We start from the raw sequence: 239,098 nt of genomic DNA, 5'->3' as shown, positions 1-239,098 counted from the left end.
AACATTTTTTCTGGGCAAAATTATTATTTTTGGCTGAATAATTACCTCAGAATCCCTGCACTTTTTTCAAACTGATCTATACCGCACACAGGTAGTGTGGTTCTCAACAGGTTTTGAGCTTGCTTACAAATTCTGATGCAGTAACATATTTTGACACTTATATCTCCAAACTTTCATGTCACATCTATACAAAAAAAAGAATGAAAGCTGTGACCTGTTCTGCTAAAATATAATCATTCTTCCTTTAGTCTCACCACAACCTTGATAGCCTGTAATAAGACAATGTGGTTTCATTTATGATGAGGAACAGAACAGCGGACTGACCGTGTTGAGATTAAAATGTCAGCTGTCAAATTTTAAATGGAGTTCTTATCAATTGTGAAAAAATTAGTGGAAAGATTTTTCTCTGGATCCAACACTCAAGCTGAATGATTGCAGGAATAAGACAAGAAAGCCAGGAGAGGTCTTGACATTTAAGTCATCTTGGCCCTGATTGGTTCCTACTCAGATCACGATGGACCAATTTTTGTTGGCTTTCAGCTGTCAGGAAAAAAATAAATAATCAGGGAGTGAATCAGCAAGGTGTTTTCCGGATACTATCCTCTCAGGGATGTTTGACCTTCTGTACTATTTACCAATTTTCTGGATCACGTCTTCAATTTCTGCATCTTCATCTTCAGGACTTCTTCTATATGTAACTTTTTTTTTCAAACTGTAGAAATAAATAGGTGACACTAACATTAAAAGACCCTGCCTATTACATTTTGAGGTGACATAAACTATCAACACTTCTTTATAAAGAAGTACTTCTTTTTTTGCGTCATTCCTGTTGAACAAAGCTAGTCAGTCTAAACCATAGACTGTATATATAAACCAGTGATTCTCAAATGGGGGTACGCCATGGATGTATAATAAGAACTCGATACAGCGTGGGAGGCGGGGCCTCATTCATTCCTATGAGAGTTGCTCATTGGCGCATGAAGACAAAATGGCCCAACTTTTGCTATAGAGAGGCGAAGTCCCGCCCATCTACTTCCGACCCATGGGACCTTATTTCGGAAAAATTATGTATTGAAGTCAATGGGGAGAGAAAACGTATCTTTCGATCCCGTTTGAATTGTGCCACGAATTACACATATGATGTTTGTCAATCTTAAAAAATCATTTCCATGTAAAAAAAGTCATAGTTTGTCGTAAAACTGTTGAAATATAAGACTATGAAAAATACTAGAAACTAGAAAACTAGAAAGATTACAAATCCCAGAGTCGCGTAAGTGATGTCATAACTGATGTCATAATTGTTTTCCTCCACTAAATATAAGAGATAGCTAAGATAAGATAACTTTAACAAGATGCCTGTGTGCTTAGTACCAGGTTGTAATCATACCAGCAATGGGTCTTACTCGTTCTTTCGCTTCCCGTCTCAGCGAGCTCAAAGATCTGGCCCATTTTGGACTCTCTGCCAGCTTGGAAGAGTCTTTGCCAGTCGCAAGAGAATTTGCGCTTCTGCTATGGAAAAAAGAAAAAGGAAATTGGACTGATGTGCACAAACTTGGATGAACTGAGGTTCATAATTACATCAACAACAGATGCAGCCTCGGAAAATCTGCCGCCAACAGAGGATGCATTTCAACAACATGTAAAGAGCAATGTTTCAGACAGCGATATGGTGTCACAGCCCGAACCCAAACCCTTGTTATGGAGTCCTATTGGCAAGGGGTGGATTGTCAGAGATGGGGCCATTCAACCAGTGCTATTTACAAAAACCCCAGCACCTAGAGAAGTGAGAGACATTACTCACTTGTAATGCAAAGATGCAAAATGTGGAGAGAGTGGAAAGTGCCTTCCCTGTACGGAGTTCTGCACCCGCTGTGCAGAATGTCAAAATGTGTCCCCTAATGTTTCTGAGGAACCTGACATTTAACATTATATTCTAGTATCTATATACTTGACCTCTCACAGAATGATTTGATGATTTGTATACTGTACTTTGAATTAAGGTTCCAGTTTCAATAAAACCTGTACTATTTACACCTATGTTTTAGAGGCTTGCCATTTAGAACTAATACACTTTATTGTATTGGGTTACTCTTATTCTGACTATTTGGTGATGTAATTCAACCACCTGGTATTTCCCTCTCCAAATATGATGACCATCAGAGTGAGCATTCTTAACTTATAGGCTATTATGCCACTTATCCCCCATTCGGAATGTGACTGTATCAGAGAAGAGGTAGGCCTATGTCTAAAGAAATCTCATTTGCAATAGAACTGTACCAGATATTTCCATACTGGTTAGTGTTCAATCGCACCCTAGACAATTCAGTAATGGTATATTTTTTAGGGATTTCTGTTTTTCTGATAAATGAGAGAAAAGTGATTGAGTCCTATATGTTCCTATCACCAAAAGTACAATTTCCGTATAAACTAAAGCTAGGTTTACAGGACTATAATTCAGTATTTTTTTAGGTAAAATAATTGTCTGACTATTTGGTGTTGACCACAACATATTACTAGACCGACTAGAACACTGGGTGGGACTTTCGGCAACAGTTCTAAATTGGTTTGAGTCCTACTTAAAGGACAGAAAAAACTTTGTTTCTATAGGTAAATACACATCTGAGTTGACAAATATGACATGTGGGGTACCTCAAGGCTCCATCTTGGGGCCTCTTCTCTTTAACATCTACATGCTACCACTGGCTCAGATAATGAAAAACAACAAAATAAGTTACCATAGCTATGCGGATGACACACAAATTTACGTAACAATTTCACCAGGAGATTATGCTCCAATTCAAACACTGAGTAAGTGCATTGAACAAATCAATGACTGGATGTGTCAGAACTTTCTCCAATTAAACAAAGATAAAACTGAGGTAATGGTTTTTGGAGCCAAGGCAGAACGTATAAAAGTTAGCGCTGAGCTTCAGTCTGCAATGTTCAAAACAACAGATAAAGCCATAAATCTAGGTGTAGTCATGGACTCTGACCTGAGTTTCAACAGTCACATTAAAACAGTTACTAAATCAGCCTACTATCACCTAAAGAACATATCTAGGATTAAAGGACTAATGTCACAGCAGGATTTGGAAAAACTTGTCCATGCTTTTATCTTCAGTAGACTCGACTACTGCAATGGTGTCTTTACAGGCCTCACTAAAAAATCTATTAGAAAGCTGCAGCTAATTCAGAACGCCGCTGCTCGAGTCCTCACTAACACTAAGAAAGTGGATCACATCACTCCTGTTCTGAAGTCCTTACACTGGCTTCCTGTGTGTCAAAGAATAGATTTCAAAATATTGTTGCTGGTTTATAAAGCTTTGAATGGTTTAGGCCCAAAATACATGTCTGACCTACTGCTAAATTATGAACCATCCAGAACTCTCAGGTCTTCAGGGACTGGTCAGCTTTCTGTCCCCAGAGTCAGAACTAAACATGGTAAAGCAGCATTCAGTTATTATGCTCCAAATATCTGGAACAAACTCCCAGAAACCTGCAGGTCCGCTGCAACTCTTACTACTTTTAAATCCAGGCTGAAGACTTTTCTTTTTGCCGCTGCTTTTAATTGAACTATTCACATCTTAAACTGCACTGTAACTTTTAACTTTTATCCATGTATTTTTTCTTTTAATGTTTATTTTATTATCTTTTCTTTTTAATGACTGATTTTAAATGCCATTTTTAAAATGTCTTCCATTTTTGTAAAGCACTTTGAATTACCTTGTGTTGAAAGGTGCTATATAAATAAACTTGCCTTGCCTTGCCTTGCCTTGGTGATGTAGGACAGCCACCTGGTTCATACCTCAGCAAATCTGAAGAGGAAAAGAGTGATCATTCTCAAGTTATGGGCTTTTTTGTCAGGGATTGGGGTAGTTCTAAAGAACAGCCAAAAAAACATTTTTTCCCCCAAAATAGAATTTGACAACCCCGACGGGATAGTGATCTCCAGTGTGCTGGGCAGTGTGGCAGCGGAGGGAGCCGAGGGTACCACCGGAGGAGAGGCGAGCGATGACAGCAGCATCACCGTGGTGCAGATAGGGCAGAACGGGGAGTACCTGGGCACGGCGCGGCTCCCCGCACAGACTGAGGGGACTTGTTACACGGAGCCCATCACCGGGGAAGCTGCCGGACCGAGAGTTTGATCCTGCCTGCGGCGGGAGAAGGCGGTCTGCTCGGCCTGCCCTTGGCTCTGGGGTCCCTCCTTAAACAAATAAATAAAAACCTTTTAAATGAAACATTCATCTTAACAGATAATAATTAAAAAAATACCATGCATGATAACAAAAATATTCATAGTACAATAAGTTAAATAGAAAACACAATTTTATATAAAATATTCCTAGAACCACCAAGGGTCAAGATCCGTTCTTGTGCTTTTCTGGTGCTTAACTGGTTCTTCTCTGTTTTTACAAGTGTGTGGTCACATAGTCACTTTGCTCAGCGCCAGGGGCGGACTGGGGGGAAAAAGTGGCCTGGGGATTAATTGACAGACAGGCCAACTTAATGCGCGGCATGTATCGGCCGGCCGGCGACGAAAGTATGTTACTTAACAAAAAACCCTATGCATTTTATGTTATTTTGGACCATTATTCATATAGTAATCACATTACCTGAGCCCTTGAGTTGCCTAGAGCAAAATAGTTACAGCATATATTTAGTGATCTTTAACAGATCATTGATGCAATAACATTTGGACCAATTTGCCTGACTTGACACATGGAATAAAACATGGGCGTAGGAAGCATCCTCAATGTGGGTGAGACAATTTAACAGGGGGTGTGGGCAGGTGGTGGACCTCACCTCCTCTAGGCATGCTCCCCCGGGAAGATTTGTTTTAAAATGTTGAAGTTAAATGCATCAATCTGGTGCACTTTGAGAGCAAAATTAGGGACTAAATCTATGGATACATCTCTCAACACCCATATGAAACAGAACTGTAAACAGATTTACTTTTTCTTTCAACATTTATTTGAACAGCAAGTGGAGGCAAAAGTGACTGTACCCAAAACAATAAACCTGCTAGCTAACTAGCCTAAACTCAGTAACAGAATGTGGGCAACACGTTCTTCTCCACAGCCGCGCGACCTCTGAGTCAGACGTCACTGCCCCCTTTTCTATCCTACGGGTACAGCCACTCCCCCTGAACCCTGTTTCCCTATCAATCAATCAATGCCTGGTCGTTTTAATGTTTAATGTCAACCATTTGTGCAGATAGCATGAAGTAGAGAAGATCGCCAATGCTAACGTTAGCGTTAGCATTTCTCCCCCGGGCTTAAATGGTGTATTATAGAATGATCACACCGGTGACAGTACTCTTCAAAGGGTTCACGAAATATGACTACTACTCTTACTGTTTAACATTTTGGGTTACTTAATGTTACTTCATGTTAAGGCTAATAAAAATGACAAGGCTGTAATGCTAACTAACGTGCTAGCTACTAGCTAGCTTGATCAAGCCACTCCTGGTCCTTTCATCAGACGGGAAGCGAAAGAACGAGCTAGACCCATTGCTGGTATAATAACAACCTGGTACTAAGCACACAGGCATCTTGTTAAAGTTATCTTATTTTAGCCAGCGCCATATAGATAGATTATATCTATATGGCGCTGATTTTAGCTATCTCTTTAGCTAGGAAAACAATTGTGACATCACTTACGCGACTCTGGGATTTGTAGTCTTTCTAGTTGCGTATTTTTCATAGTCTTATATTTCAACAGTTTTACGACAAACTGTGACTTTTTTTACATGGAAATGATTTTTTAAGATTGACAAACATCACATGTGTAATTCATGGCACAATTCAAACGGGATCGAAAGATAAGTTTTCTCTCTCCATTGACTTCAATACATTATTTTTCCGAAATAAGGTCCCATGGACCGGAAGTAGATGGGCGTGACTTCGCCACTCTATACGGGGGTCTGATCAAAGGATGAAGCTGTTAACGTGCTGCTACCATAAACTGGCTGTAGCCCACAAACTGAAGCAGAATGATCTAGGGCTGTCCCGAATACCATTTTTCGGGCTCCGGATATTCGGTAGTAATGCGGGGAGGGGCGTAGTAATCAGCAGCGAACTGCTTCAACACGTGTATTTCGGTGTATTCACGGCATTCATTTTGTTATTCTACAGTATTGTTGTTTTATAGTTATTTGTTAAGGTAACCCAATTTGTGTTCTTTGAAATTGAAAAGGATATCGCATTGTGTTTGTTACTTTCGTTGCAGTTGTATACGTCTTAAGTGTAATTTGGCTTGGTTTCCTATTTATGGACATGCTTTTATTTTGAAGGAGAGTTAGCGCAGTTGACAGGAAGTTGTTGTTGCTTTGGAAACAACGTGACAGAGATAGAGTGGCGAAGTCACGCCCACCTACTTCCGGGTAATGGGACCTTATTTCGGAAAAATTATGCATTGAAGTCAATGGGGAGAGAAAACTTATCTTTCGATCCCGTTTGAATTGTGCCATGAATTACACATATGATGTTTGTCAATCTTAAAAAATAATTTCCATGTCAAAAAAGTCACAGTTTGTCGTAAAACTGTTGAAATATAAGACTATGAAAAATACGTAACTAGAAAGACTACAAATCCCAGAGTCGCGTAAGTGATGTCACAATTGTTTTCCTCCACCATTCAATTACCTAAGATCAGCGCAATATAGATATAATCTATCTATATGGCGCTGGCTAAGATAAGATAACTTTAACAAGATGCCTGTGTGCTTAGTACCAGGTTGTTATTAAACCAGCAATGGGTCTTGCTCGTTCTTTTGCTTCCCGTCTGATGAAAGGACCGGGAGTGGCTTGATCAAGTTAGCTACCTAGCTAGTAGCTAGCACATTAGTTAGCATTACAGCCTTGTCATTTTTATTAGCCTTAAACATGAAGTAACATTAAGTAACCCAAAATGTTAAACAGTAAGAGTAGTAGTCATATTTCGTGAACCCTTTGAATAGTACTGTCACCGGTGTGATCATTCTATAATACACCATTTAAGCCCGGGGGAGAAATGCTAACGCTAACGTTAGCATTGGCGATCTTCTCTACTTCATGCTATCTGCACAAATGGTTGACATTAAACATTAAAACGACCAGGCAGTTCAGAGAGAATCAAAGGAAGGCAGGCAGGCAGCTTTGCATGACATTCTTCAGGACGTGTTTCATTGTGGTGATAGTGAGGATAGTCAATCGTTTTGTTGACAAGACAGTAGTGACGGCCATCTTGGTGACGTGTGTTGTTGACCAGAGATGTAGTTCATTGAGCGTTTCACACAAACAAATGTGTTACTTCACAGTTTTACGACACATTTTTTTTTTTTTGACTTGCAAAATTATCTTTTAAATTGACAAACATCATATGTGTAATTCGTGGCACAATTCAAACGGGATCGAAAGATAATCTTTCTCTCTCCATTGACTTCAATACATAATTTTTCCGAAATAAGGTCCCATGGAGGTCCACCGGAAGGGGAGGGACTTCGCCACTCTATTAACGGAGAAAAGTAATATCTACATATAAAGACGGAGAAAGTAAACGATAACGTTTAAGTGTTAGCACCCCCCGAAGAGGCACAAGCTCTTACGCTGATATTGGAGATTTCAATAAATTCAATTTGAAAAAAAACGGGGAAAAAACCAACAAAACGAATATCCGAATAACGAAATTGAAACCCGCAATAGTACTCCAACGAACGGATATTCAGATATTCGGGTACAGTAGGGCTGTACCCGAATACTATAATAAAGTTATAGTAAATAATAACAAACTCCAGTGTTAGAATTCCATAATTCCATATTCATAAATAAAATGATATGCAAATAACATTTTCTTGGCTGTGGACTTGTACTCTACATAATTATGTTGAGCTCATGGTAATCTAATTCAATAAACAATAACTGCAATGAACAGATAGCATTTTCTGACTCGTAAAATGATTGGATATGGTGTAATTTGGTAAATGATTCTGTGTTGAAAAATGTATATCTTTAAAAACTGAGTTGGTGTATTAGGGCGGGCCATACTATTTTGTTTTTGTAAATCGATCGAGAGGGGTGTTCAAATAACGTATTTTGGTGTGTAGAACACACATCTATTTAGATTTATTTATTTTGAAGTTGTTGCTATGGAAACAACATGACGGAGAAAAAAGTAATATCTTCTACATATAATAACGGACAAAGTAAAGAATGAAGTGTATGTTTAAATGTTAGCATCCCCCGAAGAGGCTCAAGCTCTTACGTTGAGTCTGGAGTTTCAATACATTCGGAATTTGACCGTGTAAAATGTCCTCTTGGGTTACCGTACAGCCAATGCGTGACGTACACATATGGTACCTACACCGGTGTAAGTACCATATGTGTTCGGCCTACCATATGTGTTCAAAATAAAAGCATGTCCATAAATAGGAAACCAAGCCAAATTACACTTAAGACGTATACAACTGCAACGAAAGTAACAAACACAATGCGATATCCTTTTCAATTTCAAAGAACACAAATTGAGTTACATTAACAAATAACTATAAAACAACAATACTGTAGAATAACAAAATGAATGCCGTGAATACACCGAAATACACGTGTTGAAGCAGTTCGCTGCTGATTACTACGCCCCCCTGCGCGGGCCGAATATTCCAATATTCACTGTTGATTACTACCGAATATCCGGAGTCCGAAAAATGGTATTCGGGACAGCCCTAGATCATTCTGCTTCAGTTTGTGGGCTACAGCCAGTTTATGGTAGCAGCACGTTAACAGCTTCATCCTTTGATCAGACCCCCGGTATACCCTAGTCAGCGCCCCTAGTTACACCAATCAGCGTGCGATTACCGTACAGCCAATCACAATGCGTGACGTCATTGGTAAGCGACGGACCCCGAACACATATGGTAGGCCGAACACATATGGTACTGACACCGGAACCACGCTTGCACATTTTTTAATTTATTTTTTAACCCTTTCATGCATTGTGGTCACTACATTAGAGACTGCTCATTTAATGCTGTTTTCTTGTATATGCATGGGGTCAGGCACCACAGTGGATTTTATTATAATATTTGTGTATTGTATTTATCATTTTGTTCATTGGTTTGTTAAACATATATTACTTAAAAATCTGTTACTGAAAATATCCTTAGTTTGTTCATGCATGAAGGAGTTAATAAATCACACACTGATGGAACATCACTATATTGTAATTATTTATATAGGCTTTTTCAATCAAAAATGTTTGGGGTCGGTCAAGGGGTACTTGGCTGAGAAAATGTTTCAAAGGGGGTACATTACTGAAAAAAGTTTGAGAAGCACTGGTCTAAACTATAGGAGTTATTGACATATATCCCATGTTTTGAATGCATTATGATTAAAGCATAGCCTGCTAATGATATGCTTTACAAAGGTTTGTATTGCTTGATTTCACAACCAATTGCTGAACATTTGAATTGCTTTGATTGCCCGGAGAAGGGAACAAACTGCAGGGGTTGTGGATATAAGCATAAATGTTCATCTTTCAAAACATGCAAAACACTTACCCAGTTTCAGCCATTGCTGCCAAAGCAACTATAAGAGATACTGTACATGCAAACACTGTATTGTGAATCACCAAGGAATACAAGGAAATCACATTCAAAATCTTACAATAGATTTTTGTTCTTACTGTATGTGGTGCTGTAATTTCCTGAACTCGGCCTTGGGTCTGTGTTGCCGTGACTGCATGGCAATTAAGTCTGACTAGCAGGCCAACTGTACCCACTTTTCTGAACGCATGTGTCTGGTCAGTAATACAAAATACAATCTGTAATATTTCAGGAAATAAAACATTTTATCTCCCTCTGAAATAAGGGTTTCCTATTATTGCCTTTTGGGTTATTTATTATTTTGAATGCATCCACAAGCGATTACAATTAGCCCCCATTTTAGCTGCACAAGTAAATGGATGCACATATTATTGTATAAATAATTCTGATTTACTAATTATATACATGACTCTTAAAGAAGACAATGTGCATAATAAGTACTTCAAGTACATAATGACGCCGAAGATCTGAATACTTCTTCCACCATCACTGTCCCACATTTGTATATACTCAAGATTTTGCTGGGTCTTTAAGCATAATACAGCTTGACTAATCCGATCACCACACTTATCAGTGAAATAAGTAATTAATGTCAGCAATTAGTTCTGCCATAGACAATGACATGCAGTGATGACATATTAAACTGCGACAAGAATAGGAATATTCATGCTGCTCTTTCTGTCTGTTCGGGGCCCACTGTGGTTTTATGTGATTTGTAACTCTGTCACAGTGTTATCTTTTTGCCTTATTGTAATGCAAGTTCTTGGATAGAACAGGCTTTATTTCAGGGTGGATAAATTGCCTCTCCGAGAGGAATTGAGAGACTATGAATCAGAGCAGAAATAACATTACATTTCAGACTTTATTTGTGTGCATATGTAGCAGATTAGCCAGTAATTTATTTATTTCCAAGCAGCTATTTACAGGTAGACTTGATACACAGCATGCCTCCTGTAAGCCCACACACAGAGCGTGACTGTGAACTACTTTACCCTCTCTGCTTATAATTCGATAGTGATAAGCCAATAATTGCTTGGAATGAGAATCTTGTCATTGATCAATCTCGTAAACACCTAAAGCAAAAAATCATTGGGATTAAGGAGTGGATCCAAAATACTTTCTCGAAACAACGACAAGAGAAAATGTATTGATTTAACCCTGAGATGAACCATCTTCATGGGTATGGTATGTATTGATTTACCCAGGTCTGCACTTTGTTGTGGAGTACACAGACTCCTATTAGCTGGTGATTCCACAACAACTTTCTCCCTGACTCCATGGCCGTTTCACCTAAGCTGCTACTCTCTATGGGACTTGTTGTCACAACCTAATATAGAGTAAACATTTAGTACAGTAAACATTGAAACCACACTATTGATCCTGTACAGGAAGCATAGGGAAATTACCTATTTCATTTGCACTAACATGTTGCTATTTTTTCATGGAGTAAATGTACCTTCTGAAATACCTTTTTTCTGGCCGAAACGTTGACAAGTATTAGGAAAAGCACTGGTGAATTCAAAAACATTAATAATAGCTGAATGCTAAAAAAGCAAGTCCCTTTCACATTGACCGTGAATGGCTCAGACTTTCCGACTTTTCTGTTGTGTCCAAACCCACATTACAGGTGTGTAACATCCCTGGATCACTTCCAGGACTCAACAGCTTAACCTTGGCACAATGAAAAAAAGTAGTCTCATTCAGGATCAAATTGCACCACGTCTTTTTCTAGTGTGACATTTTTTGGGAAGGTTGGACTCTTGGACCGGTTACAGGAAATTCTGGCAGGCCAGTGTGAAGTTATAAAAGGTTTCAGATTGTCTATAAATAAATGCTGCATCTTTTCAAGACCCAAGTAAAGTCCCAGCAAGATAAGGCAGTAAGCCCCGAAATAAGCATCAATTCAGGCCTGGCCACAAAATGTGATTTGATGGTTAGGCAGAAACAATTGTTGTCAGTCAGTACCGGACACAACAGTGCAAGAAAACAAAATGTTCTGCTTTCTCAATATGATGAGAAAATATGGACTGATTTCATTCCAATTAGTGAAATGTATAGGGAATGCAGCTTACATATATGATGTCAACACAAAACTTGTGCCCGCATAATTGCAATATGATGTGAAACTAACCAGACAGGTCAAAAAGTAATCAGCTGCTTCACTGTTATTGGCTCATTCACCAGTTGCTTTACTACCAGCTGGTAATATCCTAGTCCAATGTCAAAGTCATGCAGATGTACAGCCTGGCCTTATACCCTGACACTTTTCACTCTTGTACTCAGTGTGCCTTTGACTGTACCAGTATTACTTTATCCCTTTCAAAACTCTACACAGTTATTGTCCAACCATTCAGGTGTTTCCACTTAATGTGCGGTGTGATTGACATCTCCTTGACTAACCCTTCTCTGTCTCCTAGAAGATAAAACGAATGCTGTGAAATTGTTTCCTGAATCACATTATGGGTACAAATGCAATTGCTGCCTGATTATGTTCAAAGGGAACATTGTTTGTTCCATATCAACATCATTTCTTGCTCCTCGAAATGTTTCTCTTCAATTTTCCCACTGAGTGTAACGATTCACTGACAATGTATTTCATTTATTGTCTGACAATAAACGCTCTTGCAATACAACATAATACAGGCAAAAAACACAATATAGATAAAATGTGTTAAGGACAACAAAACCAAAAGTTGTTTTAAACATAATTCCTGATCTTCCCATTTTCTTTTTGCTTCATCTGCAAGGCATGGATAAAGTACGCCATTATCATTTAAATTGACAATTTATTCATCGTAAATGTTGTTTAGTGATGTCAGTGCAACTCCAACTTAGCAGAGGACGTCTAATCACACAATCTTATCAGAGAGTATTTAAAATGTAAACACTTTGGAACAATATATTCACAATATCATACGGCCATAATCTCGGTGTTTGTGAATTTTGGTCATTTTCAGTCCAAATGCATAATTCTTCCCTGTACCAGGCAGAACAAACCTAAAATTCCAGTAATGAGAAGAGATTGTGTTATTTCTAAGAGGCTGGGGCGAAAAGGAAAACAATATTTGGAGGGAAAGAGCTTACCATTGGTACATTGTCTCTTCATCTCACATTTGGTTATTCACTGCAGATTGTGTCCTGGCAAGAGCTGTTAGGGGAGAACAAACGTTTCTTTAATTAAAACTCAAGTACTAAATCCTTTCTCACTTCAGTGAGTGTAGCTCTCTTTGTTAAAGGTCACGGATGAGTGTTCAAAACTTTAGCCGGTCACCAGAGCCTAGTTGCTTCTGAAGTTCTGAGATTTTATCTGTGTGCAGTAATGTCTGACACTTTCTGCACTTGGACTTTAGAAATGATTGCCTGAAATCACAGCTGACTGCAGGGGGGAGGAGAACTATTTTAAAGTTTGACTGCAGGATGATATTTGGCTGCTGGAGATTGTGGTAGAATGTAATTAGTTAAAAGTGGACGTATCAATAATAATTGATCTGATTTGGATTTGACTGTGTGATAAAGACAACAAACATATTTTAAGATCTTATAAACAAATGGGGAAAGAGAAATAAGGTCAAATAAAGAGCTAAACAAATAGAAACAATATTATGTTTGAATAAAATTAATTGAACCTCGAATAAAAGGCGTAACAGAAGTGAGTCACTCTGAACGCCATGCAGGGTAGCTCTAAGGTCCCCGGGTATGTGTAATTAAGTAAAAGCGAAAGAGAAACAGAATGAAAATCAAACACAGACTGATATCTTGCCTTGTGCGTCTCCTCTCTTCTGAGCAAATAACCCCTTCTCCTTTCATGCCAGACTGCTCCAAGTAATTTCATTTTAATATGACTAAGAGACACAAGCCAGGGTCTACTGTGCTCCTTGTTATTTATGAGAACCCGATCTGCCATCTGTTATCACTACTAAGTCTGTCAAGAAAACAACCTAGATGTATTGCTCTCCACGCTGCATGGTGTCAGGCATCGCTGTTTTAAAGACACAGTATCACGGAACTGCCCTTCATGCTTAAAATGTGAATTACTTTACAGCAGGCATGACGAACAGGTGCAGTTAACCTTAAAATGCAGATTTAACGTTAATTGCAAGTGTTTTGATGTGTCTTCAATGTAAAAAATAAGCCCATAGACTGATGTAAAATGAACAATAAAACAATAAAAATAGTTTTTCTATCTTGCCAGGTAGAGGCTTATTAGAGTGTTTGACGTACGTTTTATCACTGTTCCGAGATTGTCATAGCAGAGAAAGCTTTCAAATGTTGCACATCGAAGAGTGCTCTGAGTGTTTTATTTCCCTTTTGCTAAATCCTTATCCAATATTTTAATGCTGCACATATATTTTAAAATTATATTCATCACTGAACGAGTAGTGAGAATAAGACTTTCCAGACAATGAAGGGCTTTGGAGACTAAAGTATAAGGTTTAGTATGACTTTCTGAAATCCCAGTCCCCCCAAGCCTCAGCCGTGCTACACGACACACTCCCACTGTGTCTTTGTGTATCAGAATGGTTTGCAAAGGTCATTCTCATGGTTCATTGTTGAAGCTGTCTTAGAAACAACACATTTTCCGGTTCCATCTGACTGTGTCTGCCCGGCCACTGACTGTGAAACCCAGCCATAAAAATGAAAAACCATATCAGACATAACATAACAGCCATAAGCAGCTACATGAAATCCAGCCATCTTTAATGTTATAATCAACACCTGTACTGTAAAATGTCAAAGCATATTCAATGAAAATGGGCTATTATGCTTATATTAATATTCGAATCATGCAAATACTATTTAGATACAGCCTGTAGTCCCTGTTTCATCATGAATTTGCATGCGCTAACTCAAGTGTGTTTATTCAGAATATCACAGGAGACTTCTCACTCCTCCCCTAACCCTCTTCATTCTTTTGTGTTGTTTTTCAAGCTCGGTTTCATCTAATGCCGTGACAAACAATTTCATTGTCTCTTAGCGAAAAACATTTCAAACTCTCCATAGCAGGTATTGCCTCTGATGTGCATGAGCAGCTCTGTGCAGACACTCACCTTCAGCAGAAAACAATAACAGGACACAGGGAGCAGTATTGGAGCCCCAGTTCTCCTTGGCATGGCCCTGTAGTGAGTCCCTTCAAAGGTGTTAGGGACACATTTTTCTTCACAATATTGTACAGATTTGGCAACTGCTTTTCTAGACAGCTGGGAAGTAAAAAAAACAAAAAACACTTTGCTCAAAACATCGAAGGCCCTGCTTAATGTTAGATGAGTGAGGTTCGGGGGACTACTACTTCGCACTAATCAATATGGATGATGCACATTTTTTGTAGGTATTTCAAAGGATTGGCACAGATCAAATAACTACTGTGAACATGTGCAACTTTCTAAAAAATCCAAAACGTAGAGACACCTTGATCAGTAAGGATTGACAGACATACTGTAGTTAAACAGTTTACTGTTATTGTGTAGTAATACCAAAATAACTTCACACATTAGTGTATATATATATATATATATATATATATATATATATATATATATATATATATTCATATCTTACTCTGCACTCTAACTTTTTTTCTTGTATTTTATACATGTCCAATTCTGCTTTGGCCTGTTGTTTGTATTCTCTTGGCTTTTAAATGTATTTAAATGTCATTTTATAATGTTTTTGCGTACCACTAAACCTTAAAGATTTTAATTTTTAGTAAATCACTTTAATTTTCCACATGTTTAATTGGGCTATATTGATAAACTTGTGAAGTTATTGATTATTTAGACAAAGCACTTCACCAAATTGATTCAAATGTAAGTTCTCCAAACTGTTGATGTAGTATAATTACAGTAGCAAAGATTATTGATGTGTGAACTCATTTTGGTATAACTACACTCTAGTTTCATGGTGTCACGCACTGTAGTTATTGGTATAACTACACTTTAGTTATACCAAAATGAAATTATTAATATTGTGGGCCTACACAAGAAAAATGATCCGGCAATATAAAAAAGGGAAGTGTTCTGCTATAACAAGGAGACTGTAGCAGTCAAAATCATGCAAAAATAAAACAGAAAATTAACTCAAAAGTAAAACTGTCGCTGAGGCACCAGATAGCTAATCGTACTCATGAGAATGATCCAAGTCCAGACAAGATTATCTGTTTGTGCATTTATTTCCATTTACAATATGAACAAAATACAACAGGTTTCCTACATTCCCTGTGCCTCAGGCCTCCTTGTGCTTTCCCTGTGGTAAAAAAAACAACATATGCCTACTGGTGCTCTAATCCCACCACCACCTGTTTCCAATATATGCAATTACATCAGGTGCTCAAATCACCCAGTGCCCAAAGATGCCTTAAAAAATAAAGCATAAAAAACAACTTTCAATAACTTAAAGGACACCTATCATGCTATATTTAAATGATATATTGTAGGGCCATACCTATATAAGGTATATTTATACGTTTCTGTTTTCAAAATACCAAACAGATCATGCATTTTAGCCGTGCCTCATTTCGCTCTATTTGCTGTTCTGCAGCCCTGTTTTTGCAGGGGGCTGATTCTGTGAGCTGCAGCTGACCACGCCCCCCTGCAGGAGAGGGGAACGCGCTCTGAACAGCTGCTGGGCTGTCAGAAGAGGGGGAGAAAATAGATCTCCGTCCTCCGTGTTTTATTATAGCCTATTATTATATAGAGTCGTTATTCATTTGTTTTAAAGCTCAATAAACAACAAAGAAGACCTTTGACCGGCACTTTTCTAATTTTGTCCGGAAGATTTAAACTTTAACGGACATCTTGACCGGCGAAAGAAAACCTAACTGAAACTCTGCTGCATGGTCCCCTCGTTCCTTGGAAGAGGCGGAGAGGTGGGTGTTTGTCATGTGCTGGTGGACTAACCGGAGAGAATTACAGTGCTTGCCTCGACGGGGAGGGATTGCATTGAATTAAAGCAGCAGGATGAGCAAACGCTTGCCTCGGGGAGGGAGAAAAAAAGCCACAGCGGAGAATAAACAGAAGGGTAACCATGGTAACCATGCGCGGGAAGTCTTCTTCGCTGCTTTTGTGGCAGACTAGAGCGCCACTTACAGGCCTGGCATATGTATTACAGCGTCTCCAGCGCTTTCGAGCGGCAATGGCCGGCCGTGGCCCAACCCCACATTCCCCTGATAGGTGGAGAGTTGGCCCAATAGCCGTAGCGCCACTGTCCTGACGTCAGGACAGTGTTCAAATCTGGATCAGTTTTTATCAGATCCGTTGCAGCCCCTTTTTTAGAGATTTGGGTATGGAGGAAAATAGAGAGGGTTGTGTTTTCTGACACTTGGTGAGTTCCCTGGAACACCGGGGAAACATATTCATGTATAAAAGACGTACAAAAGTGTATTTTGCATGATAGGTCCCGTTTAAATAATAACACTTAATACGAATACATTTACTATAAACAAAAACAACAAGGAAATACACAGGGAAGTTATTGAATATTTTTGTGCTAACCTTTTTCTTTTCGTCGTTGCACTTTGGAGACGGTCCCTGCCCACTCTCAGGCTGCAGATAGACCAATGTACATTTCCTAGCTCAGATGACGGCCCGTGTTGCCTTGTTTATATAAAAATGAGTTTGTTGCTCGTTGTCTACCTCGTTGTTATCTGTCATACTTCGTTTGTGTTTTAACAACGATTTGTTCACGAGTTATTGATCTGTCATGTTCGAATCCGTCAATGTATTTTCTAAATGTACCCAACTAATTGAACGTAGCCTACAGTCATCCTTAATTAATTACACCTGTGCTTTTTCCTGCGGTGACAGGACGAAATGGCTTCCATGCAAAGAGAATATTGCACAGCGACTTTTAAAAGTCAAGAATTTGACAACCCTACCGGTAGAAACAAAGGTAGGCTATGTTATTGTTTTGGTGAACCTTTAGTGAAAAAGCGTAAGGACGTTACGTAAAATATTGACGTATGAACTGAGTAAAGCTAATAGCTAACAGCAGTTAGGCTAGGCTACATAAGGTGAAAGCAAGGAAGCTTTGGCTACTAGCAAGTTATTTTTGGCTACTAAGAAGTTGCTTTTGGCTATTATACAGTTTTGTTGAGTATATTTACCACAATATACCACCTTTTTACATGATAAAGGGCGGCTGAGTCTAATATTTGTATCTTAGGTTTTCACTTTAAAGGTGGGGTAGGTAATTTTGGAGCCGGTTTCTCAAATGTAGCCTACCTACTAAATGTTCTAAAAGAACATTTCTTCAACCAATTAGCCTATATTGAAGTTTCACCCAGCGTTGCAGTGCGATACAATAACAGTATCCTACAATTGGGTGAATTGTACATGTTAATAATGACAGTGAAAAGAAACCTAGCTACATGTACATTGTGAGAATGTTGTTGTGGTTTTACAGTACCTGCACTAGGTATGGCCTATACTGCTAATTTTCCCACCCTCACTCTATTTACAGTGCATCCTATTGGATATTGATTAATACTTTGTAAGAGATTACTTTGCCGAGGTCTCTCTGTCATTCAAAACTCAACAAAAGTCCTTTAATAAGAGCTTGGGAGTTAGTGTAGGAGTTGAAAAATAATATTGCATTTATAGTTGAAAAAAATAAAGTCTGATAAGCCAAAGATTGATTAAAACACATCATGTAGGCTCAAAAGTTTATTCTGTAATATGTACACTTCAAGTTATTCAAACCTTAGGTGCAAAGTAGCTTACTAAGGTAAAAGTCATAGAACCTGATGCTGTTTGCTTTATTGCTTTATACGGCTTTCTGCATCACATTTTTATTTTTGACATTATAAATGACACTGTGGGACTTTGTGACCCTTTTCCTGTGGTTAATCGTTTTTGTCATGCACTGTATTTTCAATCGCTTTCAAAACATTTTATTCATGCTTCAAAACCTAGTTATAGCAGGGCCATTAAATAGGCCAATGCCACCAAAATAAAATAAAAAAACATGTTTTATCATTGTCTGAAACCCAATTGACCACATGTTTAGATGTTTCCGTTTTCCACAAATAACATCCATGCCCCAATAAAAAGTACCCCGCAAAGAATGTTTAAAAATTGTGAAGAGTATGATAATTTCACTGGATCAACTGGTCAGTTTTAATCAGTAAGCCATTTGAAAGAAGTTTTGTTGCAAATTGTAGACAATTGTACATATTTGTTTGGGCCAAAGTTATGTGAATGAAGATATTTTCAGATATTTTATGAACAACAAATTACTTCCATTATTTGAACCTTTTGTCCTTTGAAATTGGCCTCAAACTTGAAATACTGTTAAGGCTCCTCAGTGCAGAACAACTGCAAATATCCACCAGAGAGCAGCAAAATATTACTTTGAATCATCACACCCTTATAATCATAAATGTAAGGACGAGGTTGAAGGACAAATAACTTTTGTTCACAATAATTATTTAATTATTTGTAGGAGGTAAAGTAAGAGAGGATAACTTATTTATTGCATGACATTTATACAAAAATAAAATATTCTGCATTTTCTCACAGTAATCATTGCTGTAACTTGAACTTAAAAGTATACTCTACACAGTGATGCTAAAGCATACAAAATAAGTAAATGTATGCCCTGGCCTCTATAAAAATAGACTCAGCAAGTGTTGTTCACAAAGCATTACACACATTGTTTTATAAACTGCTTCTGTAGCCATGACACATTTTTGTTTTTGCTTTTAGCTGTACCACTTGCACCTTGGAAGACAACAGTCATGAGAACCACAGCATAGTAAGTACAATACTTTTTTGTAAGTACAATACTTTTTGTGTTTAACTGTAAACAAAACAGTTCAAAAGGATTTACATTTGACAACAAGCCTACTGCCTCGCTCTCCACTAATGCACTACATTCACTTCAACATTAGCACACCGTCTCTTTGATCCCTCCTTTCACTGAGTCCCTCTCGTAGTTTTTTGTAAGACACAAGAAGTGAGGCGTCTGGTCCTCTGTCAGAAACAGAATGCTTTCCCAAATCTCATGAATAGTGGAGGTGCATTTCAGCTCATTGGAAAATGATATGTTGGATGGAAAACAATGCACTGTTTTTACAGAAGCATAGGGCATACATCAGAGGGGGACTGATAGAAATTAATATTTACAGATGAAAAGTCCAAATTGTGGCTCTGAGTAGACGAGCCAATGAACATTATGAATGTATACAGTGACCACCAAGACTCCTTCACTATGCTGTGAGTTTTTTGTGAATTGTTTATGTGGTGGGGTGGTGTGTTTTTAAATATTAATAATATACTAAAATAAGGGATGATAATAATAAGGGCGCCCTTATTTTAGTATATTATTAATATTTACAAACACACCACCCCACACACACACATTCATTTTTGTTTTGTTCCCTTTAAAATTGTTAAAACTGTTCTGAAAAACTGCCTTAACAGACTTGGAAATGGCCATTTTGATCTAGCCTCTCCAGTCTGTCTCATTTAGATATCTGTAATTCTTCTTTAAGACACTAGATGACGCTGCCACACTGGCTATTGCTCTTCAGAGCCATGAACTCTGTGGTTAAGTAGAGGATTTTAAATGTAATTTGTCTAATATATTGGCTCACAATCTTATTTAGGAGGCTTATAAATAGATGCCTATAATCTCAGTGAGTTAAGCCTTCTTCCATGAAGCGTGGAAATGATTTGTCAACACATCTAAGCATAATTATTATTTTAAAGGGAACGGGGCGAGGACTTATTTTTATAAAGGCATTAATACATTTGAACATCAAATGAAAAATATACAAAATAACTTTAGATACAATTCACTGTCAGAATGTGAGTGTGTCCATTTTTTAATTGAGAAAAATGTAATGCCATTGCTTAAGAGCAGCATTTAAAACCTATGGGCTGTAACTTGCTGGAGTGTAACCCTGGCTCAGGAGGAGTGGGGATAATAAGGGACATTTTGTAGGAGCTCCATACAAGTGAGGGTTTAGGTTTTAGGTTTTGCAGTGGTAGTTCTGAACGCTGGGAAGTGACATTAATGACCAGGGTGTGATAGAGTAAAGCTAACGGGAGAAATGTTTACAAATATATATATTTAGAGAGAGGGGAACAGTGAGGGAGGGAGAAAGAGAGGGGAGCAAGGAGAAGGGAGGGAGGAGAGATAGAGGGGGTAGCAGATACTTGGTAACGCATCACAGCAGGACAGGCAATCGAATCCAAAGGCGCTCAGCCAGCGACGGACACGGACGAGGAAGGTAGGACAATATGAAAATGACCTGATCATCCTGCTATGAGTTGATAGACACCAAGCAGTGTTGGAGGTGTGACTGCGGCAGAGAAGATCTTTTCAGTTTAAGGATTTTTCATTGTGGTGTTTGACATTCTCTACCTGTGATAGTTGTGCGTAAGTGTCGACTTTTACGCCCACAAATAGTCCTCTTACTTTGCGGTTATGCAGGGGGCTCACGAATTTGCCCACCAAGAGTTGTAGAAGTAGGAAAATGATCATGAAAGTTACGTTTGATGAGCTAGTCCAATGAGTGGATCTGTCATTGTATTCGCAATATTCTATTCAGGCTATGTTATTCCATTTGTGTTGTCTTTCGAAAACTCCAACTGTTGCCATTGTTCCATAACGCGTTATGTTATCAGCGTAATTAAGCGGCCAGTAACTGTGAGGTAGTGTGCATGCCTGCGCAGAGGTGTCAGGTGTACAGTGTTATCTCAGGTAGCCCTGGCGACTCAAGAGGTGCCTGCTGGGAAGCGCCTCGGTGCCCACTTATTTATTCATGTGTCACCTGAACGCGGCAGCGACGCAGCGCCAGGTTAAAGGGAAACTCCATCAATGAGAGCATCCAACTATTAATTCTGCGGCTTGGGTCAGTAGCATCATGTTTGTTTTAAATATATGTTTAATTATTCTCTTTGTTACTGTAGATAAACTAAAGCAGTACACTACCAGTTGTTTAATACTAATTATAATCGTGGTTTAGTCTTCATGCACGAGCTGCTTCAGACAGCTGGTGCTGCAATGACTTTGCAGAGTAATGCAGTTTTATTACATTCTTTAGGAGTTTTTTTAACTAATAGCCTGAGAGCTCATACTTTCAACCAGTTACAAATATTTTCCTTAAGTGTTTAAATCACGATTTGATGCAAAATAGGTGCTGTACTGTATCAATAAGTATGGGAGATTTAATATTTTCACATCACTGCAGATGTAATGAATTTGGACCACTGCTGATTGGCTTAGCAAAATGCTTTAATGATAAAATTCAGAAAAGCAATTATTTTTTACACATTTGCCAGTATTACAATATACGGCACTCTTATGAGGGGAAAAAAGAGACAGGAGAAATTCAGAAATATTTCATAAACATTTTTAAGCCCAGTAGAGTAAGCCTAACATTGTGTTGCTCCCAGACTGCCAGGTGATAGAATAATGTCAGGCTTCCGGTGGGCAATACAAAATCTAAATTATTCAACATAAAATGATTGACCATGTGTTTTATTTCATTACCCCTGCTAAAATATATAGCATAGCAAGTTGTAGGTTCTCTCATTGGTCCACCAGTGTATAAGTAATGTGCTGCTATTGTGACCCTAAAAAGTATACCATACATTTATTTAAAAAGATTGCAACTGTAGTATGATGCATTCGAAAAACAGCTTTATAAGGATGGAGAGAAACTCCTGCTGCTTTTTATGCATTAAGTGGGGAAGCTTGCCACTGACATTTTTTCCTTTTGGAGTGTCTGTCACTCTGCCTGAATTCATTCAGAATACGAGAAGGAAGGGAAAAAACAGTGAAATGGAGAGTCCATATCTGACGGACACCTTGACTGACAGGCTCAAATGAAACCCAATGTGAGTGATAGAAGAATGAATTGCAGATTCAGTGTCTACTGGGCTATCTGGTGAGGGACCAAAACAAGATGTGAGGAAAAACTTATAAGAAATATTGTGAATAATATAACAAATAAATATTGTAAATATTAACCTGTTAAGCCCTGAGCCTGTTTTTCAGGTCTCAGGCTCGAAAATGACATTCCCAGAACAAATGACCATATCTTCCCTTCTGAAAGGGTTAAATTAATAATCTTTATTCTCAAAGTAATGATAAACCTGTGAGTTGGATGTAGAAAAGTCAGAATCAATATAGATGTTTTTTATTTTAAAGAAAATTCAGATTTTACATATAAAAAACTGTAAATGATAGTGTCCGTCCAAAAATTATTTTTTACTTATAGTGAAAACTACCCTTGGATGATGGGTTAGTAGACTAAAAGCTTTAGGAATCCAAAGTACAACATATAATAAGTACCCTGTATCAAGATTGATGCAAAACAAGTGAAATTTGACCTTTTTAGAGAGATTTAGCCAAAAACCCCCACTTCTGGGGTCATTTGGGTGGATTTGACCTATCTCTGGCCCCCCTTACTCGATTTTGATGAATGAAATCTCTTTATAACCGCTAGAGCCAATGGAATCGAGGGAAAGTTATATACACACCAAAACGTTAACAAATAAGGAGTGAGAGTGACGCGTTACCAAAACCGGAAGCTGCATACACTCTGGTGGCTACCATTAGCAGCTAACTTTTCCGCTCCGATTTTTACATAAAAAATGGAATTATGGATTATAAATAATTTTTTTAAAGGCACAGGTACATTATCAACCTATGGATCAACCGTTTTTTCGTTTTAATGCCATTGAACACGTCTTTTGACCTAATTGACAGCTACGGTGAGACGATCTGCCGTAAAAGCTCCGTAAAGGTACGTGTTGTGATGTCTGTGTTTGCTTCCCCTGTCGCAAGTTGGGATCGCTCAGTGATGATACTATACGTAAATAATCAGTGGAGTCTCAGCTTTAATAGGCTATATTGTATGTGCAGCTACGTAAAGTAATAAGGGTATCTTTATCTTGAATTGTGTGCCGCAGTGCGTTAGAATTTTTTCGCTCAGGGGTCATTTAGACCCTTCTTATGAGACTTGTGTTTTGTTTTGGTAAAAATGGTTCATATCTTCAGTTAGCTGAGATTCTTCCCGTTAATCTGGTGCTACACATTAATAGTTTCATAAATGTTAAGAAGCCCTGAGACATTATCTCGAAAACAAAACGGTGGGAGGGGTCCAATGGGGGGACCGCCGTGCTTAAGAGGTTAAATAATACTAAATGTATTCAAGAGCAAATTAGAAAAGTGGAAGCATATTTATTTTTTTCCTATGGATAAAATATAAATATTGTATTTTAGCCAATCTAGGAAAATTGTGAGTGGATCCATTGGGAATGGTTTGGCATGGATTACCAGATGTGGAAGCATCTGGATAGCCTATATACCTGCCCTGGAATTACTATTAGGCGATGTCTCATTAATGTGTTGTTTAAGTAATTTAAGTTTGTGTTTACATAATAATGAGTGTTTTGGCACAAGAGCTCAGAGGGTTGCAGTGAAGTAACTGACAGAATAATGCACTGTTTTGGTTTGAGCATAGTAGTCTCTATAAGAAAGATTTTGACACAAAATTCACAGACCTTAAATGTCAGTTTTCTGCCTTTTCCAAGCTCCTTCATTTAGCCACACAGCATTCCTGATACTTGAGAGGATGATCATCACATTCTTTCGACTTTTCTCATTTCTACATCCACCTCTCTCCCGGTCCAGCTTGTATGGTCATTAAATCACCCAAGGCAGTCAGGCGGAACTGAAGAAAACTGGTTGGAGAGGAGGATGGAGGGGTGGTGAGAAGATGATTTTGCACAGCCAGTTGTATAACAGGTGAACGGTCTATCCCTGCATGCTGCTGCCCTTATGGATGTGAAATCATGTTTCATAAATGTGTCACAGTAGGCCAAAAGGATCACAGTAGACCCAAATATTGACAATACCTTTTTAGAGGAGATAATGGCTTAATGTAAATCCAACCATCCACCATAATCTTGTTGTAGTTTAGTCTATTGCTACTAATCCCCATGTCCCTGTATTGAATGTAGAACCATTATGAAGGAATTAGACGATTCACATTTTCTGCTGAACAAATGAAAAGGCCCTTTTATTCCACACCGTTAAACGTTGGGTATCATATCAAAGCCACTAGCATTTACCATTTGGAGCCATATTTTCCCCTTCAAATAAACTATGCCATGTAAAACAAACAAAACAGCAATTTAATGGCAGCTTTGTAGTGTGACAAATCCTTGTTGTTGGTATTTAGGCATGGATTTCTGCCCTGTAGTGGGGCTGATATACACAGAGAGGGAGGCAACGGGAGGAGAGACAATAAGGCTAAATGAAGAAGTAGGTAGGGCTGAATGAGTAGAGAGGTCAACTGTAGAGATGCAAAGGTCATCGGTGCTGGAGAGCAGCTACTAAATTGTGTGTTTTGATCTGTCAGCTGGGATAGAAAGAGTCAGCTGTTGGCAGGGTAGAATGACTACGCTCTTACATGGAGAGAGACAAAAGGAGATGAATGAGTCTCTACAGGCTATCGGCTGCCCTCTGACTTAGTTGCCTGTGTTTATGTTGTCTAATATACACACAGGCCTCTGCTGGGACAGCCTTGGCATGTTCATTGCCGCAGATAATGGCCAAGTGAAAAGTAAGCCAGGCTAAGAAACGCGCAATTTAATACGGGCATAAAAATGTTCTGGGAGAAGCAATCGGTTCACATTATGAAGGCTTTGGATGTGTTCGTTGGCATAATGTTTGAGTGAGGAAGAAAGAAAAATCACAGGATTGTGGAGGGTTGACGTGGATATGCATTGAGATGAATAGTGTGTTAATGCCGTGATTACAGTATTAAGCAAGGGAAACTCATTAACACTACATCTCATTGCCTCGTAAAAACGGTTATAGGCTGTCTACATTAGTGAAACAGAGGTGATGCTTAAAGAGTGTGATTCAGTAAAATACAAATAGACCAGAGGACAGGAGGGGCATGACAGCATATTGAGCTGTGGTGTTTTTATCAGTGGACAGATGTATCATTATGTTCTCACTACAATTTGTCCACAAAAACACTAAAAGCCTTAAAGAGAGAGCTAAGATTGTTATGTCAGTCTGCGTCCCAAAAAGGAGGTGGCAGCAGCAGCAGACATGGTTGCATGCATTCTCTAACACCTCTTTTAGCATTTTTCTTCACATCTCATGAGACATTTGGCTGTCCTGTTTTTTTATTTGAGTGGTTTCTTTGCAATAAATTTTACATTTAGTAATATTCACATAATAAATATAGCTGCAGTAATCTGTTCTATCGACAATTTATAACATTTTGTCAGAACAATTCCCATCCCAGTTTAATATTCAAGCAAATCATCTTGTTATTGATCCATAAAAGCAGCTAACCTGCTCTATCATCATTTTCTAATTTAGCCGTACAAAAAGCAGGATGGAGGTACACAGCGATCAGTGATGGCTGCACTTGCATGAAAACATACAGAACACTTTACACTAATAGTCACTGGTCAGGATAAGATCAGTTACATTACATTAGTTTAAGTCAAAGCGTCTCACATTAAGTACATTCAACCAAGTGGATGCAACCTAAACATTTCAAGAATCATAGAACAACTTCATCAAGCATGCAACACTTCTTGAAGTACATTTAGCAACCATAAGAGATGGAGAAGTTATTTGTTTTTTAGGAGCCAGGACAGCAAATGATGTTGGTGAGCAATAGCAGGTTTATTCAAGCGGAGGGAGTAGCAAGTCAAGGGGAGAAGCAGGGCATTGTGGAAAGATTTGGTGTATGGTTTGACCATGTTCTTACTCCAGGATGGGCCTGAGCCATCTTCAACTTTTAAGGCAAGAACCTGTGTGAGGGTGCCTTGCATTCAGTCTTGGAAACCACAGTTTTCTTTATTATCATTTAATATTTGTGCCTTGGATGTAGGCCCTATTTGGATAATTTGTCCGCCCCGTCCATCATTCCTAATGGCTACCCTGCCCTTATCAGTGTTTATATTGCAGAGACGGCTCCTGAACCTCCACTTGACAAATGACTGGACTCTCTGACCCAGCTGTGTCTCAGCATGCGGCGCAGGAGGAGGTTTCTCCCCCACTGTTTAGTCCAAGTGAACACTAATCCTCCCTCAGGCCCCATGTCACTCTCCTACACACACACACACACACACACACACACACACACACACACACACACACACACACACACACACACACACACACACACACACACACACACACACACACACACACACACACACACACACACACACACACACACACACACACACACACACACTACTGTTGGTCAACACAGGGCAGGGTGTGTATGAGTAGCGCCTGCTCAAGCGTTTTGTGACAGGGTACTGTAATGCGGCGCCTCGCAGTGCTCCCGTCCTGTTCCTGATAATTACCATCTCCCTAGGTCCTGTTTAAGACGCTCTCTCTCCCACAGTGTTTAGCTTTACTGTCAGCCCATAAAGGATCAAAGAAGTTGCAGGCAGCGAGTGTCTCCGGAGGAACAACAGTTTGGCTTGGCATGTTTCCTTTAGTCCCCTATCTTCTGTTTGCCAGGCAGGGAGGTAGTGATCTTTTATTCAGAAGGAGGCCCCAGTCAAGTTGATTTTATTTATATAGCTCAATATCACAAGGGGCTTTACAATCTGTACAGCATACAACACCTTATATCCTTAAACTCACTATTAGAGTAAATACAATTCCCCCCCAACAAAACTTTTACAGGGAATAATGCAAGAAACCTAAAAAAGAGCAGCAGCAGAGGAGGAATCTTGTGTGATGCTGAGTGTACAGAACAGTCCAAATGCATTCTGGGGCACTATTTTTTATAGAAGGGTGAGGGAAAGAGGTCTATACCAGGCCGCTCTACCAGGGGATGTTAGGTAGAATCCATAATGAGTGTGAAGACAGAGGCTTAACTCATACGGGTCTTGGAAAATTGAGGCGTGGTCACTGATGTGAAAGTTACCCTCCTCTGGTGCTTTCAATGCGTGCTTACACAATATGCTATGCCATGTTGCCTTCTGTCTAAAAATGGTGGTCCAATGAAATGTGCCTAACACTTGCTGGACTTATGCATCAATGTCCAGTCGATATCACTGAATGCCTTTTGTCTCAAACTTATTTTTGAAACTCTTCTGCCACTCATTTGCTTTAGAAAGTGGAACATCTGCTCCAGCAATTTCATAAATGACCCGAGCAGAGTGAACAGTTTACTCGGCATCAATGTGCCGTGTCAGTTTGATTATCATTTCTACTCAGAAATCACTACATGCTCTGCAGTCCAAATGCCGACCTGTTTGCATTGCATTCTTGTCATGTGAGTGAGGTTTGCTGACTAAGGCTTTCCGAGAGTCATGTCATGTTGGAGATGAAGAGATCAGGAGGGCGGGAAGAAAGACATTACTCAGCTCATCAGAGCACCGCTGCCCCTCCCTCCTCCCTGACAAAGCCAAATGTCTGCTAATGTGTCTGTGATCACTCATACAGTCCTTGTGATCACTGTGCTAATGAGTGATGGCTTTTTCATGAGGACAGAGGGCGTGCAGAAATCTGCCATTGATTTGCTGTGATAATCCACATTTGGCCGCCGGCAGAGGCCCACCACTCTCTCTGAGAAGGGTGCCTTTTGAGGTTAAGGCAAGTCTGACACAATTGCCATGTAATCAATAATATCGAGTGCTATAAGCCTGGAGATACAGCCATGTGGGCAGGCAGCCTCTCAGGAGAGAGCACCGCCGATCCAGATATTACTCTTCACTTTACACTGCCTTAATCACACATTACTGTCAGATAAGCTATAGGACCACAACTCATTAAATAGACCTGGATCTCAGCCACGCTTTGCCCAGTGGAGCTGTGGATGTTCCTAACAGTCATGTTAAGGCTTTGCAATAGCCTGCCTTTACATTTTGATTCAGGGCTGAAGAATGTTTGCAATTATTAAAGGTGTAAACATGTAATTCAAATGAATTGACCCAAAATAGTTTGGGGTACAAATGCCTGCTTCATACAGTAGCTGAGAAAATAATGATTAATTAATCAAGGGTGGAAAGTCATTGTAACAAAAAAGCCTCTAAGGCCATAAAATACCATCCTACGTATTTTATAGAAATATTATTTAATGATTCGTCATACTTATTTATTTGTCATTGGGTACAGAGTAATCGTCATCTTGGACCCACACTTAACATGACAACACAATAAATACATGGCCCACAGTAGACGTGTATGTGTTGTGTTGACATTTTACATCAGGACACAGGAGACATAATTATCTGCCAAAGCGTAGCAAAAAGAAAAACAGTTTGAAACGAATACAGGATAGATATATAATTGGACAAGCCAGGATCTGTGGTTAATATAAAAAGGAAGAGACACAAGTCAATGTAGATGAGAACAAGAAGAGGAAAGGGAAAGACATAGATGACTAAAAAGAGTGAAAAAACAATGGAAACGGACAGGAAAAGGCAAGCTTGGGGAGAGATGGAGACTATAAGATGTTGTTACGGGTGAGCAGAAGATGAGCAGTGACTCAGACAGAGTGAAGGGGGGGGGGGTGAAAGTGAGGGATTGATAGATGGTGACAGAAGAGCCAATGGAGTAGGACAGTGCTGCAGTCCACCGCTCATCGAGAGACACATCCCTGCTTAGCCCTGTCCTCTGCACTTGAATTGTCCCATGCATAAGTGACTCATTGGAACTTTACGTTTAGCTGGTACTCAGCTCAATGTACAGCTGTGCTCTAATGACCAACTCACATCCACCCATACTATCATTTAATAGACCTCTGTTTCGTACAAGATGCCTTTCCATCACCATCTCTTAATAGCACAGTCTATTATCTGAATGTAAGATTCTGAACCTGCTGTCACTCCAAAATGAATTAACAGGTCTTTTTATTTATGAACTAACACTAGACAGTAGTTTCTGAAGTATAACATGCTCACATTTAAAGTGTGTCTTTAATCATATGTTTGACTTTTCTTCCTGGAGTATATGGCAAATGTGTTTCTAATGTAGAAAGTATTTTATCAACAGATTGGTTTAATTCTTGAGTGAGAAAGCCAGGGACACGTCCAGTACTCCTGGGGGGCAGAGCATGCCTTGATTACCAACCGCCATGTTCCCACTCTACTTCCATTCAATTGTTACTGAAGTGATTGCAGTGGTAGGCTCCTGTATGGTTAAATAATAGCCACCTAAAACATGTATGTAGAGAAGAAACTTATTACCATACCATTTTATTTTAATTTTAGGTGGTAAACCATAACAATAGCACAATTAGTAATATGTTCATTTTGAAGAGAAACAACAACTTGACATACCAGACATTTAGAGGCTCTGTTCGCCCAAGTCACAAAGAACTTGTACCATTTTACTATGCAGATAATTTGATTCGCTGAGATTCTGAATTACAATATCTGCAGCAGTGATTTCTGCCACCATACAACACAAATTGAGCTAAACGTAACGTTGTTTGCGGTGCTCTTAATATTGAGAAATTACAGTAAAAGGTTATTCTGCAGTCTCCTTTTTAAACAGTGTCCTTCTGTTTCTATCCTGGATAATCCAAGAAACCTCTGTAGAGATGTCCATTTAACCTTCAAAACAAAATACATTTCCAAAAACAACAGCTGAACTACAGCAATGTGCAGTCCTGGAAAAATAGTTGCGGGCAATTTTCTAGTCATCAAGCGTCCAAAATACATTTCAGCAAGATCTATATCTTATCTGCAGAGGATATCTCAAATGTGGGCAAAACTGAATGTATGTGCATGGTAAAATACCCAGGGGTAAGTTAGAAAATCACTGTTATTTCGGTGAACTGACCGTTACAGTTAGATCAAATGTTTTCTCTCCCAATAGACAACTGTCAGCAGTTTTAAAATAAATGTTGTGGTCTGCAGGTGTGCAGAATGACAAATACTTATCAAAAGAGAGACCATAGATCACAATGAGTGAACCTGAGAGAACCCAATTTATATACATTACAGTTTATTCGTGTCAACAAAAAAGTCATAGAATGTTTACCGCATTCATTCTGTAGTTTATTATAAAAATCCTTTAAGTTTGAAATGAGCATCCTTCGCAAATGATTCCACAGGAAGCTGTGAAAGTAGTCCAGAGTCATCCACACATCCAGGTTACATACAGTCAAAAGAAAGTGACCACCTGCCTCTCTAGAATAGTACAGTGCATGTGTAACTTTGTGGGGGGGCTTCCTTTGTGAGAATGTTTAATATCGAATTCTCCTTCATCCTGGTGACCGGAGAGTCAGATGCTGCTGTAGGAGAACTGCTTTTATTTTTCACGGTTGCCTCAACTCTCTGGAACCCAAGGCGTCTGTCCTCACCAGTATTCATCACTCATCTTCACCTATTCGTTGTCTCAGAAATGTCCTTTAGCATTATGAGGATGCTTTAGGTGTGTGAGGGAAGATGTAGTTGAGAGGGAGAGAGATATTGGTTGTGTGCAGACTGCGTGGGGCCTCACCTCGCGGAGGGTGCCTCATCTTGCGGAGGGAGCCTCAACTGAGCCTCAAGTGAGCCGCAAATGTGGCGCACCTATGCGTTTATGCGGCGCAATTAGTGTGGCGCTCGCGAAACAGAGGGCCTCATCATCTAACTTTGCGTGGGGCCTAGTTGGCGAGAGACGGCCCTGGTTGTGTGGCAGGTTCAGATATTGTCACCAATATCAATTTGAGGCATCAGATTGTACCAGATATGAATGGTTTTGATGTTGTTTTCTTTCAGTGTGTAGGGATTTATATTTCAAAATAAAATCAGTAGAGCATGGCCTGATTCTATTTAGAAAAGCAATTAAGATCATCAACTTTTGTTTTCATCCAACAAAGGGGATCTATGGGGGAAAAAAGGAGATTCAAAGAGCTTTTTTATCTTCTCTCTACAATATATTTTTTCTGTGGGGAGAGCTTTAAAATGGGCTTTATTGATTGTCCTCATCCAGACTGATCAAGCCTAACCGAGCATCAACGAGGAACACTGAGATTTCGCAATTAGGTCTTGTCGCTTTCTTTGTCGTAGTCATTGGGGTTGATTCACTTTTGTCGGTGTGTTCAGCTTTTTAAATGCTCCAGGGCTTCCAAGTCATGCTTCCCTCTGGTGTGTTGTTTATAACAAACGGTAAGAAATTATAGGATAGGTAAATACATAATTTTTTTGTCCTGGAAAAGATACAATGTTAAGAAATGTCATATTTTTAAGCTGTTGTCGTCAGCTTTCTGTCCGAGCTTCCTACTGAACCAAGATAATTCTCTAGTCTAGAGGACCACGACTGTATTGGAGAGGACAATTAGGGAGGAAAGGGTGTGGGAGGGGAGACAAGGTCTTCTGGGGTTGGCAAGAGAAGTGAATGCAAGTACATAAGCAAAGACTGAAGGGAAAAGGAAATAAGGAAAGAATGAAATATAAAAAGGGCATGCAGGTTGCATTGTTAGAAAGTAAACTGCAATAATGCTGAGGAAGCAGGAATCCAAATGAAAATAAATGTGCCTATTCAAAATGACACACATGCACAGGTAATAAAAGCACACTCACACATATAAATATGTTTACATACAATAAGCAATGGCAGCCTATTTACCTTGCGTCTCTTTCTCACTCACCTGTACATTTTTAGCTACTTTGTCTGAATTGAATCCACCACTCTAAACGGCACAGCAAGCAGCAACACAAAGCAGCGTGTGTATTGTATTTTATTGCATTTCGAACTGGTTAATGTTTTTATTTAGCCATCGGATTCCTGAAGGACTAAAAGCTCCCCTAGGGTTTGGGGAGTGGCAAATTTAGAAAGATAACCCTTCACAATTAAATCGTCATTCGGTGAGTTTGCCGACCAGTGAGGCCTTGCAGGGACAAGTGATGACGGTGTAAAGAGAGGGAACAAATGACAGGGACGGGACAGACAGGAATTAAGGGTAATGGTGAGGGCTTAAATATTGCCTTAGCATTAACATTAGCAGAGGATTTCTAAATTCATTCATGTTCTGGTTTATTGTTTGGAGTTGTGTTACATTTTGACCTTTCAAGCCTTTTCTTTTTGTTATTGCACAAGACATTTTTCTGTTGATTATGCCCCTATGTCCGCGTCCTACTGTCTGTCAAATGGTCTATAATGTGATATTTAAAAATAAAGTAAAATAAAAAAACCTTGAGGGAATTTCTTTAGATTTTGCATCCATTTGGGTCATAAATGAACTGATTCGAGTTTGGTGTTTGCAGGTCAAGGTAACTGACCTCACAGATATGTTTTGGCCTTTATCCAATACTTCATATGCTAATTATGAGAACATTTCTAATAAATAGAGTAACATGAAAAGGTCTACGGGCACCTTTTTCTGTGAAATCATGAAGAGATTGTGAACATATTTCACATTTGGTCGGATACTGAATTGGTGACACTCAAATTGGGTGCACACGTAGCAACTGTGGTGATTGTAAAGATCTTCTGTGTTCCCGGATCTAAGATATGTTTGAAACATCAGCGCTCTAAAATCCAAAAATCAGCTTTATTGGACATAAGTAAAGAATTGTACTTTGAGTTATCATTGGGTCTTTATTGGTCTTTATTTAATTAGACCATAAGGTACTTCTATGGACCAGGTTATTGTCATTGCACCATGTGACAAAGCTGATCATATGGATGATTACAACTTTCCAAAAATACACTTAAAGGATACCTTACCGATTTTCAACCACCTCTTTTTCTCTCACTTGCACTAATGAGAGAGGGGGGGCGCCATTCTGCTTTGTACAATACCCACACTGCAATGACACAGAGCTGGTTGAAAATTGGCAAAATATCCCCTTTAATTAAGTATTCTCTTCATGTAGCCAGTTGTTATGTGAGTGAAAGTATGTGTACTTTAAAACAGGAGTGCTGTGGCGGTGAATTGCCTTCATCAACACCTAGTAGACACTGTGGGTGTTTCTCAATGTCGAGGACGCGTCCTTGGTAGGACATGTCCCTCCGAGTCAGGTCCTTCAGAAGCGAGGCAAGAATCCTTCCTAGTCTCGGAAAACGAAGAATGGTGGAACAGACTAACAGGTGTGCAGGTGTGCGTCATTTCCGAGGCCCCGCCTTAAATGGAGCGCAAAGCATTGTGGGGATTTTAAGACCGCGGAGGATACACATGTGCAGCCTCTAAATTTTCCGCAACAAAGGACGCCGGCCTCGGTAGAATTCCAAGCATCCTGGACATTGGAACAGTCCTTCGGTGGGACTCGATGACGTAGCATCCTTGAAATAGTGGCTCTGGAGCAGCCTTCCTCGACATTGAGAAACACCCACAGCACCTGTTGAAGCATGGCGTGCAGCAAATCCTTTTTCTGTCTCCTAATTACACTGATCACCTCTCCCACTCACTTCCATGGTACCTTCATCTAACATTAAGGAGCAGATATGTCTTTAAACATCATGAGGCTGGAATGAAAAGGCTATGTGGATAATCAGCCAACCATATAATTGTGACGCGACTGTATTCTGTGTTTGTGTTGCAGGTGCAGGTGATGTCGTGGAGTGTGGGTTTAGGCGGCAGGATGACAATTCCCAAGCTCCTCCTTCCCTTCCTCATTCTTCACTCTTTCTGTGAAGGTGGGTTCTTTTGAATTATGTTCAAATCCACAATAACTGTTATTTATTCCATGACCATAATTTCCTTTTATGGTGAATACTTTTTAATGAAATGTACGCTAGTGTAGCTTCTTTGCGACAAACATTTGACAAAAGGTTTTACTATTTTTTTCAAAATACTCCACTGTGTGAATTTATTTATGCAGGATGTTTCAAGTCAGCTAACCTTTCCCGAATTGAGGTTTAAGAATATCACTGTACCATCCACATCAAATAAATCTACCTCTGTTAGTCAAATACAGGCTTTTAAATCAGTATAATCTTAAACGTGTCTCTATCAATGACTTGGTAAAATACAAAAACTGCCATAAAGAAAAGTGAACATTTGAAAGCCCACTTCCTTCTCTGTTGTTCATTATTAACTGCCTGAAAGGATTTTCTGTCGCTTACCTTCTACACATGATGTATTCCCTTACTTCTTTCTCAACTTGTACATGAACTATTTTATTCTTTCACATGTTATCACTGTCATTACTTCACTCTTTCCTCCCACCACCCCACCCTCCTGTCTGTCTTGCATAATGTCTTGAATTATTGTTCAGCCTTAGAACTACTTTGAAATATTTGCCTCCTTGCTGTGTGTGTTACTGTGAGGGATAGAGAGATACACAGATATAAAGAGAGAGCTTCTATGTAGTGGAAAGTCACGATAACTGTCTCTCAGTGACGGGCAGGAGACGCCTCCAATCACACACAGCGCTGTAGCAGCGGGGAAAGTTATTAAGTGCATGCCACAACCACTTTCCATCAAGCACAATGAGTTTATCAAGTCCTCCAGCCCCTCGCCTCTCACTCTAACCTCTTACCTTGTGTTTGCTCTCGATGTTATTGCGTTCTTCCTCTCTGCTCTTTCAGCCTCCCTCTCTCTTCCTTTCTCTAACTATCCCATTAGCACACTGACCCTGCACTTCACTGATCAACCAAATTGGATTGATGATCATTACTGTGATTTTCTTTTTGGTTGTAATTTATCTGCATACCATTATCCCAGCCCGACGCTGTGCAGTAATTAAAGGACAGGTATGTACGGGGGCTTGTCAATCAATCAATCAATCAATCAATCAATCAATCAATGTTTATTTATATAGCCCAATATCACAAATGTTACATTTGTCTCAGTGGACTTCATAGTTTGTACAGAATATCGGTATGACAATACGACACCCTCTGTCCTTAGACCCTCACATCGTACAAGGAAAAACCCACAGTTTAAAGGGAAAAATGGGAGAAGCCTCAGGGAGAGCAACAGAGGAGGGATCCCTCTCCCAGGACGGACAGACGTGCAATAGATGCCGTGTGTAAATCGAAGAGATAATACATTTTACAGCATAGGTAGACCAAATGTTTGGAAATGCATGTGTCTATAATAAGAAGATGAATCCACGAGGATGTCAACAATCCTGTGGGAGCCATCAGGGAAGTAGTATGATGAGAGTCAGGCAGGACCACAGTAGGCGCGTTCACACCAAGTACTTTTCCCACAATAGTTCATGAGAACTCTTTTAATTCTGATGAACTAAAGCAGATCGCGTTCACACCAAAATGAGTTCCTGGGGGTGGATTAGGCAAATGAACCGCTGACGTCACTTCTTCTTCTTCTGCTTTGGGTTTACTGGCAGGCCGCAAACAACTTCACGGCGAGTACAGTAGGTAGCGGTATGCACCTTAAAGTTGCAATCCGCCAAAAAACCGAGAGAAAAAGAAGAAGAAAAAGCTCCCGCGTATACTGCCGCACCCACCTGCTGTATATGAGGCGTCTGTTTACCTTCCGACCTCAGACATGAGCTTCGTCTGAGTTATTTAAGCAAACACAAATACAGATCGTCGACCAGTCAAATGCAATAGCAATGCTGATTCGGAAGCGAAGGCGGTTAAGAAGGATTGACAAAAGGATTGGGCGACGACATGCACGCGCTACGCTACGTGTGAAATGAATAAACTGTGCCAGGTGTGTCGTATGCACACTAAATAGGCTCAGCAGCTAACACACCTTTATTATATATCCTCCTGAGAGCAACTGCATCCGTCTGCCATGAACCCTACAGAAACCTACGTGTTAGTTTTGGCCCATAGTGGCCTCCATTTTTGTCGTGTAAAATGGGGGAAATAAAAAGTTAGCAAATCCCCATGTCATGTTCATAAAAACATTTAGTTTTCGGTCAAATAATTATTACACTGCTCTGAAACTCACTACACTAACTCCTAAGATGTTCCCTTACTATAATTAATTACAAATATTGAACTCACAACACTGGTAATAACAAACTTAAGCATTTATCTTTCTATAAATAAATAGTGCTTGTGTTGGACGCCATTTTGAAATACAATGAAATTATCTTTTTGAAAGCCACAATAAATAAAGCTTCGCCAGTTTATAACCAATGAAACATGATGGTATCAGAATAATCACTTACATGTGATGTATAGGATGCTACATAGGTCACTGTAAAGATAAAGTGTCAGAGGAGAAATAAGCAAGCTTAGTTACATGAAATGTAATGAAAAATATAAGATACAGGCTCTGTTTAATCGCCATGTAGGTTCTCTTTTATTGCACACTCAAGACAATATCAATAACAGCATCACGCTGTCCCAGGTGTGTCGTATGCATGTAAATAGAAGTTAACATTTTCAATATCAAATAAAGTGTCAGTAGTATCAAAACATATATATAATAACAATAGGTAGGCTCAGCAGCAGACACACCTTAGTGCAAAGTGAAGTGTCTGTATTAATAACAGTGGCATATAATCACAATAATACAAAATTAACTGTCCCAGGTGTAGGCAATTTGGGGTGAAGTGTCTTGCCCAGGGACACAACGACATACTGACTGCAGTGGGGTTTGAACCTGTGCTCCCCTGATCCGAACACCAACGCACCAGATCACTGCACCACACGCCTCCCAACAAGTCATTGTACAGTTTATCAACAACGACAAGTTTTTCTTAATTTTTTTATTGAAGGCCTGTTGGATTTAATCAGCTCGCTTAGCACTGACAGAAGCCCAGCCTGAAAGGTATTTTGTTGCTCCACCTGGCTCGCCGACACCTCCACGTGGCACGCTGCCGAGTCAGCATGGCGCGGCATCACCATGAGCAGCTGGTCGTCTGATTCCTGGGCCTTGTGTGAATGCAGCAGCCGTTCGTCGTGCATCTCCTTGGCACGCAGGTCCTCATTCTCCTTGCTGACCATGGCACGGCGGTCCATCGCCATGATGGTGTCAAGGAAGCTGTCATCCCGTGCCCGCTTTCCTAAGGAGAAATAAGCAAGATACAAGATCAGTTTAATCGCCTAGTAGGTTGTCAACAGAGACAACATTGGACATGGTGCAGGCAGGGACAGTGTACAAAATGCAGGTGTAAAGTAGAAGATAAGATAGGATCAAATAATATCAAATAAAAAATAAATATCAAAGTGCCCTTATTTATTGTTTTGTGCTTAATGTATGCTTGAACTTTGTTTTATAGGGATTAGTGGACATCAGTTAGATGCGTAACATTCTTTCAAGGCCAGAGTAGTTACAGTGTAAGTGGATTGACATCTAACATAACATGGCTGAGTACAATTATAACGATCAATAAAAAAAAGGACAAATAAATTGAATTTCAATTACATTTTTACTTAAATGTGCAAAATATTAGAACATCAGTCTTTGTGGCATGCAGGTAATCAACTGTTTAAGCTTTTACCATTAACATGTAGAATGAATGTTGCAAATGACTCTATAGAGTAAATGAAATTATAGCAACTACAATGTATTGTTAGAGGTAGCATTATGTCCAGCTAGCATGCTAACTGCTAACGTTATATTATCGTTTTATCCCGGAGGGGAAAGCTAACTAGTTTCCAATCCAGAGAGAAACACCTCGCCTGAAACACACGATTAGTGCCATGAGTTAGTGAAGCAAATTACAGAACATTGCACACTTATTCACAAGTCAAAACGTTTTTATAGCGGCTGAGAATAGCTAGCGAGCTAGCTAGATGTTCCGGCCTGCTCGGTTCCGGCCTGCTAACAGTGTTACCCAATTCAACCTAGCATTGCTAACTCGATCTACCGAGCAAATAAAAGTACATCTGAGACCAGTATTGTGCAGATTAAAACAATGCATTGCATGTCGTTTATTTTACCTTCCAGGCATGACTGCGCTGTGGACGGTTTTCCAGGTCGTTTTCAGTCTGAAAACGGCGTAAAAATGGTTCTGATTAACTAATTTAGTTCCTGGGGCTTTTTGGTGTGAACGCAAATATATCGTAGTTCTGATTAACTATTGTGGGAAAAGTACTCCGGTGTGAACGCACTAAGTGATAGTTTCAGCCACGACTCGAAGTCCAGAACTCAAATCAAGGACTCAGGACTAAGGATCCAGGACTCAGGACTAAAGATCCAGGACTCAGGATCCAGGACTCTGGATCCAGGACTCAGGATGCAGGTTCCAGGACACATGATTCAGGATCCAGGACACAGGACCGCAGCAACAGGATGAGCCACGACTCAGGATCCCGGCGTAGATAGACACCAAAAAGAAATTTGGGGGAAGCTGGGTTATTCGGAACATGAGAGTACACAGGTACAGACAGACAGAAGGAAGAAGTAAGGTGTCCCCCGACAGTCTAAGCCTATAGCAGCATAACTAACGTGTCTACGTACATGGACTCCGTTAGGATAGGTTGAGGGAAAGGGGTAGCAAGTAAGAAGTAAGGAATATAGATGGAGAGGCACAACGTGTCTACGTACATGCACTCCCTTAGGATAGGGTGAGGGAAAAGAGTAGGAACTAAGATATATGCGCCACATCTATACCATGAGCGCCAGTGACGTGCGGTGAGGTTCATGGCTGGTGAGGCACTGACTCTTTCAGAGTCAGATTTACAAATATTATAGCCTATTTTGACCTTAATCGAAATATTCTGTTATTTTCAAAAGCTTTTTTAGTCTGATGCTATGATTAATTTTAAACAGACCGATCAACAAAAGGATACCCAAAATCTAAATATTGGATTGTTCTTTCTAAGTAAGATCCCATTTTCATTACAGTTGTGGTCTTACCTTGACTTGAAGATGAATATAAGTCCATGCTATCCTTCTGGACAACAATCTCTATTACTGTTTTGTAAAAGTCCTCCGTATCTTCCTGTAGTTTCAAAAGTCGAGTTTGTTGTTTGCGGTAGAATAACAGTAGCAACAAGAACCTGTGGGCTCACGTGCGCCCCCTTCAGTGCGGCAGAGGTTATGGCTGCCTCCCCTGGTGCATTTTCATTGCCGTTGAGAGCAGCGAGCCTAAATATCATATATACGTGAAATAAGTTATTTAGAGACTATGGATGGCGAGGATAAATGTAATAAAGGGATCTACAAACATTACATTGGTGACCTACAGTGAGATGGGAACAGGCATGCGCTTAGGGCCCGCTTTCCAGACAGTTTCTGTGGGGTGACGCATTCTGAGGTGAGGCAGATCTCATCTGTGCCTCACCTCACCCCACAGTAAATGGCTTGAGCGCACTCACAAAATAAGTGGCCGCGCTAAATTAGTGCCCGCGCTCCAGCAAGTTACTGTGGGCTTACGAGAGGCAGTGCTCGTGCCTGCCTCACTTCTCATAGCTCCCGTAGCGGAGCTCGGCCAATTTGCTGATTTTGACTATAAAATGCGATTGGAATCATACAGAAATCACATTTACACAAGATCAGTGGAGACATTTTATTATTATTATTATTTAGTTTTTCTTTAATTGTTTTTCCGTTACATTGGAGTATGACAGGTGAGGCTCTGCCTCCCCTGCCTCCACTGACTGCACGTCGCTGATGAGCGCATTGCTCCTAAAAAGTTTTTTTTTGGCACTGACACCAATCAACAGTTGTGCGTCGACTCGGCAGGGATCAAGGCATATTTTACAATAACGGACCGACAGTCGTGCATATAGGCTATAATGTCCGAATAGAGAATCTACCTACACCTGAAGAATGCTTATTGTACTTTTATCCATGTTGAGAGTGAATGACACACAGCACAGGCACAATCTGTCAGCAGGGTGCACTGACGCTGATAGTGGATCAATAAGTAGATGGACTGCGCGTGGTGCTGAAATAGCCAACATGCGGTTTGTGGTTTGAAAAAAATAACACCAGCTCACTAAATCATTCAAACGTAATGTTTAATTATATGTGAACAGTAACAAAGTTCAGTCAAAACATTGACAACTAAATCGGAGAAGCCGCTTGATCATGGAGGGCGAGGGGTGGTGGTGCATATGCTGCCACCCCAGTTGGCAGCTTTGTTTTGAAAGAAAAATGTTGGCTCATCGGACATTTATGAGAGAAAATCCCTAATATAATGTCAGAGTGCAAGTGAATGCAGCACAAGACGCGAGCCTTGTAACCCGTCCCCCGGCCCTGGTGCGAGCATGGAAATGTGATTTGTCATTTGAACGGGACGGCGCAAAATGAGAAGCATTCGGTCTACAATGACAGAGAAGAGACTGTCAAGTTTGGCTGTACTCAGCATTGATTCAAAACGCACTAACGCTTTGGATCTTAATAAGCTTGTGAGCAGTGGCCATCTGTAGAATCTGGAGAATCACAGAACGGCACCGCAGCGGCACCGCAGCGAGGCTCCCCCCCCCCCGTTGACAGTTCACTAGCACCCCCCCCCCCAAACATTTGAACGTGTCACATGTTTTAACAATCAATTACTTAAATAAGCCTTTGATTATGTTCCGGCCCGCCATCGAGTGGCTCAGAAAAATATTGGCCCAAGGCCAAACTTACTTGCCAATCCCTGGTCTACACACACAACCAAATTACATACCATCAGTAAGGAAAAAGAGGACTCTTAAAAACGGATAGGCTGTCTCCCGCCCGAACACAAACTGGAAGCTGATTCCACAAAAGTGGAGCTTGATAAGAAAAGGCTCTGGCTCCCATTGTACTTATAGAGACTCTAGGAACAACCAACAACCGTGCATTCTTGGAACGCAATGCCCTAGTTGGACAGTAGGGTATAATGAGTTCTTTAGGTAAGATGGCGCCTGCCCATTAAGGGCTTTGTAGGCGAGAAGAAGAATTTTAAATTCTATCCTGTGTTCTATAGGGAGCCAGTGTAAGGCAGCCAAAACTGGAGTAATGTGGTCCCTTTTCCGAACTCTGGTTAGTGCTGCAGCATTTTTGAATTAGCTGAAGCGACTTAACTGACTTTTTGGCACACCCTGATAATAAAGAGTTACAATAATCCAGCCTTGAAGTAACAAATGCATGGACTAGTTTCTCTGCATCGTTTTGAGGAAAGATATGCCTGATTTTTGCAATGTTACGTAGATGAAAGAAGGCGGTCATTGAAATTGATTTTATGTGGGCGTTAAAGGATAAATCCTGATCAAATATAACACCAAGATTCCTTACAGTCTCACTGGAGGCCAAATTAATGTCATCCATAGTTAATATATCTTTAGATAGTTTGTTTCGTAGAGTCTTTGGGCCGAGTACAATAACTTCAGTTTTGGCCGTGTTTAACATCAAATAATTTAAGGTCATCCACGTGTTTAAGTCCTTCAGGCAGTCTTGAATTTTATTTAGATGATTGGATTCATCAGGCTTGATGGATACATATAGTTGAGTATCATCCGCATAACAATGGAAATGTACAGAATGATTCCTTATAATATTGCCTAACGGAAGCATATATAATGTGAACAAAATAGGTCCAAGCACTGAGCCCTGTGGCACTCCATGGCTCACTTTGGTTTGCATGGGAGATTCATCGTTGACACATACAAACTGAGAGCGTTCAGATAGATAGGACCTAAACCAGCCTAAAGCAGTTCCCTTTATGCCAACTAAGTGCTCTAGTCTTTGCAATAGGATATCATGGTCGATAGTATCAAATGCAGCACTGAGATCGAGCAAAACAAGAATAGAGACAAGTCCTTTGTCTGAGGCTATGAGAAGGTCATTTGTGACTTTAACCAGAGCTGTCTCTGTGCTATGATGTGTTCTAAAGCCAGACTGAAAATCTTCAAATAAATCATTGTTTTTTAAGTAATCACACAACTGTTTTGCGACTGCTTTTTCAAGAATCTTTTAGAAGAACGGAAGATTAGAAAAAGGTCTATAATTGGCTAAAACCTCTGGATCGAGGTTGTGCTTTTTAAGAAGAGGTTTTATCACTGCTACTTTAAATGATTGTGGAACATACAGTAGCCTGATAATAAAGACATATTCATAATATTTAATAAAGAAGTGTTAATTAATGGAAAAACTTCCTTTAACAGCTCAGTTGGAATTGGGTCTAAGATACACGTTGATGGTTTAGAAGAGAGAATCATTGAATTCAATTGTTCAAGGTTTATGGCTGAAAAGCATTCTAATTTACTATCTAGTGTAATATTAGAACTTATGTTTCCGGGAGCTGTTGATAACACTATACTGGTCAAAGGCAAGAGGTCATTATTTATTTTGTATAAGTTTCCTGCCTTACATGCAGACATGCTATCGAGTTAAGTATTGATGGAATCTCTTCCTTAAATTTGGCTATAGCACTAACTGATAGGTTTCTGCTGCAGGAGCTTTTGACTAATGGTTTGTAGTCAGAACAAGGTCGAGAGTGTGATTATAACAGTGGGTTGGTTTATTTACACTCTGACGGAAACCAATATAATCTAATATAGAGTTAAATGCAACAGTAAGGCTATTTTTATCGTCGTCAAAATGAATATTAAAGTCACCTACGATAATTACTTTATCTGTTTTAAGTACCAAAGTTGATAAAAACTCAGAGAATTCTGATAACAATTCTGAATAAGGACCTGGTGCACGGTACACTGTAACAAATAACATTGGCTGCAAAGTTTTCCAGGTTGGATGCGTAAGACTAAAAACAAGGCTTTCAAAGGAGGTATAATTTAATTTTGGTTTAATATTGATAAGTAAACTTGAGTCAAAGATTGGTGCAACTCCACCTCCTCGGCCTGTGCCTCGAGCAATATGAGTATTGATATGGCTGGGTGGAGTGGCCTCATTTATGCTGACATATTCATGTCTCAACCAAGTTTCAGTGAGACAGGATATATCAATATTATAATCTGATATTAAATCATTTACCAATATTGCTTTAGATGCTAGAGATCTTATGTTTAAGAGTCCACATTTAATCTTCCTGTTTTGTTGCACTGTAGTAGTTGTTACATTTACTTTTATTAGGTTATTATGTATGACACCTCTATTAGGTTTTACTTTAAATTGTCCTTGGGCAGACACACACACCGTTAATATTGGGTATTTTATTGGAGAGAGCGCAGAGAAGCGTGTAAGACTGCGACTCCGCCTCCTGGTCTCAGCTCCAGTTTGTCATGGATTAAGTCCACAAAGCTCTGAAATGTTTGCCGAAATGAGATCTGCACCTTCCAGAGTAGGATGAAGGCCTTCCTCTTAATCAGACCAGGGTTGCGGTCGAATAGTCCATTTAGCTTAGGAACCTTCCTAACGGAGTGAAATGACCCGGAAGTCCCTCAGTGGCAGCCATGATAAGTGCCGTTCGAATTCTCTAAATGAAAGGAAAGGAGGTTTCAAACTTCCTTTATAACCTCCTTTAGCGTAGGAACCACTGGACCTCCCTAACCGAAAGGAGAGGAGAAAATGCTGCCCCACAATGCCTTGCGGCCGCGGCATTTGCCGTCACACAACAGTCGGCCGTTCACGGAAACAACCGATTATGAACGAGAAATGATATCATTAAAGTTACGGTGCTTATTAAGCATTTTAAAACGTATGTGGTAAGTTGCCAAAGTGCTTTGTTTTGAACGTTCATCAGTATTATAATCAAAAAGAGAAATATGAACGTTAGTTTTTACTGAAATGATCAAATAAAGTCAACATTTCACAGTCTTTACTGAGCTGTGTGGGGTTTGTTCAACTTTTAAAAGATGTTTGAATGGTGATATACACAGTGATAGATGTTAAGGACTAACGTTTATAATAAATACATTTGTATTGCTTTTAAGATCTTTTCATAGTTCATACAATCATACGTATTGGGATCATTTGTATTAATGTGGACCGGAGGGAGAGGGTGACGAGCATAAGTTTCACTTTCCTTTTTTATTTCAATTCCAACTTTGGTCATGAAGAATATGTTTCTCTGTTGTCCCCGTTCATAAATCATAAAACAACAGCATCAGAGCACGGTGCAGAGTTTACAGTAGTCCCTCGTTCTTATTCAACATCCCTGTTGTAGTCCGCTGTATAGAAAACTGTAGTTTCCATAATTTCCCCACAGCAGCAGGCGCACATTTATGACCTCCGCTGGCGCATCATAAACACGTCGGATAGTGAAAATGCAGTTGGATTCTCTAAAGTACTGCAGTCTCTTCTCCTAAATCCTTTTGAATTCTCCTATCCACTATCCCTTAACCCCATGACGTTTCACTCAGAGGTCAAGGAATAGACGATAGGGTTAGAATTTAGGAGCTGATTTTTGGACTATTCGACCGCAACCCAGGTTTTCCCCAGAAGGCTGTCCAATTATTTACGAAGCCCACATCGTTTGCTGGGCACCACCAAGACAACCAGTGCTGAAATGATGACATACGGCTATACATGTCGTCATTGATCAGATTGGGGAGGGGACCAGAGAAAATTACGGTGTCCGACATTGTTTTAGCATATCTACACACAGACGCCACATTAACTTTGGTGCATTCTGATTGGCGTAAACGAACATCATTACCACCGACGTGAATAACAATCCTACTGTATTTACGTTTATTCTTAGCCAGCAGTTTAAGATGCGCCTCAACGTCGCCCGCTCTGGCCCCCGGAATGCATGTGACTGTGGAGGCTTCGGTCTCTAAATTCACGTATCTCAGAATAGAGCTACCAATAACCAGAGTTGGCTTCTCAGTGGGTGTCTCGCTGAGTGGGGAAAATCTGTTAGATACGTGAACGGGTTGGTGGGGACCTGCGGGTCTTGCGTTATGCCCCTTCTGAACAGTCTGCTCGGGAGTTGCCGGGGGACGGCTAGTAAGAGCTACCTCTTGCCGGTCCGCACCGACTAACATGGGCTTTACTGTAGCTGAGTTACTTTCTAAAATGCGGAGCCGGGCTTCTATGGTTATGATTCCCGCCTCCAACCTAGCAACTGTACTACATTTAACACATGTATCGGTACCAGTAAAGGAGGTAGGGAAGTAACCAAACATGAGACAGATAGAGCAGGAAATAGCACCCGAGGGTGGGGAAAGAGCCATGGCTAGCTATCAAGCTAAAGTAGCTACCGTTAGCAAACCCAAAAGGAGTGTAATCAACTGTGGAGTTACTGTCGCTAAGAGAAGGAGAGTTGTGAGTGCTTAAGCTGTAGTAACGTGTGATTACAACGTCAGGTAGCTGCCGTGATCAAGAATTATAAAACGATCGATTAAGTTAAGATAATATCAGCAGCAGAACAGACACACAGGATAGCCCGGAGATGACAACAACAACCGGAAGTGACAACACGCTTACCGCAATAGTGAGGGTCCGTGTAGGAACACTTGTATACAGCGATCCTATCAAGCGCTCTCACTTCAAACAGACTGGCCTCCCCTTCTCTGGCTTCAGTGTCTCTGTGGTCTGCCGCTTGTAACCCCTCCCTCCCCACCACCCCCAATTCAGTGAAGCGCGCTCCATGTTCTTGGCACCCACTAACAGCCACACTGGCAGGCCAGAGATAAGCATCTTCTTCCGCACAGACGGGCACATGACTGAAGGAAAAGCTCCCACTTTCAAGGCAGTGATCCTATCAAGCGCTCTCACTTCAAACAGACTGGCCTCCCCTTCTCTGGCTTCAGTGTCTCTGTGGTCTGCCGCACAGCTCAGCTTATCAAAGACTGTCAGCTTTGTTCCCTGATCTTCCCAACAAAACAGCTTGTATCACACTGCCTCTGACACCACAGATCCATGTCCAACACGGCAGACTGTTACTCCTTCAACATCCTTCACAAATGTGCCGTTGTAATATTCTCTCATAAACATAGAAATCAATGCGAGTTCAATTCCATGTTGGCCTTAATATTCCATGTAAACACTTATTATGATTGAAAATACAATTTTTTTTAGGTTTTTCTTTTATTACAGCAGCTTTTTTCACAGATTTATGAAAAGCTTACTTGTTTTTACCATGGTGTCGAAGTGTTTTCCCTGCAGGCATGAATGACTATACCTACACACAGACTATGTAAACATTTTAATTCAAGTTAAAGCATCGACATAATAAGAAAACCTGACAGGAGTATAATGCTCTGAATGTAATTTTATGTTCTTTGCTTGCACAGGTTTATATCGGCTGCTAAGTGCCTTTGAAATTGGTGATCCGAAAATATATATATATTTATTTATTAGGTAGAAATAAGATTTGAATTTTACCAGCATATACCTACAAGGGGAGGGGGGGGGGGTTGTTTTTGTTGGTTTGTTGTTCAAGATCACATATACAGTATCTGTCCCTCTCCTGATTGATTGATGCACTGCAGAGGGAACATCTAACATAGAAACAGTCAAAAATACTGTATATACAACACTTAACAGGTGTTACCAACCAAAGATATTAGGGATGCTCCGATCGGGTATTTTGGGGGGCGATCGCCGGAATCAGTATCGGCCGATACCAATCGCCGATCCGATCGGGTGGGTGGGGGCTATGGGGATCTTCCATTTAAAGTGATGTTTAAAACTCAGTTAATGGGGCTCATTTTTATATTGCTTCAGTTTATAATCGTAACGGATCGAAAAGTTCAGATTAATTTTTCAATACATGATGCGCTTCCACAAACAACCAACATAATTATTACATTCAAATTAAGTACATTATTCAAGTTTACTTTGGATAATAACACGGGAGAAACGAGCGGAAGCGCTCTCTTTTCCTCTCTCCCCCTCTCTCTCTCTCCTGACAGCCTGTCAGTATCTGTCTCATGCAGCTCACTGATCCAGTAATGAGTGACCCGACAGTGAAGAATAAACATATTTATAACTAGTTTAGCTAGTTCCAGAGGTAGATAAAATAGCTAAGTGTGTTAGGTCTAACTCTTAGTGTGTGTTTTGCTCCGCTCACCGGTCCGTCACAGCGGGCGGAGCTGCAGTATTTCTGCTTCACACACACACGTTGCATACCGCTGTTTTACTGTCTTTTTCGGACACCTTAAAATACTGCCAGACCGGTGAAGCCATTTTGGCGAGCTTGTTTTGCCGCGCACAGAGAAAAGTGTCATGTATTTTACGTCATGTGATCGGCTCTCCTGATCGGCCTTTATAGAGAGCACCGATCGATCGGCCGAGAGTGAATATCGGCCGATAACGATCGGCGGTCGATCGATCGGAGCATCCCTAAAAAATATAAACTGGGTAAAAGACATATAGTATAGGGATCAAGAGAAACAGTTACAGTAAATGAACAGTTAATGACACCTGGTTACAGACTGGCTATTATAGGCTGCTGTACAAAACAATAACCCTGGGTGATTCAAGGAATGCTTTTAGCAAATGGTGAACTTGAAAATCTTCTGATAGCATGTAAGCATTTCCTCAACACCTACATGTATAATGGACAGGCAGCTCTACTTGATCCTATGAGCTTACTCTTTTTTTTTTTCTTTTTTCTTCACATTTAGTAAATGTTTGCCTCTGATTTAAGAGTAGTTTAGGATGAGTTTTATGTAGGATTTGCAGCAAAGAAAATCAGCTGCTTCTAAACCTAGAATTCAGACGGTTTCCTAAGAATACTCAGAGCCATGGAGCCCTTATGCAGTAAAATATCAGTAATACAGAGGTACACACACACTACAGTAGATACTGTACACACCAGCATGGACAGCTGACATAAGTTGCTTTAAAGAGTTGCCTGCGTTAACAAATGGCAAAAACCCCAATGGACCAGAGGAGAAATAAACCAAGGTCGGTATTCTTATCAAAAGAGTTAAGCTGCCAAACTTACATTAGCAACTCCTGATCAGAGGTGTGTAAATCCAAGATATAAATATGTTGATAGATATCGTTTCCTTAAAATGTTCCCATATGTCATGCACTGTCTGGCAGTTTGCCCCTGCCAATCGTACAGTTTTTTGCACTGAATACATTTGCTACAGCCTTCTGGTAGAGGGGGGGGGGGGCATGCTTTCCCTGGGAAGCAGTGTGGAAACTGTCTGTATGAAACAAAAGAACAAGGCTGTCTGCAGTGGCAGCAGCATCAGTGCATTTTACAGTTGAAGTGTTCATTGGAGTAGAGTTTTTTTCTCCTATACTTCCCAAAGATCACTTGACAAATGCTGCTAGAGTACACAGCTCTACTGTATCATATAACTCAAACTGCTGTTGCTGCTTCTGAGAATGTGAAAGAGCAAAACCAACATTTGTCAAAGCTCTCAGGATAGTAAGTAAGAGTAAGCTATCAGGCTATACTTTGAATCAATGTACATACATTTGACAAAGTAGAGATTATTTACATGAAAATGGAACTGTTTCACTTGAATATTATTATCAAAGCAATAACCTCAATTAATAGTCCTCGAACATAATTGTAATCACCATTCTTCCCTCTCTTTATCCCAGGCTCCAACCAGCCACCACGCTTCCTGAACTACTTCTTCTCGACCTACCTACTCATCTATGAAGATACACCAGTCGGTGAGTCTCTATGGAGTGCCAGCATGTTGTATTTGCTGTACCTACCTTGTGTTCAAGGAAGTAAAGTAAAGCTGTCTTTGTGGATTGCTTTGTTTACTGCACAGAAATGGTCTGTCCTTGTATCCCTCTTGAATATAAACTGAGAAAGTGAAAACAACAAGGAAAGAGAGAAGTCATAAAAAACACAGAGTGATGACACTGGATGTCCTCTGTCGGTGTGTGTGTGTGTGTGTGTGTGTGTGTGTGTGTGTGTGTGTGTGTGTGTGTGTGTGTGTGTGTGTGTGTGTGTGTGTGTGTGTGTGTGTGTGTGTGTGTGTGTGTGTGTGTGTGTGTGTGTGTGTGTGTGTGTGTGTGTGTGGTGTGTGTGTGTGTGTGTGTGTGTGTGTGTGTGTGTGTGTGTGTGTGTGTGTGTGTGTGTGTGTGTGTGTGTGTGTGTGTGTGTGTGTGTGTGTGTGTGTGTGTGTGTGTGTGTGTGTGTGTGTGTGTGTGTGTGTGTGTGTGTGTGTGTGTGTGTGTGTGTGTGTACAGCTGGAACAAAAGAAACCTGGGATGTTTTCGATCGTTCATTTACCGTTTTTGATGTCTTGATGCAAGAGTTTGTCATCTATGTCATCATAGAATTTGACATCTATTACTTTCATAAACTTGCTTATAGGTTATGTCGCACTGCTGTTGGGGTTACAATAGGAACACGGTTGTAATAGATTCCCCCTGGATCTATTATTCCCCCTTGGTATTTATTTATTTTTGTCATTTTTGTTGGTTGCTGTGATTGACAAGGCAATTTGAAGATGTCTGGCTTTTCATCATCTCTCAGGTTGTCAGTGGCTTGGAATTAAAATCCTTTATATTGGATTGATTTTTCTCGAAGTTTGTTTTTTATCACATGACCTTTTATACTCAGCCGGTCTGTCAGAACTGTGAGTCTGAGTCATGGAGTTTATCCCTGTCTACACCCTCAGAGTTGCTTGGCTGAGGCACAGACAACCTATTATGGCTTTTTTTTTTAAATGTTCCGGGTTCACAAAAGTTCAAATACACTGCCAAGCCTCCATCATTGACACTATCCCAGTCACAACCACCTTCAGCTTCACACCACCATCATCATCATCTTAGCTGTGTGTTTTGTACTGCAGCCAGAAGAGGTTACAGCATCCCAATGAGCCTTCATCATCGCCATGGCACCATTGCCCTCATAGTTGCCTAGTTTGACATTTTGTCCAACGGCACTAAACAGCCCCTGGCAGAAGGCCATCTCTTTATCTAGTCAGCTTGAGTTCCAACCATCAAATGACATGCATGTGTTGGTGGGTGGTGTTGCTAATTTCCCTAACCACTCTGTCCAGGTTGCCCTCTGGCTATTAATCTTTGTGTCCTCTCCTCAGGCAGCTGGGCTTCAGTCCAGAAATGCCTTCCACTAGCCCAGAGAGCTGTCAGTCATGTCCTTACTCAGCATCTGATGGCTTTTTCAGTGGTGCGATTATGAGGGTGGCTGAGTGATCGGACCGTAACAATTTGTCAAAATTATTGTTTATTAGCTCAGCAGATGTCCTCGTCTGGGAGGCTCTCCGATCCACAGAGACACCCGATCGAGCCACAATGTTTGCGTGTGTGTTCTGTGAGTAGAGGATGTGACATGATAGTGAATAGCTTTAGATTCTTTCCACCACAAACACCCACATGTTTCTTCACAAAAACTTCAAGATTACTTATCCTCCAGCATGCTGGATTAATAGAGTAGCCCGGCAGCAATTTCAATGCTGATACCGCTTTTACCCTTGATTCGAATAAACGGTAGATTGAAAATACATATTTTCTCATCTCAAGGTTCAGTGCAAGGATTGTGCAAAGAATAAAGAATTGTTCAATTGTGCTTTCAGGGCACAATGGGGGCGGTTTAATCATATTCAAAAATGACATGCTTTCCTCTATACTTCATTAGACCATTATGGTACCACAAATTTGATGAACATAAATGAGCACCTGCCAAACGGCATGACTCGAGAGCCCAGTGATCAGGTTTCCACAGCCACTCTGATTGGTCAGGATCAGTTACCGTGGAAGTTGTTTGGCTTAGTCTTGGCTATGATGTAACGGTGCAGGGTTCATGTGAGCAGGTTGTGTGAGATGACACCAAGAGCCAGTGTGTGTAAGAAGTAATTGACTGACACGTGCACAAAAGGATCATTCCCCTGGGTGATCTCAGTGTCATCCATTACATATTTCCTAATTAATTGTCTATGGAGAAGTTCAAGACTTTAATTGCTAAGGACGTGGGTGCAAATAAAACTTGGATAGCAGGGAAAGTTTGAGAAAAAATAAGGATTTTATTAAATTAGTTACAGTTAGTCAGTCTTTAGGATGGGTAACAAAAGCCTGACTTAATTAACAGATGACTTAAAAAAAACATTTTTAGTGCTCCTTTGACCAAGAGGTTCGTACTTCCTCTCACAACTGCATGATTTTATAATCATGTTGGCCAGCCCGGAGTCAAGTGCAGGGGAGAGAAGACATTTCTCGTATAAAAGAAAAGTAGCTTGGGTGAAGTATCTCCTGTTAACCCCCCAATGGTTTTCATGAGAATGGCACAGTCCAATTATCATGGCCCATATACTTCCGCGGGTGCTATTCATCAGCTTAGCTTTTCAGCAGGAAGGTGAGTTGAGCGGCATTCACGTGATTTTGTTTTGTTTTTCTTTGCTCACCGCAGGGTTGGGCATTGCGTTGAAAACAGTCAGTTACGTTTTGTTTCTATGGTTACCTCCCCTGCTAGCTTGCTCTGCCACATACAGCTGTCATCTGATTGGTTGCGCGTCAAAAGGTCAGTGGTAACGAGGTCAAAGTTGAAATAATCTTTGCTAGCGGTGTTTTAGCGGCATGGCTCTCACCATCTATAGAAACACAATTGCGAAGAGCTGTTTTACTTCCTGTCATGTGAATGCACGTGATTAAAATTGATTTAGAGGCATGTTTATTTGTACTTATATTAAGGACTGTCTAAGACCATAGGAACTACATATATTTACTTTGAATATATCCGTAATTCCCCTTTAGCTTCTGAGTCGTAATGCATTCTCATTATTTCTTATCAGAGAGATGAGGGAACATATCCAAACACTATGGATACTTGATCAAAGACTACACCAGCTCTTCTCCCCCAATCATAGGCCAGTATGTCGGGTGGGGATCTGAAACGTGTAACGCAATGCGAGAAGTCCCTCACTCTGTGAACTCACACCTCTGACACTCTTACTGCTATTTCCACCACTCCAGTGCAGCTCTCATCATCTTTCATGCAGGCAAACGCAACATCCAAAGTTGATACACGGATGAGACTAAACCCAAGAGGAATCTTTAATCCCCACTGGTATAAGTGATGCCTGTGATGTGTGATTAGGCTCCATTAGAGTTCTGCTCTACACTGCAGTGAAACCACAAAGCCTCAGATTATTTTTTTCAATATGTATAAGACGAGTATATCATGGTGTTCATTCTCTGCATGTATGTGTGTGTCCCTTGAGTGTGAGTATGCATGCGTGTGTTAATGTTTCCATCATTTCGTCACATGCAGGCGGCAAGATCACTCACTCTTGGGGGGGCAGCTAAACACAGGCACTGATGTTGAAATGCAGTGGCAGATAACAGTGTGTGTGTTGTGTCAGGAAATGGGATGTGTAATTAGACGGAGAGAACACTTTGATTAAACGCTCTCATCTTCTAATCCACTTTGCCCTGATTCGGCAGATTAAGCTCTCTACTGAGTAATTAACTTGTGGAAAGAACACCACATTTGTTCAAAATAAGAAACTTCCACACTCTGCTGGGATGGCTTGTGTTAGTCTTGCAGTTTGTGCCAATCGAGCATAAGGCATCTCTGTCTGATTACATTTAAAAGTTTGGCTTAGTATAACAGTATTAAAACACTTGTTCATTTATACGGCATTGGTGATTGTATTCAATTGTTGTTGCAGAGGAAGTAAGAAGCCCCAGAGAGTAGAACAGGAGAGAAGATTCTGGCATTTCATTACATTTGAAGAAAAAGAGACCCTCAATTATTTTAAAACAACCACTTCATTCATTGTGACTCATTCACATCCATCAGCACACTTGTATTCCTTGTCGTTCAATAAAAGAACATGACATTTCCAATCAAGAATGACTGCAAAAACAAAACGAAACTCATTTTCTACTTCCCTTATATATCACACAGTGGACACATTAGACACCCAGAGCACAGCTTCAGCAAGAGGAGGCAGTAGACCTGCCATTTTTAAGCCCAAATAGACACTTTTCTTACAGTATATTTTCCCGGTTTTATATTTTATTTTCCCTTTTAGCTCTAGCAAGGAAGCATTGCTCCAGAGGTTTTATCAATGTTTTATATTTTAGTCCAATGCAGCAAGAATATAGAATTGTAGCTTTATGTTCCAGCATTATAATTCATTTAAAACAATTCAAATACCCAGCTTCCATCTCAGCTTTATCCCTTTTTTTTCCATTTCACTTGCTCCTCTACTCCCTTTCATTCTTCTGCTGCCACAGTAAATACCTTGCACTTTTAATTAGCTTTGTGGCATTCCTAATTCAATAATAATTAAGGAGCAGGAAGTAGCCCCAAGGAGCAACTTATTAAAGCCTTCCCCTAAAAGTGTTGATAATGTCTGTGTACTCTCCCCAGCCAATTCCCCACTGTCAGCTGCCGAGTGCACTCTACATTAACTATGGCTTGTCAACATCCCCTCCTCCGGACACACTCTCTCTTTCGCAGCCTTCTGATTGAGTATATTGACTTTGTTAGCTGCACTCATAAACAAAGCAGTATTTATAACTATTGCCAGCTGTATATTGACGCTGTTGGAGTGTGAATGCTCCTTGATCCCGATTGGACCTAAGCTTTCTAATTTAGAAGCTCAATCTAACATCTGAAGCAGAATTGCCTCCAATGCAGAATAGATATTTTTAGGCTGTAACTCACAGACCTCTCAATTCTTAAGTTATCCTTTGACTAAATATGTGACTGATGAAGAAGTGTTCAAATGGCAACCTGTTTAAAGGATAAGTCCAATGCTTTTTACCTGACATTAAGGCTGTAAGAATCTATTTGTCCACCAGTAAAACAAACTCTTTGGAAGCAGACAGTACTGTTTGTAATGAAATGCTAAAGACTACAGGAAGAATTTGAATGCTTCTGCGAGGCTTAAGCTTTATCCCTGCTCAAGAATCTTTGTGTCTTGATATTGGGAAATCCATATTCGACTCCCTTTGAGTGACACTGGAGATAGGGCTCTGGCTGCTGATCAAATGATTAGAGAGTGTGTTGCCTGCTCTATGTGCAAATCACTGACTGACCAGCTGACTTACACAGCACCATGGGGCTCTAAGATATGTTCACTAGTGTGGAGCTCTTTGCAGAATGTCCTTTGTGAAAACAACAAACTGACATTTTGCAAATATTGCAGGTGCAAATGAGAACCTGAAGTACTCCAGTTGTGCATCTCGGTGACAAACGGATGAGACCTTTATCGGGATTGGGAGTGTGTGAATGTTTTCCACTGAGACTGTGAACACGCTGTTCCTGCAAAAAAGTACATCGATGCACAGTGAACCGATCCCCTCAAATTAATATTTAAAAACAATCCAATAAAGTGATGCACTCTTAACCTCAAACTGTTACTGAGCAGTATTCAGAGCTTAATGTTCCCACAATTCATAACTGTCTTGTCCACAACAACAGTTTTAATTGTTGCCGGTAATGCACCTAAATTAGGAAGTGTTTTGGAAACCAACATTCAGGGTCCTATCTTACAAATGGTGCCAGAGGCGTTCAACTCTCATGGACCACAAACAAACATGTTTAGGAACATTAACATTTGTTTTTTTGGTAAAGTAAAAATGCACTTTATAAACATGTGCTGTAGTTAAATACAGTTAAGTAAATGTTATATCTGAACTTAAACTACTTGGCCATTATTTAAAGTTGATGAACATAACACCTGCTCCTCCCATATATATGTAGTAATATACATTAATTACCAATAATCTTTACGTAGCAACAACTATGTATGTGGCTGATTATTGTGCTTGTTCTCATTATGTTGATTTTGTTCCAAAATATGTAATCTGCTTGCATTTCTCCGTAAGAAGTAGTGTAACATATTCTAAATCGGTGTAAACCCTTAATTATAATTGACTTTATAATTCTGAAATTATCTCACTACGCTGGCATCTTGTTTTCCAGATTACTACAAGACATCGGAGAATATTTTGACAGTCCTTTTACTCTGCAGACCAGATCATCTAGAGCAGAAACGGAAGCATAAAAAGAGAAATAAAAAAATAAGGCTAATGCTTAATCAAAAGGCTAATCAGGAAATTGTCAGGAGAAGAAGGCGGTGTCAGTTCCTCTGAGAGTAGAATATGTTCTTAGGAGATGTTGGCTGGTATCCATCCGTCTCCTAGCTCTAGATACGTGTGACTGTCTGACTGCTAAAAGGGCAGCGCAGAGGTCTTTTTATGCTCCAGCTTTCGGGCCTCATTTGGACCAAATTGGAATGCGATGTGTGTGTCTCTCCTGCATTGCTGGCAACTGCTGTTGTGTCTGTGTTTATGAGTTGGCGGATGTGCATCAGAGTGAGAGTGGCTGTGTCTCTGTGTGTCTTAGTTTTATAAATCCTATCTAGCAACTGCAGAAGTGAAGCATTCCTCCCTGTTGGGGTTGGAACCACCTGATCTCAGCAGGAGATGAGTCCCCAACATGTTCAGGAGATATTCTTAATGACTGGAAGTTTTCCTCCCCACATGAAGCGTCCTCCCTTACCTCAGTTTAGGAAAGGGATACACTTGATCTTCTTACTTCCTGTGACAGCTCTCTGCTGTCATTGAGCTGTTGCATTGACTCCCACAGTGGCTTCCCAATAATTCCAGCACACTGCCATCCAAGAGGGACCTCTGTTTTGGTTTAGTCAATCATCCCTTATCTCTCCCCGTACTGCTTTGCTCCCCCTTCCTCCCCCAGGAAATAATGGGGTCCACGGTTCAGTGGTGTCTGCAAACACACCATCCATCATGGCGCTGTGCTGGCTATATTGTCTGCACTTACCCAGCACGTGATGTGTTAGTGTTATTACGGCTCATGCAAACACTCTGGCCTCTCATTGCAACATTGCTCCTGAGTTTCCACGAATGCTAAGCAGCCCATGCATAATTTTAATTTCACCACTTTTCCCTAACCTTTTTCCCTTGCTTTCTGACTTTTAGTCTTGCTTGTCTGCCTGCACCAAACAAAACATTTATTTCAACAAAAATGTGTTGCATATTCAGTCTTAAATTCTGTGTGAGTGTAGCAAACAAATTATACATATGCAGTTTTGAGAAACAAAGCCAACTCGAGTTACTAACAAGAAAAACAAAATGTCATACTTTTCGTAATTGACATTCACAATGTCTTGATTTGCATTTGATTTATCCTAGTGTCAAATGAATTTTGTTAACTTGCCTAAGGACAAATAAAATATGGAAATATAACACAGAGACTTAATGGCTTGGATAAATAATTTCACATGGTGCACAGTCAGAGTGGGTTTAAGAAGCCAATGGATAGCTCAAACCTTATCAGGAATGGGTGAAAAACAAAGAAGGGGTACAGCATTTGGAATGAACCACTGCAGAGGCCCATGTCTGGGTCCATGGTACATGTTGGAGCGTGAAGTAGATATTGGAGAACATATTCATTTTTGATATTATCCAGGTGTATTTATGCAATGTTTCCATGTATGATGGTGGTGTGGTGTAAAAAAGCAAAGCATTATCCAACAGCTGACAAAAAGAGCAGCAAAAGTTGTTCAGATGTACTTTTATAGCAACATTTACAGAGTAAGAACTCAATTAAACTAAGCTGTTTTTGAGACACTTTATACCAAACAGATCTTCCAGATTCCTTCTCAAATAAAAGTAGCAAACCCACATTGTAGAAATGCTCTTGATGGCTTTAGTGTTGCATTAACATAATGGTACTTAGAGTTACTGTTCCTCAATAGTTAAGGATTATATGGACCACCCTATTATTTATTCTGTTTATGGGTTCTGCCATTTTTCAATTGATGAGTACTTTTATTCCTTTATAGCTGTGTTTGTTATTTTCTTTATTTCTGAAGTACTTTGTTATAAGTACTCTATAAATAAAGATGAACACAAAGTTTACTTTTAAGTCTTAAAAAACATTCCATATATGTGTTTTTCTTGAACATTTTCGATTTAGCAGTCGGTTGTTTATTTAAACGTATATTCAAACAGCCAATCAATACTTTTATTCATACACTCCATAATCCTGACATGCCTACATGTGACCCCAAACCCATTCTTTATGCAAAAAAAGTATATTTGTATTCTGATATTTAAGTATACACCATACAAGTTTTGTAATGATAACTATATTTACAACAATTAATCCAAACTCAAGTTTGCCTGGTCTGTGAACTTGGCAGCTCTATTGGAGACAGTTTGGCTGATTGTCCGTTCAGCACCTGAGCAGCTGAAAGGTGTCGGCTGGGACAGAGATCTGAACGATTGGACACTAAAGTAGCTCTTACGTATCACTTCTGGTGTGAATTACAGCTGAAAGAAAAGGGGAGGGCACACTGAACCATGACCTCGCAACTTCACACTCGACAGACTGAAGGAGTCAGTTTACTGTTTTAAAGATGTTTTTAGGTGTTTATTTATTGTAGGTCCTTCTTTTAAACACCTCTAGGATATGTTATAGTATAAAGTTTAAGTTGCTTGGTCCAACATCTAATGTGAGAAGTATTTCTTCAGAGAAGCAATCATAGACTCTTAACACTGATCTCTCTGCATCTCCATTCAAAAATCATGAGACTGTGTCTGTGGTGTGGCTTAGGCTCTTCGGGTTTCCTGTGTAATGACCAAACAGAGTGAGAAGAGATAGAGACAATGTAGGGAAGGAAGCGTGTTGAATAGCTTCAGGCTGTGTGTGTGGTATTTCTCTGGGTTGTAAAAGTAAATTGAAATTGTCTGTGGGAACGTGGCAGGACACCAGGTTGAGCAGCGCTGCCGAGGCGCCGTCACTGTGATGGAGGCAGCGGATAGATTACCTGACCAACTGAGGAAAGGCTCACACACACTGGCTCACATTTAGCTAATACTACTTCAGGCTCCAAAATGTTCTTTGACTCTAAACTCTCTGAGTGAGAGACACAGAGAGAAATAGAGCATGCTGAATCATCATAGTGAGCACCAAAATATTTTTGGTGGGGTAGTTATCTTTTTTTTCTTTCATTACCCCAAATTATCAGCGTTGTCACTGTGTTTAGTTTGTTTACAAGTTTGTGTGCCTATTTGGAACGCCTCTGGTTTACAGTATACCCAGTTTAAACCTAGCAGCAGGTTGAATAATTAAAGTATTGGAAGGGTGAACCCTTACCAGAGCAGTACTTATGCATTGTGTACAGTACCTGTGTTTAGTGTATTTGTCCCTAACTAGTGATTTTCAAACTCCACAAGACTTATTTACTGGAAATATAAAAAAGCTATTTTTTACTGCAATTTTTCCATTCTTTCCTCATAATTAATTGTTTTAGTATTTGTTTACTAATGTGTCTAAGTGTGTTAGTGTGTGTGTGCACTCCATTCTTCAGTACTGAGCGGTGCATTGCTGGGAGGCAGATCAGCGTCTTGCAGCTGCTTATCTAGCCCAGGTGGGTCATGGCTGATACCTGCCTGAGCCACGCAGAGCAGCTAACCTGGAAATTGATGTTTCACATCAGCGACCACCTCTGCCTGCTCTATTGCAGGGAGGCTGTCGGAGTGAGGGCGGCTTGTGCATATATGTGTGTGTGTGTGTGTGTGTGTGTGTGTTGCTTGCATGTGTGTTTGTGTAAATGTATCTGTTTGCTTTTTTGTATTTTTTTCTGTGCCCCTTTGAACACGCATGTGGCAGTTAGTGTCGTGTCTCGAGCAAAAATATGTTGCTGATTTTTATGTCAGGTGTTTCTGTGCATACAAAAAAGAGCAATTTTCCAATTCAAAAGTGAGGAATTAAGAAAAAAATAACAGAGGAAAAGCTCCAAATATTCAAAAATCTGAATGTTTTAGAAATACAGCACACCACAGAAGATTTGAAAGTTTAAAACATATTGTTACTGTGGCGTGCATACTGTTCTGATTATGACTTTGAAAATGACTTCCTGCTGAGAGAATAGCCTGTTTAGAGTCCTTTAAACACCATATTCTCACTCCCTGTTGTTGCTAGCAATACCTTCTCATTTAATCCAAGTTCGATATGTCTAAAGCTCCTTACACACCAAACTGACACCAAAGAACACGTCCCGACGGAACGTCGCCTCACGTCGCCTCACGTCGCCTCACGTCGCCTCACGTCGCCTCACGTCTCCTGCGTCTTGGCCATGTTTCGCACTGGAACACACCGCAAAGACTTCAGCCGACGGCCAAGTTGCACGTACGAACTGCGCATGCGTGAGTGGCAATAACTCTCCTTACCAGCAGGCGGCGGTAGTGTGTATTCGTCATTCAAAAGAGGCAACAACCGGAAGACAGACTGCGTGATACACAGAGAGAAGAAGAACAGACTGCGTGATATAAACAAACAACAAATAGCGTGTGTGTTCCATTTTCACTCTACAGCGAGAAGCTCATGGGGCTTTCCCGAACCTGTGTCGAGAGCTGGAGTTAAATGAAATCTCAGATTTGCCTTCTTAATAGTTTGTTTGGGTCCCTCACTTCCGTTTCGCTTCTCATGCACTGATTCGCTAAGCACAGCCAATCAGAGTGATTTCTTGATTCCTTTGGCCGACAGCCTACTGATTCAACATGTCGAATCGGCGGCGGAAGGTGTCGGCACGGCCGAAAAGACACGACGGTGTAGTAAACACCAATCTGAGTGGGGCGACACGACGCTCATCGACGGCCCGACATCTATCGACGCCGAAAATCGGCTCGGTGTGTAAGGACCTTTAGAGCAGGAGCCAGACGAGATGAACATGTTGTTTTTTTTTTTATTAAGCACGTGCTAAGCTTTATCTTGTGGCGGAAAGTGAACAGTGTTTTTGAATGTATTATTATTTGTTTTGTTTTGTGCCCCTACTGTGACATGTTGGCATGCGTTAATGTTAAAAAAAAAATTGCTTTTATTTTTCTCAGACTGCCTGTGCTGCAGCAACTCTTTTCAACCTCTGTCTGAAACCAGAGCCCAGTCTGCTCTGATTGGTTTGCTGGCTGGCTCTGTTGTGATTGGTCAACCTGCTTAGCGATGTCCCGCCCCTTAGCCTATCACTTACAATGTGTTGGAGCTTCCAGGGGGGGGGAATGTGTGGGAGAGAAATTAAATGTTTCCCTTCGCAGGCCATTTACAGGCACCAACACCATACACTCTACAGGAAAGGGAAAACCCCAAAATGAATAGGGCCCCTTTAAGTTACCATACATTCTAATCAGTTCCAGGAAAGCACATTTGCTAAATGATCATTTGGATGACATGCTGGATCAGCTTATATTCGATGTGTGGAGGGTAATGTCAATGTTGGTCGTCTGAGGCTGGTGTGCATTCTATGAGGAAAGGTTATATCGTCCTTGTCTTGAAAGCTGACATTTGTTCTCATAAAGGCCAGCATGCTGGTGCCAGATAGGATTAATTGACAAGTGGGGTGCTTGCACTCTTTGTCCTCCATTTACTGGCTCGAATCTGCCTGCTTTTGTTTACTGGTGTGTTTGATGTCTTTGTCTTCTCCACTGGTGGAGATTGATCCCGCTCACTTATTACTCTCTCTCTGCAACCCTGGTTACGCTCTCATTATGCTTTCTGTATGCCACTGTGCATTTTGAGGTGATGAAACTAGCCTTTTGAGCACGGATGCATTCGTTGTCAATTTAGTGTTTGCACTTACTATCTTTTGATATGGAAATATGTGCCAGGAACAGTGATAGGCCCAGAAGGCATATGTCTCTGTGTGAGTTGTGTGTATATTCACATGTGTTTATGCCCACACTAGTGGGATAGAGAGAGCACGGTATAATTGAACTCCTCTCTCTTATCTCACAGCCGAGAAGGTGTTTGACATTTAACAGGCCTTCTTAGAAGCGCAGATCTTTTTTTTTTTAAGCAGACAGTCTTGTCGGTCGTCTTCTCATCCTCTCTTTTTCTCTACCGTGCACACATTCTTGTTCTTTGTCTCTTTCTCTCTTCTATTTGTTTCTCTGTGTGGTAGTTTGTCTCCAGTGAGAAGTTCCACTTGATAACAAATCCCAGGCTTTTCTGCTGTCAGACATTGTGCCTATGAGAAACTATGTTTTCCTGGCTACATATTTTCCACTGATTCTTGCAATAACATTCTCACAAACTCACACAATTATCATGCAAAATACCTTGCTGCTTTTATCATGCCTGGACCGCTTATTTCCCACCCAAACCTGTCATGGCTGTCTGGCGATGGTGATGAGAATGCAGCATGTTGTCTGCTTAAAGAGCTGCGTTTTGGTGGGTGGAGGGAGAGTTTGTGCAGGACAATGCAAAAAAGATGGGGGGAGGAACTGATCAACCAGAGCAGCTGTAATAGCTCAGCTATTCCACTCACCTCTCCTGTCTTTTTATGCTCCCCCTGTCACTATGTCCCTCTCTCCAGATTGACCAATTTTCCAGTGCCAATGTCTTTGTCAGGAAACAATATTCATTTTGGCTAATTAGGACCCGCAGCTAATGAGCGCTTCAGATAATGAGTTCATTTATAATCCATAAAACAAGTGTGGCGTGTTACGGGATGAAAAAAAGCTGTAATGGTAGAAGCTGGACATCAGGTTTAGGCAGAGGCGTAACAAACAATCTGGACAAACACACACACACCATCCACTTTAACTCAGTCCCCCTTTCTCTCTTTTTGTCTCACACACACTTCAGACCCTGGCATGTCTGCATTGCAGTCCTCTGCTGGTCATCTTGAGCACATTATCAGCCAAGCTTTTTGGACAGTGACTGTCCTGCCTGTCCTGTCTTTCTTTCCCTCTATTTCTCACCTTATACCACTGCAACTCATTTATCTTGCCCATTGGAAATAGTGGATCACTCCTGAGATCTGAAACGTGTATATGCAAATGTAAGGGAAGGAGATGGGATAATGAATTGAAAGAGGGACAGAGTAAGGGCAGGAGAATTGAAAGAAAGGTGGAAAAGATGACGGGACTATAGCAGGAAAAGGTTAAAGGAGTGAGTGAGAAAAGGACGGATGCAAGGAAAGAATCGGGATGATCTGGAAGGGCACTGGCAGAAACTGTGGAAGTGATGCCCACATGAAGAGATGGGAATAGATATTGGCAGAGGGAGAGATGAGGGTGAGAGGGGCTTCGCAGCAGATGGACATAAGAGAGCGAGAGAGAGATGAGGAAGATGGGGATGCAACAGTGACTCTGCCCATATAGATAAAGTCCAGCTGGCCTTGGCCTGGCCTGGCTAGTCGCTCAGATACACTGAGATGAGCTGCACCAGACCAGGATCAGACATGCCAGTGAGGCGTCTGGAGCACAGTGCAATTTTACAACTGTTGCCCAATATGGACTGGGACTGAGAAAACCCTATCACAGATATCATCCAGTGGAGATCACCAAGCCTGCATGCCACCACTAAGTCATCTATAAAAAAGGAACAGGACGTAAAGTAGAGGTGATATTTGTCTAGTAGTGGATCTGAAGACACCACACCTTAGGTGGCAAGTCAGTTTTGATTCAAATTCTGAATGTCATTTGAGGAACATTTCACAAACGTTCAACAATTTGCCACAGTATATTGTAATAGAGTGTACCAACCATGTTGTGTTGTGTGAGCAGTTTGTGTGCTGGTTTAAGGCGGCAGCATCTGCTTCTTGAGAACTGCCATGCTTCATCACAGGTTTTTTCCTGTCAATTCAAATAAATCCAAGCTGGCCAGTGTTTTGTTTGTGTTTGTCACTTGCCGAAAAAGCAGAGATAAGAAATACACCTGACTATACTGCCGCAGGAACAAAGCACTGCTAAAGAACAATGAGAAACTTTTTTCTATGTAAGCATAATGCACATTTCGCACAGCCTATTGTTGCTAGGGACGGTGATTTGTTTAAGAAGCTTTTTTCAATATTGGATGAAATTCTCTTTTTCTTTTAACATCCCCATGGCAAACCATAAATCAAATGCTCTGACCAAAATAAAATCAGGTATAAAGTATGTGGATGTACAAGCCTGTCTAATCACCTCATTTGGATCACATGAAGTGAGTGGATCATTTCAAAATCTCTTGCAAGTTTTGCTTTAACAGTGATAACTATATGTGAAGTCATGATCTCTTGGAGCCAATTTTTAGCAGGACTTGGGGCTGGACAAGACATCTCATGCTGGTCAGGGTGTTTGTAAAACTCAATGCACGCTCCACTTTTTGATAGGGACTGCACTGGACACTTTGTCATGTTTGTATTGTTTTTAACATTTCTGTTTTATCTCAGTAACTACAAAGAGAAAAAAAAGTCTGCTTCAAGCAATTTGTCATCACACTAGAATCTAAGAAGGTTTCAAAATAACAAAAGAGAGAGAAAATAAGAGGTTTCACTTACTCTAGCAGACACATTTATTATTTCCATGTTTTGTTCTTCTTTTGCATCCATAGTTCACTGTTCTTCAAATGCAAAATGTTTATTTCTTTTTTCTCTTATTCCTGTTTTAGTGTACTGACTAGTCGGCTCATAGTTTTATTGATGTAATAAAAATGTACAAGCAATGAAATTGCCCAGTGGCTATAATCCTTGGCTATTAAATTGAACCTTTGAGTCTGCTGTCTTGTGTTCAGTGAGGGTGATAAATATGGTCTGATTGGTAGCTGTAGTATTATCACTAGAAATGAAGTAACGCCGTACATACAGCCTTTTTAATTTATAAGCAGTGTTTTATGAATTTTCAAAGAACATATTTTGAGAGCTTTGTGGGAGTTTTTACTGAGTTTGATGTAACCCCACTTGTAGTTGGTCTGAGTAAAATGTACCAAAGTTGGTGAGAGTTACAGACGTACAGTTAAAATGTCTTTCTTGTCCAAAACAGGGACACCACTGCTGATTCTCCAATTCACATTTTTGTTACAGCTATGTTTGTCAAGAGAAGGAGCCTTTGGTTTTCTGAGGCAATATTTCCAACTCTCCCTTACAACGACAGCCAGGGCTGGAGGTTATCTCTGAGTTGCCACAGCCTTATTCTTGACCTCAGCGCCTGCCATTCCCCAACATCCCCATCTCCATCCGCAGGGCCGACAGAAACAACATCAGCCCTTTATTTCAGAAATACTCGGGCCAAGCGATAAACATGTAAACTGGAGAGAAAAGGGGGAAAGGCCAAAAGAGAGAGGCTTTTGTTTCCGCTTAAGTGTGTGTGTGGGTTTGTGTGTGTTGCCTCACAATGAAGGTGGCATGTTCCATTACCCGACCATGATTTAGCTTACTCTCAGGTAATAGTCAGCCCTGTGAGGTCAGCGGAGGGCCAGTGCTGGAGAGAGGGGGTGTAGGGAGGGTGAACCAGAGAGGCAAATAACAGAATAAGAATGGGATTAAAAATGGAGGTAGGCAGCGAAACACGTTGAAAAGAGCAAGACAGAAAGAGAAGGAAAGAATTGGGCAGGCGTTTCAAAGTGCCAGCCTTGACGGACGTTTTGGCATGTTGGCAGGATTGGTGCGGTTTGGGGTGGATGCATGCGTGTTTGCGGCGGGCGTTTGCCTTTGTGACAGGCCAGCCAGGCTCAGCCGTCACTCCTGAAGCCTCAGCAGCACACAGCCACCTGTCCACTCCTATCAGCGCTGCCTGTGTCCCTCTGTCTGGCCTCCACAAGCAGGACGGAGCGTGACGAGTGGATGACAAACGCCTCAGAGAGAGAGGGCGGGAGGAACAGCAATACAGTGATAGGACGGAATCGAAGATTTTCAAAGAACAAAGAGCATTCCTGCGTGATCGGAGAGTGAGCGCGGCTGTGTATGAATGTGCAGTGACAGGTCTTCTCCTCACCAATGCGTAGGATGACTGTCCACTAATGTCCCTCACTGTCCTCTGACTTTCACAATGTGATTGGTTAGTCACAGTCTTGTCAGTAAGTGTTCTCATCATTTCACCATTTGGCTGTATTAGAAAGCTATTCCTAGGCCACACATCCAATCATACACATCTTCCTCCTCAGTTCCCTTTGGACTGACCTAAACTGCGCTCATAGTATGTGCTGCAAAATAATTATCCATATGTGGACAGCAGAGTGAATCCAAATGTACCATATTGTCAGTGCTGCGAGACTAACATTTATTGGGAAACATGTTCTTCTATACTCACTTTCATACTTTCCCATTAAAATATACTTTTTTCTAAGTTATTCAACGGTAGTTTCTGACCAATTCATAATTGTGACGCCTGATAGGAAACATTTTGTGTCTCCTCCTTCCTAGGAGAACAAATTAAGATGGACATAAATGTTGTAATCCCCGAAAATCAGTTACATTACACACGTTGGTCAAAATGCACACATGAACACACGCTTCAGATCAGGGGTGTCAGAACAAAGTGGCGCCAGGGAGCAGTTTGGTATTCAGTGACTTGCTCAAGGACAAGCCAGTAGCTGTAAGTTAACAGTCCACACTCTGTATTTGGTCCGATCGGGACTTGAACCAGCAACCCTTCTGTTCCCAAGCCAAGTCCCTACAGACTGAGCTACTGCTGCCCCTGAAGTCTTAGATTTTGTATATTTCTTCACAAGCTAAAAGCACAGTGAGGTCTTTTATTTTTCTTGGAAAACGTTTTATTTACAACATCTCGTTCCTTCTGGCTTTGTAAATATAACCATGAGCCGTAGGGTCGTTTCTATTGAAGACAGCCATGCACAAGTAGAGTATTCTACAGTGAGCTCAGTGAGCTCACAAACAAGTGACTTGCTTTTCTTCATAAATTCAAATCTATGCCACATTACATCTAAGTGTGTGTCTGTTTTTGCCTTCATGTATCACATTTTTTAAACGTACAAATGTGTAGGTGGTCTTTGTGGGGTATACAGTCTGTTCATTTTAACGCTCTATACGCACACACACATTTAGGATGTGTGTCTGGGAGGTGTGTATTTCTCTCAGGAATGGCTGAAGTAAAGGCAGAGGGTTCTCCTCCCATCCGTGACAGATTTAGTCATAAATCTGTTGGATTAATACATGGCCTCCCAAGGACTCTTGTGGTGTGTGTTGTTGAAACACAGGAGTCACTTAAAGCCAGACTCCAGGCACTATTTGTCTTCGGCTCTCTTTTCCATCACCGTTATTGATGACACAAACACACAAGCTTGTGTACACACACACACACACACACACACACACACACACACACACACACACACACACACACACACACACACACACACACATACACATACACATACACATACACACACACACACAACAAAGAGAAGGCCAGTGAAATATAGAAAGGGTAAATGAGAGGAAATTAAAATCGAATTTGGTAAATGTCTTGTTTCAAAGTAGCTATTAAAGGAATTATGTGAAATAAATGAGCTCTTTATATTTACAAATATAACCTCTTTTTCAAGGGCAACAGTTTCAATTCACACCCTTTCTTTGATAAGTGAATTGTAAAAATCCACCGCAGTTTGTGTTGCATTTGTTTATTCATGGCACAAAGGCATGCAAACATAATCCGTGAGCCTTTGCTTTCTTTCCATCTTTTTTTATTGCTAGCTGTCTAATTGACCTCCCTGGGGGAAATACTTTACTGTTGCTCTCCATGGCTGTCTCCATCCTACAGGGAAATAAACTTAGTCTGAATGCATCCTCTCTTCCGCTATTTAAGATGCCCCCTGAACAAATACACCTCTCTTTGTATGGAAATAGAGGTCCAAGCACTCAGTTTCTGGCCACAGTTTATTTCCACAACCAACTGGCTTCCCAGAAAGAGCCCCAATCTCTAGACATTAACGCTGCACACGGCACCGCTGGCAGGGAAAGCGGTGATGAGTTAATTTCAACTCCTCCATCTTATTTCTGAAGACAGAGAAGGTAGTTTAATTTATCGTTTGACTGGAGGTGAGGGTGCAAGATAATGCATGTGCCCCCAAGAGGTTTCTTAAAAGGATGAGACTGAAACAGTGATTTAAATCCCCTGATGGAATCTGACTCGTAAATTACCCTGAAAGTGCTTCATATGAGCCAGATTGACTAACACGGGGTGGGGGGGTGGCATACAGTGGTGTGAATGCAGAGGCTTTTGGTATAAAAGTGCTATTCTAACATATCATAACAAAACAAATAGGCAGCGTATAGTTAGACAATTCAGTCATTAACGGCCTTGGTAAGTTCACACCCATCTTGTTTCTTAACATTTGTGTTGTCTGCCGTCAAATGTGCAACTTTTGTCCACCCGATTTGACTGTTTGTAAAGCATAGTATAAATCACAACCCAAATCTGTGTTACACCCTTTCAGCCAACTAAATTCTGACTTATTACAACAAATAAAACCAAATGATATAGTAAATATAAGGCGATCATTTTGAATGATTTTACAAAATTGTCACTGGAAGACCGCAGATGATATGAATTTGAATAAAATGTCCGTAAAGTAGTGATACATTTTCTTGCAAAGAACGTAGTATGTACTGTAACCATCCATCTTTTGTTGTTGTTGTGGCAATTAGACAAAATAACCCCTTACTAGGATATAAAAAAACATTTAGAAACGGGTGGAATTTGGACAACATGAAGGTTAACAGTTAAAGTGCTCAAATTTTCAAAAGAGACTCATACTCACTTTCTGCAATAGTGCTGTACAAGAAACAGACCCATTTTGTCATAATGGTGCACAGTCAATTAGCAGTATGCTGTTATAAGTGCCCCCTCTGTAGCCCTCTCCCTGTTACTGATCTGATGCTGAAAAGTATACAACAGTGTATCTTAGAGTCCCACTCTCATAATCATATCTCTCAAATCTGTGTGACAGATGCGAGGGCTTTCCATTACAGTTTCTGTCCACGGAGAGTACTTTTCAATTCCTCTTAACATGGTAATCCATAAAGTGACAAATGCTGCACTATAAAGTAGGGAACGGAATACAGACAGTGTACTGAATGAGCTCACGCTGCCAGTTAGATGAAGTCAGTGTTTGCCTGTCTGAATTTTTGACGCGAGTGATTGATGCGAGGCTGCATGGCTTCAGCTCGGTGTTGCTGATGTGTTTGAAGGCTCTCTTTGTCAGTGAATAGACAGTGGGGTAACATGAGTGGCATCATACTGACTCATCAGCCTCATGATTGGATGACTTTAACCCTGAGGCTCACTGGCCATGCCTCAAGACACTTCATCAAGTATTTATACAAAGCAGGTAAAGATCAAGATTCCCTCTGCCCTGTCCTCCACCGTCACTCATCTTTCTGCTTTGTCTCCAGCTTCATCTTTTCTTATTTGTTGTGCCTTCGGTAGATGGCACATGGCCCATATACCCATTGAGCCTCTGTGCACCATAAAATTCCAAGCTATAATTCACAACATGCGTGAAATTGCAGTCCTGACAGTGGCTGTCCCACTGAATCAGCGCTGAGATGAACGAGAGGTCCAGAGATGTCAGCACCATAATAAACAGGACTTTGGCCTCCAGCCTCTTTCCTTGTCCAGCCTGAGGCCCGAAGGCAGGGCCTCGTCCCCGTCCAACACGCGCGACTCCTATCGATCCAGCGGGGATTGATGTCCTCCAGCAGCTGATTTAGCGCCGCCATTGTCCCCATTACCCGCCCTAAAAGGTTGGGCTGAGTACAACATGCAGCAGCTGTGTATAGGTTAACAAGTCTTCCTACTTTTCTCCATCTCATCCCCTTCACTTTCAGTGTCCTGCCTCTTCAGGCTTTATCATTTCTATGTTTTATGGCAGTGGGTTTTTCAGCCCTGTCACAGTGATGCAACGATGTTTTGTCCTACGGCAGAAGACCTCCTCTCACTTTGGAATTTGAGTGTGTTTGTTACTTTCTTCTGTTGCTTCCTAGTCTTGTGTAACACACTTTGGGCTCCCAAATTATTTTCTCTCCAGCCATTCTCTTAATTTCTAATGAGTTTTAAACCAAATATTAATTCTTCATTGACCTCTCCAGTTAAATATTCTAGATCTAATCCATCGCATATATGAGCTCTATAATTTCTGCAATGTACTTGAGCATTGTTTCTCATGCGTTCAATTCATTTAGAAAAAGAAATCGGCACAATTTAAGTCTGGGGTTTTAAGAGGCTTAATTGAACTTTGCGTGCATCATGGTACCCTATTTATCACGCAAGTGTCTTGAATGCTTTCTTTCACTTTTTTCTAATCTCTGCGTTGGTCGTTATTTTTAATTTGTTCTGGTTTGACCTTACTGTCTCAACGCAGAAGGAAAAATAGAGGATTCAGTATTAGAGTTTGCGGAAAGAGTGAGAGGTTGAGGGGGACAATAGGAGAGAGAAAGGTGAGGCTGAGAAATGGCTCCTCCAGCCCATCGCTCTTGTCATGGGTGCAGTGTTGCAGAGTAGAGGAGAAGGGGAGGGGCAATGTTAATGTGCACTGTATCATTCATAACTTTAATACTGGCATCACTTGCTGCTAAATAGCATCATTTGTCAAGGAAAGGGCTTGGTGCCACAGTATTACAGATAAGCACTAGAAGGATATTTACACTATACACACACACACACACACACACACACACACACACACACACACACACACACACACACACACACACACACACACACTTTCCATACTTTTTACAGTACTTGTGAGGAATATTTGTGAACCCGGCCTTAACCCAACCTTAATGCTAAATGTTAAATGATATGTTAGTTAATGTTACTCATGTTAAAGTTCTTCCATACCTCAGACAACTTCTTCAGGACAACATTAGTTATTTTCTTTACCTGATCTCATGTATTTTGATTTTCTTACTGTTTGTTTTACCTTAAACTATGCAATGTCCCATTATACATGATGGCCTCTAGAGACTCTGGGTCAGCACTGCAATAGATGAGTGTCTCTGTGTGTGGCATGGTGGCATCCGTCCCCGATCCCCGTAGTTTCTGCTGGAAGATTTGTTCAATCGGCTGCACATTTGTAAAATGCAATTCATTAAACCCGACAAACCATTCTTGTTTTGTTTTTTCCCTGTTCCAACAATCCCCAACACTTAATCTATTGAGTTGGATGTGAAAATATCCAGGCCTTACACAATGTTTCCCCCTGCTTTCGCTTTCTTTGGCCACTAAGCACCTGTGGTGGAACAATAGAATGACTTGAAGGTGATTGGCTGTACAGTTTTTGCAGAAAGTAACATTGTATAAATAAATTATAGCACCTTAAGCCCCCCTTTCCCTGGCCATGCTATTACTTGTTTAAAATCAACATACTTAAATGCCTTCTACATGCCTAAAAGTTGGTGCCACGTGATTGACTGATCAGATATTTGCGTTAAATAACAAGTTGAACAGATTTACCTAATAAAATGCGTAGTTAGTTTGTTAAAGCTTAAAATGTTTTGAATACAATGAAACACAATCCTGGAAATAAATGTAGTAGATACATTGAGTGCAGAACCAAATCATTATCTTACAGGCTAATATACAACTGCACGCTGATTCAGCAGATGTGGACTTATTTTAGCCTCCAGTTCAGCTATTCTCTCTATTCTAGAGAATATGACCCAGATGCTTAATGGCTTGGTCTCTCTCTTTTTTCCAGAGTTAGGGTTAATCTTCCACAAGACTGTGACTCTCATACATAGTCTTAGTTTCAAATGATTTTGTTATCATCCATTTGTCATCTTTCGCTCGAGTGTGCGTCTCCCCACATGGAGCAGACAATTCCTCCACAGTCGAGAGTGCTGGAAGGGGGAGGAAAAAAAATCAGTTATTATTGATGACTATGAGGTAAAATGCTCAATTTGCACCGTCTTCAACCAAATTATAACTCATATTGAAAGCAGCTCAATTTGCATAAATCTCATTAGACGCAATGAGAGGAGTTCATAAATCGTTATATTAATTAGTCATTTTTGCCTCCCTTTCATAAGAAAATGGGGTGTATTAATAAAACGAGAGGGGTGTGTGATTGTGAAGCCTAATTGGTCGTTTTGTTAAGCGTTTTGGTGCGCATGTGACAGGCTTGATTTACTTTGGCTTCACCTCTATTGTCTGACCAAGTAACTGTAGGGAGGGAGATGAGTGTGTGTGTGTGTGTGTGTGTGTGTGTGTGTTTTTGCACCTATTGCATATGTGTATGATCTGTGTATTAACTATTGATGTGGTCATATTTTTCTACTAGGTTCAAAAAGTATAGCTGAAGCATTTCCCAGCATGCATTGTGTGAAGTGAGCATTACAGGGCAATCGCACAGAGTTATGTTGGTGTTGGGGCAAGTGGGGGCTATCACAACAATATTCACAAAACTGTGTCTCAGGGCTTCTTAACATTTAACCTATTAATGTGTCATACCCAGTTAACGGGAAGAAACTCAGCTAACTGACGATATGAACTATTTTTACCGAAACGAAACACAAGTCTAACGGCAAGCCTCTGAATTAGCACTAAGCGAAAGAGTGCTAACGCACTTAGCACATAACTTACGTTAGCGATCTTTTATACTTCATCGGATCTGCACAAACAAGATATCATCTGAAAGCTGAGATTCCACAGATTCCAATGGTATAAGTATCATCACTGAGCGATAAAAACTCGCGGCAGCGAAGGCTGGCAAAGACAACACACAACTTCACTTCACTGGGCCAAAATGGCAAATATGTCTTACCTTTGCTGTTGTTCTGATCAAAAGTTGTGTTCAATGGCATTACAACGCATATAAACGCTGCTGAAGGTTAATCCAATGTCTCTGTGTCACTTTGAAATGATTACTGATAATCCATCGTAATATTTATGGCAATAAGCCTAGTTTTCAGTTTTCAGAGGGTAACATAGCTTTCGGTTTGGGCAAACTGCGTGCGCATCACTCTCACTCCTCAATGGTAACGTGTAGGAGCAAAATCGACCAATGGGTTCCAGAGATATGGCAAATATACCCGAATGACTCCCGAGGTGTTTTTTTTTTTCTAAACCTCTCTAAAAAGGTCAAATGTAACTTGTTTTGCATAAATCTTGATACAGGGTACTTAATATGTTGTAGTTTGGATTCCTAAAGCTTTTTGTCTACTATCCCATCATTCAAGGGTGGTTTTCACTATAAGTAATGTGTTTTCTTTGGACGGAAACTATAATTTAAATTTTTTTACTATGTTCAATCTGAATTTAATTTAAAATAAAAACATCTATATTGATTCTGACTCTTCTACATCCAACTCACAGGTGTATCATTGCTTTGAGAAAAAAGATTATTAATTTACCCCTTTTAGAAGTGAAGTTATATGTCATTTTCGAGCCTGAGACCTGAAAAACAGGCTCAGGGCTTAACAGGTTAATATTGACATACAGATGTTAACAACTTCATGGTTACCTTTACTTAGGATAATTTACTCGTGTTTAGTCTAGAAAACTGTAAAAGTGTTGTGTATTTATAGGGACTGTTGCAATAACTAAGCAGCTTCTAAAATTCAGATCTTATAACAAAAATATGTTGACAAAAAAGAAATGCCATGATAGATTTTTGGAGTTTAATTATTGTTATTTTTACTCCAAGAGATGCTGATTTGAAACCGTTGTCACGAAAAGTTTTGGGATTTCCTGTTTCTGCCGGAGAGAGGGGAGTTGGTCCCAAAGCTTGCCGCTGTATTTACACCCTCCACCTGAAAGGAGGGAGCTTCATTAAGCTGCGAGTGTGACTACAGATGGAGTTCACTCCATCACGAAGGGGGAGTGGGTAGGGTGTGGTTTGGAATTGGGCCTACATTTCACTGTGTGTGACCTGCTGTGTAATACAATTCAACAGGATTTCATTTGAACCCTCCATTTCCATTTCTCTACTTGGATGTTCTTGTAACTGCGCTCTAGCTTTAAGCAGGTGTACATTTTGTGTAAATGTATGTTTTCAGTGAGTCAAAGGAGAATATAATTCATATCCATATCCACTGGAGTCCATTATGTGTGACTGATATCAGTACACCCTCCCCTTCAGCCCATTATGATGCCCTGACCAAGCAGTTTCACCCTGGACAGTAATGAGGCTTGTCCTTCTGGGTCGGGGGTCTCCATGCTGTCCTCCTTGCCCCTCCTATTCTCCGCCTTGCCCTTCTTGACACATCCGTACAGCATGGAGGGTTAGCCAGCCTAATGGCGCTCCACCTCCAGGTTTGATTAGCGGGCCTGTCTGAACTCTTGTGGCTGAGACGAATGAAGCTGGAGAACCACTGCAGCTCCAATTAAAAACCCTTTTCTCCACTACCCTTGCACAGGCGTGTCTTTTTATGTGCTATGTGTGTGTTTCCATGCAATGTATCCTTAGCTTGCTTTACCCTTGCTTGTTTTCTTAGTGTGCATACTGTATAGTGGGTCATTTTCAGACACATAAATGTGAAAAGCCTAAAGACACCTAACAATAATGTTTCATTCAATACAAATGCATCAATGACATGTAACATCCGTTAATGTGGCTCAGTAAAAGTATCGGTAGTCAATGGAAACAACTGAATATAAATGTTTTTGCAGATTCGCTCTTTAGTAAATACAAGGTCACATCATCATTTGAAAACCACGTGTTCACACTCTGGCCTTTGACCCAGTGTGACCTCTGACTCTGTCCTGCAGGTTCCTCGGTGACCCAGCTGAAGGCCTCGGATCCTGAGGGGGAACCTCTTGTGTACGGTGTTTCAGGAGAAGAGGCCATGCGGTATTTCTCCGTGAACAGTGTGACTGGTGTGGTCTGGCTTCGACAGCAGCTCGACCGAGAGGTAAGACCACCACAGCACACTCACAAATGACCAAAGCATTATTCACAAAAAAGGGCCATTTTGGGAAAAAGGAGATGGAAGGTAAATTATCAAATGATGAAAGAGCGGTGAAAAGTGCAATACTCCTGAGCAGGGATGGAAAAGAAAGGGTTTTGAGTTCAGAAAGAAGTATTTTTCTTCTTTTCTGTGCTGCTTTCTTGCACTACATGTCCATGCAACGTTTATGCTGATGTCTGTCTCTGTCTCCCCTAGAGCAAGTCAGAGATGCAGGTCGAATTCTCCGTGAGTGACATTCAGGAGGTAAGAGACAGATTTGCTCTGTGATCACAGTTATGACACCTCCCGTCACACCCTGACACCTGCGAATAGCCTGACCCAATGTCACATACTGTAGAGACCGTCTCTCTCAACGCGTCTTTCCTTTCAGGCACTTGCCTTCATTCACACACATATTTCTCTCTTTCTCACATGTAATCATTGTGACACCTGTCTAACGCAACACAGTTTACTTACTGAAACATACTGACGTTCAACCTACTCTCCCCCGCGGGTAACCTATCACACACTTTTCCTGTTTTCTTTTACTCTTGATTCTTGGCTTGGCATGGCTTTCATGCACGTTTTCAGTGACTGCTGTCATCCTCACCTATAGAGGAACATTTGGAAACTGTTTAACCGACATGTTTCCTCCCTCAGGTGGTCAAAGACACAGTAAACATCCAGATTGGAGACGTGAACGATAACGCACCAGTCTTCCATGGGCAGCCGTACACCGTCCACATCCCAGAGGTAAGGCTGACAGAAAGTTATGTTCACTTAAGGTGTCCAAGGTAATGCTGTACCAAATCGTCAACAATTCAATGCGACACAGCTTTTTTTAATTCAATATATATTTGACTCAATAATATTCTTATAATATACCCAGTATTTTTGCACGTAGAAGAACAAATACTGTAACTTTCTTTCTTTCACACACACACACACACACACACACACACACACACACACACACACACACACACACACACACACACACACACAGCTGTAAGTAATATACATATATATATATCAAATATAATTTTGTATAGACTGTTCCTCAAATTGAGGATATGTTGACAGACATCAACAGCCTAATTAAAAAACCTCAGGTACAGCCCTTTGTGTTACAAACATGTGTTGATTAGAGGTTGAGATGCAACTCTTCCTGCATAAAACTGAACAGAAAATGCATCATGTGTCGGATTCGTCATATCATCTCTTGTTTATAAGTTATTTGGATGGTTAGTTTATCTTATGTGCTTTGACCAACAATGGTTTACTTGGCGATATAAAACACGTCTTAAACGTATTGTAAACGTCCACAACTCATGGTGATCACGGAAAATGCATAGTGCTTTGTGGAGCCCTGAAATAGCACCTGTGATCTTCCCAGTATTTGAGGAGTTGTCTTATAGCTCATGTTTAGAGAGTGTTCACAGCCTCCTTTTATAGCAAAGACAAACACTCTCTGCAGTGCAGACCTCAATCTCTTTTCTCCTCTGCGTTTCTCCTCCTGCTTCTCCGTCCTCTCTCTGAATCTGCTACCTCTCTTCCCAGCTCTCACTCCTCTCCATCTTTCTCTCTCCTCTTTGCCCTCTCCCTCATCTAATCCTTGATGGAAGTAATTGCCAGAGTGGAGTGGAGGACTTCAAACAGGGGCTGAAATCCACACACACAAACACACACATCCACATTTCTTGTTGTGTTTATATTGAGCACATACCCCTTTCTGAGTCTTCACCAAATCTTCAAAGCCACAGGCTTTTTCTCTTTTCCAATCCATAAAGTCAGGCAAATAAATGGGAGAAAGAAAGGCTGTTAAGACGGGGCTGTTTAGACCACCCACCATGCAATGAAGGCTCTCTCAGGCAATTCCATGCACTGCTCAGTTGTGTGGGACTCTAACAGTCCACATGCAGACTTTCCAAGCTCTGGAAACAATAGGCTTCGAGTTAGCCTCTGGAAAGCCATCGAACAGAGCTGTGTTTGACCCTCTGTCATCACTAATTGCATCACTCAATGAGTTGCTGTTCATGTCAGTCCAGTACTCTTTTTATTTTACGGCAGTGGGTTGTGGTGATACAATTCAGACTCTTTCAAATATGAGACACAGCAGTGAGTCTAATTCACCCACATTTGTCTCCACTGAAAATAGCTGAAGCCTGTAACAATAAGACAGTAACAGTCAACATAAAATATGCCAACCTTGTGTGTGTGAGCACAGAGTGAGACTAATGCAGGTGGAATGTGTTTTATCACAAATCTCAATCAACTTAGTTGTCAGTGTGCCTTTCTTGATAAATGAGACACATAAAATGCATTTATATTTTTATGTCTGTGTGTTGCAATAACAATGCAGCAACAAAGCCCAACCTCGTACACAGAGAGATCTTCATTTAGGGTGTTTTAAGAACAATGTGATTTTAGGAGTCTTCTTCCTCATCCTACCTTGTTTCCCCTTCCTCCACCTCATACTCCACCTGGTCCTGTTCCCCCACAGCTTTTGTCCCCTGCATTTGTATGGCCTCATTACCGCTGTGATCCTAACTGACCTCTAGCAGGCAAAGCAAACACGCTGCGGCATCACTCCATCACGCTGTCACTCACTGGACATGCCAGAGTTACTGGAGGTTAGAGTACAATCAGCACCACTATATAGTGCTGATGAACTTTAGCACACAGAGAAAAAGATAGGAACGGATGATGGTGGTGAAGGATGGCAGAGCAGTTCAAGTTTAAGAGGATTGACGACAGAAAGCTTTCGAATGATGGAATTAAACAAACAGATTGACAGAAACAACTCATAGGGCTTTAGGGCTGTTGAAAAAGAAGAGCCTTTACGGGAGGAGATATATCAAGGAGGGCCTGACGCAGCTCAGCAGTGAGCAGATGAAGCAATGTGAGGGGCAAGGTGAGCGGCGCAGTAGGGAGAGCGGGAGGAGAGTGTGTGTAAATGTCGTTTTAATTTGTAGAGCCATAAAGAGGGTGAAGGGGAGCAGGTGGGCTGCTAGCATTCCCTCTGTCAGCGCTAATGAGCTGGCCAGATTTACAGCATCCACACTCAGGCAGCCAGCAGCAGAGACACTGCATTCAAGGAGCGTAGACTATCACCCCAAATAATGTTTAGATACAACAGCAGATGGGCCACAACCCAAATCCATTATTGCATGAGATGATGGAGAGAGCCTACGACATACTGAGAAGTGTTTTTCACATCCCCTGCGCGCGACAGGTAGTCTTCTATATCAACACATTTCAAATGTTTTCGGTTTGGAGTCAGTGGAGTCTTGCTCTGAGCATCTGTGGGACCTTCCGTGGCTGCATCATTCCCCAAAAACCCTCACAAACATACCTCCCCCCAGCTGTCTGACCCTCACACCCCCCCACTGGGAGCCGCTCTCTGTCAGTGCCACCATGATAACATGAAATGCCAGCACTTACAATATCTAAATTTGGCCCGTGTGCGACCACAATCTCAGTTTTCTCTTGTTCTTTTCGTCACTTGTATTCCTTTTCTTCTCTTTTTCTGCCATTTATTTTGCCTTAAATGTCTTGCACGAATACATATACACCAAACACATTTTCCCTGAGCCGTATTGGGATTATACACATTCAGTTTGCATGTATTTAGTCATAGTCCATAGATGTTATCAAAACTTGTTTTCTCATGGTCTTAGCAGGGTATACGTTTCTGTTTTTTCCTCAACTAATAGCTTTTCACAATTTAAATGCCATCTGTTTTTCTTCCTCTCGCCAATATTCCCCTTCCTCTCTGCCTACAGTAGATACGCAGTGCAGTGGAATCCCGCCTTTGATAACACAGTAATGATGCACACAAGATTGTAAAGCTGACTTCAGACCAGCGCTGTAATGCGGCACATAGATGGAATAAATGCATTGGCAGACAGGCAGGAGGCTCCGGGTGATAGATATCCAAACGTTATCTGTTTACTGTCTCTCAGGTATGTCAGGCAGGTTAGCAAATCCCTGCTCAGCCTCTGTTTTCTATCTGCCATATCTCAATGTGCCTCTCTAACCTACAGTAAGCTCTGATGAACTACAGCCCATCTTATAGAGGAGGGCTGCCCAGGGTGGAAACCCCTCAGGGGAAGTCAGAAACCTGAGGAAAGAAAAGCCCCTTCAGTCTGGTGTGATACATAAAATAAATCTGTATTTTTTTTTTTTGTAAGAAATACAATTCTGAGGAATTCAGAACAGAAGCAGGACATTTGATCAGAAACCCAAAGTTATTTGTTTCTTAATCTGGCTCCAAGTCCCCTCTCTTTTCTTTTCTTTTATGTTTACACATTTAAATAGTCTGTGAATTGTATCAGCTGGATCATTGTAAGTTTGGAAAATAGGTGCTAACATGCAAATGAGGAAATAATAAAGTATATTCACCAACTTGACAACACATGTGCAGCATTTCGACAACATCCACCAACTGAGCTGGTCTATTTCATCATTTGCAGTGTTTTGTCAGGAGATTTGAAATTACTAGGTTAGCTGGCTAGCAGATCTGCAATAATATCAGAAGGACTTATAGCCAATGAAACGTACTTTCCAGTAAGTTTCCAGTGACTGTTGGCCAACTTTATAATCCCTAAACGCTCCATGTCCCAGCTGAGTGCATCACTTTTGAATGTCCCCTTTCCGTTGTGTTTTGAGCTCCTGGCAGCGTTTAGTTTTTTTCACCATATTGTATTTGCACCGTTTTGTTTATGCAGCGCTTTTAGTTAACGCTGCGCCAATTGGTTTATGTTTTCTAAATACTGTCCATATGTTGTCAAGTTTGTGGAGATGTTTCTTCATTTGCATCCATTTTGGCAAATTTGCGTTTTCTGATTTGCATAATTCTTTTAACTGCAGCAAGTTTCTCCTCATAGAAATGTTTTGGGCCGTTGTAGCGCGTTTGCTACCGTTGGTGACTGTATAAAGGCACCATGTCTGTAGAAGGAATTCATTCAAACCAGCATCATTTCACACCCAACTTTTGGCTGCTACTTTCTCAAAACAAATATGAGATGCATAGCATGATATCATTTCATGCACTAAACACACAAGCACTCATATTTTAGATAATATTGGCAGAGGGTGTTTGAGAGCTCCTATTACGCCTGTGAATGAGCTGCTTAGTGCTTGATGTGGGCTCTGGCAGCAAAACAGAGACACCTGCTCTTTGATGTGCCCTCTGTCGCTGTCAGGTAGAACATGGATAAATCTGCTCCCTTCCCTTTTCTTCTTTGCCTTTTTTCCACTTCTGAATGCTTTAATTCAATCCCTAATCTTTTATCTTTTATCTCAGCAGGTTACAGCACCCGAAAAGTAATTTGTTTACCGGATTACAAACAGATATTTCAGCTCTAAAGCAGCCACTACAGTATTTTGATGACTAAGGTTGTTGCAGTTGCAAAGTTCTCTGGGGAAAAAAACGAGTCTTATTTATAGTGAAATACATTTATTTAGAAATTACAGTCATAAAATATTCGGGATTTACCTTCTGCACATTTATCCTCCACACGGAATGCACACAAACCAAAAAGGAACAACATCTTTATGAAACACACACACACACACACACACACACACACACACACACACACACACACACACACACACACACACACACACACACACACACACACACTGCCTCTAAGAAGTTGGATTTAGGCCATAATGATTTCAGTATCATCTCTCCTGGTCTCCCCTGTATTTTAATTGAATCTAGTGGTTACTGAGCTGAGTGGTGGCTGGTTGACAGGCGCAGGCCTCAAAGAGAATTCTGCCTGACACTAAGACCCTGAGCCCCATAGGGAGGGATTTAGGGAGAAAGAGGAAGAAAATGGATAAAGTGAGAAGGTTAAATGGGAAGCAGTCCATTTTTTACTCACCTCAGGCTCCATTTCTAACTTAAAATAACTCCACTGAAGAATTTCAGCAGACATTTTCCATGGCATATATGAAGCTGTTCCTTAAATCACAAATACAGTTAAAAATAAAGTGTTTTAGGAAGTGTTGAAACAGTAGATCTTTCTCCATCTGTCTGTATGATTATGTCTGACAGCACTGATTAGACTACAGCAAATGATCGTCCTCCACAAACTAATGTAAATCGTACACCAACTTCTCCATTTTGTATTCAACACATTACATATGGCTAGCTTATTTTGTGTCCAGGATGTTGTACCAGCTGTTTGCTCACATACTTCATGCAGAAAGAGTCCTTTCATTTCAGTTTTTGCATTTCATTGATTTTTTTGTGTGTGTGTGTGTTGGGGTGTAATTCTCCATCTGCAGATATTGACTATAGATGTCTACTATATACCGGGTTCAATCTTACAGGAGTGAGTGCAGTCAGTCACTTCCATCAAACATGATTCATTTGTGGACTTCAGTAAGCCTTTCAGGGCAAGTGGTTGCTTAAGTGAGTTGTCAGAGAGGATGTCGTGCCTGTAGAACACTTTTCCTTTCCAGTCTAGGGGTTAACGCAACAAATACTGCCTGGGCATCACGTATGCTGCCACTCGTGAAGGTAAATCACCTCCTCTTCCTCTCTTTATCTTTCTGTCATTTACTTTACTTTACCCACTGAGCATGAAGAGCACCTTGATTTGCGTGCCACGCAGAGATGGGCGTAGATTTGTCTGTCAAAAAAAAACCCAAGGCTCGTGTCTGTGAGTGACCACAGAAAAGTGTATTTCTGTGAGACAGACAGGGGGAGAGGGAGAAGTAAGGGGGGAGCACACAAGGAAACGCTGTGTGAGAGGGGCAAGATTGAAGGGAAAGAGAGAGAACGGCTTGCACTCCCAAAAGCCATTAAAGTTTGATTCACCCACTCCTCACTCTTTGAATAAATCAACCTGTCGTTCCCCCTCTCCTTTTCTTTCAAGTGTGTGGGACCCACCCTTCCATCCCCACCCCGCCGTTGGCGCTCTCCCACCATCTCCTTGGCAGGATTGTGAATTCTGACAAGGTTTTGCTAACATCCAAGACAGTTGTGCATCTTGTCAGACACTCCATATTGTGCAGCACCTTGTGTGATTGTGTTTATGGTTATGTGGGACACAGAGAGAAAGACAGATTGCGAACTCTCATCACTTTATGCGGTGTGTATGGAATCATTACGCTGATAAAAGAAGAAAGAAATTGACGTGTGGGGAAAAAAATAGTTCAGATACAGGCTTTGCCTTCAACCTCACCAGGGCTCAATTTTGGCATTATACAAATTCCTCTAAGATTCTTCCTCTCAATATGCACTCTCCTCCACATTTGTCTGTTTACCCCCCTCACTGTTCCTCAAACCGTGGCTAGATTTTCCTTAATGGAGCTTTATAGCCTTTCCAATTTGCTCAAATCTATTTTGCCTGTCACTTCAACAATTGAGATGGAAGGGAGAAAGGCATTAAAGGAAAATAATGCATTATAGAGAAGAAAGGAATAGGAATACTAAATAAGTACTGTTGCCCTTCTTTTGTTGAACAGTGAGCTATAGATACACAACAGCTTCCATAAAGTCAAATATGATCAACTTGAATCACACCATGTACTCTCTTCTATAGAAATAATGCAGTAGCAGAATTTTGATTCATTTTTGATCAACGCTTCCTACTTTGAAAGTTCACGGGCAGCATTTGAAACTGTGATAGAGACTCCTCAGCTCTGATTGGTTGTTTCTTTTGCTCAAATATCACTGAGGCCAAAAAGAGCAACATGTTTTTTTCACTGATGTTATTTAACTAATGTTATTTTAAGCATTGGCTTTAATTGCCATGCTTTGCCACCGCATTCACACTGTTTAATTTACACCTCAGAGCCTATGTTTTGTTGAGCTATATTTCAGCAGGCATACATGACAACTACAACAAACACCCATCAAAATAATTAAGGTGACAAACAGATGTTTAAGATTCAAATAACAGCCCATCATTTTCAAATGTCTGCTGCATTGTCAGGTTGTGATTTAAGTCAGTCTGATGGTTCCATTAGTGTCTTGTTTGGTTCCTGATCGGTCTTTCTAACAATATGGTTCCCAGGAAGATATTCTAGTCAATCATTTCCCCCAGAGGTTTACCCCTTCATGTTGTAGACACTTTTCCGTTAGTGTGGTCTATATCTACTACTTTAACACAGGCAAATGCAAAAAGACCTTCCCCCTTACACATTTTAATTCCAAGGGACGGTGCAGGTTTTATTTTTATAGCACCTCCATCACATTTTACATTTTAGCCCCACTTCAGGTGAGGCTAGAAAGGCAATTCATCATATATACAAAAATGCACCATATGGCCCAGCTCCATAGTGGCAGCTAGTAGGGGTTTCAGTGCTGTTTTCTCTCTAGGATTTTCTACTGAATCTTTAAACAGAAGACATTTTCAAATATACATTATACTGCTACTGTTTTGAATGATATGTCTTCCGACAAAATTGCTTCACGGCTTTGTTTGATTTGGACTAAATGTATCTTGTGTTTTCCTTCACCGTACGCTATCTTACCATGGCTGTGTGAAGGTATTTTATCGGAATATAGTGTGTAACAGTTTCAGAATGACTTTAATTATAATGTTTACATTAGCGAACCCTGACAGAATCTAAATAATGAACTCAGACAAAAGGTTTTCTAACATTAAGACATTTGATTTATGGGTATATTGTGAATAGTAGCTTGACTGTGACCAACCATTTGCTTTGGGAGGAATATAATCTTTTGAGTGTATCCACAAACTGTCAATAATGGAGGTGTCATCTTATCATTTTACAATGTCATTTAGGGGATTTTTGCTATTATTGCCCATTTGAGTACAATGGGAAGAGAATTGTGGAGCTCACAAACCCTGCCTTAAGCTTTGCTTTGTTGGATATTTTTTTATATTTTATATATTAATTATATTCCAGTTTGTTTCGTAAATATTAAAGCCGAGAAGTATCATAAGATAAACAAAAATAAATAAAGATTAACATGAATATGCCTTAAATATAACTGTCTATAAGAACTAAGTAGATAATACCAGTGACGGCATCATCAATGCTTCTAGCTTGTTTTGGTTGTTGCTATCCACATCAGGCCATTTGCTGGATTTACACGTGAGAAAGTGCAAAACATTATTGCTGATTCGAAAAATCTTTGATTTGAATACTGACGTAGAAGTTCTTTTGTTTTCTGTAAGTCAGACTGTCAGAAGGAAACAGACAAGTCAAAATGTATTTCGCTCAAGTAAGCATGGCCTTTTTTCCCTGTAGTCACAGACTAACTTTGATACCAGCGACTGTCACCAAAGTCCCTCCTCACCCCTCCTAGTGAAACCCCCTCTGTCCTCCTCTTCCTCTTCACCTCCTTCTTGCCTAACCCTTCCGTGGTGTCCCCGACATAAGTGCTTTGATGTATAATTGAGTTGTGCACTCAACCGCTCCTCTCCCCCTAACTTCAAGTCCTCTCTCTGTGCTCCCCAAAGACCTGGCTTATAGAAAAGGTAGGTTTAAAGGGGGAGACGAGAAAGAAGGAGGAAGCAAGGGAAATTGAGACGTTACAGCCGTAACACTAATAGGAGAGATTGTGGCAGGAGAGAGGCTATTGGATGGTAATTCAGCTTATGAGAAAGGTGTAAGGCAGCTAAGAGCTACTACTAAAACAAACGTTAGGAGAAAATTCAGCAGTTGCTACAAATGACTCCATAAAAGGCTCTTGAGATGTTTTTGCATGAGCGAATATTCAGACATTTGAAGACACAGACAACTCTCCACACTTTTCTCGTTGAGTACTCCATAACTGGTGTCATGTCTCATCACCACAATGTAATTGACTCTGACAACGTGACATTCTACTAATTGAGATAAAGAGAGAAATGCAAGGGGAATGGAAGGATGGAAATAACAGGTTGTGATATTTGCTTTTGTTGTAGGAAGTACCAATTGCCATATAATGATCACTTTACACAGGAGATGATTAGACATGTTGCCATTCTGCATTAGTGTCATTGGGGCTGTTAGAGTTTTTTAGAGATCTATCATCATAAAATATGCTCACAGCCTCAGCATTGTAAACCTTGGGTACATTTAGCTGTAATAGACTGAGAGTGCAGAGGTTTTCGTCTTGACCATATCCGTCATATTCCTACATGCAGTACTTTTCTTTGCTTGCTTGTCTCTCTGTCCCCACTCCTTTCTGCTGCAGAGCTACATGAAGAGATTGCAAACGGACCCTAGTGGTGCTTTCTCTGCATGTGCTCCCTGGCTGTTGGGATATGTTTGTCTTCCCGTATATGAATGTTCAGTTATATTCAGTACGATCAACGAGTGGATTGCGCAAAAGTTGGGTGCCGTGTTTACTGGCATACTTCCAAAATATGACAACGCTTATCTCTTATTCTTCATATTCACCATAATTAAACTAGAACACTTATAACAACTATAAAGCTATGGACATTTCCCATAACACATATTAATTCATTCTCATACCAGAAAAACATAGACTTTGAAAAGATATCTTTTAAGCTTTTCACATACAATAGTAATTGGCTCTCATCAATAATGACATGAAGACATCATTGTAAACTGTGATAATTAGTAGATTTGCTTACATTATTGTAGTCCAGTTTAGTTCAGTAAGGAGGAGGCAAATGTGTTGGACAAATATATTTTACTGGCATGGCAGTTTCTTCTGTTTTCAAATCATAGTATTTCAGCTGAGGTGTCATTGACTCTGACCAGAACATATGGCTTGGTAATACTTCCTGAAGCCTATTCAAACAATGTTGAGATATTGTTATTTTTTTATCAAAATAAGAATTTGTTAACTGTTATTGCTCATCATCAGGCTTATGTGTCTGCCTACTACCTCTTCTTATTTCTTTCTCTTACAGTTGTTAAAAACAAAAAAGCCTGCATGCTAATGCATATTTCAGTTTTCTGTTTTACTTTGCTCATCAAACACCTCAGTACTTTAAGGGTTCCTTAGCAGATAAGCAGATGGAGGCATTTAAATGTTCTGTTTGTATGGTCCCCGCTGAAAGTAAGAGATGGGATAGATACGTTTAAACACACAGACACACTCATTCCCAGTGTCTTTTGGGGAGAACTACTGGCATTCTTAAAGCACTGGAATAATGCATGGGAAATGAAAGGCACCTGGGGTCATAGTGCAGAAGCAACACAGCCTGGATATACACTGTGTACTCAGATAGGCCTGCGATTGCATGAAGTCTTTGAATAATGCATTGGATGGGAAGCATGTATCTTTGTACTGTGTGTCTGCCGAGAGACACCTGAGACATTAAGACTTGTGGAAGGTGGAGCCCAAACTGCCCTCACGATACCCTGTGCCAGAGGCTACAGATAGAAGAGATGTTGATGAAGTGTGCAGTACTGTAAAGGACCAGACTGCCGAACGGAGAGATTCAGGGGTACAGATTTGACAATATAGTGAAAACACACAAAAGGCTTGAAATACAAGGATACAAGGAGGAGGGAAAGAGAGACAGTGGAAGAAAGAGAGCAGTGTATCTATTGAAAAACAGCAGAGTACTTTGAATCCCATGTGATGTTGCTGAGATGAGACAGTCTCAACAGCAACTTGGGCAACACGGCGTGTTGTCATTATTGTTTGTCGACTTGTGGGTATTTGTATGCGAGTCATCTTAGTGTTTATATGTCTGTCATTTTCATGGACAGATTTTTTTTTACTGCGACAATCATGCAAGCTGCAGTCACAAACACTTTGTAGTTGATTTTAAAACAAAGGCCTAGTTTGAAGATAGGTCTGATCCAAGCAAGGGCACCGGGAGTAGGGAGTTAGGAAATGGGGAATGCCCCCCCCCCCAACACACACACACACACACTTGTTTAGATATAGTTTTAGAAAGTGTTACATTTGTTAAAGAACCGTAGAAGAGCAGTGAGGCAGACCATAAAGCGCCAACCAGGAAAACTGACATGTAAGACTGCCAACCTCTTTGGGCCCCCGCAGAGTGTTATTTCCCTTTCACAGGGCTGGCACATATAAACAAACAGATTCCCACTAAGTCAATCTTATGGCACCCAAAACTGTACATCTAACCTGTAAATATTGGACTCTGAGAGAAGTCTAGCCTGGCTCCAGGTCCCAGAATTGCTGACTACATCTTCAGTTTCTTTTCAGCAATTGAAATTGATCAAATATTGAGCCAACCACAGCTATTTAGGTATAATTGAGAAATGGAAACGTCATCTTTCTGTGCCAATTGCTGACAAATTATACAGTACTAAGTTGCTCAAAAGAGTGAATCAGATCAATGCTGTTGTCAGAACTTCATTTGAAAAAAAAGGAATATAAATGTAGATACTGGAGTTTCTGTGATGGTGAAATTAATATGTGTGGTCATTATTATACCCACAAAACCCTCAATCACTAATTGACAAACATGGACACAATAGACAAAAAATGCAATTCTGTCTGATTATCAGACCAGGGGAGACCAGTGCACATTGAGGAAACTTTTGGTGACACGATGTGAATATGCAAACTGAATAGACTGGTGGTTTCAACATTTCCTTCTGCGTGGCCACAATAAGACATCATTAATGTCTCATAAAATGGAAATGTAGATCATGGTCTCTTTTCGGCATCTGGGTAAACTTGACCTTGTGTCAGCCAACACTTCTGGGGCCGTACACGTTACAGTAGTTGAAATGGAAGCAATTTTCCTTTTGTTTTTTCTTGTGTGTTGCTCAGAGTCTCCACTTTGTCTTTGTCGAAATCTCTCCCCACCGCTTCACTTTATCTCTCCCCTCTGTGTTAGTTCCGGGTAATTGCCTGAACAATGTTCCCCTCACTCCCAACGAATTCAATTCAGACCACTTGCACTGGTGAGTGACTGCAAACATAACGGTGCTTCCATTAAAAAGCCTCTCCAGCCCTACGTACAGTATTGGATTATAAAGCTTTGTGATGCTGTTTCAGATGTGTTCAGGTGATTGCCCTCTATATGAATAGTAAAGGATTATGACCAAGAACAAGAAGCAGCCGACTAATTGAGCAATGCACTTAACCACTTAGCATGCTAATAAAGCTGTGCAGGTGTATGGGTGCTGCAGGTTGAGCCCTCTGCCTTTAACTCTGCTTTTGGTCGCATGCACACACACTTAAGAAAAGCAACCTACAAACTCAAACACACGCATCGCTTCAACCAGTCCCTTAGTCCCCTATGTCTTTAAAAGAAAGTGTGGACTGATTAAAGTCAGAGTTTTATGGGGAACTGTGTGTGAAATATGACTAAATAAATAAATAAAGCTAGAATGTCTTGCCCCTCTAGGCAACAGACGTTTATATGATAATCAGCTCCACTCTAATTTGCATTTAATTCTATTTTAAAAAATGACTTCTCAAAAAGAAAACAGTGATGAAGAACGGGAACAATATGTATGAGAACAAGAGATGCTGTAGAAGGAAAAGCAAATATGCTTTATGATTTGCCTTTTACTGTTTTTCATCAGGTAGTTCATTTTCTTTATTTTGTTTCAATATGAACATTTCCTCGAGGGTCATACGGTTCATAATGAGAACATAGATGTACAGTATTTTCATCTTCTTTTAAACAGTCCACTATATGTTCATCTGAATACCTATGAATCCTACTCTGCTTTCTTTGCTATGAATCCTACTTTGTGTTTTGGGATTAAAAGGCAGTCTTGGACTGAAAAGACTAAATAAATGAATATGACCAGCTCTGGCTCGAATTGAGAAGCTTCCATCTGATTCTTTTAGCACTGAGCTTTTCTACCAAAAGAGGCAGAACTATAGAAAATCCACATCAGTGCTCTCAAAACATTTGTCTTTGCTCATGAGGGAAATGCTTGCAATGTAGAGCCCTAACCAGATTGAATTCCTGAACGATCTGACAAAGTCAGATTAGGGGGTTTATGACTCTCAATCCTATAATACGGCACTTGAGATTCGTGAGTAAGACCAGAGCAGTGGTAGTAATGTACGTCTTGTAAAAAGAAACAGTATAACATTGCTAGTGCTGTGTATCACTCAACATGCTGCTTTACAGTTACATTTGATACATTAATCATTTTAACCTTAAAGGTTTTTCTACAAAAATACAAATATTAATATAGCAGCAAAAAACTACTGCAGTGAATATTTGAAGTGGAATAATGTCTACCTGAACAGAGAATGAAGTCATGCTCCCTCCGTGTGTGCGCTTATACACAGTTGGCATTCCACGTAATTGCCACCCTCTGGGTAACAGGTTAACACTGTTAGCACTCTTAGCCCCGTTAGCTTGCTAGTTAGGTATTCAATATATACAACTTTTTAATCACTCAATTGGCTTGAAGACATACTGTATGAATTATACCAACCCATTACTCTTTCTTTTTATATTTTAAATGTATTGTTGAGTCTGTTTCTTTACTGTTTTGTAATATAAGTATTCTGTGGTAGATTTAAGACCCCGAACAAGAAGCCGCCATGCCTCGAGTTCTTACATAGCTAAATACGGCACTTTTAAATATAAATTGAAAGAAATTGTTTTATTTCACCTTTTGTATTCTCCATTAAGATGGGGGAGATCAGATAGAGGGGATGTATGACTCCTGGATGTGGCCCATCCTTGCACCCTTCCCTTGGGATCAACCCATCTGCCTGGCACTACAAAATCTGGCTCTGTGGATCCCTGTGGTCTACCTCCTGATTACCTTTACATTTAAACAAACAGCACTGGCTGTGAAAGCAGTCAGCTGTGAGCTCTGACAGGGCACAGTTATTTGACAGAGAACACAGATCAAGATCAAGTTTTCTTCTTTTCTCTACTGATAAAGGGCCCTGTCAATACACACAAACACACTTCCTTATCGCTTGGTTACATTGGTTCCCCATCTACCAACTCCCCACTTTAACCCTCACTACTACGCTCACCCTGTCCTAAATCCTAATTGTAACTTAAGTAATACTAAATGAGTTTAGTGCGAGAACCACACAAAATGGCCACTCTTAACAAAAAGTGCTAAATCTGAGAACAGGAACACATGACATAATGAATACACACACAAGCGCACACACAAACACACACCAATTGATAGGCTGTCCTTGCCTTGGAAAAGTGGCCCCTCTCCCTGTCTGTTGGTGTGGAATCATTTTGTTCGTCTGAGTGCTTCTCCAGAAAATGGCCCATCGCTCAGCCTGGCCCCAGAGTGGACAGCAGTGCACGAGAAAGCTGGAATGAAAGGAGTTTATAATTTAAGATATTTTCGCCATCAGTTTCTGTACTGTACACAAAGACTTACTCCATATTATGTATTGAATTATGTTTTCATGACCAGTTTAACAGAAAGTCATTGGGTACAGGAGGTCAAGTGAATTTCCAGGAACAGTCTAACTGCTGTTAGAAAAGGGAAAGAGAAATTAATGGCATCTGAGTGTGGCATAAACAATATTGCCAATCCAGTCAGTGGAGAAATTGATTTTCTGACAAGACCAATCATAATCCAATAAAAAAGCTGAATGAAACACACGGACATCAGATTGGAAATACGGATGGTTCCAACCTGCTCTTACTTACTCTCATTTGTAGTGGCTATTAGTCTCTTTAAAGGCTGGGCACTTCACTCCATTAGAGATCAGCCTTTTTCAATCTCACTGCCTTTCCACCATCACTACAGACATTATTAGATGGGAGGGGAAAAAAGAAAAGCAAAATGGAAGTGTAGAGAACTGGCTGGCTTTTTGTGACTGATGCCCCCACTGCAACACCTCTGGATTCCCCAAGGCTGTCACAAACACAGACACAGAGAGGCACTCACAAGCCTGAAACTGAAAAATCACAGCAATAAAAATCCTTATCAGCTGGTGAAGTCAAGAAATATCATATGACCACATCTCATTGAACAGAAATGTGCTCTACTGTAGATTAGAAAATAACAAGGATAAAGCCTCTTCAAACCTTTTGCAAACATTATTTCTTTGTCTAATTAATGCCGATTGCTCTGACACACCTTTTTAGTTTTGCATTAAGTGAGACTAGTCTTCATGTGGGGACGAGACAGTTTACAAGTAGCAGTGCCTTTCATTGCAAGAGTTGCAACATTATCAACACCCCATTTCCCTCAGAACACTCTCTCTGTTCTTTTTAAAATTGCATTCATTTCGGCTGTAGACTTGATAAGGTTGTTTGAGAATGCGCACAATTTTACAATCAGGGACTGAACAAAATCCAGGGATCTCCACGTGATTTACATAATGGCGTGCAATAGCAAGGTGTTTCTTCTATTTCTGTCTGTCTAAAAGGTTTATTAATTGACCTCCATTTGCAGCGCTTTCTTTACCCAGAATTGTATTTTGTTCAAGTTTCTATTCCATTTGAACTAGACAAGCGCTGCTCACAATGTACAATAGTGTTGCTGGAGTTTTGACCATAGACAGTCTTATCTTTCCAAATTCTTGTACAAAACACAGTGAGAGCTTGCACAGCTGCTATCCCTCAGTTTCAAAATAAAGCTTCATAGCAATCTCTCTTCCAAGGCTGCATCATTCCATTGGAGTTAAACTACTGATAGGCACAGCTATCAGCAGATTGCTTGTTGTCACTCAGGCAGACTGTCTCTTACCTCAAACTGAGGTCAAGATACAATTCAACACTCAGGCTGCAATGATGGCATCAGCCACCTAGGCTTTACCACTGGGGCTTCAAAGATTGAAGGGCTTTATGAGATGGGTGTCATACCTCCACCTCAACCCCAAGCACAGTGTCCAGCGCGATATCCCAGGTACATGCAAGAGGACTGCAGCTCTGGACCACCGGGACAGCATGGGCTTTAAAGAAATGGTTGCCATGAGTGGAATTATAATGACAGACAGTTTTTCCACCAGAAAGGCAGTCTTATTGGTGTGTGGATGTTATTGCTTCATGATTTGAAATGTTTACTACACCCCTTTGGCCTGAGGGCTCATTTTACCAGAGAAATGTCTGGTCCAGAAAATACTCAATGTTAAACCACAAGCCTGGTTTCTCTAAATACAGCACATTTACTCAAGTGTTTAAGCTGTTTAGAGATGTTGGTAAGCTTGGCATGGTACACACAGTTCTGCAGGGGAGGTCTGTTTGGCATCAGCATCTCTGGCATGTCCCAAAGCCATTGTACTGCGAGCAATATGTGGGATAATGTGCTTTATCATATTGTTAACACAGTTCACAGACATCATTTCGATACTAGATGCATGTTTATTTGGAGGTTTAAAGGAAGCTGAACCGCACTCTAGCTTTTTTTCAGCAGAGTATAAATCATTTTTGTATAATTTTCCCCCACTTACTGTTGGAGAACTTGCAGATGAAGGACACTTAGTCTTGTTTCAATACGAGTGAATTATTGATAAGCTAATTTCAAATGTGATATATGGCTTTGTGTGTCACCTCTATGATTAATTTAAGGGTTCTCGTGAATCACCTGCTTCAGCATCTCTATCAAAGCTGCAGTGTGAAATCATTACTGTCGCCCTGACCGCACCTATAAACTATATACTTGGTTAATTGTGTGATGTTTGTGATAGTGATTTGTTAAGAAATCACTATCACAAACATATAAACTGTATATTGACATATTCAGTTTTGTGCTCAATGTTTAGTAACTTGTGCAACAGTAAGGATTGTTGCTCTAAAAGGAAAACTATACTTACTTAAAATACTTAAATGTAGTCTAAATTATTTAACAAATGACTTCTTAAGGAAACAACCACTTTAAGATAAGCAGTTTAGTCCATTTATATAGTTTTAACACCACAATATGTATATCATAATAATGAAGTCTGGTCAAAATGTATCTTAGCTTTTAAAGGGACATGTAAGCAATAACACACAACAAGGCACCACATAAAACTAAGCAGACCATACATTTCATAAGGCAAAGTGGAATGCTATTTCTTTGCCCAATTTGTGTTGCTTGCTGTTTATTGTATCTAGACAACATGGAGTGTTTTGGCACTCACAGTCTACCATTACCATTCAATTTGCCACTGGCCAAAAGTGAAGCTGTAGTCAAAGTTTGTTTTACCCGTTAGATCTAAATCACCAGGTTCAAGTAGCTGGTAACACATGTATAAAGTATTTCTAGTCTATATATTTTACTTTAATTAGCTCTCACTTAATTATATAGCTTCCCTTTCATCTGATTGGCAATACATTCCCTCACATATTTTAGGTCAGAATAAAGCCAGCCGCAGTGTGAGAAGGCGCTACATGTGGGAGGCAGTGACAGAGGGCCATAGGTTATGAGAGGCAGGCAGTGAAAGGGTGAGTGACGCTGGTACAATTACATGCCTGCTGGGTTGGAAGCGGAGAGCAGACAGCCGGGGAGGAACTGAGAACCCTGCGAGCAGTGTAGGTGTAATCATGGCTCTATTGTAGCGAGCAGCTGGGCCTCTGGAGCTGTGAGCAGCAGGGGGCCGAAGCCTGGGCGCTGCCCCTGCAAAATCACCATGTCTTTTAACATTTCTGACAAAATAAGAGCAGAGCATTGTGCTCAAAAGTCGGTTGGCCATGGCCTTTAACAGGCAGAACAAAAAGTCAAGTTGACTTAACAGAGCAGAAATGGCATTCCAAAGAATGAGTTTTTCCCACTTTATTTTCAATAAATTAACTGAAAGATGCAGCAGAATTTTCCAGGATGTTTAAGTCTTCTGGTAGCAGGGTCTAAGGATAGTATTTTAGACAGGATTAGTTAATCACTTGTCAGTTAATTAGTTAGTTGATTGATACACTTCTTTCAGATCTAGTTATGTGGTGAGACATCATCTAAACAACTGTTTGTCAATTATTACATTGTAAGTGAATATTTGTTATACCAAAAACTAGTGATGACAACCTGTGATTAGAAGACAATTGTTCAGTGGGCTTGTACTTCCCTTGGACAATGTCATTTTATATCACTGGTAGAAATGTGTGTTTTTCAGCTAGGCTACTACAATAACTGCAAGGAGAACATTACGGTAAGCGGTGGTGGGAGTTTGTTATTGAGGTGGGCTACTTGAATACACTCATAAGGCACTCCTAAAGTTAATAAACACGCACACTCAAGCTTGAACATTGAAACAACTAAAGACAAGTTTTACATTCAGGTACAAGTATGGTTCATTAAGGTTCCATGTCTCTTGTTTCATTCATTGGTAAATAAACTCATTCTGTCACCGCCACAATCAATAAAACATTAAAGTATTTATCAGAAAGCAAGCTTTTTTATCAACAATCTTTGGACTGACTGGTAAGAAAAATCGAATATGTGACATTTTCCTGAGCACAAAATCAATAGCATCTTTGTTGTAATACATTTCATAGATAAGCAAATCCCAAACAAATGAAGTACTTGAGCATGGAGAGGGATGCTGGCATGTGAAATATTACTCATTTTTGGGTAATGTTTTTGGGTGAAGAATGAACTTGAGTTTGAATGAATGAATATGATTGTCAAAAATGGAAATGGATGTATCCAATATGCACTTAGCAGATGACTAGGAGAATACTAACAGCTGTATTTATCCTCCATGCAAAAAAAAGCAAGCATTATGCATTAACTTTATAGCTGATGGAGACCAATCTACATGTCCTTAGAGAGAAGGGGAAGTGCAAAGTAAAAGGTGTTACTTTTGGACGATTTTAATGAGTAAAAGCTACATGCTACCTGCTAAGATGTTTATCATTTTTCCTCATAAACCCCTGATGTTTCACATTCTGGCTGATAATGACTCTTGTTTTTAAGAAAAATATGATTTAGTGATAACATTTTCTTTTTCTATATTTAGCTGTCTCCTCTCACTTTGCTTTCACCCACAACTTAATTACTCCATTGCAAGCATTGTGTTTTGGTCATTTGCATAATGTTTTGAACAAATCATGCACTTATTTGGGGCTTTTAGCTTGTGGACCTGAAGAGCATAATTTACCTTCACACAGGCGTATGAGTGAATCTGGCTTCAGTTTCCCACCACTAAAGTGATGTATAAATGAATTGAACGGTTGTTGTTGGACAGAGTATCAACTAACACAATTGTGAATACTCCCTCAAGGACTCCCTAGAGGAGGGAGTTGAGGTTTAACCACTGGAATCCATTACCGTAAAGCTTCAGCCCTCAGAGGACTTCGGCCTGTCATCCCTCCAGGTCCCAGAGAAAACATGGGCCATGTAGTGTTGAGGTCTTGCCAGCCTTTGGCTCTCCAGGGCCCAGATGTCATATTGAACCAGGAATCTGGCGTACATGAGAACAACACTCTGCGGCTTCCTTCAATCCAGGCTGTAGAGACAGCAGTGCAAACACCACCATATTATACAGCAGAGGCACAGTTAAGTGAATAGGGACTGCCTTTATTATACATGTCGCATGGCTGTTAGTGGCATGCCTTCACTTTCATACGCTCTTATCCATGCTCTTGCTGCCTTCACTCACTGTCTTCCTTTTTCTCAGTCTTCTGGTCTGTGTTTTTTTTTATCATAATTTGTTGACACTCTTGTAATTCCTAAGTTAGTTGAAACTAATACATCACGTATACAGTAAATACAATACAGAATATCAGACCATTTATTGCTTTGTAGAACCATCATTGGCAGCAATTTCCTCTTCTGCATTAGTCTTCCTACTGTAGGTATACCTATTTATAATGCAATTCTCCCTTGCAAATCCATCAAGATCGATCAATTAGGACATTGGAGTGCTCAGTGGGCTTTTGTTGTCTCCTACTGTTTTCATTTGGGTTCACTCTAGGGGCCACCAAAGAGCATTTAAATATCTAGTGTTGTCTTCACTCTGTGACTCCATATACTAAAACGGCATTTTGGTTGACTGCATTCTGGAGTAAGTCTTTTAGGATCAAACTCCGCCCCTAAGAAGAATCCATCCCCCAAGCAAGTAGTAAAGCACCAGAATTAAGGGGGCTTGATGTGGAACTTGGCATTCAGGCAAACAAGTTACATATTTTGTCTCATTATACCAGAGAATATTTCCTTTCATTCTGTAACCTTCTATGGGGCTGTTACAGCTACAGTGACTTCTGTCTTGCCAAGTGACTGCAAAGGGACACTCCTGAACAATGCCCTTATTGCCTATTTACCGACTGTCATTAAAGGGCCAGCTTTCGGAATAATGATTGTGTTTTCAGATGTTTCCTTTACCCAATGAGGCCCACAGTGCTAATGGGATGTAGCCATTCCTAAAGTTCTCCATGGACCTGTGCATTTACACAATTTAAATATATTGAGAGTTCCTTGGACTTCAAGGACTTCTTACAATGTATTTTGATTCATAGGACATTGATTATAATTGTATGTGCCTGTAAGTATTTGCCAATATACTGAGTTTGAAAACACTTCAGTAAGTCAGCTTTTTTCATTGATTGCAAATCAGTAACGTACAGTATATTGCATCATTATTGAGTGTAAGTGTAAGTAATGGCAGAATTTGAATGAATAAGGTTCCATAACACAACAAGGGGGCTGATTAGACTCCAGTAAACACAGTTTGCTCTCGCTTTAAATCTCTGTCTCTATAGCTTTCTCTATGTACTCTACAGTGCATATCACTGCTTCTTCTCCTTCTATACTGTAAGTAGTAGCTCTCAGAGGGAGAAGAGGGCGATTCCTGCAGAGCACTTCAGATAAGACACAGCGGGGAACTCTTCATACCTCTCCAACGGTCTCACCACTTAATATTCTGCTTCCCATAGGAAATAGCCGCCATTTATTCAAAAGCTACAAAGCCCAATCAAAGTGTGTATATATAGGAAAATGAGCCATGGCTAAATAATTGGCGTCTGCACGTGTGAAAAAAAAGAGGAAGTGACACATTCAGTGCTTCTCAACTAGCATGCAGTGTTATCCAGTTTAGCGGCCCCTGGTCTAGCCAAGCCCTGCTGGATATTGTTTATTGTGTAAGTCATTTATGGAGAAGTAATTGGACAGTCTTATAGGATAATAAAAAATGGGGATTCATCGCCTTGCATTTTGCGCCCAGTCACCCACATTGACTTGTAATCTGCATCACACTGGTCCAATCAATGGCCTCATGGCGAGGCTATTGAGATCCAATGGAAAGTACAAAAGGCCAACCAGAAGACTGTCTATGACTATGTTTGATAGTTATTGCTCTCTCATTACCAGAAGGCCTGCAGTGTGCTCTCTGTAGTGGTGGATTGCTGAAATGAATAGAAATTCTCCGTAAGTACTTCATGACCTCACTGTTTAAATAGGTTGCTTTATTGCTTTTCTCTTAGTATTGAAATGCACCGCTTATCCAAACAGAGCATTTTGACCTTCAAAGCCTTTCAGGGGAATAAAGGGAAAACAAGATAAACATAAATAAGGTGAACGGGTAATGGTTATGTTGTGATTCTGCAGACATCAGAGCATCCAGAGTCTAATAGAAGCAGAAATATGATCTACACACGCACTCACTCACGCACACATGCACGCACGCACGCACGCACGCACACACACACACACACACATCTCTGAAGTACCACAACTGGCACACTGACACAGACTTGGTCATCTGAGCAAAGCTTTGAACTGTTGTTGCACAAACTGCTTTGAACACCTCAGCACTGTCAAATCCGGTAGATCAAAACTGGTGTGTGTGTGTGTGAGTGTGTGTTTACTTATTCCAGTGTGTAACCATTTTTTTACTTAACCTTGTGGCATTCGACAGTGGGAGGTGTTAATGAGTCATTGTTTCCCAGGCTGCTGTGTAGCGAGATAGAACCCGGCATGCTTTAGGGGAGGGAAAAGATATGTCATATCACACACTTTCTCCACACACTTCCAGATCACATCCTACACACACACAGACACAAACCTAATGCTAAACTATCTAACTGCCTCCATGACATCAAAGCAAAGTTGATAAAGCAGACACCCATGCCAGACACGTACAGGTATACAAGTGTGTACTTACACAAACAAGCCCAAACAGGAATATTTAATAGATTTAATTTATTCAGAGTAAGATCTTGTGTATTTTTTCTCCATATAATGTGTAGCTGTGCACCAGTGTCAAGCTGCAGGCTTTGGGGTAGCTTTTACAGGTGTTTTCAGTTCTCTCGTGAGCAGACAACTTAACAAGCTCAATACAAATATCAGAGGAATGCAGCTTAGATGTTTAAACCAAATGCAGTTATTATTGTGGATTAGTAACTTTGTTCCTTAGCTATGCAACTACCGGTAAGGTTTGCTTTAGCTGCACTTTTTGTTATTCCTGCACTGTAAAATATTACCATGATTTCACAATATTTAGCTGTAATATTTTACAATAAATTACTGTTTCAAATCAAATCAAGTTTTATTTATAAAGCACATTTAAAAGCGATTTTTGGTCGAGCCAAAGTGCTGTACATGTAATAAAAACACATTACTACAATCACAATAAAAGACAATAAATTACAACAGATATATATAAAAAATAAAAATGAAACACAAGGAAAAGTCAGGAGTCGTACTCCGCTCTAACTAGAAGGCCAGAGAGAAGAAGTGTTATTAGTGCAGATTTAAAAACCCCTAGGGTCTGGGCCGACCTCACATGGAGGGGCAGAGTGTTCTTTTACCACTTTACAGTCTTCACCTGTAATGTTCACAATATAATACTGTAATTTTGAAATTCACAGTGAAATCAATACAGGCACAGTTAATTACTGTGAATGTACAGGATAAATGATTACCAGGATTTCACAACATGTTACTGTATTATTTCACAGTAAAATACTGTATTCAGACCATCCTCTGTGATAACACAACAAATTAAGATTGCTTTTATCGCTCTTGCTTGGCTTTAAATACTAATTTCTTTCTTTGGTGCAGGTTTTACTTAAATTGAAAGGGGCACCGCTGCATGTGCCTTAAAATAAACGATGCGACGTATAAATCTATGTAAAATTGAAATTGTTGTCTTGGCTTATTGTTTTCAGGTGCTTCCTGGGCATTAATCCTGAGACGGGCTCGAAAGCCAAAAAGAGGCATGGCAATTTAAACCCCCATGTCAGCACATTCTTCAGAAAAATGGTTGACTTTGAGTGGATGTCTGTGTAGACATGTGTTACGTGCTGCCCTTCTTGTTTTCTTTTCTGTCTCCCTACTGCGCATGGGGTGCACCTGGTCTGCCCCTGGCTCCGCCTCTGCCCAGGTGTTCCAAATTCCACTCAGCTGTGTGTATATATAAAGAGAAGCTGGAGGAGAAGGATGTCTTGCCTATCCTAACGCCGGGAGACACTCTCCTTAGAATACCTCTTTGCCATTTTGAGCTGTAGGCCATATTTTTGCAGATGTGTTTATGTTTAGCCTGGAGGACCTGGTAGTCCAGTTTTCGCGGCTTTATTTTGTTTCCCATAGGGTTTATAATTGATTTCTGGTTAGGGGGGGAAGCTCTGGGTCCTACGGTCCGTGGTGTGGCTGGCTCGGGTTCCCTCCTTCTGTTTGTTCCTTTTGGCGAGTCCTCCAGATCTCTTTTTGTTTCCCGTTTCGCTTGTGTGAGCAAACGGCTGATTATCAATAAATGCTCGTTACCAAGTACCGGTTATTGCGTGTATTCTTTCATGTTGCGGGTCTCAGCACGAGCCACTACCGCGGAGTAGAGGTTGGGGCCGTAACAACATGTCCAAGACACTGTGAAATGTACTTTGCACTTCAATGGAGTAATACAAAGTTAAAATGGGCATTTTCTTTGTTTTTCTTTGTTGATTGAGCTGATTGAATTGTGTAGTTATGGTAAAATCCCAGTTAACTAGTCAAATTTACAATATATTATCGTATTATTTACATTTTTATATTTACAGTAAATTACTGGCTAATGTGTTGCATTACTTCTACAGTAAAAGTGTGAAAATACAGGTAATTACTGTAACTTATGTACAGCAAGGTACCATAATACCACAGCTCTGTACTGCTATATCACAGTAATTCCATGGGCATGGCAACTGTAAAGTCACAGTATTTAGTTGTACTTTTATTCTAATTTACTGTAAAATATCTACAGTAAATTACTGTGAAATATTTACAGTAAATTACTGTGAGATATTTACAGTAAATTACTGTGAAATCCATGCAACTAGTAGCCAGTAATTTTATTTAGCACATTTCAACACAAGGCAATTCAAAGTGCTTTACAAAAATGAAAGACTTTAAGAGCATTAAGAAATAGTGCAGTGGAAACACGTTCAAGTGAATTTGCCAACCACTACACACTGACACAGTAGTCAGACACACCTGAAACAGGAAAACCAAGCATGTAAAGAAAGACAAGGTGAGATGTATACATCTTTGCATATCCTGCAGAAAGTTTCTTTTCCAGTACCAGTATTGGCAAAAAAACATCTCTAAAAGCATCAATTCTATAGCAAATTTGATTATTTTAATCCAAAAATAGTGTATTCTCAGAATTGACCTGTGCCACAACTGGTGTTCTGGCACCATGTTGAGAAATGGAGCCCTTTGGTATCTGTTTCTCTCTTTGGCATCTGTTGCTCTCCTCGACTTCCCCTGCAGCTACACCACTTGATCTCTCTCCTCTTTCTGTCCCTCAATTCCCATGTGGCCATCTTGCTTAATCTGGTTAGACAGACCAGTTTCCAGCACTGCTCATGCATGTGTAGAGACCAATGGGAGGATGTTAGGGGAGGGAAATCGAGCGAGAACAATAGCAGAGGCAGGGCAACCAAGGCAGTGAATGTGCAGCAGCTGTAATATAAAGTCATGCAGACAGAGGCAGTTGGCCTTAATTTGCTGTTAAATTGAGGTGATGAACCCCTGCCCTTCAGAGTGCAGTGGGTTAAAAGGTCTAAACACACACATTTTGCTACACAAGAAACAAATCCCTTGGAACTTACGTCCGCAGGCACTGTCAGCAAATGGACATACTGAACCAAAAATTCAAACAAACACAGATTTATACTCAATAGTAAAAGTTTGCATGCACACATACACATGCAAACGCACCCTCCTGACACCTGTGCAGACAGACTGTGGGGTCAACTGCTCTCTTTCTGTGTGTCACTTCTTTGGCTCAGGGCCCAGCTCCATTCAGCACCATGACCTCCCTATGTGGTCACGCTCTTCCCCCCCCTCCCCCCCAGTAAACAAGGTAACACACTCTGAACTGTGTGTGGGCGCAGGTGAGTGTGTAAGAGTCTCTTTCTCACACACTTCCCGGTAAATTACTGGGACGCAATATTACTTTTTAATTCATAGCACAGCCTCTACCGGCATCTTACCTGGAAAATTGGTTCCATAAATTACCCTGAATATCAATCCCTGCTCCAACATATGACACCATGTACTGCATGTGCTAATGGGGTGAGATTGGGAGAACAGGAGCCTCGTGCGAGTGTTTCTTTCCAGTTATATAGCTAGAATACCTCTCGTGCTCCAGTACAACCTGTTTTTTTCTTCTATCTGTAGGCATTTCTATTTCTTATTAATTGTGTGCGTGTGACTGCTTTGAGATAAAATTCCAATTAATAAGAATGTTCCTCAAACTTACCGACAAGCTTCTCTACCTGGGGACTGTTTCTTTATATGGCCTCCTGATTTCTCCACCGGGTTTCCACACTGACTATGACCAATACAGACCGTACTCTGACATGGCATGACATTTCTTGACTTTTTTCTCTTGCTTTTAGACATCCAAAGCAATTTTGGGAGGTAAACAGAGAGGCAACGCTTATATTTTCAGACAACAAGGTTGGAGAAATATCTTTTTGACAGTTGAATATCCCACACCATCGAAGGTGCACTATTGTGAGAGTAAAATCTGTTTTATCAGAGGCAGTCACAATGCAACAGACGTTATGTCTAACTGAGATGCCATATCCTGTGTGGCCAAATTAAACTCTGCTGCCTGCTGGCTATGGTCACATCTGAAACCGTCTCCATGCACGAAAGGCAATGAGAAAAGTTCAGTTCAAAATGAAAATGTTGTCATTATTTTTTTGACACCCATAGAGTGGCATTCAAGGTTCCAGTTAGGTTTGTTGGACCCACACACATCAATATAACACCATGGCCTCACCTCAGCCTTCTTTGAACCCTTTGAACAGAAATCTTAATGTGACAGACTTTTCAGAGCTGCAGATTTCCTTTTTATTCTCCAAAAGATCTTGCAGCATGGTCAAAGGGTTTTTGTAGCTCTGATGCTGCGGCTGCAGATCGCCCAGCTCGAGACTGTAGTCCTACAAACCTCACTTAATGTGTAGGTGTGAGCGATTGACTGCATTTTCATTTTGTGGGAAACTATTCCTTTGAGTGAGAAGTATAGAACTTCAGAGGCAGTTTGATTCAACTGTGTTATATCTTTTTTCTCTCTACAATTTGCCATTTGGAGCATTGAATTGCCAATGGCCATAACACATTACAAGTGGTTGGAACAGCAAAGTAAATCACTGCTTTTATTTATCCAGAAAGATGGCCTTTCTATTTGCGGACTTGATTCAAGCACATTGCTGCAGGGTAAGGATTTGAACATTACTGTGAAAACTGAGACATTGTGATCCTTAAATGATGACTTAATTAAGTCCTGATGGATGGCTATGTAGTAAGGCATTTGTGTAAACCACACAAAGGTCATCATTTGACACCCTGAACATGTTGGCAATAAAGATATTCTATTAGAGTGTAAATCCAGGCATGTATTTCAATATTGTCCATCATGCTGTTTGTCAGTATACTAATACTGTGTGTTGAATGTGTGTTTCAGAACACACATGTGGGCAGATCAGTGTTCATGGTGAACGCCACAGATCCAGACCAGGGCACAGGAGGCAGCGTTCTCTTCTCCTTTCAGCCCCCTTCTCCCTTCTTCTCCATCGACGGGGCACGGGGCACCGTCACCGTCACCAAGCCCCTGGACTACGAGACCACCTCAGCCTACCAGCTCACTGTCAACGCCACGGTGAGCATACTGTACACATACAAGACAATCCCTGTCCACTTTAGACGCATACTGAATACTCTTCTGTTTTCTCAGGATCAAGACAAAGCGAGACCCCTGTCCCGGCTGGCCAACTTAGCCATCACCATCACTGATGTCCAGGACATGGACCCCATTTTCACTAACCTGCCCTACAGCACCAACATCGAGGAACACGTGCCTCTGGTCAGTATTACAATCCCAACTAACTCCACACATCCACAGCTTTTATTCTATCCATGCAGCTTTTATGTGAATATCTCCGTTTCTTCCTCTCCCATCCTTCTCTATTGCCAACATATTCCACTTATTTTTGACCTCATTGCTCATCCCAAGCTCCTCCTGTCCCATGTTCATACTCCTCTTTGATTATTCAGGAGGTGTTTGGAGCGGGTGCAAGAGAAACGTGGTTAAAAATCGAGGCCTGAGTTATTATCGGGGCTGGATGTCTCACCTCACACACACCCAAACTCTGCCCCTACATCCAGCACGGCGGGTGTTGGAGTCTGTAATTACTGCGGGAGATTTACAGTTCTGCTTCAGGGATGTGAGGCCTCCAGCAAAGGTCACTGGGGGCTATAGGATTTATCTCCCCATGCTGCCTCATGCTCATACTGCTGCATGTGTGTGAAGTATGAAGTCTTTGCATTGGAGGACGTACTAAGCAGGGGAGTCTTGCCGTGACCCTACCTGTGTCTTTATTGCAAGTAGGTTTGTAATGTCTATCTGATACACTGAGTGTCTGTTTTCCCTGTAAACCATTATGTTCAGTCCCCTGACTCAGCCCTCTAAACTCTGTTCCCAGGTGGCTAATGGTCCGGCTATTGATGTTTCCACTCGTAGAGAGGGAATTACACACAGGGGCATAATGCTGTCCGTCCTTATTTCTGTTCTCTCTGTCTCTATCAGTTTTATTTTGCCTCTCACTAAAGTCTCCCCCCTGACTAGCCCCCTACCCTCAGCACCACCCCTTCCCCACCGAATACCCCTCGTCCCCGGCCTGCACGCACTGTAGTAGAAATGTCAAGTGCTACATTTGCATGCATATTAACGGGGCGTGACTGTGTCGACGCCCGGTGTCTCCCCGATTCTCTGATTCATCAACTGTCACCAGGAAGGTCACAACAGGAGGAAGAGGAGGGGGATCTGTAAGTGGGGGTAGAATGTGAGGGAGATGTTTGGGGGAATGAAATTAGGAAAAAGTTAGATGGCGTACTAAAGAAGAGAAAGTTAAAAGGAGCAGTGTTACGTCGGAAACACAAAGTTGACATTGGTGAGTGGATTCCAGATTTGTCACAGCAGTTGAGCAGCGCTAAGCCTCAGTAAGACTGCCCGGGAGTCTTGTAGCTCTTGCCTCTAACAGTAGGGGGCACTGTTTAATCCTATTACTGAAAAATGTAAGTACTTGATCATGGTAGGAGTGCAACCAAAATCTGTTACAGAGCCCCTCTGACCCTACAACAGATTAACGGGGAAGACGCACCATTACAGGCCAACGCTGCCGCTTTTACACACAAACACACGCACACACACACACACACACACACACACACACACACACACACACACACACACACACACACACACACACACACACACACACACACACACACACACACACTCTTTCAATGCACTCATGTGCTATTCTAATGGGCATGTGTCATTTCCATTAGGCAGTGTTTGGCGGTGATAAGCCGAGGGCGTACATGACGGAGCGAGTGTCAACTGTTCTCAAGGCCCGTGACATGTACACGTAAAGGGATATCAAACTTGCATCCCTGTCATAGGTCATTTCTCAAAGGTGTGAGTGCACACACTCTCTCTCTCACACACACACACATACAAACCCCCTTTCCTGCCTCTCAGTTCCTGTTTGTCTCTCCGTGTCTGTCTTTCTCTTTTTGTCCAGCCAATCAACCCGTCATCCCTGGAACACTTTGACAAAGGAGTAGAAGATTTTTTTCTTTTCCTATTTTTTCAGATGAAATCACAGGGCAGGGTTTTCAGCTGTTAGAGCTGTGAATCCATGCTGCTTGGACTGACGTTTAAGCTCCTTCTAGGAAAACACAATTTGGCTGTCAAATCAATGAGTAGAAAGAACGAAAAGGAGAATGCGTTGGGGTATGCACTGTATAGCTAGACATGAAAGGATGAAGAGGGGGAGACGATGGTTGGCTCAACTTTGGGGAGGTGTGTGTGTGTGTGTGTGTGTGTGTGTGTGTGTGTGTGTGTGTGTGTGTGTGTGTGTGTGTGTGTGTGTGTGTGTGTGTGTGTGTGTGTGTGTGTGTGTGTGTGTGTGTGTGTGTGTGTGTGTGTGTGTGTGTGTGTGTGTGTGTGTGTGTGTGTGTGTGTGTGTGTGTGTGTGGAAAAACAAATGGTCCGAAGATACACGGATACATCTCCCTCCATCATGTTGATTTGAATCCGAGGTTCTGAACATGAGCCCGCCCCGCTCGACCTTCTGAGCCAATCACAGCGCGATAATGACCTGCCTTCCGTTTCAACCATACTCCTTCCGTTTCCACTATACTTTCTCTCACACATACATGCATTCTTATAGTGCATATATTATTTATAATATTAAATGTAAACATTGAATGAATGTGCATGAGAGCAAAATGTATAAATATGAGCGTTAAAATATATATGTGTGAGTGAAAAATGTATAAATATGTGAGTGACAATATATGAATGTGTGCATTGAAATATGATAATATGAGAGCAAAATGTATGAATGTGTGAGTGTAAATATATACGTGTGTGAGAGTGAAAATGTATGTATGTAAAAGGAGAATGTATGTGTGTAAGAGTGAAAATATATGTATGTATAAGGAGTGTGTGTTTGCAGGAGGGGGGATTGCACATTTGATGGTTGATTGAACATATTCCACTTGTGTGGACAGCTCGAGAATATTGCTCTCATTACTTCAGCATCACTTCTTCTCCTCATTTGCTGTCCCTTATTTCTCTCTTAGTATGTCCCTAAATCGTGTGTGTGTGTGTGTGTGTGTGTGTGTGTGTGTGTGTGTGTGTGTGTGTGTGTGTGTGTGTGTGTGTGTGTGTGTGTGTGTGTGTGTGTGTGTGTGTGTGTGTGTGTGTGTGTGTGTGTGTGTGTGTGTGTGTGTGTGTGTGTGTGTGTGTGTGTGTGTGTGTGTGTGTGTTTTTCCTTCTCAGCTTGTGATTGGTGTGAATCAGTCCCTCTAAAAGGCTTGTAATTGATTCTCCTGTAATTGGTCAATGACAGGAGATGCTTTGGCAGAAATGGAGCATAAACATGCCGTAGACACAATTTGCAGAATCGATGGGAGGCAGCTTGCCTGAGTGTGAGTGAGAGAGCTAAGAGGGGGATGTGATGGAGCAAAGGAGGGTGGGGGGGAGAAGAGGAGGAAAGCTATTGGGAAGTAGGGAGGGTCTCTCCATCTCTCACTGCAGCACAGGGGTTTTTAAGTATCACCACCATGTCTGATTGAGGCACGAAGGCTAAGAAACCTCAGCGGATCAAAGACTTTTCAAACAACCCTCTGTGTTTCCTTTTCTATTCCTTAACTGTCATACTGTGGTTGTGTCAAGGTAAGGACCCTTTGGCGAAGCCAGAGAGTTTAAGAGACCAAGAAAGGGTCAATGAAAGCAAACAAAACCCTTCATAATCATTGTTAACGTTCCTTTTCAGGCTGAAGTGCAGTGGGGCATTGGAAATAAACTACACTTACATCAGAAACCATTGTCTTGTGTGGGAGAAAAGTGCTCACTCATGATAAATATTTTCACAGTAAAATATTGTGTCTCCTATCTCATGCTCCAGTTGCAGTTTTCAATGATTAACTGCAAACTGAATGGCCAAAAAATCCACATATTTTTTACAATATGAAAAATGCCACTATCATTATTTTCTGCATGTATCAAAGAGCAAAAACAAATAATAGGAATCTGATCGTTTAATTTGCCGATAGCTGTTTACTGTGATACTAGGTTTCTTGTCATCGATAACAGGTCAGATGAAAGTGATTCCACTGCCGGTAAAAAATACAACTGTGAGAGTACTTGCAGTTTTTACAGTATGTTTTTGTGTGTGTGTGTGTCTCTGCAGGGCCACGTCGTGCGTAAGATAACAGCCATTGACCAGGATCTTGGGCGACCGAGGGGCATCGGCTACACCATCATCGCAGGTCTGAGTCACATAATCAATCTGACACCCACAGCACACAGAGGGGGAATCGATCACCTCTTATCATAATCCCACAGGCAATAATAGACAAGTCTCATCAAGCACATTAGTCAATACCTGCAGAGAGCAGCCTCAGAATTGGAGAATAGGTTTCCCGTAAGCAGTTATTAATCACTGTTTGGTGCAGTCGTGCGCGCGTCAGCCTTCATTTAGTGTTATCATTCACAAGTTGGCTCCTGCCATCAAAACAGGATTATGGTTTGTCAGAGTGACAAATGTAACCTTCGGCAGAAGACTGTGATCACATGTTTTTTCCGTTCCTGTCTACTTGTTGTGTGTTGTTCGATTTGTTTTACTAGAAACCTCACGCAAGCTGTCGGCATTAAAGGCACTGAGATCAAATGTCATGCTAATGAGACCCTTATTTGGTGTAGGTGTTACTATACCTGAGAGTTTTAAACTAAAGGAGATGAGAGGAAGCTACAGTGTGCACAGTGCTGACAAGGTTATAACTGTGATCCTGCTTTAATACTCCTCAAGAGTTTTCTTACCTCTGCCAAGGATGTGTTTTGTGCCTGCCAGTTATTGTGTCTGTCTCTCTGCCAGGAGGATATCTCCACAACTCATGAACAGATTCCCATTAACATTTTAGTGGGCAGATTCCCCTTCAGGGCAAGGAGCTTTAAGTTAGATTTGGCTGTTGATCTTTATCTAGGATTCTCCCTATCGAGTTTCTTTAATATTTAGCATTATCTATGTTGTCACAGGAAGATGATTCCAAATCCTTTTCGCAGTTTTAACATTAACTTTAATTATGTTTTTGGTACTAGGAGTAAGTGGAAAAAGCAATACGTGTTGGCAGAAGTTAAGTTTTTATGCCCATTTGTATTTCTGTGCTGTAGTGCTACCACAGCGTAAGAGTGATGCTGAGGGTGTTGCCCAATAACACTTCATTGTGACCTGGACAGCATTCCTCATTAACTTCTACCACTCAAAATGTAACTTTCAGTACACATCGCTGCGCTCACCACTGTTTGTGGAGCTTGTGTAAAAAAAATACATGAATGGATAAATGTGGCCACACTAGATGAGGAAAGCTTGTACGGAAAGAAGCTACAACAGAGAAATGTGTGTTGTGGCAAACGCTGTGGTTTCGTTCTCTCCAGTGTTGATTTTATAACTACATTAAGTCACGTCTCAGATTAATGCTGTTGTCATGTTTACACATAACCAGGTTATCTAACTCACAGGGAGATTGGAATGGATTAAGCATAACTAGGTTAACAGCGCTCAGTAAAATGGCAATTCTCTACATAACTCTTGCGGTAACATCTACTGTATAAATCTCTATCTCTTTCTTTTTGGGTTTATAATGTATAATATCATTTTCTATTGTAACTTGTCCATCAAATAACTTTAATGATGGGAAATTATTGAATTATGGATATTTGTGACATTAAAGCACCTGAATGTGTCTTTATCATATATCTTAGTGATGCAGAAAGAGAACCTCTTCACACCTGTTATTTAAATATTTGATCCATATGTCTTCTGTTTGTTCCTGTCAAAACATTTTCCGGATGTGGCTGTTTGAACAGGTTTCTGTAAGATGCAGTCCTTTTTTTTAGGTTTTTGGTTACCCCTCTTAGTAAACTCCATATTCCTATTAAAATGAAACGCAACATATTTGACTCGGCGGTCCATGCACTGATGTAATATTGCTTTAATAACCCTGCAGGGTGTTTTATTTTCATCACGATCAACGCCTCGCTCCTGAAGGACTAGCAATCCCTCTGAGATCCTTCAGGTCTGAAACATTGATCTGTGGTGGAAATAAACACCACTGGGAGGATTACAGCATGTAGACTGTATCCTTTAAACTCTGCGTGCCCCCTGTCGAGCCCACAGCGCCAGGATGGAAGGACATCGCTGCCTCCAGTGGTGCCAGCTGGCTGATAAGGGCTGGCACTGCTTGATCAGCCCTGCTGCACCATGGGAATTTTGGGTGATGAAGATATTCATTGTAATGCCATCTGCCGAGTCACTGCCTGACCTCACGGCTGAACGAAGGAATTGACAATGTGTGTGTGTGTGTGTGTGTGTGTGTGTGTGTGTGTGTGTGTGTGTGTGTGTGTGTGTGTGTGTGTGTGTGTGTGTGTGTGTGTGTGTGTGTGTGTGTGTGTGTGTGTGTGTGTGTGTGTGTGTGTGTGTGTGTGTGTGTGTGTGTGTGTGTGTGTGTGGTGTGTGTGTGTGTGTGTGTGTGTGTGTGTGTGTGTGTGTGTGTGTGTGTGTGTGTGTGTGTGTGTGTGTGTGTGCGCGTGTGTGTGTGTGTGTGCGTGTGTGAGCATGTGTGAGCATGTGTGAGCGTGTGTGCGTGAGCATGTGTGAGCATGTGTGCCGTCATGTATTATTTGTGAGAGTCCATGCTACAGTGCACAGCCCAGCCCACTTTTTCATGGAGTTCACCATAAACACTTTGCTCCTATTCAGTGCGCACACCTACTCAGTCTTACTTACCATCTGCTGCCACATGTTTTATTGTTGTGTGTGTGTGTGTGTGTGTGTTGTTTGCTGTTTGCTGCAAAGTTGAAGGGCTGAGTTAAGCTCTAGAGGAGAAGAGCATTAAAAAGACATTAATTAGGTGTTGCGATGTATTCCCAGTCGTTGCAAAATCAAGAGTTATAGCACCGCACCGAGCCCTTATGGAGATGGAGACTGTAGGCTTGATACAATCATTATAAGTTTGATAGATAATGGAAGTTGAAGGGTGATGCGGCGCCACTAGATAAAGGTGGGAGTGTAAGGTTGTCAGATAATTTCCAAATGCCTGTGTGGTTCCCTGTGTGTGCTCGTACTTTCGCATGTGTCTCTGTCTATCCAGGCTCATGAGCTGTGCTGCAGTCAGATTAGTGAGGGCATGCTTGTTTGCAGACTTAAGTGTGACTCCGCACAACGCCCCCCCCCCCCTCGCCTTCCCGCTCCTCGCGCCGAGTGTCCTCGGAGAGCACGGCTCGCTCCTGCGGGACTCGTCTCATTAGTTCAGTAATTAAGATAAACGAGGTTTTAATTGCAGCTGTGATTTATGCTAATGATTGTGGGACTCAAGATGAGGATTTCCTCTCCCTCCTCCAATCAGAGGGCAGATCTGGGATTTGCTGTGTACAAGAGATACCATCACAGATACTTTGCCTCCAATGTTGCAGTTGTTGTTGTTTGATAGTAGAGATGCTGGGGGGGGGTGCGGTTCTGATGTTAGTACATCCCTACTCCACAGGGTGTGATGTATGTGACCTCTGACCTACTGCTCTCATTATACAGTATATCTAGATCGCTAAAATCACTACTGATCACACCTCCCTATAGGCTAAATACATGTTTTTTTCCACAATGTTCCAACAATAACAAATTCTCCCCCCATTAATGGTAAAACAAATGTTTTTATTTCATGCGTTTAGTGGATGTTGCCCTTAAAGTGGCAGCAATTTAATCACCTTAAACTCATCATTGTAAATGCTGCTATTGCTGCATTTTATATTTCCTTGTCCGATAAAGAGTGACATTCAAATGTGTATCTAATACAAAGTAAACCTACAGTATAATTAACAAAGTTTAAAGACCAGAAAAAAAGCTGCATTAACAATGTGATGTGCTTGCAGAACTATTAAAAGATGAAACAAATTATTAGTTTCCTTTCTTCTAATTCACCAGTATTCATGTTAGTATGCCTCACTGAGAGGCTGCTGGACTGAAATTAAATATTGGGTGTGAGAGTTTTTGTGATTAATGAATTTGTAACTTCTGCACGGAATTTATTTGAGAAAGCTGTGCAGAACCACTGACAAACTATAAGTGATCAGACAGAAGTTATACAAACGCTCTGGTAATTATCGCTATTACCCAGCTCGTTCTGGTTCTAATAATGTTGGGCCAATATATGATATGCGATAAAAATCCAAAAGCACTTCCCCTGATCTGAAACCCTCACCTAATAACAATCAATATCTTCCAAATAATAAAATTGAATATTTCCTTCATTACACTTTCTTAGTCAGTACAATTTGGCCACTGGCAATATAATATCAAGTGATGTTTCTTACAGCTATATGCATTAAATAACTGTTTAAAGGTTCTGATTTAGGCTACAGCCACACGAGGACGATAACGGAAACGAACGGAAATCGTGTTCAAAAAAGTCTTCCGGTCACACGCAATAGGCACCAGAAACGTGTCCATTCACACGAGACCGCTCGACCCACTGGAGACGCTGTAGTACATATGCCGGGCCTGTAAGTGGCGCAGTACTTCCGCCACAAAATACACCAAAAGCAGCGAAGACGACTTCCCGCGCATGCATGGTTGCCATGGTTGCCCTTCTGTTTATTCTCCGCGCTGGATTTAGCAGCAGAGGTGGGGTTTCGCCCGTCAACATGTCCGTTAAAGTTTAAATCTTCCGGACAAAATTATAAAAGTGCCGGTCAAGTGTCTTCTTTGTTATTTATTGAGCTTTAAAACAAATGAATAATGACTCTATATAATAATATAAGACTAAAACACGGAGGACGGAGATCTCTTTTCCTCCCCCTCTCCTGACAGCCCGTCAGTATCCGTGGTCTCATACAGCTCGCTGATCCAGTAATGAGTGACCCGACAGTAAAAATAAACATATTTATAACTAGTTTAGGTAGTTTGAGAGGTAATTAAAATAGCTAAGGGTGATGATCTAACTTGAAGTGTGTGTTTTGTTCCGCTCACTGCTGCATCACAGCGGGCGGAGCTGCAGGTGATCATGAAGAGCTGCGTGTCTCCTCTCCTGTCCGATTAGACTTCACTCGCGTTTATGTCCATATCGATCAAATCTAGCTGGAAGCTCCTGCTGGGTGCACTGTCCTGCGAGATTCCGGGACCTGGCTCGAAACACTGGGGCTATTGCGTCATCGTTATCGGGAAATTAGACGCGTAGACACGGAACCGTTTGGCCCCCCAGAGCGTTTCGTCCGCAGATCTACCCACCTTGGGACCCGTAATCGTTATCATTATCGTTATCGTTATCTGCTTTTCCCTGTCGGCCTCGTGTGGCCGAACCGTCTATATGATAGAGAACTGTAGCGGATACGACCGTTATCGTCCTCGTGTGGCTGCAGCCTTAGGCTCATGCTGGTAAGTGGCCCATCGAAATGAATGCAAGAAAGCAGAATAATTGTTTAATAATACAGTTATCTCTTTAGAAAAGCACATCAGCAATATCAGCCTGTTCAGTCCTGTTTCCCAAGTTGCTTTAACTCCAGTTCCTCTTGAAATGTGAAATGACCTGTTACGGTAAAAGTTCTAGTCGAACACCAGCAGGATATCCACCCTTTATACTTGATTTAACATGCTTACCTGAGGGTTCAAAACATTTAATAACATTATTGAATACGATATCTTTGGAATGCATTAAGGGACTCAAAGATCCTATTTAGGTGGTGAAAGGTAAATGCCACTGTAACCTCAAAGCGGTTTTGGAAATGACTCACAAATGAGTTCAGACATCTTTTTGTCTAAATGTCATCTTACAGCGTATCAAATAAAATCATCAATGTACATTTCCTTCATTTTAACAATATGTATTATCAATATTCTAAGTAGGATATCTTTAACATACAGTTACATGCAACTTGTATTGCGCTTGTATGCTAAACATATTTTTCAACCAGACAGTAACTTCTTAATAATAATAAAGTGGTTCTGTTGGAAAAGTGCAGACAAACCATCATACTCATGCACATGTGTTCATTGGTGAACACATTACTTGATTTTGATAATGTTCGTAAGAGATACAGCTGACGTACAGGCCAATCCAAATATGGTCAAGGTGTGTAATGCTTTATCGGTTAGACTGTAGCCAGAGCGTAGCAGGTTAGTTGCATAAAACTCTCATCTCTTTCACATCATTCCTATAGTGTTGTTCTCTCTAACAAACTGTTTACTGAGGGTGAACAATCCATTTCGATTGGCTTAATTATTGGAGCTATTAACTGGATTACCTGCACTCTATATTTGGCCAAATAGACTGGATTCATCTTCTTATTATACTGTAGACACATGCATTTCCAAACATTTGGTCTACCTATGCTGTCAAATGTATTATCTCTTCGATTTACACACGGCATCTATTGCACGTCTGTCCGTCCTGGGAGAGGGATCCCTCCTCTGTTGCTCTCCCTGAGGTTTCTCCCATTTTCCCCTTTAAACTGTGGGTTTTCTCTGGAGGTTTTTCCTTGTACGATGTGAGGGTCTAAGGACAGAGGGTGTCGTATCGTATTGTCATACTGATATTCTGTACAAACTGTGAAGTGCACTGAGACAAATGTAACATTTGTGATATTGGGCTATATAAATAAACATTGATTGATTGATTGATAGACATAAACTTTACCGAACTGAAAAGAGCTATCAGAGAGATGTTAGCAAACCAGTCTGTCCAAGAGTCAGGATATGAGTTAAACCCCTGTGTAAACTTTGTTTGCGTCTTTACTGTGCTGTAATGCTAGTGTAAGAACAAGCAGGAAAAAAATCAGCCAAGTATCCCACAGAATGAAAGGACATCCCCGAGCCTTTCATATCGGCCTCTTTTTTATCTGTGTGTTCTTGTTTCTATCTCTTTTGTCACACACAAGCGAAACTAATCCCATTTTAAGCCCTTTTCCATCCCTACCATTTTCTTTCCTTTTAGATGAAGCTTCCCCTCTCATTGCATCTTCCCATGTTGAGAAACTGCAGCAAAGAAATTGTCCCAGAGTCATCCAACTCCTAGTTCTTACAATCTCTTGCCTGACCGCATTGGATTTTAATTTGCAGCAACCCAAGCAGAATAATTGGCCAAATTGATAAAAGATGATAACTCAATTTCCCTATTTACTAAATAAATCCTACAGTATTGGGAAGTTTGTCAGATGCTACAGACTGAGACCTCATTATGCCCTGACACAGTGTAGCCACAGGCGTCCACTGACTTCCATGGTGTTTTCCTGGGGAAGCCTGTGAGCCTGTCTGCCCTGCCACAGATGTGAGTCACATGACCCTGTCCTGTGCCGCTGATCTGAGGGAGACGACTGGCCTGGTGTCCCAGCCTCCTCTGAGCATACAGGTCAGACGGGCATGCATACGCCATTTCCCGCCTGGACAAACTGATAAGCAGTAAAGGGGATTATTTCCCCTCGCCTGCCTTTTCACACATATCCTGTGCTGCTACACCCTGATGCTCTGATTCCATAGTGCCTCACTCCTATCAGCACGCGTGCTGTAATATGGACAAGGCTATTACCTGTTATTCTATGGGGAGCTCTTATTGTGAATGCCGCATCGCTAGGATTTCTCTGCGTTTTCAATTAGACGCTCTGAGGCTCTCCGCAGCCTGTGGCTATGTAATCTCTTGGAGAAGGCAGATAGTCTGCGGGACACTGCTCACAACACAATTCAAAGTCTAGTTGACTCTAGTCGAGCCGAGCAGGTGTGTTAACATCAGGTCCAGACCTCACTGGGCTATGATACTGTCTCATACAGCAGATTCCTCATTACACCCATCTTTTCATTCATTCATTTAATCCCACAGTTGCATGCACTTAGTATCACACAACACATTCTGATCATAAATCATACAAAATCAGATCTTAATGTATGTATATGTTCAAATTAACAATCAAATTATAATCAAGAAATTAAAAAAGATTAAATTACATTTACCAAAGTTCAGTAGGAATCCTCCGTACTGCCCCTTAATTAGTGTGAATGCTCCACTGTAGTTCTTCGAATCTGTATATCTTCTTCTTATTATTTCAACCAATATTTTGCCGTCCGATAACTTCAGCCTACTTTCAGCTACAGAAACCATTCAAATATCAAAATATTCAGCCTTTTCAGCAAGTTTTCTCAAAATATTGTATACTTTTTGAAATATTCAGCTTTTTAAACTCTTTTTTTAACATGTAACTCAATGGGAGGAACCTTCAAATCCTCTTTTACCTACACCTTGCGCCAAATGCTTCTCCTTCCACATACTTTCAGCTAGAGACTTCATTCCAACTTTAAAATGATCACAAGACCAAAAGTTTGCAGTTAAAATATTCTGATGCTTTTCAAAGCCTTTTTACTTTCTTTTCTTCTCTTATCATTCACTACTACGTACATCTGATATGTAACTCCTTCAGCCTACTTTCAGCTGCAGAAACCATTAAACTATTAACTTACTCTTATTAAGCTTCTTCACTATTTTTCCTACTCTTCCAGTTTAACATTTCAATTTCAAGTTTCCAACAAAGTCATTGCAATGCATTTGAGCTGTAACAATTTTGATTCAAATCATTTCTCTTTTCTGCATTTCTCCGCTAAGTTCAGCAACACACTCACTTGGTTTTTGTAGCTAAAAGCAGCTACAGAGACCATTCAACTAATAACATATTCAGCTTTTTCTGCATTGTCAGCTAAATTCAGCAACAAATGTACACAGTTTACAGCATTCGCACGCATTTTCAGCAGGAAATGCATTGTCTAGTCTCATTTGTTGTATGTTTTCACCTTAACATTTTTTTTTTTTATTAAAATGATATCCTTAACATATATATCAGCTTTATCTTTTGCTGTTAGACCTTCTCCTTTTATCTTCATTTATCTACAGGATAAAAGGGTTACTGCCTGGCTGAGAATTGTTATCCTCAGCTATCTGCTTCTGAACACGCACATTTACAGATGCCAAACCCAATTTCCTCTGCCTCTGTCGTCCACCCAGCTGTTGTTTTGTACAGTGTGCAGAAAAAGATTTTTGTATTGACGGGCAAACTGCAACAAAATATCAGATGGGAGGTTAAATCCCAAGTACTGTAGGCTACTTTTAGAGACGGAGACAGAAGGTCTCACACACGTGAACAAACAAGTCAATAGATAAGACACTGTCAGCTCAATGCTTTGTTTAATAGACAACATGTGACACCTTGAGCTGATAGATCACAGCCAGTAATCAATGCCTCAGTTTGATTATTTTCCATGAGAGAGCTGAAGATTGTGAATCAATAGTGTTGGCTGTGACCAGGTTGAGAATCATTTAAGTTTATACTGTGTCATCTGGAATGGAGGAAGTACTCTATCTGTAGTACAGTTTATTCTAAGTAAGTGATAAGACCATTACTAAAAGAAAAGAGGTGAGGTATAAAGCTGCATCTTTTTGCAGTTAACTGTGACTGGTGCTTTGGGTAAAGTGCTTCAAAGACAGGTGAGGAACTTGGGTGATAGTGAGTGTTAAGGTTTCCTTACCCTTTGCGTGTGTGCGAGAGGCGGGTGTTCTATGGTTGTATTTTCGGAGATGTAACAGTTGTAACAGTTGTTATTGTCGTAGAGAAGTAAAGTCTTAAAACGTACAGTTGTCTTTGGAGTTATTCAACTAACAGTGAGAACCTCCTATACCGGGTATCACGAAATGGCCGACTTTGATAAGGACTGAGAAACAATTCTGTTTGGACTAATATCTATTAATTTAATGAGAATATCTAATCATTTTCATGGAGTGTTGGTATTTTTCAATTGTCAGGTGCACCTATTAAACCTATGGTTTCACTTATTGAACCATCAATTTGATAATTTACCGTCAGTAGACTGTTCGCTATAAGTAACAACAGTGTTAGACAGCGCTGTTACAACACAAGTCATCATTGACTTCATCACACACTAACTGCAGGGGCTGGGTATTAAAACACTGAGGCACAGCCCCATGGTAAGAATAGCTTCATTTCATAGACTAAGGCAATATAATGACATTTAGACATGATGAGGATTGTAAAGGACATTTTAGTAACTAAATCTTTTTAAAATGTTTTCACACCTAATACACCCAGTGTATGTGACATGGCTTCACAGATGAGGAGCATTAAGTAATGCATCACTCACCCTACAGTAATGTAACAGAATGTAAACAATGACAACACATGTTTATCCTCATCCACTCTGACATTAAATTCAGTCTAACTGTGGCTTCACTGTTTCTGACATTGACTCCTTTCTGATAAAGCAGACTGGTAGCTATGGAAGTAACACATCTGTACACATCTGTAGAAGTGTATCTTACCATCTATGTCAACCAAACAGATTGCGATACCTTTGCAAAAAATGACATTTTTGCTTTCATCCTCCATGTATTGTTTTAGAACATTTGTCCTTGAATCTTTTTTGAAGAAAAACTTTTGATGAAACTACTTCATTGAGTATTCATGAAATTCAGCTCGTCTGCCAATGGCAAGACACCCACAGGGCCATTATCAGTCTGCATCACACACACAAAAACACATACAAATGCACTGGTAGCTGTCAGACACTGAGGGGTGTGTGTCAATGCACAGATGAGCATGTGCGCAAGCAAGGCAGTGTATGTGAGGAGCCAATCATGAAGGTTCAGAAGTGCGTGTGGTTTGAAGACAATAACTGAAACCTCATCATCAAATATGATTTGCCTGTAGGCGTAATCCTTAAAAGTGACACTAATTTGTGTACATTTAACAAAATACACACAATCTTAGCCCCAAGACTCTGAGCACTGGCTGCATGCCATATCACATTACTAGAATGTTCCAACGCCCCCATAGTGTTGTCACAAACTAGAGGAAACAGTTGTCACTGGCTTAGTCATGGCGATTACACTTGCAGAACTCCTGCTTCGGCTGTCCTTAAAAGCTCATTGCTCGGAGAAAGTCATTGTCATCCACTTGTCGCACGCACGATTGAGCTCATCAAATCAAATGCCTTTTCTTCTTCTGTTCTCTTGGGCAATCCCTACATAATAACTACACGTATGTTTTCCACTTTTGCGACTCAATCCACTTTCCCATTCCTGACCTTTCTATTTTTCCCTTTCTGCATTCACTCATTTGCTCTTTGTAAGAAGTGGAATTTCAGGGATTGAGGGAACTGTTCTCAGTAAATGAGCGTTCATTTTATTGTTCATGACACAAGAATCTAAATGTGTTTGTCAATAGATAAAATGAAATCCACACCCATGCTTTTCTTTCTGCTTTGGTACAATAATGCTGAGATTTTTCAAAGTGGCAAATTATCGGATTACTTTTATCCCGTGATTGTAATATCAGCTATTAAAGCTATTGCACACATACTAAATTTGTACCACAAGGAAATAATGGCTGCTTTGGTGTTTGCGTCCTTGCTTGTGGGCATTTATTTATCTGTGTGTGTATGTGCGATTGCATTTGAGTACTCGGCACTAGACAAAATTATGGCATGTTTTCTCATTTTCCAGTCCAGTACTGTCAGTAATGTGAGAGCATGGCTAAACCCCCGGAGTCTCACATCATAGAATCAAACTCTGCCAGTTATGCACTCTGATACACACACACTTTCACACCTTATCTGCATAAGAATTCAGAAAAGAAAAAACACACACACACACACACACCTGCTTTTAGTATGAATATCAAATGCAAAAAAATAAGTTTGCATTTATTTTTGCTGAATTTGACAGTGTGCACTGAGTGCAGCAATTTCCCCCCCTGATCTAATCACAGTGTCCTGGCAGATCACTTGAACACTTTCTATCAGCAATTAGAATATGATTATATTTTCCTCTCAGTGGGACTTCTGAGTCGCTGCATAATTTCAGTCTGTCGCTTTGGTCAGAGAGGTGGACGGCCGTTCTGTGGAACCTGAAGCAGTAAGTCAAATCCTCTTGCATACAGAGGGTAAAACCTGCAGTCTGCTGTAACCGTGCACATGTACATTACAGCGCAGCACAACGATGTGGGTGTGTGTGTGTGTGTGATAAAACCCACTCACACTTGGCCAGGTGAGTGCCCAGTCGTCCGGGTAAGGAGCGGCTGTTGGAGTGGATTGGCATGCAAGTCAGGCCACTGAAGCTGACAAACCAATTTACAGGCATGATGCCCACACTGAGAGTACCGTTGCACATTACCCCCCCCCCAACACTACCACCACCGTTCATTATTAACATCAACTCGTACCTCTGCCAAGCAGGCAAAAAGGACATTTTGGAATGAATGTGTCAGCTTTCTTCACTGATGATGACAAAGAAACGGTCATATTTTTCCAAGTTTAATCTTACGACAACAAATGATACACCTACTGCAGTCCTTCGCCAATGCTACATTCATATGCTTCTCAGATGCTTCCCGTTTGCCAAGTTGGGGAGTCGCTGTTTGGACTTCATTGTGTTCATGAGCAAAGAAGATGTGTTGTATTTGATTGCTAAGAGCGTTCTTTTTTTATTGATTTTTGTTCCAGTCGGGAACTCATATTTTCAGTTATTCTGACACCACATGAATGCATGTTGCAAAGTGAAGCCTAATGGATGTATCCGCCCCATGATTCTGATACCTCCAATATTGAATGGGTTCTTCCTTAGCTCATGCTACACCTTTCCAGAACAGACAAACAAAACAAGTCGAAAACATGTCGTTTTATTTTAACTGTCAACAAACATCAATCGAACAAACTTAAGAATTATAAATAACTATGATCTTTCTCTAAAATCTATCAAACCTTAACCATACAGTAGGTGTGTAATCCGCAAAATAAAGTGATTAGAAATCGAAACTTAAAGGCACAGTCAATGCCATGCTGACTAATCTTTCTCGAGTAACCTTGAATTTAAAGTATGACTTATACGTTTTTTTTTTCGAGTCGCACTGCACTCACACCTTTCTCCAGATCCACAATGAAATAGATTATGTAAGCTGGATGTAATCAGCAGTAGTTTTTGTCCGTTTCACCTCCCTCCCTTTCTCCACCTTTTGGCCTCAATCCAGGCTAATTACCCCAGGGCGCTGCTCTCTCTGCTGGCCTGCCTCCCATTTCTACGCCCCCCTCTGTGCACTCTCTGTAGCTTCCCTCCTCTCCATTCCAGGCTAGGTACATGGCAATAATAGAGCAGTGAGTGGGGTGCAGGGAACACAGGCATGGGTTAATCTGTTGACCTGAGCCGTTGTGCACTGTAGACTCACCATCTGACCATGTTTCTCTGTAGTCTAGACCTCAGCTATTACTATAAACTATCTGAAGAAAGTCATTTGTAATCCCTCGAACTGCAACTCAAGGTTCATACTGTGCCCTACTTAGAAATAATTACTGCGAAAACACGATATGAATTCAGCAGTGGTGTTTTCCTAATTGATTTTAAATCTTTAGTTACACTGCTTGTATGTTTTATGATATTGATGTCATTTTATTTTATTTTAATTCTTTTTTTCTTAACGAGTAGTTATTCTATGTTTTTTATTTACATTACGTGTCACCTGATAGATCATTTTACCCAAAGCGACCCACTCACTGACTGAGCCACAGCCTCCCTTATTTATTATTAATATTATTAATTTATAATTTAGTAGTGGACAGACAAGCAATTTTTATTCGTAGGGTTTCGTTTATGCAGGATTTTAGTAAACGCTTCGCATGTTTTGTCATTTGGTGAATGTTTAATTAAATGCTGCACATGTGTTGTCAAGTTGGTAAAGAGGTTTCTTCATTTGCGTGCGTTTTGGCATATTTGTTCCATACATTTTGAAAACTGCAGCACGTTTTTCCCTATGGAAATGTTTTGTGCTGTTTTAGCGGGTTTGCACCTGTCGGCCACCACATAACACTCCCAGTCCGTACTCTCATCTAGACAACCTGGTTTAAATAAATTCATATCTTTCTTTACTTTGACATAGACAGGGAATGAGTTCGCTGACTATGTTTGCTCTCTTACCTCTCCGGAGATCATCCTGCTAAACAGTGTGTGAGAGCACTGAGGAGTTCCTGTGCTGTCCGCTGCTGACAGCAGTCTATATTAAAAAGGCACACATGTATAAGTTCCAGGTGGTGCAGCCGTCTGATACAGCTCTGTCTGCTCCATTGTTTGCTCCACTGAGCAGATCGCTCCGATAACATTCACATGTATGAACTGCCACTATCTCCAGATTGCACGGGGGCTTCTTTAGGTCTCATACAACACATGTGGAAGGCACAGAGAATACCAATGAAGCTGTGAAGGCATTCAGTGTTTTGGAATGAAAGGTGATTCATATTGCTGTGTGTGTGTGAAGTGAGTGGGAAACAGCGGGCAGGAAATTAGAGAGGTGAGGGTGATTGGGTGCATTTTCGTTTGTTGTCTCCATCTGCTGGGTGCAATTAGCAGCCAACAGCCACAAGTTGCCTGACAGAGAGAGAAAGCCAGACTGAGCGTGTCAAAGAAGAGTGTTAGAGTGATGACAAAGTTAATGAGAAGGAGTTTAATTTTAAAAAGAAGAGAGGGAATAAGAAATATGAGAAGAGGACTTGAGTGGGTCTCAGTCTAATAATTGAAGTGAATAGAGAACACGAGGCACATTTAAACTTGTTAATGAGAACAGTGTCAAGTTCATCATTTCAAACGCCCCTCTTTGAAGAAGTGCATAGACTATAACAAAGTTAATGCAATGATCAGCCCAGTGAAGTAATGGAGTTCAGGAGAAATGTGCAGAAAGCTAACATAGTGTAAAACTTATTTAAATCTAAGTGTTACGTTTTTAGCGGATGGGGGGGGGGGTTGTATTCTCAGCAGAAGCTTATCTTATCTAAAGTTTAAAATAAGCAAACAAAATTGAATATGAAAATGAATAGAAATTGCAACTTGAATTGAGTGAATGTAAAGTGACAGAAACTCTGGTGTACATCATGTAAAGAAGTGAAAGGGAATGCTGACAAAGAGGCAGTGCAAGGAGGGCAGACAGTGACGGATAAACCAAAGGGATGTAGGGAAGGCAGCTCGTGGACATGTTGGAGGTGGTGGATCAGCCAAAGGCAGGTAGAGAGACAGGACATGGCAAAGCAAAAGCCGTTCATATTGCATGAAATGGAGACATGCACATAGCTCATCCAATGCCTCCCCGTCCAGAGGCTCCACGCTGCCTCCCAGGTGTTATGTTGAATTATCCACAACGCCAGTTTCGTTTGTACGTCTGACTTTCTTATCTCTGTCTCTCTTTCTCCAACTACCCATCCATCCATCCAGGGAACACCAACAGCGTTTTTGCCCTGGACTACATCAGCGGGGCCCTGACAGTGAATGGCCAGCTGGACAGAGAAAACCCTCTCTACTCAGCAGGATTCACGCTCACTGTTAAGGTGAGCTACTGAAGGGGACGCGGTGCACGGGGGGGGTGGAGGGACTGTGGCAGCCGGGGGAAGGGATCGAAAGGCTGTTTTGCTGGTGGATCAAGAGAGGGCTTTGATATGATAGTGTATTAAATCAATGCAGTGTCTGGGTTTGCAGCTCATACTATACGTATTTTGACAGTATTTGGCTATAATTAGAAAACATCTCAAGGTCAATACTTCAATTAAAAGTGGATACAAGATTATACCATGTTTATTAATAGATGTTTGTGATCCAGACATATTCAAGTACCTTTATTGGGTTGGTCAGTGAAGGTATTTGTGATTATGTCCCCATTTAGAGGCTGCTGTTCAGTGAACATCCAGCAGCTGGGCAGGACAGGGGGAGCAGAGGAGGATAAGATAAAAGAACACGATTTACAGTCATCCGAACACTAAATGCTCTTTGGTTCCTCCGCTTCTTTTTTACCTTTTCTTCTGTTTGAAGCAGGTGCAATCTCTAAATCCCTCCACTGAGTCTAAAGTCTATATCACTTTATGTCACTCCTGCCCTCTCACCCCGCCCCCAACCTTCCTACCTTGAACATGCCACAACGTTCTCTTCTGTCACCAATTCTTCTCTTCCAGGATTGTACACCAAGTGGTACCCACAGGGTGAGAGGGTGCGTGAAATGGATTTCCAAGTGCAACTCAAAGTGGAAGGTTTTCCGATCAAAGACATACTTTTTCCAATGTTACACTGGGGATTTTGATGGCATGTCAAGTGAAATGGTTTGTGCCTGTACAGCACAGTAAATGGCCTTTAGTACCCCCTAATAGCCTCACTAGCACTCATGTATTCAATCATGGCGCAATTATTGTCCATAAAAAGCACGTTGTATGACGTTTTTTTTATGTGAGAGACTCAACATTGAGATAAAACTAGCTCTAAGGTTTGATACAAAAAAGATGCTGGCTTACATATTCCAACCTCAGTCATCTTTTTAATTGAAATCAATAATTCCAAAGAAGAAAAGGAGCATAAGCAAAAAGTGCTGAAAATGAAAAAAAGGGTCGCCCAAAAATTGTATTTATAAGATATGGATTTTTCCCCTCCACATTTTCTCTGCCTCTCTCTGCTTGTGCGTTCTTAGGTGGTGTTGCTATTGATTGCGGTGTGCCATAGTAATACAACTAATTTCTCAACTTCAGGCAGCTTAGATAGTGCTGAGCGTGTGGAGGTGGAGGTCAAATGATTCAGTGGCGTTGGAACGAGAGAGGCTAAACTACCTTGATTACCCAGAGACCACTATGTTGTTCCTGCCTCTTCTCCTATTGCTTGTGACACTATTCCATCAATAAAAGACCACGGCTGCCTATTGCTATCTTTCTCTCCTATAGTTCTTTTTTTCTAGTAGTGTCTTCTCAATGGGACTTTTCTCCTAAATCTCATTGTATGTACGTGGATGTACATGTGCTGGCCCTCTCTTGGCCTCACTTTGAGCCTATTTCTGTGATTGCTTTGAGTCCACCCTTTGATCCAATAAATGAACAGCCGTAAATACCTGGCTGAGATTGTGTGCTGACCACCTCCATCCGAAATGACATTTTAGGGGCAATCAAATCTCTCCTTCTTCTCTCTAAGGCCACAGAGTTGAAAGAAGATCGCAGTCCATCAGATGCAACCGTGATGACCACCTTTACCATCCTGCTAATCGACAGGAACGACAACGCTCCGAAGTTCAACAGTTCTGAGTATCGGCTCCACATCACCGAGCTGGCCCAGGTGGGCTTTGCCCTTCCGCTCTTCATCCAGGCCGAAGACAAGGACGAGGTGGGTGGATAACATCTATTCTCTTATACAGATAAGGCTGCATGACACCAGGCTTTCTCAGCAGCTTACGATTGATAGAAAAATAGGTTTCAGCCTCAGTTCCCATAGCGATCCAAGAAGTAGTTTGGGGACCAATCCGGGGACATTTTGAAATCAGATCCTTTCTGAACTGTGCTCTGTCCATCTCTTTAGTGTGACACATTTCACTTTGACTTTAATCTAAATAAAAGGCATCGTGAATGTGGATAATTGAATATTGCAAGTAACTGTGAATTCAGTCACAGAGGTTGGAAAACACTGGGCTCCTGTTATCGTAGCTGCCACCGGTTTGAATGATAAATGTAGTTATTGGAATTAATACTTATTCCATGAGTAACTTCACCAAAGGCCAAAATACAATACACACAGATCAATTGTAAGGAGAAAACATTCAGACTAAAACACCACAATGTTTTCTAGTTTCAACAACAGAGAGTGATACATCTTCCCTCTAGCTGATTATTTTGCGTCAATCTTCAGGAGTCTTCTCTTCATATCGCATCAATAATTTAAGAGGATAAAGGTTCATTTAAAACTATGCCCTTCAGTATTTGTGTCAAAATGCTCGTTAAAAAGGTGTTTCAGAGTAAGTTGGTTACACATGTTTCAATGTAAACATTCAGGTAGATCAAATTGGAATCAATATTGTCAGATCAGATCAGTCCAGAACATGTAAAATAATTGTAATTGATCGTATAAGTTCTGTCTACAAAGACAGCTACATGTGAGTGGTGGTGTTTTGTGTTTCCATTTGAAAGGTTTGGATTTATATTGCTTATAAAAACACCAGCGTGTGTGTGTGTGTGTGTGTGTGTGTGTGTGTGTGTGTGTGTGTGTGTGTGTGTGTGTGTGTGTGTGTGTGTGTGTGTGTGTGTGTGTGTGTGTGTGTGTGTGTGTGTGTGTGTGTGTGTGTGTGTGTGTGTGTGTGTGTGTGTGTGTGTGTGTGTGTGTGTGTGTGTGTGTGTGTGTGTGTGTGTGTGTGTGTGTGTGTGTGTGTGTGTGTGTGTGTGTGTGTGTGTGTGTGTGTCTGACTGTGTGTGTGTGTGTGTGTGTGTGTGTGTGTGTGTACACTGTCAGCAACAGTGTACGACAGCACGCTTTAGTGTGTCCGCCACTTTCCATTAGCTGTATCTATCAACGTACTTTGGTGACACGCAGTCACACACACAGAACACAAACACTTTTTCACGTTGCCACTCTGTCTGTCTCCCTCACTTTCTCTCTCACATCTGCTCATGCTCGCTCACACCGGAGCATTGGACTCGACTACAATTTAATTTGCTCTGGAAGAGATGGGATAGAGCATCAAATTATACCTAACGAGGAAAATCAATCACCTAGGGTGCAGATAAGCCGAAAGCTAGTCAACTCTGATTGATTCAGGCACAGCAGCCGCCAGGGTGGAATTTGACAGATAACTGCAAGTCAAGTGGATAGAGAAAAAGGAGGAGAGACAGACACGGGGAGAGGAGAGGAACTTTAAGGAAAGCGGTTCGACAGAAAAGTAGCCTGCAATGGAGCAAAACCAAAAGTCTGAATAATTGGTGGAGCAGGAATAAATGAGAGGACAGCAGACAGGGGCGAAAAGGAAGCTCTTAAAGGAGAGATAGCAGGAGTATTTAGCAGCAACTCTGTTTTATTCATTCTAAGAAAGGTGTGCTGTAATGACGAGACAGAGAGAGAGAAATGCTGCTGCACTCAGGTGGGGTGGCGACCCACCCACCTGGCATTTGTTAAGAGCTCCCTGTGGAGGTTACCGCCAGAGGTTTTACCACTACCAAAATCAGCACTCAGTGTGCAAGCCGCTTAACATCAAAGTATCTCCGAGAAGAGATTGCTCACTGCAAATTGGGAATAGCTATGTTAATTCAGACATGGTTTTAACCATACTGACCACAGATACTTCCTTAGAAGGCACTCACTCAGAACCAGTCCTTAAGCAGCCACAGCAAACTGCTTTTTGCTATCATTTAACCAATCAGGACGAGCTCAAAGAGATGATTGCACACCAAAATGTAAAATGCAGACTTTAAAAAAAGAAAATACTGCATTCCACCTGTTTTGCATTGCATTGCAGTTCACCACAATGCCAGACATACATCCGTTCCAGGTTGTAAAATCTATGAGACATTTTTTGGTCTCGCAGTATTGTATTGCTGTTTTGAGCCCTTAAACCTGCATGTCAGTGCCGATACACACACACACGTTCACACTCGGCTACACTTTTGCTTTAATCTCACTTTCTCCAAGTGTGAGGGATTACAGGCAGACGTTTCATTTCTTTGACTATGACACAAGTGGTAGTTACCTCTCTCCCTGTCTGCCGCTCCCTTCATATCCTCTTCTGCTCTGTTAGCATCTATACAACTTTTGCCGCTGGAACTTGTCACTAAACTTTGTGGCGTGTCTGACAGGGTGCTTTTATTGGGGGCTTCTAAAGGCAGAAGCAAATGGACGGGCAATTACGTTTATGGGCAGTTTGAGGTGACATCCCTGCATATTGGATGGTCTTTTAAATAGGAGTCATCAGCCACAATGGTTTTCCCAGAGATGAAAACAAAAACAAGGGGGCTATTTCAACCGCCAGCATAATGCCAATCGACCACCGCACTCGTCTTCCTCTGTCTGTCGCAATGGCTGCGTGATTGGCCGCCCTGCAGCTTGATATATAAAGACAGGCAGGCTCTAAAGAGGTTTTCTCAGCTCTAGACAGCCACAAGCTTCTCACGACTGTGATGCTATGTTGACCCCCACGATGCCTTTGCACTGCAAGGTTTTTTGAGAAGAGAAGGTTAATATTACAGGTCTTCTTTAGAGGTTATTTATAATTTCATATTACCACGAATATAATAAAACTAGCCTTCCCTCATATAATGTAATATACGGCCTCCTACAGCATCACTTATTTATTTATTTATTTTAGATTTGATTTGATATACTGTATTGATCCCACTTTGCAGCATGCATGAATATAAGGCATTGCACATTAATTAAAAGTAATATTAAATAGGAAATTCCCAAATAGTAAATGTATACATATCAATAGTGCATGATATATATCTATAGAGTATATCTATTGAATCAACACATAATATACATACAATTAACATTTAAGTTAGCAATTTGGTTTTTTATTTAGAAAAAAAGTGAGTCAAAACATTCATATCCTTCCACATCTGCTCTTACTCAGGTGAGCTGAATTATGAATATAATCAATTGTTTTGTTATAAGCATATGTAACCAACCTTTAATTACTATATATGGGCAGGTATTGTGCCATCTTAAAATACTGTGGCAAAGAAAGGCTGAAGGAAGAAGAATTTCTAATTAGTGAAATTGAAGCACTGTTAAATAAACTTGAACATGGGATTGTGACAAGGAATTAAAAAAGCATCAAAGAGCAATATGAAGCCAATGCATCTTAAAGCAAGAACATGAAAACAAGATGTGTTTTACTTATCATCCTTAAAGAGAGAAGAGCCAAAATAAGGAAACATTGATCAATCCAAAGTATGGGTACTGACGAAAAAAGAACACAAATAAGAGGATATTATGTTGTCCTTATATCGCTTCCTGCTTTAAGACACATTGTCTTTGTCAACATACAGTATTTTTAAGCCTGAAACCAAACATGGACCTATGCATCTGTATTGAGGCAGATAGTCATGGCTGTCACCAGGGATCTCATCATCGCCTTTTCTCTCATAAAACACACACAAAGATGATTAAAGCACATGGTTTCGACCCTTTTCACTGGCTGGGTAATCAACCCAGTCGGACATGTGATCAGCGCTGTGGGCAGTGCATGGGGATTTACTCCATGTCGCACTCAAAGCCTCATTTACATAATGTGAAACGGTACAGTGCAGTCTTAATGTAGTGGAGACAGATTAATAATCATTCAGATGAGGCTAGATGAACTTGTTATGGACTACTATTTGATTCCTGTGCTGTCTTACTTTGTCATATCCATTTTGTCACACATTTGATGGTTTCTGTTATTGACTTGTTCTCAAGAAACAGAGGGTTATTTGTTTAGCAGCAGCATTCTCATACTAATGGGAACAGGCAACATATGGTATGGTGTAAACTGTATGCTTTACCAGCGTATGTTGCATAGGCAGAAGGCTCAAAAAGCTGAGGTGCCTAACAGGTAGAGTGCTAGGTGACTGTGGGAAATCGAGTGATGGGGGATGTATTGTGAAGAGATGCACTGATAGAAAAGAAACATCTTGAGCACAGCTGATTAGAGTGAATGGAGCCCGCTCCCCTGCTGAGGCTGCAGTTATCTTGTCTCTTAGCATCACAGCAGTGTACCACAGCGCGCTGTAGTGTCCGCCACTTTCATTAGTCGTATCCATCAACGTTCTTTGGTCACACACACACTCAGACACCAACACACAAAACAATACCCTTTTACTTTACGCTTGCTCTGCCACTCTCTTTCAAAAAGTCTCTCTTACATGTGCACATCTCTCTAAAACATTGTTTTCCCGAGCTCTTCTTTATCATATGGTGAGTTTTTTTAATCGGGAAATAGTCGGGACACACTAGCCTGACCTTTAACCTCTTGCTTGTAACCAACAACAGTCATCTAAATGCTTGATATCTTAAACTTATGTGGGATTAAGAATTTAATTGGATCAATCGTTGCTTCAAGATTCAAGATTCAAAGGCTTTATTGCCATATGCACAGTAGCTACAGTGTTGTAATGGCAATACAAATCTTAAGTCCGAGGCTCCTCCCAACAATGCAACATAAATATATACAACGTAGACAATAATGCAAATTAGAAATAGTACAAATAGTGCAAGAAGAAACAGAGTAGAAATAAAACGGTGCAAGAGAATGTTCCAAGACTTATGTGCAAGTAATGCAGGAGAAGTGAAATATATAAACATGTCAAATAGAATAAGATGAGCGGAAAATACAAATGAAATTACTGTACAGTGAAAAATAATACTGCTTATTGTTAATTTAAATGAATATGTGAGATGCAAACAGATGAATGTCATGAACTTGTATTCAATATCTGTACCTTTCTGATACCTTTCTTTTGTCCGCTAATAATTCATAAAAACTCAGATATTCTTCAGTATTTTGCACAAAGAATATATCACTCTCTTAACAAGCCCTTTTTCTATCCGTTTTTCCTACACTCACCTGTCTCTTGTTCTTTATGGCAGGGGGTGAACAGCATGTTCCAGGTGTTTCTGACAGGAAACAATTCAGAGTACTTCACCATCTCGCCCACGGCGGTGCAGGGGCGTGCTGACATCAGAATGAGGGTGGCCGTGCCGCTAGACTTCGAAAACATCCGCAGCTACAGCTTCTCAGTGAGTTTGAAAAGTACATGTTTTCAGAGAGAATGCTGGGGTGGACTCCATTCCCAGACTTTGACAAGAAACATTCAGTTTGAGACATAAACCCCCCACCACCAGCTTTCTAGCTTATGTTTCTAAGAGTTGTAGCTTATCAATGTAAATGTATAACGGATGAGTTTTGTGAAGAGAAGTGAAGAGGAATATGAGAAGACAACATTCAAGCATTAACTGTTTTAGTCGGCAACAAAGCAGATCCATTGTCTTTCTGTCAGAGTGCCCTTTAATGAAAGACTGAATGTAGTTTCCTTTTTTTTATTTGTTTGGACAAAGACTGGGGCCATATCAAATTCACATCACTGCAGACTTGTTTTGAACAGGGAAATTGGTATTTTATTACCTCAATTTCCCCGAGTGGTTTACAGAAGGGGGTGCCCTGCTCTGTGTGTGATTTAAAATCTACAAATCTTAAACAAATCAGTGACTTCTTTGGCGCCACAGCATTATGATCAGAATCGTTTCCGATAATGCCCCCAAAAAAATTGAAATATTTCATTTATATACTGTAAACGTGTCTTAAATCTGTGCATTTTGAGTTGAATATCTAAGAAGTTTTGTTAATTTTGTATTATACTCCTTGTTGTCTCTCCTCAGCTTTTCGCCAATGAGTCCATGTCCGACCATGTGGGTTTTGCTCGTATCTTTATTGAACTGATCAATGAGAACGACAACCGTCCCATCTTCAGTAAGCCGCTGTACAACATCAGCCTCCCTGAAAACACCCCCCCTGGAACCTCACTGCTGCGGATCCTGGTAAGTGTCTTAGAAAAAAAACACTCAGTGGAGCTTTGATTTGTTCCTGGAGAGATATTTAACTGGAATCCAAATGCATTCCAATAAAACTGGCTGGTACTAGTAACTTTTTATGGGGCTTGTTTTATTGGGAATGAAATCTTGGCTTGTTTGTTACGCCATGTGACCCAGTGCTCTCCGGAGATTTCATCATATGAGTTGTGATTTATGGTGACACCAGCTAGGCCGTCTCAGAGAAAATGGGGAATAAATACAGATGAAAAACTCCGTCACCAACTGCACCGTGTCACTGTTAGCTAATGCTGGGATCCTGTGCATTTGGGACACTGAATTACCATGTTGGCAACTAAAGCATATTTTAGACTTTAAAGACAATCTGTGGCTCAACTGTGTCTTGGTCTCTTCTGAATAATTATGCAAATTCACTAAACAGCAGAATTAAATATTTACTGCCAATACAATAGTGAGTTCCACTTAGGTATTAAAGGTTAAATGATCCACAAAATAGTCAAAAAGTCCTCAATTCAAGCTAAATTACTTCATTCTTCATGAAGTAATTTATTCATCATTTTAAGGAAGTGTAATTGCTTTCTGTGTATGTAAAGAGAATAACAGGATTTAAATGATTACCTCAAAAGGCTACTTTTAACTCTGACATAAAGTATTCAACAATTTGACTCATTAACTTAATAACTATTTACTAAAAATTATATTTAAGAAATATAAGTTAAAACTGGACCACTTTTATCAGAGTAGCTTAAAAATCTCTTTGTTTTCATATTGAATTAATGTTACAGATGTCGATAATAATATCAGGACAACCTCCATTAAAACTGATCCCATTAGAAAAGTGCTAAATAATTATATTCAAACTTTTTTTATTATTAATTCCCTCCAGGTCTGTTATTGTACCTTGTGTTTCACAGTTGAACTGTCTTTGAGCCCCCCCTAAATATCTCCCTATAATTCTGCATAAATATTCATTACCAGCCATTCCTGTGACAGAACGCCCACAATCCACTAGATACAAGTGCAAAAAGCAAAGTGTGAAAATCAATAGTGTTTATAGACTGGCTGCTCATGAAACGGAGATTGCAGGGCAGTCTAATATCCGATAAGTCTGGCTGATGTTGGCCTTGTGCTGGAGCGCGCAGCCCGCTGTGGAATCCTGATTGCTGGCTGTAGAGGGTGAATAGGCTGTAAATAGAATGAGATGTGACGCCTCTCGGTGAGGGCTGCACTGACATGGATGGCAGCACAAATATATATACACACACTGTTAGATGAAGGTTTAGATATTCTCATCCACGCACAAACACACAACAGAAGCAATAAAGCCCTTGGAGACAAAACACATAGAGACAAAACAGAGGTTTCCCTTACTGAGCTAGCTTTTCTAAGAAAAATACAATTAGACACACAGCCTCAATAGTACATGTACAACAATCTCAAGGTCAACACATGTCAAATATATTCGTTATTGTAGGCCTTACTCCATAAGATTACCATTTACTATGTATGTGTTGTTGTTTGTGGACAATAATATGTTTGAACAGACTTGTTTATTCTTGTGGGTTTGTCATAATTTAGTTCATTAGTAATTTAGACGGCACGTTACAACGGTTGTAATCCATTGGAAATAGCAGAGACTGTTTATTTATATGCTGCAGTCTGATCAAACAAGCCACGACCGCCGCACTCGTGTTTGTGCTAATAATTAGGTATTTATTTTAGAATGGACATTGCATCCATTTATTGTGTAAAATAACCCATAATGTAAAGAACAGAACAAATCCATCAAACTGCTGGTTTTCAGATTGTGCAGGCAGAAGTAGAAACCGTATATAAGTTTGAATTATATGTATTTTAAAGTATAAAGTACAGAAATGTAATGAGCCTTGTGCAAGAGCACTTTTCCACCCACTTCTTCCACTAAGCACCAGGTTAAATAATACTTAACCTGTCCATCACCCCACTGTTAAGTACACAGTATGATGCTGTGCCCAAGTGCAGAAAAGCATTTGGAGTAGAAGTGTTAATTATGACAAAATGAATACATGTTGCCCCTAACTCTTACTACTTTTAAATCCAGGCTGAAGACTTTTCTTTTTGCTGCTGCTTTTAATTGAACTATTCATATCTTAAACTGCACTGTAACTTTTATCCATGTATTTTTTATTTTAATGGTTATTTTGTTATCTTTGCTTTTTAATGACTGATTTGAAATGCCGTTTTCTTAATGTCTTTCATTCTTGTGTTGAAAGGTGCTATATAAATAAACTTGCCTTGCCTTGCCTAACAACAGGTCATTTGTTGCACAACTTGAATTACATTTGCACTTAACTCAAGCTGATTCATTACATTCTGAACTTCATATCACAGCTCCATTGAAACTGTACTGGGCTTTTAAGTGCTGGCCCCTTTCATGTTCTGATTCTCTGTGCACCTGCTCTCTCATTCTCTTGCAGCAGTTCAAACTGTCTGCTTGTTTAAGTGCAGTGAACGACTCAAGGCTTGACAATATAACCTGATTGTTGGACTGAAACTTGCCTCCCGGTGCTCCTCTCGGATGGCTGTGAGGTTCAACAGATGGTGGCCAAATTATGTTTTAGCACCAAACAGGATAAGAGCGGTTTTATTGTGAATCTCTCAAGGTGGCCGGGCCAAGCCTCAATTCACAAATGAATGCATTGAAATACTAATGATACATTTCTGGGAAACATTCTTATTTGCTTTCTTGCTGAGTTGAAATAGAATATTGATACCAGTCACATCACCCTCATGCAATAAGCTACAGACATGGGCTAATAATAATAATTTCAATTTTTATAGCGCCTTTCAAGAAACCCAAGGACGCTTTACAATGGGAAACAAAACAACAAAATAATAATAGTCACACAGATACACAGGTTGAAAAAGAACAGGTTGCTGGGTAATGCATTTTAGCTGAGGCCAAAGGCCTGAGTGAACAGATGTTGTTTGAGTTGTTGTTTGAAAGTGTCCAGAGAGTCGGCATTCCTGATAGCAGAGGGGAGAGCATTCCAGAGGGTGGGGGCTGCGACACTGAAGGCTCTGTTGCCAAAGGTTTTCAACTTGGAGCGCTGGATGGAGAGCAGCCCTTTGTCGGAGGACCGCAGCTGACGAGAGAGGGTGTAGGGCTGAAGGAGGTCAGCGATGTATGCAGGGGCTAGGGAGTGGAGAGATTTGTATGTTAGCAGGAGGAGTTTGTACTGGATGCGTGACTTGACCGGAAGCCAGTGAAGGTGGATTAGGGTGGGGGTGATGTGTTGCCAGGGCTTAGTGTGGGTGAGGAGCCTCGCTGCAGAGTTCTGGACGTACTGGAGCCTGTCCAGGGCTTTGCTGGTGACCCCGAACAGGGCTGTTTGCTTATGTATCATCATGTATTGTGATGCTATGAACTATTTATAGTGTAAATTGGAATGATCCACATCTGTGCTCCCGGGTGTATCTGTGTGTTTTCTTCCTGTATGTTCCTGCCTGTGTACATGACATAAGCTGCTGCTCATAACCAATTGCCCCTTGCGGGATTAATAAAGTTGTTGATTGATTGATTGTATCATAAAGACCAGAAGCAGTGGGTAACAGCTAGATTCAAAAGCTCAAAAATATATCCCAATGCACAGCTACAGTAAAGCTTATAAATGAACTCTTTACCCTAAAAGTTACCACAATATTCTAGGAAGTTACTGTGTAAGAAATAGCTTAACGCATAACTTCCTGTAAATCAATCAACTTGTGTTTATATTGCAGTTGTGTGCTTATTTAAGACAGCTTGAATGGTTGTACATAAGATGGGTTTCCTTTTAGCTTGAGACAGCCCCAAGCTAGCTGCTTCCATCTGCCTTAGAGGTCTCCTATTATACTACTTTTAGGCATATAAAGTATAAATACATGTCTATTAAAGGTGGGGTAGGTAATTTTGGAGAAACCAGCTCGAGTGTGCTAGAATTTGAAAATACACAGCCGGAAAAAATCTGCCACTTCCTTACAGAGCCCCTCCTCCAACACACACGGACGCGCACATGACCAATGAGGGCACGAGATAAGTTTGTGCACAGATGGAAGGCTGACAGGCAGGTAGGCCATCCAGTTATTGTATAGCCGGGCCGGCTAAAAATGATTGGTCGTACTTTTTACAGTATTACGGCTTCCACAGATGACATTTTTTTATGGATTTTTTGTCAAAGCACTTAAGATATTTATTGCTATCGGGATGTTAAGAGCATTCCATGGAATATAACAAAAAGTGTATCTCGAGCCGGTTTCTCAAACTTACCTACCCCACCTTTAAGTGTTTTGCTCAAAATACCAAACAGATCACCCATTCTAGCCATCCCTCATACCCCTCTATTTCAGCCCTGTTAGAGAACTGCTGATTCTGGGTCCGTAGCTTTAAAAAAAAAAGAAAAAGGGGGGGGAGCTCATGCAGGAGAATTCTACCGAGATTCTCAGCTAAACCCTGCCGTGATTAAACGCCATCATGTTCCAAACCACATCAAGGATTATTTCTGAAACAGTCTGGAGCTCAAATGCTTTTTCTCTTGCGGGTTTACCACATAGTGAGTAACTTTTCTATCTATATCCGGCTTTTTTACACATACTCTCTCCAGTACTGCGTTAGCTCTGAGTGTTAGCGATGCTTGCTGTAAACAAAGACCATATTATGTCCAAAACACGCTGCGCATTGTTTCTGATACAGCAACGTTTCTGATAGGGCCGTGGTGTAAGCCAGCCCACATTTCCGATATTACGCAAATCTGGATCAGCTCCGTTGTACCCAAGGGTTAAATTGGGCCGGGGCTAAGCCGGTTCCATGTCATGGCCATTTCTACTGATCATAATTCCATTGTTGAGGTATACTAAAATAGATTTATACTGTGCAATTTTCCAAAATCACATTTTTTTATTTTTTTATTTAGCCTTTATTTATACAGGTGTAAAATCTCATTGAGACACAAGGTCTCATTTGCAAGAGAGACCTGTCAGTGGTAACACTACCACACAAAGTTACAGACAGACAGGACACTAAACACAGAGTTTCTCATACAGCATCTCTGTATAGTATGTGTATTCACTCTGTCCTAAACGGCTTGTTGGACCAATGGGTAGAGCTCTGTTTGAGCATATTAAATGGTATCAAGGGAATATTCATATATTGTAAGACAAGTCAATAACATAATTATCGTGACAGGTCTTGGGAGCAGCATTTTACCTACTCCTGGATCCATAATATATATTTATAGTCATAAATAATATAATAAAAAAACGTATAAATAAAAAACTACTACCATACAAGAATACGCAAAAATAGACCAAACTTCCTCAAAGCGAAATGCAGAACCTGAGTAGACGACCCTTGTAAGGCAAAGAGGAACAATAAAGCTGTATCCCCTGCTTTTACAGTAACCTTGAGCTTGATAATAGTTTCTCTCAAACCAAGGTATTTATTTTCTAGAGGATTCTTTTTGCAGTTTATTTATCAAGTGGTGAAGGTGGTGTGTAAAGAGGGCGGGGTCTGTATGATGTTTGTATAATACTTTACCTATGCGAATTGAAATTATGCATGTTGGTTCCCAGTTGCTGTTTTTTCTTAAATTGCCAAACAGGCGACCCAGTAATGTAATTGAAATGCTTTGTTTTGGTTAATATTCATAGCTCATCCGATCACAGCGTATGTACAATGTTAGCCTCTGCGTTACTCAGTGCCCGCTCCTGCATCCCTGTGGACACTTACGCTAAACATAAGAGTACACACTCTCGCACTCACACACACAGAAGCACTGTTTAATATTTATGGTGTGCAGCATTACTTATCATTATAAATATTTATTGTGATTTACTCTTTTGTCTGGGTCCTTTTCTCTCTCTCAGCCTCTCTTTCAGTCGCCCTGGAGACTTTAAACACCAGCAGCTGCTCGTATCAGTAGAATCACTCTGATTTTCTCTCCTTGGGTTCGAGAGAATTTGATTTCTTTCATTTCCTATTTAATGTATGCCCTCAGTTATTGTTGTTTTCCCCTTTCTCTGTTTTACCATTAGATTGCTAATGGTTTTCAGGTGTTGCATTGATTCCCTCTGTGTTTTTTTGTCTGTTTCTGCTTGGTTAACACTTTATCTAGCTCATGCCCACAAGGCTCTACCTTATAGAGTATGTATATATTTCAAGAGGATATACACTGGGCTAATATGCATACAGAAATACAGTTTGCCTGCACCTTCTGTTCTCTATAGTTGGTCCTGCATCTGTAATATCGGGTGCATTTTTCATTCTTCAACGTTCTTGGATTAGTGTCGACTGGGTCTTCTAGCAATGCAATACTGTGTGTTTTATGGCCTCTGTGCAGATGCTGTATGTTTTAGAGCTTCGGCGCAATGATAAATGCTTCCAACAGAAGGTTATAAATTACAGAGTGGAGGATGTTTCGCCACTGCCACTGTTTAGACAGGCCTTTATGGGGTAATAGTCACAACGGTAATTATAATTCATTATTGTAATGAAAAGGGTGAGGCCTGGCTCTGTCCTGCATGTGGTAGCTCACACGGCATCACTGTTAATAATGGGGAGCTTATCATGGCTGTTCTGACATTGTGAGACGTGGTGTGAATGGGTGCTGCATGGCTGTGGACGAACAGGCGAAGCTAGGAGCAGTGAGAAGCCTGGACTTTGAAAGTTGGTTCAATTGGAGTTCTGTAAGCGGTGTCATTGCAAAATTCAATGAAAACAACAATGTGGGGAGTCTCGAAGAGTCTGTTCTTCTATCAATCTCAGGATCCATCAGCAATCGGTCTGATGATTATTTAGCCTCTGGGAGCAATGGCCAAAATGTCTTCGGTTTCGGTGTACTTGTCTGATATCCCCGCCAATACTTAGTATTCTTTCTGTGCCCTGATTATTGCTTACAGTCCGATTAGTAACTTGAGACGCAAGAATGGTGTGGGAGTTGAGAAAAGCCGTGTATGATTGGAGTGTTTTGCAAGTAGCCAGTAAATACTTAAAGCGAATAAAAAAAGCCTATGGGTTCCAGCATTTCATCAAATGTGGCATGCCCCTCATGCGCGCCACACTGACGGTTTACCTGCCTTCAACCATGTACTAATGCTGAATCCATACACCAGCACACCAGGTTCAAATCCATCCTTTTACCTTTTGCTGCATGTTGTCCGCTCTGCTTTACAATGTGATAACAAATACAAACATTTAAAAATATATATTCTGATATCTAAATGTTGCCATATTGCCTACTGATTCTACAATCCTATTCAGATATCTGTTTATAGACATAATTGATTACCAAAAGGTATTCTACAATGACAGTTAAAACCACACTGGCTGCAATTCATTAGTTTGTCCATAAAATGTCTGAAAAACACAAAAATCATGGTTGAAAAACTACAGTCAAGACATAATTGCTATAGTCCACAGTTTGTGATGTATGGACATGCACACATGCTTCCTTTGTTCTCTCCCCTGTTTTCAGCGAGTCTCTGTAGTATACTCTTCACTCTTTATCATTCTCTACATCGTCCCTGTGCTTGTGCTAATCTCGTTGCTTCATCGTTGAGGAGGGGGACAGCGAAAGAGGGAGTGATGACCGAGGCCTGTTTGAAAGGGAAGCTGCCTCAGAGAGCTCTGCATTAAGCCTTTTCCCTGGCAGCTCACACTCTATCTCCAGCTTATGCCCACAATACAGTCCCCTCTCTCTCCACCACCCCCCCCCCCCCCCCCCCTCCCTACTCCCCCACTCTTCTTTTTGTAAAGGTGACAGCTGTTTTTACCAGTGGTCCACATGGTGTTGCAATCATTATAAAGGGGCTGTACTGTATATGCATGCAAACGCTGGCATTTATCTTGCATCTGTCACGGTATGCTGTGAAGAAATCCGCTCCACTTTATTGGACTCTTCCTTCTCAAAAGTATACATTGTTAAAAACAGAGTTAAAGTTGCATCTCCCTTCCTCTCTCTTTCTGTCTGTCTGTATCTCCGTTGTCTGGGTGGTCAGGAGGTAATAAGAAGCAGTAACTGTTCAATCCTGTCGGCAGGCAGCAGTCGCTGTGAGTACCCCCACCTGCTCGTTAATGGTTTAGAGAAATAAAGCAGTCGTAAACGTGCGCTCGCCATCGCCATTACACTAAAGTGTTCACAGTAAAAACACACACAGCTCCCATCAGCCCCCGCAGGTGCACCAGGTCACAGCTGGGAGACATCTAGAGGTGCGCTTAGTAGGTCTAGGTAAGGGCATTTGCATCTTGTCTCTGCCAAAGACATTATTACTTGTGTCCGATATGGAAATGATGCGGACGTTGGTTTTGTTGAAGGAGTACCTGTTAAGGACATGTGATGATTATTGGAGACATCTCTGAATAGCTTCTGAGTGGTGTCAGAGTTTCTGTGCTTTGCCCAGGCTGCTGCTTTGCTCTCAGTCTTCCTCTGTAGTATTGAACAGAAATACTAACAGGTGTATATTGGGACAGCAACCAAAAGGTTTATGGGATTAAAAACCCAAGTTTGTTTAATTACTTCATTCACCTCTTCCATTCAGTCATACTTTTAGTTGACTTCTCCTCTGTACATACTATTTGTCATAACAACACCCACGTGTAGACCAAAACATGTTGTTTGCTGAAAAGGTTTCCCCTAGTCCAACTCACAATAAAGAGTTCTTCCATTGCAAAGAAAAAGAACAAACAGTGCAGTCTTTGTATGAATTAAGTATATCAATGAATTGGATCTTAAATATATTAAGATCAAGTCCAGGCGAAGCCAATATGAGGCTTCAGGAGTTTGAGTTAGAGAACTCAACTTGCAAGGTTTTCCATGCAACCTTAAAAAGATTTAAAAAGCAGAGACCCACTTCATCTGATTCTCTCAGACTTCTGTAACCTTTACAGGCCTTTTAGCTTCAGTCAAGGTTTTTAAAGCAGTTTAGCACAGAACAACTGTGGATTTGGATCCCTGTCTCTTACAATGAAATGGTTAAGAAAATATCTCTGTGCAAGCGGTATGGACAAGACAAACAATTACAGGAACCAATTATTAGATTATTGTACATACAGCCATGAAAGTATAGTTGTAAGATTGACTTGACCCTTTAATCTACGACAAACCTCTTTTCATCACTTTTGCATATTTTTTTGAATATGCACTGAGCGGACATGATTTGAAGAGAAATGGTGTGCTTGAGTTGTTCTGGATTCACCTCAAATCTCTGAGGTGTTGTGGTGCTTTGTTCTGCACAAGTATACAGCATGGAATATGTCATATGATTCTGCTTTGTGCGTCACACAAACACTACTGTATGCAAAGTGATAACACGACAGGGCTCATTTAAAGGCCAAGTGTTTCCCACTTGTGTAGCCTTTCTGAAGATTGATCTTGTCATGGATACAGAAAATGAGAGCGAGTGAGACAGAGAGCCTTTAAAGGAGCCAACATGAGTGTTATTAACCAGCTGAAGACCCAAAGCTCAAAAAGATAACCTGACAACCGTGTCCTCATCATCCTCTCCCCCTCACAATGAACGCCAGAAACTGGACATCTTCACTGTCCTGGTCTGTGTGTGTGTGTGTGTGTTTGTGCGGGTGTTTATCTACTCTTTGTGATTGTGTTTAGGTGTGCAACACTGAGACAGAGGGGGTTGTCTGTGTTTGGACTGGGGGTCATCTCTATGTTGACAGCGGGCTTTGACAGCCAGTAATTGGTTTCCTTTTCCATGCCACTCGAAGCTCCAGCAGAAAAAGCAATTTTAGGAGCCAATCAATTCAAATTCCAGCTCACTAACGATAGAGAAGCCTGTACAGCTTTAACCTCCCATCGCTGTCCAAGAGATAGCTGGGCCGATAATCTGCTCCTGTAGCCCCTCAAACCCGACCCCAGTTTACACACACCCACACACAGGCACACACCCACACACAGACACACACCCACACACCCACACACAGGCACACACACTACCCCTGTCTTTCTCACGCCATACGAAGGGAAGGTCTCATTTCTGCGACAATTGAGTGTGATAATAGAAGTTTATACTGTAAATGGTTGGGGTGCATATTTACCCAAAGACTGACTTTATCATGACACAGGGTGCATCTCTGTTCATGTGTGTCCATGTTACATACACACAAACCTATACACACTACATTTTGCACACCATAATGCTCCAATCATAGCACTCAAACTTTCACACTTGCATAAACAGGCATGCACACACAAAATTGAGCACACTAGTATACTGGTACAACAAAATATATACAGACATGTACACACACACACACACACAGTGTTTGCCTGCTGGCTTTACCTCTCTGAAGGTAGGAAACACATCATTTAACCAAACTGGTCAACTGAGAACAAATTTCTCTTTTGTAGTTACTGCCTGAGGACCCTAGGGTTTGCCGACTTTATATTGGCAATCAGCAGAGCCCTGACTCTTTGGGCATAAACACCTTGACAACTTAGTTTGGATTTTGAACACTGACACTGATACCTGATGTACTGCCAGTGTATTATCGCTGTGCATCTGGACAAGAGAGCAGGTCATCAATCACCAGGGTGTTGTATCATATTAGTCAATGACAATGTGCATCCTCCATACTTTATTTGGTATTCTTTCAGTTACTTTGGCTTTATGAATCCATCAGCTATACCTATTTGGCATGAAACTATTTATTCCAGCAAAAACATTGCAGTAATTGAAATGCTTGTTGTCATTTAGGTTAGGTAGGTGTGAGGTTATTAGACACATTAGTCAGGCACATTGCCCAGCTTTATTACCACGTCGCTTTTCTTTCCTCATTAAGTCGTACACTCACACTCTCCCTGTGCTCTCCACCTCGCCAACTTTTCCGTCACCTCCAACTCCCCAGGTGAAAAAAAAAAGTTGAAGCTCTCATGTCGATGGGGAACAAATGCATAATACCCTGGTGTCATGGATCTGGGCCCATGGTCTTTAAGTTAGTTCAAATCCCTACACAAACCAATCTCTACCATTCATCTGCTTCGGGCCTTCTGCGTCTAAAGTTAAAGGTTTTTGGCAAGCAGTTGGCAAAAATGATTAGGGGGGGTGGGGTGTCTATCGTCTCAGTCTGTCTCACTCTCCTTCTCTCGGTCTGTCGTCATGGTGAAAGTGGCTCGGCCGCAGAATCAGTGGCTTCATGAGCTCCCAGGCTCCTGTCACCGCCTCGATAGCTGTCACGCTAACACCCGCGCCGCTATCATTGGAGCACTTATGGGCCTGTCACTCACCTGGGAGAGAGGGAGCAAAGGAGGGAGGGAGGGAGGCGTCGAGGGAGAAGAGTGTGCTAAGGGAGATATGTAGAGGAGAGGGGAGACAGAGGAGGAAGAGGCGGAGCTCGGGATGCAGGGAGGAAAGTGAGGTAAAGACAGAAAGGCAAAGATAAAGAAGGAGGGGGATGGGAAAGGAATGCAAAAAGAGAGGGGGCGAAGCAATTGAGTGGCATTAAATGATGAGGTCATCGAGACATGACAGATAAAAACTCAAAGGTTAATGTAAGAACCTGACTGGAGTCCCAAACACCTCACATGTAGTTAGTGTCCCACTTTCTACTCAAGATGTGCTTCAGTGCACTTGACAACAAAGTGAGGGCCGTTTGGACATTAAAAAGAACCATCGATTGGCCGTACAGGACGATGTAGTGGGAGCTCTCTGAAATTACGGGCTTGAGCTAAACAGCATGGTGTAAGTCTGAGGAGGAAAAAACACATTGATAGCTCCAGCCGTTGTTCCATCTGTGGGAGGCATTCGAAATGGGGACACACAAACACACATAACCATAAAGGCGTTCAATTTGAAATGCAAAGATAATTCCTAACAGATTGACATGCATCCACAGGCATACAAAGAGCACACCTTTTGACCTACAGGTATTGGTGAATATAGATCACATCAGGCTTCTATCATTCACAGCCACATGCAAACACTCACATACCCTACACACACACACACAAACACACACAAGCCTACATAATAAGGTCGGTATCAGGGCATCAGTGAATCACAGTGCCCAGCACCGTGGTTGACAGAGCAGGCTGCAGACACGTTCCAGTTTGGCCCTTCAACTGACTGCAGAGCCACTCAAGTGAAACTCTATTACAACAGCTTCTCCAGCCACGATCCATCAGCCGCGACACAACAGGCCGCGTGTCGGTGCGCGGTGCACGGTGCACAGGCGCAGGCATGTGCTTACAAAGACAGATTGAGGTTTCATAAAGTACAAGATTCCTGGAAGTGTTGCTCTTTATGTTGCATTGCATTGACACCATTTTTATCTGCAAAACATGCGACAGCAGTTGTTGCTGCTTTTTCAGGCGCCACGTAGATCGTTATCAGATTACATCCAATCAACACCTCCGAGTGAGGAGGCAATGTCTTGCATGTTTTATCATAAAGTGGTACATTAAGTGACAGCTGTTGGAGTGAGACATTTGGGAAACAGGATGTTATGCTATTCTTACGTATGATAACTGTTAGTCTATATTATGTCATTAAAGACATGGTAGTTAGGAACACATACACACAGGCACACCCAAAGGTAAAAAGTGGACTCAAATCAATTTCCCCATCTGTGCATATGCTACCTTTTAACCTTTGGATATTTAACGTTTTAACTTTACAGTATAAACTTAGGTTAAGATCTACAAACAAATACTGTGAAGTTGCAAGAACAACTTTGTTTTTCAATGGTTACATTAGCCTTTGAAGACAGCTACTCACAATTAACATTTAACACAAAACTTGAATAAGGGGCCCTATTATGCTCATTTTCAGGTTTCATATTTGTATTTTGTGCTCTACTATCACGTGTTTACATGCTTTACATTTTCAAAAAGTGCTTTATTTTTCTTATACTGACTGTGCTGCAGCATCTCTCACAAAAATAAAAATCTAAATCGGAATGAGAAACACAATATGGATGTGCTGTAAAAACGTACAAGATAATAATGATAAACATTTCATTTTTTCGTGTCTTTCAGGCAACAGACGGAGATGCAGGCACTTTTGGGATTGTGCGTTACTACTTCAGTGACGAGCCAGACCAGTAAGACACGGCTACATGCTCTTAAACAGTCCACACAAACACACGCTCACATTAATTTTTCATTTATTTGGCCACTAGTGAACAATTATACCGCACAATTCTTACCTCACAGCCTCGCCAGAGACAGCTGAGCTACAATGATGGCTGGCGTTATTCTCTGTGCCTTCTCTCTTCGTGCCACACATTTACCGAAACACACACACAGAGAAATACACAATCACGTATTCTGTTCTTCATTATCTTTCGAAAAAAAGAACACAATCAGTTTGGCCCTTTATATATATAGTCTATGGTTTGGCTGTTTACATTTTTGTTTCCCTGTCTCCCATTACTGAGCATTCTTACTTAAGATGGTAGAGACACAGCTAGAGAAAGAAGGAGGTAGTGTGTAAAATGGGACCAATTTCAGAAAAGTCTCTTTTGATGGCAATAGCATTACATTAAAGTATTAAGTTACAATGACAAAAACATCTCATCACAACCCTCCACATAGTCTTTTTTAATCGCCTGTCTCTAATTTCCTCTTATTTGCGTCTCGCAGGTTTTCCGTGGACGATGAGACAGGCTGGGTCGTCCTGCGGGCCGCTCTGGATTACGAGCTGATGCGGCGCTTCACGCTGACCATTCTGGCGAGGGACGGCGGCGGTGAAGAAACAACGGGAAGGATCCGTATTAACGTTTTGGATGTCAATGACAACCCTCCGCTCTTCCAGAAGGAGGCGTACGTGGGCTCCCTGAGAGAGAACGAACAGGCCGTCCAGCCGGTGGCACGCGTCAGGGTGAGGCGGGTTTAAAACAAGCTCAGACAAAGGCTCAGACTACCCTTGTTACTCAGCAGTTATCTGACCTGTTTATAGTGGATGTAATATACCCTGTGAACATAGCCCTGTGACCGTCACCTTAAGACCAGTATAAACAATAATAACAGACCAAAATAAATGTACGACATTTCTAGACAAACATTCTTTTTTTATTGATTTAAAGGGACAGTTCAACCCAATTTGGGGAAAAGAATATCCTTCTTATCTTGAGTATATGGTGGTTTTCAAGATTCAAAAACATTCAAGAGCAATGTCTCTTCTTAGAAATGATTACCCTGTTACTCAAGATAATCCACAGACCTTGTTTTTGTTTTCTTTTGATCAAACTTCTCCCGCCAACTGTTTCAGAATACCTTTATTAGTCCCACAGAGGGGAAATTTGCATCGTTACAGCAGGAAAGACACAGACAGCTTAATGTTACCTATGTTGAGAAAAAAGTACTAAGTTATGATATAATAAAAATATAATCTAAAAAATAAAAGTAAAAGAAAAATACTTTCCAAAATACAAATCCTGTAACAGTTCTTAGGATTTAGCAGCCAGGTATATATTACACAGTTATTAATGGCTTATGTATATAATGTATATATTGCACATATAGCACATATTGCACATAGTATGATGGTATTTAACTGCAGCAAGTTACACAAACGAAGTTCACTACGAAGCATCCAACTACTCATGGATGCAAATCTGTCCTTAACGGTGGGGGAAGTTTGGTAGAAAGAAAATATTTCCTTTATGAAACCGCTCTAAACTGCATTTAAAAATACACTCATGCACATTAATAGGTATAGCAAACTGCAGAAAGTCAAAGGTGCCTGCAATAATAAAGTTTGTACACATTCACATGTACAGTACAGGCTTTGCTGCCCTCCTTCCATTTGTTCTCTCTGTGTTACTATGTTCATGCAGCAGTGTGTTTGTGTGCGCTGTATCCAAGAAGAACAGGTCAGCGCGGTGTGTTGGCCATCAGTCACTGCCAAACAAAAGGCAGAGGTACACAGGCACAATGGTAACTAATGGCTCAGCGTTTCTTTTGATTGCGCCCCGGAGAGAAAGACTATTAAGCCCCTCGTGGCAGCGGGTATAGCAGTGGCTTACCCCGCCACGCTGCACTCTGGCGCTTGCCTTTGCATTGTGGGAGCTGAGCTGATGACTGGGCTCAATGCTTGGCTCACTGTGTTTGATTAGTCTGAGCTAACCTTAAACGCTGCTGATATTAATACGCCGCCCGAGAGGACCAGGGAAGCCAGTCGCACAATTCTGTGTCAGCGATTTTCCCTTGAAGCTAATACACACAAACACACACATATACTCTGGAAACCAAAGAGAGCAGGAGGGAAAATACTGATATTGATAGAAGTAGAGGATGTGTTGAGAGATAAAGCAAGAAAGTGCCTTTGCTTTATTCTTTATAGAAACAAATCCTTCTTTTACGGTCCTAATGCTTTCTAACAGCTAAAACAAATTTCATTTTCTCCCCACTTCTTATTCCTTTTCTTCCTCGCCTATTGGATTCGTTGCCCCCTAACTCCTCTTACCTTAGCGGTAAAGGACCGTCAAATATGAGACTATTTGTTGAAATTGGATATAGGAAGGCAGTCTGGAAGAGAAAAGCCACAGTTTAGGAAGTTGTGGGGGAAGAAAGGTATTGCTTACTCAACACTTTGGCATGACATCAGAGAGTAGAGATATGCGTGTTGTGGTGAGATACAAGTGAGTGTTTCTGACAACCTGTCCAGCCTTTAATGATGCCAGTGAGGCCCAGTAGACTCTCCGCACAGCCGGAGGACTCATGTTCAAGTTCCTGCCAGATCCAGAATAATGAGGGGGTGTCATTATTGTTGTTGATGTTGTTGTGGATTAGCCCCACAAAAGCATAGCTTCATCTGTCCTCTGCCATGCTTAGCTTGTCTCCTCTCGGTTGGTGTTCCTCCAGCATTGACGCCCGCGCCACTAATAGCCAGAATCAGCTTTAATCTGTCCAACAACATGCCGCTACTAACTGACAGCTTCCTGGCTCCACACATATGCACGGACTCACATGCTCACATGCTGTACGAACGTACACATATAGATATTAACACTGTCTACTGCAGCATCTGTCCCCTTACACTGCCTTTCCTCATGTCTCACTCAAAACTCTCTGCCCACCCCACAGGCTACAGATGACGATTCTCCACCCAACAACTTCCTGACATACACCATCACTTCAGCCTCGGCCTTCCTCAGTTACTTCAGCATCGTCATGGTGGAGGGCTACGCAGGTACTCTCACATTTTGGAAACTGTCCACAATCTTTCATTTATATCTGGATAAGGATGTTTAAACGAGTTCATTTGTATAACTCATATCAGTGATTGTTTTCAATGTCCCCCGAAGAAGATGGTCATTTGGTTTCCCCAATAAAACGAGTGTTTTTCAATAAATTGTATGTTAGATTTGATATGGTCATAAATAAGGTTATGTATAACAAATTAAAATGCTGAATCTGGATTTAGAAAATGTTTTACAAATATGATGAACGCAGAGAAAAGTCTGAGTCATCCACCACTGAAATGAGTTTAGTTCTTACATTTGTAATCCTTATTTCCATACTCCTTCACTCAGTTCTTACAACATTGTTAAATAGACTGGATTTAATTAGAGAGAGACTAAAAAAAACATTTAAACCTCTGATTTTAATTTGTATAAAAAAATGTAATTCCAGGTTTATTTTGGTTACCATACCATTTGCTAAAATATTACGCTGTTGCAGGTCGAAGGTAAACATAAATAGCCCAAAATCCCACTTTCTATTTCTACCTCTCCTTCCATCAGTCATCAGTGTGACCAGGCCTCTGGATTATGAGCAAGTTCCCAAAGGGATGGTCTACCTGACAGTGATGGCTAAAGATGGAGGAAACCCCGCCCTCAACAGCACCGTCCCTGTCACGGTGGAGGTGATTGTAAGTACAACCCTGCAAAATATGCACGGTAACACTTTTAACATTAAACAACGCTTACTTGTTTTGACTGCTTTGTCATGATATGCAACCACGCCAAAAGTCAAGTAGCAGTGCAAATTTAAATGTGGAGTCAGCAGCTGCAGACACAGAGCACCACCATGCAAGGACATTAGTCTTTTTTTCATGACACCTCTGTCATCTGCAGAACACTTTCCACCAGCCTTTGAGATTAAAATATAAACATTAGCAGTCTGCATTCATATTCCAGCTGTGAGAGAGCACTTTTGACAAGCTGCTTCTTTGTAAGTGAGAAACAACTCCCACAGGCTGTGGTCAAAAGAACAGCTCACCTTAAAAACAAATACTTGTCTTCTGTTCTCATTATAAATGACAACATCTGGCGTGTTAGTAGGAAGGTTGAAAAACACATTCAAATGTTGGATGCGTAGTTTAGGTCTCAGGAATGCTAATACATTTTCTCTACTGTTGTGTTTTATTGATTACATATCATTGTTATGTAAAACACCTATTCACAAGTCCTGCATTAACTGTAAAAAAGTTCATATTGATTGCATAGTATCACGAATAGCAAGTATTCCCTGTAGGTTGAAACCATTCCAGTGTCCTTGTTAATTTTTTTTTTCTTTAAATGAATAGTTATGCTACTGACATGGATCAGGTGTTAGTTTAAAGCGGCCCTATTACGCTAATTGTCTGCCTCTAATGTGACATGTTTACATGCTTTAATGTTCAAAAAGCTCTTTATTTTTCTCATACTACTTCTTTTTACCCTCTGTTTGAAATCAGAGTGATTGGTCAACCGTTTAGAGATGTCCCGCCCTTAGCGTATCATGTACAATGTGGTGCAGCGCTAGCAAATAGAAGCGCAAGGTGTTACATAGTGATGATATGTTACCGAAGTTAATAAAAGAGTCCACTGGAGGCGTTTCAGAAACTCCCTTTGGAGGGAACTTTGGGATTTTAGCCTTTGCATTTACATGCACAAAAACCTATATAATAATAATATAATAATAATACATGGGATTTGTATAGCGCTTTTCCTCATGCTCAAAGACTGCTTATATAACACAGTACTACTACTTAGACCTCAGCCTCCTGTCCAGTGTCATTTATCATCATTGTTTATTACATTATATACAAAACAAATAGATTGTCCTGCAGTTGACATAGTCTTACATTTTCATCATAAATAGATTTACTATTCTCCATATCAGTCAAATTATCTCTTGTTACCCGAATGCACTTCAAGGGATGAAAGCGGATCCTTTTTGTTTCAAGTCGCCTTAAACTTATGGTGTAATACTGAAGTCAGGCTCTCAGTATATGGCTTTTGTGTTTGATCATAGCCTTTCTGCAGGAATCCTATGCATCTTGTATGTTTTTTGGTTCAAGAAAGGTAGCCAAATAGTACCAAAAAAAAACGTGTTTGTTGGTTGCTCTTTTCCTCTTAGCTGAGAATCTCTCCAATTTACACTTTCTTAAATATATCTTCAAGCGTGGTGTTTTTGCAGGAAATATTTAATGACTCTCGGCACTGCAGCAGACACTCCCTGTGACCAATTCCTCACAGTATCCCCACATTCAAAAGCAACATCTCCGAACTTTTACAGAAATCTTCTCATTTAAGTTCCTCTCAGATGTAACGCTGAAATGTAGACTGAGCCTGAGACTTGGTAGAGGAACTAATGTAGCTGTTTCATCATGTGCACTGAATACAAATGAAGATGTCTTCATATTTATTTCAATGCCGATACCAGTGTGTGACAGAGTCAGCAGCCTCGTCCTGACCTTCACTTACATATTGGATTTCACAATTGTTCCTTTCTCTCTGAATTATTCTAAGTTCCTTTTGATCCATGTCTGACTTCAGCTTTGTTTGCAGTTTTATCACACTGTGCCGCTATCAGAGCTTCCAGTTCAGTTGCTTTTGTCATTCTTATCGCTAAATGTCTTCTTTTAAGACACTAGAGAAAGTCACAGCCGTGTTCATGAACCCACAGCGCAACAGAGATACTTTAATATATAGAAGTTGAAAGAAATAATGAACTCTGCACAAGGTTCTGGGCTCTTATTCCACAAGATATTCTGTTGCTTGTTTGCCCAAACACTTGGTTGCATTCACTTGCACTTTTACTTTTGTAGATGTCATGTTATTTGTCTTTTCTCATGTTTAAAAGATGTCATGATGTTGTGCTATTGCAGTCTCCTGTCTCATGGTTTCGTTTGAATGCTTTTCCATGTGCTCTACACTATCTAAGGCAGTGCTAACACCCTGTAATGCATGTCTGATTACAGATCTGTATGAATGTTTTCTGATAGTGTTGTTTTTAATTAGCCAAAGGCTGTGAACTGATCATGTCAGCTTGCTCTACGCGACTGAACCAACATGTTTTTATTCTTACTTTATACACATGTATGACACATCAGATTCATATCAAGTTATATACCATGTTTCATATGAGTTTGAATAGTTTTTTGGTCCTACAATGACAAATTCACAACACCCTATGATGCATATTCAACCACAGTTGTTCTTTTCCTAAAAGGCCAGAGTAGAGGACGAGAAATATAATAACAATATAATCTGCGTATAATTAAAAGTTTCCAACTTGATGCAATCCATCTAAAGCATTTGTAATAGAAATGTGTTGTACATCATGTACTCCAGCCTTTTTCAACAGACTAGGTGTTATTTTTCTGTATTTCAAATAGCGAACACGAATGTTGATCTTTGCTAAGATACAATAAATACGGCAGTAAAAGATATAATGAGCAACCAGAACTCATAAACAGCATCTCTACTGGCTCTCACGCTCATGTCCCCTGATGGAAATCCATTATGCAAGTAACTTTTAGTCATAAAAGAAGAAATGACAGAGTAGAATAGATTAATCCAGCTGGAATATTCCTGAATATTATATGCAAGGACAGTACGCAATATCTATACACGCATCCTACATGAGGGAGAAATATTGTGTGAAAGAATGAAGGAAATCTGCGCTGGAATGCAAAAGAGATTGTGTATTCCTTCTGTCTCTCTCTCTGTCCTCCACAGTGTCGTGACTCACACCACAGGGGGTTATCAGTGGCTGGCAGCATCACACACACACAATGCTTTACACCAGTGTAACACAGAGCCCCGATAGATAATGGTGCCAGTGACTGTTGTTAAAGTGTTAACATTTCTCAGCAGCTCACGCAGTGGGGAGTCTCTCTGCGAATAGCCACACAACTGGATGAGTTGGTGTGAAAAGAGTCTAATTCAACGAGTGGGACGTTGTGAGAAATATATAAACGCTGTGTGACAGTGGATGCTGATCCATGCTGTAGTCATTTATCGCTGTCAAATTACAGCTCTTGATTACCCTTTGTTTTACGTAATGGCTTTACTAATAATGTTTGAAATGATTTTATTTCAAATGCGTCTTCGTTTTTAATATCCACCTCAGCTTTTGCACTAATACTCTTCTTGTCCAGGTCTAGTTTTTTTCTCTCTCCTGCATTACTAAAGCAGTGAATGTGATTAACTACATTGCACAGTTTGAGGCTATAAATCCAACTGGCCCAAGAAGATTTCAGTTTAATCAGCTGACTGGATTTGTCTACTACTGCTACGACAGTTTTACTGCTGTTAACATGTTGTTCTTCTTAATGTCTTGATTCTCAAATTGTGTAATCTCATTGCTAATTATAAATGGCCGACTATTTAAACAAAGCTTTTATTTTATGGGGAATCAATTTGAGCTGTTGTTGATGTTTCTACCTCCTCCAGGATGAAAATGACAACCCACCAGAGTTCAGCAAGCCGTCCTACATCGTCAAAATCCCAGAGAACATTATTGCAGGTGAGTCACTTTACACTATACATTTGGGGTAACAGTTTAGCTTCTAGAAGGCATTTCCTGGTGCATGACCAACACAGCACTTACACACTCCAAACACCATGTGTAGCACATGCAGTCCCCTCTTACTTGAATTGCCTCTCTATTAGCATATTCCCACTAATGGCTCTGCATTCCTCTTGGGGGCATGTTGTTTTTGATATGCTTCCCCTGGCCTCTTCCTCTTACTATCTTATTTGTTATGATTTTGCATAATGTATTAAATTCTCTATCAGAATGCAGGATATTGGCTATTCAAGGCAAAATTACAGGCTGCTCTATTCATTCTCATGCATGCATTCAGAAGAGTCTTTTATCCCAGACAATAGATTAGCTTCCAGTCGCTAGAGGTAAATGAGATGCTTGACCGCCCCTTTCTCTCTCCGAGCTCCAGCATACGCCGGGTTCTTTTTGTTTCTCGGACCCGCTTTAAAGGAGCACATAGCTGAGCGGCTTGGGCCAGGGCTGAGGTTCAGGGGACTGTGGCTAAAGTGCTTGGCCCCAAGCTGCGGGCCTCAGGCTCAGGCAGCAAGGCTGAGCTCAGGGCTAGCCCTGCGGCTCTGGCTAGCCTCTCATCCCCCTGTCTGCCTGGGTATTGATCAAGGCTGTGCCAAGTATAGGCTGTGCCAAACAAGCCAATAATCCACTAATCCATAAACCCACTCACTGCCATGCCATGAGTTGAGCTGTGGATGGGGGCGGAGAAGAAATTAGCTCTCTGAATGCCATTTCAGTCTGTCTCTGCAGCTAGACTTCACATATTTATTCCATAACTGTCTCTCAGTTCACTTTATTTTCTTTCTTTCTCCCCCTCCACGAGTTGTAACTTTCTTTCTGTCTCGCTCCCCTTCATCCCCCGCTCTCCTCCACAGGGGCGACAGTGCTGCTTGTGAATGCTACTGATTTGGACGCCTCGCGGGAGTTTGGCCAGGCCTCACTCATCTACTCCCTGGAGGGCTCCTCTCAGTTCCGTCTCAACTCGCGCTCAGGTGTGTGTGTGTGTGTTCCTGCTTGTACAAGTGGGTGTATTTTCTGAAAGTGTACTTGTCATTGAGACAGATTGTTGGAGATCTGATTCCATTTATCTTTCAAATTAGATTTGTTGGCCTGAAAATGATTCTTTCATATCTGTGCTTATTTACATCAGGGTCTGAAAACCCCTTTTTCTAAATCCTTCTTTAGCTCTTTACTTTGCTTGAATGCACATCATGGCTGGGTTTATTCTAACTTTGAACTAAATTCATCCTGACACGAGACAAGATTCGCTTTGTAAAAACATATCTGGCCTTCTCTTGGGTGTCCTCTTTGTTGTATTTTTGTTAATATGATGTGATCCTGTGTGTGTTTCAGGAGAGATCACCACCACAGCCCTGCTGGACCGAGAGCTGAAGTCAGAGTATATTCTGATAGTCAGAGCTGTGGATGGAGGTGTGGGCCCTCAGCAGAAAACAGGCATAGCCACGGTAACCAATGTATTTCTGATCCTAGCCCGTGTTCAATCAATTATAATTAGTTATAAAGACATATTCTATCACTTTTCTATTACATTATGACTTTCTTGCTTGTTGGCCACAATGATCAAAGGTCTTCTTATTTAGCTGACATAATTAATGAACTCCCACTTTCTTTAGGTGAACATCACCATCCTGGACATCAATGACAATGTCCCTATGTGGAGTGAAGATCCATACCATACCAACGTAGTGGAGATGAGTCCAATCAACACTGATGTTATCTCTGTATGTACACTAAGCCCAACTTTTTAAACTTGACATTATACATAGATGAATGGCTGATGGTTGAGAAAATGGTAAGGTGTGTGCAAATAAACCGACCAGACTAATACATATTAGAATTGATGGTTGCTGAACATCAGATTTAAATCATTAGTTTACTCTGTGATTTGATGTTATTACTCAGTTTGAAAACTTGTATCAGGCAAAAGATGAGTTTTAATTAAAAAAATAAACTTTGTTCAGAGTGATCAACATTGGAAGGTCATTATAGTATACATGAAAAACAGATGCATGTGCACGCATAGTCCTTCATTCTCAATGAACAAATTGCCATAACTGCCTAGGTCATCACAAAGTAAACACTCTGATATTACCCCAAACTCTCTCATCGTCCTGCTGCTGTCTCTGGCAATGTGTTGTTGTTAATTAAGCCCTGATTGTCCATTCATTAAAGAGGCGTCAGTGAGTGTAATTAAGGGAGTCCGATTGCTAATTAAAATGTAGCCTGCAGTCACACGCATAGCAAATGATTCAGCTGCTAGGCAGGAAAGAAGGCGAGAACCCATCTTGCAGAGCAGGAGAGAGCGGGAAAGTGAAATGAAAGTGTTACGCAGCTAAAACGTCGCTACATTTTACACTCGGCCCTGATCTCTCGTAGCCATTCCTCAGTTGAGTCCACTCATGGTGCATCCAGTGATGCGATGCATAGCGTATGTGACTCTCCGTGCTCGCTGGACAGACTGTTGCCCCTCTGACCATTTTTCAATAAATCAGACCACCCAGGCTTAAAGTCCTGTAATTGGCCCCAATGTAGCCCTGGCCCAACCAGTGTTTCCATGGAGACAAGGGGCCACCTGCTGCGTTCTCCTGGAGGTGTCCAGCCAGGCGATGAATTTGTTGGCTGTGCCCAGCGCAAGGATCATCCCACCTAAATCTCTGTGCCCCCCTACCATTGCCGCTGCAGGCCTTAACATTCAGCAGCTCTACACACACGGTACAGTCAGCCTCTAATATCTCATTTCAAAACACTATTCTCCTTTCTGCCTCTCTGCAGTCAGGCAGGGGCCACAGTTCAATAGACAAGGCTAATATATTTGCTCACCATCTTTTAATGTGCTCCGCTCAGGCCCGAATTGATTAGCTCAACTGGCCCCGGCCCGACACTTCCACACATCTTATATCACCTACCTTTGTCTGTGCAGTTGCTAATCAATGGGCCTAGGAGATGCCTGCCTACCATGTCCCCTAAATAATTAAATACCTGCAAAACCTTTGTTCCTCTAATGACCAATTAACCAGTTTCCAGCGTTTTTTAGTCAGTGCACTGAATAATTGATCAGCTCTTTAAGAATCAGCCAGTGTTTTTGCCAGGCTCCCGGCTTCACGCATTCATCACCCATTGCCACTTTGTGTCAGAAAAGTGACGTTAGCATTTTTCTTTGCGCTGACTTATGTGTTGAACAGTTGGAAAGTGTTGTGGGTGGAGAAGCTCTAGGGGTGGGATAGGGGTGTTCTTATTGCTATAACAACTTATATTGCTGTTTCCTTATTGTGTATTTCCTCCTTCCTCCCCTTTTCTCTCCTTACATTCCTGTTCCGGTACTACCTATACTACACTTTGCTTATACCTTTAGAATTCCTACATACATTGCATTGAAAACATACCTCTGTGTTGGGAGTTTATTAAAACTTCCCGGCAAAGAATATAAAGGGAGTATTTTTCCTGTCTCTCATCTGTCCAGGTGTTGGCTGTTGACCCTGACAATGGGCTAAATGGGACAGTGAGGTACAGTATCAGTCCAGAAAACCCCTTCTACACCATCAGCAGCAGCACAGGGAAGATCCGCACCAGTGGGTTAACTCTGGACAGGGAGAGCTCCAACCCCAGGGACGCAGTACTCATGAGGACTATCATCATCTCAGCTGTTGACCGTGGGTAGTCTGTGTGTGTGCGGTGGGATGTCAATGTGCACCCGTATTTGCCTTTTGCTGTGTAAATGTACCCGTCTCATGAAACACCTAAACCATGTGTAAGCAAGATCAAATCGCTTTATGTGATCCTCAGCAGAGGGCTTTCAATTCTGACCGATTAACCTCTTTCTTCAAGCCTCATCCCTCAAGTTTTATGTTGACCATGAAACTTTTACTGTGGCTAATAAATCCCTCTGACCGTGAGATGTGGGGCTCGTGTGTCTTTGTGTTCTCTGGCGCCCTCTTTAGGCGGGACACCTCCACTGCATGCATCAGTGAGCACCACTGTGTTTGTCAACCTGCTGGATCTCAACGACAACGACCCCACCTTCCTCAACCTGCCCTTTGTGGCTGAAGTGCCAGAGGGACTGCCCATCGGATCCTCCGTTTTTAAGGTAAAATATAAGACTATATCCATTTCTGATGGAATAAAAAAAAAAAGAATTATTCCTCTCATCTCATCTTTAATGAGATTGACTTTTCACTAACCTTCTCTACCTTTCTCTGTATCTTTCTGCTCCAGGTCCAGGTGGAGGATCCAGACGAAGATAAGAACGGATTGATAACAATGGCGTTACAGATGGGAATGCCTCGCCTCGACTTCGTCCTGAACACCTCCACCGGCATCCTCTCCTCCATGGCAGTCCTGGACCGGGAGCAGATTGGACAGTACCACTTGAGAATCATTGCATTCGACGCAGGGAAGTTCCCCCGCACCTCCACTTCAACCCTCACTGTCACAGGTCAGAGTCTGCAGATGTGGCTGCTGGTGATGATGATGAGAAGCTGAGTTTGAATTCCCTTTTGCTCTCTCTGAAATTACCCTACATGCTAAACTGCCAAGCCACGATATAATTGGATTCTGATATGGAGAGTTACTTCATTATGACAGATAGTTAACCACTGACTTCTCAGGAGTCTGCTGAGAATGAGGCTACCACCTGCTGGTGGGACCTGACAATCCATCAGGAAAAGGAAATAAAAAAAGGCAATGTTCAAACTGAATTGAACATGTTTTTTTCTTATCAGTCAGAAGCATCAACATATCCTGAACAGTTTTGGGTCTTACTTTTAGCTTCACCAGGAAAATCAGGATCAGCACCCTGTAGCTACTAAATATGTAATATCCTCTGTTTTAACAAGTATTAATATTCCCTGCACCACCCTGCTGCCTTATTTGTCCTCATGTACATCTATCTGTGTGTCCACATGTCTCTCTGTCTGTGTGTTTGTGTGTGTGGGTCAGTTCTGGATGTAAATGATGAGACGCCCACCTTCAACCCCAGCGTGTACAATGTTTCCCTGAAGGAGAGTGTCCCTAGAGACCACATTGTATCGCGCCTCAGCTGCTCTGACAACGACGCCGGCCTCAACGCCGAACTTAGCTACTTCATCACAGGTCAGAGGTCACAGTGGGAGTTGTGTTATGTCTGTCCGTGAGCTACAGTGTTGTACAGCTATTGGGAATATGTGCATGTACAGTACCTTTGTCCATCCATCCGTCTCTGTGTGAGTTTGTGTCAGCTGGGCTCCTCTTGCATGCTTCTTTTAGAATTAAAGCTGCACTGTATGTATGTGCATTGGCGTATTTGACTTATATTCTGTAAATTAATTTGGAACCTTTTTATGGTTTGTATTTTTAGGTGGTAATCAGGATGGCAAATTCAGCGTGGGCTTCAGAGATGGAGTAGTTCGGACTGTGGTTGGCCTGGACAGAGAGACCCAGGCAGCATACACTCTGGTAGTAGAAGCTATAGGTATGTCAGTTTTATACAAATCCTGTTATGACAGGACTTGTATTATTATGTTTTTGATCTTCAAAGCTGCCCCTTTCGACTTTTGCACGACAATGATGTAAAAGAAAAGTGATGCATGCACATGTGCAGTGATTTCAGTGTGTTGCTCAACTGCCTTTGTTCCTGATTGAAAAGAAAGAACCAAAACTCTGAGGTTTTCCTGTTTTGGAAACCATTGAGTCAGGATGGCTTATCTGTTGAGGGGGCCAGCAACACAAGGGAGAGGAGAAAAGGCAGAGATAATGTAAAACTGTGCAAGAGAACAGGATAACACATTTTGTTCTAATTCACAAGAAAATGACCTGATGAGCCAACAATGTTCCAGTCTTGCCTTTTTACAAGCTAATTTTGGTTTATTTTCACAAGATTAATGTATCTTTTAAGGTAACATATTAATACAGAGCCAGTTCCATTTTGTGTATACTGTACGTTGTAATGATGTATTTACGGCCTTAGCCTGTGAGATGTACAGCCATGAAATGAAAGCCAAGTCTATTTCCGTTGTCCTGGCGTCTACACTGAAATGTACCATTAACCTGAAGGATTGCAGCTGATGTGTTAGGGAATGCCTCTGCTTCTGCACATAGACAATGGTCCAGCGGGCAGCCGGAGAACAGGCACAGCCACTGTGTTTGTGGAGGTGCAGGACGTTAATGACAACAGACCCATCTTCCTACAAAACAGCTATGAGACCAGCATTCTGGAGAGTGTGACCCAAGGAACCAGCATCCTCCAGGTAGAAAACACACAAACACAGCTAAACACATTTAGTAACAAACTGCACTCAGCAGTCACACTTAAACATCATTTAATTTCATAACAAACACAAAGAATCAGCGTGGTATCTTTTGGCTCAGGTTGCATTTCTACATATAGTGCAGAGCTCTGCTGCAAAGAAAATCAATGCCCAACAACATAACCTTCTATAAAGGGTGACAAAATCCAAAAAAGGGTAAACCCTGCTACAGTCACTTTTTGATTTGATTTTGTAAACACTTGTTTAGTTGCAAACCTCATCCAGCTAGCATTCAAAGTAAACACGTTATCTTCATGTACTCTTCACCCACAGCTGTTATTAGTAATGTTTAGCACCATCCATGAGATAGTCAGTCAGTCCGTCCTGAGATCAGATTTCAGTGACATAGTCAAATAAACAAGGCATGGTGATATGGGGCTCCACACTGGCTTCTGGCTGTGCTGTCTGTCGGGCTGGAGTCCGGGCTGTGTTTAGGCTCTCGCGCCAGTGTGGCCTGCGAAGCGGCGGTCGTCTGAACGAAATGTTGTATGAACGCCGATACGATCCTAGTCTCCTCCACACCTTCAGCTGCGGCTCGCTGGACCCGTTTCCCCCACAGGTCAAACTCTCACCGCAGCTCGCCTCCGAGTCCCCGTCCTGCTCTGAGGGCCTGCACACTGCCAGGAAGGCGGCTAACCCCGCCAGCAGCAGCGATAGTCCCAGCACCACCATGATGGTGTATTCTGGGTCGTGGATATCTGAGGAATAGGATGGAGGCTGAGGGATGGTGGTGGTTGTGGTTGGGGTGGTTGGGGTGAAAATCAGACTGGACAGGGTGACATTTTCTGTGTAGGATGCCAAGGTGGAGTTGAAGTCTGAGACGGTGGTGTTCATTTTGTCTTGCCTCTGAATAAAGAAAACAACACTATTAGATTACATTTGTACATGTAATTTAGCTGAGGTTTTTATCCAAAGCAACTTACATTCACTACAATATCATAGACATGCCTATAAAAGCAATTTTAATTTAGGTTTAAATATCTTGCCTGAGGTGCCCCTTTACTAGTTAACCCCCTTAGCCATGTCCGATTGGAAGTTGATGTCAGGAGGTTTTGTGTGCATGTGGCATTTGTCTGCTTGTGTATGTTTCTCTGTGGATGTGAGTGTGTGTGTATGTGTGTGTGTATGCGTGTAGCCTTTGTAAGAGTACCACAGCAGCTCTCCGCGTCACTAGCCAAGCCTCACCAAGCTGAGTAGGTTTATTTTCACTTGATTGGGATCATACTCAAGGGCTTATAATAAACATGCACAAATGTACACAGAAACGCATGCATGCACATGCAGATACGTTGAGTGTTTGGCATTTGCGGCAATTATGCAGCTATTAAATCAAGGACTACAAAACAGTCAATGCTTGACAGGCTTTCTTCAATGTAAAACAAATTGGGTTTATTAAAATGCCCCTTGTAAAATGAAAAGCACCCACCTCTACTACCCTGGTCTCCAATTATCCCCCCCCCCCCAGCTTTCATTCCGTGCACCCCCATCTCCAGCATAGTAACATTTGTAAATGTCATCGTCCTTAATTCAGCGGAGACAAAGCATGGCTTATCGGTTTAAGGGAAACACATTGGGACGTGAAATTATTTTTAAGACCAAATGCCAGGAAGGCTGTGAAAAGGCCAGTGGAGCGGGATGGCTCGTTAGAGAGTCAGTTCATTAGTCAGCGCCTCCAAGCACATATGGCACATATGCACACACACATACACACAGCTATTCAAAGACAAACTTTCTTTCTCACCCGCACACACACTGTAGACGGTGCTGCACATATTCGTGATTAGGCACACTGCTCTTAAGCTTGGCAGCTTAGCTGTAAGGTACCCTCCCTCTCTATCGCCCCACATTGTTGCCCCTCCAGATCTGTCTGCTCAGCGAGTTGGGAAACAGTCAAACTCTTTTCTTATCTCTTTTACCAGCACACTTCGCATAACCTGTTAACATTTGTAAAGTTAATTTCTTTGTAACATTCTTGCATATTGTTATTTTTAGATTTTTTTACTTTTTACTTTAATCGCATCTTGATTGCTCGATGAAAGTATGTTCACCATATATTCTCTTCTTCTCTTTCTACATAGTGAAAGAAAATATGAACGGGTAATACACTAACGGTTTATCGATGTCAGATGTGTAGCCTCTGTTTGTTTATATTCAAAACTACCTTCCAGATAAGTCGTAACTCAATGTGTACAACAGTCCCTTCTTGCTCTCTTAGACAATGTGCACTTACTCAAGCACATGTCAAGCAGCTCACATGTTTGAAATGCTGGTTTTAGGAGTTGAACTCCAAAAGACTCCACAGCAGACATAAAAAACCTTTTAAGAATAAGGGTATGGAACAATAATGAGATTGTTAGCCATCTTTGACACTTAAGATTTGGAAAAACAACGTCATATTTACCTCTAAAATGTTAAGAAATAAACAGTTCTTTTTCTGACTGAACCTAAAAGTAATTTGTCATAAAACCCATTAAAATATATACTCACACCCACACTTTAGGGACTCTTTAAAACAGCGCCTTGCTTAGTTCCAGTAACTGAGGTCAGACCTGTTTCTTGGCTCCACGCACTTGTTTTCCCCCCTTAAACTGCTGCTTTCCCAGAGACAGAGGGGAAAACGCTGGGGAGGAAGAGGGCAACAAGTAGGAAAAGGGGGTAAAATGTGGGGAACAGGGAGCAACATCTCACTGCTGTTTTAAGTCCAGGGAGCCAAAGACAATACTGAGTGTCCTCAGCCATGCAGAGGCTTAGTGAATAATCTCTCAGTGCTTACACTCCACATGCTAACAATTACAACATCTGGCTCTGCAAAGTCGTCTTACAGTTTATACACCCCCTTTTATGGCCTAAGTGGTGCGGTCCGCTGTGTAATGCCCTATTCATCACTCCCCAATCTGACCCCCCAGCCCCTTTTCTCTCCCGTCTCCCCCTCCCCTCTCCTCCTCTTTTCTACTCCTCTCTCCACATTTCTTTATAAAGCTAATGAGACTGAAGTTGGGCCCCTCTTCACAGGGGGAGCGAGAGAGAGCAAAGGAGGACACACAGGGGCAGGGAAGAGAGAGAGTGTGTGTGTGTGTGTGTGTGTGTGTGTGTGTGTGTGTGTGTGTGTGTGTGTGTGTGTGTGTGTGTGTGTGTGTGTGTGTGTGTGTGTGTGTGTGTGTGTGTGTGTGTGTGTGTGTGTGTGTGTGTGTGTGTGTGTGTGTGTGTGTGTGTGTGTGTGTGTGTGTGTGTGTGTGTGTGTGTGTTTGTGCGTACCTGAGTGCTCGTACATGTGCTCGAGTGTCTCTGAGTGTGTGTCTCTGTATGCCATCGAATATGCACTTTGTGGGCACCTCCAGGGGGACTGACACATCCTCAGAGGAGCGGGCTGTGACATGCAGTCAGCCTCCTCCAGTGCCAGCGGCTCTGCGCCTCTCTGGATTCAGAAGTCAGTCTTATGACACGGCCCATTCAGCAGCAGCCCAGCATGCTCCACTATTTATCTGCCGTGCTCTTTGGAGCCGTGCTGTCTGCGCCGGGTTTGGGTTTTCTGGGTTGCTGCTGGCTCTCTGCCTGTGACACAGAGAGAGGAGTTCTGCCATTATACACTGACTGCCAAGCCATGTTGTGTTGTTGTGGCAACAAGACACTGTGTGTGTGTGTGTGTGTGTGTGTGTGTGTGTGTGTGTGTGTGTGTGTGTGTGTGTGTGTGTGTGTGTGTGTGTGTGTGTGTGTGTGTGTGTGTGTGTGTGTGTGTGTGTGTGTGTGTGTGTGTGTGTGTGTGTGTGTGTGTGTGTGTGTGTGTGTGTGTGTGTGTGTGTGTGTGTGTGTGTGATGAGAAAAATACTGATTTTTCCATCTTGTTTGTAGAAAGCATTGAATCGATTCATTCTTTTATGAAAAGTACTGTCAATCGCATGACCTTCGGGAGATCAACACACTGGTCAAGTCTTTCATAATTATGTGCATATCTTGGAAGAACTATCAACTATTGTCAGTCTGAAAAGTAAAAAATAACATTGTTATGGTGCAAGTTTTTTCTTATTCATTATACTTTTTCAGTGGAACACTAAAGTATTTATAAAACTAAAAGTATCCACAAAAAACATAAAAAATACTCATACATAATAAAAAATATATGATGCAATAATTATTATTATTTAAACAAAACCAAAAATAGGCAAAAAGAAGGGAAAAGAAAAGAGACACAAAGAGTATAGATGAAAGTATATTGTGCTACTTTATTATTATAAATGGTTTCGTTGTTGTGGGGCGTGTCTCTGAATGTGCGGCAGGAAAGCCAAGGAGGTTTTATTAGAAGGGATTATATTGTCTTTTAAGTTTGAAGAAAGCTGTTCCAGGTTTTCATGATCTGTTTAAAGATTGAGCTTGTGGTTAATTGCTATTTTAGTACTGTCTTCGCAATTGATTATGGTACCAGTTGCACATGGAGATGTATGTTTTTCCAGTTTTTTGTTTAAAGGGGACCTATCATGCAAAATGCACTTTTGTACGTCTTTTATACATGAATATGTGTCCCCGGTGTTCCAGGGAACTCACCAAGTGTCAGAAAACACAACCCTCTCTATTTTCCTCCATACCCAAATCTCTAAAAAAGGGGCTGCAACGGATCTGATCAAAACTGATCCAGACTTTCCTGACGTCAGGACAGTGGCGCTACGGCTATTGGGCCAACTCCACCAATCAGGAGGAGACAACCACGGCATTCCCGTTCGAAAGCGCTGGAGACGTTGTAGTACATATGCCAGGCCTGTAGATGGTGCTGTTCTCACTGAATCAACCCTTGCTAAAACAGATCTAAAAAATGTCAAATTGAGCAAAATGAGGCATGGCTAAAATGCATGATCTGTTTGGTATTTTGAAAAAAAAAAAGTATAAATATGCCTTATATAGGTATGGTCCTACACTATATTATTCAAATATAGCATGATAGGTCCACTTTAAATATTGTAGTTTTGTTTGTTTGGTGTCTGTCAAGTTTTGTTATGCAATAACAGCTGTTTGCTGGTGTTTGTCTGTCCAGGTTCAAGCTACAGATGCAGACCAGGGGGAAAATGGCGGGGTTCTGTATAGGATTCTCACTGGTAAGTTTTGCTTAACTTTGATTTTCCCTCCGTATGGCCTTCACATAATGGTCTCCTCTCTCACAAACAAATAAGTGAAAGAGCAGGCTCCAAGTCAATTAAAGCATTACATTCATTTTGGTAGCGTTGGTAATCCACGTGTTCAAAATGGGTGCAAACCACAGAAACATTTTCAGAACATTGTGTTTTATTCATTCTTGAGGAATGGTTTGATGGTTGATTTCGTGTTTGGCTTAATGATGGTTAAAAGGATGATCATTTTTGTTTCACTTCCGTGCTTCGTTGAGTTGTTTTCTTTATATTCGTTTGTTGTATTTATGCTGCTGTAGCGTGTAAATCATGGTGTAAATGCGTGTTTGAATTTATGTATACAGTCTATGGTTTGAATGTATGCCGTTGGACCCCAGGAACAATAGCCAAAGCTCATGTTAGTGCTAATGGGGATCCTAATGAAAAAATAAAGACCTTTGGTGAATCAGGCTTATCTGGCAAAATTCTTCTGATATGAAAATTGTTTCAAATGCAAAAATTCTAATGTAAGAAAGCAGTCGGTGTTAATAATTCAGATCTTACCACAGTAAATATATACCATTTGTGACAGGTTCTTAAATCAAGTTTAATTTTCATTGAAAGCCACTTAAATTATCTCACCCAATTTGCAAATGCCAATTGCTTCTAATCCGTGTATCTACCGTCCATTTGTTTTTCTTTATTAAACAAGTAAACGGAAGAGCGTGAGAGGCCTTTTTGCTTTTGACCTTACTAAATGGTCTAATGGTCATTGGAGCGAGGGGCGGGGCGAAACTCACGGAAGTGATTTCAAAACAAAAGCACTCGTTTGCTTGGAACTGTGATAATATTATACACAAGGTGAATTTAGCGATCACAACGAAAACAGCCAAGACACATTTTGAGCCCTGAAAACTAATGTTATTAAGGGCTGTAAATATAATAAGCCTATGTCTAAAATGGACAACATTGTAAGGAGATTTAAACTATACAGCGATTATTATTATTATATACTGCGGTCAACTCAGCCGTCTCTCAAGTTTGTTTTTTCAAATCAGCAGCTCTTCATTTTTTTCCCTGCTATATTCAATGACTGATACAAATATTATTTACCACAAGTTCTTAATAAAACTGACACTGTTGGACTCGGTACTAGTTTCACTTCTACCAGAAATAAAATGAAGTACTTTTACTGTGTACTTTGTGAGTAATCCTCTGTCAGAGTCCCCTCCATAGTACATAATGCATGTTTTTCTGCTATCTTTGATGAGTGATAAAAATACAATTTTACCATTAGTTCTTAATGAAATTGATACTGTTTTAATAGTCCTGTCTTTAAGTATAATACAATGTAAAGTCCTTTTCCTGCACCATTTTAAGGCTTCAAAACAGGCATTTTTACTGTATGTGTTTGGAGAAATAACACAATCAATGGCCCAGAATTGTACTTTATAAACTATGAATCTTGTGGTGCTTGAAGAAATACACACTGGCTAAGCCGGCCAGGATATATATATATATATGCCTTTTTTGGAGCCCTTTTTTGCAATATTTATTCAAATGTGACTAGTTATTTAAACAAACCACTATCTGAGGGTAATACAAGCAACCATAAAACGCCCTTTATCTAGAGAGCCATTGAAGCCCATGAAGAATTTATCCTTCCACAAATCTTTTCATCTGCTGTATTAATAAAGTTGGCACGTGTTTTCAAATTCAAGTTAAGGCACTATCTGTGCAGAACATTAAACATATTCTTCATTTGCAGTATTTTATTTTAAAAGTGTTCAGAAAGACTGCATCAATGATATGCTATATATCTATATATATATATAATATCAATATTGTTATTAACTTTAACCAAAGTCAATTTAAATAGCGAGCAAAAATGGGATAATTGCCATGCATGTGGTGTTTGATATAGTTTACGTTCAATTTAAAATATTTTAGGCAGAAAAAAGTATAGACTAAACCTTTTTTAATAATTTACTATAATTTAGAAAGGTTTTTGTGAGAAATCATTTCAAAAGTAAACTTTTTTTCCTTTTGTATTTCAATTTGAAATGTTTGCACACAACATTATTAATGTATACATTTTTATCAATTTTTTTAAATTATGAACCCATTTATTTTATTGTATTTCCTTGAGGCTGGGGAAGATATCCAGCAGTTCAACTTGCAAATGTTGTAATACAAGTAAGTATATAAGTATAACATGGACAAGTAAATAAAATAAGTTTAGTAGAAGGATGTGGATTTATTTTCTCTCACCTTGTAATTACACAATCAAACAATCTATAATTTAGCTCTGGCCTTCACTCACAAAAAAACATTTAGTTGAATTGGACACATTTTTCGAAGCTCTATTGACTGACACGCAATGACTGGGACTGATGGAAGAATCTGAGAGGAATGAACTAGGAGCAGACAAATAATCCTATTTAAAAGACAGCAGCATCATAAGAGGCCAACAAGAGTCACAGGGGTTTGTCACTTTGCTGAAGGATAGTTGTGACCAGCTATCCAGGCCAGACTCTAAAGACTTTCCAAGGGGTAAAAATGCTGCTGCGGGAGTACTGACTGGAAGTATTGCTGATATCATGTCTACCATATCCTCTTCAAATAATCTGTCCAACAATATAAGTCTGATGAAGAAAGGTGTTTTAACGCTTATTCAAAATAGCAAAGAAACATGCATTCTTGTACTCAGGAGGGGACATTGACAGAGGATTACTCAAAAAGTACACAGTAAAAGTACTTCATAGTACTTGTGGGAGTAGTTTCACTAGTACTGAGTCCAACAGTGTCAATCTCAAGAAGAACTAATGGCAGAAAAAATAATAACAAACTCGAGAGACGGCTGAGTTGACCGCAGTGCAGAATCGCTGCATAGTTTAAATCTCCTAACAATGTTGTCCATTTTAGACATAGGCTTATTATATTTACAGCCCTTAATAACATTCATTTTCAGGGCTCAAAATGTGTCTTGGCTGTTTTCGTTGTGATCACTAAATTCACCTTGTTTATAATTTTATCACCGTTCCAAGCACACGAGTGCTTTTGTTTTGAAATCACTTCCGTGAGTTTCCCCCCGCCCCTCGCTCCAATGACCATTAGACCATTTAGTAAGGTCAAAAGCAAAAAGGCCTCTCAGACGCTCTTCCGTTTACTTGTTTCATAAATAAAAACAAATGGATGGTAGATACACGGATTGCCTCTAAACCCATAAATTAGATTGAATGTTTTACTAAAATGTGTTTTCTCTTGCTCTGACTCTCCCTCTGCACACAGGCAACAGCAACAGTCTGTTCAGCATTGACAGGCAGAGCGGGCTGCTGACCAGAGGCAGCAGGGCGCTGGACAGAGAGACCAGCAGCTCCCATGTGTTGGAGGTGGAGGCCTACAACAGTGACGAGGGCAGCATGAGGAGCTTCGTCAGGGTGAGGAAGAGGCTGTAACAAGTGCAATTGTCATCCAGTTGCTTCATGCTTAACGTGTAGCATAATTATTTGGAAATACTTCTTTATTTCTATTTTTATATAGAGTTCTTCAAATGTAGTTTTGTATCACTCTCTGGCATAGGATTTTCTATTTAGATTAACAATGTTCTGTCTTAGCTTCTTTTGATAGAGCATAAATGTTTCTAAATTTAAATGAAACATTTCTTGTATTTGAAAATGGTCCTAAGTCCCAAAAGATAATTTGACAAGAAATGTGGACTTCATAGAGCCCCTTCAGTGGGCCTATAATGTCTATGGTACTATTACGTAATAGTTACAAAACAAGGCCCCTCCCAGAAAGTATGAATAGGTCACAAAGATGTTAATGTGCCACATATCCTTCCTCTGCAGGTGATCATTTATGTTGACGATGCCAATGATGAGGCCCCCGTGTTTACCCAGCAACAATACAACCGTCTGGGCCTGAGGGAGACGGCAGGTGTCGGCACCTCTGTGATTGTGGTGCGCGCCACAGACCCCGACACTGGTGAGTGCAGCCTCAGATCAATCTAAAGACCTGAGCGAAGGAAGTAGTGTCAGTTCCTGTTGATCAGTATCAGCCATAACACTAAAATAAATATGTTGCTGACTGTGGCCACTTCTGCTCTGCAGGCACTCCGCAGTTGTTTACAGCTCACCACTTACCCTGACACATCCGTGTACCACTCCAAAGACCAACATCAAACCTCTTTAACACATCTGTTTAACACGTGTTATATCTAGTGTGTAAATTGTACTTTTTAAAAGGGCCTATAAGGCTTTTGGGGGTTTCCCTTTCCTGTAGTGTTTTATCTAGGTTTTTGTGTATGGTCTGCAAAGGCTAAAATCCCAAAGTTCCCTAAAGAGGGAGTGTCTCTCCCACACTCCCCCCCTGCCTGAAACACCTCCATTGGACCCCTTTGTTTACTTACTGTAGCATAGTGACATCACTACGTAACACTTGTGCTTCTATTGGCTAGCTCTCCAAACCATTGTACTTAATATAGTAAGGCAAAGGACATTTCTAAGCAGTTGACCAATCACAACAGAGCCGGCCAGCTAACCAATCAGAGCAGACTGGGCTCTGGTTTCAGACAGAGGGTGAAAAGAGGTGCTGCAGCACAGGCAGTATGAGGAAAATAAAGAGCTTTTTGAACATTAAAGCATGGAGACATGTCACAGTGAAAATTCAAAAAAACATGATGGTGTAGCACTCAAATGTGTCCCAATGGCTTTGATGACCTGCTTTGTCATGGAAATATGTCACATTTATTTATGTGTAATTGAATTACATTATGCTCTTTCATGTCTCCCCAATGCTGTATAACATGGGTACATACATAAACATAAAAATTGGCATTTACTGTAACTGACATTTAAATCTTTACTTCTGCTCCACAGTACAGACTTCCTCCTTTCACTTCCCGTGGTGTAAAGTGTTTCTTAGACTCCTTGTGATACATCTAGTACTGTGACATACATTTTCCAAAACATGAGAGCAAGCTTATAACTAAGATAAACACAACAGAGTGCCTACAACAGTGTTCAATCAAATATAGAATAGAGGAAGCTGTGCAAAAATGTTACAAGATGTGTCAAGTTGTTTATCCAAGTTACTGTGTTACCTCTCACAGAAGTTTGCAATTGCGTGTTTTCAGACTGGTTATTGTAAGCTTTTCCTATCCCTTCTTCCCACTCAGGTGATGGTGGAGCCGTTGCTTACGCCCTTGTGACCGGCTCAGACCGCAAGTTTGAGGTGGATGTGAGCACTGGCCTGGTAACCACTGTGGACTACCTGGACTACGAGACCAAGACCACCTATCTGATGAACGTCTCTGTCACTGACCAAGCCCCCCCTTTCCACAAAGGCTTCTGCACCGTCTACGTCACGCTGCTCAATGAGCTGGACGAGGCCGTGGCCTTCTTATCCGCCGGGTACGAGGTTTCGCTTGGTGAGAACATTGCCACGGGGACCCAGGTGACCCAGGTGCAGGCCCAGTCAGCTGACAACCTGAACCAGTTGACTTACCGCTTCGACCCTGACACGTCGCCTTCCGCTCTGGCCCTCTTCAAGATAGACAGCGTCACGGTGAGTTGGAGGAGCAGTGGAAGAAGATATCAATACAATGTACATTTGTGTTCACTTCCAAGACTACACCCACCTTCTGCCAAAAATGCTTCATCCATTAACCAGTGTGTGATTCAATAACACCTCTCCCCCTGTGATTTAAGATTGCCGCTGTATGACTGTAAACTGATCAAAGAGCTTGTTTGCTTTGAAGTCATTTGATTCCTTTTGTAGATGAGAAATGGGATGTTTTCTGTTGTGGTTGACTTGTATGATACTGTTAGTCTATGGCGTTGTTACATTAGTAGACATCTATCTTATAGGATGTAACAATGTGTGTGTTGTTTCAGGGCCGTATCACAGTGACCGGCCTGCTGGACAGAGAGAAAGGCGATATGTACACCTTGACTGTTGTCGCTGATGATGGAGGACCCAAAAAGGACTCCACTGTGGTATGCTTTATTCTGAATTTGATTATTTAATCTCCCTTCTTTTTGTGTACAACGTTCTTTTTAATACAGCATGTGTCATGTTTACTCTGTTGTAGAAAACCTAATGGCATTCCTCTTTTATTCATTGCATCTCTCATTGGAAGTGCAGAAGGTAAGACTTCTGATCTTTTAAGATGGCAACATGAAATGTATTCATCTGCATGATTTGACTTTCTTTAGTTATTTGATATATCGCAACGGTAAGTATTTATTTGATTTTGAAAGTTATGGAGCCCATATTTTATATTACCTCTATACAGGTTTCGATCACAATCCTGGATGAGAATGACAACAGTCCAGAGTTTGACATCACATCCGATACTTCAGTGGACATCCGAGAGAACACAGCCATGGGGAAAAAAGTGGCAGTCGTGCTGGGAAGGGACAGAGATGCTGGATTAAACGGACTGGTGAGGATAAATAAAAGAAAGATGGAAACACATGGACTAGTGACAGATTTAATTATAATGTGTGGCTCTTAAACATAAATGGATATACACTGCTTTACAGCAATTAGCCAAATGAATAACATCACAAAACACAAACATATTCCTGGAACTGAAAACTATGCCAGATTGTACAGCTTTTAAACATAACATGTTGATTTAAATGAGGTCACCAGGTTTAGAGTAAACTACATCAGCCAAGTATGTTTAAATGAGGAACTTGACTCTGGCATTTCCAATAACAAGTTCAGGAAGTTTAGCACCACATTTTTCTTCTTACACTCTGCGTGTGTTACTTTTCTCCTAACCAACACAGCCCCTTGTGTCCCTCAGTCAAAAAATGCAGTTGCATTACTTGGGTATTTGTCTCCTCTTGGTTCTGTTACTCAATGAGGGGTCTCATTTGTGCTCCCCATTTATTCTTTAACATGTGCTGGGATTTATTCTGGATTTATAACCTGCACAGCCACATGAGGGTGGTCCTTAAAAGTGAAAGTCGGAAAGTCTAAGCTCCAACCCCCAGAATTCAATTCCGACTTTCAATTTTAAGGACCACCCTACGTGAGGCTAAACTTCAAGGTTGATGAGGGAGGGGTAAATGTTGTTGGAATTTGAATAACATTCACCAGGAGAGTTTTCTTGACCAGTATAACGAATTCCGGTGGTTGGAGCTTAAAATAAATGAATTCAAAAAATGTACCTCTCACGAAAGACCACCCTAAGCCAACAACTATGAACTGTCTTATTCTTTCTCTCTCTCTCCTTTCTCATTACTCTCTCTCAGGTCAATTTCACTCTGGTGGCAGGCAACATGGAGGACGTGTTCAAGATCAAGACTGTGAACAACACCTATGGGGAGGTTTTTGTCAACGCTCCTCTGGACAGGGAGTCAGTAGACCGCTACCTGCTGAAGGTCAGGCAGCAATCCACATGTTATGATGATATCACTCGCCATAAAAAGATATCTTTATGGTCATATACACATTTAACATTTAAACCATAACCTTGAATTACTGTCCAACATCAGCACAAAAATAACCCGATGCCTTGTAACACTTGTTTCATGAAAAAATACTTTGTTACAACATAGTCATTTGAGTTTTGGACAATACAAGTAATGTGTTGTAGTTTTCAAACTCACATGATCATATCAAAATATTAATATTAATACAAACATAAAGGACAGCACTGTGTTTTTATGAGGCAAGGTGCATGTCAGACTTACTTTCTAGTATAAACCGGTGCATGTGTATGTTGTTACAGGTTCGTGCCATTGACGGTGGCTCACCTCCTAGATACTCTGACCACTCCCTCACCATCAACATCCTGGACATCAATGACAACGCACCTGTCATAGAAAGCTTGAAGGGCTACAACGTCAGCATCAGTGAAGTAGGGATGCATTACCACATTTTAATCTGTATGTTATCCACACATGATTTACAGGTTTCTATTGTATCTATGTGTCTATGTATCTAAAGTAATGTAATCAGTTCTAATTTGTGATTTGCACAATATTAACAAATTGTTCACATGGTTTGTGTGTTTGGCCTTCTTTGTATTATGTGTATTGTAGAATGTTGGTGGAGGTACATCAGTGCTCCGTGTGATAGCTACAGACCAAGACATCGGGCCCAACGCCATGCTGTTCTATTACATCACTGCTGGAAACCAGGACCTGACCTTCCGCATGGACCGCGTCACCGGAGAGATGGTCACACGGCCGGCCCCCCCCGACCGAGAGCGCCAGCAAGAGTACCGACTTACTGTCACTGTGGAAGACGACGGCACGCCACCTCTGTCGGTAAGATACAGGCAACAGCAACCAAAACGTTCTTTGTCCAACTTAATACACCCTTTTTCACAAAGTAAAATGCAGAAACCTCTACAAAGGGATGACTTCCTACTGGCAAAGAGGGGTCATTTGGGGGACTCAGCATCACATCTTCTAAAAGAGCCCTTCTTTCGCGGTTGTTGTACAATCTGGAAGATGTACTTATTCCTGGGAGGCTGTATATCTGTTACCTGCCTTTTTCTATACCTGCCTTAAATCAAGATACAGCATAAATTAGATATGAAACAAACTAAGACATGCCCAGCAAATTAAATGCAATGGTTGGTTGATCTTCTGTAGTAACTGATCAGCTGTGAAGGCACAGGAAACAACTTAGTTTGTAAACAGGAAAGCCACAAGTCATATTTCCATGTCGCTTTTCCTGTTGTCTGTCTCATTTTAAATGCTTTTGAAAACAGGTTTATGTTGCACCTGTATTATTTTTTTAAACCGTAAGATGTGTAGAACCAACCTATAATAATGCAGCTCTTGTTAATGTAAGATATAAAAACAACTGTACAAAACTGGAGAGGAAATATCCAGCAACAGGCACCCCCCCTCCTCCCATCTAGCTCTCTGTCTCCTCTCATAAAGCAAGATACCAATATTGTTTTATCATTTTCTCCCCTCAATGCCAGTCTCCCTCTGGTGTGCACCATCTTAGAGGCACACAAGCAGAACAACCTTGTTCCGTCTGTAATGGCTCCCTAGGCATGAAGTGCAGCACAGCCTTGTGTGGTGATAGTTTTGGAGACCCGCCAGCTGAAAGGAACAATGATTTCAAAGACTAGACACATGGCTTTAAGGTTTTAAGAGCTCCACTTTATTATACAAGCTACAACCAACGCTGTTTAAATGCAATATAAACTGTAAAACAAAAAGGCTATTGCAGCACTCCTCCATGCCTGCGTCCAATGCAAGCTTTGTACAGTATAAAACACGCTTTCAAACATTCAGATGCAGAATTGCATGCAAGTATGCACACAGACCACCAAACCACAAACCTATTCTTGAAACTTCAACCCAAGTACACACACATACACACATACTCAAATTCACACATTTAAAAACCTTGATTCCACTTTTTATCAAAGAATTCAAATTTAAAATAGAAAAATACCTTGTCCTATTTACCTGCTACATATCATTTTGAGATGATTTCCGCTGAGCACCTGCTGTACACATTTAACCTCAATATGAAATAACCACCAGTGGTTTCTCACAGTCACACGCAGCCTACGTAATAGGCATTCACATAACAGTCATTACCAATCACTTCTTGTTCTCTCTCAATCGACCTCAATATGATATGGTTAACAATTTGAATGCCATTAAGCCATGTTTGCTTAATAGTATTTACTCATTAACATCACATTGCATGCTCACACATATGAATGAACACTTATATACACATGTTGTCAATTAAACCAAATAAGAGAAGACAGAACAGTGTTGAGATGGCAGTGATTAAACAGCTGGCAGTTCTATGATACTGTTTTCTTATATAAATCTGTTACATTCAGGACAAAACTAATCATAATTGTATTCATGATCTCTTAACTTTACATGAGCAGGAATGAGATTCATGAACAATTATTAATACAAAAACATTTGAATGTTTAAAGCCACTGTGAAGTGCTGCGTTTCTGATAGTAGGAAGTAAGGAGAGTATTTAGAGCAGCAGAGCTGACAGTAACTGAGGTAGCAAAGAGGGAAGAGAAAATAAGCTGGGGCCTAGTGGAATGATACGGAGGAAGTCTGTAATGCTTTCAAAACACTTTCAACTTGTAAATACACTTTGTATCCTCCTTTGGTATGAAGCTATTGAAGCACTTTGCTATAAAGATAGGGATCATAGAGAGCCTTTGGTAACGTACTAGAAAAATAAATATGAATTGTTATATTTTATTTTCGGTCCTTTTGGTGTTCCTAATGACCCCTTGAAGAGTTTAAGTGATTGTCATTATTTATTGGCATTGGTAAAAAAAACTAGTTTACTCCATTATCTGACAGCCAGTGATAAATAATATGTATTCAACGTCGTAATGTAGGAATCGTTATGTTTACCAAATCCTTCTACGTCTTATATTATTAGACAGTCAATATTATCTTTGACAGTTTCATCCATCAAATGGATTATGTCAATTTGGTCACGTTATTGAGATTATTGTCATTTACTTTCTATCACATAATCGTATGCTTGGTTGTCTTTGCATCCGCACCACAGACAAACCGCACCAGAGCAGATTGGGTCTGCACCAGATTGAATTACAGAGTGCACACCAGCCTAAATAAACGACACAGACAAGCAAATATCATAGTTTGTTTAAACTAGGTGCTCTTTGAATCCACAGAACAAGTTTTATCCCTTTTGACATGCCACCCCTCACATGGTGGACCCCCATCCCCTCTGGATTTTTCTCAAGCAGCGGGCACCTGTTGGTCCCGGAGTCATAGTCAGTGTGTAGAAGTAACATCACACACAAACCAACATCCCAACTGCACACGGGCAGAAGTTTGCTTTTGGCCTCCAGCTGTTGTTGCAGGTGGAAATAGTTTTTAAATAAAAAACCGCAGTCTGGTCCCTCCAGCGGTCCAGACAATGTACAGACGAAGATCCCAGCAGAGGTTATTGTGAGACAGCTGATAAGGGCAACATCGCACCGGAGGCAGCAAGAAGAGGAAGAGAGTAGCAGGACTGTTTCCAGGTCAGCAGGTTCCAGCCCCCTTTAAACCTGCATGAAGTCTTGAGTTTCAAAGATGGTGTCTGTAATAGAGAACAGTGCATGTCAGAGAGAGCATAGAGAAGGCAGTGGGTGATCTACGTGCATCAACCCACACAAATGCACATTTCAAGTCTTTGTGCTGATCTTTGAAAATGTAGATATGTGGGAGTTAACATCTTAAATACTGCACTTCCTGCCCGAAAATAGGGACACATCTTGTCAAAATGCGCACGATAGCATTTATTTTTCCACTCCTCTTATTCAAATGAATAGTACAAATAAACAGAGACCAATAGGTTCCTCAGAATAAGATGTTTTTGCTCGGAATCCATTGAAAAGCAGAACAAAGAGGCTGTAGTTTTTGTTGCGAAACATTGACGATAAGAGGGAACTGCTGCAAGTTAAATTCCTCAAAGCTAAAGGTCAGCGAGCCAAAAAGATGAACAAGGCATCTGAAATGTGGGTTTTATCCATATTACACAGAACCACAGACAAGAAACAACGCTTCTGGATAATTTTGAAGACCGATAAAGGAAATAAGCTTACACTGCAAAGACAAAAGATATCAGGGGTTTGATGGTTTTATGAGTCAATTACATACAAACATAGATGTAGCTAGATATGAAACCAAGAGTATTCTATCAGGACCCAATGTTTAAGGTCACAGGAACAGCATATGCGATGGTTAAGGGTTGATTTTCAGACTGGTTTTGTTCTTTCCTCTGTACCATCATAGACACGGCTGCCAGGAAGCAGGGCAATCCAGCTCAGTATGCCTGGAATGTCTGCACAGGTGCCCCGGGAATCGGTAGAAAAACACTCAGAATTGAACCTCTTCACCGTAACTAATGTTTCAGTATTATTTCAAGTCGAGTCTGAGCGAAAGGCTGAAGGGCCCATTAGTGTTAAATGAGAGTGCTGATGGGTGGAGAAAGACTTGCGAGTGAGGCAAGACAAGAATTCAGAGGATGACAGCATAAGAAGGAGCTTTCAGTTGTGTGGGGGAGCGAAATTAAATTCCTACACAGAATATTTGTTAGTCATATAAGACTCAACGCAGCTGTTTTGAGTGTGAGCGTGCACTTTAGCACTATAATGTGCGCATCCTCTCCGCCAACACTTTACCACACGCAGGATGTTTCAACAGAAGCGCAAAGCCATGGTTCTTCTTTGATTGCATCAGTTTTTTAACATACCGGTTGTGCATTTGGAAATTGGTATTTCCAGAACTCCTTGTGCAATACTGTTACGTGCCTCTAGTCAAGTACTTTCGTCATTGTAGTATCAAACAAGAATGTGAAGGAAGTCAAGTGTATGCATTCAGAGTGAAGTCAATAAGTTGTGACTTACGATTAGATATAGTACACACTCACAGCTTAACTTAAAGTAAGTTATCTCATACGCTGGTTTTTATTGTGTTATGATGCTAGTCATAGTGAGATTTTGGGGAAAACTGAACATAATAGATTAGAGATTGGTATGCGAGTCATTTAGGCTGCAGTCAAAAAGTCTTTCTAACTGAGTGGAATGTGCTGGAAGTGTGTCAGTGCCATGATAAGCACTAGTCGAACTCTCTAAAGCAGGGCTCTCCAACACGTCGATCGCGAGCTACCGGTAGCTCGCGGCAGCTTTTCAGTAGCTCGCCGCTCGATTATCGATTATAAGGTTGCTTATCGATTATAAGGTTGCTTCTTGATTTTTTGGCCGCAGAGATCAAGGAACAGACGTGACAGCGGCACAGCGGCACAGCGACACCACACACGGAGCAGTCTGCTTTCTCCACCAACACCAGTCCAGAAACAACAGCAGAATGACCCGCTCTGAATCAGGCCCTGTCGCTGCAGCTCAGAGACACACAGGGAGGGATTTGTGTTTTTTTTAAAACACTCATTATCGTCATGTCAGGTTTTTGGTGGATTTAATCAAGTCTTGGATTGCAGAGTATGAATGTCCTGTTATGTAATTAAGCTAACTTAATCTCATACATTCATGGGATTTATGTAACAGTAAGACAGAGAATGTAAGTGTGCACCCACATGCACTATTTTAGTTTGTATATGATGTTGTAAATACTCCTGTTGTCTGCTGTGTTCAGACTCAAGTCCTGTGTGTGATGCCACATTCAAGACATTCAGTGTCTTTTTTTTAACAGAAGACCGTAGCTAGAAGCTGCAGCTAGACTGCAGAAGTATTAGTTTTTTGTTTTTGAGGATGGAACAATTTCACACACAGATATAGGGAGGCTAGACCTATACAATTGATTTATTATGGTTTATCATTTAATGTCAAGACGAAGAAGAAGAAGAAAAAGATGGCTGAACTGTTCAGTGTCAATCCTGTGGAGATGGAGGTTATACATCTCCAAAATAATGTTCAGCTTAAGTCTCAGCAAAACTCACAACATTTCTGGAGCCTTGTAGACCCAGAAAACTATAAGAACATTCACCAAGCAGCACTGAACATGTCTGCTTTATTTGGTTCTGTTCTACATACCTTTGTGAAGCAGCTTTCTCTGACATGAATGTCATGAAATCTAAATACAGAACAAGACTGACTGATGAACATTGAAATGACTCTATTAGAGTGAACCTAAGTGGGTACACTCCAGCATACACCTGTATGGTGGACTCCATGCAGTGCCGTTCATCTCACTAACTGTACAAAAGAGTGAATGCTCTTATTTTACACATGTGCCATAAGATGCTTGTCAGGTAGTGATTAAGGACATGTATGTGAATTGTCAGTGAGGTACTTACTATGTGGGCCATAATAATATGTGAGACATTTTCGTTTTCTTGGACCTTGATGTGAGTTAAGATTTTTGATAAGCTTTAGGTATTGCAATTTCACACGTGTACAAAAGTAGCTTAATTCAACTGATGAGGGCTATGTGAATAAATGTAAGCGATGTGATGCAAGTAGCTCTTGGCCACTTTCATTTTTTCAAAGTACTGTAGCTCTCAGATGAAGAAAGGTTGGAGACCCCTGCTCTAAAGGCTAAGGAAAAGTGCCTCAGCGCTTTTGTATCTCCTTCAGATAGGGAACACTGGACCAACCTTTACCAAAAGAAGAACAGAATTTGGTCACAACTTCTGTTTTTTAGAAAAAGACATTTCTACTATTCTACTGCAGCATTAGTGTCCATGTCCTTTGATAAACTTGTATCAATTCCTCTACTTTGGCCCGAGTATCGTGTTCCCTTTAGTATGAGTTGCTTTTGTTTTGTCAGGTTGTATATTTGTGTGTGTGTGTGTCCTACCTTCTATTGGGAAGAATACATCCCCATGTGCAGGAGGAGAGAGGGGGGTTCCGGGCTCGGACAACAGGTGGCGTCCTGTCTCTGAGGATTGCCTGGTCATGATTTGAGAAACTGTCCGGGTCTTAATCTGCGGAGATCCTCCAAGAAACACAGGGTTCTCATGGCCAGGAGCCTCACTGAAAACATGCAAAGAACACACCACAAAAGGGAAGCATAACGATGAGTAAGACATTGCCAGAATGACCCAATAAACTGTTTCAACACTTATCTGTTGCTCAAGACCTCAAATAATCTAATTCTTCCTGTTGTGAGCCATTAAACTGTCCCCCACTGCGCTGTTAAATAAGCCATCAGATTTTCCGCTAAATAACATCCATTGTTACATAAAATAACATACTGTGTACAGCCAATTAAAGACTGCCAATGTTCTGGGCAGAAGTCCTTTTTGTAGTAGTGTTATGTCTCAAAATGACTCTAGTAATAATTTGTTGATTTACTAAAGCTGTTTCTAGATCTTTACCAAACAAAGGTTCATGGATATGATCCTTATTTTGGTCTAATCTACCTAGTGGAGGAAAACGGTTGTCTGTATTGGAATATCCATGTACTCAGTGTTATTATTCTGAAGAGCAGCTGTGTTTTGAACCTCGCCTAGACTGTGGGAAAACGTACCTGTCCATCCTCACCAGCTCCTGTGCACCTGTGAGAGAGGAAATAGGAAATGGGCCATTGTGAGTGAATTGAAACGGAGCGGAACACTTTAGATAGAGTGTGAATGGGCTTCCTACTGTGTGAACTACAGTTAATCCAAGTCACGGACAGGAACCATGTGTCAGACAAAACACTATGAGGAGCCCAGTGAGAAACATTTATATTTGACCCATGGCATGGATATGGAAATGAACTAGTGTGTGTGTGTAATACTTACGTCTGCTCGAATGGCTGCTCTGCCTCTGTTTGTACACAAGCACCATAATAAGAGGCAGGAAAAGCAGAGTCAAGATCATGGCTGCTATGGCCCCGGCCACTGGAGCGAAGCCTTAGGGAAGCAACAGAGGCTGTGTGTTAAACCAACAGTATACCCAGCCAGTTATATATTTGCTATGAAGGCCTGAATAAGGTGACATACCTCCAGTTTGAGAGGGATCCTGGACAGTGCAGTTTAGAGATCCAGTGCTTCCTGGAAAGAAAAAAAGACAAATACATTGTTTCTCACATGTAGGAAATCACATTGTAGGATTAGTCTGGGTTTTTTTAATTGCAACATCAGCAGTTTACAATATGATAACTTATGACAAATTCACAAAGGGCTGGGCAATATAAAGAAAATCATATATCACAACTTTTTTTGATTGATATACATTTTTGGACGATATTTATTGACAATTGATGCTTTCTCAAAATATTTACACAATGAGTATTTAGATAAATGATCATCAGTAATGCGGATTTAATGACTAAGAAGGTTAAGCCAATTAAAATAACTTTTGGAACAGGATGGTAAAATATGAAAATTACTAAATGCATGAAAAGACAACACTTTGATATTACGATATCCAAAACCAAGACAAGTCTAATATCACCATATTAAAGTGATATATTTCCCAGCCCTACATTCACACCCATACATTTGATGTGCTTACGTGGTGTTACTTGGAGGGTGATGTGGCTGTGGGGTCTCTGCACGATGGTGCCGTGTTTGTGGACCTTCTCTATCTCCAGCAACATACAGCAGTAACGACCTTGGTCGGCGTGGGTCAAATTCTGCAGAACCACCCAGAAGTTGTGCACTGATGATCCAAATTTAAGCCCTGCCGGCAAGCTGTGGTTGCCATGGGAATGACTGCCCACGACAATATGGCGCGGGCCCGTCCGTCCCGTACACTGCTGCTCTCTGTGGGGGGTGTAGAGCCAGGCATGCTTCAAGACATCGCTGTGGTGCAAGGCGACTCCTTTCTGGGCGCACACCATCTGGACCGTAGCACCCTCGGGACAGATGTAGTTCAGGTGGGTCGCTAAAACACTGAGGGTGGGGTGGGCACGGGACATCTCGCCTTCACCTAAAGAGAAAATACATGTATGAAAGGATGTAGGTAAATCATAAGACTGTTTTATCAGCTTTCATTCCCTCGGTTAGACCTTTCAATCAGACCTCCCTGTCTGTGTACCACCACTAAAAGCTGTCCAATGAAAAGGTAAGAGATGATAATGTTTTAGAACCTGCTAATCCAGGTGAAGGACGTGCTGTTTGTATGCAGTAAAAACTACAGGAAGTGCCTGCAAAGCTCAACATAGGGAAGCTATCTTTATTAAAATTATATTATTATTATTATTATAACCAGAGGAAAGAACTACATGGCTTCTAGATTTTCCAAGGAACAAAATCCAAGAGACTTATATTCTGAATTTGCATGAAACATTACATACCCTTGGAATATTACAGCTTTCTGTTAGGAGATTAAAGTTTGGTAAAGATATAGCCCTGATAACATAAGACACCCTTAAACATTCAAACAGGAAATTGCTTGGTAAATCACATTTCCATTCAAATTATTTGGTTTGGCTTAAGCTGTGTGGGATCAAGTTCATGACTGGTACCACGAGTCGTAACACAAATAACCACAGTGCAAAAACTAAATAAAGCAACTACCAATCTCCACGTGGATTTAAGCCGAAGTCAGACAATTTCCCATGGGCTATTTCTGCACACGACGTGCGTCCTTGATTTCTGTGCATTTTGAGACAGCACAGTTTGTTTCCAGTTCTGTTTATTCATACCGTGGTTAAAGATAGTAGAGTCTGCTGGCTAAAGTAAATAAACTAACCCCCAGTGGGATATAAATTGCCTGTTCCTGTCAGAAAGTGACATGGAGACGCAAGCCAATTTATACAAGATCTTATGTTAAACCAGGGAAATTCTTGAAGTTGGACTGAGGTTTTTGTTTTAAAAATGTCTGCAATAAACACTGACGGTTGCTATGTGGTATCATGCAGGCGGGTTGCAGAGAAATAGCTCTTTGGGTTTCAGAAACTATACTTGCTAAGATTATCTGCACATACCTTTTCTGTATATTCAGGAAACCAAAAAGTCAGCTGTGAGATGTTCCCTTACGCATTGCACAAAACCTCTCACTCTGACATGCAACCTTTAACCACATCCTGTTCTGACTTCTTTACTGTGGCAGTAGAATGCACCAATAGATGAACTCTTTCATGTGTGCGCTTAGTGATTATTTCAATAAAGCAACACAATTAAACATTTTCTCCGGCTAAGCAGTCTGAACGCACTCTCCAAACATAAATGCAGTTCAACATCACAATGCCCCAATATTACGCAGACCATAAGAGAGCATCAACAGACATAATGACTGACTTATATCCAGGATGAAAAGCAACAGGACAACCCTCTGTCTGCTTAAATAGATCAATACCATTCTTTGTATGCAACAGATTGTGCCTTAGCATCCAAGAATGCTTAGCACTGCAGAAATGACAGGAAGGCATTGTGTGAATAACAAGTATATATGGGGGTGGACTGCATGAAAATGTAGCTTTGCAGTTTGCACCAGGGATAAGAGATTTTGCACCAAAATCTTGTGTGACTGGTGAGTGCCAGGAACTGGGGAGTGGACTTCCTTCCTGAGTCTTCCCAGCCAAGGGAACACTCCTCCCACTCCTACATCTCTGGCTCCATACAGTACCACTCAAGACTACATTTGAAGGGCTACAGCTGCTGTTGCATGCACTGATAATTTTAAACAGATTGAACCTCGACCCACACCTCAATCTGTAATTATGTCACTGCAGGTGTTTTCAATCTTCCGTCAAAAGGCACAGTACATGCTGCTACATCACAGATTGGACAGCAACAAGCTTGAAAGTCTATTTTACAGAACAACAGTCTTTTGTATAAGCCAGAAGGAATGAGGAAGCACATAAGTTGTTTTTGTATAAATGTCAACAGTAGAGTAGTTGCTTTTCATTCTTCTGATTAGGAGATTCAGTAGCTGCCCACAAAATGACCTTTGCTATTTGATTAGCTCTGCAAGTCTGCATATTCAGTATGCATCCTGTGTATTTGTCAAACAGGTAAGGGCCGTGTTCCTGTGTGTGCTTTGAGCGCTGCAATAGCCATTGTGAACTAGGAAAAGCAATAGGAAGAGCAGGGAGGGCGATTAAAGTGAAACTGTTGCCCCCGCGGCTGTTCCGGCCTGCGTGGTGGGACAATGGGGGGGAGGAAACCCTTCTGCTCTCCTGTTTCACACCCGCCCTGCCCACTCCCTGTTTCCTATTTTCACCCTTCAATGGTTTGAGAAGCCCTAATTACACTTGGAGATGGGTTTCAGAATCCGGTTTATATGCAGAAACACAGAATATTCTCTGGTGTATTCCGCATAGACCAAAAAAACATTACTATAATAAAAAAAGATGTACAATTCAAACTTTTAAATAAAAAAGTTAAGCAGGAATGTGAAAACTATATTAGTGAATGTGCAAAGGTTCACATTATTTACTGAGTTACCAATTTGAGAAAAATACAAACAATAAAAAAAGTATTTGCTGTTTTGTGTTGCTGTGTTGTTTGAATAGACTTTGCCTTTGTTCTAAAGTGATGACTCCTGTAAATGCACAAATTGAATTTGAAAATATATGCATGCAGTTAATTCTCACTTAAGCCCGAGAGCCAAACAAAGTTAATGCTAGGTTGTCAGCTATGAAACCCCGTTATACCCATCAGATTTATTTCAGGTATGGTTTACTGACAAGACATTACATTACATGTTACTTGCTAGACGCTTTTATCCAAAGCGACTTACATACTCAATACTGTGGGCAACCCCCACAGGAGCAATTTGGGGTGAAGTGTCTTGCCCAGGGACACAACGACATGCTGACTGCAGTGGGGTTTGACAGCCCACTGCACCACACGCCTCCAAGACCAGACCTTATTAAAATATTTTGTATGTTCCTTTTATCAAATGTTGTGCCAATTTGGGTGGGGTTACCACAGTGTCAGCACTATCTCTTATCTTCATGTGGTTTATACCAGGTGTAAACGGACAGCTTTGCTTCCCCTCGGTCTGGAACAAACAGGACTTCTTCCACTTGTGTACACCACACATCTGTGTTTTGGCTCCATTATGGATCTAAGTTTCCTCCTCTGATCTCGGCTCTCAGGATCCTGAAAGCCCCTCAGGGCCCAGAAACAGGCCTTCCTTTGTTTTAAGCTTGAATGCCACCTGTTTAGGAAATGCTGCCTCTGACAGCTTTTACATAGCAACATAGCCTGAGTGAATTAATTAAACATGTCTTTATATATTTGTAAAATGCAGAGTTTAACCATTTATACTTATTTTCTGCAAGAGTAGGTTGTATTCTCTTCTGTTTTGAAGAAGTGGAGACTACTAACCAAAACGTACTGGTGAATCCGCTGTCCTTTCACTTGCATCACTTCTCTACCTGTGTTTGTACAAGCTGTCCCCACATGCACCTCAAACTCCACCCTCTTTCACACCTAATGTAATGGTAATGATTATCTAACTCATTACAGGGTGTTAATGAAACCAGCAGGAGGATCCCAGATTAGCCCCTACACAAACAAACACACACACACACAGAAACTGTTCAAGAGTTTCAGTTCAAGCTTGTGACATCTTTCTGCAACAGGAAGTGATCAAATGTGGCACTACAGGCTCTACCTTAACATGAACAAGGAAGTTGTTAAGGGTCAATGATGCCGGTCACTATTCTCAGGGATCCATGACATTCAATTACAGTCGTTTGATGAGTCTTTTACTTTGGGAGCCAATTTGCAAGAAACCTGTTTGTGTTTGTGTTCTTTAAATAATGGGAACACTCAGTTTCTCAGTTTTAACCTTCCTGTTCCTCAAAATGTTCTTCAAACATTTAGCCATTTCACTTAAGGGTTGTGTAATGACAGCCTAACATGTTTACAACATAATTGTTCATTTAACTGTTGCAACAAGGCAGCGGAAATGTTGTTTTGAAAGTGTAAATGGGCCTTTTTGTAATTTTGAACAATCATTTCAACAAAGTGACTTAATTGGTATCAACTAGTTTGCCAGCTTCCTCTCTCTTCATGGATCCTGTCTGTTTTTTAATAATGTGATTATGTTGTTAAACTGTGTCTTTTAGAGACACACATTGGATTGTTACTAACCAAAGATAGCTGTTCTTCTTCTGTTGTGACTAGAAGCAGAGTCAAGGCTCTGTGAGTTACTGTCAATGTTGTATCCTTGGGCTGTATAGATAATCACCAGTGTGGGAGACACAACGTTACCAGAAGGCCACTGGTGTTTGGGTATTTTTTAGTCAAACATCAGACACCTTAAAAACCAACACATATGTCAGACATTTACGTTTTTAAAGATCTTACAAGGTCAAAGAAGAAAGAGGGGGGCTCCCCTTCCACCATTACCTTCCTATTACTCACATGCAGTATGCCCACACAACTGCTGCACATAAACACCTACAGACTGTGTGTCCCGGGCCAGGCCTGTTCCTGTTGACTATATTGATGCTGCACTCTTTTAATGATTTATTCATTTAGTACAGGGGATCAATGCAAGCTCTGACAGAACCGGAGGAGAAGCAGTGTACAATGAGAGAGTGAGCCTAAGCATCCTGTGGACTTTATTGAACATGTTTTGACTGTGCTATTGTCCTTCAGGGAGTTGCATCTACCAAGGGGGAGAGACTAGAGGCGCTGATTATTGCCCTGTTTATCCCAAGTCCTGTTTTGTGGAGGAGAAACCCATTATTGGCAGGGTGGCACAAACAGCTGTTGTCTGGCTGGAAGGAAGGAAACCTCCAAACAAAAAAGACACAACAGGCCAAAGGGAGGGCACTGTGAAGTCCTAAAGTTAGACTTTAGTCTTTTTATTGGAGCCTTCAAGTTTACAGGCCTGCATAAATATCTCAAAATACAATATACTTTAAAACATTACAACACAGTCTTCAAATTAGTTTTCAATGGGCATCTTAGTATCTGCAAACATTTTCTTTAGATTTTGTCCATGATGGGTCAGCCTAAATTTCTGTAAACACCATTCGTTGCCTTTGACGGACTTATCTCCAGAGCTTATCTCAACAGACCAAATCCTAAAGTCGAAAAGTGATAACCTCAGCGAGGTCTCCGAGGCGTTTGAAGTGCAGCAGCCCGGAGGCAACAGCTGCTTCTGACTTCTCCTCCTGCGTCAGTTGCCTCAACTTCAAGCAGTGCCAAAGTCCTTGAAATAATACATTCCCGCATTTGATTACAGCTCCCACGAAAACGCGAGATTTCTGTAAAATGTAGCAACAACATTTCAGTCGGAAAATGTAAACTACTGGAAACCCCTGAACGCATCCTGTGTAGACGCACATAGCGTAGGAAAGCGTTCTTAATGTCGTGTTGTGTACGTCGGCTAAGTTGTGTAGGTTTACATTTCCGACAATTTTAAGACTCCTCAGTCTAAAAACGACAACGACCACTGTCTAATTTGCGGCGGTGTTATAAAGCTGAGTTTAGAGTGGCTTTACACTCCACTACATCCCATGGGGTGGGGCTTTAAAACAGCTTCACACCAGATGTTCCGTCTCAAAACAACAGCAGCGACCGAAGCAAAGCTTAAAACGGTGTTCCCGGCAAAAATGTTTACAGAGACAACATGCATGTCAATAGAATAACAGAAATATGCACGTGCAGTATTTTTTCTTCTTAAAAGCATGCAAAATGAGCCAAAACACATGTTTAATTCGTGCACTTGGCTATACTGTAGACGAATAAGTCAGATAACAAAAGTTTCCGTCTGTTAAATTGACCGAAGTTTCAGGTAATATTAGCCATGTGAAATAAACGTGATGGCTGTCATCAGGCGAATTGAGTTTCTATTGGAAGTCAATTCATGAATTTATCCCGCTATATTTCAACGCAACTTGCACTTTTACACATTCAAATGTACTGAAAGATAACTTAATCTAGGCTATCTTTAACCATGTGTCAATGAGTTTCGTTCCGTACCAAAAACAAATACTACTGTTCCCCATCAATGAACTCAGTTAATTGGTTTGTAGAATTGTCAACAAGTTCCCACATGCCATGCCGCTCAGTTAGCCAGTTTTACAGCTCTAAATAGATGAGTGATTTTTCGAACTTACCTCCACTAATGCAGAACAAAACTGAGAAAACCCAAAAAACGGACTTCTTTCCCCAGAGTGATGTCCGACAGAGTACTCCCCTCTCCATGGCTGTCTGGATGTTTACAAAAAAAAGTAGCAGAAAAGTGTTTGACTTATCAACTATAACTGGCTTACTGGAAATCTTTTTTTCTCTCGCTTAAACTATGCAAACTCTGCTAACGCTACACCAAAACACACAGAAGTGGTTGACATTCCCTTTTCTCAAAGTTGACTTGATCCTTCTGAACTTTGAAGCGCAAAGCAACGTGATACCAGGCATCAGCTCCTCCCCTTCTGTCAGTCTCTCTCTCTCTCCCTCCCTCCCTGTGCCCCACCCCCATGAGTGTAGCAGTGATGGAGACAACTTTCAAAATCTAATTAAATACATAATAATTACACCGGAAAACATTCTTAGTCCTGGTTTTATAAAAATGTAATTTGATAGGTACTTTACACAAAATGCTAATCAAGAATTCTGAGCGTTGTTTTTAAAAATCGTGGACATGAAGAGACGTGTTGAAAATAATGGTTACATTGAGATATTCTAAAGTTTAGTTTAAAAGCGTAGGCCTCACTGTTCAAAACGTTTCCCATAATGCAACTTAATTTATCTTTCAATAGAGCCCCCAGTGTAGTAAATGCCGAAGCACTTTTTGATAACATCACAAGAGGTATTTCTTGACTTGACAAAGCTTCTCCAGAATGTGTTAGTCTAATTCTAATTATTTGCCGTCTTTCACTCGCTTATACACTCATGAACATACATACAATTTACAGCTTATTAATGTTGTGACATTCCAAAGCCTGTTCTACCTCTAACCGTCACAGCCAGTCAGTTGGACTGGGAGGACAACTCGGGGTGGGGGGGGGAACTAGGAGGTCCGACTGGTGGAGCAGGAACTGATTTAAAAACCTGAATTTCACATGATGATACTTTTACTTTTGCTTTTGTATTAACATTTTTAAATGGTTTGAAATGACTTTTTAGTTATGCACTTCTGTCTTCTTTCCACTTACACTGCAGATTAGCAGCGAACACTTAAGATTTCATTTTGGTTTTCTCAAAATAATCTACCCCTGTGTGTCACAAAGAACACTCCTACTCTCTTTTCTCATCGTCCAATGTTAAATGAACCCTCAAATCATGTTTCAACATGCACATAATGAGTGAAGACAGCAAATCCTGTGTTTCCTTTCTAGCAGAATACCTTATACTGTAAGTCACAATGGCAGTGAACACTATAAAAAAACACATCATTAACAGACAATCTTGCTGATGTGGGTTTTACTTGCTTGAGCTTTACTCTTTAATATGATGATAAATCACTGTAGGACCTTTCACATTACAGTGATGAATGGACTACATGTTCACACTTACACTTAGCTGCAGACCCAGCCGACACCCTATGCTGAAATTGGAAACATATTGTCAGCAGAGTTTAACACAATAACCCATAAATAGTAGATGCATCAGTAAAAGTTGTCTCTGTTTCTCACACAGACCTCCACCACCATCTATGTGCACATCGTGGATGAGAACGATAACGCTCCAGAGTTTCCGGAGGAGGAGTACGTCACGGTGTTAAGTGAGGGTCCGGAAACAGTGGGTGCCACCATCGCCACGGTAACAGCCATTGACCCAGACGAGGGTCTGAACGGCACCTTGAGATATGCTATCGCTCAGGGAAACCTGATCCAGACCTTTAATATAAACAGCATCACGGTGAGACACAATGACTGTTATACTGTAGTTTTACATCTGCAATAAAACACACTTTTTGTGTATAATGTGTTTGTGTGTCTGTGTGTGTGCATTTAGGGGAGGATTACAGCCGTAAAGGAGCTGGACTACGAGATCAGCAAAGGACACTACGCGCTGGTTGTTACAGCAACGGACCAGTGTGAAAATCCTGCTCTTCGCCTGACCTCAAGCACAACAGTAAATGCCAAAGAAAAAAAACACTTTTAAACTATTGACTTAAATAGGTTGAACATTTCAGAGCTAAGAAAATAAATGCTTAATTTTGTTTATTTATTTCTAACCAGAGAAAATCAACTGTCAATTTTGATTCTCATTCAGCTATGAAAGGAGCAAGAATGCTAAATATGAGTTGGTTCCTGCTACTCCAATGGTAGTTTGCTCTGGTTTGCAAACAAAATAATTGTAGCCTTTAGAACTGCTGGCCAGACAGGCAAGACATCCCCTTACAACTTTGTAAACTAGCTTATTAGCAGTTAATGGATTTCTTGTAAAAATAGAGAGATTTAACAACAATAGTTCTCAACTGCAAGAAATCCCAGAACTTTTAATTGAGGACTGTGCAACCTGCAGAAACTCCAATAAAACATGTATGTGCTCAGTTCAGTTGATGATTCCACAATCCATTATCTCTACTTCACATGCATAGTGAAGTCCTTTTAGTTTATGTGTAATATAATGCGTGCATCTGGATCTTAAGACACCAGCTCCAACATTTGAATTGAATTTTCAAGTGGGGAAATCCTTTACATATACAATTCTCTCTTCCTCCTTCTTTAGGTGCTGGTAAATGTCCTCGATGTGAACGATGTGACACCAACTTTCCCCAGAGCCTTTGAGGGACCCTTCAAGGTGACTGAGGGACAGCCGGGTCCTCGAGTCTGTACTCTTAAAGCCAGCGATGAAGACTCTGGGCTCAACGGGAAAGTGGAGTACAGCATCACCGGTGGAGATCCCCAGAGTTAGTACCGTATTCTCCCGTATTCTGTAATACTTCTATTAAATCCTCACTACGTGTCTCTAAGCCTGTCTCTTTCTCTCCCTGTCAGATGAGTTCATGGTTTCTCCAGTCGAGGGGGAGCTTCGGGTGAGGAAGGATGTAGAGCTGGACCGAGAAACAACAGCCTTCTATAACATCACCGTCACAGCACGAGACCTGGGCACCCCGTCTCGCAACACCTCGGTGGGCCTTCATTACACAAACACACAAACACATGCAAGCAGCCGCACTCTCGTCAGATCCTCTTTAACAATCAGGATCTTGTAAGCTTCACTTCTGTGCTGCAATCGGCTGGCAATCCTGTTTCTTACTAAATATGTTCCATACTGTACATTCTAATACATACAATTAGACCACATTTTCTAATACAATTCGAAGAAAACTTGTGTTCTCATGGAGTAAATGGAAATAATAAATAAAAAAAACACAGTCTGGGAAGAAATTACTTTGCTTTAAATGATAATGTAGTATCTTTGTGTGGGAACGCAATTTTTAGGAGACAAGATACATACACATACCCTACACGTGTAAATGTACTGAAGTTAAATGTATATTTTATGTTTCATTTATGAGCAGTTGTGTGTGTCACCAAGACATTTTTTCTTTTGTGTTGTTTTGTGAACTGGCATGAGTTTGAAGTTGTATTCTTCTCTTGCCGTGTTTTTTCTTCAGGTGGTGGTGGGGGTCAATGTCCGAGACATCAACGACAACGACCCAGTCCTCTTGAACCTGCCTTACAACACCAGTGTGAGGGAAGGAGCCACCATACACACCGCTGTGGCCCGGGTCCAAGCCCGAGATGCAGACAGCGGACGCAATGCTCTGCTCACTTACAACATCACCGCGGGCAACCAGGATGGAGCCTTCTACGTCAATGACACGGTGAGAAAAAGGGGTGGTGTGTTTTAAAGTTGAGTCATTTCAAAACCCCTGTCCTCCAGTGTTTTAACTTTTCACTATGCAGGCACACAGGCTCGAAACTAAACCTGATCTTAATTTACTTAGCAACATAAAAATCTGACCTTGACTAATGCGGTAAAGCTATAGCAGCAGGTGGTGAAAAAGGGGAAGCACGGTGCGAGACATTTTTCGTGACTGGAAGGAGCCAGATTTAAACTTGCATTATGCCATCTGTTTACATGCTTTAATGTTCAAAAAGCTCTTTATTTTTCTCATGCTGCATCATCTTCTTTCACCCTCTGTCTGAAACCAGAGCCCAGTCTGCTCTGTCAACCACTTAGAAATGTCCCGCCCCTTAGCCTATCACGTACAAAGTGTTGGAGCGCTAGCCATTAGAAGCGTGAGTGTTACATAGTGATGTCAAAAATGTTATGGAAGTAAACAAAAGAGTCCAATTGAGGCGTTTCTGGCAGGGGGGTACGAGAGAAACTCCCTCTGGAGGGAGCACAGGGATTTTAACTTCTGGAGACCATTAACATTCACAAAAACCTATATAACACACTACAGGAAAGTGAAAAGCCGAAAAGCATTATAGGGCCTCTTCAAATTTCTTCCAGCTTCCATTAATGTTAAGTCTGCACCTAACACTGCTACACCATTGCTAGACACATTTGTGGACTCACAGAATAAATATATACCAGAGAATACTGATAGCTCATTTAGAGCTTTAGAGAAGGTAAAACACTTATACCGTGTTAGCATCAGGGTTTACATGGGCATTATGAAATAAAACATACTGTCATACGGAGAATGAATCTGTAAGCACACTCACACCTTCTCTCTTCCCTTTGTGTCTGTCAGACAGGTGTGGTGCAGGTGAACAGACCCCTGGACAGAGAGCGGGTGTCAGAGTACAGACTCACCATCACCGTCAAAGACAACCCCGAGAACCCCCGCATCGCTCGCAGGGTAATCCCACTCTCATGTGCACACATACTGCTAGAACTCACACTTGTTTTTATAACAGAGAGATCTTTGGTATATTTTCATGTCACTTTTTAATGAATTAATAACAGGCAGTCTTGAATTTCAGGGGCTACTGTAAATGGCAGCCATAGAGTCATAACAAGTAATAAATTGGATTAAAATGCCTTTTTACTCCAAAATATTTTACCATAATGTAAATAAGCTGCCTTAAAGGTAGGGTAGGTAATTCACTTCAGAAACACTTTTTGTTATATTCCATGGAATGCTCTTAACATCCCGATAGCAATGAATAAATTAAATGCTTTGACAATAAATATATACAAATATTTCATCTGTGGAAGCCGTGGCGCTGTAAAAAGCTAGACCAATTATCTGCCTTGGCCCGCGGCAGATAATTGGATGGCCTACCTGCCTGTCAGCCTTCCATCTCGTGCACAAACTTATCTCGTGCCCTCATTGGTCATGTGCGTTCGTGTGTGTTGGAGGAGGGGCTCTGTAAGGAAGTCTGAAGGAAGGGGCAGATTTTTTTCAGTTGTGTACTTTCAAATTCTAGCGCACTCGAGCTGGTTTCTCCATTCTTACCTACCCTACCTTTAAGTCAAGCAATACACAATACTCATTGTACAATATCATATTTATGTGGGGATTTTCTTCAGATTTTCTACAGTAGAAGTTACATTTTCAAAAACTGGATTTTATACATATTTCTTTTTGCAGGCGTTTTGTAATTTGTGACCTGTCTTGTACTATTGTGTTTTTTGGCTAGATTGTATGGGCCGTGTCATCTTCCTAATTATAAGATTGTGAATCACACCTAAAAAGATGAGAACCACCCAAAATACAGCTGCAAGGTTTTTTCTATAACAACATTGTGGCCTGCTTAAGATGTTGCTTTTGTGGGAGAGGTGAGAAACTGTTCTCAATCAGAGCTGCAGATGAGGCACTGTGAGAGCAGCGTGCAGCACAGAAACTGCAAAACACATCAGCAATTTGACTCTTTGAGTGCCAATGAACATACGTTTCACTCCTCCTCACTCTTGATCTCCTGTTTACTCCATACCACATAATCCTTTGCTCATATCATTATTTATTTTTCCTTCCACTCCGCCAGGATTCAGACCTCTTGGTGATCAGCATTCTGGATGAGAATGACAACAGGCCCGTGTTCACCAGGACCAGCTACAGGGCTGAGATCATAGAGAACTCGGCAGCAGGTAGCTCTTTCCCCTGGGGTGGGGGCAATCTGTTATGCAGCACAGGGCAACGTGCCAAGCACTGTCTGAAACACTGTCTACTCCACTTCCTGACTTTGTTTACGTACGGCTTATATTCAGAGACAGGTTTTTTTCACCATGAAAGTTAGAAATCAGATAGGAGACAACTGAAAACTTTTGCATTTGCGATGAGCAGTCAGTGAGATTATTATAGCATAATATGACTCATAGTTTCCTTATCAATTATAATGGCAATTTGTAAATAGAAAGCAAAATGTGCATTTGTGACAATTCTAATTTAATGCTTGCTGACTTAAAACAAATTCTAACCTGACTGTGATCATATAACTTCTCCACCTGGCCCTCTCTGTCTCTCCCGCCCTTCAGGCAGTAAAGTATCAGTGTTAAATGGGCCAGTCCTGGCAGAGGATAAAGACATCGGACCCAACGCTGTAGTGAAGTACCGCCTGCTGGGAGCCAGGGTGGACCTCTTCACTGTGGAGGCCAATTCTGGTGACATTATATAACTCCTTAGCAAGTTGACAGAGAGAGTCATTTGGATACAGTTGTTAATGTCTCTGTTTCACCCCCCAGGTGTGATCCGGGTGCGTCAGGGGGCTCAGTTGGACCGCGAGGCGTTTCAGGAGCCTCGTGTTGAGCTGTTTCTGGTTGGGGAGGACATAGGTGGTTTAAATAGCAGCGTCCCTCTCACAGTCACCATCCTGGACCAGAATGACAACCCCCCCATCTTCAGCCCGGCCAGCTTCAGCGTCCGACTCCCTGAGAACAGCCCCACTGGTGTGTGTTGGCTCAGGCATGACTGAGCCTCTGTGTGTGAGAGAGAAATATGTCTTACAAATAGTTTTTCACTCCTTAGCTCTAAGTTCTGTCTCTGAACAAAACGTGTTTTGAATTATCACAAATGCAACAATTGGGGCATTTGGGGATTTTTAATGTTGCATTAAGAGTAAAGGCATATTGCATAAATTCTGGCAAATGTGAGGTTTTTTTTTATACATTTTGGGACTTAGTAGTGGGAATAAGTGTATAAAAACTGTGTAAAGAAATACACAAACTCGACCCTTAGCCAGCATTCTCTTCCAAAGTCTTTAACTCTTTTCCACTAGATTGAGCCTTTTTCTCATGTTTGGCATGTTGGGCAAATACATGCTATTTTTCTGGTTTCCCCTCGGGACATTGCTGCTGTATTATAGAGCACTGCAGTGTTGGATGATATGCATCAAAATCACTGTTGATGCATATCATATACATCCCAGACTGTGAAAACTATTCCCCCTGGCATTAAGTATACAGAATATAATGCATAATAATAAATAATTTAAAAAAGGTTTTCAAATCATAATCAACATTGACATTTTGTAGGGGCGGTGGTGGCGAAGTCCATAGGGACTTGGCTTGGCAACTAGAAGGTCACCAGTTCAAGTCCCGGAAAGACCAAGTGCTACCGAGGTGTCCCTGAGCAAGGCACCGTTCCCTACACTGCTCCCCGGGTGCCGTACATAATGGCAGCCCACTGCTCCTAACACTAGGATGGGTCAAATGCAGAGAAACCGTTTCGTTACATATACCTGTACTACGTAATGACAATAAGTTCAATCTTCTTCAATTTAAGGGTTCTGAACGTAAATAAATATTTAGCTTTTTGCTATTTTTGAACACCAAAGACACTTTTTTAGGTTACCAATTTAAAGTGATTAACTGCGATTATATACTCTAACATACATTCCTCTCTGTGAAAGTTAAAGGTTTACATTTAATACAATTGTATAAATGGTCATAAAAATGCAAATATGTGTCCCTTGTCTCTCAGGTGTGGTGGTGACTCAGCTGTCTGCCACTGACGCTGACTCGGGCTCCAATGGCTGGCTGACGTATCGTCTGGAGAGCGGTGCTCAGGACCGCTTCGTGGTCGATTCGCTCGCTGGCACCGTCCTGGTCGGCAACACCACCCTCGATAGAGAAGAGCGCGGGTCCTACCGCCTGATTGTCATGGCAACCGATCGAGGCACTCCCTCAATGTCTGGCACAGCCACGCTGACGGTCATCCTGGACGATGTGAACGACTCCCGGCCCCGTTTCATAGAGCCCATCACCATGATAAACGTCAACGAGTCCACACCGCCGGGCGTGGTGGTGGCCACGCTGACCGCTGAAGACCCCGATCTGCACCCCCGACTGGAGTATTACATCATCTCAGTGGAGGCAAAGGATGATGGGAACAATGCAGTGGATGGCCTGCAGGAGTCCTTCGGCATTGATTTACACACTGGTGAGAGACCTCAGCCAGATTCAGTATCTTGTTTAAATGTTATCGATATTGTTAGATATACTGAATAAATAAATGAAATGTTTTTGTTTATTTTCAGGTGCAGTGTTCGTACGCAACCCAATCAACAGAGAGCTGGTTGCGACGTTCGAGATCATTGTGTCGGTCCACGACAATGCCAGCGAGGTTATTGACAAATCAGGAAGTGTTCCTAATGGTAACTCTATTTTCTAACATGAAGCTTATCTTGCGTTTCATTCGTTTTTTTCACTTTGCATCGCTCCAATCTACAATCCTTTTTCTCTTCAGCGAGACTCACCATCAATGTGTTAGATGTAAATGACAACGCCCCTCGTTTCCGGCCCTTCGGAGTGACCAACTTCACAGAGCAGATTTTGGAAGGAGCTCAGCCAGGCACTACGCTGCTCTCAGTGTCAGCTGTAGACCCCGATAAAGGTCCCAACGGCCAGGTCATCTACCAGCTGCTCCACCTGCCCCGGGGGAGGTACGTCAGACTGGAGGACCCCTCTACTGGTATGACACAGCACTGGCTAAAAACTTAAACAGCAGAAAATTATCAAATACTGAATATTATGTCATGAATGTGTCTGTATATGTTTTTGTTCAATAGAGAAAAATGGTGTTGCATGTAAATGAATGTTTTTAGTGTGATTGTTTTTAGTGTAGCTGCTCAGGGACTGCAGTTGATAAATAGCATATGGATCAATCTGGCATAAGTCATCTCTTTTTTTTCGAGCTCGTTTGTGGAATAATCATTTTGAATGAAGTCACATGAACCCTAACTGTAACCATCACTGTCTTACAAATGTCTTAGGTAAGATTGTAGCAAACCAGACGGTGGATTTTGAGCAGATTCAGTGGCTGAATTTCACGATTCGGGCCCGAGACCACGGCACTCCTCCGAGAATCGCTGAGCTGCCAGTTTATCTGCGCATAGTGGACGTGAATGACAACAACCCCGTCTTCCTACAACCATCCTACCAGGTACTCCACAGAATGATAATTACATTGTACACACCAAAGCACAATCAAAGATAGTGTAACTTTTTTACATTAAAAAAGGATCCTCAGGACTTCAATCACAGTTTACATGTTGGCCTGTCATGGGATTAGACCTGTGTAAAAGTGAAATGAAAATAACTACCAGTAGTTAACTTGAGACAAGACAAACCAAAACTGGTTGTACTCTATATGTACCTTTGCTAGAACTTTAGCAGGTACATTATTTTTTCAAAATGAGTTAACAGAGAACATTGTTTGTTGTTTCATTGTTGCAAGGTCATTTTTAGCCAAGTATTCTGTCTGAAATACTTTTTTCATGTAAAATATTGGCTATTAAACAACATAACTCAACACAAGTCATATGTTTCTGCATCTGTGTTTGTAGGAGCCCGTGTTTGAGAACGTGAACCTGGGCACCACCATAGTGCGTGTGAGCGCTACAGACGCTGACTCGGGCCTCTTTGCCGTCATTGAGTACAGCCTGGTAGACGGGGAAGGCAAGTTTGCCATCAAATCATTAACTGTGAGTTAACCTAAACACAACACATCAGCCATCACAACTACACCCTACTCCCGATCAGAGCTGGGCGTCAACATTGAACATCATCTTGCCGGGATATGAAAGTTTAAACAAAGCATGCTACAGATAAAGACTCCATTAACTCCATGCTCCATTTTTGTCACACTCTCAAATAAATGTCTTGATGCAAACACCACTCCCATCAGCCTGTACTTCCTTCCTAATGCTCCCCTCTCCTCTGTGTCAGGGAGAGATCTACATCCTTTCCCCTCTGGACAGAGAGACAAAGGATCATTACACTTTAACCGCTGTTGCCCGTGACAACCCCGGCGGCACCTCCAACAACAGACGAGAGAACTCTGTCCAGGTAGAGATCAGAGGCGTTACTGACACAAGAATATATATAATGATCTACCTTTTTTGAGTTAGCACTTAATACCATCTACAGTGAAACAATGAGTAAAGGAGAGGCCTCAATATGACCTGTAGAAAATGGGTCTTAAGGTCCATACAAAACGTGTTCTACTTTGATTACATTTCTGTCATCTGTAAAGGATGTCGCTAAAGTAGAATCCTGCATTTTTGGCTGATAAATAAAGGATGTTAACATTACAATTAAATGTATTTAGGCCCAACAATACTGTATGTTTGAGGAAAATACTTACCATTGAAAGTTTAAAAAGTATATCAGCTTCTATATCAAACTGTTTAATAGTGATAAGCTTTAAAAAGGCTTTTCCTACATTATAACCTAATGGTAGGATTATTTCGTATTTTAAACTTGAACTCTGTCCTTGCCTCTCAGGTCCTGGTGACAGTTCTGGATATCAACGATTATCGTCCACGCTTTTCGGAGCGAATGTACAACACCAGCGTGTTTGAGAACGAGCCCAGTGGAACGTCTGTGATCACAGTCAGGGCGACGGACCTGGATGAGGGAGAGAATGGAGCGGTGCTCTACAGCCTGCTGGGTGCCCACTCAGGTCTGAATACATTACTATAAACCTAAATTAACTAAATATTCTCAGTGAACTGATCTTTGAATGTATACGTATCCACTTTATTAGAATGCAAACATCCATTCGTGTTCTTTATGAAGTATTTTGCTACTGGAAGAATTGTTGCTCTCGCTTTGAAATGATAGTGTATTCGTGATCCTTCTCTGTAGACGCGTTCTCCCTGGATCCGAACGCGGGGCTGATCCGCTCTCGCCGCCTGCTCCAGTCTTCTGAGCGTTTCAACCTGACGGTGGTGGCTACAGATCAGGGGCGCCCCCCCCTGTGGGGCACTGCAGACCTGTTCATTGTGGTCATAGACGTCAACGACAACAGGCCAGTGTTTGTCCGGCCCGCCAACGGAACCATCATTCATATCTCGGAGGTATATGCATTCATGTCATCCTTTTCATTGTCTTCTTTTTTGTGTGTTGTAAGCATTCTTCCTTCCTTTTTTTAATACATCATTTTCAAATTGTAGTCAAAAACCTTTCTCCCTGTAACTAAAATGACCAATCGTATGCTTTTGTTATCTGCTTTGCTTTGTGGGACTCATTGCAACAAATTGAACACCAAGTAATGCTTTGGTGCTTAGAAAATAAGTCAGTGGCACACTGGGATTAATCAAATATAACTTTGACCTGAAAAAAGTCAATGATGATGACTCAAATGTTTGAGTTTGACTCTTTAGTTCTGCATGGCAGATGAAGTTATTCATTAGCTGGTCAACATAGTGTAGCATTCAGCTGTTGAAGAGAGATCTATTTGAAAGCAAAGCAGAACTAAAAGAAGAGTCAATATTAAACTGACCTTCATCAGGACACAAACATGATATAGAAATATACAATGGGATGATAATGGGCCTGCATGTCCACTGGATATAGACCGCAGCTGTTTGCTAAGTTCTCCATATAAACGTAATGACATTTGTTTCTGCTTCCCCCAGGTAACCAGAATTCACTTATTCCCGGTTTAAATTCTATAATTACTCCTACACTTTCTGCAATGACATGTACAAATATCTGTGGGGCAAAGAGTTCAGATTAGACTGACATTTGAAACACCATCTGTAAAAGTTGACCTCTAAGATCAAAGATGGCGAGTTCACACTGACGCTGACTGTCTTTTCTCCTCCGTGTAGGAGCAGCCCCCAGGCCTGCCGGTGTACGAGGTGCACGCAACCGACTCTGACGAGGGCCTCAACGGGGAGGTCCGCTACGGCTTCCTGCAGACTGGAGCCGGGAACAGAGACTGGGAGAACTTCCACATCGATGCCACGTCTGGAGTCATCACCACTACTGTGAAACTGGACCGAGAGAAACAGGCCCTCCACAGCGTGAGTTTGTGTGTGCAGTTGATGTACTTAAGTGCTTAGTTTCATATGGCTCTAACTAAGTGAAAACGCCTCTCTCAGCTTATCATTGTGGCCCGGGACATGGGCCAGCCCGTGCCTTACGAGACCACTCAGCCTCTGCAGGTGGCGCTGTTGGACGTCGATGACAATGAGCCCGTCTTCCTTAAACCGCCGGTGAGAAGGAAGCTCCCAGAATGCATTCTAATTTATAAACATTCACAGAGCTGCTGTTTGTGACGTTTTATTTTCACTCTGTGTGTGTATGCACTGCAGCGTGGCAGCTTGCCTTACCAGAAGCTGACCGTGCCGGAGCATTCCCGCACAGGAACTGTGGTGGGGAACATCACCAGAGCTGTGGACGCAGATGAGGGCACCAACGCCATTGTCTACTACTTTATAGCAGGTGAAACAGAGCCCTACAGAGGCAGGAACACGTTTGATTTTCTTGTTCATGTTAAAGATATTATGCAAAGCTTTTCCCAATCACTTTAAGTATTTACGTTAGACAATCTAAAGTAAAGTCCTGGAGATCAGGCGTAGAGAATAACACGATTTTCTTGTGTGTCCTCTTACTTTAAAAACCCAGGAATATTGATTATATCCATCTGTCTTTCTTTTCTATTTAAAGCTGTTTCCTTCAGTGTTTTTAGATGACTCACCACACATTCTCTCCATGTCTTTCTCCAGCGGGGAACAGTGATGGAAACTTTGGCTTGCGTCTGGATGGAGAGCTGAAGGTGCACAAGGATCTGGATCGAGAGGAGGTCCCGGTCTACTCCATCATCATCAAGGCTTCCAGCAACAGGAGCTGGACCCCTTCCCGGGGCCAGAGGGCAGCGAGGACCAGAGCCCTGGACCCCGCCCGGGACCCCAGCCTGCTGGAGGTCCGCATCGAACTGGAAGACATCAATGACCAGAAACCACGCTTCACTAAGGCCGAGTACACTGCAGGTTGTGTGTGTGTGTGTGTGTGTGTGTGTGTGTGTGTGTGTGTGTGTGTGTGTGTGTGTGTGTGTGTGTGTGTGTGTGTGTGTGTGTGTGTGTGTGTGTGTGTGTGTGTGTGTGTGTGTGTGTGTGTGTGTGTGTGTGTGTGTGTGTGTGTGTGTGTGTGTGTGTGTGTGTGTGTGTGTGTGTGTGTGTGTGTGTGTGTGTGTGTGTGTGTGTGTGTGTGTGTGTGTGTGTGTGTGTGTGTGTAACCAACATAACCGCCCGTCTTTGCTTTCAGGAGTTGCAGCGAATGCCAAAGTGGGCTCAGACCTGATCAAGGTGGTGGCTTTAGATAATGACATTGGTAACAACAGCTTGGTTCAGTACCACATCGTTACCATCCGCTACTTCCAGTCACAGAGCAATGGCAGCGAGGACGTCGGCAGCATCTTCACCATCGGTGAGTTTAACTTTGATATTAAATACATTTGTACCTCTTACTACATGGCCTGAAAATAATCTCGGATAGGTAGTATTGGAAGCATGACAAATAAACAGGGCAATATTAAGTTTAGGCAAAACCAACAACACTTTGTCAATGCTTCCTGACTTGATTTCTAACAGAAATGGAGCACAATGAACAAGCAGTATTAGGCTTTGGATACACAGAAAATACTTGTTATTAGGATAAAGTGATTGTTTTATGTGGCTAACAAAAGGGAAACTACGGAAAATCACCATACTTATGCTATTTCATCATCACATATATTAATTTATTTTGAATTAGAATTAAATAAATATTTTCAAATGCATCATTGGCTTAGCAAAGACTACAAAATATAGCTATAAAGACTTACACTAGTCTATCAACATGAATTGAGTCTCACACTTATAATACATAATAATACAGAAATAATACATAACATAGAATGCAGTCCCACATTTGAATAGTCTTTTTACATTTGAAGGGCATGTTTGCCATTGAATCCAATAGATGTCTTATCAGGAACCACATACTACCCCATGATTTCCCACAGGTTTGACAGATGGTATCATCCGAACATACGACCTCTTCACCGCCTACAACCCCGGCTACTTCCAGCTGGAGATTTTGGCGTGTGATTACGCCGGACACAGCACAACCACCAACGTGAACATCTACATTCTCCGAGATGACCAGAGGGTTAAGATAGTCTTCAATGAGATCCCTGATGTGGTGCGGGAAAACCAGGAAGATTTCATCAACCTGCTGTCCAACATTACCGGAGCCATTGTCAACTTAGATGACATACAGGTAAAGACATACCTATTCAAAGCATTCGTATTCTTTCTGTTTTTGTTTTATCTCAATCTCCTTTATGCAGTTCCATGTGGACAAGAAGGGCAGGGTCAGTTATGCTCAGACAGACATGCTCATCCACGTTGTCAACAATCAGACCAACACCATCCTAGATGTTGAAAGGTAAACCCTCCTGATTAAAATATTGTTATTCACTGCACTAGATTGTGTTGTGGTCTGAGTTTAAATGTGTCCTGGTGCTCCATGTTTCACAGGGTGATCCAGATGATAGATGAGAACAAGGAGCAGCTGAGAAACCTGTTCAGGAAACACACAGTGGTGGACGTTCAGCCTGCCATCAGTGACAAGCTGCCCGACGACATCACCACACTACAGGTCTGCGAGGCCCGGACCCCCGCAAACCCACAGGCTGCTGACGATGTTGTGTGGTCTTTAAAACCTCTTCTCCTTTTCACAGCTGGTCATCATCATCCTGGCTGTTCTGCTGTGCTTGGCAGGAATTCTGTTTGTCACAATGAACTGGCACTACCGCAGAGTGTAAGAACCCTTAGGCAATTCTGCATTGACGTAGATGTATTCATTTGAAATATGCTCAGTCACGGTAAATGTGTTTATGCTGTGAATCTGATCAACATGTTTACCTTCTCGTGTCTGACGCTGTGTTGCAGACACCAGAGGAAGCTGAAAGCCATAGTCGCAGGATCAACAGGTGAGACGCCGCTCCGCTGGGGGGGGGGTCCCAGCAGCTGTTAGCTTCAGGATGTGGCTTTAACAGCTCTCAGCAGATGTTAATGTACAGTTCAACATGTCAGTTTACTGCTCAGACTGTTTTTCTTAAACGTATATGTCCTCTACTATCCAGGGAACCAGGGTCTGATGGATATCCTGGACATGCCCAACACTAACAAGTACTCTTTTGAGGGGTGAGATAATAGCTGCATTCTTACACTTGTTTGAGACATATTGCCAAAAATGAATTCCCACCAAATACAACGAAGTGTTATACAAGTATATACGTTATACAAGTTAACAATTTCTTCAGCAAATTCAACAAGAAAACCCCTTGTAAGAAAAGAAACTGATGGTCCAACTCTGATCCAAACTGTTCTCTCCGCTGTGTTTATGACATAAATAACAATGTACAATAACAGCTCACATCAAACTGGAAAATGGTTCAGAAATTCCTGCAGTCATTTTTCCAGCACCTTTGATTGATTAGCTCTGAATATCAATGAAAAGTTCATTTTTTTACTTTAAGAAGTCTGATGTTCTGTAGCCAGGCAACAAGCGGAGACTCCAAAAAGTCACTGCACTCAAGCATGAACTATTTCCAACCCCCCATAAAACCATGTATTGTTTTAACAATGTGTTAATTAGTGAGCTTTAAAGAAGCTGGTTTGCATTGTTACAGTGGGAAGACAAGTAAAGCCTCTCCTAGCTGTACATTCAGCGTACACACAAAAGGAAAGGGGTATCTAACTTATCATTAAGTCCCATAATATTAGTCTTATACAACAGCGAAAAACTAGCTTGTCATACTGCACCTGCATTTCGCAGGGCTAATCCTGTGTGGCTGGATCCGTTCTGCCGCAACCTGGAGCTGGCTGCTCAGGCGGACCACGAGGACGACCTGCCGGAGAACCTGAGCGAGATCACGGACCTGTGGAACAGCCCGGCACGCACGCATGTCAGTACCAACGTTAATCTGAGGTCGTTTATACAATAAAACAATCCCCTGAGAAACGGATGTAGCCCCATATAAAGCTGACGAAAGCATGTCTTTCCCACAGGGCACATTTGGTCGAGAGCCTCAAGCGAAGCCTGAAGATGATCGTTACTTGAGGGCAGCCATCCAGGAGTACGACAACATCGCTAAACTGGGCCAGATCATGAGGGAGGGGCCCATCAAGGTAAGATACTTGTATGTCATAATATCCAAGACACCCATCAAGACTTCCAAATCCAAAAGCCTCACAAAACGCTTTGAGGACATCATCAGAAGAAATACCTCCTTCAGTGTGTCCTAAGAAGTATACAGAGAGACTCCAAGGACAGAAGACAGGAAGACCCTCCTGCAGTGGATTCTCATTCATGACGTGTGTATCAGTGAGGGTGTGTGTAGCCTCTGTTTGATCCTAACTGCCGTCCTGTCAGGGTTCCCTGCTCAATGTGGTGCTGGACGACTACATGAGGCTGAAAAAGCTCTTTGCAGCCCGACTGGTCACGGTGTCCACCAGCCAGGGTGATCAGTCATCCGTCACTGAGGTGGGCGAGGGGAACCTGATGGTGTCTCTACACCTGCTGCTGTGTGCTTCCTGTCTGACACCTGCGGAGAGTGATCGTCCCTGATCACACTTTCCATTTCTCCCTCTGACACTCGCTGCTGTGACTTCTCACTACTGCTGCTATCTCTGCTGCCTTGAGACATCTCCTTTCTGCTCTTATTTAAACATGTCAAGCTAAGAATGGTGTGCAGTCATTGAACCCATGTCTGGCATGCAGTGTTCTTCTCTGCTGCTCTATTGTTTCTCTACATTTCCAAGTTGTTACTCCAAGTGATCTGATTTCTCTCCACTTTGTCCAGCTCTTCCTCAGAGTTCTCTCTTACAAGCTACCATGTTGTCAATCAATCAAACCAGAGGTTTTCAAAGTGGGAAGTGGGCCTTCCAAGGGGGTGCAAACTGTTTAAGTTGGACATTACACTTTATATTAATTATCAAAATATAAAACATAGAATAGTCTACATTTATTTGATTTGGTTGAAGGACAGACTTTTTTAATGTATTTATTGTTGTCTGAAGTCATGTTCAACAGCAATATCAGGGTATCTGGGCTCAATAGTTGAGTGTCCAAGGGATCAAATAACTGAATTAGCCATGGGGGGGGAAGGCCCACAATCTCAGCATTCAAAACCCCGGGTATTTACTTTCAGTGCGTGAGTTTATTCTCCCTCTCCTCCCTCCACAGCTGATCCAGAGCGACCTGGACGACGATGAGGACGAGCGTCTGGGCATGGGGGGGGGGCCGCGGCACACTGCGCTTCAAGCACAAGCTCCCAGTGGAGCTGAAGGGTCCCGAAGGAGTGCACGTGGTCCACGGCAGCACAGGCACCCTCCTGACCTCTGACCTCAGCAGCCTGCCAGAGGACGACCAGCGGGCCCTGGCGCGCTCTCTGGAGGCGCTGAACGCTGACGGGGGGCTCTACTCGGAGCGCAACGCCCGCACAGAGTCAGCCAAGTCCACCCCCATGCACCGCCACAAGGACGGGGACACCCTGTCCCAGAGCCCCCTGGAGATCACAGAGTTATGACTAGCCGAGGCCTCGCTGGTCTGAGCTCAAGCATGACTCGTGTGTGTCCTTGTGCCTCCACACCGCCACTCTGATGTGGACTGGGAGGACTGGGGGAGGAGTGTGTGTAGTCTAGGAAACCTCATCAGCCAACCTCAGGGCATCAGGGAGACAACCTGCAGGAAGACCCACTCTCCATTGGGTTGGATTGAGCGGCTCTTATGATAGGTGGTCCCACGTTAGGTGCTTCAAGAGAATAAAAAAAGACCGTAAGGAAATTTAAAATCATAAACAGGGCACTTTTTCTTCAGCAAGACAAAAACAAACGGGGTCATCGGCTTACATCCAAAGAGCTGAGTCTGAATCTCCCTGTGGGAGCAGCTTGTTGAACCGGGACCTTATAATCGTCTAAAGGTGCCTCACTCTCACTAATCCTTTTGATGTCACACCTGGACTGCATACACAAGCACAAATACACACACTAAAAAAAAAAGCTACACACACTCAGACCAGCGGATGGCCATCAATGGGACTTTGAGAAAATGTTGCAAATCTTGTTATCACGCTCTGATATTCTTTCTTTTTGCAAGACGACGCAATCAGCGTTGAAGGAGTGATAATGGGACTTTTCTCTTTGGGATATTAGGTTCATTTTGTTGTTGGGAAATTATAGATGGATATTTAATGCAGACAGAGCACTTTGAGTATTGTCCCCAGAGACGCTCACACCACGATCAAGAGAGGCCTGTGTGCAATTGTTTAAGTACTGAAGTAGTTAGATTTTATGGATGAATGGCAAAAAGAGGAAACACTCCAGGACAATCGGAGGATGGTGCAAGAAGAATCTAACTGTCCAAGACTGGAGCTACATTAAAAAAAAATACAAAACTTTGAATGTTTTGAGATACATTTGATATCAAAGGCCGTTAAAGAAAGTCTTGGTAAGGACTTGTAGATGGAATTTAAAAAAAGTATGAATTATACAATTTTTATAGACATGAAGATGGCATTGTGCCCACAGAGACTTTACACTGCCACCTGAAGGACTAAAAGAGTCATGCTCAAAATGAGCAATGTTTGCTTTATTTTTTTATTTTCTAGAAAATGTGATGGAATAAAAAATATTTTTGAAGAAAAATGCTGGCTTACCAAAATAGGTAGGGAATGCTTTTGGATGTTTGGAGTATGTGTATATCGTGCTATGGTGACATGTTGTTTCTGATGAGTGGTGTGATTTTTAAGATTCTTTTTTTATATTCCCATTTGTAAGTTTTTATTTGTTTGTCATTGTCCTGAGATCTGTGTTGGGAAATGTTGGATGATCTGTGATAATAAAGAAGAAATATGCAACGGCCTTTGACCCCGAGTCAGTGGGATGATGGGAGAGTGGCAAAGATCAACATGGAAACTGGTGCCGCAGGAAATTAAAAGATCCACAGACACCAGGAAGTCTGGGAAAATAAGAAACTGTAATTACCCATTGCAAATGTGTCCTCTTATCAAGGTTAACTGTTGTATGAAATGAACAGACCTCATAAGGAAATATCCTTGTTCCTTACACTCAATTCAGTGCCTGAGGCTGTCTTGACGTAGTGTTACAGATTGGTAAATACCGTGGTTGTTACGGGTCAACACTTGATAAGTAAGAAAAAAAACTATATTTGTAGCACACCACTCCATCGCTTTATTGTTGCCAGGTTACATACAAAAGTTTTCATTAATAATAGCTGTCTTCACTGCTGTTGGTCAGACGGCCCGGGCTACTGCTGGCGTCACAGCGGCAGCGGTAGCGGTGGTTGGCGGCTTCTTCAGGGTCTTATTCAGCTGGAAGGAGACAGAAGCACTTTTTATACACTGTCCAAATATATATGAAGCTGTGTGTGCGATAGGTTACTGGAAGAGTGTTTTGGGGGGACTTTTTTTACATTGCTTTAAGGTTCTAACATCAAACATTTAGCGATAAGTCTGCACTTTAACATTGCTTGCCTGAGGCATGTTAGATCACTACTCACCTCTTCAAACTTGTGGATCTGTCTGATGAAAAAGTCTCCGTACCGACGAGCAACTTTGGTGTCGGCGATGTGGATCATGTCCTGTGTAATGGATGCAGAAGAAAAGCTTTAAAAATACAGTACTACTACTACTTGAACCAACATAAAACAGTGAACAACATCACTTACAATTTTAACTAAGTTGAAAAGTAATTACAGAATATTACACACCTTGTCAATGTAGAAGTCGACCTCAGAGGCAGACTGGAACTCTCCGTCCAGAGCCGAGACACCGCTGGTCCACACCAGGTTCTTCATCTTGTGTTTGAAGACGAGCAGCTGAATGCGGAACTCCTGCTCCGTCATGTCCAGGAATCCTGCCAGCTTGGCGACCGGCATCGTGGTGTAGAGCTTCAGGAAGCTGAAGGACACATTGGGACTTAGATGAGTAAACAGGTCTACAGAGACAGTATAAAGGGAAAGGATTGAGGGGGCGGAGTCTGGAGGAGAGATAAACTGCATCCAAAATGTTTTTGCCTGGGTCCTCTATGCATTACATTATAGGTTCCCTGTGGAGTCTAAAGAGGTGCACAATAAGTTGCAGTGTGCCAGGGGAAGATGTTATTAATGATGGTATGCTGTACCTGCGGATGGTGGAGAGCTGGGCCTGCTGCTGCACCTCCTCAGCGAACACCTTCAGCTGCTGCTGGAAGGGCTCTTTGTGGTAGTTGGGGTGCACGTTGTCATAGTTTGGCACCACAGGGGACAGGAACTTGGGACAGGCGAAGCTGAACTGCTCCTCAAACACCTGCAGGTCTCTGAGATACAAATAAATAGAACATGTGCGTCAGGTTGCTGCCTAAGGGTGCCACAGTAAATACCAACACTACATTTATAACAACTTATAAACACAGATACATGTTTTTCATTGTACAGTGTCATAACATTACAGTTCATTATCAGGCCTTCTGACCAATATAACAAAACTCAAATATACACACAAATGAAATGAAGGCAATAAACATTGACACAGTGAGACAAGTTGCTCCATCACAGTGCCATGAGTCGCCCTCTCACCCTTTCTGCATCCTCAGCATCTTGTCTCCGTACTTCTCCCTCAGCTGGGTGTGGATGCTCTCATCGATACGCATCGGGTACATGGTGAGAGCGATGGCCAGCAGACCATGCATCTGCTCGTTTTGTTTGTTAACCTAAAAAAGATATCATACAAGTATTATGACACCGGTTTCAACTAAAATACTTTTGTCCTCAGGGGTTTAAAGACTTCAGAGAATTCATGTTTATGCATCACAGAATGTTGGAGGAAATCGACGACTACATTTCAGTTTTAGTCCAAACTTAACAACAATGAGTACTTTTATGAACATGTTCTATACATGGAATTCATAGGAGATTCCACAGCTAAAGCTAAATACAAAAACGTTTTCTAAGAAGCACAGCTGTGACTGACCATCTCATATTTATACGTGGACCTCTGGAACATGTTTCTCGTCCTCTGGATGTAGAGCAGGATGTTGGCAAATACTCGAATGGCATCCTGGTAACGCCTCATCATCAGGTAGGCAAAACCCACATAGTAATAAGTGGTGATCTGGCACTCAGGCACACGGGAGTACATACTCTGAAAGACAGGAAACTAAATATATGAAGGGATGCACTCTAAACCAAGAGATTATAGGTCAAAGAATACTGAAAAAATATCTATAACAATATAGTTGGCTCAGCGTATTCTGTAGTATCATTATTAGTAATACTCAGTCTCTACTTTCAGCGCCTTACCTTCTTGTTGAGCTCGATGTTCTCCAGGACTTTGATGGCCTGGTAATAATCCCCGAGCAGAGAGTGAAGTCTCAGCAGCCCCACCAAGCTGAAGTATCCCAACATCTTGTACAGGGAGTGACGCCCGTACTCTCCGGCCACACTCTCTGGGTCTCCTGCGACACACATAAAAAACATGTTAGCTGCCTGGTATTACACACACACACACACACACACACACACACACACACTGAGAACACTGATGTTCCCATGTTGAGGTCATTTCCTCAGAGGAAGCAGGAAACAATATAGGGAACTTTAACTGCATCGTAAGACTGCACATTTAAATAATTCAGTATCTGAGCTTCACCATATATTGCCATCTACAAATGTCTACAGAACATCCTCTTTACCTCCGCTGGTGTAGATCTCCAGCTGGCGGTTAATGTTGCTCTTGTCCACGAGGGAGTGGAGAACGTTGAGGACGCTGTGGACGTTCCAGATCTTTGGGTTGTTTCTCAGGAACTCGATCTCCTCCTCTGACTTTTTGGCCGTCTTGCAGCGGTACTGACTGAAGGACTGGAACTGTAGGGGAAAGAGTGTCATTCATATTGTTGTTAAATAGAACCTGCTTTCTTTGTGACATTGACCATATCAATAAGCATAAAAAAGGAACCTTGAGAGAAGTATGATGAAGTCAGTTTGAAATACCGCATATCTAGTACAAATCCTGGAAATGACTGGCAACTACTATTCGGTCTGGTTTTTATTCTTGCGATTCTTACTTGTGTGCGTATGTGTTCTAAACTGAGGTAACATTAAAACATTTTAAATTGCAGTGTACCTGGTAGATGAACTCATCGATGATGTCCCACAGCCATTGGTTAGGCAGCTCCAGGGGGGCGGGACCCTCAGCATCTGTTAAAGGCACGCACATTCTCATTTGACTTGTCATTCATTGGGCGTTATTTTACACTGATAACCACAGGGGAGAGGGGAGAGGGGAGAGGGGAGAGGGGAGAGAGGGGAGAGGGGAGAGGGGAGAGGGGAGAGGGGAGAAAAGGGACTGTTCTGGTTACTTACTGAGAATGTAATTGAAGAGGTTGCAGTAGTTGTAGTAAGACTCAAAACGCTGGTCCAAAGTCGGTCCACCCTGATGATGAAAGAAACAATGCTTAGAACAAAATACTGAAGATGTTTTCTAACATTTGGAAGGCTCATTAATCTGGATGGAGATTTGTATTAGTGTTTGTATTGAGCGGTTACTCACGCTGACTTTAGCATAAACGTGTCTGTAGTACAGCTCCTTATAGAGGATGAGGAACACAGCATCTGTAGGAGGCAACAGGCGGTCAATGACATTCAACATTCTCACCGTAGCACTTTAGTTGTAAAAACACATTTAAGATTTAAAAAAAAAATCAAAATTCACATAGAGGGCACATGGAACTGTCTAGATATGCTTAAAGAAATGTATTCACAGTTAACATAATTTGTCTTATTTCCTCAGCTAGAATAATGGCCGATGAATAAAGGTTACGAGTTGGAGAAGGTGGGCCAAACTTCATGAAAATATCAGATTTAACTTAATCGCATCACATCCAGTACATTTATCACACTTTTTTTTAAAACAATTTAAGAATGATAAAATAAATGTTACAATAAGAAATGTGATGTCTATGCAAAGGCAAAACCAATATAGGTGAACTATGACAAACTCACCATTGCCAACCAGTGCTGCGATGGCCTCAGCCTCTGGCCAGGGAGTATTCTTGAAGAAACGGTCAGTCAACTTGTTCCAGCTGCACAGGATCAAAAAGACAAGGATGAGATGCTCATCACACACACAGTGTTAATGTCTCTTAAAGGATGCAGCAGCATAACCACCACAGGGAGAGTTGAGTTTACCTGTTCTCGTAGACGTCCTGGATCTCATAGATCTTCTGCTCGATGCTCTCGCTTGACACACGGTTTGACTGCAGCTCATAAACTTTCTGGTCGATTAAGTCAGAGGTGGTTTTGTGGAAGTACTGCAGAAAGTTCTTGATCACCTCTGGGATGACACTGTAGGTCTGCTGCTCATACTGCCTCTCATAGGCCAGGTCAGCTTTGGGGTCACCTGCGGGGAGATGGGATAATGAGCAAGAGACACCAACACAGAGAGGTGATCTCATACATTTAGATAAACACTTGAGGGTATACTAACCGGTGTGCAGGTCGGGGTCGTTTGAGAACGCGTACGGATCATACGGTCCAGCAGCAACAGGAGTCTAAAACATAATGTAACAGATGCTCAGTTAATATCTGTCAATGAGGCAGTAATTATAATAATTGGGAAACTAACCTAAAACGCTTCCCTTTACCCCAAAAACAACACAACGTTACATAAGTGATGTTATGGTTGTATTCTCTTCAGAAACTAGGCTACAACAATCAATAATATCATGCTGGCTCATCGAAAGCTAACGTTACTGTTATGCCGGTGGTGGTAAGCTAGCTATGCAGTTAGCTATCTAGCTAGCTAGCGGCCTACCGCTGCTTGGCGTATCGTTGTTATTATCATAATAACATTTATATATCTTTAAAACAACAATGTATACTGACTTCCTCCTCCTCTTGGTACGACATGGTGCTGTTTTTTAGTCCAAGCTCATATGACGGTGGAGTGAAAAACGAGGATGTGTGCTCGTTTAGCTAAAGCCGCTAAACCACGCAGCTGAGGTGGAAAGAGACCGGAAGCGGAAAGACAAGGCCGTGAAACCACGAGAAAAATAATAGAGTGAAGCATTGTGGGAGATTGAGTGTCTGGAATATACATTAGAATCGTTGGGTCCGTGAACAGGTTTTGAGCGTTTGAGATTAATTATGTTTTCATTTCTGTACTGCAAATGAAAAAGTGGGTTACAATTCCTTCAAATAGCATGACAGATAACATTGTGCTGGTTGGACAAAAAGCACGAAAATATTTATATATTTAGTTTTGATGTGTTATGTGGTCGCGAGCATCATTGGTTTTTATTTTTTGTCTGGCCTACACACGGTTTTTTGCTCTCTGAATATGCTAACCAGTGTCCTGGTAGCACTCTTCGACTGGCTTAACCTCCCTTATTTAAATATCCCTAAATGATTTACTGCCGTTGAAAAAAAGTTTTTTTAAAAAGTGTGATTTAGAAAAAGTATAGCGTTCAATTGGGAAATGGTTATACAATTATAGAGCAGCTCATAGAATAAAAAGTAAATATGAAAAATGGAAATGGGTGATGGTATTGTAGTTAACATGCCCATGGATGTGAAAGCTTGTAATTACCTTTGCATACCGTTAGGTGGCGTTATAGTAGCAATGTAGCCGACCAATCTCTCCATTAACCTACTGTAATAATGAAGGCACATATTTGGGAAAACTGAAGTCAACAAGAGCCTTTAGAATTAACCCTAAATAAAATATGCCTCTTCAAATAGACCTTAATATTGATCATTGCATTAATATAATCACAGCTCTAGTGCAATATGTGGTTTAAATACATTTAAATTGCATGTTGCTAAATTAGTGTTACTCATATAGGACCTATACCAGATTGTATCTTGTTTGTGTATTGTGGTGACTTAAATGATTTTGTGGAACTTACTTTGTAGAATGTTATACTAAACTGAGAGAGAGTCGAGAAAAATCTAAATTTTATATTGAAGTGCGTGTGCGCGTATGCGTGTGTCTACTGGTATGAGAGTGTGCGCGCAGACAGTATTTATTCTTCTTGCTGAGGCTCTCAGCAGACAGTAGCCTGTCTGATCCCCTCTCTCGAACATCCCCAACAAACAAAAGTATATTACTTGCTGCTGTTTTTTAAGGAGAAGCTAAATAAAAGAATACCTGACGTGTTTGCCTCAGCTACCAGAAGCAGACGCAGTCCCTCTAAACCTACACCTGACGGCTATAAGGAACTACCTGCATCCGATAAGGAACCTAGTCGACAAAATCAAGTGTGTCGTGAGGGAGGGGGTGTGGAGAAAAGAAGTCGAATGGGAGAGAGGGAAAAGGGAGAAGAGACATCGAGGGAGGGGAAAAGGTCAGGGACACGGGGGGTTTATCGCACTGCCAGAATTAAGGAGAGTGTCTACACCAACGGTTTGGCAGTCGAAACCAAGGAGACGAAGTGAAATACACCAGCAGTCCAACACTTACTGTTTTCCGCAAGCACTACTGTGGATTTTTAAACCTTATCGACAACTTCCAAAAACTATTTGTGTGCTTTGTTGAGGTCCAGGCAACACAGAGGGCACTTTTGGACCGTGCGTAATTTGGAGAGTGTATTGCCACACTGCGTCAGGATGCACGTCTGCCCGCTGCTGTTCATCCTCTGTCTGCTGTGCGCTGGACGCGCTCAGAAGTTCTCTGCTCTCACGGTAGGAAGAAGAGCCATTCAACTTGCAGAATATGTCTCACTAATGTCCAGGGTTAAAAGAAAGTATTTGAGTAAAGGATATGCTCCTTCATGCGTAACATTTCAGAAATCCCTTTTGTCAAGGTTTTTTTTTCTTAATCAGTAAGTACATATGACAGGCATTTATCCTCCTTTTTGTATTTATTGTCAGTGTTACCTCTGATAACCTTTATTAAAATGACCAAACTTTTATTGAAACTATTTAACAAACATAATTATATATTAACAGCATTATGGCCCATGCTGACACTATGATTTTTAGGTAATCTCTCTTCAAAATAAGTTTCACTATTTTTTCATATCTGACAGATTTCAGGCTGGTTATAAGATAGATTAAAAAACCTAACAGATTCCGAGGAAGTACTGGGAAATGAGGTCTCTATTTAAACTCCATTTCACTGTGTTTTAAGGTCTCTGCAGGCAGAGGCTGTAGTCTGTTCAGAGCCTCTACCTGCCTGCATCCCTGCTCTCTCCTGTAGTGCCAGGGCTCTGCAGGTTACTCTCCAAAGCACATGGCACTGTTTACAGCAGCAGCAGAGCTTTGCATAGAGTCCATTCACTGCATGAGAAAGTGCATCTTAGGAGCACACATAAGGGGAATTTCATGGCCACTATCAAGTGCAGGTACAGTGCTGAAGGAGGAATAATAGAGAGCGGAATGTGCACTGTCAGAGACTTCACCTCTTGATTTAGAGTTCGATGTGACAGCAGCCTCCCCCGGCATCGTTATTTATGGTCCGGGTAAGGATGCCTTAATATCCAATTGGAGACAAATAGCCATGAGTCGTTAACCTGCAGGTGAGGGGTCGGAGATCCTCTCTCCCTGACGGCACTATGGAGATGTGGAATGTGGGAGGAAGTGTTGTACTGAGCAGATGCTCACCCTGTATTTTCACCATGACACACACATTTACACATGTATGTTTCTTTATTGAGATGGCATGGGTAGTAATACTTAGCCATTTGTGTAAAGTTAACACAGATACGACACAGAGTCCACACTTCTCAAGACTGCAAGAATGAGAAACCTATTTCTTTTCATTGCATGTTTCAGTGGTAACTGTGTCTGCCCCACTGTGGTTCATTTGTTGGAACGGCACATGGAGCACTGAACTTTTTTTATAGTACTTTGTGCGAGATTAATTGCTTATTGTATGACACAGGAGAGGTTATTGTTGGTTTCAAGGAAATGTCTCCATGTGATATTTTGTGCATATTTGAGGTCGAACAGGCAGTTAAATATATGGATGAATGCCCAGGTTATTCATGAGGCAGACTTTTCCATGGTTTATGGAAGTCTGAAATAGTATCTGAAATGATGAGGGAGCATTGGCTGCCTCTCTTTCAAACCTGGTGAAAGCCATTTCAGTATAACATATGGACTCCATTGCCCCCTATGCTTTCATACAATTGTGCACCTGCTCAGTGATTTTTCTTTGTCACTTGACTATCACTGGCCTTTCACACCCCCTTCTTTTCTTCTTAACATCTTTCACAGCAATTAAATGGCTTTTCCTTTGATTGAGTTAGTAGCCTGGTTAAAGGCTGTCACTTTCTTCCCTTTCCACCATGCTGGAAACTAATGATCCCCTTTGCATCCTCGCGTCCACGCAGGAAACTCCCGCCAAGGCCATTTAACACGTTTGCCACGGCTCTCAGCTTGGGCCCCTATTGACCCTGCGGGGCTGTGGTGTGAGGGGCCTCTCGGGGCGCTGGAAGCGGGGGCCTCCTAGCCCAGAGGGCCCTTATCAGCCCACAATGTGCTCACTGCTGGAGTCTCGCCTTCTCCGTACTCCTTTCAATCCCACAATGCTGCAGAACCAGGGGGAGGTAATTGGATTTGATTTGTATGCTGGTTTGTCTTGGAAGAAAAAAAAAGTTTCCCTTACACTCCGCCAGTCTCGCCCTCTCTCGCCCGTCTCTTGTTCCTTTGCCAACCTCTTGTATTATTTGAGCAGATTTAGAGAGAGATCACGCAAAGAATACAAAAATATTCCTGAAAACATACAAATAAAGAGAAAGAAAAACAGAGATGGAGAGCTGTCTGAAAGTAAAGGAGTTGAATCACAATATGTGTTCTGTCTTGTATGAGTCTGCTTCCATGATAAATCGGGGTGTATGCTTGTGATGCATGTTGCAGAGGCGTAGACCATCGATCACTCTCCACCATGTTGCTGTGCATGGTGATGTTGCCGGCCTGGAGAGGCAGGAATGAGACATCATGGGAATGTCAGGGCTCTGCCGCGGCCTCGCCCATCCATCACCACAGACCAAACACTAAGAGATGTGCAGCCGACAGCTAACTGCCATTAGCAGTACACAAGAGGAAGAGGTCCTCAACACACCATCCGTCTCACGCTTCTTCCTCTCACTGGCTCTCACATCTTATTTGTTCTCCTCCTCCTAGTGTGGCCAACTGTGCTTTTGAAATAAACACTTGATAGAGAATCTGGGTGGCTGATTTCATAACTGTGTTTTTTCCACGCTGTGTTCTTGGAGCTTTATCGTCAACATGCAGGCGCTCAGCTGTGTGCTTTGCAGTGGACATCTAGCAGGATGCTGGGCGGCTGAATGAATCAGTTTGGGTTGTCAGTCTGCTGGCTTGCGGGGGCTTATGCCGACCGTGCTGGTGTAGTGTGAGCACGGGGGTAGCCAGTACGAGCCGTGGCGAGACTGGCGGACCACCACCAACCATAGCTGGACGCACTCAGACTCCATCAGAGCAGGGACTGGCTGCGGTCAAACACCCTCACACCAGCCTGTCACGCCTGCTAGACTTTATGTGAAGGGGTGAGCTGTGAGTGACAGAGTGGAGGGTGAGAGGAGGTCAACTCCACACAGGGATGTCCTAACTGTTGTGGGAGGACAGGGGGAGAGGGAGGGGGGGTACCGACGGGAAACTGTCAGTCAGATGCAATGAAGCAAACAATCCAAGAAACTCAGAGACACTAACAAGGAGGGGCAGGGTGATGTTAAACTCCTAGTTTTTCCAGATAAATGGACAAAGAAATGTTTAGCTGGAAAAAGAGAAATAAAGTGTCCCTATTACAAAGCACTATAATAATGAAAACTGTTGCTTAGTTAATGAAAGTCAATTTGGCATTTGTTGGTCACCCAAGTTGGTTAGAAGTCTTCAAACCAACCTCTCTCGCATTCAAAGACAGGAAGTGACAGTTTCTTCAGGAATTAAGTTTATATTGTTTAAAAACAGCATACCTGTCATCCAGTGGTAGTGGTACCCAACCTTTTTGGCCCTTAAACAGAAGCAATTTCTTCATTACAGATAGTAGCCTTAATCTGGAGAAGAAAGGGATTTATGTACCTCTCATGTTGTTCAATTTGAATGATTTCAGAGGCTAAGAAACTCGTTTTCCGGGGTGTTGGCCTAGCAATTAAAGACTTGGTAGGCAGCTTTTATCTTTGGGCAAACATTCCATAATAACCTTTCACATTATAAATCATGTTGTCGGAAAGTTATGTGCGTCCTCTTGTTTCCGTGTAAAGCCCTTAACGGGACTCTTCTCGGGTCACAGGTGACCAATCACAGGTCGTTTCGGAGAGACAGCGTTCCTTTTGCTGTTCTACTGCAGAAGAGCATACGTCCTTCAGATGGTGAAAGCGTGATCAATGTTGGGAAATACTGCAGAAAAAGTTGCTGTTGCACTCCAAAGCAAAGGCATTTATGACGGCAATAAAACATGTGTCAATGTCGGTGAAGCACTTCACAGATTGAAGGGAAATGTTGCTAATATTTGAGCTTTCTGCCAAAGGTTCAAGGCCACGTGGATAAAGAGCCTTGGATCCAAGTAAATAATGGCTGGATGAAAATCTAAATTTGGATGATGTGAAATGAATTACTTATACTATAAGATATTTCTGTATGAAGTGTATGAGTGGTAGGCTTAAGAAACCATCAATTGGGATTCTTGTTCACAACCCCCCTTTCTCTCTGCCCCATTTCCTATCATTACGTTTTTGTTGCTATCAAATACAGGCAGGAAAAGCCTTGAAAAACAACATGACCCCCATCGTTTTATTTTACTTTCACATCTTGTGAACCCTCAGATTTATCTTGGGACCTTTTAGCGGATCCCAGACGACTAAAGGGGCTGAAGACAAATATGAACCCTACTGCTGTGCCCAAAATAAATGCAATACTTCATCAGTTCCCTTTAACCACTGGAAATAGAAGCATTCAGCATTCATATACTGTTAACCCCAAAGGAGGAAGAGGGATTACTCTCCATATGTCTGTCTAGAAAGATGGATGAGTCTTGAGACTTGGACACAGGCTGTTCTTGTGAGGCAAACTGCTTTCCAGGATGCTTTTTGTCTTCTTCTCATGACAACACATCATTTTAAAAAGCCTGGGAAGAAAGAGCTTGTAAAGAATAAGTGTTTTGAAAAATATTATTCAATTGAAAAGATTCATCTTCCCCTCCCTCGCGGCTCCTCTTCCGATGTGTTTGAACGGGCCTCTCCTCTCTGATCCCCCCCCCCCCGGGAAGATTTATGAGTGGGGTTGACAGAGTGGGTTGTAACCCCCCACCCCCTGGCCCAGGGCGATGCTGCCTTCACTGCCAACCCTCTTCCAGGTGCATGCAGCCCTGCAGCCCTGCTGGTCTGAATGCAGGGGGCTGCCATCAAACGTCATCTCTCACTTCATTTGTAAGATGTCAGACATAACAAATTTCTTTATTGGTGATCATCCCACCCTTTTCATGGATGTGGTTTTTTTTCTTGCCATACTTTATCTTGCCATGCCCTTTCTTTTGATAAAGCATAACAGATTTGTATGGCTTACCTTTAATTGAAGGCTTTGATTCTCTGCTTTGTGCCATAGATTGATGTGTGTCTGTGTGTGTGTGTGTGTGTGTGTGTGTGTGTGTGTGTGTGTGTGTGTGTGTGTGCGTGTGCGTGTTTTTCTTTTGTGCAAATGTTACCATCATAACAGAAGTCAAAAAGAGAGCAGATAGGTGTTACTCTTTAGATATGACTGTCTTAAGACAGCACCTGCGTAAGCATATAGAGTTAGTTTTTTTCCGCTCAATCCAGCTCATTATATCACCCAAATGAATGAATCAAGCTAACTTTATGAAAACCCAAGACTCAAACTGTAGCAGCACAAAGCTCCTTGACATCTAGTTGATTCAGCCACTCATCATTCACCGTCTTTTCATTCATTGTAGCAGTCACAGCTTGTTGCCAACCCCCTTCACCACCGCCGCCGCCCCCCATTGTGTGGCCTGGCGAGGGGGTTTCATACCACGGTGGCAGATACAATGGTGGCATTGACACAGGTGATCCGATGCGTACAGCCAGGAGTCTCTGTCCTTGTTTCTCTTTTCATGGCTGAGTAAAACATCCTCAGGAGCGATTCCAGGTGAATACCTGTGCAGGTGTTGGCACAGACAAAGAGAAGGGGAAGCGTCAGTCAAGACTTCTCCAGCCCTTGAGACGGAGACAAAGCATGGCTGCACCCTGACAGGCGTGTAGTAACACACTGCCTCATCTCTCTGTCCGTGTGTTGCAATGCTTTCTAGTGTATTCATGGGAAAGAATTGCTTATGAATGTCCTGATAAAAGTTGAACAGAATTAACCATTTGTATGGCTTTGGAAATGGACACCTGTTTTTATAGAATGCATTTTCTCCTACACATGTCAAACCTTAGTCTTCATGAATCCCTCCAGTATCCCACCTGTTGTTGTTGTTGAGATTAAAGTGTTTTCATTACATTTCCAAAATATGTCTTATTACACAACTGTTTTCTTACTCCTGCAGTTCCTGCGGGTGGATCAGGATAAGGAGTGCAACATGGAATGCAGCGGAGCTCCTCGCAAGCCCCTGTGCGCCTCCGACGGCAGGACCTTCACATCTCGCTGCGAGTTCCTCCGAGCCAAGTGCCGCGACCCCCAGCTGGAGGTCATCCGAGGGCCATGCAAAGGTCAGGTCATGAGTCACGCTTCAGCGCCGCCTGGCTCTCTCGAATGCGCAGAGGGGGGTCACAGGAGAAACTTGTGGAAACTTAAATTCATTTCAGCATCATTGATTATTTGAGTGCTGGGACGACGAGTGGGGTTGACACAGTGAGAGCTGGAGGGGGGGTTTATTGCTCCATGGCTGGTTTCATCACTTCACACCAATTGTACTGATAAAGAAATCGTATGTTGATTTGTCAAATGAATTAGTTTGAATGGAAATGATTTATTTATACTTTGTTAGAAATTCGAGGACCTACGACTTCCTCAGTGATATGAAATGGCTTGTGCTCGCTAAAATCAAATTATTATGCAGAGTCAAGGGCATCTGAATGAAATCTCTTGACAATAATTAATGGCTTCATTTTCAGCATACTAGATGTAAAGCCGTATGTATGTGACCGATGGAAGAGTGGAGATGAAAAGCAAAAGGGGAAGGAGAGCCAATGAGGTCAGGCAGCTCACAGACTCCCTCATTGTTGGACCCTTACACCCCAATGCTGAGGGCCCGAACCTTCTCACCCCCGCCCCACTCACTAACTCTATACTGCGACTTCATCGCTCTACAGACTGGGGACAATGCCCCATTCTTACACATTTCAATATTAGATCACTAATGCAGGGATCGAGTGCGAAAGGGTTTGCTTAAAAAGAAGTCTCATATGATGGAAAAGCATTCCACGATGTTATGCCCGTTCTGGGTCACTATGGCGACGTCTCTAAGCGGACATCTGGATGTGGCGGACAGCGCCTTGACACAGAATAGAGGATTCCAGCTAGGAAGCTGAAAGGGACGAGAGTCCATGAAAGTCGTATTGTATACGTCAATAACATCGGGTCTATAAGAGCTCGGACCCCCCTCTGCTTCTGGAGGGCCGGGGTGAAAGACACAGCAGCAGCAGCCGAGTCAGCAGCCGAAATAAACCAGGGCCGGTCTGCCCTACCAGCACAGAGATGGGATTGTGTTTGAGGATGGTGAGCCTGGCACCACATTTGTTTTCTATCACTGCGCTCGGATGATTCAAGTGTCCTGTCATTTTTTCCACCACTTTTTTTGTCCGAGCCCCCAGAGGAAGACGATGGTTTGGGGTTTTTCCCCTGCAGCTAACTTTAGAGCTCCTCAACTTGCTGTTTTCCTCCATCCGGAACATCCAGTGACAATGATACACACACACAGACACACACACACTAGGCTGAGAGAAACCAGTGCACATTCCCCTGCCTGAGTCTAATGGCTAATCTACTGTTGGCTCTGCCAGCGCCATGCAGCCTCCTGACCAAACTGTTTTTGAACTTGGCATGAGTCGTTGTTTTAATGTCATCTGAACCTGCCTGGCATCTCAGCTTATGTGTCACACCAAGTTCCCATCAAACCCATCGCTGCCCAACATTTCCTGAGAGTTTGCACAGCTGGTGTTTTGGCCAGGTGAGATGAAGCAGCTGTGGAATGACAGGATGAGCCATGGCTTTGACAGAGAGATGCGAAAAGACATGAGGTGCTTATAGGTGAAGAAGTTGCTGACCAATATTTATGTCGACAAATAGTTAGAGGACATCTCGAACTGTACAGAGCAGACGGTCGAGGTTTTTAAACAGACATTAAGGAAGGGTCATGTTTTCCTCGTGCATCAGCCCTTTTCTTGGGTGCCTGGAATGTTCTACAGGAGCTCAGTAATGGCTTTACCACCAGGCACTGAGCAGGCTTGTCTGACTTGCTCCTAATGAGGCCGGGGGTGTTGGTTCTATTCCCAGCCACACAAGTAACGCACGCTTCCGAAATGTCTTGAATTGTTTCCCCTCCGTCTCTCCTCTCTCCCTGCATATTTCTTTCATTCCCCACCATCTGTGAGATTCAACAAATCTTCCCCTGACTTTTCAAAGTATGTGGGGTTTAATAGTTCATAGAAAAACAGTTGAGCTGTGGATGGAATCATGGGTTTCTGTGATATTTAGTGATACCGGTGATTTGTGGTGCTCCTCAGATACGTCCAGATGTGTTGCAGAGAAGAAGTACACAGAGCAGCAGGCCAAGAAGCTCTTCCCGCAGGTCTTTGTGCCTGTGTGCAACCCTGATGGCACATATAGCGAGGTAACAAAAAAACTCAACATATATGATGTTCGTAACTTCTTTTTTTAATATGAGGCAAAGCTCTCAACTTCTGAGACCACAGAGAAAAAAAGCGAAAATTAGCTTAGCTCTTTTCCCCTGCAGGAATTGAATTGTATATTATGAATTTCTTTGATTTCAAGGCAGATTTCTCTATTTGCGACATTTTATTGTGAAAAATGGTGACATATTATGAGAAAAAATGTAATTCTTGAATCCCATGTTTACACCGTCCAATATTTTATTCTCCTATATTCCATTACCTAGCTTGTGCTGACTTTGTTTACATGCTGTTTGATTACAGGTTCAGTGCCACAGCTACACTGGATACTGCTGGTGTGTCAACCCCAACGGCCGACCCATCAGTGGCTCAGCAGTGGCCAATAAAAAACCCCGCTGCCAAGGTGGGTAAAACCCCAGTCTTATAAAGCAAAATGTAAATAGTTATGCACACTGTATTTACAAGTCAGTGCCGTATTACAGGCATCGCATTTTGTAACAAGACCGATGTATGACATGAAAAAGAATGGCTGATCGACACCAGTACGCGGTTTCTGTAATTGTGTAAAACAAGGATGATCAATTGAATTCAGCAAAGCATGACATTGTGTGTTTGTGGGGGGTGTAATCGTGAGTCCTGTGGGAAAGTGGTCAGTGACTGGACTGACGGCCACAGGGTTGGAGGGCCACCCGAGGACCGAGTGTTGCTCAAGGCCTGGAGCTGCGTGTGTGTAAATAAGCCTGGTAGACAATCCCTGCTGCAGAGTTGAGCAAGAAAGCTAAACTGTAAGGAATGTAAGTGTTCTCCGAGGATGCCAAACAATCAAATAACCAATGCCACATGTCGTCCCCGTGCGTCTCCATGGGGCCGCCTTGGAAGTTGATGCCGTCTTGATAGTGAAAATGTGCCAGAGGTAGCAGCAGCAGATGTATTGTTAATATGAAAATGTCATAAAATGCATCTTGATCAACATGCAGTGTATTTAGCCACTTCCAATTCAATGTATAACATTTGGAAATACTAAATGTTTTTGTTGCTGTGTCATTCCCTACATTACTTGATTTATGCATTTTTAATATTGATGATAACATGGAATGGGTGTGTGTTGTTGAACTTTTAATTAATGTCAACATGTTGCCTTGCAGCTTCAAAACAAGAGAGAGCTACTACAAGAGAGCCAGGTAAAGCAGGTGAGTCTTTTATTCGAGAAGAAAATCCTCTCAGGGGCACATTGAATCTTTTGCATGCATGCTTTTATGTGTGTCTATGTGTGTATCATCTAAGCATGCATGTACATGTGAGTGTGTATTCATTTGTTGCTCTGTCTGTTTGCCTGCATCTGTGCTGGAGATGTGCAGGGCGGGTCTCCTGTTAAGGCTTGCCTTTCTAATATTTTTTCAATTTGAGAGAGTGCGAGCAGCCCGAAGGCTGATATAAAAGCAGACTGCAGACTAAGGAGAGGCTGGGGAGAGCTTTGATGCACACCGACAGCAGATACAACAGCCTGCTGTCTTTATAACAACAGGGAGCAGCCAGAATGAAGGAAAACTGACTTTTCAACTTGATTTATCTTGGTTTCCTTCTTTTTCAGCAAGAAACAAGGAAATGTTCTCACTTAATCCACTCTTCTTTCTCTCTGTGTCTCATCAACATTTACCCCTCTTCCAGATATGAAACCACTCGACTCCAGATTCTGTATTTTCTGATTTGTTTAACTGCTGTTATTTGAAGGCTCAGAAAGCTAACGTGTAATTTGGCTTGATTCCAATTCTTTCCTGATGTGATCGTCTGTGTATGTTGCATGTGTGTGTGAGAGAGAAAGTGTGTATGCATCCAGTTGTTTTTGTCACACTGATTATTCCCGTCAGTGTGACATTTAGGTCTTTCTCTCTGTAAACACTCTTGGGTATAGTGTCTGTCTGAGCCCAGCCAACTCATTACACATAGATCAAGTGGGAATGCAACATTTGAGAGAGGAGGAGGGATGGTGGGAGAGGGAAAGAACTGGTTGGATAAACAGGGTGGTGAAAAGCAGAATAAACTGTAGATTTGTGGTGTGCCAGCACTGGAAATAGCAGCGATTGCATCAATATTTGGATTCAGCCAAAGTCCTTCAGTACCTAAGCAGTTCACTGCAGCCCTATCTCCTCTTTTATGATCAGCATATTGGTAATGTTAAACACCAAATGCTTTGCCCTAAAACCCATTTTACAAATTCATTCACAGGCTGGAATCATATGCAGCCGACGACTGACAAACAGCAGTTAAACTAATGCCGTATGACCACAAATAGCGCGGGGGTTTCCTGGCAGATGCTAAAAGAGGTGTTACAGTCATGTAAACGGCCGCAAAGTCAAGATCGGTCATTAGTGGTTTATCGTAAATCCGCATCATAAATACGCTTTTTGAAATGGCATTTCCATCCGTTAAGTGAGCAGGGTAATAACATGTCTGCCCCAGTCATTCACACTGACTATGTATTTTTATCCACCAAGCATGCTTAAGAAGATGAATGGCTGGCTTAAAATACTTGCATTTAATGTAAGATCCTGATTTTGCAATGGAGAATTCATTGTTAAAGCAAATGAGTTTAAGCTGGAGCCAACCATTGTAGATGCCCTGACTCATGCACTAACAGAGCTTTGCTTTGAGCAGAATGAGTGACCTACACTGAGGTTAACCACACCTACAGCCTTGGTTTTACCCTAAGCGGCTCAAGACCTCCATCCCCGTCTCCCTCCCACCACAAATCAAACAAACAGAGTCCAAACAAACACTGAGCTCGATTCTCCCACTGTTAATTGGTTTCTCTCAGACTTGGCTACTGGGTTCTTCACCCCTTGTATCTCTCCCACCTTCAAACAGCTCTCATGACTCAAATGCAGGCGATGGATGGATGGAGAAAAGCATCAGGGGCAACTGCTCCTCATCTTCTCATTCATTTGAACTGACCTCAATCTGTCCTCCATAGCATAATCATCTCCCTTGTTGCATGAAGGGAAACCATGGGAATATATGACCACTAAACTTCTGATTTTGCTCCCTTTTTCTCTTACTGTAAGACACACCGTCTTTCAGCTTTCAACACACACACACACACAACTCTCTCTTTTTCCTTCTCCTCTCCTCTACTTCTGATTCCATCCTTCTTAGCCGGGCAAAGTGCAAATCTCACTGAGTTAAGTGTTCTTAAGCTTACTCTCGTAATTGTAGTCTCCTTGCAAATATTCTCCAATCTAAATGCAGATGAGACCGGCCTAGTGGTGGATCCGCAGCCTGCCGGCGACGAAGAAGGTGAGATATTGTTTGTGCGTTTAATGCGATACCACTGAGTGACTCAATTGTTAATTGTTAGGATGTTTGTGTAAAACTAAAAGGACAACTTCAGCATGACTTGTATGTTGCTCTTAAGCCTCCATAAGCTACTGGTAATACCATCAAGCAAGCCAGTAACAAAGAGCGGCAGTCATGACAAGTTGTGTCACTCCATAAGAATTTCACTTTTAGCTTTTCTTTTACTTATTTACACAAGGAATTTACTTAGGTGCTTAGCTTTGGTTAATTCATGCTTCAAATCCACTACATTTTGGGAGAACTATTGTGCTTTCTACTCAGCTAAATTATCTAAAAGCTTTATTTACTGGCTGCATTTCAAAGATTAAAACATCCCCCCCATGTAAACTAGTTAAAAGGGCCCTATTATGCTTATTTTCAGGTTCATATTTATATTGTGTGTGTCTACTGGGACATGTTTCTGTGGTTTAATGTTCAAAAAGGTGTTTATTCTTTCTCATACTGCCTGTGCTCCAGCACCTCTTTTCACCCTCTGTCTGAAACCAGAGCCCAGTCTGCTCTGATTGGTTAGCTGGCCGGCTTGGTCAACTGCTTAGTGTGTCACGTACAATGGGTTGGAGCTCTAGCCAATAGAAGCACTAGTGTAACATAGGAATGTCACTATGTTACTGAAGTAAACAAAGGAGTCCAATGGAGGCGATTCCTGTTAAGCCCCGAGCCTGTTTTTCAGGTTTCAGGGTCGAAAATGACATGCCCAAAACAAATTACTACAACTTCACTTCTAAAAGGGTTATATGAATAATTTCTTTTATCAAAGCAAGGTTACATCTGTGAGTTGGATGTAGAAGTGTCAGAATCAATATAGATTTTCTCAGTCAGAGTCAATTCAGATGGAACATAGTAAAAAAAGGTAAATTCTTACCTCCGCCTAAAGAAAAAACATTACTTATAGTGAAAACCACCCTTGAATGATGGGATGGTAGACTAAAAGCTTTAGGAATCCAAACTATAACATATAATAAGTACCCTGTATCAAGATTGAGGCAAAACAAGTTAAATTTGACCTTTTTAGAGAGGTTTAGCAAAAAAAAGGTTCCAGGCGGAATAAGCTTTCGGCACATTTGGGTATATCTGGTTCCATCAGTGCCATTTGACCTTTTTCAAGTACCAGACTATAAAAATGATGTATTACATTGAATTATCACCATAGGTATTCATTTCATCCAAAGAAAAAAAAATTAAATAAAAAAAATTAATTCAAAATTTAAAAATTTAAAAAAAACTTTTTTTTTTTTTTTTAATTTGTGAAAAAAAGAAAGACCCGCCGACGGGGGCTTTGGGGCTTAACAGGCAGGGGTGGGCGATAAACTCCTTCTGGGGAACTTTGGGATTTTAGCCTTTGCCGGCCATTTACATGCGCAAAAACCTATTTAATACAGTACAGGAAAGGGAAAACCACACAAAGCATAAAAGTGGCTATTTAATATCAGCTCTAGCTCAACAAGCTGCAACATTCAAATGTTTTTTAATTGAAATAATCTAGAAATATAAACCTCTCAAAAGGGTAAATCTGTTTTAAGGGTTGAGTTTAGTTATGATACTTCAAATAAGCTAATACATCTGTGAGTATTTATATGTTATGATATCCGTTGAACTTCAAATGGTAGAGAAACCACTTCCTACATTTCAAGTTCAATTAAGATACTCTCCATCACTGTGAATTGGAAGCAGATGATCACATTGAGCTAAGATGCACTTTTATATTGTGAAGGAAGCAACATATTATAATTGTGATCGCCAGATAATACAGTGGGCTACTTGCAGACTCTTGTCGCTGCTTTATTTCTGGTCACAGCTATCATATACGATTTATTTCCCACCTGCACTGCAGCAGTTTGAGAACCGGTAACCTTGATGTACATTTTACAGTCTGTGAGTTTTGGAACCCCCAGGTTTGGCTCAGATGATATACGAGTGTGTTTTCTATTGGAGCTAATAAAGCTGTCTTGGTGATTTCTTTCAGACATCATTTCCCAGTACCCCACTCTGTGGACGGAGCAGGTCCGCAGCCGACAGAACAATAGAACACGAGCACCATGTGAGTTTCAAAGACCATTTTTTATTTAATGACGGCGATCGGGTGTTAGCAAACCTCAACTGAAAGCACGCTCTGTGTTTTTTCCGACTTGTGTGAGCAATCATGGTTTGAGGCTGTTCTTGTCTTTTAAGGACAGATGGTGGGTTGTGAAAGCAATACATCTTGGTGTTGGAGTGCGTCAGGCTTAAAGGATCTGCTTCTCTGTGGTTCCTCGCGTTGCAGCGTATCTGTAATTATCAGCACATGGCACAAACACAGGATCTCCTATTCTTCTGCCTGGTCGCTTCTGGTCTCCTCTTACACACATGCCCGTTTATCTCTTTGTACAGATCAGTTGCCTCTTGGCTCTTAGGGGAAATATGTTGCTTTCTGAATAAAACAATGCAATTTTGAGGCTTGCCTGGAGATGAGAACCCTGCGTGCATTTGTGTGTGAATACCATTATCATAATTTACAGCCAATAAAAAAAACCTGAGAAATGCAGCATTGATGGTTTTGATTACCATGTGCTCTTTGGGGTATTGGGGTGGAAAAAAAACACCCGCCTCAACAAAGAGAGCCCATACGGATGAACTGGAGCGAAGAGAGTCGGTTGAGAAAGCGGGGAGGCATTTCATTTGGTCGCTTTTGTGTGGGTAAAGAGCTCTAATGAAAATAAACAAAGAAAAGGGATATCCATAATCCCGCAGTAGCTTCCGAGCCTCGAGGGCGAAGCAGTGAAGGGAGGGAGAGATTGGTGATGAAAGCCCTCATGGCCAGAAGAGCTCTACTTTCATCCCTGAGTTTAATGCTCAAATCTCAGTTGGAGAGCTGCACGGCAGAGAAGGAGGCTGCTGCAGAGGAACGTCTGATTAGATCCTGCTGAGGCTCTGCAAAACCCCATGGAAGCCGCTGCATTCTCCATACGTACGGATACAAGAAAGGATCATGAAGCATCGCATTTTCCCCTAGAATTCTGAACATGTAAACATATAGATCCCTGGTGCTTTATAGTACCCTGCAGTGGTGTGTCAGACAGTGAGTGTGGGTGTGTGGAGAAGAAGGCCCCGACTGACCACCGCTATGCGTTTGTCTTGTCTGTTTCTCTCTCTGTCACACACATCCACAGAGGGCAGCCGTGTGTCCAAATATTTACTTAACTTGGGGCATAGGGAGCTGTACTTAGTCATTAGCCTGTTAATGTGTGTAAACAGTGCCACGGGGGGCTGATATAACAGTCTACACACACTGTCTCCGAGCACTCCACCCCTTTGTCTTCTCCAGCCTCCTCCACTGCTTCAGGCACGTTAGAGTGTAATGAGAGAGCAGTGCATGTATTTAGTTTTAAACAGAAATTAATTTAAACACACTGTAATTTGTATAAATCCAAAATGTGTAAGCCATATCTGACTGGAAGTCATTCTTAACATTAAACAAACCCTCTTCTTCACGTCAAGTGTGTGTGTCTGGGGCGTGTGTTTGCCAAGTCACACAACCAAGACCACCTAGGTGCATGCTGTCTTTATGGGTGGTGAGTGTGTGTTTGGATGACCAACCTCTGCCTCCCACTGATTCCTTTAAAGAGATGCATTGTTTATTCGATTAATCGATAAGTGGATCAAACTAAAATGTTTTCCTACTATGTTAATAATTATTCTTTAAAAAAGGCAGAAAATGCTGTAGCCTCTCACATATGAAGATTTCCTGCTTTTTTATATCACAATAAACTGAATATTTTTGGGTTTTGATCTGACTGAGAACATTAGATGGACGATCAATCTAGAAAATATTTAGCACACATATCCAAATAAAGAATGAAATACTGGTTTCCAGTCCTCACCTCTGACCCCTCTTCCCAGCCTCAACATGTGACCAGGAGCAGCAGTCCGCCCAGGAAGAGGCTAGGCAGCACAAGAACGATGCTGTGTTCATACCCGACTGTGCCCAAGGAGGACTCTACAAGGCGGTCCAATGCCACCCCTCCACCGGCTACTGCTGGTGTGTGCTGGTGGACACTGGACGGCCCATACCTGGGACCTCCACCAGGTGGGAGAGACCTCACCTATGGTACTTTCACCCTCATTTACACAAATTATTGGAATTTATTGCTTGGTTCTTTGTGACAGACAAACCAGACAGTTGTTAAACAGGTAAGAGATCATTAGCAAACCAAACACAGAAGAATGGACAATTGAGAAGACCTGGGTGACCCTGCTTCATGACCTTTGTTGGCAAATGTGTAAACTAGACGTACTAAGGCATAATTGAGCATTATCTCTATTGCAGGTCCAACAACCATGTAAACATACCTCTATTTAGAAGAAACTGTCAGAACTCAAGCAATACAAATAAAATGCACATTAGTCTGCCATTAGCAGACGGATAGACATCTCCATTGGCCATGAAACAGAGTGACTCAGTGGTCTGTGGAGCGGCAGGTCAAAGGTCAGTCAGGCTGGCATAGTTGGGCACTGGTACACTCTTATTGAGCAGCGAGGCTGGGTATCAGATTAACAAGGCTTCAGGCAGAGTGCCAGACAGCACATTAGCACGCATATGGAAGCATGGATTTCCCCCCCCCCCCCCTTGTCTCCCCTTGTTCCAGCCCAGCTTTTGGCCCAGTGGCACGGCGGCAATCGAGGCACCGCCGGCTCGCCAAGGGAGGCCGTGAAAGCTTCCTTGTGTCCCACGCTCCCTGTCTGCCTCTATCTCTCATTCTCACCCTCCCTCCCCCCTTTTTCTGTTCCTCATCCTAGCCCCAAATCCTACCCCGCTTTGTGGATGTGATTCACAGCCTCTGGTTTGCCACAAAACAATTATTTGAATCCCTGAGATTTAACTGTACACCGGTAATTGGAAAACATTGCATTCCGCTCTGATTGTACAAACAGGATAGTTTTACTGAAATTAACAATGTGTTTTATCCATTTCATTTCAAGTGAATTGGCATTTTCTGATGTGGCGTATTCTGTGTCACAGGTATGAACAGCCAAAGTGTGACGGAAATGCCAGGGCCCACCCAACTAAACCTAAGGACCATTACAGAAGCAGACATCTCCAAGGTAGGTATCTAAATACTGGACCCAGTCTCTGTTTATCCTCTCTGCTCAGACCACATGGAGAAGTTCTTCAGCAGTCGACCTCCAACTGCTGCCGTGCTTCCAAGGTTGTGATAACATTGCGGGGGTGTGTGTGTGTGTGTGTTTGTTGACATCATTAGCACTGTTGGTCAAGGAGATGCTTGATAAAGAGTTGAGGATTGCCAGATACCACCCCTCACTGGTCAATAAGCACGGAGACAGAGACGGATTGGGGGGAGGATTAATCTCAATTGACATGGGAGATGAAAGATAGTGGGATGATAGCAAGGAGGAGAAACAGCAGGCAGCAGAGGTAGAGATAAATGGATAATAGGATGCCAGAGACAGGTAGTGATAGAAAGACTGACAACTGTTTGGATAACTTAATTGAGTTTGTGGGTGGTGGGCTTAGGTGTAGCAGGTGAGACTATGTTTGTGGTCAAGAATGCAGAACTTACATTTTGCTATATTCTAGTGGTATTTACAAATGGGAAGCACTACAAATGGATTAAAGGATTGCATCATTTTGAGGGAAACTTTAAAAAAGAATAAAGCAGCACTCTGTGTGTTCTTCCAAGAAAAACAACCAAAGTAGTCTTTTCAGAAAATGCTACCAAAACAATAATGTTTACACTCAAATGATAAAGCATGGATCAATAGAACCTCAGACTATGACATGAACACTATGCGTTTCCCATGTATTACCATGTTGGTTTCGCTTATACATGACCACCTTCAATCGTTAATCGGAGTCATGTATTTCTTCTTTTTTCTTTTTACCAAAACCCTGTTCTTCACCCTAACCCTAATCCTAACCCAAACAAACAATAACCTTATTGATATTACATAACAAAATGTATTGGTTTGGCATTGATAAGATGTGTCCTGTCAATGTGGGGTGTTAGATCATCAGTGTTATTTTTGAAGGGCCATTACACAACGTATTTCAATTTGAGGGACTTTAATATGCTTTGTTTTATGGCCATTATTCCACCAACTGATCTAATGCAGAATCATACAAGCACTTTGCTTAGCTTTACAATGGAGCCCACATGAATGATTAAAACTACTAATTAAAACAACTTAGAACAAGCTTATTGGTATCTTAAGTACTATACCAATTTAAGTTAAAACTGTTCACAAAACCATTATAAATGTCCACTTTATTTTGCTGAGCATCTTCCAGTTTTAACTTTCACCAATTCCACTGACCGTAGTTTTGCACTTTGACAGTTTTACAATGCAGTGGATGGAGTGCCTTTACCTTTGTTTTTATTACATTTATAAATATGCAATGACTTGTCCTCCTCATAAAACCAATGATAGGCAAAGTAGAGTTATTGCTCTTGCTGCTGAATACAACCAAATCACAGTTTAAAGCTTAACGGTGCTTGGCAAATTTGTTGTTTTTTTGGTGGTTTGGTAAACATGTTAATAATCCTCCAGCAAATGAACAGAGCTGCCACTGTTCCCGTCCCATCCACGAGTGTTTATGTAAGAGTGTGCCTGGCCAGAGCTGCCCTCTGCTCGCAGGTGCTGCATTTAGCAGCAGAGCAGCACTCAGTACACTGGCATCGAGGACTTCTGTACAGTGTGTATTAAACATTAGGATAGACAGTTATGGATGAGTGCTCCTGAGACACATGTTACTCATCTTAGCCAGTGGCACTGCTGGTGTGTGTTATTGGAAGATATTGAACAGGAATAATGACAGTGTGTAACTGCGGAAAGTGTGAAGTGGCGATGGGGTGGAGAACAGCCACAACTGTCCCATGAGAAAGACTTGAGGTCCCAACCAAACACCTCCTAAACACATAGTGGAAGGACAGAAAACAATATACTCCTTCAGCCATGCAATCACCTAACACACGCTCAAACCAGAACACAGACTTCTTTCTATACGTGTCAAAAAACCTGCACCATATCAACCAGGTCTCCCATTATAAAACACGCACGGTCAAAAAACACAGCGTCTTGTTTTCTTTATGAGCAACGGCTGTAAACCGTGTTACTGTATAAACCGGGGATAATTATAAATGTTGCCTTCACATTGCTGCAGCCCCATTTGCTGTTGAAGCGCTGGTGTTGAGAGGTTTATGGGGCGAGATGCGAGAAAGGAGAACTTTGCCCTGAAAGGGGCAGGAGGAGGAAAGCGGAGTATTTGGCAAGCTTTCTCCCCAGAGATGGGTCATGGGATAGCACTGGGGCAGCCATTGGGAGCTGCGGCTGTGAGTGCTGACAGGACTCTGCCCCATGTGGCTCTGTAGAAAAACACTGCTTCTTATTGACAGTAGCATACGGGCGCACACATGCAAACATGCACTTACTGGCCAACTTTTCACAGGCAGCAGATATATGGAGGCGTATGAATACTGGTGCTGACCTTAGCTTTTCAACAAGAAAACTCTTTAATCACTTGAGGCTTTCTTAACTTCATTCCATCCTGCAGCTGTCAAATGTGGGCATTACATAATTATAATCATTATGGAGTAAGACAGTATAGTCTTATTTTGCTGCAACCATGAAGGGAATGGAAAATGGCCTCAATTTCCTCTGAATGACAGCAGGAACATTTGTGTCCTTTAGCTAAACGACATCCAGACAGACATAAGCTGATCTGTCCCGCCACAAGAAAAATCTTCTGTTGCCAGAGGGACGGGACTGTAGCCTAACCTGATGGCTTCCCATTATGAATGGAAAACTGCAGACATGCACAGATTCCTGCAGCATTACGGAGAGGACGTGCGCTCTCCATGAAAAACACTAATCCTAGTCCAACTGCATCCCACAAATCTCTTTTCAGCCAGATAAAAACACTTTGCCTTCTGAGGGTGCAATTGTATGACTGTCTAGACACATTTACCACAAGAGCCTCCACAAGGCACCGGTTTAGCCATCAACAGGTGGTCGGATATTTTACTGGGCTTGGACTAGGGAGGGCCCACTAAAACTTAAGCGCAGGTCTGTTCAATATGTAAATGAGGCTGTGGAACAGTTTGGACATGTGGATGTTTCAACCCCCTTGGCCCGGTGCAGACAGCTAAAGCTCCGCGCTAGTTGTGAAAGGTGGAGTGGAGGTGGAATGGAGGTGGAGAGGAGGTGCAGTGTCGGGTGTTTATGCCGATGCTGGTCGCCACCTGTTAGAGAGGAGCAAAGCATGCTATTATCTCCAACACAGGAGAATCTGGCCCCGCAGGCCTGGGCCATAAAAACAAAGTGTAGCAAACTGGAGAATTTCTTCTTCTCCACAGGCAGGATAGCAGAGGGAAGCCGGACTGTGAGAAAGCAGAGGGTAGTCGAGGAGAGGAATCTCTCTCAGGCCTGCGTAGCCTTCAGCTCTTCCAGAACAGGCTCAGCCTCCTCACTCTTAAAACTATACGGCCACACGCACAATTACTATCATTAGGGTCTTTCCACCCCAGTTGTCCCTCTTTTTAATCTTTTTCTGCCGTTCTGCGAGTAATAAAGCTTCTCTGTTGGTTTTAGCTTGGTAGGTAATGATAGATTTTAGTCTCTTCTCAAATAGTAATCCCACCTCACACAGAAGAGCAGGTGTTGAGTTGTGTCTCTGGATGCATACCTTTAAATCCGACATCCCTCAGACTCAACCCAGGACCAGTGTCTGTCAGGATTGTATTTGGACCCCTTGATGTCTCAGGTGAGTCTCAGGCGCTGTATGGAGCTTCTTGTCCATACATACAAGATGAAGTAACATCTTCTCTGCTCCAGCTGTCAAAGCCACTCGGGGGCCTCCAGCATGATTGGCAGGTACCCTCTTCCTCCTCCAGATAAGGGGAGGTTTGACACTTTATGAGAGGGAGTAAAAGTCGACTCAGAGAGTCATGTTTGGGTTTATTTCCCTCTTCGGCCGTCTTGTTCTCTCTAAAACTACAGTGCCTTTTATATGACGTCCCTCCCCAAACATTTATTAGGCCACCTATGACTGCAGCATTCCACATTGTAGTAATGCTGTTGACGAAGGGATACTTTTTCCATGTTTGCTGACATATGAGTACATTTATTTCCATATGATTCAGGTATCTGTGGTTTTATTTTCCAGGCTGTCCTGGGGCAAAGAAAACAGAATTCCTGACAAGTGTACTTGACGCGCTGTCAACAGACATGGTGCACGCCGTCACAGATCCAGCATCAGCCGGAAGGTATGGCCTTTGGAAATAGATTTGTCCATCTTACAATTATGAATGGACACCAGTGGGTTTGTTTGTGCTGTGCTGCAGCTGATTTTAAGAAAGCTTTTGATCTCCAGTGACAATACTTATTTCACACAGTTAGATAAAGTGATTATTAGCTCATGAACTGATATCTGTCATTTAGGATGGCAGAGCCAGACCCCAGCCACACCCTGGAGGAGAGGGTGGTCCACTGGTATTTCAGTCAGCTCGACAAAAACTCCAGCGGGGACATTGGAAAGAAGGAGATCAAGCCCTTCAAACGCTTCCTGCGCAAGAAATCCAAGCCAAAGAAGTGTGTGAAGAAGTTTGTGGAGTACTGCGACATCAGCAACGACAAGGCGCTGTCTCTGCAGGAGCTGATGGGCTGCCTCGGGGTGACCAAAGAAGAGGGTGAGCTAAACAACACGTCTGCTTGTGTTCTCCTGCAGCATATGTATCTTCTCACTTACACATTGAGGGATACAATTTAATCATGACAGCAGTCAGATGATATATGAGAAACAGGGATGCAAGGTTTTTATTTAAATTGACTGTTAAATATCCCAAAACTGACACGCATTGATCGTATGGTTGTTGAGGTTTTTTTTCTGTCTCATAGGGGCCAAGCCAGGAGAGAGTTTACCTTCCAGTAAATTAGTAAGTAAACCATTCTTCCCATACTAGTGGATACAATGGCTTCTTCTGCAGTCCAACAGTATCATTGTTTTAATTCAAACAGTCAAAAGTATGAAGAAAAACAAAAGCATGTTTGAAACTCACTTTAATTTCCTTTCCTCAGAATCCCTCGAAGAAGCAAGGCTAAGCATCTGAGATTTCCCCTCCAGCACGGAGAACCTGCCCTCACCAATCGGCAATAATGGAAACCATAGTATTTGCACTTTGTACTTTAAAATAAAAATGTAAATTCACTTTGTAGAAATAAGGTATTTAAACAGACTGCTGAATCTGTGAATGATGTAGTTAGCTTTTGATGTCCTGACAAGCAAACATTATTTAACACATACAATGTATGTGTCCTTTGTGTGTCTAAAAAGTATACTTTTCAGAGTTGTACAAGTTTTCATGTTTGATGTTGCATTTTGTGCCCCTTCCCCGAGTGTAATTTTCTCCTTACTTTGATGATGGTAATACGGATATATGGATAGTTTGCTACAATAACTTAGACCACGCCATCTCTCATGTACTGACCTATAGCTTCTTCTCTTGTGCTTTGTACAGCAGTTTGCAAGAATGTTTTAAACAGACATCATAAAAACGTCCTCCATGTCCACATGTAATCGTGTTTATTAGGAATAAAGAACTCTTTTATACATGTTGTTCTCTGTGCGTCTGCCAGTCTTAGTTTATCCGAGGTTAATTGGGTCAGCAAATTCCTTTGTTTCTCTCCAATCCAATTAGTGTTCCTAGTTTTCCTTCTCCTCACATAAATCATGTAATGTCGGCCGTTTAGTGTTTTCTCGCTGTGTCTCTAATAAAACACCTTGTTGACACAGTCTTTATGAGCCAAGTATTAGTCATACATAGCAAACGTCGTGTATCATCTTATTTTCAGACTCTTGCCAATTCCCCTGAGGCAACATTTGAGAATTGGAAAAAACGGATGGTACACTTATGTTTGTTCTCGTCACAGATTTCCCACGTAGACTGAAGACAGATAAATGGTCCAATTTCTGCTGTGTGTACTACGGGTGCCCATTAAAAGGGCGTTATATGAGCCTGTGCGTGAGTGTGAACATGTGTATTTGCATAAGGTATACTTACATGTATACAGTAAATGTACACTTGAGCAGTAGCTTAGGTGTGAATGGATTCTTTCTTAAAGAACAGTGCTCGGCGCAGGGCTGCCTCGGCACATTATACTACTGTACATTGTTCATGCCTGATTATGTTGGGGCTTCTAAGCCGGGGCTTTTCACACAGAAAGTCCCCTATAGTGCTGAGCGACTGACCTCAGACTGACCTGCTCACTCAGGCAAAGCCTCTAATTTATGATTAACACATCAGCCTTCTTTCTGCGATATAATCCAACCAAATGGTCTGGTTTGAACACCCCAGGGGAACACAGAGGAGAGATTATGTCTGCTCTGAAATGGTGGATTAGTGATGGATAACCTATGGCCTTCTTAAGCACTTTCACAGCACAGGCAAAGTTAAATCTGAAGCAACAAGTGCTCCCCCTGAAAACCCAACTCATAAGAACAGGCTAACCAAGCCTTAATGCATCTAAAATCATTCAGTGTTTAATATTTTCTTGCTAAAACAAATTCTTCTCATTATAAACTTGCAATTCAGCTCCATCTCATTGCTACATGCCTAATTTACACCCATGTTCCCGCTCTAAATCCCACTGAAGGTGATGTTAGCACCATGCCCAGAACAACATTTGCTTTTCCCAAACAGCCATGCAATCTGTTAATGTGGCCGTGATGGTTACAGGTGTATGAGCGCAGAAGCTTACTGCTGCTTTCCTCGTCCAACAAACTCCTCAACCTTCCACGAAACCTCTAGCCAACCCCTCGACTGCTGCTGGAGCTCCAGCACCCGCCCAACACAACGCTCAACCCTTGTCATGTGTGATTTCTACTCCCCTGGGCTGAGATGCACGTAAACACCTTTTACGATTTGGCTGGATGTCAAGGCATGGTTTTCTGAATATGTTCCCCTGATGGCTTGGACTCTTGCCTGAACTGATGGAGTAGCTGAAGAAAAGCATCCAAGCCTTTTGGCCCGGTTACCAGGACAGTCTCACGATCGGCTCAGCCTCCCCCTCTCCAGCTCCTCGGTCCTGCGTCCTCACTTCTCTCCCTCACACATGCACAAACACACTCCCTGAGCACAGAGATACCATTGAGCGGGATTTGTGGGCATAGTTTGTTTGCTTTAATGGCCGAGAGGAGGCACCCGATCTCACCACTGGCAGGCCCCTGTGGGGCTGTGGACTCTGTGGAAATTACTGTCAAAAGCCATCAGGGCTTTATAGTCTCTGGCCCTCAGAGGGGCTCTGGTCTGTGGGTAAACAGCGTGAGGAAGGCCTGCACCCTGGGACCCTCTCTCACGCTCTCACTGCTTCCCCTGGTGTGGCCCAAACACCCCGGCCAACGCCGCAGGACTTTGCCGGCCATAACACTCAAAAAAATTAATTGCTAGAGGAGGTGTGACTTTTTAATGGATGGGGTGCAGAAGAAAAACAAGTGGTGTTAAGTGTTTGTAAGGGGCAAGGCGCGCTAACACAAGGAGCCTTTTCACAAACTGCCTCTCTCCCCAAAATGACCTTATTGGTTACGGGTCAGCAATAGTTTGATATTTTACACATATTTGCTTTGCAGTTAAAGATGAAATAAATCTTCCGACTCACATGTCTGTATTATATATATATATAAAGGCTACAGCCATCTGCAGATTAGTTTAGCATAAAGAAAAACACTTAGCCTGGCTCGGTCCAAAAGTTAAAAAAATATGTATCGTCTTTGTTTATTCGTACATAACCAAATAACAGCTTGTGCTTTTTTTATGAGCCAGATCATTTGGCTCAGCTCAGCGATAAGAGCCGGCTTTTCCAGCTCCCAAATGGCTTTTCATATAACACTTTTAGACTTCTGGCTTTTATAATTTAGTCAAATTTAGCATTAATATGATTGGTATGTGTGCCCATATAACACTTACATTTGTCAATGTAATTATACCTAACTTTATAATTTCCTAAACACCATCATTTTACATAGACAAATCTCACGATGCTTGGATCTTCATTTGATTACCAAAGTGAGGCGTTTCTTATTAAACAATAAAGTTATAGGATCATCCTATCATTCTGCCTTATATTAATGTAACCGAACCATTACTTGTGTTTGTACAAGAGTGGGTCTACTCCTTGGCTGTATGGGGACCGTTTTCTATTCCTTTTTTTTTTACAGATTAAACAAAAAGTGATCATGATTATATAGTAATCTTAAAATGCTTGTTAGGCATTTTAATATTCTTTCAATGCAAACACAACTAGACCTTTGTGCAAACCACATAATATGCCATCAATGGTTTTGTCTTGAATAGAAAAATGTCTAAAAGAAGTACTGTATATATTTAAAAATGATACATAGATATACGAGCCATCTAAATAGTTTCCTATTCCGTGCATCAAATGCCTAGAAACTACTGTTGTTTTCCAGATTGCTGCTCAGTTATATCAGCCTTCCTGGCTTGAGAGCATTCAGTCATTCCTGACAAACAGATCAAATGATACGCTGGAGATAGAGTGTCTGAAGTCCCGGGGGAACAGCGAAGGGAACGTCATCCCCTGCGCTTGTCGGGTGAATTGTGCAGCTTTTCTCATTTATGTGTTCCAGCTGAATGGGGTAGCTGCCAGGTTCAGGATCTGGCCTGCCATCAGAATTTCCCGGCTTGATAAAGAGACTCTTGTGTGAATCACGGTTAATAGACAGTGGGACAGAAAAAACTGTGATTCTGAGAGAGTGATATGGGCAATTAGAGGAGTGAAATTTCCAGTTGACAAGAGAAAGAGCTGTGTATGTGTGCATGGCCTTCACACCTCCAAACACCCACTAATTACACAAGGACCACATTGACAGAATAAGTAGCAAAAAACGGTGAATTGCAAATGAATAATGTCACAGTAAGAACGTGTGAAAGTTTGATATACATGACTGAGCAACCACAAATCTTTGACATTTCCGTCCAAAACAGGTCTTTACATCTGGACATAACAATATTTGCTTTCATTCTTGAATATTTGGGCGGATTAAAACCTCTGGGCCTGGGAGCTGGAGGGGGGGGGGGGGGTGTGCATGCGGGGGGTACTCGTCCTTTAATCTCATTCTCACAGTGTCTACCTTTGACATAGCAGTATCCCATTTGAGCCTGACCAGGGCTGAGAGGGAGCGCCGTGAGGAAGGGGCAACGATGGGAGAAAGGGAGAGAAGCAATGAGGGGTACTGGAGGTATAAGGAGGGAGGGAAGGAGGTGGGGGGGGGGGGGGGGGGGGGGGGGGGGGGGGGGCGTCTGTCGGGCCTAAACCCAAGGGATTAACGGGGTGACTTCTCCTCTGGAATGTTCCACTGACAGCCAAGACCCGCCCACCCACAGCTGCCTGCTACAGACAGGTGCACGGCCGAGGCGAGGCGGGTGGTGGGTGGATGGGTGAGGCTGAGGTGGTGGGGAGGAAAACAGACTTCCATACCGCCGACTGACAAGTATATCAATACACAATTAGGCAAAGGATCCTCTCGATAGTGTTTCAAAGCAATCTCAGCTGTGGCGTGGAGAGATAATACCGCCTTAAAAACTTCAATCTGTGCCTTAAATCGTAAAAGAATCAACAACTCAAAAAACAAATAAGCTACAAATTCGGGTCAAAATGCTCACAAACAACTTTCTAAGCAGCTTTAAGAGTCAGCTGAGCCTGTGACCTTGTACATGTAGAAACTCCTAAGCCTCCCTGAACAAGCTGAATAAGTTACAGATCAACCTCACACACACACACACACACACACACACACACACACACACACACACACACACACACACACACACACACACACACACACACACACCACACACACACACACACACACACACACACACACCTCTGTGGATCCTGACACCAGAACAATGCATGTGTATCTCAGTCCAGTCATTTAAGCGTCGTGCTGTATACAAAGCAGACATGGCAGCTTTCAGTAACACACACAACAGTAGGTGAATTCATTGGTCCCACCATAATTTATGTTTGGGAATGTACGAGAGCTTGCTCATGCTTGCTGCGCCGCACTCATAAGTATTACTTAGCAGAAATTGAAGACAAAGGATACATTTTTTGCACTATTATTTCCACGTTGAATTAATTCCCTCTAGGTAAATGCAACACTAACACCGTCAGGTTGTGTCAAGTAGTAAAAAAGGACAATAAATACTGCTGCTGATCTGCAACAATCCCATCTTCAGAAGCAAGGTAAAATCCCTCTCAATGTTCCCTTTGAAGCCGGTGGGATTCCTGTAGGTAGTGCGAGCGCGATTGTGCTTCTAAGATGTTTGATTGATAGAGGGTCTGTGAAATCTGACTCTTTGTTTTTGCTCTCTCTTTGGTGACCTGCCCTGCCATGTCTCTCCTGTTTTGAGAATGGTAGTCTATCCAAACATCAGGTGAACACCGGGGCACAATACAGCGCTCAGGTGGTGGGACTCCAGCCTCTGAGAGGTCAAAGGTCATACTCCGGGGTCATTCTGACATCCAGGTGGATGTTCTGGTTTCTAAGATACCAGAAGCAAAAAAAACAAAAGGGAAAACACAGGTGGGGTGAAAAATATGTGATCTTTTAAATAATTGAAGATGTGCATGTTACTTTGTATAGTCCACTTTAATGTCAATTTGATGTGGGCTTTGAATTTTAATTGCTTTTAATGCTTCAAACTATAAATTGTTATTTCATTCATCCGTCACCAGCCTTATATCTCTACAAGTATCAGATGGATTGCCATTCAATTGTGTTCATGGTTCTCAGAGGATACATACTACTGACTTTCATGAGCCTCTTCATGTCTAGCTCCACCAATGGGTGAAAATGAACTGAAACATCTCAAAATGGACTTCATGGATATGCAGAACAATGTATAGTATAGTATTCATGTTCCCCAGGTGATGAATCATATTGACTTACATTATCCACCAGAGGTCTTTTGCGTCTGTAGTTTGTTTTATTGCAATTGTTAGTAAGTTAATTGTTAACGCACTTTACTAAAATGGCTGTACTTTAAGGGAAGACAAAACTAAAGAAAAATTAAACATGTAATTCTCAAGCACCATATGAGGTGAAATGCAATGCTCACTGCGCTGCATGCATGCTCCTGTGCTATTTCACATATTTATATTAGGTAGAATGCAAACCCTTGGACAGAAAATGCTCATTTATAAGGGTTTCTTTCATTTCAAATTACTTTCTTGAAGTCAGGACAGGTTGCTCGTAGTCTAAAAGTTTCATTTAACTTGCTCTCCCATTTTAAGTCCGACTGCTTTTGATGCAAAGGCAACATGGGACACAAAAATGGGAGAAATTGCAACAAGCTGCAAAATTATATAGGCATGTTTGCACAGTGACATCGTAAGTGCACTGTCTTTTATGAATTAGACGTTAAGGATTGCAGATAATGCAGATTAATTATATTGTAATTGCTGATTCAGTGCCAACATTTCGCCAGAGTATATCCTCGGAGGAATATATATTCCTTATTTTACAAGTAGCTTACAACAGGAAATGAAAGATCTCCACACCTGGATCAAATTCAGTGTTCTTTCCGATTAAGTATTCTAAAACCGAGGCTACTTCAGATCTATGGTGCCTTACAGTCTTTGCAATTATAGAGGATGGATTTTCAGTTGGCCGCAGTAGTGAGGAAGATGGTGTTGACAAAGCAGGTGTGTCTCTGCCACCCCACCATCCAGGCTGTTTTGGGCAGATCATGCAGGCATGTGTGCAGACCACCGGGCAAGGCTTTGTACTTTCCCTGGAGGAGTCTGTCTGTTGAGCTCCGGGCTTTAACACAGTCCGGGACAAAAGCTGAGTACTCACCGCATAACTCTCCTCCAGTCACTCACTGCACATCACCAGAACAACACAGAAGTAAATTAATAGACCTCTAAATCACAGGCAGTCACAAACAAGCCAGATGCAAGAAGAAAGCAGAGTTGACAGGCCAGCAGTAAACACTCTCATGATCATTAATCCTGCACACGCTAACTTGCTCTGCATCTGCTTGGTGCCCTCTGTTGTTTATTGGTCGGAAGTCAACTCCTTCTACTTCATCAATATGTGAATCTACCCAAATTCTAGCTTGTCACATGAATCCTGAGTGTAATATTTATGAGTAAGACAGTGAGCGTAACTCCTCCTCCTCCCCCGCCTTCTTCCTTCCTGTCTGCATATAGTTCTCATGCTACTCTAATCTTTCTTCCTTCTTTTTTTTTAATAAGGTGATTTAATGATTTATTAGTTCTGCAGAATCCAGCAAAGCTACAAATCATGAAGGCCTAGTGGTCACATTGTTCAGACGTGGGGAGCAGTCAGCCGCTGTAATCCGCGCTGAAAATGCCCCTGAAGAGGCTCTGTTGCCGCTCCCCGCACCCCCCTCTCTTCAACCGGCTAAGAAAACGTTAGAAGTCAGGTTATGTGAATGTCCAGTGTCAGAGGCCTGCTTAAATGGCATTAGTTTTTGAATGTCTGTATCAGAGAAAGACTCGCCATTCTACTGAAGCTGCCTCAGATCTGGGAGCTGAGAATGGGACCGGGGTTAGATAAAGGGACAACGCTAAAGAAAGGAAGGACTTATTTCTCAGTCACAGGAAAACCTGCTCACAGATTGGTCCTTAGTAGCTCAACTATTGAAATGCTGTCTATACATGTCTCTCTACATGCAGTATTCAGAACGCTGCTGCCTGAATCCTCACTAACACCAAGAAAGTGGACCACATCGTCATGGTTCTCAGATCTTCGGCCTCATGTTCATCAAATAATTATTCTACTGTTTTAACTTAAAGGGGACCTATCATGCAAAATGCACTTTTGTACGTCTTTTATACATGAATATGTGTCCCCGGTGTTCCAGGGAACTCACCAAGTGTCAGAAAACACAAACCTCTCTCTTTTCCTCCATATCCAAATCTCTAAAAACGGGGCTGCAACAGAGCTGATACAGATTTGAAATTGTTCTGACGTCAGAAACGGGAGGTCCGCTTATATGGGCAACTCTCCACCTATCAGGGGAATGGGGGGTTGGGCCACGGCCACGGCCATTGCCGCTCGAAAGCGCTGGAGACGCTGTAGTACATATGCCAGGCCTGTAAGTGGCGCTGTAGTCTGCCACAAAAGCAGCGAAGAAGACTTCTCAAAGAATCAGCCCTTGCAAAAACAGGGCTGGAAACGAGCAAATAGAGCGAAATGAGGCATGGCTAAAATGCATGATCTGTTTGGTATTTTGAAAAAAAACCT

The 239,098-nt window shown here is 41.5% G+C and overlaps 5 protein-coding genes across 10 annotated transcripts; 2 read left to right on the top strand and 3 right to left on the bottom strand.

The window, feature by feature from the left end:
* Nucleotides 1-17,378: 17,378 nt before the first annotated feature.
* On the top strand, nt 17,379-202,749 carry cdh23 (cadherin-related 23). Its single transcript, XM_034152488.1, is given in 71 exon segments — nt 17,379-17,461; nt 19,276-19,324; nt 34,054-34,147; nt 48,765-48,839; nt 73,614-73,756; nt 74,009-74,056; nt 74,453-74,545; nt 101,487-101,681; nt 101,757-101,885; nt 105,787-105,865; nt 120,887-120,999; nt 122,615-122,803; nt 128,030-128,179; nt 128,819-128,977; nt 141,991-142,055; nt 142,597-142,834; nt 145,042-145,147; nt 145,701-145,828; nt 149,622-149,694; nt 150,603-150,719; nt 151,081-151,193; nt 151,362-151,469; nt 153,209-153,398; nt 153,687-153,832; nt 153,961-154,180; nt 154,684-154,836; nt 155,081-155,194; nt 155,821-155,969; nt 161,053-161,113; nt 164,414-164,562; nt 164,974-165,109; nt 166,302-166,690; nt 167,020-167,121; nt 167,270-167,272; nt 167,421-167,570; nt 168,391-168,519; nt 168,870-168,998; nt 169,183-169,410; nt 185,108-185,329; nt 185,426-185,545; nt 186,146-186,326; nt 186,415-186,548; nt 187,038-187,247; nt 188,127-188,234; nt 189,364-189,484; nt 189,854-189,979; nt 190,061-190,264; nt 191,298-191,756; nt 191,854-191,970; nt 192,063-192,287; nt 192,589-192,758; nt 193,162-193,299; nt 193,544-193,663; nt 194,102-194,279; nt 194,465-194,676; nt 195,433-195,627; nt 195,706-195,819; nt 195,919-196,048; nt 196,333-196,596; nt 196,871-197,032; nt 197,610-197,866; nt 197,937-198,034; nt 198,127-198,247; nt 198,330-198,409; nt 198,541-198,581; nt 198,735-198,795; nt 199,430-199,559; nt 199,663-199,782; nt 200,027-200,137; nt 200,840-200,887; nt 200,889-202,749. Coding segments are annotated over 69 exon segments (10,125 nt in total). The 5' UTR covers nt 17,379-17,461; nt 19,276-19,324; nt 34,054-34,062; the 3' UTR covers nt 201,183-202,749.
* Nucleotides 156,025-158,596, bottom strand: LOC117499843 (uncharacterized protein C10orf105-like). Of its 2 annotated transcripts, none has more exons than XM_034152491.1 (2): nt 158,517-158,596; nt 156,025-156,875 (listed from the first exon to the last, which is right to left on the bottom strand). In XM_034152491.1, the coding sequence occupies exon 2, from the start codon at nt 156,861-156,863 to the stop codon at nt 156,360-156,362; it is 504 nt and encodes a 167-aa protein (XP_034008382.1). In that variant the 5' UTR covers nt 156,864-156,875; nt 158,517-158,596; the 3' UTR covers nt 156,025-156,359. The 2 variants fall into 2 exon arrangements, with proteins under 2 accessions (XP_034008382.1, XP_034008383.1); XM_034152492.1 differs by having other exon boundaries at nt 158,523-158,578.
* vsir (V-set immunoregulatory receptor) lies at nt 170,241-183,856 on the bottom strand. The gene is made up of 7 exons (XM_034152490.1): nt 183,586-183,856; nt 177,069-177,485; nt 176,555-176,605; nt 176,354-176,464; nt 176,098-176,125; nt 175,426-175,601; nt 170,241-172,207 (listed from the first exon to the last, which is right to left on the bottom strand). The coding sequence occupies exons 1-7, from the start codon at nt 183,671-183,673 to the stop codon at nt 172,170-172,172; spliced, it is 909 nt and encodes a 302-aa protein (XP_034008381.1). The 5' UTR covers nt 183,674-183,856; the 3' UTR covers nt 170,241-172,169.
* Nucleotides 202,750-202,821: 72 nt separating the features above from the next.
* eif3s6ip (eukaryotic translation initiation factor 3, subunit 6 interacting protein) lies at nt 202,822-207,698 on the bottom strand. The gene is made up of 15 exons (XM_034152489.1): nt 207,536-207,698; nt 207,138-207,201; nt 206,840-207,050; nt 206,654-206,733; nt 206,202-206,263; nt 206,015-206,084; nt 205,776-205,849; nt 205,345-205,516; nt 204,953-205,107; nt 204,624-204,794; nt 204,230-204,363; nt 203,797-203,970; nt 203,384-203,573; nt 203,174-203,254; nt 202,822-202,985 (listed from the first exon to the last, which is right to left on the bottom strand). Exons 1-15 carry the CDS (start codon nt 207,557-207,559, stop codon nt 202,908-202,910), a joined length of 1,740 nt encoding a protein of 579 aa, XP_034008380.1. The 5' UTR covers nt 207,560-207,698; the 3' UTR covers nt 202,822-202,907.
* A 1,005-nt stretch (nt 207,699-208,703) lies between these two features.
* smoc2 (SPARC related modular calcium binding 2) lies at nt 208,704-231,414 on the top strand. 5 transcript variants are annotated; one of them, XM_034152485.1, is made up of 13 exons: nt 208,704-209,332; nt 215,154-215,316; nt 217,333-217,439; nt 217,762-217,861; nt 218,604-218,639; nt 220,705-220,752; nt 222,776-222,850; nt 224,689-224,896; nt 225,809-225,891; nt 229,970-230,069; nt 230,245-230,492; nt 230,701-230,738; nt 230,881-231,414. In XM_034152485.1, exons 1-13 carry the CDS (start codon nt 209,258-209,260, stop codon nt 230,902-230,904), a joined length of 1,305 nt encoding a protein of 434 aa, XP_034008376.1. In that variant the 5' UTR covers nt 208,704-209,257; the 3' UTR covers nt 230,905-231,414. The 5 variants fall into 5 exon arrangements, with proteins under 5 accessions (XP_034008376.1, XP_034008378.1, XP_034008375.1 ...); XM_034152487.1 differs by having other exon boundaries at nt 218,604-218,648; nt 224,689-224,875; XM_034152484.1 differs by having other exon boundaries at nt 218,604-218,648.
* Nucleotides 231,415-239,098: the final 7,684 nt, after the last annotated feature.

Source organism: Trematomus bernacchii, unplaced genomic scaffold, assembly GCF_902827165.1.
Source record: "Trematomus bernacchii unplaced genomic scaffold, fTreBer1.1, whole genome shotgun sequence".
In the NCBI taxonomy this organism is placed as follows: domain Eukaryota; kingdom Metazoa; phylum Chordata; class Actinopteri; order Perciformes; family Nototheniidae; genus Trematomus; species Trematomus bernacchii.
Note: the sequence above shows the minus strand (reverse complement) of the source record. Positions and strands in the feature narration are given on the sequence as shown.

Coding starts and splice junctions, on each gene's coding strand:
- LOC117499843 (XM_034152491.1), bottom strand. CDS start 156,863: ATGAACACCACCGTCTCAGACTTCAACTCCACCTTGGCATCCTACACA.
- smoc2 (XM_034152482.1), top strand. CDS start 209,258: ATGCACGTCTGCCCGCTGCTGTTCATCCTCTGTCTGCTGTGCGCTGGA. Junction 215,317..217,332: donor CATCCGAGGGCCATGCAAAG/GTCAGGTCATGA, acceptor GGTGCTCCTCAG/ATACGTCCAGATGTGTTGCA. Junction 230,493..230,700: donor CGGGGTGACCAAAGAAGAGG/GTGAGCTAAACA, acceptor TCTGTCTCATAG/GGGCCAAGCCAGGAGAGAGT.
- vsir (XM_034152490.1), bottom strand. CDS start 183,673: ATGGAGAGGGGAGTACTCTGTCGGACATCACTCTGGGGAAAGAAGTCC. Junction 176,606..177,068: donor CACCCTCCAAGTAACACCAC/GTAAGCACATCA, acceptor TTTTCTTTCCAG/GAAGCACTGGATCTCTAAAC. Junction 172,208..175,425: donor TGTATTCTTCCCAATAGAAG/GTAGGACACACA, acceptor TCTCTATTACAG/ACACCATCTTTGAAACTCAA.
- eif3s6ip (XM_034152489.1), bottom strand. CDS start 207,559: ATGTCGTACCAAGAGGAGGAGGAA. Junction 206,085..206,201: donor ACGTTTATGCTAAAGTCAGC/GTGAGTAACCGC, acceptor TTTCATCATCAG/GGTGGACCGACTTTGGACCA. Junction 203,255..203,383: donor TCGACTTCTACATTGACAAG/GTGTGTAATATT, acceptor TCCATTACACAG/GACATGATCCACATCGCCGA.